At 47.2% G+C, this 284,226-nt stretch overlaps 4 protein-coding genes across 8 annotated transcripts; 2 read left to right on the forward strand and 2 right to left on the reverse strand.

Annotated features, from left to right (window-relative positions):
* The first annotated feature begins 9,289 nt into the window (after nucleotides 1-9,289).
* POMT1 (protein O-mannosyltransferase 1) lies at nucleotides 9,290-38,358 on the forward strand. The gene is made up of 19 exons (XM_056860368.1): nucleotides 9,290-9,432; nucleotides 11,441-11,547; nucleotides 12,672-12,722; nucleotides 13,838-13,984; nucleotides 15,076-15,181; nucleotides 16,450-16,515; nucleotides 18,398-18,491; nucleotides 20,294-20,449; nucleotides 21,495-21,625; nucleotides 23,419-23,514; nucleotides 25,790-25,882; nucleotides 27,126-27,222; nucleotides 28,888-28,980; nucleotides 29,108-29,228; nucleotides 31,725-31,822; nucleotides 33,355-33,468; nucleotides 35,462-35,588; nucleotides 36,258-36,435; nucleotides 38,184-38,358. The coding sequence occupies exons 1-19, from the start codon at nucleotides 9,311-9,313 to the stop codon at nucleotides 38,356-38,358; spliced, it is 2,172 nt and encodes a 723-aa protein (XP_056716346.1). The 5' UTR covers nucleotides 9,290-9,310.
* Nucleotides 38,359-43,582: 5,224 nt separating this feature from the next.
* On the reverse strand, nucleotides 43,583-55,897 carry UCK1 (uridine-cytidine kinase 1). The gene is made up of 7 exons (XM_056860041.1): nucleotides 55,781-55,897; nucleotides 52,858-53,017; nucleotides 50,893-50,989; nucleotides 48,853-48,995; nucleotides 46,651-46,745; nucleotides 46,338-46,386; nucleotides 43,583-43,770 (listed from the first exon to the last, which is right to left on the reverse strand). The coding sequence occupies exons 1-7, from the start codon at nucleotides 55,895-55,897 to the stop codon at nucleotides 43,583-43,585; spliced, it is 849 nt and encodes a 282-aa protein (XP_056716019.1).
* Nucleotides 55,898-63,500: 7,603 nt separating this feature from the next.
* PRRT1B (proline rich transmembrane protein 1B) lies at nucleotides 63,501-66,711 on the forward strand. Its single transcript, XM_056860160.1, has 3 exons — nucleotides 63,501-63,875; nucleotides 64,595-64,738; nucleotides 66,565-66,711. Exons 1-3 carry the CDS (start codon nucleotides 63,501-63,503, stop codon nucleotides 66,709-66,711), a joined length of 666 nt encoding a protein of 221 aa, XP_056716138.1.
* Nucleotides 66,712-74,964: 8,253 nt separating this feature from the next.
* On the reverse strand, nucleotides 74,965-237,081 carry RAPGEF1 (Rap guanine nucleotide exchange factor 1). Of its 5 annotated transcripts, none has more exons than XM_056860038.1 (26): nucleotides 236,996-237,081; nucleotides 144,498-144,637; nucleotides 140,032-140,210; nucleotides 137,390-137,546; nucleotides 134,439-134,527; nucleotides 133,773-133,925; nucleotides 129,626-129,749; nucleotides 127,410-127,593; nucleotides 125,884-126,369; nucleotides 121,582-121,784; nucleotides 120,877-120,987; nucleotides 104,556-104,843; nucleotides 103,199-103,291; nucleotides 97,173-97,261; nucleotides 95,769-95,880; nucleotides 93,760-93,835; nucleotides 91,111-91,199; nucleotides 88,552-88,640; nucleotides 86,548-86,733; nucleotides 84,979-85,063; nucleotides 82,926-83,020; nucleotides 82,099-82,177; nucleotides 81,264-81,365; nucleotides 79,712-79,809; nucleotides 78,964-79,092; nucleotides 74,965-75,463 (listed from the first exon to the last, which is right to left on the reverse strand). In XM_056860038.1, exons 1-26 carry the CDS (start codon nucleotides 237,018-237,020, stop codon nucleotides 75,313-75,315), a joined length of 3,612 nt encoding a protein of 1,203 aa, XP_056716016.1. In that variant the 5' UTR covers nucleotides 237,021-237,081; the 3' UTR covers nucleotides 74,965-75,312. The 5 variants fall into 5 exon arrangements, with proteins under 5 accessions (XP_056716016.1, XP_056716015.1, XP_056716014.1 ...); XM_056860037.1 differs by having other exon boundaries at nucleotides 120,877-121,035; XM_056860036.1 differs by having other exon boundaries at nucleotides 120,877-121,038.
* Nucleotides 237,082-284,226: the final 47,145 nt, after the last annotated feature.

Below are 284,226 nucleotides of genomic sequence, written 5' to 3' on the forward strand. Positions count from 1 at the left end.
GGTTTCAGGTAGTTGGCTCAAGGTTGACTCAGCCTTCCACCCTTCTGGGGTCGGCAAAATGAGTACCCAGATTGCTGGGGGTAAAGTGTAGATGACTGGGGAAGGCAATGGCAAACCACCCCGTAGACATAGTCTGCCTAGTAAATGGCGGGATGTGATGTCACCACATGGGTCAGTAATGATCCGGTGCTCGCACAGGGGACTACCTTTACCTTTTTACCGGAGATAAACTTTATAGAAGACACAGGCAAAGCCAATTAATGATATTCTTTTTTACTAAAAAAACAAGCATGCTTAAGACAATAATACTCATACAGTATTTTCTTTTATTTAACAGTCTGTGATCATTGACACATCAGGACTGGGGGGACTGCCTCGCCTGGCTAACCGGATAAGAGCTCTTGTAGAGCTGGATTTTGCCCCCTGGCCATATGTTTGACACCCCTGCTCTGAGATGTCACAAGACTTTTTTGTGGGGAGTCATAATAGGCTGCAGGGGTCGGCAAACTCATTAGTCAGAAGAGCCAAATATCAACAGTACAACGATTGAGATTTCTTTTGAGAACCAAATTTCTTAAACTTAAACTATATAGGTAGGTACACTGTTTATTAACTTAATAAACTTTAATTAAAGTTTTAAGTCTTAAACTATAGGTACACTGAATAAAACTTGATATCATACTTAATAGTGATCTTATTTATTGATAACAATTAAATTGTAAGTCCCTGCCATTTCACCCTCCCCATCTGTAGGCCTGGTCTACCGCCATAAAAGCCTATTGGTAGACCTGGCCTCCGGCTGAGTCCCATTGGGAGGCCAGGTCTACACATGGGCTTTCTTGGCAGTAGACCTGGCCTCTGGAGGCCCATAGAAGCCAATTGGTAGACCTGGCCTCTGAAGGGGGACTTTTTCCCCTCCTCGGAGTCCAGGTCTTACCGCCAAGAAAGCCAGTGGGTAGACATGGCCTCCCAATGGGACTCAGCCGGAGGCCAGGTCTACCAAAGGAAGCCTGCCCTGCCCAACAGCTGATGGGCGGGGGGGGCAGGAACCGCCAAGCCGCATGCCCAGCAATCACGCGGCTAGAGGGGAGGGGAGGCTTTAGCCTCCCAACCATTGAGAGCAAGGGAAAGGGGGACCTGGTCATTCTCCACGGCGGGGGGGGGGGGAGAGACAGCGCACCTGCTCGCCTGCTCTCTTGCTCGCTCTCTCAGGCGCACCGGCTCCGCAGGCCAGTTGCCAGTGCGAGCAGGCGCTAGAGCAGGGGCTCCGAACCAAGTTTGGAGAGCCGCACTCAACGGGCCAAAGAGCCGCATGCGGCTCGGGAGCCGCAGTTTGCAGACCCTGGGCTAGGGCCATCCTTCTGGAAAGGTAAAATGAGGTATATGTGAATAGTATTTACTAAGTATGTAGAAGGCACACATCCTAACTGATCGGGGCATAGAACGCTCCCACTTCACATGCGGATAATAATTAAGCTGTGGTATCTAGTGAGCTTCATGGTGCTATAAGGATTTGAACATGGGTCGCCTAGATCTTAGTCCCACACTTACTGCTATACCACACCGGTTCCAATTTATTTTTATTCCATTTAGTTTCTCCCTTTGTTCCTCCAAGGAGCTGGGGTGCCTTCTCTCCCTTCTCCAATGTTAAAACTCACAACTGACCTATGAGCTAGTCATGGTGCATACCTATTCTCTCCAGGATCAGATGAGCATGCCTGTGATATTAGGTGCTTTGGAACACATGCAGGATGATGCTGCTGCAGTCGTCTTGTTTGTGGGCTTCCTAGAGGCACCTGGTTGGCCACTGTGTGAACAGACTGCTGGACTTGATGGACCTTGGTCTGATCCAGCATGGCCTTTCTTATGTTCTTATTAGACTGGCCTGAGCACGCTCAACATCACATGTACATGGGAATTTGAACATGGGTCACCCAAGTCCAACCATGTTCTGTTTACTATATCACAATGGCCTAACGATACATCCTGGAAGCAAGCAGAGCTTTCTCTGAAAATTAGTAAGAATGTTTTATAGCTTGGTGGCCATCCACAGAAGGGGGAAAGGTTCCCCACTAAAAGAGCTGAGGCATCTGCTGCCTATGAATACAACCTGCCATGCTGGTTTTAACTGGACTGTCGCCATTATCACTTCTGTCTTTGGTGTTATTTATTTACTTCATTTATACCCACCTTTCTCGCTGAGACTCAAGGTGGATTACAAAATATATATTTTAAAAAATCATAAAAACAGCATAAGCCATCCAAGAAATAACGCACAAGAACTAGGATTACAAAATTAGAAAACAATGCAAACAAAAAACCGAGGCATGACATACCATCATGCAGAAAGTAGATTACAGAGGAAGAAGACGAGGTAATAAAAGCAATGAAACGTAGCAATAAAACTTTGCAATAGACTACGATCCTATTTCCTTATAAAAGTGTTCTCTTGATCCATTCCATAACAACACAGTTGTTATTCCTTTTATAATAATTCCCTCTTGAACATTTCTGTTTTGCACATTTAAATGATAAGTGCAGGAGCCTTCTTAATCTCAGGCATGCTGCCCCAAAATGTGTGAGCCGCAACAGAAAATGCATGTGGACAGGGTGGAATCTCACCCACTTTTGCACACATATGCAAAGCTCGTACAGTGAAGCATAGGGGGTGGAGCAGGTATATGGGTCCAAGGCCATGAAGGCCTTTATAGGTGATAGCACCTTGAATTGAACCAGGTGACTAACGGGTTCAATGGCGTAAGCACAGAATGGGTATGATACACATGCTTTGCCTAGCTCCTGATAGCAACCTGTGGTCTGTACTAACTGGAGTTTCTAAGTTGACCTTAAAGTCAGACCTGTGTAGAGTGTATTACAATAGTCGCCTTGAGGTTACTGCGGCATGGATCTGTATGGCCATACCAGCCAAGTTAGGGAGTCATCTTGTGGCGTAATTTAAGATGAAAGAAAGCATTTTTAGTTGCTGCATTTACTTACTTTTCCAGTAGTCCTGTCAATCTGACCACATCACATGCGGGAAGCAGCACAGTATCCTTTGAGATCTCAGCTTTCCCAACTAGCATCACCTTCATCTTGTCAATATTCAGTTTCAGCTTGTTCACCCTTAACCATTTAACCACATGAGTCTGGCACTTTACAGAATCACCAGGTGATTTTAGTACAGAGATAGAGAGCTGGGGTTCATCAGCATATTGAGGCCAACCTACTCCAAAACCACAAGCAATTTCTCCTATGGGCTTTACAAGATCAAATAGCATTGGGGAGAAGACAGCCAGGTCCCTCTTTGCCACTGGCGGGAGATTTTTGGGGCAGAGCCTGAGGAGGGTGGGGTTTGGGGAGGGACTTCAATGCCATAGAGTCCAGTTGCCAAAGTGACCATTTTCTCCAGGTGAACTGATCTCTATTGGCTGGAGATCAGCTCTAATAGGAGATATGCAACTATCACTTGGAGGCTGGCAACCCTACCTGTGGAATGACACAGGACAAATCCCACTAGGATGAAAACTGGTCTCCACCAGCAAGCCTCTGTGTCCTGTCTGTAAGGAGTTATTTAAACCGGTCCAAAGCACATCCCTCAATTCCTACTACCTCCATCTGCCTCAACAAGATGGCTTAGATACTTTGGATCCCAGCATGTGCTTTTGAGCTGACTGTATCATCCTTTTTTGTCCCAGGTCTGAGCATCTCAAGGAAACTTGTGTGACATAGCACCTATAAACTGGATAAACTTTGAATACACAGGATGCTTGAGGTCTCTGTACCCGAATCCCCACTCAATCATGACTCTCTATTCAAGTTATTCCGAGAGAGGATGAAGGGAATGCCTTGGAGAAAGGGTGTGTTGACATCAGTAAAGTACCAAAGAAACATCCAATATGCTTACAAGTTTCCAGAGAACCTTCAGATGTAAGGCTGTTAGAAAATAAATGCATTAAAAAAATCCTTTTGGCCTCTTTCTAGTGACCTGTAGAAATCAGCTGCTGAAGAGTGCAAAACATCAAGATGAACAGATTACACTGCTATTAAAATGCTCAGGATAAGAGGCCAGGACAAAAGTCGGCAACAATCAGCATTACAGCTTTTAAAGGCAAACCTACCAACAGTAGTGGATGGGGAACAAAGCATTGGGGCTTATTTCCTTTCTCTAGGGATAGCTCCTTCTGTCCCCCTTTGTCAGGTCCTCTATGCCTTAACTTCTTCAGGACCATGGAAAGCTAGGGTTGCCAACCTCCAGGTAGTAGCTGGTGATCTGCTATGACAACTGATCTTCAGCCAATAGAGATAGGTTCTCCTGGAGAAAATGGCTGTTTTGGCAATTGGACTTTATGGCATTGAAGCCCCTCCCCAAACCCCGCCCTCCTCAGCCCCCATCCCCAAATTCTCCAGGTATTTCCCAACCCAGAGCTGGCAACCCTATGGAAAACTGAACAGGTGCAGCTTGCTTACCACACAGCAGATTCATATGCTGTAAAGCACAGGTGCCTGGCCTCGGGCAAATTACTGCCTGGTCAGGCAAGACCCATTCACCATGGCTGTATTCTGTAGTGCTGTTGTTTATATTGCAGGGTTGTTGTTTTTTTTATTGTTCCAAGTTGCTTTTGCACATGCAAAGTAATCCTGGAAGCTGGTTCTCATTGACCCCCCTGTGGCAGCGGATGGTCGAAGACTGAGAGAATTAGGTTGAGACCCTCCACGCACATTGTCGGTTTAGCAAGATTCTGCAATAGCCCTGCAAGGCAGGGCAATGCTTTTATTGTTAAGCCCGTCTTATGGTATCAATACCCAGTAACAATGAAGCAGTAGGAGGTTGAAGATTCAAAGCAGTTTGTTTTATTGGCCAATACACAAAACGCCTGGTGAAAATTGCCCAAAGCGCAGGGCGATTCACACCCACGTCAAAGGACCGCAAGCACGAATATAGACTTCGATAATGGGTGGTTACAGAGGCGTAATACACACGTAAGGACCCAAATGCCCAATACTCGGGACCCCCAAATTAACAGAACCTATTACAGAATTGAAGGCGGTAACAGAGAAAGTGATGATCTCATGTTCACTAATGAGCAAGAAGACCCTACAGTGTCAGGTGCTGCTCTGTTTGATCCTAAGTTACTGCCTTCTTATCTTGGACCTTGATTTCTGCCAAGGCTAACTTACGGAGGTTCCTAGCTGGTTCTTATCTGTGGAAAACCAGCTTATGAGAGCATACTAAGATCGTCTACAGCTTCTCTAATTAACTTCTAACTAGAGCAGTGGTTCCCAACCCTTTTTTGACCAGGGACCACTAGGACTTTTTTGTTCGGTGCAGGGACCCCAAGGTCCAAAATAAAAATTCTGAGAATTTGAAAACAAACTTTAATCATAACTCAAAAAGGGCAAGAGTCCAGTAGCACCTTAAAGACTAACAAAAATATTTTCTGGTAGGGTATGAGCTGTGGCTCACGAAAGCTCCTACCCTACCAGAAAATATTTTTGTTAGTCTTTAAGGTGCTACTGGACTCTGGCCCTTTTTGACTACTGCAAACAGACTAACACGGCGACCCACTGTGAATTATTTAATCATAACAGTTAAACATTAAACTTAGAATAATATTTGAATATGTTTTTTTATAATAGAGAACTTTTAATTGAAAATATTAATTTATTATGGGTTTATAACTTTGTTTCATGGACCTTAAATTTAGTTCTCGCGGACCCCTGGGGGTCTGTGGACCCCAGGTTGGGAACCAGTGAATTAGAGGGTAAAACATGGCCTCTTTAGGTTTGAGGCCTGCTAACATCTATAGGTGCTTGGTGTGACTTTGTAATCGATGCCGACTCTTATCTGCGGAGTCTGGCATGTTTATAAGTGCAGATATACTTTATTGAATATATTTCAAATCAAAGAATACATTTCCCATCGCATATAATGATTTCAGGCATTTCATTATGCCCAGGTGGCTGAGACAGGCTTTCCTGTGGCTCACTGGAATTCATGGCATAGCTCAGGCCCTGAACCAGGATGCTACACCAGCTTTTCTTCAGGTCGGGGGACAGAGCTACACCTGACGAATTTCTGTCAGCACGCGAGGACTAAAGGTATAGCATAATTTTCTTCTTGGAAGTGGGCTCCCCTCCCCCCCATCCCGGGATGCCAAAACGGGAAGAAGCGACCCCGTTTAAATCTGCCTGCAGACCATACGAAGGCCGCGTACAGAGCTTGGCCCTGTGTCGCTATGGTAACGCAGTCGCTATGGTAGCGCAGTGGCCTCTGCCCGCCCGTTTCACGCTCCGTTACGTCACATCCGGCACCGCTCCTTCACCGCAGCGCTCCGAGCAAGAGGTAGGGGTGAGGGAAGAGGGTCACGTGATTCCCCGCCCTCTCCGTTTCTTTTCTTTACGCCCCCCCCCCATTGTGAGACTTGGCATGGCCCACCTCTGCCGGGTCGCTAGGGCTAACGGGACGGGTGCATTTTGGTAGCGGGGGTGTCTATCTGGGTTGGAATGAGCGAGCGAGAAGGACTGTGGATGGGAAGGAGGTGAAGTTTTTCTCGTGAGCTCGTCTGGAATTGTGTTGTTGTTGTTATTATTACTTGGCCTTGTCTGACAATATTCTGAATGAGCCGTTTTCACAAATAAGGGGAGAAGGACAAAGGGGGGGGGTACAAAGTGGCGATAGCCAAGAAGCGGGGTGGGTAGGAGGCGAGAGCTGAATTGGGGGGGGGTTGAATAAAACTGGATTAGACCAAAAAGTTGAATAAAACTGGATTAGACTCATTCGTGGACGAGGAGGAGAGGTCTGTCAGCACCTAGAGGCTGTCGGTAGATAAATGGAACTTCCTCGTGCAGGGGCAGTTTACCTGTGACTGCCAGAAGCTGGACTGCAAAGAGCGGAGGGTTGTCGGCATCTTCGCACCCTGCTCAGTACCCTCTGGCTGGAAACGTCGGATGCTGGGCTGCTCTTGGCCTGGCCGAGTTGGCCTTTATGTTCTGGAACCGGTCGGACGGATTCATAGGAGACAGATCTGTTGGCAGATGTGTACCCTCGTGGTTAAATAGAGCCTCCACGTTCAGGAGCGGTGTGCCTCTGAGTACCAGATGGTGGGAACGAGCAACGGAAGAGGGTCTTCCGTTGCCCTGTTTCTGGGTTTCCCAGGAGCATTCAGTTGGGCTGGTGGGATCCTTGGTCTAACCGAGCAAGGCTACTCTTACGTTATTATAAGAAGTGGGAGGAGACGGGAAAAGGACCGTGAAATGGGGCTAGAATGACCTGAGGAAGAACAGGTAGAGGGGAAGTAAAGAAACAAGGGGAAAATGAGGATGTATGAAACTGCCTTCCGCTAAGTCAAACTGTTGGCCCGTGTAGCCAGCCATTGTCTAATTTGCAAGGATGCCGCAAGAACCAAATTAAGTAAACAATTGAGAAGACTTCTGTGAACTCCCTACTATGCGCACCTGGAGGAGGCTGGCCACTGTATCTCTGCATGAGTCACGGTTGTCGTTTGGGCCTCCTTTCCAATCAGCCTTCTCTGAGGTAGCAAGAGGGTTACATGATGCTTTCAGTTGCCAGGCATGCCAAGTTAAAGGCTGTTGCATGTGTGAGGGGGTGTCTCTTGCATTGTGGCATGTGAGCACTTGACAGATGTGTGCCATTTCTCCACATTGGATAATTCAGTCACTCCTAGTCCTGAGATTCAGCACGTTTATCTGTCCTCACAAGAGGCTGCCGGATGTGCCTTTTCATGAATCACTGCTTCTTCGGTTTGTTACACTGACTCACGAAGAACCATAGTTGCTGTGTTCCCTGAGCATTCATTATTCTTTATTCTGTCATACTAAAAGCCCTTCTGGCTGTGAGAAGGTATCTCCAATTTTAATCTATTTTAAAAGTGTATTTTCCTCTTTTATTACCTCAGAGTGTTGTCCTTCTGAACATAGGACGGGCAAGGGAAACACCAGTACTATAGATGGTAGAATTGCATTATTAACGGGATGACAGAAAAAGCAGGTTGACCATCTGTTTCCATTCAGAAGTAATTTGCTGGGATTCATAAACCTGTAAACCAGGGTGCTGGCTTTGCCGGAGCTGTACTTCGATTTTCTTATTAGGAGGGCCTAGCTGTACACCGTGTTTTATAAATAATTCATATAATTATAGTGCTAACTGCATAAATGATTGCATGTTGTAGTCTGACAGGCAGTGCATGTTCCCAGAGTTTGAATTATTCTGGAGTTCATTGGAAGATTAGTGTGTTGAGGATCTGGTAATGTCCTTCCTGACAGCGTCTTTCAGAACAGGGATGTTAAAATGATGTCCAAGGTTGGGTGTGATTTTTTTTCTTGATGTTTTTTTGGTGGGTAAACGTAAATCAGTTTTGCTGACCCCTCTGTTACATGATGCTCTCAGGTGTCGGGCATGCCAAGTTAAAGGCTGTTGCATGTGTGAGGGGGGTGTCTCTTGCATTGTGGCATATGAGCACCTCTTGACAGATGTGTGCCCATTTTCCCTTGCCCCAAATGGCTTTCAATTAATGTTGTCTTCCAGTCACTAGGCTGATGACATGTACAGCCGAGGAGTATGTACTGTGAGCAAGAAAAGCTCTGTTGCAAATCTCAGTTTGGCTATGAACTTGCTGAGAGGCCTTCGGCAACTGCCCACATACCCTCTTGGGGCTGTGATATGGATTACTGAGCTTCTGTGTAAACTGAGAGCCTTGTGCCACCTTCGAGACAAATGGATTTATTGTGGCATTTTTCTTTTGTGTCATAGTTTGCACTTCATCAGATCAGCCTATGAACAGTGCTGATCCAATAAGTCTGTGGTCTTTTATGCAGGGACGTTTCCCAGTGATCACCCCAGCTGACTACTTCAGGGCTTCCTTTTGATTATGCATGCCTTTTCTGACCGTCAGACATTATCTTGCTCTCCTCGTGCGTTTTGCCCATGTTTTCCAGATGCTGTTTTAGGCAGAATCTGGCAAATGCAGGCAAAACGCGCAGGGAGAGTGAGGCGACCTCTGACGGGCGGAAAAGGTATGCATTAATCAGAAGGAAACCCAAAGCAGTCGGCAGGGGTGACCGTGGGGAAACGATCCTGTGTAAGAGTACTGTGAGTCTTTCAGCTTCCAACAAAACCCTTGGTTTTTCTTTATTTTTTCAAACTACAGCAGACTCTGGGATCTGAGGCAATGCATATGAAGCACCTTGAAAGCGCATTATATAAATGCTGACTATTCATAGTATGTTATGATTGGGATGGTAACAAGAGCTTTTTCTGCCTCTTTTAGTCTCGACAAGCTTGCCAGACAAGATGCTGGGCCTCCTGAAGCACCCCGTGGTCCTTTCAGTGGAAATAAACATCAATCTGTTGGTTTTAGCTGTCGCTGGATTAATAAGCCGGCTGTGGTCACTGTCGTACCCCCAAGCTGTAGTGTAAGCAAACTGCTTTGCATTTTCTTAATTAGGTTGTGGTTCTTCCCCCAAACACAGACACACACTGTAGTTTGCTGTTGCTCTTGGATCCTGGTTGTCTTTGATGACACAGTGTCAAGTGGAGGGGGCAGCATCTGTTGTATCCATCCCCAGAGCATCCCAGTGTGGGAGGTCATTGTTCATTCCTATTTTGTAGAGGATTTTATTTCTCTGCCTAGCTTACCTCTAGATTAGGGGTCCCCAACCTTTTTGAGCCTGTAGGCACCTTTGCAATTTTGACACAGGGTGGTGGCACAGCCCCAAAAAACAGCTCCCACAAAATGGTTGTCGCAGGAGATGGATCCAGCCACAAAGTGGCTGCCACAGTTTACCTTCCACCATGCAGTGAATATCTTTGGGCTGTGGTGGCAGCTGCTGCCAAAGCAACATTTTAAAAAATCTTCACACCCAATAAAATCTTCAATGGCTAATCAGAAGCCCTGCTGAGCAAGAGCCCCACCTGGCTCTGTCCACTTTCTAAAAATGCTTTGCAGGCGCCAGGAAAGGTGTCTTGCAGGCACCATGGTGCACATGGGTACCATGTTAGGACCTCTGCTTTAGATCATTGGCTTTCAACAGGGCTGGTTCAAGGTGTTTTTTCATTCCCATTGCCTCCTCCCCTGATGGCCAAGAGCAAACCAAACCCCCATAGCACAGGTCTGCTGTGGCAACTGGACTAATGAACACATGAAGCTGCCTTATACTGAATCAGACCCTTGGTCCATCAAAGTCAGTACTGTCTACTCAGACCATCAATGGCTCTCCAGGGTCTCAGGCAAAGGTCTTTCACATCACTTACTTGCCTAGTACCTTTAACTGGAGATGGCGGGGATTGAACCTGGGACCTTCTGCATGCCAAGCAGATGCTCTAACACGGAGCCACAGCCCCTCCCATCCCCAGTGTACATGAACAACAGCTTCTTCACGTCAATTTCGAGCCCTGCCTTTCTTTTTGGTCAGGAGGTGCAATCAGAGGCAGTTTTCCTGGCTCCACCCCTAATTTGTTGACTGGTAAGCATTTTAAGATTACAGTGGGGGAGTGAGGGCAAAGATTCTAGCAGAGTGGGCATTAGATTTATGGACAGAATTTCAAGCCCACTCTTGTTTATATTCAAGATTAAATTGTAACCAAGCAATGTGTCTTTAAGAGCATCAGTTGAGGATACAGTTGTGGATGCATAATGATGGTGGAAACTGCTGTCAAGTCACTGCCAAATTATGGTGACTCTGTAGGGTTTTCAAGGCAAGAAATGAACAGAGATGGTTTGCCATTGCCTGCCTTTACATAGAATTATAGAGTTGGAAGGGACTACCAGGGTCATCAAGTACAACCCCCTGCACGATGCAGGAAATTCACAACTACCTCCCCCCCACACACACACCCCAGTGACCCCTGCTCCATGCCCAGAAGATGGCCAAGATACCCACCCTCTCATGATCTGCCTAAAGTCATAGAATCAGCATTGCTGACAGATGGCCATCTAGGCTCTGCTTAAAAACCTCCAGAAGAAGGAGAGCTTACCACCTCCCGAGGAAGCCAGTTCCATTGAGGAACCGCTCTAACTGTTAGAAAATTCTTCCTAATGTCTAGACGGAAATTCTTTTGATTGAATTTCAACCCATTGGTTCTGGTCCACCCTTCTGGGGCAACAGAAAACTACTCCGCTCCATCCTCTATATGACAGCCCTTCAAGTACTTGAAGAGGGTTATCATATCACCTCTCAGTCTTCTCCTCTTCAGGCTAAACATACCCAGCTCCTTCAACCTTTCCTCATAGGACTTGGTCTCCAGACCCTGGACATCCTTGTGGTCTCTCATTCAAGGTTGACCCTACTTAGCTTCTGAGATCTGACGAGATCAGACTATCCTGGGTGAGGGCATAGTTCATAACAGTTGATGTATCTCTGTTCCTGTTTTTTAAGTATCCAGTGTGAAGTCTACATACCTTTCCCTTCTTTGGTATTTCAGTTTCGATGAAGTTTACTATGGACAGTTCCTCTCTCTGTATATGAAGCAGATCTTTTTTGTGGATGACAGCGGCCCGCCGTTTGGTCACATGCTTTTGGCCTTTGGAGGTAGGGAAGAATCTCATGGTTCATTAAAATTTGTGGCCTACCCCATCACAAAGGTACAACAGAGGTAACTGGGCCACACAATTAAGTCAACTGTGGTTTGTTTTTTTAATTGATACTTCTATCCCCACTTTCCAGCCAGAAATGGAACCCAGAATGAATTATTCACTGAATCGAAATCTAGAATGAATGACACCAGATTAAGTGCAGCATGTTCTCGGGGAGGGGTTCTCAGGTTGATCTGGTCCCTGGCAGCTGCCCTGTTTCTTTCTGCCCTCTCTCTGATGGCCTTATCAATGGCAGAAGCTAGAGAGAAGGAGACTATTACCTGGAGCTGGATCCAGGTGTGATGGAGGGCAGAATCAGAATCAGATTTATTAATACGGCATATGCCAATAAAACAACGATACAGAGATATGAGAAACAATAAAAACAATAGACATTTAACTGTATCAAACAGTTCCTGTCTAAAATAAGAGATATTTGGAACATTCACCTGATCTATGGGAATGGGAATTTTAGGAGCCTGTGTGGTGTTGCAGTAGGCGGGAGAGACTAAGGGTGTTGCCCTTCCCTCATGGCCCTCTGGTCACATACTGTTACTTGCCCGTACCTTTCTGCCTGTAATGTTCTTTGCAATCTGCACTAAAGATGACCAGTTTCTACAAAACTTCAAACATATGTATGTGTGTGTGTTTTTATATACAGAATATAAAATAAGTTATGTAAAAGATGCTGATTTGCATTCAATAGACAGCTTTGTTTGATTTGGAAAAGAAATTTATCACTTGTGATGGGAAACTTTTTCCAAAAACGGGAAAGAAAGAAGGGAAAGATGTTCATTCCATGGTGAGTTGATGTGAAAGTAGGGTGAAATTAGTGGAATTTTAGTGGAATTATAGCCAATATATTGGTTGGTGTAACTTAATGGATTGTTAACTGGTTATAATGTACAGTGTTCAGGATGATAGATTAACTGACTATAGTTTTAAAAATGTTATTTATATTCTTGTGCGTGATGTTTGTTAATTGATTATTTTTTAAAGTCGTGTACTCTTTACCACCAACCCCCAAATGATTATATGGGCTGCCAAGTCCTTATCATGACCTATTTTCTTCTGTTTTAGGTTACTTAGGTGGATTTGATGGGAATTTTTTATGGAATAGAATTGGCGCCGGTAAGAGACAGTTTTCACTATGGTTGCTGATCAGAAGCTCTAAAGTTATTATAACTGTGATCTTAGATGGGATGCAGATCATTCCTTCCCGGGGACAGTTCATACATTCCATGATGGCAATGAACTGTCCTTCTAATGCATTTCAACATTTTAAATACATTTATCTCCTGCCTTTCTCCCTTATAGGGACACCAAAGAGTTTGTATTGCTTGAGGCATTTATAGCTAATCTCATCTTCCTGTCATGCTATCTACACTCATTTGAAAATATTGGGTTGTTGGCATACCTTTAGTGTGTAAATGGTGTTTCTCAGACTTGATAATGGGGGACAACTTCCCCCCTCCTGCATTTAAAATGGGAGGCATGTTTCATTCCTATGACCAAAGAGGCTTACTTTCAGGAAGATGCAGGGAGAGGTGGCCCTTCAAGTATGTGGGCCCCAGAGAGAGGTTAGAAAAAGGAGACCAGACAGTAATTAATGTGATTCCAACCTGTGGGTGACTGTAATAGTGCTGAAAACTAGCATCTGGTTTGGAATGCAGAGAACATCTGGAGCTCTCTCCATCTTCGTTTCAAGCACTTCACTTCGTGCTCAGCTGCTCTGAAAATAAGGCTTGAAATAACCTTGAACCTTGTTATTTTGCATATTTAAATTAAGGATTTAAATGTAATTTAACCCATTTGTCAGTGCCAAATTAAAGATCAGGGCAGTCTTCTGGGAAAGGGTCAGTGATGTGTAGGCCATTCCATTTCTAGTTCAGTTTGAGTTATGAACGCAGATCTTTGTCCTCAAAGTCCAAAATGCCCCACTGAAATCCTGTTCCTGGGGGACAGGAGACCCCCAGGAACACAATATTAGGGGCAGGTGGAGAAATCACATTCCGAGGGCAAAATTCTTGCCCCCGCAGGAACATCTAGCCTGGATTTCCTCTGGGTAGCAGTCGGATGAAGATATGGTAAGTGCAGTAGAAAATCACAAGGCAAACGTACAGTTCTGAAAGAGAAAGACCCAGTAGCACAGTATTTAGGACTGTGTTAATGCTTGCTTTGTTTTCTAGGAAGTGTGCATCATGCCCAGTGGCTTCTGACTCTTGATTCTGCTTTCCCCATTGCAGAATATAGTTCCAACGTGCCCATTTGGACCCTGCGGCTGCTGCCTGCAGTCGCGGGTGCCCTGTGTGTTCCTCTGGCGTACCAGATTTTGGTGGAGCTGCGTTTTTCACACCTTGTTGCTCATGGAGCTGCTCTGCTAATTGTGTTTGGTAAGCTTTGTCCCCTTCCACTGTCTGTAGGGACGGAAAGCCAACAGCCTCCCCAGCTATGTAGAAAAATGAATTTGCAAATTAAACATAGCATGTGGGGACCCAAAATAGCCTGATGAGATTGAAACTGGATAAAGATCACACAAAACAACTACTAAGATAAAGGGTAGAAGATACTGAAATGCAACATGATATAGCAAGGACACCTGGCTTCCTGTCATCTTTAAAAAACAGGTATATATTGGCATCCCTCTCAGACCTCTCAGATTTAAATGTAAACAAATTACGCAGATCATTTACTCTAGCTTGATGAGCAGTACTACCGTCTACCGTAATTGAAGGTAAATACAATAAGATTCCATTTGAGGCAAGAATTTGTCCAAGTGAACTTGGAGAAGCTGAGGCTAGGGAACACATTTTCTTTAAATGTCCTATATGTGATCAGCTTTGACTCTCCATTCTATCCCCATTCTTAGTTAATTTACCTGGCCATTCTAATAAATATAGACTTGAAAAATTACTGACAAGCGAAACCCCTTTAATTACAAGACAAGTTCCTAAATACTGTGTTGCAGCAGTTAAAGCTCGAAGTAGGATAAAAACTAAAGACGTAGGTAATGACAAGCTTGGTCTTCTGAAGCCTAATAGTGGATGATTCTGATGATTGTTTTATGTGTAAGGAAGAGTTTATATTTAAAACAGATTACAGTATGGTAGTTTATCTGATAAGTTTTTATATTTTATTTTATATGATATTATATTGCGTGTTAGGTATTACATACAATATGTATTTATTGGTCTTTGACCGCAAATAAATTCATTCATTCGGCCTGATGAGGACTGAGCGTGCCTCAGAAGGCACACAGTGTTGAGAGCAATTGAGGTCTGTTAAGGGGAAAGTGGGGCGGGAGTGAGCTTTGCCTGCTTAAGTCCTTGAGAGTATATAGAATCCTGGAAATTTTAGGGAGTAGGAGTGGGATTTCCAAATCCTCCCCCACCCCTCGTATTGCAGTTCCTTAAAGGCCGCCTGCTTGTACGACGTGTATTTCATACGCATAGTATCTGTCTCTTTCCCCTTCTTTTCCTAACAGAGAACTCCCTGATCACTCAGTCTAGATTGATGCTGTTGGAGTCAGTCTTAATCTTTTTCATCTTGCTGGGTGTTTTATCCTACCTGAAGTTCTATAACTTGCAGAGGTAAAAATTTCTTTAAAAGTAATCTATGAATAAGTTGCGGAAACGTGTCTCTTCAGGCTTTGTTTTGTTTTTGTTTTGTTTTGTGGGTAGCTGCGTTGTAAGCCAATTGGGGAGAAAAACAAGGTATCATTATCTAAATACATTTTATTTGGGGAACTTAAATGCACCCCCCTTTATTCCATAGGATAGTTTGTGCAAATTATAATCCATGGCCTTTTTGCCTCTGGTTGGGTGATGTCTGGGGAACTGAATTTGTACTAAACCTGTGTGTGTGTTTAGAAGAAGAAGAATTGGTTTTTATATGCCGACTTTCTCTACCACTTAAGGAAGAATCAAACTGGCTTACAATCACCTTACCTTCCCCTCCCCACAACAGATACCCTGTGATGTAGGTGGGGCTGAGAGAGCTCTAAGAGCTGTGACTAGTCCAAGGTCACCCAGCTGGCTGTAGGAGTGGGGAAACAAATCCAGTTTACCAGATTAGTGTCCACCACTCATGTGGAGGAGTGGGGAATCAAACCCCGTTCTCCAGATCAGCATCTACCACTCCAAACCACCGCTCTTTACCACTAAACCATGCCGGCTGGCTAAGCGGTTAGTCACATCTCTTGCCTATACTTCCTTCTGTATGTATCGACGTATTGTACCATTGGTGCCAAGGTCAGGGCTCAGGGGTCCAGAGAACTGATCATATCAGAGGGTGCTTGCAGCTGGACCCACTTACTCTAGGAGCCTTAGGTCTTCCCCTTTCGCACTGACTGTCACTCTGTCAGAGTGGGCAGCCATGCTTGAACATGCAGGGGCCCCCCCTTTTTATTCCTCTTAGCCTATGGAACTCAGGACTACTCCGCTCCAATACAGGTGAAGTATCTCCCGTCATCTTAAACCTGCCATCTTGGCAAAAGTCTCTTCATACCACCTTTTGCTCCTAGGCTCTTTATATGTTTGTACTGCCACACTGAATGCTTGAATTACATAAACTCTCTTAATTTGGAATCCTTTGCCTCTGTCATTATTCTAAGGTCTCAGATACGGGCTCTGGTATACATTGGTTGCTTCTCGCTATATAAATATTGTAATTGCCATCTGCGCGCTAATTCCCCAATCAAAGCGCATTTTGGCTAACAACCCTGCCCGCAGCTTTCTCATTACACTGAACATTTCTGCAGAGACCATGGAGTTAAATGTGGTGGAGTTTGAACTGCTTGCCTGCATTTACTTGTATATCCTTCTTGGGTTTTTGAGTCTTTCTTGTCCTCTTATTCAAGCCCCTTTTCTGCAAGATGGTGGTTTTGGCTTTGCCTCAGTGGAGTTTCCTGTGCCTGCGCAGTTGGGTAAGTATTAAATTATGCATTTCGTATCGTTGAGGATGTCATGCAGGTTTGACAGTTGAGGGCAGGGAGGCACAATAAGGGGTTTATAAAATTTTCAATAAGAGGTTTATAAAATTACCGTGGACTGCCAACCCCCCCCCCCATCAGTGGGTTCTAGATCAAATCAAGCCTGAACTCACCCTAGAAACTAAAATGACTAAACTGAGGCTGCCGTACTTTGGTCACATTATGAGAAGATGAGTTATTGGAAAAGGCAATTGTGCTAGGAAAATTGGAAGGCAGCAGGAAAAGAGGAAGACCCAACATGAGATGGATTGACTCTATAAAGGAAGCCACGGTCCTCAATTTGCAAGACCTGAGCAAGGCTGTTAAGGATAGGATGTTTTGGAGGACATTAAATCATAGGGTCGCAATGAGTCGGAAGCGACTTGATGGCACTTAACACACACACAAAATTATCAGTGGTGTGGAGAAAATGTCTAGAGTTGGGTTTCCACAGAACACTAGAATGGGGTTGCCCGATAAAAATTGATGGGCAGCTTATTCAGGATCAGCAAAAAAAAATGCTTCCCACAATGCATCGTTATAATTGACGTGTGGAATTTACTAGATGTTGAGGCAGACAAAAGTTTAGATGGCTTTGAAGGGGTTTAAACACAGCCCAAATTCCGCAGGATTGGGTACTAGCTATTATTGTCCCCATCTGCAAGAAAGGTAACAGAGCTATAGACCAATTAGTTTGCTGACTGTAATTAGTAAACTTTATACCAAACATCTTTCCCTAAAACTCTGTGAGTGGCTGGATCAGGAGGGCTACCTTGAGGAGGAACAAGCAGGGCTTAGACAGGGAAGGTCGACACTGGATCATTGTTTAGTTTGGGATTATTTTATCCCCAAAACATGTGCGGTCTGCAAAAGGTTCACTGTTTTCAGTGTTTGTAGATCTTAGAGCTGCTTTTGACATGGTTTCCCGTGGGCGATTATGGTTAAACATGGCGAATACAACAATAGACAGATGCCTTCTTTACCTGATTATGAAACTTCATGAAAACACGAGTTTATGTATAAGGTACAGTCATGAAGGACAATTGTCTGTTCCCATTCTTACACAGAAGGGTGTGAGACAAGGATGCCTCCTGGCTCCTTTCCTGTTTAACATATGCATTAATTCCCTCATAAAGTGCTTTCAGAAGATAGATACTCATGCACCTATACTAATGGAAGGAAAGAAACTTCCCATCTTAATGTGCGCAGATGATGCGGTTCTCCTCTCCCAAACCTGAGTGGGACTGAAGAGAGCACTAAGTGCATTAGTTCAGCAATGTCAAAAGGAAGGGGATTAAACAAATTCATGGAGATCAATGGCTCTTGGCTGTGGTGGCTAACTGTGACTTCCATGCTCAGCGGCTGGGTGCCTCTGAATGCCCGTTGCTGAGGCGTGGTGACACAGGAGAGATGTTACTCTTGTGCACTGTCCTCAGAGCCACGGAGAGAGGGGGGCAGAATGCTTCGTTGCCCCCTGGATGGCTTTCAGGGTTAACCATCTCAGGTCCGAGCTGCCTGTTTTATGAAAATCCTCGGCGTCCCCACTGTCTCAGTCGTTGGCGTATGGTTGGAGGGTTTGCTTGGCTTACCTGCTGTGGGGGTTTACAGCTTTGCAACCAGAAAGCATTCATTTTGTGGGAACCACCCATTCCTGCTGGTTTCGCTGTGGTAATGCTGTCCCGATGGCTTTGTGCCCCTTGTCCTGTTAGGAACTTTTCCAAAGGCACCTTGAAACACGCACCTCCGAAAGCGTTTTCACCTGTGAATGTTTTGCATGCATCCTTGTGGTCAGGCTGGTTTCGGTGCACGTTATCAGTCTTCGATGCTCCTTTCACAGGGTGAAATACATGGGCCTCTTCACCTACATCCTGCTTTTGACCATGGCAGGAATGCACTCGTGGCAACTGGTTGGCGATCGGAGCTTACCCAATGTAAGTAGCAAAGCTGGCACCTCTTTGGGCTTCTAAGAGTGCGCAGTAAGGAAAATAGCTCTTCCAAAACTCTTGAGATACGTCACGGCAGTTGTTGTTGTTATTATTATTTCCATTTGTTACCCCGCTCTTTCCGGCCAAAGCCAGGCTCAGAGTTCTCGGAAAGCTGTCCAGCGTGTGCTGCTTTTCCTGTGCAAATTGTAACAAATGCCAAAACACGAACAGCCTTGCAGCCCTTGATGCAAAATGTAACAGCAGATGGTCTCCAGCTGAATATCTGCCTGTTATAGAGCTAAATAAGCAAAGGAGAGCCCTAACCCTGGCAAGGGGGGTCGGCCTTGCCTTCAGCAGTCCTGGAGGGGAAATTTAGGAAGTTATCAATATCTCATTGGGGATGCCCCTGCAGGTCAGGTGAAATGGAAAGTATAAGTCATATTCTATTTAGGTGTATCTACTGCGAGGGAATCGGTCAGAAGCTAATTTTTCCTCTCGTTAACACAATGGAATCCAGTCCAGAGGAAGAGAAAATGAAATTCCTCTTATGGGAGGGAGACTCCCAGTGTTATTTACAGGTAGCCAGATATTGTTCTGCAGCACTTAAAATCCGCTCGGAAAAGGTTACTAGTGTTAATAAGGTTAATTTTAATTGATATAATTTTATCTGTATTTTTTACAAAGAGATTGTTTTATCATGTAATGGGTTTTATTGACAAGGTTTGTATCTTTTCTGGCTAATGGCGTTAATAATGAATCTTTAAAAAAAAGCAGATGGTTTGGTAGGCCACACCGTTTGATTCTTACGAGTCTTCCCCCCCCCCCCCCGCTATATTAGTTTCAGAGGTTAGCCCTGTTGGTCTGCAGTAGAAGAGCTGGATTCGAGTCCAGTAGCAACTTGGAGACCAACAAGATTTTTGGGATATGAGCTTTCAAGAGCCAAAGACCTGACACAGGGAGCTTTTTCTCGAAGCTTTTTCCCAAAATCTTGTTGGCCTCTAAGGTGATGCTACTGGACTCAAATCTAGCTTTTCTGCTAAACTTTATTCATTTTTACATTGCCTTAAGTCTTTTTTGAGAAAGGCAGTTTACTAAATAAACAAATGAAGGAGTCTCCTGAGCTGGAAGGTGTATATTTCATTGACTGATTGATTCTGTGTCCCACTTTTTGACCGGGGACCCCAAATTGGCTCACAGCATTTGTCCACTGCAACAGATTGAGATTTTAAAAAGGGGAAACCACATGTGGATATGGGGCCAGTCCAGCTGAACCAGGATCTAAAAGGAGGCTGTGTCATCACATCCCTGCCTCTGTCTCTCTCTTGGCTCGCATGGGGCACTCTGCCAACTTAGGAAATTGTTTCATGCCTCTATCAGTACATTTGTAGTTCCCAACAAGACAAATAGTGAGTGTTTGGGAAGCCCCAATTGGGCATGCATAGATTACCTTGCAGTTGTTAAAGAGGACCACAGGAGCAAAGAAATAAGGAGGATCATTTCCTCTAGTACCGGGAGAGGATGGTACAGCAGCCCTCTCTGCCTTGGGAGCCAAAATGTCCTGAGCTGCCACCACTTGGATGTTGCAAAGTCACTGGTTGCATGCCAGAATGAGCATGAGAACATGATGCTGATATCCTGTTTATGGATAGCAGAGACCCTTTGATTTTCTCTGAAACAAGACAACTTTTTTGGGGGTGGGGTAAATTTTGTCCAATAAAGCCACTGGGGGGAGGTTGATCCAACCCGGAGGCCTCTAACCAGCTGTTGGATATGACCGGGACCTTTTTTGTGTGTGCTTCTCCTGTTAGGTTTCTCTCCTATGTCACTTGCTAGCCAGAGGACTCGCTCTTGTGGTCATTCCTGTAGCCACGTACCTGTTGTTTTTCTACGTCCACTTGACTTTGCTGTATCGCTCTGGGCCCCACGACCAGATCATGACCAGCGCATTCCAAGCGAGCTTAGAGGTGAGAAAGAAAGGCCCAGGGGCCTGACAGCTGACAGTGCTGACGTATGCCCACGGAGGTACAATGAAAAATAGTGTGGCCAGAGCGTGGGTGTTTTTCTGCGTGTCCAACACCTCCTCCAGTCCCAGCAGTGGATAATGCGGCCCAGGTGCCAGGCTGTATAGATTCGGGAGCTGACCAATGATTGGGTAAAGATACCAGCTCAGAGAATAAGCAGAACCTTCGGCTCATAACCTGCTTAGGCTAAAGGACCACGATCTTGAATTGACCATGGATTGGTTCGCATGCATATGTTCCTTACTGGATGGCCTTTTATGCATGGCTGTTACCCTCACGGTCACCCCTCCGACGACTTCAGGTCTTTGTTTTGATTATGCATGCTGTTTGCGACCGCCAGAGGTCGCCTCACTCTCCCCCTGCTTTCCCCCACGTTTTCACATTAGAGATAAAACAGGTCTCTGAAAACGTGGGCAAAATGCAGGGGGAGAGCGAGGTGACCTCTGACGGTCGCAAATGGCATGCATGATCAAAACAAAGACCCGAAGTCGTTGGAGGGGTGACGGCGTGGGAAACAGCCAAGCGTAAGATGTCTTAATGGTGTGTTTTATTTATTTATTCCCTGCTGCTTCTCCCCAATGGGAACCCAAAGTGGCTTACAATGCTGTTCTCCTGACCTCCGTTTTATCCTTACAACAACTACCACGTGAGGTAGGTCACTCAGTTTCCACAGCCACGTGGAGATCAGAATCTGGGTCTCACGAACCCTGTTCCAGCAGTCTCAACACATGCTCTACAACAGAGGGCAGGTACAACAGTGCAGTCACAATTTTTATGCTCACTCCAGTTCAAATGGAGCTCCAGTTCACTTATCCATCTGTCTGTGATCAAGAATAAAGGGATCCACTTCTATACTTTCATGTATGAACCAGGCCTGATGACGTTAGCCCACTTCTGGATGGAAATATGATTTTAGACAGCAATATTAGTTATTTCTGGGTTTGTGAAACCTCCACCACTTGGCTGAATGTTTTGTGGTTCTTTCTAGGGTGGGCTTGCTCGGATCACTCAAGGGCAGCCTCTGGAGGTGGCGTATGGCTCCCAGATCACCTTGCGGAACGTCTTGGGCAAGCCCATGCCCTGCTGGCTGCATTCTCACAAGAACACTTATCCCATCAGGTGGGAGCTGTTTTGTTCTGTGGCAGAGTCTCAGTTAAGAAAGGTTAAGCCTGAGTTTAGTCTGATGTCTGAAGTGACCAGCCAGTGTTTGCAGCCAGCCTACAAGCAAGAATCGGAAACTGTTGTTCGAAGTGGGCTTGCAAGCTACGGTTTATGTTCTAACTGGTTTACTGTGATGCTGTGATTGACAAGGAAGTCATTATCAATTTTTGCTCCGCCTCCCAGTGCCTCCAAACCATAGAATTGGGAGTGTTGAGTGAATGGAACGTGAAAGCAGACGAGTGGCAAGACGCCAAGTTTTGCATGTACATATTGAAGCTCAAATCCTGGTTCTAACCTCTATTTTGTGTAAACCACAGCTTGATGTGACATCTGTCATTGAAGGCCTCATGTGCCTGTCCCACATAACTGGCTTTAGTATTCCGTAAATGGTGTAGTAACTGGATTGAAGCTTTGCCATCAAGGGTTGGGACATCTTAATAGATGTATTATTTCTTGAAATTATTCAGAGGGTGGGTGAAATTATTCAGAGGGTTAGGCCCTGACCCTAGATGGCGCAGGCTAGCCCGATCCTGTTATATCTTGGAAGCTAAGCAGGGTCGGCCCTGGTTGAACCACTGCATGTAGCAAAGGATTCTGGGGCATAGTCTACAGCCTTCCATCCTTCCTAGGTCCGTAAAATGAGTACCCAGCTTGCTGCTGGGGGTAAAGTGTAGAGGACCGGAGAAGGCACTGGCAAACCACCCCGTAAGTCTGTCTAGTAAACGTCGGGATGTGACATCACCCCATGGGTCAGGAATGACCCGGTGCTTGCACAGGGGACTACCTTTACCTTTATTTTTTGTCTAAGAATTAGCCAGGCAGTCTGGAAGTGGGTGGCTAGCATTGACCAAAACTTGGCAGGAGATTCTTCACAGGTTGCTGCAACAGGTGTCGGAACTCCCAGCTGCTACAGTCACCTGGAGGCTTCTCACCATCTGGACTCAGCATAGTTTAAGCATTCTCCAATCTGTAGAGCCTTCTCCAGCCAAGCTGCTTGGGGAATGGCCATGAAGTCATTGCCCGGTGTGGGGTAGAGGGAGTGCCCCCCAAGCGTGTATATAAGCCACTAGGGGAGGAAGATAAGGCACTTCCCTTCTCAGCACAGCTGCTTGGCTGCTTCTGTCCTTGCACCCTCTTCCTCCTCACTTGATGGCTCATATGTGTATTCAAGGACTTCTGCTCCATGGTCATGAGGGTCAGATCAGTCATTTTGCAAAGGCTTTCTGTTGGCCATCCCTGTATCAAGAAACTCTAGAGCTGGAGCAATGGACTACTCATGCATCACTCAGATCCTAGCCAAGCCCAAGCTGATGGGCAGTAGATTCAGGACAAACAAAAGGAAATACTTCTTTACACGACAAATGATCAAAATGTGGAATTCGCTGCCAGGAAATGTAGTGATAGCCACAGGCGTTTATGGCTTTAGAAGGGGATTAGACAGATTTATGCAGGATAGGTCTATCAATGGCTACAATCCATGGTGACTAAAGGGAACCTCCACATTCAGAGGCAGTCAGCCTTTAAATCCCAGTGCCAGGAGGCAACATCAGGGGAAGGGTTGGCCTCTAGGCCGTGTTGTTGGACCTCCAGAGGAACTGGTTGGCCACTGTGTGAGACGGGATGCTGGACTAGATGGACCACTGGTCTGATCCAGCAGGGCTCTTCTTATGTTTTGAAGCCCTGTGTGTATTCCTTATTGCCTTGTTCCACAGTGCCTTTCCCTCAAGCTGTCCTCCCTTCCTTGTTTGCAGGTATGAAAATGGCCGTGGAAGCTCCCACCAGCAGCAGGTGACCTGCTACCCTTTCAAGGACGTGAATAACTGGTGGATTGTGAAAGATCCTGGCACGTGAGTACTGAGGTTCCTTTAACCTCTGGTCTGTGGAGAGCGCTGCACAGTGTTTCCTGAATCCCAAGCAGGGCACCGTAGGTCCGGAATGCTGACAGAGACAAGGGCCAGAGGCAGGTAGTATAATCAGGAAAACAGTCTGAGGTCAAGCTGCAGAACCGAGCAACAGAATGTGAATTATCTGGTTTTAGAATTGGCCTATATCCCTGTCTCTTCAATCTATATGCAGAACATATAATTAGGAAAACTGGATTAGATTTAGATGAAGGTGGAGTGAAAATTGGAGGGAGGAACATTAATAATTTGAGATATGCTGATGACACTACATTATTGGCAGAAAATAGTGAAGATTTGAAACGATTACTGCTAAAGGTTAAAAGAGAAAGTGCCAAAGCAGGACTACAGCTGAACATCAAGAAAACAAAACTAATGACTACAGGAGAATTACACAACTTTAAGGTTGACAATGAGGAAATTGAAATTGTTCAAGACTTTCTATTACTTGGCTCCACCATCAACCAAAAGGGAGACTGCAGCCAAGAAATCAGAAGGAGATTGAAACTGGGAAGGGCAGCCATGAAGGAGCTAGAAAAGATTTTGAAGTGTAAGGATGTGTAAGGATGTGTCAGGAGCAGGCCATGAGGATGGTATGCGGTAGTGCGATTGTGCTGCTTCCAGGTGCTGTTGTGCTATTCTGTCCAAGGCCAGTCTATGCCCCGTGTTTAGTCTTCATAGATTCCCATACTGTGGGAATCGCCAAGTACTCCTTCCTGCCTCTGGGAGGGGGGTTGCCTGGGTTACCAGTTATCTCCTTTTGCTCTTCCATATATGCTATGTACCTTGCCTTTGCCCCTTACTAGTGTCCTTTTGAATATGGCTTCTGAAACCTGTCGATTCTAACCAATAAAGCTGCTTTCGTGGATTTGCCGTCTGCTGAAATCTGTTTATGGGTTTGCCGCAGGGCTAGAGCTTACACTGGCCACCAAGACTAGATTAATTCATGCCATCGTATTCCCTATTACTATGTATGGGTGTGAAAGCTGGACAGTGAAGAAAGCTGATAGGAAGAAAATAGATTCCTTTAAAATGTGGTGTTGGAGGAGAGTGTTACGGATTCCGTGGACTGCCAAAAAAAACCCAAATCAGTGCCTGAACTAACCCTAGAAGCTAAAATGACTAAACTGAGGCTGTCGTATTTTGGTCACGTCATGAGACGACAAGAGTCACTGGAAAAGAGAGTCATGCTAGGAAAAGTTGAGGGCAGCAGGAAAAGAGGAAGATCCAACAAGAGATGGATTGACTCAATAAAGGAAGCCACAGCCTTCAATTTGCAAGATCTGAGCAAGGCTGTCAAAGATAGGACATTTTGGAGGACTTTCATTCATAGGGTCGCCATGAGTCGGAAGCGACTTGATGGCTCTTAACACACACACAGAACTGGCCTAAATGCATATACGTTGGGTTGGATCCTACCTAACATTTCCACCAATTCATTCTCCCACTGGAGAAATTTGACCCTGCCCCTGTTCCCGGAAGCCTCCTGACCCCTGGGAGCAGCATTTAAGGGGCTATTTTAGGTTGCAGTGGGAGGGGGGAAGTGAGAAATTCTCGCTCTGCTGGTGGAAATCCTTCCATCCATGGTAATTTTTTGGCAAGCCCAACACCATAATAGTATGTTTTCAGTGGATTGAGCATTTCCAGCTCATAACATTTCCACAGCTCCAGTGTTTGCTGTAGGTTTCTAAACTATAACAATCATAGCTCCAGCTCTCCCAGCAGTGGCTCATCTGGAGAGCCGGCGTGGTGGAGTGATTAAGGGCGGTGGGCTCTAATCTGGAGAACCGGGTTTGATTCCCCACTCCTGCACATGAGCGGCAGACACTAATCTGGTGAACCGGGTTGGTTTCCCCACTCCTACACACCTGCTGGTGAACTGGGTCGGTTTCCTCAATCCTACACTCCAACACATTTGGGCTAGTCACAGTTCTTTCAGAACTCTCTCAGCCTCACCTACCTCACAAGGTGTCTGTTGTGGGGAGAGGAAGGGAAGGCAATTGTAAGCCGGTTTGAGACTCCATAAAGGTAGAGGAAAAAGTAGGGTATAAAAACTAACCCTTCTTATTCCTCCTCCTTCCTGTCTCTCACCTAGTCCTTAAGCTTTGGCTTGCGTGTCTCCTGATGGCTTCTCTCTTGCTTTCCCACCCGCTCACTGTGACCTATTTGATTCTTTTTTAAGGTGAGTTAAGGCCTTTGTCCTTGTGCCTCTCTCCAACAGGCAGCAGCTGGTGGTCAGTAACCCGCCACGTCCTGTGCGCCATGGAAATATTGTGCAGCTGGTCCATGGGATCACAACTCGCTACCTGAACACGTAAGCTCCTTGTCATCCTTCTGTGACGATCCTGTGTTCGTTAAGATTTTTGCTCAAGCTAGCTGTTGGTAAGAACGAAAGAAGTGCCGTACTAGATTATAACTCGCTTGGTATTCTGACACCTGACTGCCGTGAGTCCACTGAAGAGAAATCTACGATGGCGTGCATCGTGCTTGGCATGTATCCAGTGCCATCTAGTATTCAAAGCTGTTCACGTGTATTATCTCTTGTATTCCATTGCTGTCACTGGCCACCAATATCAAGTTAATTCATGCCATTGTATTCCCTATGACTATGTATGGGTGTGAAAGCTGTACAATGAAGAAAGCTGATAGGAAGAAAGTAGATTCCTTTGAAATGTGGTGTTGGAGGAGAGTGTTAGGGATACCCTGGACTGCCAAAAAAACAAATCAGTGGGTTACAGATCAAATCAAGCCTGTACTGACCCTAGAAGCTAAAATGACTAAACTGAGGCTATCGTATTTTGGTCACATCATGAGACGACAAGAATCACTGGAAAAGACAGTCATGCTAGGAAAAGTTGAGGGCAGCAGGAAAAGAGGAAGACCCAACAAGAGATGGACTGACTCAATAAAGGAAGCCACAGCCCTCAGTTTTGCAAGATCTGAATAAGGCTGTCAAAGTTAGGACATTTTGGAGAACTTTCATTCATAGGGTCTTCATGAGTCGGAAGCGACTTGATGGCACTTAACACACACATACATTCCACTGCCAGGTTCCTGAGATGTGCCATCTCTGAATGGGGCAGGTTTCTCACTTCTGGGCCAGTTGGCTGGTACACCAGTACACCATTGTGGAGTAGTGGTTAGAGTGTTGGGCTCAGCACTGGAAGACCCAGGTTCGAATCCCCACTCTGCCACAGAAGCTTACTAGGTGACCTTGGGCCAGTTGCACACTTTGGGCCTAACCTACCTCGCACGGTTGTCGTGAGGATAAAATGGAGGAGAGGAGAACAACGAAAGCCGCCTTGGGCCCCCCTTGGGGAGAAAGGCGGGGTATTGATGTACATAAATAAATGTCTGTAGGAGGAGGAGAACAGAATGGGTTTGTCTCAGAAGAGCTGGGCCCTTTATCCTGCTCCAGCGATTTTGATGGAAGAACAGCTGGGGAGCCACTTGGATATTTATTTCTGGATTGCCTTTCCCTCTCCAGGCTTGGACACCCTCTAAAAATGCGGGGGCGGGGTGAGGTCAGGTTCTGATTTGTTCTTCTGGCTTCACAGGCACGACGTCGCTGCCCCGCTGAGCCCCCACTCCCAGGAAGTGTCCTGTTACATTGACTACAACATCTCCATGCCAGCGCAGAACCTCTGGAGAGTGGTGAGGGCCAAAAGCCGTTGCTGGTGGTTTCTGTCCTCCTCTTTAGCTGAGGAATAACTTCCAGAGTAGCAATTAATACAACTAGCAATTGGAATATAATTTTAGAAGGATGCTGGGGTGGGGGGATTCTTGGCGGAAGAGTGCTTTGCTTCTTTTTCTCTCGCTGGTCTTGGTAATGTCGGTTGGTAGCGGAGTGGGGAGTCCTCAGGTGGGGCCAGATCCAGGATTAAGTACCCAAAGGTCAAGAAAAAAATCAGCATCCAAGGCCAAAGGTTATACAATATAAAGGTTATGTCAATACAAAATACGTATATATTTATTACAGGCTAAAATCAATAACATATATAAGGCCTTGCAGTAGCCTACCAAACCAACATGCTCATGTACACATACAACACAAATAGACATAAAATCACAAAATTAGACCCTGACCAAACGCGTTTCAGCCAAATGGCCTTCCTAAGTGGTCAAAACAATCACATTTCCAGACTACCAATATGCATAACTTTCTAAAAATCTTTATGACTGCAGGCGCGTTGTGTCCTGAAAAAAAAAACAAATAATTGAAAAGATATTTAAAAATAGTAATCAGACAATTATCCTGTATACATCAATTATATAAAAATAATTTTTAAACCAATTAAGGCTCCACACTTACTGAAGGATAACAGTTAATATATATAACTGCAAGACTTCCTTATCTGTTTTAGGCTGCCATACAAATGGGAAACAAATCCCTGTGTGTGACTCTGTTGTTGGTTTACACATGGACACATCATAAATAGAACTACAGCCTTGGGCAGTACAGTTGCGGCACCTGCTTAACAGGTTAATGGGTTCTCCCAGACTAATCCAGGCCTGATTTAAAAAAAAAAAAATCTTTGAGCCCTTATTATAATAATATACAGTTTAACATGCGACCTGCTCAGGCTTGAAAATTAACTGTTCATGTGTATGTTTTCTGAGACCGCTGAGGAAGGCCTTTCGGCCAAAACGCATCTGGTCACAGTGGTTTTATGTGTGTTGCCAAACTGTATTGTTGATATATGGTGTTTTTAATAACTCTTTGAGGCTTTTTATGAATTCATGCACATGATAAAGAAACTTATTATTTTGTTTATGCTAGCTCAACCTTTTTGGTTCCTGACCTGTTTTTTGAGGCTTGATTTGGTTCCCTTCTTCTATGTTTGAGAACCAAGGAACAGCCACACAACGTATACTGTGTTGTTGGCTTTGGGCTCGCTCTAATCCAGTATTGTGTCTTTGGGACCGATAGTGCCACTTCAAGGCCTCAAAAGCAGAGAGACTTTCCCACAGTGGAGGGGCTGTGGCACAGTGGAAGAGCCTTTGCTTGGCATGCAGAAGGTCCCTGGTATTCGACTTTCTCTTGTTGCTGTATATAAAGATCTCAGAAAGCCCTGTATGATTTGTTTAGCAGGCAGAACGTCTAGTTTCCTTTCCTGGTTGTAATCTGCGTCAGTTTGGTGACGTTGAAATCCCATTCTTCAATCATTAGCCAACGCGTGCTATCATCGAAGTAAGATAATCATGCATTGGAATGGGAAGTTCAGAGTGTCGAGCCACCTTTTGATCTGTGGGTGGGGCATCGTTGCCAACTCCACTGCCAGTGATGAATAAATGCCAAGTCTTCCATTCCCGTTGCAGGAAATTGTGAACCGGGAGTCGGACGGGGACATTTGGAAGACGATCCTGTCTGAAGTAAGGTTGGTCCATGTGAACACCTCAGCAGTGGTGAAGGTAAATGGATCTCGGGGCTTCTTTTTCCGACCGTTTTTCTAAGAGCTCATGAACCTTGTGTGTAATTATGCTGTGTCATGGATAAAAGCTAACATGCTTCTCCTCCCCGCCCCTCTTTATTTCCCAGCTCAGTGGAGCATCCTTGCCGGAGTGGGGCTATCGGCAGCTGGAGATCATTGGGGAGAAGATTTCCAAGGGCTACCATCAGAGCATGTTGTGGAATGTAGAGGAGCACAGATACGGCAAAAGTCAGTGGAAATCGGAGCACACCCAAATGTTCTCCACTTGTGTTTGGGATATTTTTAAAATGGTGTTGTTGAAGTGGATTTGCTGCTGCTACAGTCCTCGCGGGCTTCCCTAACTCTGCCATGTGCAGTGTTCCATCCCTCATTTGCCCTGCTAGCCTCTTAGAGACACCTGGCATCTTCCAAGACACTTAGGTTGGACCACAGAAAGAAATGCTGGGTCCTTTATGCTCAAGGAGAAGAGGAAAGATGGGGAAGGGCTGTGGCTCAGTGGGAGAGCCTCTGCTTGGCATGCAGAAGGTCCCAGGTTCAATCCCCAGCATCTCCAGTTAACGTGGTGATGTGAAAGACCCCTGCCTGAGACGCTGGAGAGCCACTGCCAGTCTGGGTAGACAATACAGACCTTGATGGACTAAAGGTCTGAGTCAGTGTAAGGCAGCTTTGTGTGTTTGTGTGCTCTCACTGATGAACACATGAAGCTGCCTTATACTGAATCAGACCCTTGGTCCATCCAAGTCAGTGTTGTCTACTCAGACCGGCAGCGGCTCTCCAGGTTCTCAGGTAGAAGTCCTTCACATCACCTACCTGCCTAGTCCCTTTAACTGGAGATGCCAGGGACTGAACCTGGGACTTTCTGCATGCCAAGCAGATGCTCTACCACTGAGCCACAGCCCCTCCCCTGTCTGAAGTAAGGTTTGTCCATGTGAACACCTCAGCAGTGGCGAAGGTAAATGGTTCTCGGGGTTAATGGGTGTGGCTAGAGGGTGTGCCATGCAACAGACTTGCTCAATCCAAGCAGGTCTTGGTCCCGTCACTTCCTGGTGGGAACTCTTTTAACCTTTTTGAGCTTCGTAATGGAAGGGAGATAGGATGGAAATGTGATGCATCCATTGGTGATTCTTATCCTTGTCAAAGTTAAAAGAGAAAGTGCCAAAGCAGGACTACAGCTGAACATCAAGAAAACTAAATTAATGACTACAAGAGAATCACACAACTTTAAGGTTGACAGTGAGGAAATTGAAATTGTTCAAGACTTTCTATTCCTTGGTTCCATCATCAACCAAAAGGGAGACTGCAGCCAAGAAATCAGAATTAGACTGGGAAGGGCAGCCATGTAGGAGCTAGAAAAGATTCTGAAGTGTAAGGATGTGTCTCTGGGCACCAAGATTAGATTAATTCATGCCATCATATTCCCTATTACTATGTATGGGTGTGAAAGCTGGACATTTAAGAAAGCTGATAGGAAGAAAATAGATTCCTTTGCAATGTGGTGTTGGAGGAAAGTGTTATGGATACCGTGGACTGCCAAAAAAAACAAATAAGTGAGTTATAGATCAAATCAAGCCTGAACTGACCCTAGAAGCTAAAATGACTAAACTGAGGCTATTGTATTTTGGTCGCATCATGAGACGACAAGAGTCACTGGAAAAGACAGTCATGCTAGGAAAAATTGAGGGCAGCCGGAAAAGAGGAAGACCCAACAAGAGATGGATGGACTCAATAAAGGAAGTCACAGCCCTCAGTTTGCAAGATCTGGGCAAGGCTGTCAAAGTTAGGACATTTTGGAGAACTTTCATTCATAGGGTTGACGTGACTCGGAAGCGACTTGACAGCACTTAACACACACACACACACACACACATCCTCGTCAAAGAGGCCAGACTTTCAGGAGATTCACTGGGGAGGGAGAGTCATCCTGGGTTTGGAGGTGCCTCCTATTCAGGATCAAATTTGACTATGGAAAACACATATCTGAGTGTTGTGACCATGATTTCTAGGGGCAAGGAGAGGATGCCAGCCCTAGATTCTAATTATCATAGCCAAGTCTTGGGGTGAGGTCAAGCCAGGCCAGGCCTGGGTGACTGAAGCAGCCACCCAGTATCTCAGGGTGTTCTCTAGATGTAACCAAGAATGGAATGTTTGCCTCTTAAATGACAGGGCTGGATCCCCCAAAATACCAGGAGGATGCAACACCCGGGAGCCATTCTCCAGGTACCAGCTGAAGATCTCCTGCTATTACAACTGATCTCCAGCTGATAGAGATCAGCTCACCTGGAGAAAATGGCCACTGTGGCAATTGGACTGGGGCATTGAAGCCCCTCCCCAAACCCTGCCCTCCTTGGGCTCCGCCCTAAAAATCTCCAGGTATTTCCCAACCTGGAGCTGGCAACCCTACTGTATAAATGGTTCTGTAGGAGGGAGCTTCGTTTGGGTTGTGGCAGAGTTTTGTTCTTTCCTTCCTGGGTGCTTTTTGAGCTGGCATTTTTAATAGGCACTCTGCTGACTGCTGAGACTAAAGAAAACCCAGAAAACCAGTATGGGGAGAAAAGAAGGGTGCGGGGTGCCTGCTGTTCTGAAAGCGCTCTGGGGAGCTGGACCTTGAGTCGAATTTTGGGTCCTCCAGCACTTTCAGGGCTTCAGGTGAGCAAGAAGCATCTCTGCTCTTCTGCCCCAGGGACCAGTTGTGTCTCAGACCCCTTGTGCTTCTCACTCTTCCAGGCCAAGAGCAGAAGGAGAGGGAGGTGGAACTGCACTCGCCCACGCGGATCAGCATCGGCCAGAACCTCAGCTTCATGGCCAAGTTCACGGAACTGCAGGTGAGGACAAAGGGTGCCAGGAACAAGGGTAGGCAGGACTCTCCACCGCAGCCCCTCCCGAGAATAGCCAGGTGGCCTTTCAGGAGCCAGGTGTTGCTCTTTCCTTGGCAAAAAAAGTCACTGAGATGGAAAGGTTGGCACAGGGGTGTCAAACTCATTTGTTACAAGGGCCAGACATTACATAAACATCACTTGGTTGGTCCGGGCCCTGCCTTGCTAGCCCAGATCAGGAGCTGGGTGGAGGGGGGGAGTGACTGGTGAGACCATAACAGACTCTCCAGCCCATATCAAGAGCAGGGGTTGGCTGCCTTGGCTGACGAGTCTGCAGCTGGCTTGCCAGCCGAGGTCGAGACTGGGGGGGTGGCTTCCTCGGCTGGCTGGCAGGCCAGGCAAGAGCTCTCAGGGGGCTGGATCCGGTCCACGGGCCTTATGTCCCCACCCCCAGGTTAGCATCTTCCGAAAGATGGTTTCAGCCGGAAACTCAAGGCCAGGTAGCTATTACAAGACATATTTGCCGTTAAATTTAGAGCTAGGAAGCATATTGACAAGATGAGTAAGTGGGCACCACAGGTCATTGGCCGAATACGGCCTCTGTGTGCTGAAGGTCCCACTTCCATTCCTAGTATCTCAAAGGATTGCAGAGGGGTTGGAAAGATCTTTCTCTGTCTGAAATCCCATTTGAGCCACTGCCATTACTGGGCAGGGTAGACTAATGGCACGATTTAACTGAAGGCAGTTTCCTGCATCCATTCCAGAGTCCACATTCTGCGTTTAGCGCCAGTTCTTCCATCAGGATAAGTTACACCAGTCAAATGCATTTGCATTCATGTCTTCAGTTGCCCTGCTTCCCTGATGTAGGTTTTTGAATAATTTGCTTCTCTGCAGTACAGAAGAGTGATAGGAGGAGAGGGGCATAGCTTTAAATTTCACTAGAACATGGGGTCATCTGATGAAGCTGGAGGGTGATATTCAAAACTGATAAAAGGAAGTATTTCTTCACACAATGCTTAGTTAAATTGTGGAACACCCTGCCCCAGGATGTGGTGATGACTGCCAACTTGGAAGGCTTTAAGAGGGGAGTGGACATGTTCATGGAGAAGAGGGGCATTCATGGCTGCTAGTAAAAATGGATAATAGTCACGATGCATCCCTATTCTCTCCAGGATCAGAGGAGCATGCCTATAGTCATGAGGCATGCCTATTCTCTCCGGGATCAGAGGAGCAGACCTATTGTATTAGGTGCCGTGGAACACAGGCAGGATAATTCTGCTGCTGCCGTCTTGTTTGTGGGCGTCCTAGAGGCACCAGGTTGGCCACTGTGTGAGCAGACTGCTGGACTTGATGGGTCTTGGTCTGATCCAGCATGGCCTTTCTTATGTTCTTACCCCCCAGCCCCTAATTGCTGCATAATGTCCACCTGTGGCAGACAGACATATTCTGCTTCAAGGGATGTACAAAATATTACTTAGGATCAAGCATGGGAAGGGATTGCAGGTATCAAAGACTAAAAGTTCTGCATGGTTCTGTCCTAGTGGAAGATCTTAACTCTGAAAACTGAGGACACAGAGCACAAGTACAGCTCGTCGCCCCTGGACTGGATCACCCTGGACACCAACATCGCCTACTGGTTCCATTCCACCTCCGGGGTAAGTCTTTCTTGGCCCACAAATGTTCTGCCACGATGTGAGAATTGTCAGGTGAATCGGCCCTAATGGGTTGTTCCTGCAAATTGCTGCAAGGATAAAAAGCAGAGTGGTGACATGGTGCAGTGGTTATAGTGTTGAACGACTCCTCAGGAGATTCAGATCCTCACTCTGCTTTGAGGCAAGTCACTCGCCGCCCATCTGAGCTGCCTTGCAGGGTCTTTGTGAAGGATGCAAGGGGAAGGGAGAACCGTGTATGCTTGCCAAAGCTGCTTGGAGGAAGAGCAAGATAAAAAGATGATAGACATTGCAACCTTTTGCTCTGGATGTATACTATTGCCAACTTTGGGAACGTTAATTGAGTACTGCGATAATTAACACCTTATTATCAATTACCAGAAAACTAAAATTACGGCTTGGCTTCCTGCCCTGAAACACCTCCAGACAAAGACAACATTCAACAATAGCCATACAGATTAGTTTTGGATTACACACATTAACAGATCACTTCAGGATACAATGGTTCCATATTAACATACCATACCCTCATTAGCACATTATCTTGATACTTACAGGACAATACTTTTGCAGGACAATACTCAGCTCAAACCCAACCCCTTTCTGACTATATATTACTCTTTCTACACCCTTGACACTGAGAGACACTGTCCTTCAGTGTTACTACTCTGAAGATGCCTGCCACAGTTGCTGGCGAAACGTCAGGAAAGAAAATTCCAAGACCACGGTTACACAGCCCGAATAACCTACAAGAACCAATAAAATTACGGCATTTGGGAGAAACAAAAACAAAAAAGATCATTGGTGATTAAGGGCCACACCTTTAAATACCTGGGAGTGATGGTCCAGGCGTCTGGTTCCAGGATCATTCACTGCAAATATGCTGCTGACCAGGGGGATAGATCTGCAAATAGTATTATTAAATTTATACGAACACAAGGTGGCCACTCAGTATCTGCAGCTCTGAAGTTATTTAAAGCTAAATCTTTAGCTCAACTTCAATATGGTTCCTTCTTGGGCCCACCAACCTCTTGCCCCTCACCACTGGAGAGAGTGCAATCCAAATTTCTAAGAGCAGCTCTCCAGGTTCCCAAATGCATTCCAAATTACTGGATCAGATTAGAAACCGGAATCCTGAAGGTGCAAGCCAGAGTTTGCATCTCATCCATCCAGCTATGGTTGAAAGGAATATTGAACCCCAAGGGCTCTTTCCTTTGATATTCCAGGATAAATGTTAAGTAAGTTGGTCGAGGATTGTTGGTAAAAGAATCAATACTTTGGGTTTATCCCCGCAGGCACTGTTGAAAAGTAGGTATGAATGTGGGAAAGATATTATTCAACAGAGGGTGGAAGACATTGAGCAGCAAGCAGACCTCTCTAGAGCCCCAAATTTTAAATGTCAGCCAAGCATTAAATATGTAGTTGCCCCAACAGCCTATTTAACTAAACAAGAATTTATCAACAGCAGAAGGGCATTTACCTTGGCAAGGTGCGTGGCACTTCCTTCTGCCATGCTGGTAGGGAGATTCAAAAAGATCCCATACTCAGAAAGATTATGTTTATGCTCGATGGGGGAGGTGGAAACTACGGAGCACCTGCTTCTGAAATGTCCATATTACAAGAAGGCCAGATCAAAATATCTCCAGCCAGTGTTAGTTGGATTTCTTGATGAATCTGATGCAGCTAAACTGGAATATCTGTTGCCTGATAGAAACCACTGGGTATCCAAACAAGTAGCTAGATTCTGTCTTGGGATATGTAAGACACAGGGAAATGATATGAAAGCTGATGCAGAGTTTTAAACGCAGTTGACTAGCACAGATGTTCATGTAGCTATTTTTCTGTTGTATTGAACTATTGCTGTTTTAATGATGTTTTAACTTTGCAATACTGGTCAAGGACCGCAATAAATTATACTACTACTACTGAATACTATTACCAACTATGTTTGAGCCGGTTTCGAACTGTGATCCTCCAGGCTCAGATCCACCTTCTCGGAAATGTCGTCACCTGGATGTCAGCCAATGTGGCGACCCTTGCGTACGTGGCTTTGTTCTTGTGGTACCTGCTCCGGCGGCGGCGGAATATCCAAGACATCCCTGAAGGTCTGTCCTTTGGGGCATCTCTCCTCTCTGTTCCCTTCCTCCCCATCCTTTTAAATGGCCAAGAAATCTGGAGACTTGCCTTTGCGGAATTTTTGGCTGCTGCTGTACCCCAGGCTGGAGGCTTCCACCTTCAGCTAGTGGCTATGCTGCTCGTCTGCTTCTCGCTGGTCCAAAATTACACATGCAGTGTGATTTTCTGTGTCTTTCTTTTTTATCTTGTCCTTTCTCCAAAGGTGATCAGGGCATTGTATCCTTACAACAACCCTGTGAGTTAGTTTAAGCTGGGAGAGAGCACAGCTGGCCCATGATGAACACATGAGGCTGCCTTATACTGAATCAGACCCTTGGTCCATCAAAGTCGGTATTGTCTACTCAGACCGGCAGCGGCTCTCCAGGGTCTCAGGCTGAGGACATTCACATCACCTACTTGCCTAATCCCTTTAACTGGAGATGCCAGGGACTGAACCTGGGACCTTCTGCATGCCAAGCAGCTGCTCTACCACTGAGCCACGGCCCCTCCCCAATGATCACCCCAGGGGACTTAGAACCCAGGCTTATCCTGATTTTTCAGCCACTGCTTGCAGATCTGGTGCACAACAGGCTTTCTGCTCTCCAATTCCACTTCACTTTTCCCTTGCTCAAGAAACGGTGCTACTTCCCTCTTGGCAGATGCCTGGCGGCAGTGGGTGTCGGCAGGAGGGCTCTGTGTGGGGGGCTGGGCAGTCAACTACCTCCCTTTCTTCCTGATGGAGAAGACGCTCTTTCTCTACCACTACCTACCGGCGGTCACCTTCCAGATACTGCTCATCCCCATCGTCCTGCAGCACATGAGCGATCACCTTTGCAGGTATGACTTGGGTTTGCTGGCTGCTGGTGGCCTGCCCAGGACTGCACAGGAGATCATTGACCTGTCCCAGGGTTCAGCAGAGGGGTGGGGCTTGTGTCATGAAGAACGTGAGATATGAGCTGGGATGAGCTCAAGAGGTGGTGGGCTCCCCTTCTTTGGAAGTTTTGAAGCAGAGGCTAGGTGGCCATCTGACAGCAATGCTGATTCTGTGGACTTCGGCAGATCGTGCGGGGGGGGGGGACAGGAAAGGCTGAGTCAGTGCTCTGTTCTCATGACACTTTCTTCATGCCCAGGAAAATGCCGATCGCCACATTGGGATCAGGAGGGGATTTTCCACCTGGCTAGATTTCCAGTGATCCTGGCTTTTATGCCTTCCTCTGGGCATAGAACAGGGGTCACTGGGGGAGGGGGGAGGTTGTAAATTTCCTGTGTTGTGCAGGGGGTTGGACTAGATTACCCTTGAGGTCCCTTCCCGCTCTCTGTTTCTATGTCCCAGATGCAAAACTTCTTAAAATGGTCGTAGGCCAGAGCCCCCCAGACTTATGATAGCTGATAAATTACACCTCTCATACATACCTCCAAAGTTTGCTTCTCAAACGCATGAGAGTCTGAATAGTCAACCCTTGGCATTTCTGTGTGAGTCACCAACCTGGGCTTGCCAGCTGATTTGGAAGCCATCAGGCCTGGAGTTCCTGCAGAGATGTAACCAGCAGCCTCCTCTGAGAGGGAGTGATTCTGCTGTGACTTTGCACTGGGTGGAGGAAGGGTGGGATCAACAAGTGCTAGGGTGGGATTGAATCATCCAGTTGCAGAGAGAGGGGACAATATTCCCTTCCCCCAGTGGAAGCTGCTCAGGAAGAGTAATGATGACTGGAGCAATTAGTTGCTCTCATGCAGAGACACAATAAGCTGCCTCGTTGGAGGACACGTAGTCCCACTGCAACAGAAGGGATCAAATTACCCAGTCATTCCTGAGGCAATGATGCGGCAAAATTATGCCCCTCTCCAAATCAAGAAGGAAGATGAGAGCAGCAACCCATGCAGAGACACTGTGAACAACCTCCTCTGTGGCTAGAGTACTTTGAGGCTACAGGAGCCTTCTAATTTCATTTATTTTGTGGGAGTTAGACAAGATTCTTCCCCCCTTTTGAAACCTGCAATATGGCAGTGACTGAGCTCTCTTGTTGAGATGCCCTTCCCATCCCTGTCTGCTGTGGTTCGTTGAAATTAAGAGCATTTTGCCAGAATCCACACCACCCCTGCCGCTGCCTCATCGACCCTCGGAGCAGAAGGCAGCATCTGCTGCTCTTAAGGTTTTCTGACACGCCATGGGAAGCAGAAGATGGAATTTGATTCTCACCTCAAAACAGATAAAAAGGAAGTATTTCTTTGCACAATGCGGAGTTAAATTGTGGAACTCCCTGTCCCAGGATGTGTGATGGCTGCCAACTTGGAAGGCTTTAAGAGGGGAGTGGATGAGTTCATGGAGGCTATTCATGGCTACTAGTGAAAATGAATGCTAGTCATGATGTATACCTATTATTTTCAGGATCAGAGGAGCATGCCTATCATATTAGGTGCTGTGGAACACAGGCAGGACAATGCTGCTGCAGTGGTCTTGTTTGTGGGCTTCCTAGAGGCACCTGGTTGGCCACTGTGTGAACAGACTGCTGGACTTGATTGGCCTTGGTCTGATCCAGCATAGCCTTTCTTATGTTCAGAATCCATGTGCCCTTCTGTCCTTTTAGGTCAAAGCTCTCCAAGAGTATGCACAGTGCTTTCGTTGTGGCCTGGTTCTCTTCCGTTTACCTTACCTACCACACGTTCCGTCCACTCACCTATGGCGAGCCTCCACTTTCCAAAGCTGAGCTCCAGAACCTGCGCTGGAAGGACAGTTGGGACATCCTGATCAGGAAACACTAGCAGGTGACTGAAGGGGTGGACACGAGCAAGATGGCGGGATGAGACGCTGGCCGTGGTGGGACTGATTGCGTCCGCAAACACCTACCCCTCTCTCACAAGTTGATGTTGGAGTAGTAAGGAATTTATTTTTCTTCACACCATGTTTGCAGCCGCTGGGCTCAATTCTGATATGGTCTTTCTTCCATGTATAAAAATCACAGCTCAGAAAGAAAAATTGGTTTTTTTGTCACTCCTTTCTGGTCTCTGCATTTGGCATTTTTGTAAAGTGCAGTTGCTTTTTGGGGGGCTAGCTCTAGAAACTTCTAGGTAGCAGCCCTTACAGACCGGACTAGCCTGTTCTCATCAGAGTTCAGAAGCTAAGCAGGGTCAGTACCAGCATGGTGTAGTCGATAAAGTGTGGTGTAGTGGTTAAGAGCAGCAGCCTTTAATCTGGAGAACTGGGTTTGATTCTCTGCTCCTCTGCATGATGTTTGCTGGGTGACATTGGGCTAGTCACAGTTCTCTCCGAACTTTCTCTGCCCCACCTACCTCACAAGGTGTCTGTTGTGGGGAAAGGGAAGGAGACTGTAAACCAGTTTGATTCTCCTTGAAAAGGTGGAGAAAATCGGCATATAAAAACCAACTTTTTCTTCTTCTCTCTATGCTCATACTGTAGTGGTTAAGAGTGGTGGACTAATCTGGAGAACCGGGTTCGATTCCATGCTCCTCTGCATGAAGTTTGCTGGGTGACCTTGGGCTAGTCACAGTGCTCTCCAAACTCTCTCAGCCCCACCTACCTCACAAAGTGTCTGTTGTGGGGAGAGGAAGGGAAAGGCTATTGTAAGCCGGTTTGAGTCTCCTTGAAGGTAGAGAAAATCGAGGTATAAAACCCAGCTCTTCTTCTTGGATGGGAGACCACCAAAGAATATGGGGGCTACTGTGCAGAAGAAGGCCTTGCAAAACCACCTCTGCTCATCTCCTGTCTTGAAGACCCCATGAGGTGGAACTTCTTGGGGTTGCCATGCGCCGGTTGCGACTCAATGGCACTCTTATTTAGAAGCTTCCAAACTGCTGCTCTGTGCAGGCACAAAGTCCATTGGCGAGAATGCGCTGACGACGGCCTGGAGAACAACAGTTGTCAGGTAATCAGCCTGTTTTATTGACACAGCTTTTGCATCATGCTTTTTTTCCTAGGGAAGGACACAAGGTTGCCAGAGGATTGGGCCCAAGCAGCGTGGAACCACAACAGAAGGGTCCTAACAAGGCTCAAGGCCTCATGGCTGCCACATTTTGGACCAAGTGCAAGAATTTGGGTGGCTGAACCCATATGCTGTTACAGCCCCATAGGCTGCCTATTGACCGTGGACTCCTGCTTTCAACCATTTTCAGCAAAAGCATTGCTTCTTAAGGGGCAGAAAAATCCCCCAGCGGGGGCAAGGAAAGACTGGAAAAATGCAGCTGAGCTGCCCATGGCACTTGAGTCTTAAGGAATGGCCAGGGCCCTGTAACGTATGACAGTAACATTATGGAATGTTGTCGCTTCATTGGGAGCAGAGGAAACCACTGTCTGAATAAACACAACCTGTATTGGCCTCGACAAGCGGGGAACTTGGCATGCAGCAGACATAAGAACATAAGAAAAGCCCTGCTGGATCAGACCAAGGCTCATCAAATCCTGCAGTCTGTTCACACAGTGGCCAACCAGGTACCTCTCGGAAGCCCACAGACAAGACAACTGCAGCAGCATTATCCTGCCTGTGTTCCACAGCACCTAATATGATAGACATGCCCCTCTGATCCTGGACAGAATTGGTATGCATCGTGACTAATATCCATCTTGACTAGTAGCCATTGATAGTTCTGTCCTCCATAAGAAAGGCCATGCTGGATCAGACCAAGACCCATCAAGTCCAGCAGTCTGTTCACACAGTGGCCAACCAGGTGCCTCTAGGAAGCCCACAAGCAAGATGACTGCAGCAGCATTATCCTGCCTGTGTTCCACAGCACCTATTATAATAGGCATGCTCCTCTGATCCCAGAGAGAATAGGTATGCATCATGACTAAGTATTCCCTTTTGACTAGTGGCCATGAACACCCCTCTCCTCCATGAACATGTCCAGTCCCCGCTTAAAGCCATCCAAGTTGGCAGCCATCACCACATCCTGGGGCAGGGAGTTCCACAATTTAACTATGCGTTCCCAACTGATCGGTAGAACTCCTGGGCCTCTAGTTGCTTCCCTCTTGGGCACAGGAAGAGCATTCCAAGACGTAGCGGATTGGAAAGAGGTTTTTTCTGTCTGCGCTTTTGAGAGTTGCTTCCTGTAAGCCACCCTGAGAAAAAGCAGATGGGTTTCAAGCTTGCTGGGCTGAGGAACATAATGCCAGTTCTGTTGCATCTCAGTATCCGCAGGGGCCTGTGCAGTCTCCCTTTCCTGGTGTCCTCCTCCTTGCAGGGTGAAGTTGGTGCTCAAGGCTAGCTTGTCTTGGGCGAATTTGTTCCACAGGGAGGAGCACTGAACAATCCCCACAAGCCCAGAATTTTAAACTGCGCAGAATGCAATGTAAAAAACAAAACATTGTAATTAATCTTTTGGTAGCCAAAAGCAGGGTAGGTTTCCTTGGTTTTCAGCTTTGGGCCATGGTCCGCTTTATCCCTAAGTGTCCCAGTACCATGTACCCAAATATTGGTGGGACTAGCTAAAATGTGTGCTCTCTGTCTGGCTGAAGGTGAGGTTACAGATGGTAGGCGGGTGTATCGCAGTTTGCCCTAGCCCTATGATAGATGACAGCGGGAAATGCTACCCCCGAAGCACATGAGTGCTATTGCCAAGGGGGGCCAGGATAGCTTGGAATCATGGTGACCCACGGGTGAATCTCTAAAGACCCTTGGGGGGGGGGTTCTTTAAAAATCCAGTGATCTCCTGCCTCTGCTGTTCTATTTACGCCACTAGATTCAAGTCCACTAGCATCTTGAGAACAAGATTTTTTGGGGGGTATGAGCTTTCAAGAGTCAAAGTTCCCTTTGTCAGATACAAGCAGGAATGGCAATCCCCGAGTCCTTCTCTCTCTCTCTCTGAAGGTGGGAGGGGTGTTGCAAAGAAAGGATGCAGAGGAGAAATGCTTAGGGGCGGTTGTAGTGTGGTACAGCTCCCGTGCCCTTATGCAGGAGGGCGGGGGGAAATTATTCTGAATTTCTGAAAGAATTCGCCGTTGCTGTTTCTAAGGGCAACCCACTCTTATTTTTCCGTGTGTCTGATTTCAACGTCTTCAGAACACAGCCCTGCTGTGTGGCTTGGAGTGCTGCTGCTACTGGAGGTGGAAAACTAACGTTCTTTTTGAAGGTGTTGTATAAATAGCATAATTTTTAATAAATACCGAAACAGGGAAAATACAAATGCCAACTCATCCATGTGTTACTCTGCTCATTTTTTATTACTTCACCATGCCTGACAACCAGCTGACATACAGAGTCAGACTTTGTAGTTAGAAGGGGGGAAAGTTAACAGCTAGCCCCTATTTTCTTTCATCACAGTTACTCGGTTGACTACAGTGCAAAGTGGAAGGAAGCTCTGGACTTTGCACTGGGGTGGGTGGGTGGGGCTTCCAGAGCTTTAGTTTGTAAATACTGTTGGCAGCAGAAATGCAATTAAACAGAAGCAAAAAGGGGAGGGTTATTGTGGGGAGACAGACATGCGTATGTGTTGCTACTTCGCTGCCTGGAAGACTTCTGTAGCATCGCAAGAGGACTGTGACCGTCAACAAGTAGCAAATTTGTTCCTCTGGTGCCTGTGGCTCAGTGGTAGAGCATGTACTTAGCATGCAGAAGGTCCCAGGTTCAATCCCTGGCATCTCCAGTTAAAGGGACCAGGCAAGTAGATGATGTGAAAGACCTCTGCCTGAGACCCTGGAGAGCCACTGCCCGTCTGAGTAGACAATACTGACTGTCATGGACCAAGGGTCTGATTCAGTATAAGGCAGCTTCATGTGTGTTCATAGCTAACTTTTGTTGGGTGGGGGGCATGACAGATGCAGGGCTGATTTCTGCCTCCCCCTCTCAGGGCTGGGCTGGCAGCCAGCCTCCAAGGGCCCGGGTTTCTCTTCATTAGCCAAGACAGACATCAGCCTAGAAAGTCTGTTTGTGCTTGGATTAAAAAAAAAACATGCCTGTGCAGTGAAGTGGTTGAGAGCAACAGACTCGAATCTGGAGAACCAGGTTTGATTCCTCGCTCCTCCACATGAAGCCTGCTGGGTGACCTTGGGCCAGTCATACACTCTCAGCCCCACCTACCTCACAAGGTGTCTGTTGCGGGGAGAGGAAGGGAAGGTGAGCTGGTTTTAGACTCCTTAAAGGTAGAGAAAAGTGGGGTATAAAAACCAACTCCTCTTCTTCTCATTTATCATTGAAGAAACACAGAAAAGTAATGTAAAAATTGGAAAACACACTCTTCTTTCACACAGCACATACAAGGAGATCGTGCCTTCACTTGCAAGGAGGGGAGGGCGAGAGCAAATCAGGAGATAGCCGATTACTTTTCATTTCCCACTTGATCCTAGCAGGAAGCAGGCACCCTTGAATCTTTTCCCCCAACAGACCTCTTGCCCTTGAGCTTTCCATTCTGGGATGGACGCCTCCTGGCAGCAGACGCTGAAGAGTTTGGGGGGAGGCAGCTGAGCACAGATTGTGACCTTTGCCTACCGCAAAACAACATCGGCGTCACCTGTGCCCAACCTTCTCTTAAGTGACTCTGCTACTCTCCCAAATCTGCTGGTGAAGATGCAGTTAAAAATGTCTTTTTAAAAGGTGTTGTTAAAAAGTTCCTGGTGGGGGGGGCAGCACTGTACACAACCCCACCCCAACTACACACTACACCACATTCATGTTAAATTTAATAGGAAAGAGAAAAGGGAGAGGAACTGGTTAAAACCGAAAGCAGCCTTCCTGGCCGATCTTTCCTAGAGAAAAAGAACTGCAAAGCCCTGACAGACTTTGCTAGGACAAGCACCACGAGAGGGTCATCTTCTTTTGTGGGAACGCACTCTGGGGGTGTGATATACAATCCCCCCCAAAAAGAAAGGGATGACCAGTAGGCAGTGAAAAAGACGCCCCGCTCGAAGATCTGCCCCCTCTCGGCCGAGCATCCAAACATGGGAGAGACGTCACGAGGACCCTTCTGAGCCCCTGGTGGCTCTCTGACGTCCAGCTGGTGGGGAACTGGGCATCCCGGAGCTTCCGGCAAGGCCCTGTTAGTGGGGACGGCTGCTGGACTCCAGGTGAGACCGCTTTCCAGGTGCCAGGACAGGGCTGCTGTCAACTTGTTCCGGGAAAGGCCTCTTGGAGGAGCGGCCGTGGCCGTTGGGGGCTCCCCGGTGCCACTTGCAGATGTCTCCGTTCAGGATGTCTTGGATGTGTTGCACTATGAGATTGATGGCGACTGCAAAAGAAAAGCAAGACACGAGCGGTGGGATTTTGGCACTCCGACGACTAGGGTTTCCAGCTCCAGGTAGGGAAGTACCTGGAGATTTGGGGGATGGAGCCTGAGGATGGTGGGGTTTAGGAAGGGAATTCAATAAGGAATAATGCCATAGAGTCCACCTTCCAAAGCGGCCCTTTTCTCCAGGGGAACTGATCTCGGTTGCCTGGAAATCAGTTGTAATCCCAGGAGATCCCAGCCACCACCTGGAGGTTGGCAACCCTACTGATGACACAAACGGGGCAAGCGGGACAACAGCCACCCCTTCTCGATTTGGGCATCCTCTTTGAAATGGGAACCGGCAGGCAGAGCATTTAATTGCTTGTTTGGGAGAAATGGGGACTGAAACCAACCCTCTTTCTCCCAGTATGAAATAAAAAGCACGCTCATGGGATTGATTCCTAAGTGCACACTTAGCAAAATTAATAAGAACGTAGGAAGTGCCTTGCTAATATAATGAAAGGTTTCCAATTAGCCCAAAGTCCACCGGGGGGGCGGGCTGCAATTGAATTTCTGCTCTGGTCTTGGCTCTTGCTAATCAATTGCTTCTGGAAAAAGAGCGATTTCGCACTTAGTGCAACTGGAACATTCAATGGCTCCCATGAAACGCAGCACCCCGTCCATGGAAGAAACTGCCCATTGTGTCCCTGCATGAGTCACTCCTCTTTTCAAACAGGAGGCAGAACAGAAATATATGCAGAGAAACTGTGGAGGAAATGTGCCATGAAGTTTACAAAACACTGCTGGGGGTGTGTGTCTTTTTATTTATTTATTTATTTATTTACTTACTTACTTATTATTTCAACTTAATACCCTGCTTTCCCCAGCCAAGACCGGGCTCAGAGCGGCTTACAAGGGATATAATATCCCGTTTAATCAATAAAAACCATTAAAACAGCATTTAAAATAGCCCTGTAAAATGATATATAAAATCCTAAATCAGGCGCCTTTAGAGCACAAAACATAAAAATTTCAACTAGGCGAGCAGATAATAGCCATGAATGTCCACTAATAGCCATGAATACCCCTCTCCTCCATGAATATGTCCACTCCCCTCTTAACGCCCTCCAAGCTGGCAGTCCTAGTCCCCATTCAATATGGGGAAAAGTATACCGTAACAGCAGTGGGAAATTAGGGAGGCCAGCATTCAAATATAGGGAACCGTAGCTGGCCTCAACCATAGGCCTGGCAGAATAGCTGTGTTTTACAGGCCCTGCAGAGATCCCGCAGGGCCCTGGTCTTACTAGAGAGGCTATTCCACCAGGCAGGGTCCAGGGCCGAAAAAGCCCTGGTCGAGGCTAGCCGGACACTCCTCGGGCCGGGGACCACCGCAAGATTGGTATTAGTTGAACAAAGAGGCCTCCAGGGAACATACAAGGAGGTATGTTTTACACACACAAAGTTGGTCAGTGTAATTGAGAACCAGCAGGATGTAGAAGCTCTTGGGTTGGTATTCAAATCTCCACTCTGACATGAACATCCCAGCAGTTTCCCTGGGACTAGTAACTTCTTTCCAGCCTAAACCAGAGTTGCTGTGTGGATAAATGGGAGAGGGGAAAACCACACACCCAAGCTCTCGGAACGACGAGGGCATAAGCTAAAATAGAGAATATCGCATATTTTGTTCTAAGCCATATCCTTCCTGTTCAGCCATTCCCTTGCAGAAAGAAAATCCCCAGATTTCTATTTTGAAGCAACTGGCCTTTTAGCAGTTATCTGCATATTTTTCCTTAGCTGGCCAGAGGGGGATCCCTTGCTGAAGCGCTAATAAAATCACAGAAGGCCCACCTCCAAATTTAGCAGTATCTCACATCTCATATCCCAGTTGTTAGGTGGACAAATTTCCATCCAGTAAATTATAATTTGGAGGGGGGGGGGTAGGGAAGGATCTTGAATATAAGATGGTCTTCATTTGTCAATAGGGTTGCCAACCTCCAGGTGGTAACTAGAGATCTCCCACTATTACAACTGATCTGCAGGCAATAGAAATCAGTTTCCCTGGAGAAAATGGCAGATTTGGCAATTGAACTCTATGGCATTGAAGTCCCTCCCCTCTCCAAACCCCACCTTCCTCAGACGCCACCCCAAAAATCTTCAGGCATTCCCCAACCCGGAGCTCGCAACCCTATTTGTCAACAAAAGCTAGGAGGGGAGATGGTCAGCCGGATTTCCCTTTGGCAAGAAATTGGAGAGTGTTGGTGCCACAGCAGATAAGGTCCTGCTTCTCATCCTCCATTTTCTAATTTGGATGAAACACAAGAAGCCAGGGCCAGCCATCCTCAGGGAGTGAGGAGGCACAACTGGGAAAACCTGCTCTCGAACAGTCAAGGCCCAGGCAAAGTGGAGCTGCTGCCAGCTATAAAAACCGTTCTGCCTTAAGGATACCCCTTGTAAAAACTCTCTTTTGGCCTGCAGGTCACGCGTCCTCATTCTGATTTCTCCAACTGAGAGTGGAGATGCTGCTATAACTTCCTAACCTTTAAGAAACGCATCCCATTGGAAAGGAAATAAACCCAAATATCTCTTACCCATGTTATCTACTCCTCGAGGGATAATCACATCAGCATATTTCTTGGTCTGCAAATGAGAAATATAACCATGACTCTCAAGAGCGTCAGCCGAGAAGGAAACCCCTAGAGGCATCAGATTTAAGCCACGATGGAAAAGGACTAATTCTATTCCTGCACTGCCAGGAATGCTTCTGAGTCTGCCTTGCGCAGCTCTGGTGAAACTGAACATACAAAAGAAAACCAATACTCTCACTCCATCAACCTTCCACGTGTTTTTAAAATCAAACCCATGGTTCGAGAAAGGGGGGGGGGGGGAGAAAGCTTTTAGTACCGGCAAGCAGAACTCTTCAAAGGCTGGCTTGACAAAAGTTGTGTACTGGGTCAGAATCTGCTCCAGGTCCCGTCCCCGTTTCATATCCCGAAGAACTTTAGAAGAAGAAAACAAGAGGCTAATTAGAGCTTTATTGTGCATGAGAATTTCCAAAGTTTATGGATAGGGTTGCCAGCTCCAGGTTGGGAAATACCTGGAGATTTTGGGGGCGGAGCCTGAGAAGGGCAGGGCTTGGACAGGGCAGGGACTTCAATGCCATGGAGTCCAATGGCCAAAGTGGCCATTTTCTCCAGGGGAACTGATTTCTATTGGCTGGAGATCAGTTGTAATAGCAGGAGATCTCCAGCCACCACCTGGAGGTTGGCAACCCTAATTACGGAAGGCAGTCAGCTTGGATGGGGCAAACTATGGTGACGGCACAAGTCCCCCAACTGCCAGGGATCCCAGTTAGATTCCTACTACTTGGTAGGGGCAACAGCGTTACCCCTAGAAGGTGTGCTCCCCATGCCTCTCCAGAGCGAGGATTCTGTTTCCTAGGGACTCTTTAGCAGCATCACTAGACAAATCGTCAGGGCCCACTTTCTTATTCTACGAGCACTTACAACTCCTACCAATATTTTGGAATGCCGGAGTTTCCCTCTACGACAGGGGTCCCCCAACGTGGTGCCAGCGGGTGCCATGGAGCCCGCCAGGTGTTTTTAGAAAGTGGGTGGAGCTTTTGCCCAGCAAGGCTTCGGACTGGCTGTGCCGAGTTTTCAAAACAATGCTTTGGCAGCAGCTGCCACCATAGAACAAGGAAAATTCCTGTGTGACTGAAAGGAAGGTGCTGTAGAAGTCATTTTGTGGCTGGTTGGCTCTGCCACTTGGGACGGCCTTTTTGTGGCAGCCATTTGGGCTGTGCCCACCACACTGCCCCAGAATTCCAAATGTGCCCACAGGCTCAAAAAGGACGGGGATCCCTGCTCTACGATGGATGGATGGATGGATGGATGGATGGATGGATGGATGGATGGAAGGAAGGAAGGAAGGAAGGATCTATCCATAAAAACAGAACTGATTGCATTTTGAGCCAAATGTAACCCTTTCCATGGCAAAATTTCTTATCCTTTAATGCTGCTTCCTTCTAACTGTACATTCTAGATTTTGTATTTCTGTATGTTTGATTATCTCTGTGTTACCGAGCTTACTGAATTTGTTTTGCTCATGACCTCTTGGTTAACAAGCATAAATGAACAGAAGTACAGCGAATTGCATTTTGGACTTCAGTTGGCCAGCCCTATGTATGGGGAATCTGCATACAACAAAAAACCTTGCTTACAATTCCAAAAGAAAGCGAAAAGCAGACCAACGCCACAGAAGATTGTCAGGGAGGCTGAAGCGTGCTGTGAAAGCACAGCCAATTTCTCATTTCAGCCCATCAGGGAGCTCAGTTGGGTTTCTACCACTTGGGAGTGGTAAACGTGGCCTTCCTTAAAGAACTGCACGTCTCCCAAACATGGAAAACCAAGCAAAACGTTCCACTCCTTCGCTCTTTCTTCTGTTTGAGATCTGACTACACACACTCGCTTCTTCACAAAGCACCTCTATGTATTTATTTAAAACATTTCTATCCCGACTTCATTTATGAATTATTTTCAAATTTGTAGTCTGCCCTTCCCAGCAAGCTGGCTCAGGGCGGGTAATATCATTTAAAACATAACAATCAATAACACATAAAATCATTAATAAAATCAGCAGGAAAACCTAAACCCCACAAGGATGGCGCACCAGTTACCAAATTATACTGTGAGCACCGTACAGGTGGCACCACTTCAATCCATAATTTACCCATATTTGGAGAAGAAGGATGGGGGGGGGGGGAGGCCAGCAGATCTAATACCCACGGCTGCCCTCAACTATAGGCCTGGTGGAAAAGCTCTGTCTTACAGGCCCTGCAGAACTGTTTCAGGGCCCGCTGGGCTCTGATGTTACCAGGCAAAGCATCCCACCAGGCCAGAGCCAGGTCCAAGAAAGCCCTGGCTCTTGTCGAGGACAGCTGCCCACTTTTAGGGCCAGGGACCACCAGCAAGTTCTCATCTGCCAATCTTAGCAACCTTATATCCTTAGATTTGACTCAGTTGTTGGAAGCGCCAACAGTGGCCCAGCATCCATCTGGATCGATTACCTTCTCTTGGCATCCTGCAATGTCAGTAAAAGCATTACCTCTCCGGGAGAGTCTCACATCTGAGTCGGTGTCGACAAAGAGGCGGAGGTGAAACATGTCCCGGATGTCTTGATTATAGAACACCAAAATCCCCTCGAAGAGGACCACATCTGCAGGATAGACCATGGTCGTCTCAGGCAACCTGTAGAGGAACGCCACGCAGTGGTTGAGAAGGCTTTGTCTGATTTATTTACAACATTGATGTGCCCCTTTTCCATCCTATCAGGGTCCCCCAAAGCAGCAAACATACAAAACATTAAAACATTTGAACAATTAAAAACACATTTAAAATTATAAAATAACTCAATGAAAACACACAGTAAACACCACCAGAAATGGGAAGGAGAGCCCGTAACCCTTACTGGGAGCATGTCAAACAAAATAAAACAAAAATCTTCACCCATTGGCTGGAGACGCAAATTGAGGGAGACAGACAAATCTTCCTAGGGTAGGGAGGCGGTTCCAAAGTTTTGGGGCCATGACGGAGATCGCCCTTTCTTGGCTTGCCACCCGTCTAGCCTCCGATTACAGGAGCAACCGAAGCCGGGCCGCCAAAGATGACTGGTGTGAATGGGTAGGTTAATATGGGAGAAGGCTTATTCAGTGCACTTATAGGGCTGCTGGGAGGCCTTCAGATACATTTGTACACCATGCAGTTACAGTGGGGGCCACATATTTGTTATAAACACTGATCAATTTAAATGTGGTAGAGCGTGCACACACACAGACTCCCTCTCTTTTTGTCACTCTCTCTTTTCCAAAGGTCCTAAGGAAACCTGGGAATCACAATGCTAGCAGGGGTATCCGAAAGATAATTCTCTGTATCCCCAGCAACTATAAAGTTCCCACAATTATTTCGGGGGAGAGATGACAAGTAGAGAGGCTTCTGTTGGTAGCAGAGATGTCCCCAGGGGAGGGATGGGGAAAGAACATGTCAAAACGTTAGGGTTAGGTTTGCCAGCTCTGGGCTGGGAAATACCTAGTGATCTGGGGGGTGCAGGCTGAAGAGGGTGGTTTTGGGGAGTGGAGAGACATCAATGGGGTATCATGCCATAGAGCAGAGGTGTACAAATCAAATGTTACAAGAGCCAGATATGACATAAATGTCACTTGGTTGGGCCAGGCCATGCCTCGCCATCCCAGATTGAGAGTGGGAGGGGGTGGCTGCTTGGCTGGCTCATGGGCTGGATAAGACCTCTCAAGGGGCCGGATCTGGCTCAAGGGCCTTATGTTTGACACCCCTGCCATACAGTCCACCTTCCAAAGAGGCCATTTTCTCCAGGCAAACTAATCTCTGTCATCTGGAGATCAGCTGTAATCCCAGATCTCCAGCAACCATCTGGATGTTGGCAACCCTATCACAGGAGCGGAGTGATTTCTCCCACATAGCTCACTTATAGCCAACAAAATGCATCCTTGGACATTATCACAGCAAATGGTTCCTGTGACATGACTTGGCCTCAAGAGAGGGGGAAAGGAGGCATCACTCCGCAGCCATTACAGCCACATGTATTTATATTATCTTTTATTTGTTTTAAACATAATTGTATTTTGAATGCTTTTTATTGTTTGAAATGTTTTAATGACTGCTTCTTTGGGTACGTTGAGTTGGGTGCAAAGGTGGCTAGAAATGTTATAATTCAAATAAATAATAATAAAAGACCTTCCCTATCATGCCAATAAAGGTGACTGAAACTGAACTGAAAAGACCTTCCTAAGAACTGGAAACCGGGCTCCCACATTTGAGGAGGGGATGTGGCTCAGTGGTAGAGCATTTGCTTGGCATGCAGAAAGTCACAGGTTTAATCCCCAGCATCTCCAGTTAAAGGGACTAGGCAAGCAGGTGATGTGAAAGACCCCTGCCTGAAACCCTGGAGAGCCACTGCTGGTCAGAGTAGACAATACTGACTTTGATGGACCAAGGGTCTGATTCAATATAAGGCAGCTTCATGTGTTCACTTTCAGCACAACTAAGGCGGTGAAACTCTCTCACGCAGACAAAGAGTGTCTTGCTCAGGAGGTAAGAAACTTACACTGACCTGGAATGAGTCACAAAATCATAGGTTGGGACCTCGACTGTCTGGCCATCCACAATGTTCTTCAAGGTAGTATGCATCAACTCGTTGTCAAAAGCGTCTGCACAATTTTAAAAAGGTTCTGTTAAACATCCACATGCCATCTTTGGGCCCAATTTGCTTTCTGCCCATTTGAGCTTGAGAGATGCTTCCATTTGGCCCAAAACCACACCATACCAACATTGTCTGTGAAATGGAAACCATCTGGGTTGTGGAACAGCATTCAACCAGACCTTACGGAAGCAGTTCCCACAATGATTACAATGGTAACTCAGGATGTATTGCCCATTTTACAGGCGGGGAAGTTGAGGTGGGGAGATTTCCCCCCCCCAAAAAAAATGTGAAAACAACCTTTTCTGAATGATCAAGAAAATTACATCAGCATCTCACCCCACCCCTCTCCCCAACTCCTTTTACTAATCTCCTACAGAAGAGGAAATTTATTTTCTAACCAGCAATTTCTCCATAAGCAACAGGGTAGCTTTCACAAAGAGATGAAATTCATCACGCCTCATATTGAAAAGGTGCTTGTGCCATCCGCTCCTCCGCCCCCAGCAGTTTCTAAAGTTTCTGCTTTCAGGGAACACTCTCTGCTATGGCTCCTGAGCCCCAGAACAGCAGGGCGCTGCAGAGGATTCTGGCCAAGCCGCAGGGTCCATGTTTAGGTTCCTGCTGCCCTGCCTGAAATGAGTGTGACCGAAGACATGCCCAGCTCTCCTCTGCAGCAAGGGAAGATCTGATGCGATGAGTAACTTCCTCCGCCATGACTGATCTTCTCTTTGAGGAAACCTTTGTTCAAATATTGCAGGATGCCAAAAACGCCACGGAGCAGGCGGCCGCTTCTCTTTTTCCTTCACTGTGAAGTCACTGATCAGCCACGGTGGGAGTGGGGGCTTCCTGCCCCCCTCCACCCTGTAGCAGACCCAAACCAGCTCTTGGTATCACTCCAGGGGTCTTCAAACAGGAAGGACGTGGCCTGTTGCCACTTGAGGACAACTGTCTTCAAAAACTGACATCCCCCCCCCCCCAAAAAAAACAGTTGCTGTAACTTTGCTTTCTTTCTGACCCAGGAGTTCTTTCTTTATTAAAAATACAGCTAACAGCCAAACATATACAGAAGCATATTCAAAAAATGGTTTCCAACAGCCCAAATAAAAATACAATAAAACAAGAGTAATCCTACAACAATGCTATGCAAATTGATCCTTAAAACACTTGCTATGAAAAACCTGTTTTTAGTCTATTGTAAAGTTCTTTGTAGCAACGTTACCAAACAAATTTTGCTGGATTTTAATAGCGGCGCCACAAAACTTAGCTGTGTCAGCAGAGACCCTAGGATTTTCACCTGTGAGCAGCTTTTTAGCCCACTGTGCATCCGAGCAGCCTGGAAGCTTATTAAGCCAGGGCAGAATAAATTTAGCACGAATCTCCTTATAAAACAGCAAATAAGAACATGCTCCAAAGTTTTCACACACCCCAAACTCAGGAGTTCTAAGAGGAAAACCAGAGAAGAGCCGTGCAGCGACTCCGTCACATTTACCAAAATCTTGCCCAATGTTTAAAAAAAGTTATAAGAAGACATTATAATTTGTGGATTTAATTGATTCACAGTAACAGACGGCTAATTGGTTTTTGCAGACTAGTACAAGTATCAAACCTGTTGGTTATTAAAGTATCTTTTTTTGGTTTGTTTTTTAACGCGTTAAAAATATTTCACCACTGCTCCATTGACCAAATCTTTTTTTGATTGGTCAAAGGGGCACCCCGACTTCCAAGAAACCCCAGGGTTTCCAGGAACACCTCTGAAGAACCAGCTCCCTAAAGAGACCACCATCTCCCACGATAATTCAGTAACGAGACCACCCTTTCCCTTCGTGCAGGTCTCGAGCCCAACAAACCAGCCCGCTACTGGGACGTTCCCAGCAATACCTGGGTGGTCGAAGTTGTACTGCCCCTTCAGGGCTTTGGCCTTCTGCTCAGCTGTGAGCACCTTATAGAAGCGATCCTGGCTTAGGATGACCACTTTCCTCTGGCGATGATCCACCTCATTTTGACCCAGGAGTTCCATGATCTTCTCACATACTGTCGACTACAGAAGAAACAAATAAGAAACAGGCGAGGTCAGAGGAATGGCTCTCGATCCCCTTTCCAACAGAGGCTCAAAAAAACAACCTTTAATGCTCAGTTAGTGACAGGCGAGGAGACGGGAACTGGCAAGCAGCCTTCAACTAGATAGGAGTCCAGTAGCACCTTAGAGACTAATAAGATTTTCAGGGTATGGGTTTTCGAGAGTCAAAGCTCCATTATCCATTAATACAAAGGGAAAATATTATAAAAATCATGTACAGATGGCACCTCACACTTGACAGTCGCAAAAATTATCATTAGGCCAATTTGTTGGCGCTGCAACAAAAGTATTGGCACTCTTTTTCATGTCCGGTGGCATTATCCACTAGCATACCGATTTTGTACCAACATATTCAAAGAGATTAACAATATCCTAGATTTTAAATTAGTGTGTGAGCCTAAGGTAGCTCTCTTAAGTACTCTGCCTGAAGATGTACTGCAGAGAAAAAAGTATGCACTTGAAAACCTTTTGGTCGCGGCCAGGCAACTGTTAGCATAGGCTTGGAAAATACAAGGAGAGATTAGCACAACAAGAATCTGGTAGCATCCTGAGCAAGATTCGAGTCCAGTAGCAACCTTAGAGACCAACAAGATATTTGGGGTATAAGCTTTTCAGAGTCAAAGCTCCCTCTGTCAGATACCCTCGAAAGCTTATACCCTAGAACTCTTGTTGGCCTGTAAGGTGCTCCTGGACTCGAATCTTGCTCTTCTACTGCAAACCAACACGGCTGTTCACGCAAAACTATCTCGTGGCACCTGGAAGACTTAATACTTTTGTTGCAACAGGAATTTTTGCAAATTTCATCAATGCTCAAATCAGGGATCCACTTCACGAACTGCACCTCCTAAGCTGTAGGGGAGGCGTGTGACGCTGGTCTCTGACCAGTTTGCAAACCACGGTAGATGGTCTTTACAGAGAGCCAGTGTGGTGTGGTGGTTAAGAGCAGCGGACTCTAACCTGGAGAACCAGGTTTGATTCCCCGCTCCTCCACATGAAGCCTGCTGGGTGACCTTGGGCCAGTCACAGTTCTTTCAGAACTCTCAGCCCCACCTACCTCACAAGGTGTCTGCTGTGAGGAGAGGAAGGAGATTGTAAGCTGGTCTGAGACTCCTTAAAGGTAGAGAAAAGAAGGGTATAAAAACCAACCTCTTCTTCTTTTTTCAGGTACCAGAAGGTTCCCAGCAGTTTGGACGTCACCAGGCTGCCACAGCTACCCCACCAGAATCCACTGCTAAGGAAGCGTCTCATTTTTTTCCAGGGAATCCCATGGACCTATTGCAGTTTTAATCTTACCCTTCTCTTTGAGGAGCTCAGCAAAGTAACGCAGGATTTCTTCCCCCAACAAACATGTCAGGTAGGCTAGGGTGAGAAAATAAGAAGAGCCTAGCCGCCCTGACCTGGATAGCCCGATCTCGTCAGATCTCAAAAGCTAAGCAGGGTCGACCCTGGCTAGCATTTGGATGGGAGACCTCCAAGGAATTCCTGGGTCGGGTCATGAGACAGCAGGGTAGACTTCCCCTGCCTATGGAAGATCCACTGATTTAGCAATTTGCAATAATCTCTTTTCCTTTCTGTAAAATGTATTGAAATGTATTAGGGCAGCCAGGGAATAGCTTGTTGCTGGGCAGGATATCTCTGTGTGTGTATGTCTGTGTGCTAAGGAATTGGGGCAAGAGTCATGGAGGGTTACAGTAAACCATAGCAAGAACTGGGTGAAACTGTTACTCTACTGCCGCCTCGATGTCTGGAGTGCTATCAGCGCTACCCTGAATGTTGATGGGTTGTCATATCTTGAATTTGGATCAATATCCCTTCCTCAGTATGATCGGGGCTCAGAGATTTTTACTCGGTAGAGTGCTCTGGGTAGCAGCTGCTTCAAATAAATAACTGTTTTCTTGCAAACAACGGTTTTGGGTCTCCTTCTCCTCCACGAACCATTTTACCACATCAGAGGCAGGCAATGGCCAACCACCTCTGAACGTCTCTTGCCTTGAAAATGCCACCAGGGATTGCCCTAAGTCAGATGTGACTTGATAGAAAGAAAGAAAGAAAGAAAGAAAGAAAGAAAGAAAGAAAGAAAGAAAGAAAGAAAGAAAGAAAGAAAGAAAGAAAGAAATCTGGATCAAACCAACAGTCCACCTAGCGCAGCATCCTGTTTCCAACTGGGGTCAACCAGGTGCCTCCAGATGGCGTGCCATCTGCGACCCCACCCCCAGAAGCGAGCATTTAGAGGTACACTGCCTCTGAACAAGGAGGTTCCATCGCGCCCTCCGGGCAAACAGCCCTTCAGAGGCCTCTCTCCTCCCTGACTTTGTGTCCACCCCCTCCTAAAGCCACCCGAGCTGAGCGGCCATCGCCACATCTTCGCGGCCGGGCGGGCCATGAAGAGGGCCGGCCCAGGCAGGGAGTCCTCCCGCCGCCCCCACCTCTCGTCGGCAACGCAATGCAAAGAGGGAAAAGCGGTGCGCGGGTTTCGTCCGCCCAAAAGCCTCCAGGACCTGCTGTCAGCCGCGGGACAATAAAAGCACGCATTCAAAAACATCCTTACAACGCCACATTTTGCAAAAATTCCTGTTGCAAAAGTCTGCATTTTGCAACGCGGCGGTGCTCCTGCAACAAGATTTGTAGCGCAGCATTTCAGCAGGGTTAATGCAACTCATGGGGGTGGGCGGGGAGGGGGGGGAGGAAGCCTTTAGCCCCGGGGGGGGCCCAAGAGCGCCCTACCTTGCCGCTGGCGGTGCCTCCGCTCACCCCGATCAAGAAAGGCCTCGGGTGCGGCCGCTCCGCTTCCCCAGCGCCTAAGAGCTCCGGGCTGCTGCTGCTGCAGCCCGCGGAGGCCATGGCCCGGGTTGCATCGCAGGCAGGGCCGGCCGCAGCGGGGAGACTACAACCCCCAGGAAGCCTCACGGCGACGGGCGCGCTTGCCCGAACGGCGGGTGGGCCGCAAGGCATGGCGGGAAATGGAGTCACGGAAAGAGGGGCTTGCGCGAGACGCCTTCCAGGGGGCAGAAGCAGCTCGAGCGACGGTCCGGGGCCGAGTGGGCGGGGCGGGGACAAGTGCGGAGGCGGGGCTTGGCGGCTCAAGGGGCGGGGCTTCAGAGGAGCAGCAGGTGATTGGCTGGGCGATAAAAAAAGGGTTTGCAACATATTGGGGGCGGGGATGACGAGGCCGAAATGGATGCTGGGGAAAAGCAGGGTTGCCAACTCCCGGTTGGGAAATCCCTGGAGATTTAGGGGCAGAGTGTACGAAGGGTACAGTTTGGGAAGGGGCTGTGGCTCGGTGGTAGAGCCTCTGCTTGGCATGCAGAAGGTCCCAGGTTCAATCCCCGGCCTCTCCAGTTAAAGGGACTAGGGCAGTGGTTCCCAACCTTTTTTTGACCAGGGACCACTAGGGTTTTTTTGTTCAGTGCAGGGACCCCAAGGTTCAAAATAAAAATTCTGAGAATTTGAAAATAAACTTGAATCATAACTGTTAGTTAAACATTAAGCTTAGAATAATATTTGAATATATAATTTTATAATAGAGAACTTTTAATTGAAAATATTAATTTATTATGGGTTTATAACTTTGTTTCGCGGACCTTAATTTAGTTCTCGCGGACCCCTGGGGGTCCACGGACCCCTGGTTGGGAACCAGTGGACTAGGGCAAGTAGGTGATGTGAAAGATCTCTGCCTGAGATCCTGGAGATAGGGTTGCCAGGTCCCTCTTCACAACCAGCTGGAGGTTTTTGGGGTGGAGCCTGAGGAGGGTGGGGTTTGGGGAGGGGAGGGACCTCAATGCCATAGAGTCCGATGGCCAAAGCGGCCAATTTCTCCACGTGAATTGATCTTTATCAGCTAGAGATCGGTTGTAATAGCAGCAGATCTCCAGCTAGTACCTGGAGGTTAGCAAATACAAAATAGCAGAAAAACAAGCATTCAGTAAATGCAAAGTATGTCTTTGTTCAATTTAGGCATATAGTTAACATACAATTATATAATCGTTGTCTGTGCAATATGATGCAGGATAAATCATAAACAACTTGTAATTGCAAATGTCTGAGTCCCATTCAAAGAGTCGTTGTGCGAATATCTCGCCAAACTTGCACCAAGGAGACATGGATATACTCTCAATAACATCCAGACTTGGTAGTGGAAATAGCAGGTATCTTCTGTTGCTGCTGTTTGGAGTATATTGACTCTTAAGTAGAACAAGTGGCAATAGTAGATCGCGTATATATAATATAGGGTGCCAGATATTCCCTGTTTCGACCACTAGAGGAGGTGGTCTTCTTCAGCTGCCAACTCGGGCTGTATAATAACACACTCCTCTGTTGGGTGGGATCAATTGTCCTTACTCTAGTACCTGGAGGTTGGCAACCCTACCTGGAGAGCTGCTGCCAGTCAGACAATACTGACTTGGATGGACCAAGGGTCTGATTCAGTAGAAGGCAGCTTTGTGTGTTCATGTGAGGGCAGGGATGCCGTAACGCCCGCCACCCTCCAAAACAGCTATTTCCTCCAAGGGAACTGGTCACTGTCGCCTGGAGGTCAGTTGCAATTCCGGGAGATCTCCAGGCTCCACCTGAAGGTTGGCAAACCCAGAAAGAGAAAAGTTATTGTTTTTAAAGGTGGAAAAGTCTGCTTTAATTTTTTTAAAAAAAACAGAAAACATACATGCTTCTGTGGAGGGTAGCCTCAATGACGTCACATCCCTGCTGAGGTTCTTTCTCCTTCCCAAATCCCACCCTCCCCGGGGCCCACCCTCCCCAAATTTCTAGGAATTTCTTGACCTGGAGTTGCCAAACCTACTTGAGTCTCAGGGAGAAGGATGAACTATAAACACCATAAATAAGTAAATAAATAAAGTTACAGAATAATCCATTGTCACAGATCAATATTGCTGAAGGCTGATTTTTATTGAAGGGGTGAGAGAAGGCAACCCACTGGCGTCTTTTTTTTAATCGCCAACACAGGAAACAAGAAAGATCCTAAAAAGTCTTTTCCTTCTAATAAGAAATGAGAAAGATCCTACAATAAGAAACGAGAAGGATCATAAAAAGTCTTTTCCTTCTAAGGAGAAGGTTTTGTGTATGCAATTAAAATTCTCTCACAACACCTTCAAGATCTCAGAAAAAGCCCCTATAAATTGGGGTTTTGTGATATTTATTCATCTAAAATATTTATGTGCTGCTTCTCTGCCGCCAGGGCCTGAGTAAGTTCACAGAAACGTAATTAAATTAAAAACCAACTCAGACAGCAGCACAATCTGAAACAAGAATGCAAAAACCAGCAAGAACGATAAGGAAAATGAAATGTGATTTTTAAAATATAAACAGAAACAAAAAACAACAACAGTGACCAATTAAAATAATCATATGGCTAAAAAAACAGGAAACACCTTTTTAAAATTAAAATCCACCTTTTAATCTGTGTTTAAGGATGGCCAGAGCAGCTCACAACAGATTTTAAACAATATCAAAACTCCAGTGAAAATAGTAATGATGCATGGCACGTATAGAGTGCTTTGAGTGTTCAAAGTACTTCTCACGTGTGGCATTGTTTTAATCCTTACAACAGGCCTATAAGGTAGTTCACTATCATTAATCCCATTTTGCAGATGGCGGAGGGGACTGAGGGGGAGGGCCTTGGTCCTTCTAGCAAATTTGTGGCAGAGAGCTTTCCTCCATCTCCGTTTCCTCCGTCTCCCTCAGCTCCTCCTTCCAAACAATTGGCAAGTCCCTGCCCTCCCCAGGCCCCACCTCCCAAATCTCCAGGGGATTCCCAACCTAGGGTTGGCAACCCTAGGCCCAGTGTTACAGCAAGCTTCCATGGCAGCGTGGGGATTCGAACCCGGACCTCCTGGCTCCTAGTCCAACACACTAATCACTACACCACGCTGGCTCTGTTGTTGCTAGAGTTGGTGTATCTAACAAGAACAGTTTCTACACCTTACGGAGAGTGTTCCCAAAATATGAATAATCCACCCCATCTATAAATGGATGGCAACCTTCTAAAATAGGGTTTAGCAACCAGCGACCTATGGGCCAAATCCGAAGGATACTGTTTGCCCCTTTCCCAGTTTCAAGTCCAGTTGCAAGTGAGGTATACGGATAGGGTTGCCAGGTCCCTCTCCGCCACCAGTGGGAGGTTTTTGGGGCGGAGCCTGAGGAAGGCAGGGTTTGGGGAGGGGAGGGACTTCAATGCCGTAGAGTCCAATTGCCAAAGCGGCCCTTTTCTCCAGGGGAACTGATCTCTTTCGCCTGGAGATCCGTCGTAATAGTAGGAGATCTCCAGCTAGCACCTGGAGGTTTAAATAAAACAGTAGTAGGCTAAAGAGGATAGAATGAGGAAATAGACAATGAGATGCAAGCAGCGAAAACAGCAAAAGCTGTAACTATATTACAAGTGACAACGAGTACAACGAAGTACACCAAAGCTAAGCAACCAGGGTTACAAAGCAGAAAAGTGACAATGAGCAAAAAAACAGCACGTAGCTGATGAAAGATATAAAGAATACGTTGAGTGACCGTCTGGTCAATTACAGTTTGTCTTCAGGCAACGGAGATGCAGATGGTAACGCGGCTCCGGACGTTTTCCAGCGTTTTCGCTACAAAAGTAGCTTCATCAGCCAAAAAGGCTAAATATTACTATTCCTAGGATTAATATGGAGCTCCCTCACGGGCTGCTATCTTGATGAATCATGCATTCTTCATGAATCACGTATTCTTTATATCTTTCATCAGCTACGTGCTGTTTTTTTGCTCATTGTCACTTTTCTGCTTTGTAACCCTGGTTGCTTAGCTTTGGTGTACATTGTACTCGTTGTCACTTGTAATATAGTTACAGCTTTTGCTGTTTTCGCTGCTTGCATCTCATTGTCTATTTCCTCATTATTCTATTCTCTTTAGCCTGCTACTGCTTTATTTAAGCCTATACTTTTTACAGTAGAGTGAGTTATTTGTAGTACCTGGAGGTTGGCAACCCTATATATGAAGGATGGAGGGGTGTTTGTAGCCACAGTGGTAATGGAGGCCTCATGGCCCATCATTCTCCAACTCAAACTGCCCCACCAGCTTAAAAAAAAAATCATTGCTGACCAAGCCCATAAAATGTCCATCCTATCAATATTTTCCAGGATTCCAGGCCGCCAATCTAGCTTGATTGTTGTGGCTGTGAGATGGCCCATATGTTCTGGGCTGTAGGAGGGCAGATCACATCAGCGAATACTCCTCCACGCAACTCCCAGCACATAGAAAGTTAGCATGCCAGGGAGGGAAATGAGCCTAGAATCTTCCCCCCTGAAAGGCTAGATTTTTATATGCAGGATTTTGTGTTTTGTATGGAGGAACGTCCAGCCTGAAGCCCGGACATGCTTGCCCTCTCGGTGAGTCTGCTGTCCTGATTTTCTCCTTTTCCCTGGGCCACTGAGCAGACAACAGCAATTTGTTGTTTTTAAGATCCTGAAAAACATCCCCTGGCCTGAGCTGCACCAATGGGAGCCTTCAGATGCAATTATTGGCAGATCAAAGGGCTTGGTGGTGGGTCCCTTTGGGGATGCCCCTCCTCCTTCCCTCTCCGAAAGGGACTCCCCATATATGGAACCGGCTCTGGCAGGCAGGGAAGGTTTACGTTCCCTCTTGCAGGCGAGATAGCGCACTTGATCTCAGCGCAGCTGGCCTTCGCCCCCATCCACCCCCCCATCCACCCCTCCCCTGCAAGGCAGGCAAGTACTGGTACGGCCTGGCCTTGCTGGGAACTTCATGGCACTCGGAGATTGGCCTTCTGAGCACAGCCATCGGCAAACACGCCCATCAATTATTAATAAAGCCCAGGAAACCGAATCCCGGCGGATGGGACAGGTCGCTCTCCAGGGACTCGGAGAGAGGAGAGGCATTCCCCCAGTTTGGGCAACATCTGTTTGCATGGAGGGCCTGGGGCGGGAGAGCTCGCCCTTCCTGGCCTGGAGCAAAGGTCGCTGAAGAGGAAAGGCCACACGGAGGACCCAGGTAAGGTGAACACTCCCCAAGCGAAGCCTTACGTGGCAAGCATTTGCGGACCCAGCAGGCATCCCTGTGTCCACTGGGCAGGCAGACTGCAAACACGGATTGCCCTGTGCCCACTTGTGCTTGCTGCAATGGACAGTGTAAATTGAACTGTGCCTATCCAAGAAATTCGGGGACATGCCAAGTGCCAGGGAGCCACAAGAATCCCTAGTCTGTGGCTAAATGACAGATTGCAGATCTGAGAGCAAAATAGACCCCCCATGTTCAGAGGCACTCTACCTCTGAGTCCCAAAAGCTGGGGCAGACAACTGCAGAGGGATATGGCTTTCATACCCTGGTTGTGAGCTTCTGTTAGGCTTTATGGGAACGTAGTGGACAAGCTGACAACTCCACCATCAGGGTAGTATTGATGTTTTAATCTGTGTTTAAACATGTCTTTGGTTCTATTTCTAATGTTCGTACACAACAACGATGGAAAGTGTAACTGGGCCCTCCCTCCCTTGGAAAGAGCCTTGGCTTTCCAGCCGGCTGGCAGCAAGTCAGGGCGAGGAGTTGCCAACAGGAGACTAACACGAGCCGCTAGCTGGGAGTTTGCTCCTGGAGATGGAGCTGCGGATTTCATCTCTGGATTCCTTAAGTGGCCTTGGGCATTCCAGCTCCCTGTCTCCAAAATAACGAGAATAATTTTCTTTATAAGGGGTCTTTCCAACCATCAAGTACTGGAGGTAACCTTCCAAAATGCTGTAGAAACAGCAAAAGAAACTGCCCAGGGGTTGTTTGAAAGACAAGCAATCATGAATTAAAAATGCTTAGGAAATTAGCAGGGCCGCGGCACGCGTTCTCTTCACTCCGCAAGCGGGTTGACAGGTCCCCCCTGGCTGCAGGAAGGGGGTGGGGGGTATGGTTGCCAGATCCAGGTTTGGGAACTCCTGGAGATTTGGAGGTGGAGCTTGGGGAGCACAGAGACCTCAGTGGGGTACAACGCCATAGAGTTCACCCTCCAAGGCATCGGTTTTCTCCGGGGGGGGGGATTTCTGTAGTCTTGAGGTGGGCTGTAATTCTGGAGGGTCCCCATGTCCTACCTGGAGGCTGGCATCCCTAGGCTGCGTGCATGATTTATGTACTCTCCAAAACCATAGAAAAGCAGAATGCCAGGAAAAGGAACATGTGGCTAAAACACTTTTCGTGCACAATTACCACGTTATGATCTATATAGGAGTTTCATATTAATCCCTAAACGGAGGGGTCTTTCCAGCAGCAGGCCCTCTGTAATGTTTGACTAGATATATTGTCGAAGGCTTTCACGGTCAGAGTTCATCGGTTCTTGTAGGCTGTCCGGGCTGTGTAACCGTAGTCTTGGAAAATACCAAGACCACCGTTACACAGCCTGGATAGCCTACAAGAACCGATTTGACTAGATAGTTTGGCTGAGAAAAGCCATGCCGACACGCTGGCATCCTATCTTGGAACACATGTTGTAAGCTATATGCTGCCTGTCACGTCATACGTAAGCTGTATGCTACTATGATATATGTCATTGAGTAAGTGCATGGCAGAATTCCGACGTATGAAGAAGTCTGAGGATGAAACGGATTACTTCTAGAATACCGTCTTTTTGCTGTCTTTTGCTGTGTGGTTCGCCTTGCAAAATTGTTCTGTGACCATTCTTCAGACTTTATTGATGTTTGTATTCTATATATAACTCTGGTGGACTTCTTTATATTTGTGGTCCCTCCACCTCTCCTTCATATCTTCCCGGGGTGACCAGGGCCCCTGAAATCCCTCCCCCCCCAGTTCCTCACCTTCTCAGCAGTTCGGGCTGAGAAAAGAGAATTGTTTTTATTTGAAGTCTACCCAGCTTGCTGGGGGTAAAGGGAAGATGACTGGGGAAGGCAATGGGCAACCACCCTGTAAACGTAGTCTGCTTAGTAAACGTCGGGATGTGACATCATCACATGGGTCAGGAATGACCTGGTGCTTGCTCAGGGGACTACCTTTGCCTTTTTAAAACACAGGTGGCATGGTATAGCTCGATCTTGGAAGCTAAGCCGAATCAGTTCTTGGATTGGAGACCACCAAGGAAGACTCTGCAGAGGAAGGCAATGGCAAACCACCTCTGCTTCTCACTTGCCTAGAAAGCCCCGTGCTGGGGTTGCCATAAGTCGGTTGCGACTTGATGGCCCTTACATATGTTATCATATCACAGAAGTGATGAGGCCAGGCAGGCCCCTTTGGGGAGGGCATCTTTTCCATGGGGTGCCACAACTAAAAAGGCCCTGATGTTGTCTGCTCCCTTCCAGAGAACAGGGCACCCCAAGCAGGCAACACATCATGTTTTGCTTCAATGTGCTTTACATGTGATTGTCAACCCCACTGGATGTTGCTTTTCTTACAGTGACTCAGAGAGGCTCTTTGTCCACCAGAGGAAGAGAGAGGACTGGTCTAGAACAAGGCCACCATGGAAGGAGAAAGAGCGCCAACCGGAGGCGTTGATCCAGAACATGGAGAGGGAAGGAGGGACAGAGAGGGGGAACCAGAGTCCTCGGCGGAGAGCCTCAGCATACCCCCCGGGCTCACGGGCCCGCTCGCTCAACCCAAATCCCTCTTGCAACCAGAAAGGCATCCAGCACCTCTCACTGGCATTACCAATCCCAGCTTTATGGAAGACCCTCCGCCGTATTCTCCTCCAGACCCAAAGACTATTCACCTGATCTACCCAGCCTTCCAGGGCAGCCTCTCTGGCCAAGGGCCCGTCTTCTTCCAGCCGACAACTCTGCAGCCAGCCCTGAGCCCGCAGTCGCAATTCTTGCCTGGATCCTACCCCTTCACCATTGTACGTAATTGAGTTGAACACAAACTGAGCCTGATTTGATAGGGGTCCCTTACCTTGTTTTTGGCCCCCTGCTTAAACTTGGCAGGGGGTTAAGGGCACAGAAGGCCCCTAAGTCTTCTTAGGGTGGGAAGCAAAGAACTGGTTTGCCATTGCCTGCGTAGCGACCCTGGACTTCCTTGGTGGTTCTCCCATGCAAGTACTAACCAGGGCTGACCCTGCTTAGCTTTCAAGACATTATGGGATGGGGCTAGCCTGGGCCATCCAGGTCAGGGCCCCCAATCAAATAACTGTTTCCAAGAGGATATATTTTGCTGCAGACAAACTGGGTTCAGACAAGTGTGCTTGAATATGTTTTTAAATCCCTACAGTCTGTGTTAGACATGCATTTTTGACAGAGGGTGTTAGTAGGGTTGCCAGCCACCAGGTGGGGGGCTGGAGATCTCCCGCTACTACGACTGATCTCCAGCCTACAGAAATCCATTCACCTGGACAAAATGCCTGCTTTGGAAGGTGGACTGTGTGGCATTATACCCCATTGAAGTCCTCTCCCCAAACTCCACTCTCCTCAGGCACCCCCCCCCCCCAAATCTTCAGGTATTTTCCAGCCCAGAGCTGGCAACCCTACTTCCCCATTCCCCACCAGTGGCCAGGGGGGACCTGGCAACCTGACACGTCCCCTGTCCTTTGCACAAACAGAATGTTTGTTCTTTGCACTGCAGTACAACGGCTCCCTTCTCAGCGAGATCCCAATAGATCCCAACCCCAGGAGGCTGCCGCCCAAAGATTACTTCGTGGAATCCGTGCTGGTGATGCTCTTCTGTTGCTTGCTGACTGGTGTGGCTGCTCTTGTGTATTCCCATGAGGTAACGTGTGTGTACGCGTGCGTGCATGCATGCATGCGTGAATGTGGCACACAGGGTTGCCAACCTCCAGATGGAGCCTGGAGACTCCCCAAAATTACAATGGCTCAATTTTCCTGACTACAGAGCTCCATTTTCCTGGAGAAAATGGTTGCTTTGGAGGGTGCACTTTTATTCTGATAGGCCATGACCATAAGGAATTACTGACTGATTGAGGGTGGGCTCTATGGCATCACATCCCTGCTGAGCTCCCTCCCCTTCCCTCCTGCAACCCTGCCATGGCTCAGTGGTAGAGCATCTGCTTGGCATGCAGAAGGTGCCAGGTTCAATCCCCGGCATCTCCAGTTAAAGGGACCAGGCAGTAGGTGATGTGAAGGTCCTCAGCCTGAGACCCTGGAGAGCTGCTGCCAGTCTGAGTAGGCAATACTGACTTTGATGGACCAAGGGTCTGATTCAGTATAAGGCAGCTTCATATGTTCAATCCCCAGGCTCCAAATCTTCAAGTTTCCCAACCTGAGTGCCACAGATTGTGGTAGTGGGTTTGTGTTTTTATTAATCTCCTCCCCTCCCTCCGCATATCTGAATCCCGACTAGCCAAAGTTCTAGATTAGCCATCTCCATGAAGATTGTCTCCTCGTTGTCTTATGCAAGCCTAGGAAAAGGGCACTCCCTAGCTAATGGTCTGGGTGAGCACCATGTGGCTGGCACCAACAGCACTGGATCCTCCGTGGGCCCTAGGGTTGCAAACTTCCAGGTACTAGCTGGAGATCTCCCGCTATTACAACTGATCTCCAGCCGATAGAGATCAGTTCCCCCGGAGAAAATGGCCGCGTTGGCCATTGGACTCTATGGCATTGAAGTCCCTTCCCTCCCCAAACCCCCTCCCTCCTCAGGCTCCACCCCAAAAACCTCCCGCCAGTGGCAAAGGGGGACCTGGCAACCCTAGTGGTCCCACATGCTGTTAGCAATGCCCTGATCGCAACTGCAAAACCCAGGGGGGTGCTTTCCCCCCTTTTTATACCTTTCCCAACTATCCATTGATAAGCATCTGTCAGCAATGCTGATTTAATGACCTTAGGCAGATCATGATAGGGAGGGCATCTGGGCCATCTTCTGGGCATGGAGTAGGGGTCACTGGGTGTGTGTGTGTGTGTGTGTGTGGGAGGGAGGTAGTTGTGAATTTCCTGCATTGTGCTTGTGAATCATGAGGTTTCCCTCAGTGGCTGCCTCTCATGCTAGAACGGTGCTCTTATTCTTCATTCCTGTTACAGTAGCAGGCCAGTAGAGAGCCAGCATGGTGTAGCCATTAAGAGTGTCGGACTAGTATAAAGGAGACCCAGGTTCAAATCCCTACTCATGCCATGGAAGCTCACTTGGCCCAGTCACATTCTCTCAGCCTAACCTACCTCACATGGTTGTTGTAAGGATTAAATGGAGAGGAGAATGATATAAGCTGCATTGGGTACCCATAGGGGAGAAAGGCAAGCCATTAATTAATCAATTAATTCATTTAATTAATCAATTAATTCATTTAATTAATCAATTAATTCGTTTAATTAATCAATTATTTCCTTTAACTAATCAATCAATTCCTTTAATGTATATTCCTTTAATTAATTAATTAATTAATTAAAGGAAATGTAGTGACAAGCCATCACCAAAATAGCTTCCCCCCAATTAAGCGATGCCACCAATTCCAAGCACCCCCCCGCTATAATTCCCTCTCCCAGACTAAAACTGCCACAGTCCCCAGTCAACTGAAGCCGTAGCTTTAAATCCACTAAAACATGCAGCCCTATTTCATGTTGACATTTTCTCTCCGAATTTAGACACGATCCGCTCTGAGCCGAGGCGACCTTGTCCAAGCCAAGGCAGCCTCCCGGAAAGCTCGCACGCTGGTCCTCTTCAGCCTGCTGTTTGGTGTCTTTGTCTCCATCAGTTGGGTGATCTACGTCGTGGTGGCTCTCTATTGGTGATCCTGGATGGCCGCATCTGCCTCGGTCCCTCTAGAAAGCACCGCTCCTTTTCAAACACACTTTGGGCCGAAGCACACAGAGGTGGAGCCGCTGTGGCAATTCAAGGCCACAAGCCACGGTTGGCCATGCAGAATTGGGAGTGGATTCCAGAATTGGCTCCTTGGCCTGTCCCTCAATCACAGTAGGCTGGCCCGCCAACTCTACTAGCAGAAAAATGCAGCTCTTACAAGCCGGGGGTGGGGGGAGACACCAAAGAAACGATGCAAAGTTCAAATGCATTGGGGGAGGCGAATGGAAGCTTTGAAGAGCCGGAGCTGTGGGCGGTTGTACCCAAATCTAGATCTGAAGGGCGTGTTGAACACACATGAACATTTATGGCACTGCCTTGTACTGAATCAGGCCTTTGGCCCATCGAGGTCAGTACTGTTGACTCAGGCTGGCAGCAGCTCTCCAGGGTCTCAAGTAAAGGTCTTTCACATCATTTGCTGCCTGATCCTTTTGTAGGTTTGCCAGCTCCGGGTTGGGAAATACCTGGAGATTTTGGGCGGGGAGTCTGAGGAGGGCGTGATTTGGGGAGGGGAGGGACTTCCGTGGGGTATAATGCCAGATAGTCCACCTACCAAAGCGGCCATTTTTCTCCAGCTGAACTGATCTCTGTCCCCTGGAGATCAGTTATAATAGCGGGAGATCTTCAGCCGCCACCTGGAAGTTGGCAACCCTATCCTTTTGACTGGAGATGCCAGGGATTGAACCTGGGACCTTCTGCATACCAAGCAGAGGCTGTTGCACTAGCCACAGGCCCTCGTCTTGGTGGTCTCCAGCACCAAATCTCTGATGTCAGTAGCCTTAGCTGTAAGTAGGGGTTCAGCGTCACACACCCCATTGCCAGAAGGCAGCTCTGGCCTACGCCCACTGAAGCCCAGGTGGCTTCCATTTGCCAGGCCTCAGCCCTTGAAGTCCTTGGTTCAAGTCCCAGAGTTCAGAGACCCTTCCTCTTTTCTCATCCCCATGGTTTTACTTCCTCGGCCTTGGGTGGCCCATGTGAGGGCAGCAAGCCAGGATAGAAATGGTACAAATCAATCAGTCAATCAGAGCGATGTGGCACTGGTAGGTTTACTGGATGCCCGTCTTTGGAGGTCTTTAAGCAGAGATTGGATGGCCGCCTGCCGGGAGCGCTTTGATTGTGGGATCCTGCGTGGCAGGGGGTTGGACTGGATGGCCCTTGTGGTCTCTTCCAACCTTGTGTGATTTTGTGATGCACACGTGTGACCCCCCAAAACACACGTGGGAAGAAAGATACCCTCCTTTTCATAATAAGATTTTAGTGGAATATTCAGAGCACCTTGGGAGATGAATTCCTGAAAACATTCAACTTTCATTTCAAGAAAACAAAAGTTTCTATTCCTCTTGGAGAGTAAAAAAATAAGAAAGAAAAGTAACCAGAGCAGTCTGCTTGAAGTTATATACAGCACAACCTATCAAAGGGTTGAATTTTCAAATGTGCAAAATAATTCTCATAACTTCTTTGATATGTTCAAGGCCTGAGTATATTTTCTTACCGCACAAAGTGACCCACATTTTGGCTGGACGCAAAACAGCAGGGAAGTTACCAACTGTCAAGATTTAGAAGGGAGCAGGGGCAGGAAGGGGGTGGGCTGAAGAAATTGAACACCAGGAGAAAACGAAAAGAACACCCAAGGTGGGGTGGCTCGTTTTCAGCTGACGGGAACCAGACAGAAGAGGGCAGCGTAGTTTGAAAATTGATCAAAGAGCTCCAGCGTGGTGTAGTGGCCAAGAGCGGTGGTTTGGAGCAGTGGACTCTGATCTGGAGGAGCGGGTTTGATTCCCCACTCCTCCACATGAGCGGCAGACACTAATCTGGAGAACCAGGTTGGTTTCCCCACTCCTACCCATGAAGCCAGCTGGGTGACCTTGGACTAGTCACACACTCTCAGCCCCACCTACCTCACAGGGTGTCTGTTGTGGGGAGGGGAAGGGAAGGTGATTGTAAGCCGGTTTGATTCTTCCTTAAGTGGCAGAGAAAGTCAGCATATAAAAACCAACTCCTCCTCCTCCTCCTTCAAGAGGCACAAGAGCTGGCTGTTATCATTATTTAAAATGTGGCCCTGGGAGGCTACGCACACTCTGCCTTCCCTACCCTCACAATCCTGGCACATGCAAAGGATTTCTAGGTGAGGATCAGAAAGGCTCAATCAGGCTCCCAAAAAAGAACGGGCTCTCAGGATGGATCCAGCTGCTGCCCAATGGAAGGGCCAGGTGGACTCTCAAGGCTGAAGGGAGGAGGAGGGGCTTAAGCCCTACTAAGGGGTCATGGGAAATTCTGTTCCCTCCAATCCCACGAAATCCTAAACATGCTGATTTAGGAGACACTCTTAACTCATCTGTTCCTGCATCGTTTCATCATTCACAATATTTCAGGTTGGCAGCTGACGCCACAAGGGATATAACTGACCTACCCAGTCACCCAGAGGCAGAGAGATGTGGCAGCTAGAACAACAGGACATCTGTTGACAGACAGCGTGGTGTAGTGGTTAAGAACGGTGGTTTGGAGTGGTGGACTCTAACCTGGAGAACCAAGTTTGATTCCCCACTCCTCCACATGAGCGGAGGAGGCTAATCTCGTGAACCGGGTTGGCTTCTCCACTCCTACGCATGAAGCCAGCTGGGTGACCTTGGGCAAGTCACAGCTCTCTTAGAGCTCTCTCAGTGGTAAAGTCGGCATATAAAAACCAACTCTTCTTCATCATCATCATCTGGGCAGAAAACTTGGGGAATGGCGGACATCTTCTCACCTTTCGGGTTGCCAGCTGACCCAAACGACAGAGCATAGTATGCTCATCTACCTTTCACAACAGCTAGATGTACTGAAACCATCAGGAAAGAATTTTCATAGCAGGGTGACATGTACTTCCAGCTGCCTGCCTCGGTACTTCAAGCCACTGGTTGTTAAAAGCTGTTTCAGGGTCTGTTAAAAACGTTGTCAACCCTCTTCTCCTACCCAGAGTGGTCCTCCAGCAAAGCTAGATGTGAAGTAGAGATTTAAGGCTACATTTTCAGCACGGACAACAACGTTTTTTTTAAAGACAACCTAGTACACTTCCAGACTGCCCCCAAATACCAAAATTCAAACCAACTCCAAAGAAGTACTTCAAACTATGGCCAGCAGAGGGAAGGGTTTCCTCTGCAAAGCAGGATGCAGACGCCCATTCCTCAGCAGAGGCAGGTAACTTGCAGTCTAGCCAGCCACGAGGGTTGCCAACCTCCAGGTGGTGGCTGGAGATCTCCTGCTATTGCAACTGATCTCCAGCCAATAGAGATCAGTTCCCCTGGAAAAAATAGCCGCTTTGGCAATTGGACTCTATGGCATTATAAGGTGGACTTTATGGCATTGAAGTCCTTCCCAAACCCCACCCTCCACCTCCAAAATCTCCAAGTATTTCCCAACCTGGAGCTGGCAACCCTACCAGTAGCAAGGGATGACCGTTGCTGATTGCACACTCTTCAAGGGCAGCTCCATGTAGAGCACATTGCAGCAGTGCAATCTACATGTTACCAGGGCATGTACCTTAGTGGCAAGATCTTTCCTGCTCAGGAAGGGCAGCAGCTGGCTCACAGCTGAAGCTGGCGAAAGGAACCCCTGGCTGCTCCTGCCACCTGTTTATCCAACTAGAGGCCTGGGCCCGGCAGCACCCACTCCCCAAGCTACAAACCTGTTCATTTAGGGGGAGTGCAACCCCATCCATGTGTCTCAATCCTGACAGAACAGAGCTGCTACTGGTGGGAAGGTTTGCTCAGGAATTAAGTTTCAGTTTGATAGCCCTCATCCATCCTAAAACTGCCTCCAGGCACCTGTTCACAGTTTCCGTAGTCCTCCCTGTGATCTGCTGGAAGGAAGAGGTAAAATACACAGGTCACGCTTTGACACACAGGAGCCTGTTCAAGCAATCCACGCCCCCCTTTCAGCAAGATCGATTGAGAGGGCGCAGCATGGCCCCAGGGGTGCTTGTGGGGCTCGATTCTGCACCCTCCCCAGCTGAAGACTTTATGCCCTAAACAAGTGAACCGACAACCAGGAACCAGTCAGAGAAATGTTGCAGTCAAAGAGGAAGCCACACCGGAGGGAGAAACGTGGGTTCGATTGTCACTTTAATCTTGGCGACCAACGCATGCACCGTAAACTGGATGATCGAGGCTGGGTTCTTCAACCACATTTATTACTGTTATTTTTTGTTTCTTTAATATAAAAAGTAACAGGTTTTGAAATGCTTCTGCGAGAAGGTGCCGCTACCAGGACTGGATTTGTTATAAATACACAATGCAAGGTTGGAAGAGTCTCGTTGGCAAAACCACAAAAGTCAATCCGGGGTAATTTGAAAAAGGTAAACACACCGTTAAAACTCCCCAACAGCCAGCTGTACAGATCCCAAAATCTAACTCCTCCCTTTCCTGCCCTGCCTTTGGTTTTCCTCTTCATCCAAACTCTAGCAGAGGGAAAGACCACAACGGCAAACCATTAAAAAAAGAAAAAAAGAAAACCTAAGGACAGACAATTTGAAGTGGTGACTTTTCACAGCAAACCCAACTTTTCTGTGCAGTGTTTGTCTCGCTGTCTAGTTCTGGTCAGCAATTAGCCTCTGATGAAGAACTAGATTTGGAACGGAGCGGGGGCCGTGGGTGGGCTAGGTGCACCTACTCTCCCCTGGGGATGCAAGACTTGGGCAAAGGGCGATCTTGAGCCTGTTCTCCAGAGCTGTTCAAGAAGATTCCTCCCCTAACAAACCTCAACTGCTCACCTCCTACCCACCTCCTACGATGGTTTCACGGGGTAGCCGCGTCGGTCTGCAGTAGAAGAGCAAGATTTGAGTCCAGTCGCTTATCCTCCGAAAATCTTCTTGGTCTCTAAGGTGCTACTGCACTCGAATCTAGCTTTCCTAATGTTTCCTTACCAATCCTCGAAAATGGGTGAGAACACACTAGCAAAACATAAGTCTGTTTACCAATAGCTTCTCCTAGGCCCTTTATGCAGGGACGTTTCCCCGTGGCCACCCCTGCCAACTGCTCCGGGGATTCCTTTTGATTATGCATGCCTTTCCCGCCCGTCAGAGGTCACCTCGCTCCCCCCGTGTGTTTTGCCCACATTTTCCAGATTCTGGCTAAAACAGCATCTGGAAATCACGGGCAAAACGTGCGGGGAGAGCAAGGCGACCTCTGACGGGCGGGAAAGGCATGCATAATCAAAAAGAAGCCCCGAAGCAGTCGGCGGGGGTGGCCGCGGGGAAACGTCCTTGCACAAAGGGCCTTAATCTCACGCATAAAGCTGCCTTATACTGAGTCAGACCTTGGTCTGCCAAGGCCCTTCTTGTCCACTCTGTCTGGCAGCAGGTCTCCCATCAGAGACTACATGTTCCTCTGAAGTGGCGATATCCGGGATTATGTCTGGGACCTTCTGCATGCGAAGTGGGTGCTCCACCCACTGAGCCACGGCCACACCTCTACCTCACATGTCATTGGCAAAAGAGGTTCCTTAAACAATGTGCAACTCAGGAGGAAAACTGAAATGAGACCCAAGCGGGCCCACAAAACACCATTACAGACGGCAACTTATTGCTTGCTGCTTTAAATAATAATCTCAGTGTCAAGGCAGGCATGACGCTGGAAGAATTCCCCCTCTGGAGGGGCAGGGTGGAGGGTTTTGCAGCTCGTGTTTTGTGTAGGGGCTGTGGCTCAGTGGCAGAGCATCTGCTTGGCATGCAGAAGGTCCCAGGTTCAATCCCCGGCATCTCCAGTTAAAGGGACTAGGCAAGTAGGTGATGGGAAAGATCTCCGCCAGAGACCCTGGAGAGCTGCTGCTGATCTGAGTAGACAATACTGACTTGGATGGACCAAGGGTCTGATTCAGTATAAGGCAGCTTCATGTGTTCATGTGTATTTCTTCTTTCCAATTCTTTTTCAATAGAAAGAGTGGGGAGCAGGGAAATGGTGGCCTCAATTGCTTATGGTTAGTAGGGTAAAAAGTGAAAAAATATCACTCCCACTTCCCAGATAAATTAGCTAAAACACCAGCCCAGTTCTCTGCTTCTCTTTACACTATGCTTTTTCAAAGGTTGTCGGCATTAAGGAAAAAGCATGTGCTTTAATGGGAAAGAGCGTCACACCCCGGTTCTTGCAAATGTGGTCCGTAGGGAGAAATAGTCCACCTGTGCATTACTGAGACCGGTCTGGCCTGCAAACTTGTACCGGGTCAGCCGAGACCGCCTGATTCAGCTGTTAAGTGGCTTCCTCGGTGGGAGTGGCCGGGCTCCTTTAGCTGGAGCTTCATGACAGCGCACGGGCTGAATCTCTGCCCTGCTTCCACACCCCCGCTGCAGCTCAAGTCCTGACCATGACTAAAAGCGGCAACCTCCTTCCCTTGTTACGATTTACAAGGCTTGTTTTGCAAACAGGAGGATTTCCAAGACCGGCTGGCAACAGTGCTGAGATGTATACCAGTGAATTGAGTGAGAGATATGGTGACTTTTCTCTTTATAGTGTCAAGAAAAAAATTAATTTTCACCCCCCCCTTTTCTTTTAAAGTGTGAAATGGTAGATGAACAGCCAATGGCTGTTAAGTCTAGGAAAGGAATAAAGTGCTGAGCTGCGGCAGCAGAGCTGACCTGCAGGCTTGTCTCGCATACCATTTGGCAATACCGGGGAGGGGCAGGAGAGCGGGCAGGCCTCCTTCCTTGCCGCTCCAGGTTCCAAGACTGCTGGAGCTCGTTCTGAGAGACGGCTGAACAAGAGCGGGGCAGATCTGACTCCTACCGAGAGGCTCAACCATTCTCTTGTGTACTTTCGGCTCATTTCAAGGAGGTGTTTAGCCCAGTTCTTGCTTTCCTGCAATAGCCAAACTGATACCCCTGGAAGGCCCACAAGCAGGGCTGGGGGGAGGGGCAAAATTGCTGTTGTTGCCCCCCCCCCTCCAGAAACCCGGCATTCAGAGGCACACTGCTCCGAACACAGAGGCTCCGTTTAGCCACTGAGGGTCCCATCCCTCACCAAATTGTCTAATCCCCTTTGAAAGTCTTCTAAGCAGGGTCTGCCCTGGCAAGTATTTGGATGGGAGACTTCCAAGGAATACCAGGGTAGTGACGCGGAGGCAGGCAATGGCAAACCACCTCTGAACATCTCTTGCCTTGAAAACCTCACCAGGGGTCGCCGTAAGTCAGATGTGACTTGACGGCAGAAAGAAAAGAAAAAAGCTAGTGGCCATGGCTGCCGTCCTGTGGCAATGAGTCCCACAGGTCAATCACACATTTTGTAAAGGCGTTTCCTTTTGCCCTTTCTGGTGGATTGGGCCCCAGGTTAATTACACAAGGAATGGGGTAGGAGGCCTTTGGTTTTGTCACTTCTGCACTGGGGGGGGGGGGACGACAACGACACAAACACCCTCATTTCATACCTGTCCAGAGTTCCTTGCTGTGGGTTTTATATTTTCTGCTCCCTACCTTGACTCTCGACTGCCTCTACCACACAAGCCTCCCTTATCCTGAATTGGTGGTTGTTTTCGCACAGTGGTGGTCACAGCCTTTCATTTTTATACACACTGCTTTGCCCCCCTTCCTTTAAGTTTCCTCTTAAAAACCCAGTGGCAATTCAGACATGCATCAAAATAAAATTAACCAATGGCATCTAGAGATTCCTATTTACAGACAGTCTCATATACTACATATTTACTGTTACAGATAGTACCATCATTAAAATATATGTTTCCCCACACACAGTGGGAAATTGGGGGGGGGGAGCCACAGAATCTTGGCAATTCCAGATTTCCGAGCCAAGAGCAGAGATTGAAACGTTGGTTGAGATAAGGAGATCCTGGTGGATGTGGGAAGGGGGAAGAACATAGCGTTGAGAACAGCCGTCTTGGCTCTGCTCTTTCCTTTTCCGTCTCGGCGGTTGGGGGCATTCGATTAAATATCCCTGTAAACACACACGGTCTGCTAGGGGTGTGTGTGTGGGGAGAACGTAATGTCTTCTGGCCTCCTGTTTCCCCAGGGCTCTTCGTGTGGAAATGCAATTTGAGATGGTGCTCCTTGGGGACATGGCGGGGAAACATCCTTGTCGACAACCATGTTCATCTACCACCCAGACGCTCGCACAAGTAGTGCATGGCGCGATGCAAGGTATCTCTGTGTGACTTTTCTCTCCTCGTCCCTTTGCACGTGGAAACAGATGCAAAGAATCTCCCTCTCTCTGGCACACAGACTGTAAGTCAAACTTAAAATTTGGCAAAGCGGGAACACGGTGGCACTGATCCCCCCTTTCCACGGCACTCTCTTTCCATACTGAAAGCTGATCTGTGGTACTGTCACTGGGCAGCGCCGGAAGGAGAGTGGAAGGACTTGGCGGCTCTCTCCTGTGGCCTGACGGGAAGGACGGCACACACCAACGCTCACAGCCTCCCTGCCAAGTCACCCCAACCGCTGGGGCAGGCCTGGGAGGGGAAGGGGGCGTGGCCCAGAGTCAGGTCTGTGTCTTACAGCTGCCGTCCGCGCGTGCGCCCAGCGATCCTTTATGCCCAAGGCCTCTGACCGCCTCCGCTTAGGTCTTCTCCTCCCGGTCTGTCTTTCGCCTCGTTATGTTCCTAGGTTTGATTTTGAGTGAAAGTTCCCACAGGGCCTCCTCGGCCAGATGGTCGCTGAAGTCATTGAAGAACGAGATGATGTCGTCATTCCGCTTGATCTCGTAATGCCTGCGGGCGCCAGAAAGAGAAAGAAGGGCGTCTAGAACAGGCAGGGTCACGTCACCGAGAACCATCTGCTCCTCCAAGGTTAGAACCAAACAGTAGGGACTGAGAGGTGCTGAAGCTGTACCGCAGGGGAAGGGCACTTATGGGGCCTGAATGCCCCAAACCTGAAGCATCTGTGCAGATGCTGGTGTGCTGGCAAACAGAAGGGTGCGTGGGACAAGTGTTATTCTTGGCCAGGTGCACTGAAAACAAGCTGAGCTTCAGGGATTTTGCTAGTGTAGTATCAGCCTCGGTCCCTTGGGTGGAGAACTGGCCCAGTGTGCCAAGACAGTCTAACATGCTGCTATTTGGCTAAATGCCCAGGGTTGCCTGCCCATAAGAACATAAGAAGACCCTTCTAAAGAAGAAGAAGAAGAGTTGGTTTTTATATGCCAACTTTCTCTACTAAAGGGAAAATCAAACGGGCTTACAATCACCTTCCCTTCCCCTCCCCACGACAGACACCCTGTGAGGTAGATGGGGCTGAGAGAGGTCTAAGAGAGCTGTGAGAAGCCCAAGGTCACCCAGCTGGCTTCATATGCAGGAGTGGGGAAACCAACCCGGTTCACCAGATTAGCATCCACTGCTTATATGAAGGAGTGGGGAATCGAACCTGGTTCTCCAGATTAGAGTCCACCGCTCCGAACCACCGCTCTTAACCACTACGGCACGCTGGCTCTGAATCAGACTGGTGGTCCATCTGGTCCAGCATTCTGTCTCACACAGTGGCCAACCAGTTCCTTTGGAGGTGCAGCAACAGGGCACAGAGGCTGAGGCCGTCTCCTGATGTTTCTTCCTGGCACTGGGATTCAAAGGTTTTCTGTCTCTGAATGTGGAGGGTCCCTTTAGCCACCATGGCTAGTAGCCACTGAGAGACCTGTCCTCCATGAGTCTTCCTTTTAAAGCTATCAACGCTTGGGGCTACCATGACATCCTCTGGCAGCGAATTCCACATTTTAATTGCTTGCTGCATAAGGAAGTATTTCCTTTTGTCCATCATGAATCTACTGCCCACCAGCTTCATTGGATGCCCTCAAGTTTAGCATTTGGGGAGAGGGAGAAACGGTTCTCTTTTGTCAACTCTTTCCACTCCGTGCATAATTTTATAAATCTCTATCGTGTCCCCCCTTCATCGTCTGTTTTCTAAACTAAAAAGTCCCAGACTCTTCCTCATAGGGAAGGTGCTCCAACCCCCTAATCATCTTGGTTGCCCCTCTTCTGTACTTTTTCCAGCTCTGCAATACCCTTTTTGAGATAGGGTGACCAGAACTGCACACAAGTGAGGCAGCACCATAGATCTATACAAGGGTATTATAATATTGGCTGTCTGTTTTCAGACTTTTTCCTAACAATCCCCAACATGGACTTTGACGTTTTCACTGCTGAAGCACACCGGGTTGACATTTTCATTGAGCTATCTACTACGATCCCAAGATCTTTTCCCCTCTCAGACTCAGCAAGTTCAGACCCCATTAGCATATTCTTAAAGCTGGGATTTTTTTGTTCCAATTATGAATCACCTTGCACTTACTAACACTGAACTTCATCTGCCACATTCATCTGCCCTTCTTTAGTGGGATAATTTAACTAACCAGCCCCACAAGTGGAGCTAAATTCTGCCATCAGGCAATCCAAATTCCGTGTTAAGAAAAATTAAATCGTACAAGCTAGGTAAATTAATCCAATCTGATGTAATTCGATTTGGTATATTTTATCCCAGAATTTTCATGTCTCTGCACAATTTATCCTGGCCTTGCTTTGCCAGAGGGAGCAGGAAGTAGCGTGCAGGGTAATAAAGCTCGCCTCTTGGACTGCAGCCAGAAATCTTACCGAGCAGCCCCTTGGGACTCTAAGACTCCAGCAGATATTGCTCACGTGCTGCCCAGCATTATTATTGTCACTTAGTCATAAGGGTGAGAAACATGCTCTTTTTGAAATAAAAGCTACACTGTGCCCAAGGCCTTTTTTTTTTTACTTGCAAGGTAATACAGGACTTCAACCACGTCCCTGTCTGTCCTCAGGCTTGAGACCAGCTGGGAAGGAAGGCATCGCCAGTCGGCTAACTGCCTACCTCCTTTTCAATGGGCAGAAACTTCCACCCACGCTTATCATCTGCCTGGGGAAGGAGAGATCCGGATTCACTGTCCCTTAGGGGGAAATTATTATTATGTTGTTGAAAATCAAATAAGCTGAGCCAAACCCCGATTCTACCATTTAATCAACTGAACTGATGGTCATAGAATCATAGAGTTGGAAGGGACCACCAAGGTCATCCAGTCCAACCCCCTGCACAATGCAGGAAATTCACAACCTCCCCTACACACCCCCAGTGACCCCTGCTCCATGCCCAGAAGATGGCCAAGATGCCCTCCCTCTCGTGATCTGCCTGAGGTCATAGAATCAGCATTGCTGACAGATGGACATCTAGCCTCTGCTTAAAAACCTCAAGGGAAGGAGAGCTTACCACCTCCTGAGGAAGCCTGTTCCACCTTGTGTAGGCAAAGCAGTCCTTGGTAAGGCGTCAAGGAACATGGGCTTTTTCTGCCCTGGCTCCTGCCTGGTGGAATAGCCTCTCTAGTGAGACCAGGGCCCTGCGGGACCTTAAAGAGCTCCGCAGGGCCTGTAGAACAGAGCTATTCCACCAGGCCTATGGTTGAGGCCAGCTACGGTTCCCTATGTATAAATGCTGGCCTCCTTAACCCCCACTGTTGATACATCTTTCCCTATATCAATCTGGGATTCTATCCCATCTGCTCACCTAGTTGTGGCATTGTGTTTTACACTCTAGAGACGCCTTAGGTTATTTATAATATCTGTTTTATATGACTTTTTTACAGGTCTATTTGAAATGTTTTAATGGTTTTATTGATTTAATGGGATATTTATATTCTTTGTAAGCTGCTCTGAGCCTGCAGGGTAGGAAGTTGAAATAATAAATAAATAAACCTAAAACCCTCCTAGATGATGCTCAGTCTAATGTCAGGTCCTGACTAAAGTCACCTGAAGAAGGGCTCTTGACAGGACCAGGCCAGACTCTGGCTTCAGGTCAAGTTATTGGTTTACATGTCATAAACTCTGTGTACAGTTTCTCATCCTGTTATCCTGTTATTCCCTCAGCCTGCAATCCACCGCTGTTGTGTTGTCTACCTTGCCCTGGGAACCATTATCTCGGAATTGTTTCCCTTTGTTTTGCTTTCTCTGGCTGGAGTGCTTTTAACCATGTATTCTACCAGTGTCATGCCATTAGCAGCCTTCTTCGTTTTGTAGACATTCAGTTCTTTTATTTACCTATTTGCTCCTAATAAAGTATTATTGCTTCAGAGCTACCTGCCTGGATGAATCTGCTTTTGAGGGATGCTAGGGGTAAAAGCATGATCCTGACATCTAATAACGTTAATGTGTGCCTCGGACAAGCCCCTCATCCTCAGTACTCACACCCAGCAAAAGTAGCCAGGATCACTTACACTTGCTGGAAGCGCCTCATGCTGTCCAGGATGTTGAACTGTTGCCAACGCTTGGAAAAGTTCACTTTGCCTTCAAGGTAATCCGGGTTCCCCAGGTGGACGAAGGTCAAGTCCTGCAGGATGAGGCCTCTGGAGAGGAGAAAGGAGAGCCCAGAGAAGAGCCTCTGGTTATCACTTAAGCTTAAGAACATAAGAACATAAGAAAGGCCAGGCTGGATCAGATCAAGGCCTATCAAGTCCAGCAGTCTGTTCACACAGTGGCCAACCAGGTGTCTCTAGGAAGCCCACAAACAAGACGACTGCTGCAGCATTGTCCTGCCTGTGTTCCACAGCACCTAATATAATAGGCATGCTCCTCTGATCCAGGAGAGAATAGGTCTGCATCATGACTAGCATCCATTTTCACTAGTAGCCATGAATACCCCTCTCCTCCATGAACACGTCCACTCCCCTCCTAAAGCTTTCCAAGTTGGCAGCCATCACCACATCCTAGGGCAGGGAGTTCCACAATTTAACTACGTATTGTGTGAAGAAATACTTCCTTTTATCTGTTTTGAATCTCTCACTCTCCAGCTTCAGCAGATGACCCCGCGTTCTAGTATTATGAGAGAGGGAGCTTGTTATTTGTACATCGCTTCAAGCGTCTCTCTGAGATGCAAAGATTATTCAAAGACATGCTAAACAAATAAATGCAAGCCGGAGAAGAAGGCCCACCAATGAACCCCCTCCCAAAGGAGCAACTACTCACAAGTAGGGTATGCAAGGGGGTTCCACCTCTCCAAGAGCCGCACGATATGCCCGGAAGGAGGAAGAGCTGTCAATCAGTGTGCAGTACTCAGCCAGGCCCTGGCAGGACACAAAATACAGCGTGAGACATTAGTTCTTCAGTTGCTTTCTTTTAAAAAAAGGTGCAGAGATTCTCAGGAAACTGAATTTGAGTGTGTGTGTGTGTGTGTGTGTGCCTTCAAGTCACAGCTGACTTATGGTGACCCTGTAGAGTTTTCAAGGCAAGAGATGTTCAGAGGTGGTTTGCCATTGCCTGCCTCCACGTGGGCTGAGAGAGTTCTGAGAGAACTGAGACTGGCCCAAGGTCACCCAGCAGGCTTCATGTGGAGGAGTGGGGAATGGAACACAGTTCTCCAGATTAGAAGCCTCTGTTCTTAACCACTACACCATACTGCTAATACTGTATCTGGTGGTTATTTGGAGCTCCCTTGGAATCATGTCACATACATAACCCCAATCACCCTCGAGGGGCTTCTATTAGGATGACAAAGAGAAGGGCCTTTTCAGCAGCGTTCCCAGGACAGTAGAATGACGTCCCAAGAAAGAGGGCTGGTTCAAGAGATGTGGCTGCCCCAAGCAAGGTACACAAGACCCCCCCTCCCCTAGGCTCTTGCCACTGCTGACCAGGCCCGGGAGGGGGTTCCAGTCCCCTTGCGTACTGCTGATGGCTGGGAGTGAATTCAGCCTTGCACAGAATCACTCCTTCTCCCCCGTAAGGGAGCTGAGACTTGATTTGGGCAGGGGCTGTGGCTCAGAGGCAGAGAATCTGCTTGGCATGCAGAAGGTCCCAGGTTCAGTCCCCGCCATCTCCACTTGAAATGGTCAGGCAGTAGGTGATGGGAAAGACCTCAGCCCGAGATCCTGCTGTCAGTCTGAGTAGACAACTGTGGCAGACTAAGGGTCTGATTCAGTATTAGGGTGCTTCACGTGTGTTCATAGAATCATAGAGTTGGAAGGTATCGCCAGGATCATCCAGTCCAACTCCTTGCACAATGCAGGATATTCTCAACAACCTCCCCCCACACTCCCACTGACCCAGAAGAGGCAGCAAGTTGGCTAGTTTGGAAAAGGTCTCTTGCTGTTGCTCCAACTCTTTTACGGAGGGTTATGTGTGAATAAGGAGTGGTGATCTGCAGTACTGCAGTCAAAAGCTCTGCTCACGACCTGACTTCGATCCCGACGGAAGTCGGTTTCAGGTAGCTGGCTCAAGGTTGACTCAGCCTTCCATCCTTCCGAGGTCGGTAAAATGAGTACCCAGCTTGCTGGGGGTAAAGGGAAGATGACTGGGGAAGGCACTGGCAAACCACCCCGTAAACAAAAGTCTGCCTAGTAAATGTTGGGATGTGACATCACCCCTTGGGTCAGGAATGACCCAGTGCATGCACAGGGGATTTACCCTTACCTTTTTGTGTGAATGTGTTGATATCCTGATCATAACACTGGACTTTTGGGAAGGCAGGATAAAAACTTTTCAAAGCAAGCAAGTAAATGTAAAAAAACCCCCCAAAACTCACCTCTGACGTTTGTTTCTGCCACTCGAGTCGCCGGATGGGTGCCGAATCCAGAGCAGAGAGAATGGCCAAGTAGGAGTTGAAGTTGTTGAGCTTCCGTAAGTGCTAGAGCAAAGAGAGGAGGAGATAAATCAAAGGCACTTCAAAGACATTTCTGGGTAAAAGTTTGGGTTTGGCTCTAACAGAATGCCCATCAGGGCCAGGCTGGGCATGCCCACTTGAACCGGGGTCTGGTGCCCGCTCTCCAATGCAAGGGTCCCCGAGCTGAGTCGCTGGAATGAAGGCTGAGCTGAAATGTGACGGCAGCAGGCAGAAGCCAGCAAAGGCAGAATAGTCAACCTCCTCTTATTTGTTCTGGGGCCAGGCCAATCCAGAGGCTTTCTACCGCCTCCTCCAATCACAAGGCCTGACATCACACACTCTGTTCCTTTGAAGAGGGCTCCAAGCAGATGCAGTTCTGGTGGCGCCCCTCTCAGTCTGGGCCCTGGGTTGCCAGGTCACCCCGCCATCCCGGATATCAGCAGGAGATGGGGGGGGGGTAGGGTTGTTTGATCCAGGTTGGGAAACTCCTGGAGATTTGGGGATGGAGTCTGGGGAGGACAGGGATCCCAGTGAAGTACAATGCCATAGAATCCACCCTCCAAAGCAGCCATTTTCTCCAGGGGAATTGACCTGTGTAACCTGGAGATGAGCTGTAATTCGGGGGGGGGATCCCCAGGTCTCACCTGGAGGCTGGCATCCCTACATCAGAGCCCTGGGCACTGCCCTGCATTCTTATCCACGCTGACAAACGGCTGTCATATTCATACACTGCAGGAACAGAGTTGGCAGCTCTTACCTTCATGATCTTTATAAATTTCAGCAGCAGCCTCTCTCGGTCTTGCGCCTTCTCCTGCAGCATGATGATCGAACGGACCCTGTGGGTGTGGAGAGAAACAAGCGTCACTGCAGCAGTCAGGGCTGAGCATCCAAGCAGTTTTCCCAGCCAAGAAGACCTGCAGAGCTGCTAACGGATTACCGCCGGCCACACTGAGATGCTGGCAGACTCACCTTGCCAGGTTGGATGGCTCTTTGAAGAAAGAAAGTGCAGAGAAAGCGCAGAGGCACCTGGGCTGAAATTAGCCTCTCTCCTCCTCTCCGAGGGTGGAAGAGAAAGTGCACCAACTCAAGGAATTCTCCAACATGCCTGGTGGATCACACAGGCTTAAGAGAGTACTTGAAGGGCTATCATATAGAGGAGGGTGCCGGGTTGTTTTCTGTTGCTCCGGAAGGTCGGACCATAACCAATGGGTTGAAATTAAATCAAAAGAGTTTCCGTCTAGACATTAGGAAGAACTTTCTAACAGTTAGAGAGGTTCCTCAGTGGAACAGGCTTCCTCGGGAGATGGTAAGCTCTCCTTCCCTGGGGGTTTTTAAGCAGAGGCTAGATGGCCATCTGTCAGCAACGGTGATTCTATGACCTCAGGCAGATAAGGAGAGGGAGGGCATCTTGGCCATCTTCTGGGCATGGAGTGGGGGTCACTGGGGGTATAGGGGAGAGGTGGTTGTGAATTTCCTGCTTTTGCAGGGGGTTGGACTAGAGGACCCTGGTGGTCCCTTCCAACTCTATGATTCTATGAGGACTTCTCCAAGACCTCATGCTTCCTGTTCTGTTCTTTCTCTTACCAGTATGACATGTTATTAAAGTGCTCTGTGAACTGGGTTAAGTTGGGGCTCTTTTCTTCATTCTGCTCTTTGGCCCACAGCAAGACTTCAGGGATCTGAAAGAGGCAGAAACAGGATACAGAGATCATTTCAGATGGAAGATGTGTTGGTCTGTAGTAGAACAGCTGGACTCAAGTCTAAATAGCACCTTAGACACCAACAAGTCTTTCTGGTATAAGCTTGCGAGAGTCAAGCATCTTTTACCAGAAACACCCCCCCCCCAGAACTGCACCAGTATGAGCACCATTAGAGCTATCCAAGCTATACCATTACTGAACCTGTACTCTCTCACTAGATATTTTTTAAATCTTATACATGAAAAATAAAATGTAGATGTGTCCAGTGTTAACTAAATTCCTGCATTTCCATTTTTGGGAGGGAGGAAGCAGCATGCCGTTACTTTTCAAGTGGGTCCCAAAAAGCACCGTAAATGCTTTTTGCCGCAATGCTCCCATCCACGATATCGAGACAGTACCCCAAAAGGTTTTTTTCCCCCCAAGACAATGTTTGTGACAGGCTTTTGACACTGTAAAAGCACAACAGAAATGCTAAGTAATTATTATTATTCTTGAAACAATCAGCTACAAGGCAGGCGATTAAGCAACTAAAATAACATTTTGAATCAACTGACAGGCCCTATTTCTCATGTTTATTAAAACATTTCTATTCCGCCTTTCCTTGCAGTTCAAGGCGGCTTATGGTAATAGTTGAAAACATATTCTGGTTAAAACCAAAAATAAAATAACAAACCCCAAATCTTCCTGCCCCCTATCTGATGCCTGCCATTCAACCCCCTTGAAAGCCCTGGCAAACAGGCAGGCCTTCCAGCACCTCCTGAAGATCTCCAAGGAGGGGCCAACCCTCACCTCTTCAGGAAGCCCATTCCAGAGAGCCGGAGCCACGACGGAAAAGGCCCGGGCTACCTTAAGTGGGGCTAGACCCACCACACGGCTGCCTGATGACCGTAGTTGGCGAACAGGGACGTCGAGATTAAGACAGTCTTTAAGCCTTCCACCAGCAGTGGGCACTCATTCAAACCAAGCTGAAAGCTGAGACTGGAAAACGGTTTGCTCCAAGGTATTTAAAACTAACTAGAATTGTAGCTATGACAAAGTAAGAATTTTTCTTTAACCTGGAATTAAATTCAAGTTCAATGTTTAACTCTAAATGTTTATCTGGGAGAAAACAAGAAATAAGGTTGAATAGATGGTGGAAATATAAATTGTCTGAATAGAAAGATAATTTAGGAGAAAGTAAGGCACATTTGGTGTTAATGTTATGTGTTTTGTAGGTAGGTAGAATGTATGTTATGTCTTTTATATGTAAAGTATTTGTAATTTTAAGTTTAAAAAATAAAAAAAATCAAATAAAAAAACTAAAGGGGGGGTGTTAACTCCCAGAGGCTGAAGAGGCACAAGAGCCAGGCATGAGCTGACCTAGGGCTCTCAGCCAAAGAATAATTTTTGCATGTGGCTGGTAGATTCAGAAGAGTGTTTCTCAAACTCCTGGCAGGCAAGGGCATGTTTTTTCTTCCCCAAATGAACTGGAGATGCACTTCCTTCCCTCTTTCACTTAAAAACTTTTATACTTAGAAAATGCCCACCCACAGAGGAGTCCACCTCCTGTATTTTTTTGCGCCAATCACCATTTGGGGAAAGACTCTTTATGGAGGAGACAAGTTACAGAAGTGTTTCAGGCAGAGGCCTAACAGCAGCCTCATATGAGGATGGCCAGTGCTGCTGTATCGGAATAGACAACGCTCCAGTCACACCCGATGTGGAGAGGCGACAAAGTTATCCACTCTTAGAAAAGGCAGATGGGAGGAAAGTAAGACTGGATGGACCAGGTACTAATACAGAGACGCAGCAACCAGCTTCCTGTTTGGGTGGGTACTTGGGGTTTCCAAAAGCTTTTCACCGGCTACTAAGTGACCCAGGGGAACTACCACAGGAAATAACACGTGGGAGGTACTGATTCAGGCGCTCTGGACAAGTTTGGAGGGTAGCAGTCATACCTCTATCTTGTAAAACAGCTCTGCGTCTAGGAGGGTCAGCTGCTCAGCTATCTCGTGGCTGTGGAAATCATGGAGGGTCCCTGGCCTGGAAGAGACAAAAACCGAGGCCTTTACACAGGGTTGCGACTATTGCTCAAACAGTGAAAAAAAGTGCACAAGCTGGCTTGAGGCTCAGAATTCAACTCCCAGAGAGCCTCGGTTTTACTTTGTTCTTTCGAGATCAAGGTTCTTAGCACGCCAGATTGCATGGACAGGCTTGGAAATGCACTGGCAACGAAGTCTCACGAAACCAAAGGGGTGGTTGATGATCCTGGAGAAGGGACAGGGGGGCTCCAGGACCCCTTCTGACCACAATTTGCACAGCAGGCAAATCCTTCCCATAATTCATAACAGGTCACAGAATGCAGCTTTTTTGGCACACAAGTGGGTTTAGCTCAGCACTGGAAGGAGGCCCGCAGAAGCTTTTCACACAGAGGGTCCCAGGCTTAACCTCCGGCAACCCTGGTCTACCAAGACTGGGCATGATGGACACATGAGCACACGAAGCTGCCTTATACTGAATCAGACCCTTGGTCCATCAAAGTCAGTACTGTCTACTCAGACCGGCAGCAGCTCTCCAGAGTCTCAGGCTGAGGTCTTTCACATCACCTACCTGCCTAGTCCCTTCAACTGGAGATGCCGGGGATTGAACCTGAGACCTTCTGCATGCCAAGCAGATGCTCTACCACTGAGCCATGGCCCCTCCCCAACGGTCTGACTCTGCATAAGGCGGGTGAATATGTTCCGCCTGCTTTGAGAGGAGGGGCCGTGCAAACTTTGTGCAAAGAAGGTCCCAGGGCCCAACCTCTGCCATCCACAGTTCATGGATCTCAGGGAGGAGGCACTGGGGAAGACCCTCCTCCTCTAAGACTCTGGAGAGCAGCAGCCAGTTAGAACAAACAGTAAGGGAATTTTGGGACTGGGGGTGGGTGGGGGGACAGACGACGACGATGCTCTAGGTACACAAAGAACTCTGATTTTGTTTTTAATGCCAAATCTGCGGAGCCCTGTCCTTAAGTTGCTGGAAAACTGGCAACAGGTGAAGGCAGCTCCCTTCTAAACCAGCTAGCACAAAAAAGGGTGGATTTTTTTTTAAATCCAAAAGATCTTGGTTGAAGGGGGAAAATAAATGCAAAGTAGGCTAACTGAAACAACAGTTTCAAAGAATCAGAAACTGGTATTAAGGCAGGGCACAAGGAAGCTACATGGCCCCCATCATCAATTCCCCTAACGTTTTAGGGGGCCCATCCAACAGGGCTCTTTCTTAGATAGCCAGAGTGAGTTACAGCAATACTACAACCTGCAGGCAGCTCTAAGTACTTTAATGTACTTCAGAGTTAGCATTCAGCTAACTCATTCTCTTCTGACAAGGCATTCACTTAGACAGTTACACTTAGGTAGTTGCAAAAACAAACAAAAAAACCCCCAGATGCCAGGAAGCATTTGAATTTTCCAGATGTTATTTGGGATTTTTGGTGGAAAATCCAATTCTGTGCCCCCTGCCCCCCATCCTCCTTTGGCCTTCCTGACCTGGCTGCCACCCCCCGGGCCGAAAGGGGCTTGATGGAGTTGGTGTATCGCAGAAGTTTTTTCTGATTGACTTTGTCGAGGATGTTGTTGCGTAAGACGCGGGCGAGGCTGAGCTCCCCGTTGCAGACCAAACGGAAGACCAGGTCCATCAGCAGCTTCAGGATCTCCTCGGTCAGCTCCACCAAACTGAGGAAAGAAGAAAGGGTTGAGAAAAGCCAGAGTTTAGTTCCTAAAAGCCAGCTGTTTAAAAACACTACATGGTGGTCAACCACTAGGCAGCTGAACGTGGCCCCGCACAAGCGTGGGATTTTGGTATTTGGCACAGGATTCTGCACCCCCTGGCAATATGAGCTTCCATTGATTTAAAAATAAAAGCCAGTTGCTAGTCCTCAAGACTACAGAGGACAGTTTGAAATAGGGTTGCCAACCTCCAGGTGGTGGCTGGCGATCTCCTGCTATTACAACTGATCTCCAGCCGATACAGACCACCTCCCCTGGAGAAAATGGCCACTTTGGCAATTGGACTCTATGGCATTAAAGTCCCTCCCCTCTCCAAACCCTCCCCTCCTCAGGCTCCACCCACAAAATCTCCAGGAATTGCCCAACCTGGAGCTGGCAACCCTAGTTTGAAAGCCTACTGAAGACTCGGGGCCTCTTCCCATGCTGCCTTTCTTCGTGATTGCATCTAATATCTGTACTGGCAAGCAGATTAATGGTATGCGCCTTACAATTTGCAAGTGGTCACGTATATGTTTAGTTAATGCTTGCTGATTGCCATTAAGCACAGCTAAATGTCTTTTGAAAAAAGGAAGAGCCTGTTGTAAATAAAAAACATACACACACATCCATACACTGCAAACAAAAAATGCCAGCTGATAAGATTCCAGCTGTTTTGTCACACTCCACCATGACCAAAGCGTGGAGCCGGGGAGGGGCTACGCAGAGGAACGGGAAAGACAATGGAGACACAAGCGGGCCAGACGGCTCCTGTCACGTTCTCTGGGAGAAATTAAACAGGCTGCAACCACTATGGCAAGGACAGTCCTGCAACTAAGTCCACAACATCTACTAGCCTGCAACTAGCCAGCAACAGCCATCTGTGGTGCAGAAAGGAAAAAAAACAGCGCATAAAGGAAGCATAAAAAATACTCTTGGAAAAGCAAAGCTCACCCTTCGCCCTTCTCTCTGCACCATGGGTGACACCCTGCCACAGTGGGAAGGGAGGTAGGGCAGGCCCTACACTTCCTGAACATAAGAACATAAGAAAAGCCCTGCTGGATCAGACCAAGGCCCATCAAGTCCAGCAGTCTGTTCACACAGTGGCCAACCAGGTACCTCTAGGAAGCCCACAAACAAGACGGCTGCAGCAGCATTGTCCTGCCTGTGCTCCATAGCACCTAACAGGCATGCTCCTCTGAGACTAGAGAGAATAGGTATGCATCATGACTACTATTCCGTATGACTTGTAGCCATGAAAACCCCTCTCCTCCATGAACATCTCCACTCCCCTCTTAAAGCCTTCCAAATTGGCAGCCATCACCACATCCTGGGGCAGGGAGTCCCACAATTTATCTATGCGTTGTGTGAAGAGATACTTCCTTTTATCTGTTTTGAATCTCTCCCCCTCCAGCTTCAGCAGATGACCCCGCATTCTGGTATTATGGGAGAGGGAGAAAAGCTTCTCCCTGTCCACTCTCTCCATACCAAGCATAATTTTATAGACCTCTATTATGTCTCCCCTTAACAGACTTCTTTCCAAGCTAAACAGCCCTTTCTGCTTTAGGATATCCTCCCCTCTTGCTGGCAACTTGTACCAGTCACAGGGGGCCAGGCAGGTGGCTTCTGGCAACAATAAAGCAGGGGGACTTCCTCCTGAGCAATGTTTGCCTCTGCTGAGAGGGACCCTGTGCTGGGGACAACAGAGGCCTCTCTCCTTGTTTCATCGGCATGGCTGTTTGGCTGGTGTGAAGTTTACAAAGGCAAGGGGGGGGGGAAGCCACTCACCACAGCTCGTCCACCACTCGGACCAGGACAAAGAAGGTGTTCTTGCTGACCCGCTTCTTAAACGTGTCCGGACAGTGACAGAACTTCTCGTACGTGGGGGGTCGAGTTAAAGGACTAACAAGACAGAAATGGGCTGCTCAGCCAACTAAACAGCAAGCAGATAGGGCGTGTAAGGGAAGCCCCCAAACACGACTCCCAGTTTTGTCCCCAGGCACAAATTTACACACATACGCTAATAGAGAGCCAGCGTGGTGCTAATCTGGAGAACCGGGTTTGATTCCCCACTCCTCCACATGAGCGGCGGAGGCTTATCTGGTGACCTTGGGCTAGTCAGGAGGAGGAAGAGGAGGAGGAGAATAAGAAGAAGAGTTGGGTTTTTATATCCCAATTTTCTCAACCTTTTTTTAAGGAGAATCAAAATGGCTTTCAATCATCTTCCCTTCCTCTCCCCACAACAGACACCTTGTGAGGTAGGTAGGGCTGAGAGAGCTCTAAGAGAACTGTGACAAGTCCAAGGTCACCCAGCCGGCGTCATGTATAGGAGTGGGGGAACCAGATTCACCAGACTAGTCAGCTACTCATGTGTAGGAGCGGAGAACTGAACCCTGTTCTCCAGATTAGAGTCCACTGCTCTTAACCACGACACCATGCTGTAGAGAAGTGACTTGTATCATCGGCCTCCCACTTTCTGAGCTACCCATGCCCCAGTACGGGCTGGAACAATACGTGCTGGGGTGCACTCCTGCAAGACAACAGAGAAACAAAAGCAACCTTTTCCCCCCCACCTCTTTCAGCACAAGGAGTAAAGAGAATGTTGCCCACGCCTCTGTCTGTGCCAAAGGAGGGACGATTTACTGCTCCTGCCCCAAAGCATTCAAGTCCAACCACCAGCGGAGAGGGCAGCACGGAGACTGCTGTGCCAATTAATCAGCAGCAGCAGGAACCTCTTCTGGGCTGCAGGTGGCAGTTCTGAGCCAGCACAAGGGCAGTGTGACACCGGGCCTCTGAAGCACGCTGGCACACGAGCGAGCAGGAAGACAACAGGCATTTACCCATTTTGAGAGCAGCGTGGGCGGTTTGAAAATACACTGCCTCCGGGCAACGGTGGCTAAAGCACTTATGGAAGAGCCTGTGGAATTTCGGGGCATTAATGGAAGCCATCGCTCTCTGTCCCTTTACAGGGGGATGCCTATGTCTAGACATGACTCCTGCTGGGGGGCCCTGAACGGGATCGCAGGACAGAGGAGGGTGTCTACTGTTGTTGGAGATGCCCCGCGGGACATGATCTCCCCGTGCCCTGGGCCTGTTATCTAAGGGTAATCTTCCTCCCTATCTGGATTCTCTGGTTAGTCCACAGTTATGTAGTCTTTATGCATTCAAGATTTAATTGCCCTTTTTCAATGGTTTTGCTGGGTCGTATGCTCAGGATCTCTTTTTCAGACCCTGCTCTCTTCAGTCAGTGGACTCCTTGGTACATATCCTTTTGCATTGACCTTACGTGTACCAACTTAGGCTAAAATGGATTCTATCGTGTTTTAATAAATGGTCCGCATTTCCTCAAGCAACTTTGGAGCAAAAGGTTCAGTTCCTCTTAGAGGAAAATGGTTCAGTTCCTCTTAGAGGGCTCAGTGTACTTATTTTGTTGCTTGTTTTTTGGAGGCTGCAGAGAAGAGTCGGAGGGAGGCATTTTGAGAGATGGGTCTTGTTAAGTTTTATGGTTTTGTTGTTCAAGACCTCGGTCTAAGAACAGGGGTAAACAAAGAAAGGAGATGCCCTGCACTCGCAGAGAAACGGTGGCTTCCCCATGAACCTCCACAGAGAAAGGGCAGCACATATAGAAGGCGATTCCCAGCAGCCAAGTTGGGTCAGCCGAGCTGAGCAAACAGCCTTCTGGATTCCCGAGCAAACAGCCTTCTGGATGCCCAAGACGGAGCTGGTCCAGATGGCAAGGGTAAGGATGCCCGGGATACAGGTGGAGACTGAGTGAATTAGGCAGGAGTTCCCTTCCTCTTCCAAGGAAGCATAAAAAATACTCTTGGAAAAGCAAAGCTCACCCTTTGCCCTTCTCTATGCACCATGGGTGACAACCTGCCATGGTGGGAAGGCAGGTAGGGCAGGCCCTGCACTTCCTGAACATAAGAACATAAGAAAGGCCAGGCTGGATCAGACCAAGGCCCTTCAAGTACAGCAGTCTGTTCACACAGCGCCCAACCAGGTGCCTCTAGGAAGCCCACAAACAAAGACGACTGCAGCAACATTATCCTGCCTGTGTTCCACAGCACCTAATATAGTAGGCATGCTCCTCTGATCCTGGAGAGAATAGGTATGCATCATGACTAGGATCCATTTTGACTAGTAGCCATGGATAGCCCTCTCCTCCATGAACATGTCCACTTTACCCATAGTGCCACAGTGCACTCAGAAGCTAGCCAATAGGTTGTAGGCTGAGGCAAGGAACTCCTAGCCCCAGAAGCCATTCATCTGCAAGTCACCCACAGGTCTGCTGTCACTCTTCTGCACATATCTCCAGGGCAGAAAAGCACTGGGCATTTTGAAAGGATATCTGTACTGCAGCTTCTTGATGAGTTCTTCGGGGGAGATGAAGGTTCTGTAAGTTGTCAAAAAGGCTTCACAGTACAGCACCAAATCTAGGTGGGGAGGACAAAGAACAAAGGCCCATCAGTTGATTGGGTCTTTCAAGTGGAAACTCCAGGGGAAAAGTTAGCATCTTAAAAATAAATGCCATGAAAGCTTGAATGTTTTTCCACAGCCCTTCCCCGTGCATTTAGGAATACATTCTGTTTTCATTTTTATATGCTCCGCTTATTTTCTAAGCTTCTTTGCATCAGCAGGTAAGACTCTCACAGAGATCTTTTGTCCATCTGAAGTCTACTGTTGGTCTGAACGCAGCTGGCACCAAGGAGGTCTGGAATCAACCTCGGAAGAGGGACTGGGGAACTCCAGGCCCAACACAGCACAGATTCTGCTCACCGTGTTTTCAGTCAATGAACTCAGTAGAACTCAGAGGAAGCTGCCTCATTCAGAGTCAGAGGGCTTGTCCATTGAGCCCAGGACTGTCCGCTCCAATTGGCAGGAGCTCTCCTGATATCTAGCAGTTCCCTGAACTGGAGATGCTGGGGATTGAACTTGAGAACCTGCCCGCCAAGCAGGTGCTCCGCCACAAAGCCACGGCCCCTTCAAAACAAGGATCGTCAAGCGCAGCATTTTCTGCTCTGAGGGGCGGCAGCTCTGAAGGTCTCAGGCTGAGGAAGAACGTCATGTCCCCAACATTTCCACTGCTGATCCACAGCCCTGTCCCCTCAATTAACCTCCCTCACACTCTGAACGAGATATCAGGAGCACCAGGAAAAACAAGCACGAACTCAACAGGACTGAAATCTCAATTCCCATCTGCCCCAGAAGGCAGCTGGCTTTTCCTCTAGCCTGCAGACGTGCCAAGAAATTTGTAAGGGAGGGGAGGGAACCCTCTGAAACATCCGGCTGCTGGCTGATTTACGAGCCTCGCCTTGCATTCTCCTCGTCAAAGGCTCAATTCATTAACCCTTGCCAGTTCTCCAACGCTAGGATAACATCAAACAAATTCTTCTGCGCTCATTCTGTATTCTGTACCAGCACGTTGGCATGGCCAAGTGGAGCGGCAAACACACGTATAAAATGAGTATTCTTATCGCATCCCCCAACCTTCGAAGCGGTTTGTTTTAAGCAAATGCTGCTACCGAGTTGGCCAGACATGAGTAAACAGCAGTCTCAGCGCACCTCCTACGTCTTAACCAGCCTCAGCTCTGATTAAGGGGAGGGGGAATAGTGTCATCTTAAAGACTGATGAATTCAAGATGGCATAATCAGTGCAAGGCACGAGTTATTGGATAGAAGTGATAAAGCCTCTGCTGATTGGCTGAACTGCCCTGATGTCAGAAGGTAAGGAAAGAGAGAAGGGCTCCTGGCCAACTACTGGCTGGAGAGTGGAACGGTATGCTGGTGGGATTTGGGAAAGGGTTGGCAAAGTAGGAGGCCAGGGAAAGGAAAACGACTGAGGCCCTGAGACAGCAGAGGGCCAAGGGGAAGCCAGCCCTGGAACACATGAAACTGCCTTATACTGAATTAGACCCTTGGTCCATCTGCTCAGACTATCAGTGGCTCTCCAGGGTCTCAGGCAGAGGTCTTTCACATCATCTACTTGCCTAATCCTTTTAACTGGAGATGCCGGGGATTGAACCCTGGACCTTCTGCATGCCAAGCAGATGCTCTACCACTGAACCACGGCCCCTCCCCAAGGAAAGGAGAGCTGGAAGAAGGAATGGCCCAGGGGACTGAGGGGGGCAGAGAAAAGGCAAAGAAGCTGGGCAGAGAGGAGCAGCTAGGGAGGGAAGGCTGAGTTCCCATGCCCATCCGAAATGATCAACCAAACCTCTGGCTACGGGCCTCTCTTCACGTTCCCTTGGACAAGACTTTCTCAAGGGGCTGCCTTGACATTCAGTAGGAGCTAAGATGGCTTGGGCCCTGACCCGGATGGCCCAGGCTAGCCCGATCTCATCAGATCTCAGAAGCAAAGCAGGGTCGGCCCTGGTTAGAACTGGGAAGTCCAGGGTTGCTACGCAGAGGCAAGCAATGGCAAACCACCTCAGAATGTCTCTTGCCGTGAAAATCCTACGTTGGCTGTGACTTGAAAGCACTTTCCACCTCCACGGAGGCAGCTTTATACCCTTAAGCTAAGTGCAGTGGGACTCGGTTCACCCAAAGTATTTGTCAACCAAAGCTGAACATTTTCTTGTTCTCCCTCTCCTCTCCTTCCTTTCGCACAGCACTTTTCTTTTTGATTCTAAACTGTCCTGGCAGTGACTTTTTCATTCAGATCCATCGTGTGGTGCAGAGCTACATTTTACGCTCTTAATAAGTAACAATCACGATGGTATTATGTAAAAAAACAACAACAACAACCAACAGATTCTAGCATGTCTCATGTTTCAGCACAGGCACAGAAGAGTTAAATGTTCTATCGTACCTTCTGCGATGAACTCTACGAGAGCTTATCCCAGCTTATCGCTTGTTTGACTGAAGCTAAGCAGAATCCCTGCTCCCCCCCCATTTAATCCAGCCGCGCATGGATGATCTGCGAACATAACGTGACAAGTTATGTTGGGAGCTTGTGGCCACAAATATCAACATGCCACGGCCCCTCTGCAATACCTTTCCTGTCAGTCTCCGTCGCGTGGACCAACAAAATGTCCCCTGATCCCCCACGTACGTCTGGTCCATCGTCACCCTGCAAATGGAAAAACAGAAAGGAAGAGAAAAAGAAGAGAAGAAGAGTTCTTGGGTAGTCTTATCCAGTCATCCATTAGAAGCAGGAAGTCATAAACTGTATGAACGGAACAAAAGTTCCAGTCGGAACAATCAACATAGGATCGCCACGAGCCAAGAAGCAGACGCGAAATGGGGTAAAATACCGGAACCCCATTGTCGGTGGCCTCTATGGACATTTCTATTGTGTTGTGTTATGTACCACAAATATTGAAAAGCCACTTTATTGTGAAAAAAGTTGTAAATTGTGATACTTATTAACAATTGTACAGCAGCAAGGCGCTCCCTTGCTAGCTGGCTACACACTGTATTTTACAAGTGTCAAGGACCTAGATAAAGGTTGCACTACTCTGAAATAGGCTTAACAGCTTTTTTATGCTGTTAAGTGCTCAGTTTTTATTTCACAGTCTCCTTTGGGGCACTAGTTATTTTTGTTTGACTACCAAGAACCTGGAGGTTGGCAACTCTACTTCATTCAAGCAAATACCAATGGCTTGGGAAAGTTGCAAGAGATTAAGATGTGCCACGCTTAACATTATCTCTCTCAGAGTTTTGCATTCTCCCATACAGAAAAACACGTACATCTAAATGGTGCCGACATTTATAAAATAACGCCACGAGCAAATGGGTTGTTTTATTGTTCCAGCCAAGAATTTGTTTGGAAAAGAGACTGACCCAAAATTAGCCATCTATGACCTTGGCAAATATTCCACTTTATGACATCAGAGCAGGTAAGCCAATGAAAAACCTGCATGGCCAGGGCTGTCATGACATCAGAGCGTATCAGCCATTCAGAGAAAGAGAGGGGGAACACATCAAATATCTTTACTGTTATATACACAGAAGATGAGGCAATGGTGCCCGGATGTTGGTAGCATAGTAACACAAAGGGGCTGTCTGGCTCACAAGCCTCTGAGAAAATTATGTCCACGATGCAATACTTCAGGCATTCCTCTGGCAGGGCTCCTGGAATTCCACTTAAGCTGTGAGTAATAGCTTGTCACACCGGCTGGCGGATCTTGGCTGGCCTGAGCGGCTCTCTCCTGCAGCAAGTGCTGGCAAATGACAGGCTGCTGCTGGTTTCCAGACGGGCCCCTTTGATAGCCTGAGAGCTTCAAAGGCCCGGAGTATTCCCCGAAGCCCGGAGATAACAATGCAAGCCTGGATGCCTGGCAGAAAGGCCTGGGCTCGCGCCAGAGCAGCCTTCTCTTCAGGCACCAGCGTTCCTACCTTGCTCAGGAAGTTCATTTGTCCTTCCATAGCCATCTAGGAACTGAAATCAAGATTGCAAAGTCGCGTACCCACCCCCGCAACTCCCCCACGCAGGAGAAGAGGAGTTGGTTTTTATATGCCGACTTTCTCTCCCACTTAAGGGAGAATCAAGCCGGCTTACGATTACCTTCCCCTCCCCTCCCTACAACAGACACCCTGTGAGGTAGGCGTGACTGAGAGAGCTCTTAGAGAGCTGTGACTAGCCCAAGGTCACCCAGCTGGCTTCATCTGGCAGAGTGGGGAAACCAACCCGGTTCTCCATATTAGAGTCCGCCACTTATGTGGAGGAGTGGGGAGTCAAATCCGGTTCTCCAGATTAGCATCCGCCGCTCATTTAAAGGAGTGGGGAATCAAACCCGGTTCTCCAGATTAGAGTCCACTGCTCCAAACCACCGCTCTTAGTCACTACACCATGCTGGCTTTCTAAGGACAAGAGACCTACTTTTAAAAAAAAGAAAAAAAAAGAAATGAACGCCAAGGGTCTTGGGATGCTCAACTATGCTGCACCGAGAAACATTCAACTCAGGTCTAAGAGTTGCATTTACAGGCAAATCCAGGTCAGCTTGCCGCAAGCGCAAAGCCCGTGACACAGAACCCACTCAGGGGGGAAGAGTCTGCCTTACCTCCTGCTTCAGTGTCAGCCTGGCCATAATTTCATTGTGGTCAACCAGCGACAGCTCGTCCACCTCCTCTTCCAGCTGGGAAGACTCCAAGGATTCCGGTGACTTCTGCTGCCTGGATGAGGGAATGCGAGGCCACGTACGCGTCAGGGAAAAGGGTAGACTGTTGGCCAGATGACAGGCCCCCCGACACAGAGAGGAGGTTGGCTATCGTCACCGTTTTCATTGGCCGGGAGTGAGCCCACCCCGCTTGCCAGTGCCACCGGGAAGGGGCTGTGGCTCAGTGGTAGAGCATCTGCTTGGCATGCAGAAGGTCTCAGGTTCAATCCTGTTAAAGGGCATCTCCAGTTAAAGGGACTAGGCAAGTAGGTGATGTGAAAGACCTCTGCCTCAGACCCTGGAGAGCTTAGGGGAGGGGCTGTGGCTCAGTGGTGGAGCATCTGCTTGGCAAGCAGAAGGTCCCAGGTTCAATCCTTGGCATCTCCAGTTAAAGGGACTAGGCAGGTAGGTGATGTGAAAGACCTCTGCCTCAGACCCTGAAGAGCCGCTGCCGTCTGAGTAGACAATACTGACATTGATGGACCAAGGGTCCAGTAGAAGGCAGCTTCATGTGTTCATGTGGACTTATCCCGGAGTCACATGACGCTCACTGGGGAACCCACAGTGCCAGCAACAGCGAAGCCCACTGGGACAGTGGCAATGAGGGAAAATGCGACCACAGTCCACACTCCCCATAAATCTTACTGGGTGACCCGTGGGCGAGTCACTCTTTCAGCACCCAACCTATCTCACAGGGCTGTTGTGAAGATAAACTGGAGGATGAGAGAGAGAGAACCATATATGCTTGTCCTGAACGCATGGGGTAAAAATGTACTAAAAAATAAATATGGATTGTTTTCCTTTCAGATAATGCCAGAGTCTGAGACAGCCTCTCTGCAAACAGCTGCCCTCAAGCCCAACCTACCCCAGAGGCTTTGTGTGAGGACAAAGAAGAAGAAGAGTTGTACAATCACCTTCCCTTCCTCTCCCCACAACAGACACCCTGTGAGGTAGGTAGGGCTAACAGAGCTCTAAGAGAGCTGTGACTAGCCCAAGGTCACCCAGCTGGCTTCATGTGGAGGAGTGGAAAACAAACTAGATTAGAGTCCGCCACTCATGTTGAGGAGTGGAGAATCAAACCCGGTTCTCCAGATAAGAGTCCACCACTCATGTGGAGGAGTGGGGAAACAGACCCGGTTCACCAGATTAGAGTCCACCACTCATGTGGAGGAGTGGAAAATCAAACCCGGTTCTCCAGATTAGAGTCTGCCGCTCTTAACCACTACAACACGCTGGCTCAAAACTCCCATCACGGTGTTGGAATATATACAGGAACCATCAGGATAAATGCGAGACCCACAATCCCACCTTTTGCTTTCATCTTGGTTTTCCTTCCCTGGGGCATTGCTGAGTGAGGCAGAGTCCTTGGGGTAACCGTCTCTGACAGCCGGAAATTCCTGGAAGGGTGAAACAAGTCTTGGATTATTAAGACAGCCCCTTTGTGCCAGGAGGCGACTTGACAGACTCACAACACCAGCAGTTTCCACAACCGCTTCCCTCTCAGGACTCCCAGGGAGGGTATTGTCACCACACAGCCTAGCGCAACATATGCAACTCAAATCAGACTGGGAAAGCAGGAAGAAGCCCAGAAGACTTTCACAGAAGTGCTGTCATTTGCTCTGAACCACTGAGACATGCTGCCAAAAATCCAATTGGGCCCCATGAATTCCAGTCACCTGACCAGTCAAATTCTGTCAATTCAGCCCACTGTTGATCGACAGTTGTCAAATACACTGTGAAGTCCAGAGTTTCCTTGCACAAGCAATGGCTGGCCTTTCCTCACTGCACCCTGGGCTGATCGGACTGAAGTGACACCCCCCACTCCAGCAGATATCGGGGTCACCCAAGTACATAATTCTCACTTACGACTCCCTCCTCCAAATGCTAATCCTGAATTGTCAAGGTTTTAGCTTCTTCTTTCTCAGCGTGAGAGCTGAGCTATTTTCTGTGTTGCTGGACAAGAACTTTTGCTTTTAGTTGTGCTCCAGTGTCCACTGGCCCTCACCCCTGAGCCTCGACAGGGTATTCTCCAAACTGGGCAGGTGCCATCCTCGGTTCCCGCTATTCCCCACCCATTCCACCAGTCTCTGCACCCTGACACATGAGGTATCGCCTCTTGTCTCCAAGATTCTGCCTGAGCGTTTGAGCATCAGTAGGCCTGGTAGCCCTATTGCCTCTGTCTGTACCTCTGGACTGATCCTGCCATATGCTTGCCATTTGCCTCTGTGCCAAGCAAACCGCCAGCCTCAGCCGCAATCCTCTGCCACCCAGAAACTGAAGAGTGGGAGAAAACATGGATGGAAAATGGCCTTTATGTCGAAGTTCTGCAGCATTACCTGGAAATGATGTCACACACCCTCCTCAGATACCACCTTCAAAATTTCCTGGCATTTGCTGAGACCGTGCTGGCAACCCTATTCTGCCACCTCCCCTCCCAATTCAGATGCATGGCCTACCTCCCCCTACTGGACATGTGACATAACCCACTCCGCTCACTCTGGTCATCCTCAGAGGCTCTGCTTTGGTTGCTCCCGCCATCTGAGGTCAGACAGGTGGCAGCCCAAGACGAGGCCTTCTCCATCGTGGCACCAAAACTTTGGAACTCCCTCCCCGGGGAGATTAGTCTGCCTCCCTGTACTGATGTGTTTACTAGCGCTCCTTCTAGTGTTGCTTGTTTGTGTTTTAATTGAATTTTATTCTTTAACTGTATTTTAATTCTTTAAATGTTTTAATGTTTTTTATGTTCACTGCCTTGGGGACCCTGATTGTGTAGAAAGGAGGCATAAAAAAGTTTTAAATAAATAACAAATAACTGCAGGCTGCCTCTGAACGCGGGAGTGTTCAGTAGGAATTAGAAAAGCACCCAAACAGCCACGCTGGATTACGTCAGACAATCAGAATTATGGGATGGACAGTGGCCATCTTGGTAGGAGGATAGCTGGCAGCATACTGAAGTCCATGCAGAGTGGACATACCCTCCGATACTTAACTGTTGAAAATAGATACGATTCATCTTTTGTAAGTATTATGGCTGAAACACACACACCAAAATCAGACACCAATGGAAGCTTTACTCTACTAATAGAAAGTAGCATTCATTTATTCTTAGCTTCTTTTGACTGGGAGAGAAGTTAATTTACAAAAAAAAAGAAAGAAATGTAGTACTTAATTAATTATGCTTCTACAACCCACTGTGTGTATGCCCGCACCACATGGCCCATTTCCCAAATAAAATTTGGTAACTGAGAGTTGTACCTGGACCTGCCCTCACCTGGGTGGTCCAGGCTAGCCTGATCTCATTAGATCTTGGAAGCTAAGCAGGATCAGCCCCAGTTAATACTTGGATGACAGACCACCAAGGAAGGAAGTCTACATAGACCCAGGAGATGGCAAGCCTTTGTCTCTTGCCTTGAAAACCCTGCGGGGTTGCCATAAGTCAGCTGCGACTTGATGGCACTCTCCTCCACCACCTGGACCGGTGCATACTGGATTCTATGCGCACAGACCCAATTAAGAATGTATAGATGACCCTGTATGGAGGTTCAGAGGGAAGGTAAGATGGCAAACACATCCCTGTTTCTTCTTTGTAGTCTCTTTATGTGGGAGACCGGAATGCACCCATCGAGGTGGATGTGAGGTTATTAACTGAAAACACTCCAACACTGCTCTCCAAACCTGTGCTTCTGTTCTAGCACTGACATCCAGGGAGCAGTGCTTGATGGGTCTCAGCTTTGCAGATAACTGTCCAGTTGGTTTTCTATCCCTTCAATAGCTGCTTTCTATCCCTTCAATCTTTCCCATTTTCTACATTTGGTTGTAAAACGAACAACAGATTTCTTGATGTCTAAGGAGTGCGATGTTTCTTCCGTATCATCAGTGGGCTTGAGAAAGAGAAGCAGCATTTCACATGAAAAAGTGAAGCTGCCTTATACTGAATCAGACCAATGGTTCATCACAGTCAGTACCGTCTACTCGGACTGGCAGCAGCATTCCAGGATCTCAGGATGAGATCTTTCACATCACCTACTGCCAGATTCTTTAACTGGCAATGCTGGGGGCTGAACCTGGGGCCTTCTGCATGCCAAGCAGATGTTCTGCCACTGAGTCATGGCCCCTCCCCAACCAAATAATATTCCTTGGTTTAAGCTCTAAAGAAGAAACTATATTGGGCTGAAATCCTAGATCAGTTCTCAAAACCACTTTACCCTTATGAAATTTAAAGAAAGGAGAACCATGCATCAATGCTCTTATTTTGCTAAGTCTGTGAACAAAAAGGAGAGCCCCCACCCCCAAAAAACAGAAAGAAAGAAAAAGAAAATGAAGGACTTGGGGCCCAGAATTTGTAAAGGACTAGGAGCTAACAGTTTGAAAGCATTTAGAACATGAATTCAGCAAGCACCAGAGATAAATTCCATGGGGGTACAGAGGGTTTTACAGGATAATCTAATGTAAATTGTAGATTGCTGGTTAGAAGAATGCAGTGACACCTAGTAAACAGACTCTTCTAGTGCCTCATCTGAAAAGAACAGAATCCTCAAAAAGAAGGTCCTTTACCATGGCTTCTGTTTCATTTGGCAGTGCAGCTAAATGAAGCCAGCAGACCTCTCAAAGAGAGAACAGTTGCAAGTTTCACCTAATAGTTTGGCAGGGAACACTGGTTGCTTAAACAAGTATAGAGCCCCCATTTGAAGGACATTCATTTCTCTTCTGGGATCAAGGAGAAATCCATTCACATCAGAGTAGCTAATAACAGCCCAGAAAAACCTCCACAACTAGCTATTTTGAGGGTCAAGGATGATGACATATAAACTTTCCTACCTTCTTTCAATGAGACTGGAATTGGAAGAACCCTGCTGTGCTTCTGCAACAATGGAATTTGCAGCAGGGCGGGCACAGATGAAAGAATATCACTCTTGTTTCATTTTATACATGCAAACACAAGGGCAGAACTGAAGCTGGTTTCAGCCAGTGTCCAACTTCAACATCTAAGAGCCCTTTCAAAACTGGGGAAAGCTATAAGACTTATGGATTCAGACCCTAAAGGCCAGACCTTTAGGAGAAGAAAACATCATGTCTATATCCAGTGATTTAGCCATTTTCCACCTGCAGAGTTCTCAGTTCTTTTTGAGTGCAGTCTCTATTGCAAGGAGCTAATACAGATTTGCTCCTAGAGCGCTTCCTAGACACATCGTCTGGCTTGTGCTGACTGAACAGAGGTGGGCCATTATACCATTCGCTCTCTCTCTCTGCCACCAGCAACAGACATTTCCAATCATCCTAACTGCAGCCAACAACAGAAAAAAAGGCGACATATTCATCTCAACACACATGGAGCTGGTGCCTCCCAGGATCAACCATGATCAAGAACATGGTTTGGATCCACCAGAAATTTCCACTGATGGAAAGGATTTCAACCAGCAGAGTGCAAATACCTTGCCTACTCTCACCTGCTGTACCCCAAAATGCCCTCTGAAAGGCCACTTTTTCAGGCCAGGCAACCTCTAAGAACAGTGTTTGGGGGGAGTTGGATGTCTGCAGCAGGAGGGAAGAACCTGTGGACCCCCCCCCCATCAAAGCCCTTGAGAGGAGGCGACCCCAGATTATTTCTAACAGTGTTATTTGGAGCAGTGCTGTGACTGGGACCAACATGACTCTAGAAGACTGGGTTAATCTTTTCTTCCAAAACTGTAAGGATGGTAGCCATGACTTTGGTTCCTTGGTTATGAGGGGAGGCCATCATCAGTACTGGCGTGAAGTCACCAATCTTCTCCAAAATCAGCTGTGCTGGAAGGAGGGCTTATCTTGGACTTGCATAGGAGAGACTGGCTTTTCCCTTTAGCCTTCTCATGAGGGGACTGATCCTTGTGCTCAAATTTTGTCTCTGCCTTTGTAACAGACTGTTCTAATTGGCCCTGACAATTTTCCTTGTCTCCAGTGGTTTGTATACTAGAGACTTTGTCTTCAGGCTCTGCGGCAATAGATTTCAGACCTAGTCTTGGAACTGATGTAGATAGTGAAAGGTGTTTCAGAGAAACTTTCTTCTTCTGTGAAGGAGGAATTGTACTATATGAACCACCTGAAGTTTTCCCCCACAGAGTGGCTTTGAGATGTGACAGCCTATTGGTTACTGGCTTTGGGAGGAAATGGTTTACGGGCCGGTCATCCCCAGACACAATAAGCACAGGGAACGATCGTCCAATTATGCCCTCTTTACCTCACGATGTGAGCACTTTTTGAACAATGCCTTTTGCACCCTGGAAAGAGACAGGCAAGCAAAGAATGGGAGGAAAGAGCACAAAAGAACTCTCCAAATTAGTCTTCCCTCTCTGGCAGCACAAAGAGAACTGAAGCAGAGGGAAAACCCTTTTCTTCCTCAAGGGGGTAAGAAAAAAATGGTGGAAGAGAGGGGGATATCCTGCACTCTGAGGCTTTCCAGAATTTTCCATGGCTGGCCTGCGTGCGCTCCTATGTGGGGCAGCACAGAGGATGTGAAGACAAACCAATAGATATAGGTCCATATTAAAGACCCGGACAGGTAGTTTAATGCCCAAATTGTCCCCCAATTATGGCCTAACCTGGATTGACCCTCTGGGCCTGTTACCAGAATAAATCCCAGCCAAGCCATTTGTGAATGCAGGCATACTGCTCTGCTTTGCCATGGGAAAACCAATCCTTTACACAGGACGATGATGCTGGATTTTAACAAGCACCCAGACTTTAGTCTTCCGATTGCCACTTTGGGGTCAGGAGGCAATTTTCCTCCAGGCCAGATTGGCCAGGGTTCCTGGAAGGCTTTTTTATTTGCCATCTTCTGGGCATGGAGTAGGGGTCACTAGGTGGGGGGAGGTAGTTGTGAATTTCCTGTATTGTGCAGGGGTTGGACTAGATGACCCTGGTGGTCCCTTCCACCTCTATGATTTTATGATTCTACTACATCCTTATATCCACTTGTGAATGTAATGTTTTATAAAGGAAAATAAAACAGAATAAAAACAGAAGCAGCAGGATATTGCGTTAGCAACATGTCCTAGTTCTATGTCGACAGCATAGCACCGCAAAGCTCACATGGGGAGGGGAAAACAAGCTCTGTTTTTAAAACGCACTTAAGAAAAACCAAAAGCTTCCCACAGCCATGCACAAAGCAGCAAAAGCACTAAGAAGGTAAGGAGAGGGAAGCTCACACTGACTGACGGGCCCCTATTTGGCCAGTCCCCCAAGAATTGAAGGTGACGGCTGGGAAAGGTGTGGTGGGATGTGCCTGGAACTGCCCGGCGTAAGCGCAGCCCGCATGCAGCCTGCCACAAAGGGTTGCCACCGCTATGCAGTTTACTTACTCCTTCAGATTGAGGGAGTTCCCCGTTGCTTTGGCCGGAGGAATACAGATTGACGTATTCACCCTCCCCAGCCTCCTCACCGGCGTTTTCACTCTACAGGAGACAGGACGAAAGGAAACGGGTGATGGTGCTTTTGCGACCAACGCGCTGAACATCCAGCAAATTGTGCGCAGAGAGGGGCCCTGCTGCGATCCGGGCCCCCTGACTTGGAGCTGTTAGACAGAAGGCTACCGGCATTCATTCAGCCCTGGAGTCTTCCAAGGCAATTCATTTCTACCTTCTTTTTTAAGCAGAAAAAACGACACCTGCAAAGCTTCCAAAGGTGATCAGGCTGCACAGTTGGGGAAAAGGGGATCAGAAGAGGTCTACTTGAAATCCAAATGACCAATCAGCATAAACCTTGATACCAGAACCACCTTCCATGTCATCTTCCCCAAATTTCTAATAGCTCAGGCACAATTCTTCCTGAATTATGACAGGAGGAACAACTGTGCCCCCAAGCCCCACTCTTCTGCACTTCTCTGCATGGCTCCATCTGCTTTTTGTTGGACGATGACTATTAGGGGCTCGTGCAGACATGTCCAGTGCATCTGCTTGGCTCGTTGTGCTGCATCTCTACCCCGGGAACAACGGAACGATAGAATCATGCTCAATGCACACATTTAGCAGAATTGTGTGTCTGGCAACAGTGCCTGGTCGGGAGGACGTCAGGCCAAAGCAGTGACTCATGCACAGATGTGGCAGCATCTTCCTCTGTGGGTAGCGATCTGGTCCCACAGGTTCCACCCCTCCTCCCGACATACAGTTTGGAACTGCTAGTTTAATGCCTTTAAATATTCCGAGCCCCTTTTGGGGTTTGAACAGGGAGCGTTTCTTCCTGAAGCGTGGCCACTATGGGTAGGTTTTTCAAAACGTGCTTCGAGAAACAACATATTTGGGCAAACTGCATTAGAGCTGATGGCCAGGAACGGCTTCCTCGCTGACACAAGATTGGCTGAGACAGCGAGCAGAGAGTCAGCCAGGTCAACCGCTCACCTATGATCTGATCCTTAACAGGAGATGCCGGGGATTGAACCTGGGGCCTTCTGTATGGCAAGCAGATGCTCTACCCACTGAGCAATCGCCCCTCTTTGGGGCAGTTAGAGCATTTTCCTCCTCTATGCTGCATCCACCTGACCGACTGAACCCCACCACTGTTTTAATACTAAACTCTCACTCTCTTTGCACCCCGAAAGAATCCACAATCTGTCTCTGTTGCATGCAGATTGCCACGGGATCTAAACAGGGCATTGGGTCCAGCACCTTTCCCAGCACACACACACACAAACACACAGTGTTGCACGATCAGAGCTCTCACCGAAGATGTCTGGAGAGAATCAGTGAAAGAGGTTTCAGAAGGAAGGCAGACAGAAGCAGTCCCATTAAAGCTGCTCTCCTGAGAAGAGGAGGTGGCCCCGTCTGCGGTGCTGAGCGGCTGACCGCCTGCGGCTGGCCCGGCCACCAGGGCAGAGTTCGGAGACTGGTGCACAGGCGGGAAAGGCAGAGGCGGGGAGGAGATGGCGGAGGCGGATGAGAGAAAAGGAGGGACGGAAACTTGGTTGCGAGGCACAAAGTCTTGGGAGTAAGACCTGAACACCGATTTGTACTGCAAGGGACGGACGGTGACGGTGGAGGGAATGAACCAAACCAACATAAGGGGCGGGGGGGGGGGGGAGGAAAAGAAAGAGACAGAGAAAAAAGAGAAAGAGATTAGATCAATAGCAGCGCCTAGCAGCACGAGGTCAGCCTGTGCAAGGAATTCTTTGCTGAGTTGCAAATCCCCTCCTAGGTAACACTGCCGCTAGACCAACAAGATGCTAAAAAAGGCCGTACCTCAGGCTGTGCACACTCTCCCATCAATGCAACGCTTCTATAGAGAAAAGGCGGAATTTTGTGACCTGTATAAGTGGGGTGCATTTACACACTTTCTAACTTCGCACTGGGTTGGGTCTAGTGTCCCCAGCTCTTTGTTGGGCAATTCTTGGAGATTTGGGGGGTGGAGCCTGGGAAGAGTAGTGGGAGAGGCCCCATCAGGACATAATGACACAAAGTCCATCCTCCAAAGCAGTTATTTTCTCCAGGGGAACTGGACTTGGTTGGCTGGAGAACAGCTCTAATTCTGGGAGATCTCCAGGTTAGCAATGTTAGTTGGCTCCCACAGCTCCATTTTTCTAACAGTGACATTTCCCCTCCAGGGCAAGGAGCCTTCTGGAAGAGCCTTGGACCAGCCAACGGGTCCTTCCTCCAGAGGAAAGCAGTGCCTGGAGCAGAACAGATCCGACCTGTAATCTAGGTCCGCAATTTGGGGCTGATTTGCATCACTGAGTTTGATTTTACAAGCCACCGGGGAGAAAGAACAAACTCTTCAAGGCACTAGAGCCCCCTCCCTCTTGACCACAGGAAGTCACATTTCCCCCCCCCCTCGGCCTCCTAAGGAGTTGCACGGATCTTTGCAAACACATCTTTGAAGATTCAAAACAGATAAAAGGAAGTATTTCTTCACACAATGCATAGTTAAATTGTGGAACTTCCTGCCCCAAAATGTGGGGATGGCTGCCAATTTGGAAGGCTTTAACTGGGGAATGGACATGTTCATGGAGGACAGGGGTATTCATGGCTACTAGTTAAAATGAATACTGGTCATGATGCATGCCTATTCTCTCCAGGATCAGAGGAGCATGACTATTATCTTGGGTGCTGTGGAACACAGGCAGGATGGTGCTGCTGCAGTCGTCTTGTTTGGGGGCTTCCTAGAGGCACCTGGTTGGCCACTGTGTGAACAGACTGCTGGACTTGATGGGCCTTGGTCTGATCCAGCAGGGCTTTTCTTATGTTCTTAAGCCATATCAGAACAAGAAAGCTGCTTTTCTTGAAAGAAAAGGCTTAATTTCTCAACTAAATTCTACGCGCAATCCTACACTGAGCCTTTTTTCTGTGCTCCTGTGGAACTATCGTACATGCCCCAATATGTGCATTTTCTGCAGATATGTCATGCAAGCAAAGAGTTTGGCACAGGCTGCAGAATTCAGCCTCCTGATCATCTCCACATTCATTAAAAAATAGTTTCAGTCCATTAGACCAACAGATTTTCAGGGTATAAACTTCTGAGAGTCAAGAGAAGGGAGCTTTGACTCGTAAAGCTTATAACCCAAAAACTGTGTTGGATCTCTAAAAAGTCTTCCTTGACTCCAATCTAATGGAAAAAAAGAATTGCTAGACCACAGGGCTGCATGTCAAAGGTCACTTGGGCAGGGCCTGGCAAAAATCACTGAAGTTGGGATGTGTGTGCAGTAGAGAGGGTGGGGAAGGGGAGAAACATGGCCTGCCAGAGTTTGCGTTCAGGGTTTTCAGTGTCATTTTGTTCCTTTCCATAAACGGCAGAGGAAGAATTGTGCAAAACATATGAAATATGCACACTTCGAATGACACATGCAGGTCACAGGAATTTGCTTTGTGTGGCACATGGGCTCTTTGGGCAAGAACCCTGCAAGAGGACACCTGCGTGCCGTACCATGGGCATGGCTTCACCAGGGTGCATCACCCTCCTCCTCAAGCATACAACATACAAAAAGTCCCAGGTTCAGTCCCCGGCATCTCCAGCTAAGAGGATCGTGAAGGACGTGATGTGAAAGACCTCTACACCTGGGGAATGGCTGCCACAGTAGACAATATTGACCTTGACGGACCAATGATCTGACTCAGTAGAGGAAAGTTCATGTGTTCATAACTCCATAGACTCAACAACATGGAGGATACAAAGATCTGCTTCCCAAGAAGAGCATCAGGATGAAACAGGTACATGTTACTAGGAGCCATCCTCATGCGAAGAACAACAGGTATGAAAACATGACATGAGAATTGGACAGCTGTCACGAGAAGCATGTTATGATGCATAATGGAGCAAAACAGCTGGCAGGTGATGAGGAGACATCCCAAACTCAATCTGGGGGTGGGAGTGGGGGAGAAAACAGGGCTACTCAGTGGCCATCTTGCTCAGTGTTCTCCCTTCTACTATTATTTCAGATTGATTTGCATTTCTGGAAGGGGCCGTGGCCAAGGGGTGAAATCTTTGTTCGGTGGGAAAACTCCCCGGATAACTTTGGACCGATCCCTCTCTCCACAGGGCTGATACAAGGATCAAATCCAAAAAAGCCGGCCCACCCTGAATGGCTTCAATATGGCAGTGCCACGGAACAGCTGGGCATAGATCCCGGAAATCAAGGGGGAGGCGGAGCCTCTCTTTGGCCCACTTGTGACTTTGTTATGACTCCATCGCTTCTCGGCCTTTTGGCTAAGATCAAGTGTGTAGACTCCATGAATTGCTATCGTGAAAGGTTAACACTGAAGCAGATCGGGAGTACCCCGGTGAAAAAGTCTAAATGCCAACAGAAGAGAGATGGTTACAGATTTCCAAAAACCCTCTGCCTCTGACATCACACACATACACTCACAGCCCCTGGAGCACAAGCCCCGCTCCACCCTTCCTGTCACTGCTGCATCATGAGGACAACAGATATACATGAGGGTACCTTCATCGGGACTGCAAGCTTGGAATATTAAATTACTATTAAAAGACAAGTTTCTAGTCCTTAAGACTCTGAAGACCTGCTCGTGGGCAACATCTGCTGATGCCTCAGAAACCAACTGAGTGGCTGAATAAGATTTCCAGTGGAAGAGGATTTGCTGGCGGGGGGCTTCAGTGCCCTGCACAGGGCCCTTCCCCTTCCCAGGATTGGTGAAGTCAGAATGAATTATGCAAATATATTATGTATATGCAAATATATTATGTATATGAGAGCCAGCATGATGCAGTGGTTAAGAGCGGTGGTTTGGAGCAGTGGACTCTGATCTGGAGAACCGGGTTTGATTCCCCACTCCTCCACATGAGCGGCGGACGCTAAACTGGTGAACTGGATTTGTTTTCCCGCTCCTCCACATGAAGCCAGCTGGGTGACCTTGGGCTAGTCACACTCTCTCAGGGGAAGGGAAGGTGATTGTAAGCTGGTTTGATTCTTCCTTAAGTGGTAGAGAAAGTCGGCATATAAAAACTAACTCTTCTTCTTCTTCATATAAGTTACCTCATTTACATGTTATATAATTCATACTGAAGGCAACAGTGAGGTTTTTTAGGGGGGGGGGAATGATGGTGCAGAATGAAAAGTATTCCAGCCACATGAGAGCAATTGAGAATCGTTGCTGCCTACACTCCAGTTCCTTCCTTCCCACTCAAATTCACATTTATGCCCCAATTATGCCTATTCATTTGTTCACCCAGCTTGCCGGCATTTGTTTCACAAAATGTGTACCTCCGCAGAACAGCCAGGGACTCCGAAAGGCACAACTGAGCAACTCCAGTCTTTCAGACATGCCAAATGAGCCTGCAGGATTTCAAAACGGGGGACAAAATGCCACGCAACCCCTGAAACATCTCCCTCGCCCTTCTGCACACTGGGCAACAAGTCAACAATAAAAACAACTTGTTATTTAATTTGCCTTAATGTGCAACTCAACAGATCGTTTGCGTGCTGCAGAAGACCTGCCCCAGCCCCTGGACACACGCAGAGTTTACCATTTAACCAAGTAAAAACAGTCAAACAAGGCAAACAAAGTAACAAAGTAACAGTCAAACAAAGTAAGCGCTTGAAAATCTTCCTGTACGTACCCCAATTAAAACAATGTCTTCTTTTCATCCCCCTGTTCCCTTCTAGACCCCCCCACCCTCCATACCAGAAATGCCTATGCAAAGAGTCCTCCCCCTCCTCCCCCAGGGCTCACCTTTTTTGAGATCTCTCTTTTAAAAAAAATATTATAGCTGTACAACGTATACAGTTTAAAAATACTAAAATGGGTTCTCACAATCAACACACATGGCAGTAAATGAAAAAGCAAAAAAAAATAAAATCCCCTTTATACTACCATGGCAGTTTTGAACTTACTTTCAGGACAGATCTACATTTCACTGTCCTTCCTACTATAGCAGAACCCCATTGTCTCCTTTGAAGGCATACTAAAAAAGCTCGAAGGCTCAGACAGCATAAGGTGTTTTGGGGACAGAACTACATTTGAAGACCAAGACAAAAGACAAAAAAAAAACCTTTTCTGAGGTCTCTTAAGTCCTCTTCATTCCCACCTGAATTGACCCCCCCTATACACGAGCCTGCTTTCCCGCAGGGTCAGCCTTGCCCTATGCCACCACTTACACCATCAGCTCCCCAAATGCCAGTATCTAAAGCACCACATTTAGGGATGGCACTATGTGAAATTATAAGAAATTTGAAGATCGGCGAAACAAATGCTAAATGTGCGCACACACGCACGAACAGAGCTAGGATTCTTCAGCAAAAACAAAACCGGCAGTGCAATCCTACGCAAAGTTACTCCAGACAAAGCCTACTGATTTTAATGAACTGAGACAAAAGCTTTCGCAGAACAGAGCCCCCGTCCGTCTGATGCAAGAAATATGACTTTAGGGCCACGAGCCCCATAGAAATAGTTTCAGAGGGTAGCCAAGTTGCTCTGGGGTAGGACAGCTAGATTGGAGTCCAGCAGCACCTTAGAGACCAACAAGAATTTGAGTTTGGGGGAGTACAAGCTTTCAAGAGTCAAAGTCCCCTTTGTCAGATGCCGTATCTGTCAAAGGGAGCTTTGACTCTCAAAAGCTTGTAGCCCCCAAAATCTTTTTTTTAAATATTTTTTATTAGAAGTTTTCAGAAAAAACAAACAAACAAACAAACAAACAAACATAACCTTCTCAATCATTCACATACATACAGTGTAAACAATATTTCAGGGAGTTCGATTTGAATTAATCATTCGTGTTGTACTGGACATTTATTTAATCAATAATCTATCTAAATCCTTTATCCATATTTCCACTACTTTTCAGACAATCTGTTGAAGCAATTGATATTTAATACAATTCATATTTCCCTTTCTGTACTTTACTTTTATTTTTCGTCTGCTGCTCTAAACTTAACTATTTCATATACACGATAAATCTACTGCCTTTATATCGTTATTCATTTATTTATTAATATGTCTCTGCCCTTCTTTACCAAGTTATGGTTTCTACTTTATATAATCAAAATAAAACAACCATTTCTTCTGAAATTCTTCCATCGTTCTGCCATTCACCAAATGGGATAGTTTCGACATCACTGCATATTCTGCCATTTTATCTTGCCATTTTTTCCAATTCTGGAGTTTCTTTTTGTTTCCAAGTTGTTGTCAGTACTAATCTCGCTGCTGTGATCATATTGCCTCCCAAAATCTTATTGGTTTCTAAGGTGCTGCTGGACTTGAGTCTAGCTGAGCCCCATGGAAGATTCTGCCGCAGTAAATCTGTCAAATCTTTCGGGTGCCACAAGGTTCCTTTTTGTTTGTTCTGCTGCTGACTGATACGGCTAGCCCTACCGCATTCCTCAGGAGTGTCAAGATCCTGCAGGTAAAAATGACTTGAGACCATCACAGCTGCACATCCCCCACCCATCAGGGCCAAAGACTGGAAAGGGAGAACTCTGCGAAGCAAGACCCTCAACAAAGAGGACCTGGCAGCTCAGATTTTACCTCCTGACAATTCACTGACAGAGCAGTTTTCGCCTCTTGTGATCCTGTCGTGGCCTGCACAAGTCCGTCTCCGCAGGCCCCGCCTGGGGGCCTGGCATCACGTTGCATGGATAAGGAAATGAGGAAGGGGATTTTCTTGGGGAAGAAAACGAAAAAGACAAAGAGTCCGTCCCTGCCACTTGGACAGACAAAGATCTTGGGCTCCGTCTAGGCTCTTCTCCTGTCACGCTGGCTTCTTTCCGCATGAGCACAGCTGGCTGGGGAGAAGCATCAGCTTTTGACGTTGCCTCAGTCAGCCTGACAGCTCTAATCTCCGTATTGACTCTGGGATGCGGACTGGGCTCCCAACGGCTCTCGCTGGCCAGGCCCAAAACGTTAAATCCCCAGTTAAGATTCCCGGCTTGTGACCTCAGCCTAGCTCAGCAAATCTTTTCAGCTGGCCATGACTGCCTGCTGCACGCATTATGGCCTCCCCGGGGAATAGGTCCAGTGAAGGTTTCATTGCTGAGATGCAGTCAGGAAGGAGAGGAGAGGAGACTGTAATGGAGAAGGCATGCAGCATCTCCAGGCTTTCCAGGATCAGAGCTGCAGATGGAAGCCTTCGCAGGATCAGGTCTAGTCCACTGACGCCAGAGAAGGCCACAGGCAAGGGATGTGTCAAACTCTTGAGGAAAGAAGAATAAGGAGCAATGTCTTAATTGCAGGGCTCTGGGGGTCCGTGGGAGGGGGGCATTGTCTCTGGACTGATCGAGAGGCTGCAGCTAGTGTGGGATAGAGAGCAGAGTTTTGGATTCGGCTGCAGAGGGGCTTCGGTTCAAAACCCTGTGCAGCCACAAACCCACATCCTGGGCCAGTCACCATCTCTCAGCCTAACTTGTATCAGAGAAGAGCGGATCAGATAAAAAAAAGAAGGAACTCATGTATGCTGCCCCAAACAAAGAGGATCCATAAAATGGGGGCCTTCATTTTGCTTCTTTAAAAAAATTCTTCCCTGCTTCTACTTTATTCAAACCAGCTTCCAATAACTGATAAAAAAAAACACTGTACTAAAATTCATGAAACAGCAATTACAAAAATTCACTGAAACTCAGCCCAAACAAGAACTACACACATTTGCTTGTCCAAAGAACCCCAGAGCAACCAGGAGCACCCTCTATGGAAACAATCCCAGTCAAAATCAGCCTGCCGAAACAAACCCACAGAACAGAAACTGTTTGGAACAGGGAACGTTCTGAAGGGAGGTATGCTTCTTAGCTATCAGGCCCTCCCCAGAAAAGTTTGAAATTTCCAAAAACAGTGCGCTGTTGGAAAGGCAGCCATCAAAATGGCAATACAGGCAAATGGGAAAAAGCTAAAACCAAAAACAAGACACCTGCTGAGAATCCATGATGTCACTGACGTAACAGGAAGCATGTTTGGAAATTAGCTCAAGCCAGGGACATCTAAAGGCTGCAAAGAGGGTGATATTTGCCTGAACATGGTTATGAAAACCACAACACGTGGTTGGTGCCCAAGGGGCCGCTGAATAAGGCCTCCAGACGTGGTGGGGTTCTCCGCTCCCAGTAGCTCCTTGCCCCTCTTTCTGAATAAGTGATGCAAAATAAGAAAAAGACGGGCGGAGTTATGCAACTTATGTACATGAACACATGAAGCTGCCTTATACTGAATCAGACCCTTTGTCCATCAAAGTCAGTACTGTCTACTCAGACTGGCAGTGGCTCTCCAGGGTCTCAGGCAGGGGGCTTTCACATCACCTACTTGCCTAGTCCCTAGGAAGGAGACAGTGCACAGCAGAAGACAGACCAAGAAAAGAATTTCAAAGGCCAGGGATTGAACCTGGGACCTTTTGCATACCAAACAGGTGCTCTACAAACTGAGCCACAGCCCCTCCCCTAGATAGATACGAAGCTGCCTTATACTGAATCAGACCCTTGGTCCATCAAAGTCAGTATTGTCTACTCAGACCGGAAGCGGCTCTCCAGGGTCTCAGGCAGAGGTCTTTCACATCACCTACCTGCCTAGTCCCTTTTACTAGAGATGCCGGGGATTGAACCTGGGACCTTCTGCATGCCAACCAGATGCTCTACCACTGAGTTACAGCCCCTCCCCTAAGCTTTCCAGGGTCTCAGGCAGAGGTCTTTCACATCAACTACTTCCCTGGTCCCTTTAACTGGAGATGCTGGGGATTGAACCTGGGACCTTCTGCATGCCAACCAGATGCTCTACCACTGAGCCATGGCTAGTAGAACAGCGAAGCTGGATTACTTGGGTGCAACATTTATTTTTCTAGCTGGAGCAGCCACTTAAGGGGCCTCCTTCCCTCTGCGGCTGAGCAAGACTGGAAGCAGCCCTGGAATCCAAAGCATGCAGTCGTGCTGTGACAAGAGACAAATATTTTAAAGGGGGGGGATGGAGAGAGAAGGGAGAAGACCACCCTCTTTCTGAGATCTTCCCCCACACAGCCTCTGTGTGTACTTTTCTCCTCTCAGCTGGCAGAATCCGAGGACAAGAAACACAGCAAAACCTTCCTTCCTTAGGAAAAGATTCATTCAGCTTCGGAGGAGGGACGGCCCCATTCATCACAATTGCCTCAAGCCTTATCGAACTGTAGCTGAGGGTTTAAACTTGGAAGTTGGCTGGTGCCTGCGCTCCTCGCTTCCGCCTCATTCCGGCAAGGTCAGAGGGGTTAAAGCAGCAGCTGACGCAACCCCCTAAGCACCCACCGGTCGCCTGTCCATCAAGCGAGCCCTACCCCAAGGAGAAGGCAGGAAGGAGACAGCGAACAGCAGAACACAGACCAAGAAAAGGATTTCAAAGGCCAACTCGCAACCATCAGTCTGCGGCCTTTAGTGACTCACTAGCCCGAGAGAAAGACCACCCCAGCGGAGCCTCTAGAGGGCGCCACCGGCACCAGAAATTTGCCGGGATAACCCTAACTCGTAGGGAGGCCCTACTGGTCTCCCCTAAGACGTACCTAGTCCAAGGAGCCAGAAAAACAAAACAGAAGCCTAGCAGAACCTTGAAGGCTACCACGTGACCTTTCATGAGCCGGGTTGCCAACTCTGGGTTGGAAAATTCCTGGAGATTTGGGGGTGGAGTCTGAGAAAGGCAGAGTTTGGGGAGAGGGAGGGACCTCAGCAGGGTATAATGCCATGGAGTCCACCCTCCAAAGCAGCCATTTTCTCCAGGGGGTGATCTCTGGAGATCAGTTGTAATTCCAGGAGATCTCCAGGCACCGCACCGGGGTTGGCAACCTTATCATGAGTCAGAGCACACTTCCTCAGATGCAAGGAGCAAGTGAGCCTGACTGTTTCCGTCTTTCTCTCTGCAGGCTGGCTACAAACAACAAGGTTCAGAGGAATGGAGTTGGACACGGGTTCAAATCTCACTTTGCGGGGAGGCCCGCTTTGAGCAAATGGTGCCTTGCAGCTTCAACAGGAAAGGCAACGCTCGAAGCCGCGGACCTCCAAGGAGTTCAGCATCGCCACACTTATGAGCTTTAAGTCCCATTAATGGTTCGATATTAAAGGGCGATGGAAAACCCAAATAATTGAAGGTGGCCAAGTTTTGCAGAAGTTGTTAGTCACACAGAGGGCAGTCCTGGCCACATGCCTTCATTCATTACATAGCCAACTTGGGTGGGGGTATGGCTCAGTGGCAGAGCGCCTGCTTTACCTGAAGGAGGGCCCCAGATTCAATTTAACCTCCAGTTAAAGTGAAATTGTGAACTCCCTGCCCCAGGATGTGGTGATGGCTGCCAACCTGGAAGGCTTTAGGAGGGGAGTGGACATGTTCATGGAGGGTAGGGCTATCCATGGCTACTAGTCAAAATGGATACTAGTCATGATGCATACCTATTCTCTCCAGGATCAGAGGAGCATGCCTATTATATTAGGTGCTGTGGAACACAGGCAGGATGGTGCTGCTGCAGTCATCTTGTTTGTGGGCTTCCTAGAGGCACCTGGTTTGCCACTGTGTGAACAGACTGCTGGACTTTATGGGCCTTGGTCTGATCCAACCTGGCCTTTCTTATGTTCTAAAGGATTTCACGGAGGAGGTGCTGGGAAAGAACTTCTTCTGCCAGACAGTCAGTCCAGTCTGAGTAACCAATTCCGGGTGATGTGAACCAACAGCCCGATCAATACAATCTGCTTCATGTTGCCCTAGCAGCAAGCATGCATATAACAGCATGCACCTTCTCCACAAAGGGATCTGATCTACTGGATAAAGCAATGGCTGCAAAGGTCTCCAATTTCAGGCCCTCTATGGGGGCATCTGCCAGGGATGGCAGCCCAGCTCTGACAGCGGCATCTACCCGGTTCCCTGAGCACCATATATGGCTGCTGCCCCCAGCATTTAGTCGAAAGAAAGAAGGGCAGCCCTTACAGCTCTATGCCACAAGTGTTTCCGACGCCAGAGAAAAGCAGCCCCTGCAGAACAGATCCCGGAGAAATAAAAGGGAAGTCTTACATCTCACTGGACATCACTGTTCTCTAAGAACATAAGAAGATAAGAAAGGCCAGGCTGAATCCGACCAAGGCCCATCAAGTCCAGCAGTCTGTTCAAACAGTGGCCCACCAGGTGCCTCTAGGAAGCCCACAAACAAGATGACCACAGCAGCATTATCCTGCTTGTGTTCCACAGCACCTAATATAATGGGCATAAGAACATAAGGAAGACCATGCTGGATCAGACCCAGGCCCATAAAGTCCAGCACAGTTCACACAGTGGCCAAGCAGGTGCCTCAAGGAAACCCACAAACAAGGTGACTGCAGGAGCATCCTGCCTGTGTTCCACATCACCTAATATAATAGGCATGCTCCTCTGATCCTGGAGAGGAGCTGGTGCTCCCAACGCTGCCCCCCACTTCTTCACCTACAACCTGCCTCCTTCTCCTCCTCTTCCTCCTCCAAAGCTTCACATACACAACCCCCTTCTAAACATTTATTTCCCACTCTTTTGGGGAACACTTAGACCACCACTGACAACTACAAGGCCTTTTCACTATAGCAAAAACTGGCACGCGCTGGTACGGCACAGTGCTTAAGAGTTGGAAAGCGGAAGGTCAATCGCATCTCAGCCATGAACTCAGCTCATGGCCTTTGGTGCCCTCTACTACAAAATGGGCCTGCTGGCCTGCTTACGAGGCTGCCCTGAGGGTTACTGAGACAGTGCCTGCGTGAAGAGATGAGAATGCTTTCCAAAGCCACTGTGCCGAGCAACCTCATACCAGTTTTCACTCCAAGAGTGCTTTGAGCTATGACAGTTTTCAGCTAAGTGCTGCCTGGAAGCATTGGGGGAGGAGGAGACAAAGAAGAAAAGGCATTCTTCCTCTCACTTAGCTTTCCGTCTCCCTCGTTGCAAACTGGCTGGCTCCGAGCCACTGAAATTTGCACATCAGGATACAACAACAGCGGAGCTCAATAAAGATTACACAATGAATTCAAGACTTGGGCAATAAGCCCCCTGGAAAGGTGAGCACGGTGAGAAAATGGGATTTAATCTGGAAAGCAAAGCAATAAGAGGCAGTCTGCAAGGAAGGAGGGGAAACTGACTGAAAGCAGCAAAAAATTCCCATAAATATCAGCTGAGTGCAGTATTGGCCCTAGTGGTGGTACAATGGATAAGAGTGTTGGACTAGGATCTGGGAGACACAGGTTCAAATCCCCACTCTCTCACAGAAGCCTGCTGGGTAACCTTGGGCCAGCCACAAACTCAGCCTAACCTACCTTGCAGGGTTGTTGTATGTAAGCGGCAGATATGAATCCACTCTGCTGCTGGAAGCGTGGGCAGTTGGCTGGAGGAAAACCCTCCTGGAGTTCATTGCTCCATTGATGTATTTTTCAACGTGGCTGATGTTTGTCTGTTCTACTTTTTCAAAGCTGCTTTATATACGTTTACATGCGAAGCATGAGGATAGCCGGAGGGAGGTGCACACAATGGGCTGTTTAGCTTGGAGAGAAGATGGTTAAGGTGAGGCTTTGTGTAGCATAGCTGTTATGTACAAGTGCAGATGCCTCCTCAGGTGCAGGAGAAGCAGAATAAATCACACAAAGGAATAAAAAATGCAGAATTATGCCAAATGATGAATTACAGAGCATTCATTAATTGGCATAATCTTCACAAATAAAATATGCAGGTTATGTAGCCTACATTTAGGCTCCCTGAAGCAGAATTTAAAGGTGTGTGTTTTTTTGGGGGAAAGCTAAGCCCCCATGAGCACCAACCAAGGTGGGCAGGTCTGAAAATTATTCGGGTGTGGAGAGGCTGGGTCCTGTCTGCTGTGGCACACAACTTTCACCTGCCTTTCCATTTCCCTCCTCTTGACTTAAGAGGCTTTGATACCCATGGAGAGGAGATTTCTCTTGGAAGGTGTATCGTTTTAAAGAATGGTAATCTTCAGGTCCTTGCTGCTTAATCTCTTAACGGGTTTAGCGTTGGCTGTTTAAAAAGCCTTGCTGTTAACTACCAGCTGGGAAAAAAGAGGTGTGAGACACTGAAGGAAGACTTGCGGGCAAGTAAGAAATGCAAAAGGATTGGTTTTTTAAAAGTCCAAGTTCTCACACATTTTTCAACCAACGCCAGCTTGCTAAAAAGCCGGCACAAAACTCTCCCAAGGCACCGCCTCGCACTATTTCTTTGCATCCTCATCATGTCTATAATAGAATTTTCATGTCTTAGTATCTCTCTCTCTTTCTATCTCCCTCTCTATCTAGTAAACCTCCAAGAGTCAGCGTGGTGTACTGGTGAAGAGCGGCAGACTCTAATCTAGAGAACCAGGTATGATTCCCCGCTCCTCCACATGAGCGGCAGACTCTACTCTGGTGAACCGGGTTGGTTTCCCCACTCCTCCACATGAAGCCTGCTAGGTGACCTTGGGCCAGTCATAGTTCTCTCAGAACACTCTCAGCCCACGTGGAGGCAGGCAATGGCAAACCACCTCCGAACACCTCTTGCCTTGAAAACTCTATGGGGGTCACCATAAGTCAGCTGTGATTTGACGGCATTTTCCACCACCAGTAAACCTCCTCTTCCTTTGAACAGCCCTGACCTGGATGGCCCGGGCTAGCCTGATCTCATCAGATCTCAGAAGCTAAGCAGGGTCGGTCCTGGTTAGTACTTGGATGGGAGGCCACCCAGGAATACCAGGGTCGATGTGCAGAGGAAGGAAATGGCAGAACACCTCTGTTAGTCTCTTGCCTTTAAACCCCTACTGGGTTGCCATAGGTTGGCTGCTATTTGATGGCACTTTACATACCCTTTGAAGAAAAAGAGGCTCTAAAACTCCTTAGATGAGCGGTAGCAAATTACTTTTTGACCTACACCACGCTTTTGAAGAATCCCCATATGGTACCCCTTGCAACACTGGGATTTTTTTTCACCAGAGCGTATATATTTCTCAAAACTGGGCAGATATGGAGATGACAACACTCATGCAGTGCAGAGAAACAGAGACTCTAGAGCACCTTCAAGTGGAAACTAGAAGGCTCAAAGACACTCTCTAGAAAGAGAAAGCCAGAGGCTATGCACAGACTGAACGTACTGAACTTGTCATGTTTCTAGTCTCTATGAGGTAAGCCTATACTCAAACGGTTTAATATCAGGTTGTCATGGCTTCCCTCAAACAGTCACGGGCATTCATTTACTGAGAATCCTCAGATCCTTAGCCCACCCTGCTCGGAACTCTACAGTTTTCTAGGGAGAAGGAACAGTAGTTAAACCAGTTTAAGCCTGTAGTACAGATATATGACAAGTTCAAGTTTGGCTCACTTTCTTCTTCTGCCACTGCCTAACTTGGCAAAAAAACACCACCCTCAAACATATCAAGCAGACACAACATTTAATACTTTATCCATGTAAGATTCTTGTAACATGCATTATTTGTGGGCTGCCTTTGGAGACAGCTGGGAAGCTTCAATTGGTGCGGAACAGCAGATTGGTACCTCCTATACGAAGCACATTTCCCTGTCAAGCAGAAACTTGCTGCAGATTACCTTCCGGACCACATTAAAAGTGCTGGTTTTGACCTTTATAACCCTATCTAGGACTAGGATACTTGAAGGGCTGCTGGAATCAGGAACAAGGCCTTCCCAGTTGTGGCACCCCAGATATGAAACACCCTCCACTGAGCTTTCAGCACCAGGAGAAGACATATTTTATTTGCTCAAAGCTTTAGTGGGTGTTTGTGCCCCACGGCTGTGCTTCACTGGTTTAAGGAAGGTGGGGGGGTTGTTACTGCAGGCTCTGTTTTTTATTTATTTATTTATTTATTTTGGTACGTTTATTTCATGCTGCTTCCAGAATTTGTAAATGTTATAGCTTCTGTTATTTCTTTTTTATATTGCAGGGTTATTGATAAAGTTTTGCTATTTTTAGCTGGTAGTGTTTATGATTTGTCTGTACTTAGTCAACCTGGGCACGATTCTTTGACAGAAGGCACCCCAAGAGCCATTTTGGCTGAGAGATATAAAGCCTCTTAAATAGATAAATATGCAAGGTCTTGCAAACTGCAGGCCCTCTTCTGAATTACAAAACAAAATGCAAAAGGGAATCATTCCTATGAAGCAATGTTGAAGTCCTGGATGAATCCCCTAAAACAGGGATGTCTAACTCATTTGTTACAAGGGCCGGATATGACATAACTGTCGCTTGATCGGGCTGGACCATGCCACGCCAGCCCAGATCGAGATGGGGTGTGTGTGTGTGTGACTGCCTCGGCTGCAGCAGGCTCACCAGCAGCCCGGATTGAGAGTGGGGGTGGCTGCCTCGGCTGGCTCTCGGGCTGGATAAGAGCTTTCAAGGGGCTGCATCTGGCCCTAGGGCCATACGTTTGACACCCCTGCCCTAAAATGTCTGCAATTGTATTGCCAATTAAAACTTCAAAATGGAACCGTGATTACTTACCGTGAAGGTCCCTTCTACTTTGAGGTAAGGAGGGCATCTTGAGAGACAGGTGATTTCCTTCCTGTGCTTAGGGAGGCAGGATCTGATTTCCACTTCCTGTTTCCTGCTTGGGAATAGCCCGTTCCTCAGTTTTTCTCCTGCCTCGCTAGGGGAAGGCAGCAGCCACAATTCACTGTTTGACTTGCTGTTGAAGTTGACACAGTTTAGGACACGAATTCCATCAATCCAAAGCTGATGGCTACTTCAACAGGGGGTGGGGGAATCCTCTGGCGCATGCACTCCTTCCCCTCAGGCAGAGTCATGAAGACTTCTCGGATTAGGACATCTTGCCTCTAATCATAATTGGCTGTGATGTCTGAATTCAGGTGCTTCAACAAACTGGGGTTTACTCTTGCCCAACAATTGGGATTTTAAACTATGGTTTAAACCTGGCTTAGGATCCTGGTTATCAGGTATCAAAACAACTGTTTGAAAGCAGTTTGGATATCAAAATAAACTATGGTTCAGTTGAAGACTTCATATACCAACAGGAGGAGGGAGCCAAGCGCAAGAGGCCAAACATTTTCAGGGTCTTCCCAACCACAAAGAAACTGTACTTTGTTATGTTTGAACGATGCTCAAATATGTCAAAGAAGCTCCAAAGTTCCAAAATCATCATTTTGCAGACCTGAATTTAGAAGCTATAACTGAAGCATTTTAGGGGATTCATCTAAGACCTCAACATGACGTGATGGGAATGATAAAAGAAGGTTTACATTTTACTTTGGATTTTGATCTATTTTGATTTATTCAGAAGAGAGACTTTAACCCAAACTTTACATAATCATCAGCTTTTATGTGTGGTTGACATGTTTTGAGGGTTGATGTTGCAGGTCACCTTTCCTTATTTTGGCTTTATTTTCAATGCCTGGGGATGGGGAGTCATCAGTCTTATAAGCCCCCGCCACCCTGGGCCAAGACTTGGTTCCCTTGCTGGGAAGTTCTGAATGTGAGCTTTGTCATTCCAACACATGTTCCTGAAATAAGACCCTCAGAGGCTAAATTTGGCACTGGGAGGGGAGCAAAAAAGACATTATGTCCCTCCCCCCACCCCGGGGCCAGGAAATCCTTCCAGCAGAGGGAGTGAGAGAAAGAGAAAGAGGAGGAAGCATCTCCAGTTAGTAACTCACCGAGTGCACAGGGAAGGAGCTGTGCTGGTGGAGGAAGGAGTTAGAGATGGACATACTGAGGCCCTGAGCAGAGCCACTGCTGTCTTCGGGGCCGAAGGGCACTTGAGGTGGCTGGACACAGAAGGAGACAGAAGAGAAGGAGGAGGTGGCAAAAGAGGCCTGCTGAAGGAAGAGAGAGAAAGAGCAAGGAAGACAGAGGAAGGAAAGAACAAAACAAGGCTGGCCCCCACAAGTGTTTGAATCAAAGAAAGAACATTTTGGGCAGGGGGAAGGGGTGTCATGCCCTGAACCCCCAGTCCCACACATGCAGAATAAATGACAGAAAACAAGCATGTATATTTAAAAATAGCAACTGTTTCTGAAGAAAATGAAAAAACATACGTCCTACCTTTCAAATACAAAAAAGTGGACAGGAGTCATGGGGGGGGGAGGAGAAGAAAGCAAAACAGGTGAGCCAGCGTCCCTTTGGTCGGTCTGTGGTCTTTCACACGAGCTACAAAGCCAAACTCAACCTCCCGGGGACAAGCTGCTGTTGTTCCCCTTTAATACCTCCCAGCGCCTCCACCTTGGGTCTGACAGATGCACAGAAACCACAAAGCATCCGGACACCAAAAACAAGGATGGGGCTCGTCTGCCTCGAAAAAGAGAGATTAACGAATCTGAAGAAGCCTGATTTGGGGGCAGAACAATGACAAGGGGACTCACTAGCTGCCGCTGCTTTGGTGGAAGAGCCGGGGGTGGGGCCAGATCCTGGCCAGAGTCGGCACTGCTGAAGGAGTCGTTGAACCCATAAACCTCCATCAGGTGCTTGTTCTTCTGCTGGTAGATGTGTTCATTCTGCGGCGTCTGGTAGAACATGGAAGGCTGAGGCTCAGAGTAATCTTCTACGAACTGCATGTAGGCCATCACTGGAAGGAAAAAGGCACACAAGGGGTCACTTTCCTCTCCTGCGCCTCAACTGGTGTCAGCGCGTAAGATACAGAACCAGTCTGAGCCGCCTTATCGTTTCAACCGTCTGACCAGTGATGGATCTCACTGTCAAGACACACAGCGGGTCATGCTGCACTTCCTACACAATGGCAAGAGAGCAAGTGTGACTCTGTTGTAGGGCTTGCACTCTGGCCAACTGACCAACTGTTATCTGGCTGCTGTCAAATATCCCATAAGCCCCAGCTCCTGCTGCCCCTTGCTCCTACCACAGATAGTTTTGAACAGCTTAGGGCTGTTTAGCTTGGAAAGAAGGCGGTTAAGGAGAGGCATGATAGAGGTCTATAAAATTATGCATGCTATGGAGAGAGTGGACAAGGAGAAGCTTTTCTCCCTCTCTCATAATACTAGAACGTGGGGTCATCTGCTGAAGCTGGAGGGTGAGAGATTCAAAACAGATAAAAGGAAGTATTTCTTCACACGACACGTAGTTAAATTGTGGAACTCCTTGCCCCAGGATGTGGTGATGGCTGCCAACTTGGAAGGCTTTAAGAGGGGAGTGGACATGTTCATAGAAGAGAGAGGGCTATTCATGGCTACTAGTCAAAATGGATACTAGTCATGATGCATACCTATTCTCTCCAGGATCAGAGGAGCATGTCTATTATATTAGGTGCTTTGGAACATAGGCTGCTGCAGTTGTCTTGTTTGTGGGCTTCCTAGAGGCACCTGGTTGGCCACTGTGTGAACAGACTGCTGGACTTGATGGGCCTCGGTCTGATCCAGCAGGGCTTTTCCTATGTTCTTATGAGGAGAGGAAGCCTTTCAGCTGGGCTTTGGCGCCATCAGGCACTACTGCAAAAGCCTCTCCGTTCACCCTTCTCTGCACTTTGAAGGGGAAGTTCTTCCAAGCTCTGTGACTGTGATGTCCCAGGCCAAATGTATGAACTGGGGCTAGGGATGTAGATAAATTGGTCTTGGCATCACCTAATGCGGTAGTTTTACCTCCGAGGCAGATCAGACTGCAAAGTGGTAAATCTAACCCGGGCTAAGAGGAGTTTGGAACGCAGCAGAATTTGGTAGAACAGATATGCCCAAATGAAGCCAATGTGCCCCTGGAGACTAGTGGGTGGTGAAGGGCTCACCAAAGGAGGAAGGACATTAAGGGAGAGAAAGAGTGTGAAGCTTCTTTCTAAACTCACAAGCAACAGAAACCTTTAAAATAAAAAAAGAAAGCTGACAGTCAGAATGACCAATTCCTCAAAAAGCAGGAAACTCTCAGCTTTCACAAAACCCACAGACATACACCACATAGAAATGGTAAACATGAATGACGAAGCTGCCTTCTACTGAATCACACCATTGGTCCATCAAGATCAGTACTGTCTGCTCAGACTGATAGGGGCTCTCCAGGGTCCTCCTGGAGTTTTTTTTTTTACATCACCTACTACCAGGTCTGTTTAACTGGAGATGCCGGGGATTGAACCCGGGTCCTTCTGCATGCTCTACAACTGAACCACAGCCTCTCCCAAGGTGTCCAGTGGATGCAGGGCCTCAGCTGGAAATTGGTTAAGTGATTTGTGGCAAGCTAATTTTAGAGCCCCAGATTCTTTGGCCCCAACGATGCCGCATGAAATCTCCTGGACAGACAGTAGCCTGGCTAGGGAATAACTTCCCTCTGGCAGGACAAGGCAATCTAATCCAACTCCCCAGAGCTTTAGACAGATTACAAAGTTCTGCCCACTTTGAACGAGATGTTCCAGCTAAACAAAGGGATTTCTATTGCAGCCCCCATTATGGAGGTCAAAGCGCAGGAGGCGACAGCCAAAAAAGTTCATTCCTTGCAATGACTTTCAAGGATGTCATGTAGGGGAACACAACCAACTTAACTGTTAGGTTCTTGTGGGTTATCCGGGCTGTGTAACCGTGGTCTTGGTATTTTCTTTCGTGACGTTTCGCCAGCAGCTGTGGCAGGCATCTTCAGAGGAGTAACACTGAAGGACAGTGTCTCTCAGTGTCAAGTGTGTAGGAAGAGTAATATATAGTCAGAAAAGGGTTGGGTTGAGCTGAATCATTGTCCTGCAAAAAGTATCAAAGGTAATGTGCTAATCATTGTCCTGGACAATGATTAGCACATTACAGGACAACGATTAGCACATTACCTTTGATACTTTTTGCAGGACAATGATTCAGCTCAACCCAACCCTTTTCTGACTATATTACTCTTCCTACACACTTGACACTGAGAGACACTGTCCTTCTGTGTTACTCCTCTGAAGATGCCTGCCACAGCTGCTGGCGAAACGTCACGAAAGAAAATACCAAGACCAGGGTTACAAAGCCCGGATAACCCACAAGAACCAATGACCGTGAAAGCCTTCAACAATATTTTTAACTGTTAGGCTTAACCAGACAAGACAGGAATTCCTAGGAGTTCCACTTCAACCCAATGTTCCGTAGCAACCCTTAAGCTTGACCAGGAATGTTCTCTTGAATATATCACATGCACAAAACCTGGTCGACAAAAGGATTGCAAAGAGGTCTTTTCAGTGGCTGCCCCTCACGTTTAGAACCTTCTTCCCTGGCTTGAGCATGTGCATTTTTGGAAAGTGGCACCAAAGTGACACTTCTGCTCCACACCTCACGGATAGAGTATAACTGCAAGTCTACACCTTCAGAAGGCAACAAATTATGTGCCCAATAAATAAATGCAGACCTACGGCAAAAGACCTGCCCAGGTCTGGCAGATCCTTGCCAGCAGGGGGCACCTGTGTACCTTCCCACAGGCCCCAGAGGGAAGCAGGTTTCTTTCACTCTTGTTTTTCACTTCTCTCCTGACCTAGGGCTCTTCCACATTCTCAGTTCTGTCACTTGTGTGTCCCTACTGCTTTTTTTTTTGGGGGGGGGGTCTTTTTCACACATCTTTTGCTCCCTCTAGTTGTCAATTCAATATTACATCTCTGTATGTCAGACATAAAGCCCTGCAGTTTCAATCTGAAGGTTTTTATGCCAGAAATATAGCAACGTAATATCAAATCGACCACTAGAGGGAGCAACACACACAAGGAACAGAAATGAGAATGCAGAAGAGCCCCTATTGCAGTGATGGAGAACCTTTTAGAGACCGAGTACCCAAACTGCAACCCAAAACCCACTTATTTATCGCAAAGTGCCAACACTGTAGCCCGAGCGCTCTGCTCCCCTCCAGCTATGCCACGCTGTGAGCTATGCTCCCCTCCAACCTAGCTCCTCTCCAACCCCACCACGGGAATCACCTTCGCCACAGACTCAACAGTCTGCCATCCGCGCTGCACCCTCATGCCGCATGTGAGCCGCCCTGCCACATGTGACAGGGGAGGGAGGAAGTGCTCCCATTGGGCTGCTGGGCAGAGGGGCGGGTGATGTGAGAAATGCCCTCAGGCACGCGTGGAGAGGGGGAGGGGAGCAGCCTGGCCCCGTGTCCCTCTGGCTTTCTAGTAACGAACTCAGGCGAACTCTGTGCTGGGGAGACGGCGCGCGTGCCCACAGAGGGCTCTGAGTGCTCCCTCTGGCACTTGTGCCATAGGTTCGCCACCACTGCCCTATTGCTTTCAACCTCAAGAGCAAGACACTGACCTATTTCACTTTGCCTTATGAAGGGCCTGGCTAGTCCCGGGGCCAGCCCCTTGGGAGGCTCTACCCCTGCAGAACTCCCATGGGATTTGATCAATTCCACATCTCATCTCTCTATCCCTGTTCAAGACTGTACCCAGCTGCTCATCAGGCAGTGGACTGTAAAAGGGGCCAGTCCCTATTGAGCAATGCAGCAATGGAGCAGCGGGCTTTGCCATAAAGGCGCCACGTGTTGTTGGCACATGGACACTAGGGTGGGCCCCAGCTTCCTTCTGGGTCAGGGAGCCCCAGGCTTGCTCAGGTCCCCAACACCTGCACTCCTATCCTTCAGTATCACTCAAGGACAACTGGAAGCCCAAGAACACGTAGAGGAAGGGAGTCTATAACATGCTGCTGGCACTACAGACACACCCAAGACCTCTAGCAGACGCAAGAGCAGGAAACCCCCAAAGCGGACACGGGGCTTACTGTGTTTGTTTTTCTTCTCAGGCAGAGGCGGCGGTTTCTCGGAGTCTCCCGCAGAGTCCGGAGAAGTGAAGTCAGTGAGGAATTCCATTGGGGCCGGCGAGTTCCCCGGCTGAAAGGGCAGCACAGTGGCAAAAGGGGTGAAGTGCATCGTGGGGATCAAGGCCGGGTTATGCATCTCGTCCTCGGAGAGGTTGTCATATTGTGAGGGGTGCCTCTCGAACACGATTCTGCAGCCGGAGGTATCAAAAGGGTGGGCAGCCGTGCCCCTCCTCTTCTTCTCTGGCAGAGCTGGGGGAATCTCTGCTGCCTGCATCGCCGCCAAGGGGCTGCAGTGCTCCGGCAGCTGGAAAGCGCGTCCGTGAAATGGGGAGCTGGACTCTGCCAGGGACTCGGGCAAGGGGCTGAGGACACCGGGCGCCTGCTGAGGTATCTGATCAGCGTTGGAGAGGTCTTGCTGCAGGAACTCATAGTCTGGATCGTAGTGATCTGTGGAGAGCAAAAGAAGCATCATGAGATAAAGAGATACCCAGCCCCATGTGTGAGGTCACTGCTGAGCCAAGGGGCAGAAGGGCAGGCTTGGAGGAGGAGGAGGAGAAGAGTTGTTTTTTATATGCTGACTTTCTCTACCACTTAAGGAAGAATCAATCCAGCTTACAATCACCTTCCCTTCCCCTCCCCAGAACAGACACCCTGAGAGGTAGTGGGGCTGAGAGAGTGTGACTAGCCCAAGGTCACCCAGCTGGCTTCATATGTAGGAGTGGGAAAACAAAGCCAGTTCACCAGATTAGCCTCCGCCGCTCATGTGGAGGAGTGGGGAATCAAACCCAGATCTCCAGATCAGAGTCCACCGCTCCAAACCACCGCTCTTAACCACTACACCATGCTGGCTACCTTGTGCTGAAATCTGGGGCAGGCAGCAGTTTGGCTTGCTAATGCAAGGAAACCCAAGAAGGGCTGGGTTATGCATTCATACATCTAGCCTCCACATACAGAAGCAGTGTACCTCTTATGGCCAGGAGGCAAACAATAGGACATCTCCCCACCAACTCCTCCCAGAAGCACTTAGCTACTCATGGGTGAATACAGGAGTAGATTTTACCCCTCTATTCTGATTCTCTACAGCAATTCTTATGTTCCTAGGGACCTCATGGCACAGAGTAGTAAACTGCAGTACTGCAGTCAAAAGCTGTGCTCACGACCCGAGTTTGATCTTGATGGAAGTTGGTTTCAGGTAGCTGGCTCAAGGTTGACTGAGCCTTCCAACCTTCAGAGGTCGGTAAAATGAGTACCCGGCTTGCTGAGGGTAAAGTGCAGATGACTGGGGTAGGCAATGGCAAACCACCCCATGAACATAGTCTGCATAGGAAACGTCAGGATGTGATGTCACCCCATGGGTCATTAATGACTCGGTGCTTGCACAGGGGACTATTGGTTTCAGCCCCAACCCCTCCAACCGCACACACGTTCCATCCTCCTCCCTTGCAGCCCTCTCCTGCCCCTTCCCACTCTAGCTTTCCTCTTCCTACCTAACGTTTCACAGCTTGTGTTGCGGGAGCACTGCCCACTGTCGCAATCCAGCGAGGAGAGCTGCTCGTCGGACTTGCTCAGCTTGCCCATGCTATTGTACGGCGAGAGGCGGGGGGACTCCCCTCCGTAGGACTGGCTGCCCCCCGACAGCCTCCGCTGAGCGTAGCAGTCGGCGTCGAAATCCTGGAGATGGAAAATGGATGTGAGCGATACCAGGCACAGAAGCCTTGCCAATTAGTGACTGATCTCTACTTAAACAATAGGTGATTTGGGGATTTCTGGTCGACATCCTACATGAATCCATCTTCAATAGGCTGCTTACAAAACAGGTGCTGGCCCATCACTAAACTCACACACAAACACACCTCCCTTACGCAGTAACCAGGCTGCTGAGACAGAATCCAGAGAGTACAAGCAGAGAGGAGAGGTCACCAATTCATATCACTGAGATTTTGGGGGAGGGTTCTCCTACCAGCAGCCTTTCAGAGCATGCATGACCAACCTCCGTGCTCTCAGTTCATCTCTGTGCCCTGAACTGGAAGAGTATGCAGCCAGCAGGGATCTCCCCATGCGCTGTTCTCTTGCTGATCTAGCCCTGGGGGACACCCCACTCCACTGTGGTTTCCATCTTCACCATGGCTCATGGAGTGGCTAAACTCTTTGAATATGGTGTCTTGCTTTGGTTAATCTTGTCAAACTTTGCCCCATCCTCTAGGTCAGTGGTTCTCAAATTGTGCTCCACAAAACATGTTCCATGAAGAGATTGGAAAGAAAAATACGACTGTCATTTGGTTTAGCATACAGGTGCTAGGTGAAAATTAGGTTTCTGTGATGAATTTCTCTCCTGAAAAGTGCTCCAAGACACAAAAAGTTTGGGAACTGCTGCTCTAGGTCCTCTCTCAAAACCTTTAGTTATGTCTCATGCACTGCAATCCTGAGCATGTATACTCAGAAGTAAACTCCACTAATTTCAAAGGGACTTCCTCTGTCTCGGATAGCAGTCCGGACTACTGTGATACCTGTACCCTGGTCTGCCTCTTTCCTGTCTTGTGCCTTTTCTTGCCATTCTTCACTCTGCAGCCGGTCTGGCTTTCTCTTCTTCTTTCTCTAGGCCTTCATGGATCCTTCATGCTCTGCATTGGTCCTCCTCTCCCCCATGTCCCCAATTTCTGCCTCCGTGTGCTGCCATTCTTAAGTGCCTCTTGATCTGCCTTCTCTCCTTGACTCTTCTGGAGGGTCCTTTAACTTGTATGACACTCTCCCATTTTATCAGCTCAAGATCTGCTAGCCTCTTGTTGATCTCCGTTCTTCCTGGCCCTGCCCCGAGTGGAAAATAGATCCTTCCCTCTAATACATGGGTTTGTCCACTTCTTTTCCTAATTAAGATTACAGGGAGAGGCCCTCCTGACTGCTCTATCAATCAAAGAAGCTCATTTGATGGGTACATGAGAGAGGGCTTTTTCAGTGGCAGCCCCAGGGAGGTGTGCCTGGCCCCCTCCATTTCAATCTTTAGGAGGCAATTGAAGATGGTTTCATATGGGCTGCATTTGGTTTACTAGCAGTCTTGACTTGTGATTTTAATTTCTGTTTTTTATGTTTTTATTTATTTTATTTTATATATTTTATCTATGTTGTAAGCAGCCTTGAGCTCCATAATGAAGACAGCTAATAAATGTTTTAAAGAAAACAAACGAAAAATATTTATTAGCAGCACCTGAAAGCCCACCTGTCCAAAATTGCCTTTCCAAGTTCAGATCATGTAGCTTCCTCCAGAGGTCAGGTCTACTGCCTATTATTTAGAGCACCTTTCCAGATGTTCAATGGCACACCATCCCTTTAAACTTGAAAGGGCCATTACTTTCAAAGGGCTAGACCTGGCCTCCAGAGTTCGGCAGCCAGCTCTTTCTTTGCAAATAATGGCTCTTTGTTTAAAAAGCCAGTGGGGATCTCTCTCCCTTCCTCCCTATCTTGGAGGGGGGGGGCTTGCAAAACCATCATTTTTATGGGGAAAATGGGAAGGACAATATTGGGAGTACTAATCTGGGATTTCCAGAATGACTTTCCAGAATGATAATACTCCCCAACATTTAATGAAAATTATAATAATGCCGTTCCCGGCTCTCCAATAGGGAAGTAAAACGATCGTTTTGCAAGCGTGCACCCCTATGCCCTCACCACACCATCACGACTTCTTCTGGAGGAGCCACGCGGTTACCTGTCTGTTGATTCCAATGGGCAAACTGGAGCCGCTCGTGGTCCGGCTCATGGGCGCCACGACAGCCACTCTTGTAGGAGACGGAGCCGACTGGCGCTTTTTGGGTGGCAGCGCTGGAGGAGGACTGCGTGAGAGAAGCAAGAGATTTTAACAAACTTCACATGAGCATCAAAGGCTTTTCAATTGAGAAATCACGAGAAGCCAGAATTTCTCCCTGCATCCCTGGTCCGAGTGATGCTTTGCAGCCTATACCGCATTCAGCCGCCTGGCTTTTTCCTCTCTCCTTTAGAAAGTTAAGATACATTTTCTTCCCAAGTAAAACACATTTTAACCCACTAATCCCAAAAGAATACCAAAAACGTGTAAAATTTCCCTAGCCACCCACCCACCCAATATTCTCCTGCAATTGAGGCCTGCTGAGAGTGCAACCCTTAACCACAGATTGGACATCACTTCCAATTTATTTAAAATATTTATTAGCCCCTTTTCCTCTTTACAGAGCTCAAGGCGGCTTACAAACCTATAAAACACATTGAATAAAATAAATTAAAACAAGAAAAACCAAAATTTAAAATCACTATAGCACTGCTACTTAAACAAGTCTTCAACTGCCTTCTAAAGATCAAAAGTGAGGGGGCCAGGCGCACCTCCCTGGGGAGATTATTCCGTAATCGTGGGGCTGCCACCGAAAAGGCCCTCTCTCTTGTACCCACCAAACGACCTTCTTTGATTGATGGAACAGTCAGGAGGGTCTCTCTCTCTATGATCTTAATTCCTGGGCAAGAATATATGGGAGAAGAGAGTCCTTACCCAAGTCAGAGTTGGGAGATGGCCAGGAAGTGGACTTGCATTCAACATGTGTTACCATAATGAAGGCAAAAGTAGGAAGATGGTGTTAGCACCAGTTACAATGGCTGGGGTTGCTCACAGGACTACTCTTCTTGAATTTGGACTTTACACAGAAATATCAGACTGGTGCACTTCTTGCAAGCCATGGCTTTTTCACACCCCACTTTCTTTCTCCGTGTCCACAGGCACGGATCTGCCAGCATCTGACGAAATGGGTTCCAGCCTGCAAACGACACTGCCACAATACACCTACTAGTCTTTTAGGAGCAACAAGACTCGGCCAGGCAGTTTCCCCAGCCACCCTGTTTGCAAGGTAATAGGTCTAAATGGTCCCACTGCCCTTTTCACGAGTTTTCAGCAAACAACGCAACAGGACTGCCTGGGAAGTCTGTTTCTCTGGCTCTGAGAATCGGCAGAGCACAATTTTTTAAAAAACCAATCCCCTCCTAAGCATGCAGGGTGAAGTGTCACATGAACACATAAAGCTGTCTTACACTGAATCAGACCATCAAGGTCCATCAAAGTCAGTACTGTGTACTCAGACCGGCAGTGGCTTTCCAGGGTCTCAGAGTCTTTCACATCACCTACTTGCCTGGTCCCTTTCACTGGAGATGTTGGTGATTGAACCTGGCACCTTCTGCATGCCAAGCAGAGGCTCTACCACTGAGCCACAGCCCCTCATTTCCCTTCATTCATAATGAAAAGCATGAGTTTGTCAATGCTGAGGCAGAGAGGAAAGGCAAAAAAAAACCCTTCTCCTGTGCATTCAATGCATAGGTGGGGAAAGTAGTTTCTGACTGGGCAGGCAGGACTAAAAATGGTTGGGTTTTCCTGATATCAACATGCATGCAAATTATTCAGATTTCCCCCCAAACACCTCCAATTTCAGCTCATTGTTGAGAAAAATGGCACAGGAAATTCTCACCAGCAACCACAGCTCTCAAAAGTAGAAGCTTCCGCCAAACCACACTGTGTTCATATCCTTCTCCTTGTTGCTGGTTATTAAAAAAAAAAGCCCTGAAGCTGGGCGGCGGCAGCGGGGGGGAATCTACCTTTTCAAAACTGTATTCAGTATTCAGGGGATTTTAAGAGGCTACGGCTAAAGAGAGGAAAGAAGATAGAGAGAGCAAAGAATTAAGGAGATTAAGAGGGCCTTTTTTCTTTCTTCCTCCACCTCCTGTAGTTCCACCCTCCAGGGAGTAGGGATCCACTGCCTGACCCCATCAAGGTTCAACAGTGCCCAACATCACAGGTCTCTTCCCAAATGCTCCTGTGTGGGTTCACTGGTAGCTTTGAGTTTCTCCCATAAACTCACTGTTCATTTACAACTAAAATGATTGGACTGGCAAGCTTAACGTACAGTTTGCCAGCATGGTGCAGTGGTTAAGAGTGGTGGTTTGGAGCAGTAGACTCTAATCTGGAGAACCGGGTTTGATTCCTCACTCCTCCACATGAGTGGCAGAGGCTAATCTGGTGAACTGGGTTGGCTTCCGCACACCTACACATGAAGCCAGATGGGTGACCTTGGGCTAGTCACAGCTCTCTCAGAGCTCCCTCAGCCCCACCTACCTCACAGGGTGTCTGTTGTGGGGAGGGGAAGGGAAGGTGATTGTAAACCAGTCTGATTCTTCCTTATGTGGTAGAGAAAGTCAGCAGATAAAAACCAACTCTTCTTCTTCAAAACATCCAGAAGCAAAATAAGGTAAGTATATTTTCAACCCCCAGGACTTTGCAAATGCATCACCCACGGCGTCCTTTGTTCACAAATGAGTACACCCAGCCAACGATTCTACCAATGGTTTTCAAAAGCATGTCATGGGGAACGGTGGGGCTCTCACGGATCAACCTTCCCTAAAAACACCTTGGGTTGGATCCAGACTCAATTTACTAAAAACAAAAGGGGGAAGCTGGGTACCCAAAGGTTGGGAGGAATTTATCTAGTTGATACCGGTATGCACACCTTGTCTGGAAGGCTAACACAGCCCAGAGAACAAGCAGAAAGTATTCCACGGCAGAGGGCTCTTTAATTTTATAAATTTTATATAACATACTGGGCACAGAGTCAAATTGGAATACATCCCTACATACATACGTGGGTTGTTATAATTCTGCTTTGATACTGTTATACATGTTGTATTATGTATTGGTGTGCATTATTAGTAATGTTATTAGCCCACTGACGAAGGCCAGGGGGCCGAAATACGTTTGGATTGTGGTTTTAGTTTATCAACCTGCATTAGTAGCTTTCTTTTAATATAATATTTTAATACAGATATCAGTGCCTTAAAATAAATAAACTTCTTTACATAATTGAGTCTTTTCCCATCCAGACTCCAGCGACAGAATGGAAATTTCCTGCCTCTCCACGCCCACTGCAGCCCACCAATCTCCTCGAAATGCTGCCCCTGGGGGCAGAGGACCCCGAGGAATTAAATGGGCGGGTCTGTAACAGGAAAGGGGAACCGATGGAAACTGCCAACTGAGTTCGGCTCTTATTCCCTTGTCTGCTTCTGTGGACCTTCCCGACAACATGCAGTATCAGGGGAGTGTCTCGCTGTTTTAGGATACACTCCCAGGGAAGGGCAGCCATGAAGGAGCTAGAAAAGATTCTTAAGTGTAAGGATGTGTCACTGGCAACCAAGTTCAGGTTATTTCATGTCTTTGTATTCCCTATTACTGTGTATAGGTGTGATAGTTGGATAGTGATAGGAAGAAAGTAGATGCCTTAGAAATGTGGTGTTGGAGGAGAGTTTTACGGATACCCTGGACTGCTAAAAAAAACAAATCAGTGGGTTATAGATCAAATCAAGCCAGAACTGATCCTAGAAGCTAAAATGACTAAACCGAAGCTATAATACTTTGGTCACATTATGAGAAGGCAAGAGTTACTGGAAAAGACAATCATGCTAGGAAAAGAGGAAGGCAGCAGGAAAAGAGGAAGACCCAACCAAGAGATGGATTGACTCTACCAAGAAAGCCACGGCCCTCAGTTTGCAGGACCTGAGCAAGGCTGTTAAAGATAGGATGTTTTGGAGGACATTGATTCATAGGGTCACAGTGAGTCAGAAGCGACTTGACGGCACACACCCAGTTCGCAAAGTGATACACCAGGCTTGGCCCAGTGCGCTATGGAAATCAAGCCTATGTCTTCAAATGTGCCCCAGAACCCTCCACCACATTCCTTGTGGCAGACACACAGGGGTTTCTTTGTAGATGACAAGATAACCGTTCTCCTAAAGTAGGAAGTTTGAAAACCACTCAATTGCAGTCTTCAAACGGCATCTCCCTCTCCAGTTACCTGTTTTCGGCTACCCGAATGCAAGGAAGGGGGGGCTTGGGAGGGGCGACCTCTTCGTCGGTGGAATCTGCCAAAACCTCTGTGGCCTGAGTCATCCCCGTTGTCTTGTTGAGAATCTCCATCTCCCGATCCGTCAGGGGAAGCTCTGAAGGGCTGAGGAGGGTCAAAAGAGCAGAGTCTGAAAAAGCATTAGGAACATTTTACATGTACTAAGGGGGTGGCAAAAGAGCATACAGATACTCCGTAGAAATTCAGCCTCTCCTGCTCTTTGAGAAGTGACTTGTCTCCTGCCATGTGGCCTTTCTAATTCACTGCAGTCTATTAATTCAGGGGCTCTCTTCCTCCACTGTCTTCTCATATTTAGCACTGCAAGCAAGCAGGCAGGTTTTGTTGGAATGAATGGGTGATGGGGGGGGGGTAATGTGTTCAACCACTGAGAACACCCTCCCTCCCCATCCACACATCCCCCAAGTGACAGAGCATGTGAGCATGTGATCCAGCAACATAGCCAAGTCCTGAAGACATCTGCCTGCTTAAATGGACAAAACTCTCCTCCTCCCAATTTCAATTTGGGGCACAATTCCCATGTCTGCAGTGGCTCATACGCACCTCCACCCCCCAGGGCATCACAATCTAAGCACCTTGTCAAACCCTGTCGTTACTCACCTGTCAGATTTACATGCGGGTAAAAGAGGTTTGACCGGACTCGTGGGAGAGGGGTGCTCTTGCTTCTCAATTGTGAGCTTGACCAGCTCCTAAAAACGATAATTAAAAAAAACAAAAACCAGAACAAAACTTGACTAAGTTCAAGACAATGTTCTGTCCACATGGGAAACTGAGCTTCCTGCTTCAGAGTTTGGATTTTCAGAGGGTGGGGGGAGAGAGAGAGAGAGAGAGAGAGAGAGAGAGAGAGAGAGTATTGTGTAGTGGTTGGAGTGTCTGGATAGAACCTGGGAGAACCAGTCTCAGACCCTACTCAGCCACAACATTCATTCTGTTATTTTGGGACACACAGCCAAAAAATCCAGGAAAGATTTATTTTAAAAGTCAGTGATAATTCCATCCAATTCCAGTAGCATTGTTCTCTGATCCTTGACTTTCCCATGCATAATTCTTTTAAGAATTCTTGAGCAAAAAAAAACACACTGTCATTTCCCTAGCTTGTAGCATATACGAACATTTGATGAAGTTGTCTACGGAAATTTCTTTTTTTATAAATAAAAGCTTAGTTACTCTCAAAAGTGCCACTAGAATTTTTTTAAAGGAACAGAGGCTGTTGGGGTGAAATCCATGATCAATAATTACAATGCTTGTGTGAGGTAACAAGGAGAAAAGGTTATTGTGGGGGCCCAAACTATACAGCAAGGTGATAGACACAAAAACAGCTCTCCACAGAGGTTTGCTTTCAAGCAGCTTCTAGGTGGTGCCTGTACCATATGAATCAACCCCTTTTGTGCAGCCTTCTTCCTGAACTCTCATCCACCCCACAAAAAAAAAATTCCAAAAGGGAGACTCAAAGAACCATTTTTTTTCCATAAATGCCAAAGGCTTGAAGATACTGTAAGAGGAAACCACTGTGCAACATGCAACAACAATGTGGCAGAAGATGCAGCAAAGAGAAAAGCAGCCCCTGGAAAGCAGCCGTGGAAGGGACGAGATCTGCTGGCCCTTCAGAAATAGCGGCGGGACCACAGAAAGGTACACATGAAAGGTACGGGGTGCTGCTACATTGCAACACACCCCTACAATACAAGAAGAGCAGTGGTTTGGAGCGGTGGACTCTAATCTGGAGAACCAGGTTTGATTCCCCACTTCTCCATATGAGTGGGGGATGCTAATTTGGTGAACTGGGTTGGTTTCCCCATTTCTCCACATGAAGCCAGCTGGGTGACCTTGGGCAAGTCACAGCTCTCTTAGAGCTCTCTCAGCACCTGTCTGTTGTGGGGAGGGAAAGGGAAGGTGATTGTAAGCCGGTGGGGAAGGGAAGGTGACTGTAACCCGGTTTGATTCTTCCTTGTGGTAGCAAAATTGGCATATAAAAAGCAATTATTATTATTCTTGTAGTTGAGATGTAGCTCTCTGGCCAGATGCTTGAGCTGTGCTGGAACCAACCTGTTCTAATGAGTTTATTTTATTCTAGGAACATTTATTTGTGTACAGGTTTTGGAAGGGGGTACAAACGGTATTAAGGGGAACCAAGAGATGTCTGATACTGGAGTTGCCACGTGGAAGTTTTGCCTAGAGAGAAGAGAGAAGCCCTACTCTATCCCCTCCATATCCCAATTTTGGCTGGTTATTGGAGGGTTCAGGAAGAGGAAGAAGAAGAGTTAGTTTTTATATGCCAATTTTCTCTACCATTCTATGAGAATCAAACCAGCTTACAATCTCCTTCCCTTCCTCTCCCTACAACGGACACCTTGTGAGGCAGAAAAGGCTGAGAGCTATAAGAGAGCTGTGACTAGCCCAAGGTCACCCAGCTGGCTTCATGTGGAGTGAGGAAACCAACCCAGTTCACCAGATTGGAGTCCACCACTCGTGTGGAGGAATGGGGAATCAAACCCGGTTCTCCAGATTAGAGTCCACCGCTCTTAACCACTACACCATGCCGGCTCTCTGAAACATGTCATCTACTGCATTTTGAGAAGCCAAAATCAATTTTTATCTTTGATTTGGTGTTGAGATTTAAAGATCTTTGCTTAAGCTTTATGGCGTTGAACAACTGCAATTTCTTCCAGGCAATCGAGCTTCTAAAAACAAGTGGGTTCGGGGGCGGGGGGAGAATCAATATAATTGTTGTAACTAACTAAAGGGAATGACAAACAAGGGAGAAGAATCATTTCCCTAAATACCAGTGCTGTGCAGCCACATGAGCCAGAAGAATGGAGATCAGTTTCATTTCTGTACCAGGTTGCTGGCATCAGAAACGCTAGTCTAAGTCCAATCATGTGGGCTGAAAATAGAAGCTTGTGCCAAATTCATAGGAGTGGAGAATATGAGTGGGCTATGCAAAACCCCAGAAATAACAGGGCAAGGGGCAGCCCATTCCCTCATCTACAACTAGATTGTTGACAAAAAAAATTTTTTAAATATTTTATTTTCAAAAGAATAAAGGAGTAAACATAAAAGGGTTGGGGGAGGGAAGTCGGGTATTACAATAGTGTTTCAAAAATATTATATCTACTGTTCAATTATTTAGAAAAACTAAACAAGAATACCTTTAACAATAAATTTTAATGTTATCCATATTCAATTCCTTGTGACTTATACCGTTTTCATATAAGCATAACAAAGCCTCCAATTTAGAATGCTTGGACGTTTACTGATTCTGGCAGCTTGTCAGCCATGAGAACCCATTTCAAAGAGCACACCACTATCCCGAGTGCCCGTAGTGACCCACCAAAGAAAACTAACGTCACAAAGGTTAATAAGAAAAATAAGAATTTAGGCATGATGGAGAAAAGTTTGGTTTTTTGTTGTAAGAATAATTAAAAAATAATTCTATATTTGTAGCTAGAAAACCACATCTAGAACAGCCTTGATGACCCCTTTTACTGTGTTAACCACCTCTCTTTCCCCAGAGAAGGCAAAAAGGACATGTGCCCCATAGCACACCATACCTTGACTCCGTCTAGAACAGCCTTGATGACCCCTTTTACTGTGTTAACCACCTCTTTGTCTTCGGAGTTTACGCCTTCTAGCATCACCTGATCAGACCAACGAACCAGATTGGCCAGACTCTGGTACACGCGGCTGTAGCAGGAGGAGATGGCAGAACTGGAGGGACAAAATTGGGAGAAAGACCACACACAGAAGTCTCAATTATTTAATTTTTTGACTACTGCCGAACTCCCTATGCTTGGTGATTATTTACACTCCACCCCACCATTGTTATACACAGATTCAGAAACTCGGACTGTATACAGTATGCAGTTCAATATAAGCAGATGTCTTGTGGGTTATGTGTGCCAGGTATGGAGTACTTGGGGTGTGTGAAACCCCACCGGTGGGATGGCAAGTACTTTGGGATGGGGTTGGAAGCAGTGGAGGGGTAAGAATCATGACACAGCAGTGGAGGCTCTCTCCCAGGTCAAATAATGGATCTAAATAGGAGGTGTCCTAAACAGAGAGAATTCCACTGAGTGAACACCTCAGCGAAGGGTATTTCTGAATCCCAAGAAAACAGGTTTAGCTATTGACAGCTTCTGACCCTCTTTTCGTTCTCACAACCACTCTGTAAAGAGGGCTAGACTAGAGTGTTAGTCTTGCCCAAGATATCCAGTGAAATTCATGGGGATTTGAACACAGAACTTTCCGGTCCTAGTCCAACATTCTAACCACTATATCACATTGGTTCTCCAAGCTGCCCCCCAACCCCACTGAAGCTTCTGAATAATCTTCAGAGGTCTGGCCAATGTGCACTATGGTACTGTAGCTCATTCTCAACAATTTGCCAAATTTAAATTCTGTTGAGACTGTTAATTCTCATATTAACATGTGCCCCATAGACTGGTTAGGCTTGCGCCCCCTCCCCTCCCCTTTCTGCCCCCTGCCTCCCTGGTTCCAAAAATAACACTGTGGTCGCCATTCACAGGGAAAAGCGGAACTGAATAACTTCCTTGTTACAGTTTTGCTTCCCCTGTTGCTAATACTCAGGGATTGAATGGACCGAGGAGCCCGCATGAATGTAGACTCACGACTGAAAGCAAAACGCTGCCTGAGTTATTAAAGGGAAACATTTTTAAACAGTTATTAAAGGGAGCAGGTCTCTTATTCTCAGGTGGAAGGCTGGGTAAAGCCAGCATTAACCATCACACAAAAAACGGGTGCCAAGAAAAGGGGAATTCTGTGACCTGCAGAAGATATGCAATTGGCATCTATTTTGCATAAGTTATTCTGCTTTGGCCAGCATCCAGAGAAAAGCCTTGAAGACGGACACGGAACCTGAGTGTCTGCCCCCTGTAGGCTCAAAGGGGTATTGCTCTGTGCCTCAGCACCCCTTTGAGGAGCAACAAACTCAGTTAAATTTGAAGGCTCAAAGTGGCAATAAGGATAGTGATGGTGATAGTGAGACCTCAGCCCAGAGGTGGGCAGATTGTGGCCCACAGGAATTTTCCATCCAGGCCTCAAGCTGCTCCACCAAAAAGAGCCCAGTGTCCTTTTTTCAGAGTAACTTTTGAAGAAGAAGGAGGAGGAGGAGGAGGAGGAGAAGCAGGAGAGTTGGTTTTTATATGCCAATTTTCTCTACCTTTTAAGGAGAACCAAACCAGCTTACAATCTCCTTCCTCTCCCCACAGCAGACACCCTGTGAGGTAGGTGGGACTGAGAGAGTTCAGAGAGAACTGTGACTAGCCCAAGGTCACCCAGCAGGCTTCATGTGGAGGAGTGGGGAAACCAACCCAGTTCACCAAATTAGCATCCCCCACTCATATGGAGAAGTGGGGAATCAAACCTGGTTCTCCAGATTAGAGTCCACCGCTCCAAACCACTGCTCTTCTTGTATTGTAGGGGTGTGTTGCAATGTAGCAGCACCCCGTACCTTTCATGTGTACCTTTCTGTGGTCCCACCGCAGAGTCCACTGCTCTTAACCACTACACCACACTGGATCACAGCAGAAGGAACTCAGGATCCTTCTAGAAAAGTCACAGATTGGGTAGTTGCACGAAGGGAGACAATCTACCTGTCACCATGCCTGTCACTGTGGTGGCTAGCAGTGGACAGGTCGCATTTGTTTCCTCTTCAAGAGAACAGGCACATTGAAACTACAGTGCAACATAACAAGGTATTCTGTAGAGATGGTGGAAATAATGACATATCCCTCTGGCTACTGGTCACTGAGAGAGGGGCTGGGGCAGGCGGAAGAGTCTGCCAGAAGGCCAGTCACACACACTCAACCTAACCTACCTTACAGGGTTGTTGTGAGGACTAAAATGGAGGAGAGCAGAATGATGTACGGTGTTGTGGCTCCCCACTGGGGAGAAAGGTGAACTACAAATGAAGTAAATAAATAAAACTCCTGGGAGCTCAAAGGATCCTGGAGAAATAAAATTCGGAGGAGGGAGAGATTTCCAAATCGCGCCCTTTCCAACATCTCTCGCAGGCCCCCAGCTTGTACGTTCATACCACGGAGAGAATGGCTGCAAGTTTTAAAGTTCAGGAATCCCGAACGGGTTTGAAGGAACCTAAGATATGTTCCTCATTCAGCACCTGCAAACACAACCCAAGTCCTCCTTCCTAATTCCCTCCCCATCCCCATCTCACCTCTGTTGGATCCGCGGGTCCGTCTGGACCAGGGGCACAATGGCCTCCAGCACTTTAGTCGCCGACCCCGGCAGCATCTCCAGCACCTTCTTGTCGATGGCCATTTTGTCCACAATGGTCTTGAAATAGCGTAGGGCGCTTACTACATCCTTCTCTTTCTCCTCCAGCCAAATTAGATTCTGAAGGGGGGGGGTGGAGAGAAGAGAAATGGTGGCATGGTAGACACAAGAACTTCCAAAAAAGCCCAAGGGACATCACATTCTCACTCCACATGCCACCACGCTTGCTTGCATGGCCAGAACCATCAAGGCTGCAACCTGGTGGTAAGCAGCCTGCCTTCTTTCTAATTAAAAACAAATAAGAAAGATTTATCAAGATGTTCCCTCTATATGTGGAACCCAGGGCTAAATTTCTTGCTGGGCTGGTTTCTGGCCTAAACACTGGTCCTAGTGCTAAGAAATTAGTATTTTTGTTAAAAGATTCTGATGGGTTTGCTTCATATAGGACCTCCCTGCATGCTCTGGCGGCAAAGAAAATAAGGTCCAATATGGTTGCTAAGAGAGCTGATCCTTCGACTTGATTTTAATGGTTGCTAGGTCTCATTGGCCAATTGGAACACCGCCGCAATTTTTAGTCATTACTGCTATGTATGCATCAATTTAGCATAGTTTTATTATGTATATTTATTATTAATCTAGCATTTTATTAAACCTGGTATTTTTCCTTTTATTATATATTTGTGGCGTTGTTGATATGTTTGTAATGACCTAAGGTTATATGCAAATAAACCATTCACTATTAAGATGTTTCTCCCATTTATGGGGGCTTAAAGCAGTTTACAAAAGCATATGCAAAAAACAGCTACAGCACAGCACAATTAAAACAAATGAAAAACACTCCCCACCATTCTCAAAATAGCTAACAGACAGAGAAGTCAAAGTTTACCTCACCTTTCTGAAAGGCTCAAGGAAGAATATGATTTTAAAAATAACATATATATGTATTACAATGGCTAGTCAATTTACACTCAAGCTTCTTAAAGTCTCACCTGCGTAATACAGTGATATATAAATTCAGCCCAAGCCTCTCTGAAATAACGAGACATAGAAAAACAACAGCGCGGTAGGAAGAAAATTTTATTCCAATACGTTAATAACCCGTATGCGTTTCACATTGAGCTTCCTCTGGGGAATCTATGCATATGTAAAAAAATAAAACAAAAAAAGGTTAACAAATATCTTTTAATTGTTTCTCTTAATTATTTGTTAAAAAACAGAGTGAACAATAGAATGAATAAACCCTTTCAAACATTATTTAATTAGCGAATAAATTCACTAATTAAATATTTTTTGAAATTAATAGCTTTGGGGCTCTCTTGTTTTTACATGCCTGTAATAATTGTTAGAACATTATTCTAAGTTCCTAGCGGTATTTTCATTGGCTCTTGATAATTAAGTTCTTTGTACATGCTCAGAAGTTCTATCTTTTTAAACATGTATTTATCAATGTTTCGATATGTTTTTAAACAAATAATTAAGAGAAACAGTTAAAAATATTTGTTAACCTTTTCTTTCTTTTATTTTTTCACAAATGTATAGATCCCCCTGAGGAAGCTCAATGCAAAACGTGTCGGGGTTATTAACATTTTGAAATAAAAATTTCTTCCCACTGCACCATTGTTTTTTCTTCCTCCAGTTGGTGCGGCCCTTCGTCATCTTCCCTCTGAAGTAATGCCATTTTGCAGACTTTTTTGGTGGGGGGACGGACTCGGAGGGCCTTTGTGGAGACATGGAGCAAAGACAGAATAAGTCCAATTCCAGCCAGAAACCAATCAGACATGATGTGAGGTGGAAACAGGCAGAGCTAAGAGAAGTTCATCCCAGGGCAAACACAAAAAGAAGCGCTATAGGCTGACAAGGAGGACCAGAGAAAAGATGCAGGCAAGGATATGGCGGCAGAGGGGGGGAAAGGCCTTCAAGCTCCTATTCTGGGTCCATACAGAAGGGATGGGAAACAATGGCTCATTTTTAGAGCTCACGAATTTCCTCCGGTCAGCAGCTGGAAAACGAGAGCTTTGTTCTCTTAAGCGTGTGAATTTGCCTATTCCGTTTCTCCCAGCAAAATAAGACAGAGGGTGATCCAAGGAAAAGGAAACCAGGGCAGTTAAAATACACATCCAGAGAAATCAGCAATTGCTCAAGAGAGACTTGTACATGCTAATATTATATTCAGGACAGTTTGTGATCCATGCTAAAAAAAAAAGTTTGAAATTTTGAATTTTTAAAAAAATCTAAAATTTTGTGCCAAGACAGGCTGTAATTTGTAGCTTTCATAAATTGTGGAAATAAAAGAAGTCTGGTTTTTTCTTATTATTATTTTGCATAACTCTCATTTTGCTAACAATTGGAGGGGCAAGAAAGGATTCAGAGCATTGCAGTCCCACCCTTAAACTATAAAAAATCTTATTCAGCCACACCCTCTCCCCAACTTTGGAGATTTCAGCAGGCATCATGCCACACTTTCAAGGATAACTTTGCAGCCACAGGAGTTTTTTTAAAGAGAAGATGAGATACCTTGAAAGCTAAACACTATTAAGTAAAACTCCGGACAACATCGACAAAGACCAACAGAATATATTGAAATATTTAATTACAGCGGCAAGAGTAGTATTCGCATCTCTATGGAAAACAAACAGAATCCCAACCATAGAGATCTGGATGGATAAATCCTATGAATATATAACAATGGCACAACTGACTGAAACATTACAAATGAACAATCAAAAACAAAATAGAGACAAATGGACACCTTTCTATGAATACATTACAACTAAAAAATAATTAGATTCCAAGAGTCACAGTAGGTTCAAGATGGAGCTTAAATCCACCCTGCTAAAAAAATAACTGTATTAATAAAAGATGTAAGGGGGTAGTACTAGGCGCTGTACCGCTAAATATTATTTTAATAATTTATTGCTGTTTTTTTTCTCCCTATCCCTTTTTCCCTTTTGTACCCCTATTTATCGTTGAAAATCAATAAAAATATTTAATTAAAAAAAAGAAAGCTAAACACTCAGCCCAACAAATCTGATGTTGAAAAACACTCAAACACTCAAAAAACAGGCAACATTTTAACCTTGCAGGTCATTCCATTGCTGACCTAAGAGTGTCATTCCTCAAACAGAGAAGCTGCAAGGAGAGATTACATGAGATGGCTAAATCTCAGCTCATTCACAAATTCAGAACAAGTGGATTGTTTCCACTTCAGCTAAATCCCATCTTGCCAATGGTGAGACAGACTTGGCCTCCAGAACAAATAGATACCAACAGGGCACAACTCCCTCTGTTCTAGGGGTGGGGGGTAGTGTCACATGAGGGCTCTGGCCTATTGGCATAAAGAAATCTCCTTGACTGGTGTACCTGCTCTCCCTGCAGGTCCCATTTTCAGCCAGAACTCTATGATACCACAGAGACTGAGTGAAGGAATTCCTCCATTCAGAATCAGGAAGAATGCCTTCATTCCTAGTGGTATCTGAAGACTTTCTGGCACTCTAGGCCAGCTGCTAGCCCGCCCCCACCCCAGCCAGCCTATGGTTGGCCCAGGTGTGCTCTGAGCCCCTTTTAATCATGAACACATGAAGCTGCCTTATACTGAATCAGACCTTTGGTCCATCACAGACAGTATTGTCTACTCAGACCGGCAGCGGCTCTCCAAGGTCTCAGGCAGAGGTCTTTCACATCATCTTACTTGCCTGGTCCCTTTAACTGGAGATGCCGGGGATTGAACCTGGGACCTTCTGCGTGCCAAGCAGATGCTCTACCACTCAGCCACGACCCCTCCCATGCAAAGGAGGAAGAGAGCAGTGCCTGGAGGCAGCCAAGCTGGCAGCCCCCTGCTCTCCCTTCCCTTTTTCATTGGGGTGGGGCAGGGGAAGGCAGGCCCAGCGAACCTCAGAGCCTGCCACAAAGCTGGAGGGAGGGAGCAGAGCCCAGTGGTGTAGAGTTAGCAGCCACCTGCCTTTTCTCTCTCCCTCTTTCACAGGGCAGGGTGGAGAGGGGGGAAGTGAGTGAGCCAACCTGTGCAGCGGTGCTGAGGACAGGAGTCCCACTAAGGGCTGCCACTTGCCACTGGCAAGCCTCCTTTAGTGCCCCTGCCCCCCCCCTCGGCACCCTAGGGCCGTCTCTGGACATCTGCCTCTCTTATCCCTTCGTCTCCCTTTGCTGTCAGCCCCCCTCCACTGCCCGAAACCATGCTCATGCTAATCTTTCACGGGCCATGTCTGGGGACGGAGATTGCAAAGAAGACCACAAAGCGCTCCAGAAAAGATAACTGCCACACAAATGTTATGCCACATACATACACACGGAGTCGCCAAGCCGCCAGTCGTTCCAAAACTGCCGTGGTGCCAGCAAAGCAATCTCAAGGCAGCCCCCCTGCCGGTTCTGCCATCTCTTCCAGTGTCTTACCTTGTTTCCTGCTTTTTCTGGTGTTTTCTCCACCAGGTCCGGCTGCTTCCCTTTCTTGGAGGGTGTCCGCTTGATTTTGGGCGAATGGAACTTGTCCATAAACTTCATGGTGAGCGATGACAGGTGGGAGCGCTGGGAGTCTAGGAAGAAAGAGCACAGGAGTTTGCACCATCGAACTAGGAAGCAATTCTGCCCACCCCTGCTTTGAGTCACACAGGGCAGGCCCTGTGCCTAACAGGAGACTGTACAGATGACACAGCCCTACCCAGCTTGGTAAGGTTGCCAACCTCCAGGTGGTGGCTGGAGATCTCCCACTATTACAACTGATCTCCAGGCGATAGAAATCAGTTCCCCTGAAGAAAATGGCCACTTTGGCAATTGGTACTCTATGGCATTGAAGTCCCTCCCCTGCCCAAACTCTGCCCTCCTCAGACTCAACCCCCAAAATCTCCAGGTATTCCCCAACCCGGAGCTGGCAACCCTACAGCTCGGCCAGAAAACTCCAACCACTTTAATCGAGTCGCAGGAGGCAAATCTACAACTGGTGGTTACTATGTCATTCTGCTGGTCTTTTACTAGCCTTGCCCATTCCAATGTATTTATTATACAATTTAAGGTGCTATTGCATTTGGAACACAAAATACAGTTCTGGTTGCCCCGTTTCAAAAAGTGTATTGCAAAGTTAGCAAGAATGGGCAACCAACATCTTCTAGGGGCTGGCGCACCTTCCTGATAAAAAAAAAAAGAAGAGGTTTATTAAAATATTTTAATCCCAGCTTTTCCCCTCAGAAAGCTACCATGCAGCAACCAAGTGGCAAGGACACAAAACATACCCATTCAAGGTAAGAATCTGGAAGTTTTTTTCCTTTTAGAAAAAGACAACTGGAGGGAGACGTGCTACAGCTTTATAAAATTATGCATGGGGCAGAGAGAACATTTCTCCTTTTCTTACAGGGTACCAGAACTCAGAGGAACCCGTACAAACTGACTGATAGGAGATGTAGGAGAGACAAAAGAAAGCACATTTTAATGCAGGGCCTGACTAGTTGTAGAATCAGCTGCTCCAAAAGGCAGCAAATGGCCAATGGCTTAGGCAGCTCTAAAGGGGGATTAGATAAAATTCATAGGGGAGAATAGGGCTATGGATAGCTGGAAGGAATCTGCACATTCAGAAACTACTGCCTTTGTGTTCTTCTGGTGAGTTACCTGGAAGTACCCAGCGGAGACAGAATACTTGAAAGCTCATTGGGCTGATCCAGAAGGAAGTTTCTAACTTTTAAAACCTCAGTTCCTATTTGCCAGAGATCATACATTACACATTCCCCCAACACTTTGGGGACATAACTTGGGGAATGGAAGGGGAGTAAAGAAGTAAGAGACTGACTGGAGAGGAAAGGATGGTACAAAGTAGCTATATGTGGAAGGGACATCTCGAAGCCTTCAAGCTTTCAATCTTGAGTCCAAGGGAGCTAATTTTTCTCACACAAAAATCCAAATAAGACTACGCACAGGCCTGTATGTACATCACAATTCCATGGATGTGCAGCTGAAATTGCAAAGTATGGCCCCAAGAACAAAACTCAATGTTTCAGAATTGTTTTTTAAAAGTTTCTAGACCACGGCTGTGAAGATCAGGTTGGAAACATGTGGATGATGCTTGCCGAAGCCTGAAGCTCTGATTGGATAGATGTTCAGAGGCCTTAGTGTCTTGTAGGTCTCCTGGCCCTTTCCCATGCCTAATAAAACCAGAATAAATTATGCAAAATAAGAGAAATTATGCACATTTGCTCAAATTGCATAATTTAGAGGGCCTAAATTCAGTTCTTCTCAGAATGTCAGACGAGAACTTTGGAGACCCGGGTTCAAATCCCCATTCTGCCACGGAAGCTTGCTGGGTGACCTTGGGCCAGTCACACACACTCAGCCTAGCCTACCTCACAGAGTTGTTGTGATGAAGCAGAGAGGAAGAGAATGTTGTCAGCCATTTTGAACCCCCACTGGGGGGAAGTGGGGTATTTGTGAAGTAAAAATAAAAATAATAAATGTCCAATTGTGGGGAAGGAGAAGAGAAACTGTGTCTTGTGATTCGGTCACGTGGGCACTGGCTCCTTCCCAGACCCAGCTGTTATTTCGGGGTGACATGAGAGGAGAAGGCCACGCCTAGGGTTGTCAACCTCCAGGAAATATAACTGATTTCCCGACAACAGAGATCAGTTCCCCTCCAGAAAATGGCTTCTTTGAAGGCATTACACTCCACTAAGGTTCCTCCCCTCCGCAGGCTCCATCCCCCAAATCTCTAGGAATTTCCAACCCAGCACTGGCAACCCTGTTCACACCTGGCAAAGTAATGCAGGAAGGGGCCTGAAATAATCTTTAACGTAGTACTGCTGGATTTTTTTTTTAAAGGAAAGCAGAGGGAAAATGGACAAAAGGATTTCTCTTCCCTGCTGCTCATTTCTGTGTGAGCTATTTCAGTCTCTGCACATGTTTGAAAGCTCAGAGGTCTGTGGCCTGCAAGCTGTGCATTTCAGGGCCGGCAGATATTTTTAACTGGTTAGCTGTGAATCTAAATAAATCTGCCTGCTTGCTTGGCAAGCGACTTTGCACGTGTTTTTGAGCAAACAGACTGGAAGAGGCCAAGGGAGTCACACCGCAAACAAAATGACTTGCCTTGAAGGCTATGACTGGCAGAAGAAAAAAGTTTCTAACGCTCTTCTGTGTGTGCGTGTGTGTGCCCTCACTACCCATTCAAGGATGAGACTGCCTCAGTTATAAAAGACGCCTGTCCTCTTTTCTATCCATCTGCAATTATGCTTGGCCAGCAGAATTTACTCTGGCACAGAACAGTGCACACCAAGAATCTTGGGTCTCGTTCTTTCATGGTAAAGACCTATTTATCACGGCTGCAGGGGGTTTTAAAAACAAAACAAAACTCTGCTTTCCAAATAATGAATATAATCTGTTAACACACATTTTGAAATAATGGCAAGAAAGAAAGAATTGCCTTGCTGGATCTGACTCAGGCAGTCGATCTAGTCTAAGCTAGTATCCTGTTTTCAGTCAGAGATCTCTAGGAAGCTCACTAGCAAGACATGAAACCTTCCACTGTTTGTTCGCAGCTGCTGATAGGCTGCATCTGTACAAACAGGATCCAATCCTAGCTACAGTTGAGAGGCTGGAGATAAACCATGAACATGTCTAATTCTTTAAAAGAATATTAGAATCCCTTTCCAGAGTCAGGTCAAGGTATCCATTTAATCCAGCACTCTGTTTCCGAAAAAAGCACCCACCTTCCAGAAGTTCACAAAAGTGGCATCAAAGGGGGTGGCTTTCCCTTGTTGTTTATTTAGTTATTTGATTCATTTTCAAGATTTATTACTTCGTCTTTCTTCCATTTAAAAATTCACAGCTTTTTTTGTTAACCAGCCCACAACTCTATTCCAGCTATCTGTGGTATGCTGACAACTGGAAGGAGAAAACAAAGCAGCGAACTGGCCCTTTTCTAGTTGACGGATGCACATCTGCCTGGTTTGCCTGATGAAATTCTCAGGTGCCACTGGCCACTGGCATCTTACAAGCCTGATTTTCAGTATCACTGCAAAAAATGTTTTCCAGTTCCTCTCCACAACTCCGGTCTGAGTAAGAGCAGACACCCTCAGGGCGCTGAATTCCACACTTGTGCCGTCACCCTACACAACAAGCCCAGAGCTGGCTCCAGCGAGCAAGCTAAGCCGGGTCACTGGCACATTTACAGCTGTCCAGCTGAGTCACACCAAAGTCTCAGCAGCCAGGCACTCAGAAAGCGCAAACCACAACCTAGCAGATTTAAGCCTTTTGCTCTCTCCCTTGTAGCTTCAATCCGCACCTTGTTTCTGTATTGTTCAGGGGTGCCTATAGACAGCTGCGGTCTTCTTTACATATCTCCTGCTCCTTCTCTCCCGAAGTCGCAGTGCATTTTGCCCACGGAGAAGGATGCCTTGGTCCTTACCGTGAAGGCTCTTTCTCTTCCGAGGCGAAGGGCATCTCAGGATTGGGTGTTTTCCCGCTGCTTCCAGGAGGCAGGACTAAAGGAAACTTCCTGTCTCCTTGGCGGGAAGACCGCCCACTATCCTCAGTTACTTGCTTGCCTAGCTCCTAGAGAATTGCTAAACAAGGCTGAGAACAGTACACATGTAAGGAAGGAAACAGGAGTGTTAAAACATTGAACAGTGAACCTAAATGACCCCGGAGGGTTAATTGGAAACTGGGCCGCCAAAACGGGCGGAAAAAACTTGAGAACTTCAAGTCCAAACGCACTGCTTGAGCGTGAACAATCAGGTGTTGGCCGAGAGAGCGCCGTGCATTTCTTGATCCAATAGACAGTGGAGTCAGGAGCAACCTGGTCTGCAAATGAGTAGATATTCCATCCGGGTGGGCCAGATGCCCTTCGCCTCGGAAGAGAAAGAGCCTTCACGGTAAGGACCAAGGCATCCTTCTCCTCCGAGGCAAGGGCATCTCAGGATTGGGACCTTCTAGAGCTCCCAGAGAGGGTGGGTCAGTTCTGTTCCAGCACGTGTTGGAGGACCCTGCGTCCGAAGGCCGCCTGAGCAGAAGACCAGGTGTTAATTCTGTAGTGCTTGATGAATGTGTTAATAGAAGACCAGGTGGCCGCACGGCAAATTTCGTCAACTGGGGCCTGTCGGTTGAACGCCGCTGAGGTCGCCGAACTGCGAAGGGAGTGAGCAGTGATCCCTTCTGGAGGAGTGACCTTAGCAGCTTTGTAGGCTTCTATGATGCACCTACGCAGAGTGTAGCTTATGGAGGCGGACGACATTCTTAACCCCTTGTTGGGGTTGGAGATATTGATGAACATCGAGTCAGACTTTCGGAACTCTTCTGTTCTATCGATGTAGATGCGGATAGCCCTGCGAAGGTCCAGGGTGTGCCATGATTTCTCGGCCTGACAAGAAGGTTTCGGGCAGAATGATGGAAGAGAGATGTCCTGGGCTCTGTGGAAGAAGGAGTTTACTTTTGGAAGGAAGGCTGGATCCAACCGTAGGACGACCTTATCCTTATGGAAGGTGCACAGGCCCTTGTGGATTGAGAGGGCTCTGAGTTCAGAAACTCTGCGGGCTGAGGTGATAGCCGTTAAAAATAGTACCTTCATCCGAAGGAACTGAAGGGGTATCTTCCTCAGCGGCTCGAATGGGGCTGAGGTGAGAGCCTTTAAGACTAGATTCAGCTTCCAGGTGGGGAAGCGGTGGATGGTCGGTGGGCGCATGTGTGTGACACCTTTTAGGAAGGCAGAGATGTCCCTGTGTTGAGAGGTGGCAACGCCCTCTATAGAAGGAACGACTGTGGAGATGGCTGCGATCTGACGTTTGAGAGTTGAGGCTGATAATTTAAGCCTCACACCCTCCTGTAGAAATTCCAATATCTTGCTAACTCCTGGATTTAAGGGGTTCACTTTCTTTCTCTGTCCCCATCTAACGAAGGCCTTCCAGGATGCAGTATATATTCGTCGCGTCGATGGCTTGCGAGCTTCTAGGATGGTAGCCACCACCTCTTGTGAGTATCCGCAAGCTAGGAGTCTTGAGCGCTCAAGAGCCAAGCGGTCAAGCAGAACCACTGGGGCTTTGGATGAGTCAGAGGGCCCTGCTGAAGCATGGTTGGAGAGGTTGGGATCCTCCAGGGCTCCTGGATGGAGAGGTTGCGGAGTGTCGCAAACCAGGGTCTGCGTGGCCAAAAGGGGGCCACTAGAAGGACCGTGGCCCTCTCCTGTCGAATCTTGCGCAGGACCTTGGGAAGAATTGGAATCGGTGGGAAGGCGAATAGCAGTCCCTGGGGCCAGGGGAGGAGGAGAGCATCTGTTCCCTCTGCCCTTGGGTGGAAGTACCTGGAAAAGAACCGAGGGGTCTTGTGGTTGGAGGCAGACGCGAAGAGATCTATTACGGGATGACCGAACTTGGCTGTGATGGTCTGGTAGGTCATCTGGTCTAAGGACCACTCTCCCTCTTGCACTGTCTGTCGACTTAGCCAGTCCGCTTGCGTGTTCAGGACTCCGCTGATGTGCTCTGCCTTCAATGATTGCACGTTGGCCTGTGCCCACTTGAAAATCAGGGACGTCTCCTGGTGAAGGGCCGAGGACCTGGTCCCTCCCTGCTTGTTGATATACGCCTTCGTGGTCATGTTGTCCGAGCGCACGAGGACGTGATGGTGTTGAATGTCCTTTGCGAACGCCCGCAAGGCCAGCCGGACCGCCCGAAGCTCCAGAAGGTTGATATGGAGCCCCTTTTCCTGTGGTGACCAACGACCTTGTGCTACCTTGGAATTGAGGGTTGCTCCCCAGCCTTCTAAACTGGCGTCCGTGAAGACTTGCAGCGGATCGTCGTGGAGGTACTTCAGAGCCTTGCCCAGATTGGATGGGTTGGTCCACCATTGGAGGCTGTGCTTCACAGAGACTGGCACTTGGATTAGTTTGTGTGTCTTGCGGGTGATGTGTCTTTGAAAAGGTCGGAGCAACCACTGGAGTGGGCGAAGGTGGAATCTTGCCCATGGAACGATGTTTATGCACGAGACCATGTGACCCATGAGTTTTGCTAGCGCCTTTAGACTGGATCTTCTGTTCAGTATAGTGGCTCTGGCTAGGGTGATTATCTTGTGGATTCTTTTCCGTGGTAGGGAAAGGCTGTTGGTAGTTGAGTTTATGTGGACTCCGAGGTGGATGATCTTCTGGGAGGGTTCCAGGGAGCTCTTCTCCAAGTTGAGGACGTATCCGTGATCCTGTAGGATCTGTGCCACTCTCGCGGTATGCGCCAGGGACTGGTGTCGAGATTGTGCGCAGATCAGGATGTCGTCCAAGTAAGGGTGTACTTGGATAGATTCCTGTCTGAGGGATGCCATGATGGTGATGAGGATCTTGGAGAAGACTCGGGGCGCTGAGGAAAGACCAAAAGGGAGTGCCCGGAACTGGTAGTGTTCCCGGGCATAGGTAAAGCGGAGGAAACGTCTGTGGATGGGGTGGATAGGAATATGAAGGTAGGCTTCTTTTAGATCCAGCGCCGTCATGTAGGTTCCTGGTAAGAGGGATTCCACAATGGAGCGCATTGTTTCCATCCGAAAACGCTTCTTCAGGATCCTGCGGTTGACAAACTTCAAATCCAAAATTGCCCTCCAGTCCCCATTTGCTTTGGGGACTGTAAAAAAGATGGAATACACTCCCTGAAACCATTCTTGGTTTGGGACCATCTCTATGGCTGCCAGTTTTTGAAGATGGAAAATGGCCTGAAGAGTTCTTTGATGTTTCTTCTTGTTTGCTGGAAGTGGGGAAGGAATGAAGCGATCCGGAGGTGGGGTAGAAAATTCCAGGAGGTAGCCCCTGGAAACAATCGGCATGGTCCAGTTGTCGGGGTTCGATTGTTGCCACCTTGTTGCGAACGCTTGCAGTCTTCCGCCGATGGGGAGGGAGCTGGAGTCATTGGGGGTTAGGTTTAGCAAACTTGTCGGATTTATCTGACCGGGTTTGCTGGCCTTGCCTAAGGAATCTGCCGCCCTTACGAAAGGTTCGGGAGTTGGAACTATTGCTGCTCCAAGACCCTTTCCTGGACTCTGATCTGTATCTGAAGGGAGCTCTGGGGGCACGAAAGGACTGGTATCCGGATGGGCGATTGTCCTTTCTCAATTGCTTAGGCATCACGTGTCTCTTGTCCCTAGTTTCCACTAGGATTTTATCCAACTTCTCTCCAAATAACCTCCCCTCTTGGATAGGATAGGCCATCAATGTAGACTTGGCCTTGAAGTCAGCAGGCCAAGCTCTGAGCCACAGTGCTCTTCTGACTGAGGTGACCGAAGCCATGGATTTGGCTGAGAAGGAGATAGCATCCAGAGAAGCATCAGCCATTAAGGAAGTTGCCTTAAGTACCCTATCCAGTCCAGCAACCACACGTTGGTTCTCCTGAGGAACCAGCTGGATAAGTTTCTTTATCCAGAGGTAGGAAGCTCTGGCAAAGATGGAAGTAGTTGCGTTTGCTTGGATCGCCATGGCAGCAGCCTCATGAGCCTTCCTGGTCAGTGATTCAGCTTTCCTGTCTAGTTGGTCTTTGATGGAACCAGCGCCATCCTCAGGAACTAGGCCGGGGTTTTGAAGGTCAATAACTGGAGCCTCCACCAGGGGGACCTTGAGGAGGCTCATTGCATGAGGTGCTAGGTTGTAATTCTTTTTAACCCCACTAGGAATTGATTTCCCTGAGGTGGGGTTGTCCCATTCGTCTGTAACCGCTTGCAGAAAAAATTCTGGAAATGGTACCGTGTTAGTCTGGGGCCTTTTCCTAGGAAAGCACTCCTGCACTCCCCGCTTGCGTTTTGGGGAAGGATCTTCTAAGGCTTCCTGATCCTCCATGAGGTCCAGTGCCAGAAGGGCCTTAGCTAATAGACTCTGAAAATCCTCCCCAGAAAACAGCCTTGGCTGTTGCTCATCTGGGGGGGGAATGTCTTCGTCTGAGTCGTATTCACCTTCCTCGCGCTCCCCTAGATCCGAGGACTGATCCTCCTCTGAGGAAGGGTCCTCATCTTGAAGCCCTGTGGACTGAACTGTGGCCTTCTTGGCCGCCTTAGTGGGCCACTTAGCGGAGGTAGAGGGGCCAGGACCTGGATCCTCTCTATCAGTGCTAGCAGGGTAGGAGGAAGAAGAGTGTGGGGAAGCTTGTTGCACTACCCAGGGGAAGGAGGGGGGAAGCCTCATCTGAAAGGCTTGGAAGGCTTGCCATTGCCTCTGTAAGGCCAGGTTGACCAGGTCACTAGCCTCCTCACTGGAATAGGTCCGCCCCTCACTCCCAGCACTCAAGGGGGGGGGGTTGCCACCTCCCGCCTGGAGCCCTCCTACCGGTAATCCGACGAGGTTCAAAGGCTGCACCGAGGTAGCAGGCTGAACTGGGGTCGTCTTTTTGGCGGACGATGGAGCAAGCTTGGAAGAGCCGACCTTCAGCTTGCTGGAGCGCCTCTTTCTTCTCTGTGCGCCCGGGAGCGGCGCCACCTTCGGCGCGGTTTTTCGCGCCTTTTTCTTTGAAGGCGCGGGCTCCCCTTCCTCGCCCGATAGCGTTGCCGCGGCTGCCTCCCTGTCCGATGATCCGCCGATGCGGTCATTGGAAGGGGCCTGGGCGGAGTGGACCAGCCCGCCAGCCTGAAAATCCTCGACGGAGAGGAGGTCGTCCTCCCTCTCCGTTGTTGCGTCGGCCATCTTGGATGAGTGGCCGGCTTCTTCTAGTCCCTCGCTAACCCGCCCTAGCGGGAAGGGGGGGACGAAAAAACGAGGGGGGGGGAGACTAGAAATACGAGGAGACAAGGGAGGACGAACAGGCACAAAGGGAATTTTTTTTTTTTTTTTTTTTTTTTAAACGAACTAAGCTAGAGCTAGAGGAGGTCGCTGCTCTCCGGAGCAAGGCAGGACAAAGACTGAGGATAGTGGGCGGTCTTCCCGCCAAGGAGACAGGAAGTTTCCTTTAGTCCTGCCTCCTGGAAGCAGCGGGAAAACACCCAATCCTGAGATGCCCTTGCCTCGGAGGAGAATGCTAGAAATGCATTTGCTATTGAATCGCTAGCCTGCTACATTTCTAAGTAAGATTCCTATGTGCACGCAGGGTATTTGACATTGCCAGAAGTGCTGTGGCCGGTGTTTGCCAAGGCGTGGGGTGTGCATGTTTTCAAGCCATTCTAACATGCCTCCTGACCTGGGTATTTAAAAAGGAATGGAAGGTGACTCATCAGGTTATGATTACTGGGGCTGCTGTTCACCAGAATGAAACACAATGAATCAGGGGGCTGTATCGGCTGGAGATCAGCAACTGGGGCCAAATCAACTCCATCTTGCCAACCCAAAGGTGAGAGTGAGAAAGAGAGAGGCCATGACTCAGGCTAGCAGTCCCCCTTTGACCCATATACCAAAGTTCACTTCCCGGCCCACCTTTTCCAGGGAACAGCAACCAAAGGTACACATCCCTAGGTAGTCTCTGATCACATGACCAGAGGGTCTGACGTGGTCCTACCTGTACCTAGAAATCCTTAAAGCCATGAACAAATGTACAAGGCTCCTAATAATCATTGCAACTTTGTGTGGAATACAGCATGCAAAAAAAAAAAAAAACGGAAAAGGAAGGTACTGTTAATGTAAATGAAAACATTTCAAAAACGACAACATATTACAGATTATGAAGCCCAACATGAGGGGAGGGGGAACCCTTCAACAACATCTGGTAAACCACATTTCTCATAAGAAACAACTGAAATCCAATTAATCATCCAGAATAGAAGAGACAGACGTATTTGAATATCTAAATGATTCCAGCCATGACTGCAATAAATTAAAGCTCTGTCTTTTATACCTAAATTATGTCTCTGTTAAACAGCAAAAAAAAATCTGAACTCAAGCTCTTAATGTTTCTGGTATTAAGTGTTAATAATAATAACTGCATGTCATTCCAAAAGGCACTTCTACGTTCCCCTGCATCTTATTCTTATGTGCAAGAATCTCAGCCTTTGAGGTCTTCTTGTTTTATCTCCATATAAAACACAGCCTGTGCAGAAAATGCCATGAATCACTTCTATAATTAGACTACTGATTCAACCTGAACCACCTCCTATTAGAAGCATTAATAAATGACTTCCAGTGCAGCGATCTTTGGCAAGGAGGAAAAATGGCCACAACAAGAATCCACTTCCCCTTCTTGTCTTGCTTCGGAGGCAGACCTGAATATAGAACCAAGCCCCGAATGTTGTTTGAACATTTATAGCCATGCTCTGCCATGATTAAAATTCCACTCTTGCTGACACAGATAATTTGTAAGAGTTCCAAAGTATGAAAAGCATAACTGCAACAGCTCCAGTAAAATCTAGAGGCAGAGTAATAAGGCTGTTAATAGTAAGGCTGATCCTTAGCTTGTGGGGGGGGATTGTAGGAAGGATCTCTAGTCAAGGCAATCGTCTTTGACGATTAACTGAAGACCTTTTGATTAACAAAAAGCTGGTGCCAATTAATCGGGTAGCAAATGCCCAAAAGAAACCAGAGGGTTCTAGATCAAATCAAAACAGGACTTTCCCTAGAGGCTAAAATTACTAAACCGAGGTTCTCGTACTTTGGTCACATTAGGAGAAGACAACAGTCACTGGAAAAGTCAACAATGCTAGGAAAAGTTGGAGGCAGCAGGAAAAGAGGAAGACTCAACATGAGATGGATTGACTCTGAAAAGGAAGCCACAGCCCTCAGTTTGCAAGACCTGAGCAAGGCTGTTAACGATCAGATGTTTTGGAGGACACTGATTCATATGGTCGCCATGAGTCAGAAGTGACGGCACTTAACACATGCAAACATTTTTGTTTTCAGTACAAGTACAGAAACCATCATTCTGAAGAGGGGAAATCTACTTTTTTGTTTTTTAGATAATGCTTGCACATCTTACTATGGGTACCATCTCAGAAGAGGCATCCTTCCCAGAATGTATGATGCAATGGTAGAAGAGGCATCGCCTCACACACCAGAGGGAATGCCTATTCTTAAGGTAACACCTGCTGATGCGAAAAAGCATCTAAAAACCAAATAGGCTTTTTTTTTACAGCAATACTTTTTATCCATATGCAAACTTACAAATGACTAAAGCTCATATGATTAATTCAACCAAGTGTATTTGTTTACTGGTGGCCTAATCTCTAGTATTGCCCTGGAAGGACAAAGGGTCACCAGCCATGACCTGCTGGAAATGAGAATTAAGAGGATGAAGAGGCCAAAGCACAAACACTCTGGCTTCAACATTAGTGGAAAGCAAAGCCCGGCTCCACACTGCAAGCCCCCTGCAGAGTTTGGTAACCACATCACTTACAGCTTGTTTACTGAACCTGAAATCACCCAGACTTTCTAAGGGGAGAGTATACTGGAGGGGGGGGGGGTCATCCCCATGGTGCATCTCAGCCAGAAAGGCAAATAAATAGATTTTCCCCCACCTCTCTCTAGCAAATAATTTAGATAGCCAACCTTCAGGGAAAGGGGCCCTTCCATTACCAGGAATATCTTCCCATACTGACAAGAGTGGGCTTTGCTATATATTGGGTGGGGGAGGGATGTCCCCTCTAGGTACTGAAAATAAAATAGCCAATATTATAACGCCCCTGTACAGATCTATGGTGTGGCCTCATTTGGAATGCTCATTTGGAATGTTCTGGTCACCGCATCTCAAAAAGGACATCAGCACAGAAGAGATTATTAGGGGGTTGGAACACCTTTCCTATGTAGAAAAGGCTGAAGAGTCTGGGACTCCTTAGAAAAGAGATGACTAAGGGGGGACATGATAAGGTTTATAAAATTATGCAGGGCATGGAGATAGTTGACAAAGAGGACTTCCCCACCCCTCCCCAAAAATACTAGAACTTGAGGGCAACCCAATGAAGCTGATGGGCAGTAGATCCAGGACAGACAAAAGGAAATATTTCTTTATATGACGAGTGATTAAATTGTGGAATCCACTGCCTGGGAATGTTGTGATGGACACAGGTATTGACAGCTTTAAAAGGGGGTTAGACAGATTCATGTACAATAGGTCTACTAGCTACTAGCCATGGTGATTAAAGGAAACCTCCAAGTTCAGAGGCAATAAACCTCTGAATCCCAGTGCCAGGAGGCAAGATCAGGGAAAGACCTCGATCTCTATGCCCTGTTGTTGGACCTCCAGAGGAACTGGCTGGCCACTGTGTGAGACAGAATGCTGGACCAGATGGATCACTGGTGTGATCCCACAGGGCTCTTCTTATGTTCCTATGTTCTTAGATAAAATTAATGTTGCATGACACTACTTCTCTCGCTCTTTTAATTTTCCCACTGGTTTACAACCCAGAATACATTCTTCTGTAATAAGCTAGATACATGACGAACATTACTCTTTCCAACTCTGGCAGCCCTCTCATCTGAAAATGATGCTCCTCTAATTATACAGCTTATTATCTGCAGGTACTCAACCTGGAGGGCCTTTGATCATCCATAATGCTTCTTGATGCTTTCATAACTATTTAAAGCTGATTATTTATTAAAACCAGATATTTCTGTAGATTGCATTTGTTCCAGAAATCAAAGTATGCTAACTGACCACTACATTTGGAATCCAGACCAGGAACCCATGAAGGAACAGGTGATTTAAGGTAGGCTCACTCACTTTGGGATGACCCAAAGTAGCCTAACGGCATCAGATCTCTGAAGTCAAGCATGGTCCACCCAGGTTATTACCTGGATGGCAGACCACCAAGGAAGTCCAGGGTTGCTCTGCAAAGGCAGGCTGAGATAATAGAAATCACAGAGTTGGAAGGGACCACCAGGGTCATCTAGTCCAACCCCCTGCACAATGCAGGAAATTCACAACTACCTCCCCACCACCACACCCCCAGTGACCCATATTCCATGCCCAGAAGATGGCCGAGATGCCCTCCCTCTCATGATCTGCCTAAGGTCATAGAATCAGCATTCTCTGCTTAAAAATCTCCAAGGAAGCTTACCAACTCCCGAGGAAGCCTGCTCCACTGAGGAACCACTCTAACTGTTAAAAAATTCTTCCTACTGTCTAGATGGAAACTCTTTTGACTTAATTTCAACCCGTTGGTTCTGGTCCGATAGGCAATGAAAAACCACCTCTGAATGTCTCTTGGCTTGAAAACCCTAGGGGTTGGCATGAAGTTGCCTATAACTTGACGGCACATTCCTCCTCACCTGACTCTGCTCTTGGTTTGTCTCCTATTTTGGAAGTTACTATAATATAGACCAGTTTTCTTACCTCAGATTTTGATATCAAATTTCACAACAGCAAAAGTTTGAGCATTGTTCTGGTTCAAGATCAAACGCCCCTAAATCCATTTCCAGGTCCATTTCAAAGTGATGTTGTTCATGTTTAAAGCCCCCAAAGCCCCAGAGAGTCTTGAATGACTGCCCTGAGCCTATCCAGACACAGACATTACCAGGCAAGGGCGTCCTTTGTGTGTGCCACTGCCATCAGAAATGGAGTGCCCTGACCACGTATGACAGAGCCTTTTTGGTGGCAGCACCAAAATTAAGGGACCATCCCCTTCAGGAATATTTGGTGACATCCCCTCTCTCCTTTAGGACAATGGCAAAGACGTTCCTCTTTCCTCAGGCTTTCAGTTAACAAAGTTCACGAAGATGTGGTAGTTGGGATGGCTTTTTGTCTGTGATTTGGGTTGACTGGTTTTGCTCAGGTAGTTTACGCTGCCTCGTTCTGTTTGTTGCCCCCGATTTCTGAGTTAGTGCTTGGTATCCTTGTTTAGATTTTTTTTAAAAAACCCTGCATTTTGTAATTGAGGTTTCATTCTGCTATGAACTACTAGGGGGTGTTTTATGTCACAGAGTGGGATTAAAATAATAAATAAAATGGACATATTTCTTATTTAATTATGAGGCTAACCTTTTCAAGGTTACTTTTACGTTCCAGTATCCACTGAACTGCATCCACAGGATAATAACTACTGGCATCATTTTTACTTTTCCCCCTTGTCTTGATTACAATTAATTTTAGATATTTTTGCCGTCCACTTTATAAAAAGCTGAGTGGAGATAAGTCACTTGTATCCAGAGGCAGAGGCTGACTCTGCCTCAGACCATACAGAAAGTTTAGGGCGGGGGAAGGGGTGGTGGAACCTGAAATGAGATTTCCTGGACCAAAATTCAACTCTTTGTCTGCTGGATTATGCAATTCCTATTTTATGTTTCGTTCTGTCAAAGCTCTGCAGGGATACACTGAATTTCTTAATGGGCAGTCAAACACCGTAGTCATCTTCAGAGAAAGCCGTTAAGACGAGCAAGCACAGTGGATTTTGCAAATCTGATCAAAGTGGCTGGAAAAGATTATCTTCAGAGTATTCCAGCCCTACAAATTCATGAAGAGATGCTCGTTAGCCTAAGCATAATCCTTGTTTTTCAAGGGTTAGACAAAAAACATGGTGCACAATTAGGGCTGCCAGGTCTCCCAGATTGGTGGGAGATAGGGTTGCCAGGTCCCTCTTGGCAACTGGTGGGATATTTTAGGGGTGGAGCCTGAGGAGGGTGGGGTTTGGGGTGGGACTTCAATGCCATAGAGTCCAATTGCCAAAGCGGCCATTTTTTCCAGGTGAACTGATCTCTATTGGTTGGAGATCAGTAGTAATAGTGGGAGATCTTCAGCTATTAGCAGGAGGTTGGCAACCCTAGTGGGAGACCTCCTGCCAGCAGCCTTGTTCTTGCTACCTCTTAGCGGGCTGGTGGGGAGGAATGCGGGGGGTTGCTGGCAACGTGATGATATTACTACCTCTGTAACCCCACAGTGACATCATTATATAGGGATGATGCCATAACATTTGTCCAAAACTCTATGGTTAAACCATAAGTTTGAATGTGAATGCTACAGTGTAACCCCTATGCGATGACATCACTTCCGGCTTGTGCCAGAAGTGACATCACAACATTGCCAGCAATGTCATAATGGTGCTGCTGAGCCCCCCCCCCCCACACACACACACACATACTCATGCTGGTAGCTTCCCTGCTGGTTGCCAGCCCCAGGCCAATATCTAAATGGAACTTCCATGTTCAGAAGCAGTCTCTCTATAATGGAGACCAGGGGAAAACAACAGGGGAAGGGCCTGTAGCCTTTTTTGTCATCGAAGAAAAAGAAGCAGGAGAAGAAGAAGAGGCAGAAGCAAAAGAAGAGTTGGTTTTTACATGCAGACTTTCTCTCCCACTTAAGGAAAAATCAAATCCGCTTACAATCACCTTCCCTTCCTCTCCCCACGACAGACACCCTGTGAGGTAGGTGAGGCTCAGAGAGCTTGAAGAGAACTGTAACTAGCCCAAGGTCACCCAGCTGGCTTCATGTGTAGGAGTGGGGAACAAATCCAGTTCACCAGATTAGCGTCCACCGCTCATGTGGAGGAGTAGGGAATCAAACCCGGTTCTCCAGATCAGAGTCCACTGCCCCAAACCACTGCTCTTAACCACTACACCTAGCTGGCTCTCAAAAGAAAACTGAAAACTCCTGGGATACCAAATACCAAGCTCTGCAACCCCACAGGCACACAATCTTTTTCTGGTTCCTGAAACACACAACAGCATCAGACTCTGGGGCTTCAGTCACAAGTTACCAATTTGACTGACCAAGAAGATCCCCTTAGGGGCTCCTCTGACTTGGCGATGAGCTCTTCTCCCTCCAGACCATGGAGCCCCATGTGTTGCACACTTAACTCGAACCCTCTGCTCATCTGGTGGGGAGCGGAAAGCATTACGTAGAAGAAGAGTTGGTTTTTATATACCGACTTTCTCCACCACTGAAGGAAGAATCAAACCGGCTTACAATCACCTTCCCTTCCCCTCCTCACAACAGACACCCTGTGAGGTAGGCGAGACTGAGAGTGCTCTAAGAGAGTTGTGACTAGCCCAAGGTCACCCAGCTGGCTTCATGTATAGGAGTGGGGAAACAAATCCAGTTCACCAGATTAGCCTTTGCCGCTCATGTGGAGGAGTGGGGAATCAAACCCGGTTCTCCAGATCAGAGTCCACTGATCCAAACCACCGCTCTTAACCACTACACCATGCTGGCTCTCTTGAAATGCAGTGCTCAAACTGCTTGAAACGCGGTGCTCAAACGGTTACGCGGGGGGGGGGGGGGGTTTTGCAATGCAAGCTCACCTCTAGACAGCCAAGGAGAACCAACGCCAACCATTCCGTCCCCTTCCTCTGGCGCCTGTCCCCTCACATTATATCTGCATGGACAGTTCCCTGCTCAGAAGATTAATATGGAAGTAATTGAGCCCCCGAGATCTTCCGGCCAGCCAGCCGCACACTTCGCCTTTCCAGGTCTCCGGCAGCAAGCTACAGACACGCACACACAAATCCAAGGCCCTTTTTTCTTGCTAATTTCAACTGCTTGGCAAAGAGAACTAGGGCCAGCCAGGCTGAGTTTGAACATGCTCCAGCGGTTGAGTCACGGCCTTGCAGCGGCTTTAAAGCTTGCCTCACCACAGGCAGCATGCGCCCTGCCCCTCGCTAAACACACACACACAACTCTCCGGCTGCAGAAGTGCCTCCGTTGAGGCCTTGTGTCAGGTGCCAGAAACGCCAGCCCTTCCAATTCACCTCTGGTCTCCTAACCCTGGGAGTGGCTTGTGGTGCCTGAGAGACATTTTGCCACATGCTGCCCAGCGCAACTGGCTTGCGCAAATTTTGACAGCTGGCCAGTGCAGAGCATTACAGCAGCACAAAGTGAGGCAGGAGATCTATTGGCTCCAGGCTTCCCACATGATCCAAGCCAAAGTAAAGAAACAAGCATTAACAAAACAAAAAAAACCAAACCCCCAACTGACAGTCCTTACTTTGAAGAGAGCTGCATGCTACTCTAATAAGGGCACTTTCACATATGCCAAACAATGTACTTTCAATACACTTTAACGATTGTTTGCAAGTGGATTTTGCCCGTTCACACAGTAAAATCCATCTTCAAAGTGCATTATTTGGCATGTGTGAAGTAAGAGATGCAGAGAGCACGCGAGAGGGTGTTACTCTATGTGTCATGCAGAACAAAGGTGCTACATTCTGGACTGTGTATCCCAGGTTAGAGGGAAGCCTATTTTCCGATCCTTCCCTGTGTAAGATATTTCCTGGAGATAGTAAACCAGCAAACCACCTTCTACTAAATCCCCTCCTCGCCCACCCCGACTGCACCCGTGGAGGTGTGTTTCCCCCCCCCCATAAATACAAGAGATTGTCTTTAAAAGAGGGGGGCACCCTCCCCCTCCCTGGCAACCAGGAGTCCGAAATGTCATTTCAGATCCTGCCATCATCGTCCTCTGTAATATGTGCTGACCGGCCACACTGGCATTGCCTTCCTTGAATCTGGGGCATGGTTGGCATGGGGAGGACCCACAGTGTGGGAGCTCCTCCCACACGAGCTGGGGCTTCTCCCGAGTGGGGAAGGAGCTCAGCAGCAGGGGCTCCTCTGCCGCCAACATAACAAAAGAAGGGCAAGTCGCAACCAGCTCAGGATACATTACATTTTTCCACCCTCATTATTTCTACCCCACAGATCAAGATTTATTTTTTTCCTCCGAGGCTGATACTTTAAAAAAAATTCTTTCAGAGCATCAGGATCTGAATTTTGGAGTTTTTTTGCCTTCAAGTCATAGCTGACTTATAGCAGCCCCGTAGGGTTTTCAAGGCAAGAGGCACTGGGAGGTGGTTTGCCATTCCCTGCCTCTGTGTCATGACTCTGATATTTCTTGGAGGACTCCCGTCCAAATACTAGCCAGGGTAGGGCTGAGAATGTGTGACTGGCCCAAGGTCACCCGGCAAGCTTCCATGGCACAAGTGGGGATTCAAACCTGGGTTTCCCAGGTCCTAGCCCGACACTTAACCACTACACCATGCTGGCTCATCAGTGTCTGAATAAGAACAGATTAATATACAGAATTTGCTGGCTGCTGCATTTACTCAAACGATGAGCAAGGTGCATTCATTTTGTGTTGTTGGTGGAAAGTGCTGTCAAGTCGCAGCCAACTTATGGTGACCCCATAGTGTTTCTCGAGGCAAGAGACATTCAGAGGTGGCTTGCCACTGTCTGCCTCTGCATAGCAACCCTGGACTTTCTTGGTGGTCTCCCATCCAAGTGCTAATCTGGGCCGTCCAATGAAATCGGGCTAGCCTGGGCCATCCAAATCAGGACTTTAATTCTGTACAGCTCAAAATACAGGGAAATCAGCAGCCGCTCTTACGAACACAACACCCTTCCAAGGCAGAATCAGAGTGCCAGAATGAGGCAAGCGTTGAGGAGGTAAGAAGACGCAGTCTACTAGCAGCCTGGCCTCCAGACTAAAGGCAGGTTGCACCAACGGAGGAGTAGGCCAGGGTCTTTACAGGGCCAGCCGGCAGCCCATTTGTCACTCGGCAAATGCCGAGACAGGGAGTTACCGTATCTCCTAGCCAGATGCACCGTTGATGCCCTAGAACAGTAGGTAACTGCCAAGAGCTTTTTCTTCTGGCCAGCTTCCATGGTGGCACACAGACTAGGGCGGAAACGTCAGAGACGGAAAACTTCATAAAATGTGACACGGGTAGCCACCCTGAGCTTATGGGATGGGCTAAACAATCTAAATAAAGGGAAATGTACTAACTGAGCAGATTACAAACACAGGCGTTTGATTACCTCTGTTGCCCATGAAAAGGTCAGTGTGCGCTGACGGCATAAAAACCATTTATGCTTGCCTCTTAATTCCGGCAATGAGTTTCTGACTCTTCGCCTCTGAAGTGAATAATTTGTGCGCGTCGTTAGGCCAAGAGAAATCATTACGGAGATCTGAAATGTTTGATGTTTTCAGAGGACGTCATCAAAAGCTGCATGCCCGTTAAAATGCCACATGCTCATTATGACCAAGTAGCCAAAGCTTTTGCCAGAACACTCCAGGTTCTGAACCCAGTGCCAGCTGGAGAGCTAACAAGCTGTCACTCTTTTTTAAACTGCCAGAAGCACCTGAGGAGAAGTGCACATCCCAAAAAGCCACTGAAGGGGACAAAAGTTCTCCCTTCCCATACAATAAGGAATCACAACAAACTGCTCCAGCACATTTCATCAGAGGTCTCTCAGGCATAGATGTGACTTATGTAACAAGTTACACAACCAATGCCCATTAAAAATGGCACGGCTATCTCTGGGCACCTCTCAATCATTTCGAGAGCAGCAAAAGAACTTCAGTTGAACCCTAGAAAATGACGGTGCCAAGAGGAAAGGAAGTGGTGTTTCAGTGGAAGGAGAGCTGGAAAATGAAGTTTGTAAAAGGAACTCATAAGCCTAGCTGCTCCACTGCTTATTTAAAAAGGTAAAGGTCCCCTGTGCAAGCACCAGGTCATTCCTGACCCATGGGGTGATGTCACATCCTGACGTTTCCTAGGCAGACTTTTGTTTATGGGGTGGTTTGCCAGTGCCTTCCCCAGTCATCTTCCCTTTACCCCCAACCCGCTGGGTACTCATTTGACCGACCTCGGAAGGCTGGAAGGCTGAGTCAACCTTGAGCCGGCTATCTGAAATCGACTTCCGTCGGGATCGAACTCAGGTCGTGAGCAAAGCTTTTGACTGCAGTACTGCAGCTTACCACTCTGCACCACGGGGCTCATTAGCCAATAATTAATACAGCATCCTCAGCGTATGGGGCATTTTCACAGAGTTGCATTAGCCAAACAACCTTTTCCCAAATTCTTTTCAACACAGAGGGAGTCAACAAAGAAGAGGGAGGCCGGCGGTGAGGAGACCAACAAGGGTTGAATACAACAAAAGGCAGCTGCATATACTTGGGGTTTCCTTACTAAAGAAGCAACTATCACGGGCTGGGATATAACAGGCAAGGAGGGTAGAAAGATAAGGCAGCAGAAGGCATGGAGAGATTTCTGGGTAAGGGTAAGGAGCTTGCTGTGTTGGTTGAGGCAGTAAATGGGAAGCCAGCGTAGATTTGAAAAATTCCGGCACTGAACTTCTGGACATAGGTGAGGGGCTTAGAGGTAACAAAGGAGGGAAAGCCGGGTGTGGGCTGCAGAAGCTGGGTTTGTTCCACACCTTCTTGTGACCCCACCACAGAGGAGAAATCAGGCAGGGGAGAACTCAGCAATCGTCCCACATCATTTTACTAAAGGAGCATAATTTTCCAGAGGTGTCCTCACAGGAGGAGCGGTCCCTGACCCTGTCAGCCTGGGGACCCACCTTTAATAGCAATCTTTGCACAAAGGAACCATCTTCAATTCTTTCATCCAACCTCCTGCTGCTTCTCTCCCTTGTGCACTGGCTACCAATCTAAAATGTTTGCTGCTGGACGCTTGTGCAAGGCATTCTTCCCAAGTCCCAGCACAGTTCTAGCCCCAGGCGACCAATTGCTTCCTCTTGACCTGGTTTAGCTTTATGCACTTCCAGGTCAAGCTCAGTTCTTTGCCCAGGCAACAGCCACATCCTGGCCTCACCTATCTCATTTTCTTCAGCTGGCTTTGCAGCTTGCCAGCTCACTCATTCCCCTTAAGGGCTTTGGCTTCCTGGTCCGCTCGCCTGCTGTTGACTTTCTGGTCCCCTTCATGGCTTTTCTAGCCATGGACCTAACTTGCAATCACCTCCACAGCCCAGACTGGCTCTCCTGTGTTGCATTTATGCAGGTCTGCTTCCTATCGCCTCACTTTGCCAACTCTGGCACCCACCTGGATAACCGCCATACTTCCAACCCATCACTATCATTCTCTTTTCCCTTTTATTTGATCATCGGGGACCAGGTGTGTGTGTGTGTGTGTGTGGGGGGAATCTTGAGACAACAGAGAGGGCATCGCTGGAGGCAACCAAGTCTCAATCCCTCCCTGCCCAAGCTTAAAAGCAGTGGTTTGGCTACCACATGCCCCTGAATAACCACTACAGAGTATCCAAGCCTGTTTGCAGTTGTTCAAGTAGATGCAATCTTTTTGGACTTTTCTTTAATAAAGGGGGGCTACTGTAGCACCCTAAACTTTTGTAACTTGGGTGGAGTGGTTTGTGAGTTCTCCCAGCACTTCCTCTAGGGAAGCTAACACTGTAGGACAGTAGATAGGATTCAGAGGAAGAAGGAAGGGGGCGGGCCCTGCAGAATCCAAACAGGACAGCTGGATGGATGGAGAAACTTTCCCTCCGCTGTCGTGTTCCTCTCCAAGCAGCTGGCACTTGGGAAGCCTAGAAGACCGACGGCCCCTTTTGCTTCCTTGGCAACATATCAGCGACCGAACTTAACTTGGCATGCGTTAATGAAGGGCCAGGAGAGTATCTGAAAGCTGACAGAGAAAGGGGGGGCTCTCCCCTTCTGGCAGCTGGGGCAACGCTCAATGACTCACAGACTTCATAATCTTCCATGTGCCTGTTGGGGCTGCCAGAACAAGCCAAACATTTTTATTCGCCAGAGGGAATATTTGCATTGGGGTTTCTCCCGCCGCCGCCCCCCAACTTTCAGCCACAACAAATGAGGCATCTCCAGCTGCACGGGCTGTCCAGAAACAAAGAGAAAGAGAAAGAGAAAGAGAAAGAGAGAGAGAAAGAGAGAGAGAAAGAGAGAGAGAAAGAGAGAGACCAGTTCAAGCAAGGAATGGGTCAACATCTGCCATCCCTGAACAGAATCTGAAAGCCTGATAAACTGCGAGAGGCTTTACTCCTTTTCCCTTTTTGAATCTTCTTGGGCCCTTCAAATTAGTAAAATATAATACACCTGGAGTCCTGTGTGCAGTTCTGGAGGCAGAGGAAAGCGACGAGGATGATCAGGGGCCTGGAAACCAAGAACTACGAGGAAAGGCTGAGGGAGTTGGGAACTTTTAGTCTGGAGAAGAGGAGGTTGAGGGGGGACATGATTGCTTTCTTGAAGTATCTGAAGGTCTGTCACTTAGAGGAGGGCAGGGAGCTGTTTCTGTTGGCAGCAGAGGACAGGACTCGCAATAATTGGTTTAAATTGCAGGCGGAAAGGTACCAGTTGGATATTAGGGGAAAAAATTTACAGTAAAAGTTGTTCAACAGTGAAATCATCTAGATAGGGAGGTGCTCCCCTTCACTCTAGGCTGATCCTGCATTGAGCAGTGGGTTGGACTAGATCGCCTGTATGGCTCCTTCCAACTCTATGATTCTATGATTTCTATGACTTGGCATTGTCAAGTAGCACACCTGATGTATTCAAGGTGATGTAAACAGCCCTTACTTCAGTTGTTCTTACAACAATCTTGTAAGGTAAGCCACAAATAAAATTCATTCATTCATTCATTCTATCTTTGGCAAACGTTTCTATTGGGGCTGATTCACTTGGATAGTCACAGTTAAATTGGCTGGGGTGGTTTTTTTGTTTTTTTTTAACATATTTATCTGCTTCAGGACTAAAGGTCTTGAAGCAGGCATGAAGTCAAGCAAATATGATTGGCATCTTGTTACAACCACCTAGAAGCTTATTCCTTTCCTTTATCCCTTAGAAGTTCCTTGATCTTGAGAGCGGCATATATCTAATGTTTGAGGGATATAAGGACTGAAACAAATCTTGCCACTGACAATGTAGCCTTGGGATCCCTGTCACTTTGTAAAAAAGGCATTATGTCAGACACAGAGGCATTAGAGTTATATGTTAAAAGGGGAGATATATAATGTGATCGAAGTTCCTCATAAAAGATTATTGATCCTTGAGCTTTCCTCAGCCCGGCCAAATCCAGTACCTGTAATACTGCTGATGTCCGGGCTGGCAGATCCCTTCTCAAACATGCAGTACCATCATCTGGCCATGTGCAATGGTGGCGCTGCAACACAGCAGAGCATATCAGTGCCTCTTTTCACTGGGCACAGGAAGTGAGGAACTGTTTATTGCTGGAGTCTCTGGCTCAAGACCTATTTTGAAATAGCAACCTTTTCGGCACCAGTGCCACAAACCCTGAAATGTCTACCTGTAAATCCACTGGCACACCACCAAACAAAATGGGGAAGGGGGGGGAAACAAGGTAATATTGGCCCTGAGGCACTGGGAGCAACCTAGGCTTGCCACTGGCCCACCTGAAGCAGTAAATCCCTATTCTCAGCTCCAATTCCCCATCTTCAAGAAACAGAAGATGGGATCCACCCATGTATATTCTTTGGTATGCTATTATATGCAATCAATTCGTAAAATGGATCTGGTTCTAAGAGCCTGTTGTTAGCTATTTAATTTTTTAAAAATGCCTAGAAAATGGCCTTCATACTGATGCTCTAGAAATTTCCCCATGTCTCTATGATCTTTACCATAGAGATTAGGGGAAATTCCTAGAGCATCTCCTGGAAGTGGTCACATCCTCCCCAAACTCCACCTTCCCCAGGCACCACTCTCTAAATCTCCAGGAATTTGTCAAGGCAGTGCTGGCAACCCTAGAGCAAACAGAGACCCACTGGTACTGCCAGGGCCACAGCAGCTTGCCTCAGTCTCTTGGGAGGAGAACAGGAAGTCCTGGCATGCCGCTGTTTGTCATGCATGCCAGGAGCTGCCTACCCTGGATACATCCAATGCTTACATTTTAAGCTGTTAAACAACTGTCAAATGAAAAGACAACCAAAAGAGAGTTAGACTGTTTAAATTAAGCTGGATTGGTGGCAGATTGGGACTCAAACCCAATATGACTCTTGAGCCTGAGCGGTGTCAGGAAAAGATTCATTCTGTTTGCCACCACCCAGTTCTGATCAAAGGTGGTAACGGCAGGAAACTTCTTAACAAATGAATAGCCCCTCCTCCCTCCAACTCAAGCCAATGTGATGTAGCAGTTAGAGTGTCGGATTAGGATCTGGGAGACCCAGGTTCAAATCCTCACTCTGCCATAGAAGCTAGCTGGGTGACTTTGGCCCAGCTGCAGACTCTCAGCCTCACCCACCTCACAGGGTTGTTGTGAGGATAAAATGGAGAAGAAAACAACACAAACCACTTTGGGTCCCCACTGGGGAGAAAAACACTGGGTTATAAATGGAGTAAGTAAAGAAATAAGCTTCTTTAAAGGCCTCTGGGTTGGGCCTGCTTGATGCTTTTGCAGGTTGTGACGGGGCAGGAACCAGCCGACAACAGGATGGGCTGGAGGAGACAGACCTTGCCAGGCCCAGCAAGACGCTCTGCATGTTCCCTGGCCAAAGGGCTTTTGGTACAGGGCAGGCTTCAAATCAGAGTGATCTCCTCTCCTCTCATTCGTCCCAGGAACACAGCAAAGACTGTCTAGCACCAAAGAGGAGGATAATGAGCCTGTGACTCAGACTCTGAAAAATGAAGCACCTTCCAGGCACCGGATACGTGGCAGAGGACGTCTGCGGCACACCCTCCAGAAAAGAAACACACAAAAGGTCCTTTCCTCAAGGCATCTTATTCAAACTGGAGACCAACTGAAACATAAATTCTTTTCTTTCTCAGACCACTATTCATTTCCCTCTGGAAAGTTTGGATCTCTTCCCCTCCTGGGGGGAAAAAAAACCCTCTGTAACTGAGGCTTGGATCTCAAGGCGTTGGGCTGTCAAGCTGGAAGCAGGGATGCTAAAAAGGCGGCCCTGTTGCCGGGGGCTGTTTAGTCATCCCCAAGGTAACCGGGTGATGTCACTGCCTCTCTCTAGAATAGTACAGCAGAATTGTGTGCTCACAAGGGCTTTGCTAACAACACGTTACCCAGGGGTTCAAGAGAGATATGCCAGGCAGGAAAGAGACAGAGACACACACACACACACACACACACACAGAGAGAGAGAGAGACAGACAGACAGACAGACAGACAGACAGGTTTCATTTTCTAAAGCAATCTCTATCCTCATCTCCTTAGAATTTCATTTCTATGCAATACTGCTTCTGTCAAGGAAAAAAAACCACGTAGACGCTTATAACTTGCTGCACCAGCTGCAGTACCTTTCTCGCATTATTTATTTGTTCCAATTATTGCTTCAAAGGGTAGTTGTGTTGGTCTACAATAGAACAGTTAGGCTCCAGTCCAGTAGCACCTAAGAGAAAAACAGGATTTCCAGGGTATAAGCTTTCGAGAGTCAAAGCTTGGGAGCTCTGACTCTCTAAAGCTTATACCCTGGAAATCTTGTTCTTTAATCAAAGGGAGCTTTGACTCTTGAAAGCTTATACCCTAAAAAGCTTACACTCTTGTTGGTCTCTAAGGTGCTACCAGACTCAAATCTAATTATTGCTGCTGTTACTAATAATTTCTATAGCCCCGTGGTGTTGTGTTTTACAATCACTGTTATCCAGACAAACAGTCCAGAAATAAAACCACTACTAGTTCCAATTTACAGGTTTGGGAAACTGCGCCCAAGCATGAACCCTTTGTCGGCAGGGCCAGGGCTTAGGGGAGGTTCATCTGCTTGGCATGCGGAAGGTCCCGAGTTCAACCACCGGCCTTGCCAGGTAGCAGGAGATGTGAAATGCCTCTGTGGGAAGCTCTGGTGAGGTGCTGCCAGTGAACATTAGCCAATATTGAGCTTGACATGCCAAGGATCTGCCTCGGTCTAAGGCAGTTTCATGTTGTAAACTTGGCAAATGCCACCCATGACAGACCGTGATTTTGAGCCATTTCTCCCAGAACTCCAGACTTTCCCCATTCATCAACCTTCATTTGCTAAACTCCAAGAAGAGTGACACAGCATGTATCTTTGTACTCCAAAAGCTATTCCTAGATCCCATCAACAGTTATCTTCCAAAAGCTTATCCTTGCTTCCCCTCCCACCTTTAGCTCAAATAAATCCATGTGAGAGGATAAAGGAGGGATCCCAAGGGCCCATTCACTTTTGGGGCAGCCCATATCTCCATCCTCTGTTGAGCTGCCATCTCTGACCAGCCCAAAGCAGTATCAGATGTTCTAAAGCCTGCAGTTAAGAAAACGGAATAATTTCCTTAACACGGGGTTGCAAATTTTCACTGCTTCCTTCCTCCTTCCTTCCTCTTAGTCCCCAGAAATTTTGTTTCAGGGTGGGGTAGCACACCTTCAGTAACAGCATAAGTGGAGATCACAGTGGTGATGGTGGTGGTGGTGGGTTATCAAAAATCACCACCTTCTTCTAAACACTTTTTCTTAACATGGTTGGATTGAACTCGCTCTGAGGGAAGGGAAGTTATTCTGGCTAGAGAGAAGAGAGAAGAAGAGTTGGTTTTTATATGCCAACTTTCTCTACCGCTTATGGAAGAATCAAACCGCCTTACAATCACCTTCCCTTCTCCTCCCCACAACAGACACACTGTGAGGCAGGTGGGGCTGAGAGAGTGTGACTAGCCCAAGGTCACCCAGCTGGCTTCATGTGGAGAAGTGGGGAAACCAACTCAGTTCACCAGATCAGCCTCCACCACTCATGTGGAGGAGTGGGGAATCAAACCTGGTTCTCCAGATCAGAGTCACCGCTCCAAACCACCACTCTTAACCACTACACCATGCTGGCAGAATGCAGTTGTCGGGAGAGGGGAATGGAGGCAGCCGTGCAACAAGAGTCTGAAGGGGGAGGGGACATGAGGAAAGGATGCATACAAGAGGAAAGAACAAACAGTCAGTGCAGAAGCAGGCAAGGATGAGAGGAAGCGGCAGCAGAGTCAGGGAATGGAGGACTAGGAGGGCCTATGAGAAAGGGAGGCAGAAGAAAAACCTCTCCTGAAGCCAAGGCTGGGTGTCCAAAAGCGAAGGATAGATAAGCAAGAAGTCAAGAAGGATAAGGAGATGGGGAGGGTGAACGCCACACCTAGTTGACACAACGAGTCAAAAAGCTTTGGTCATCTATAGAAGTCAGAAATTCCAAAGCCGTGTGCCGTGAGTCACCTGTGTGAACTCAGAGTGATCACTGCATCTCTGTACAGATCAGTGTGCTGCCGGAAGTGGGGAATTATGCCCCATCTCTGCATTCAAGTCAGTCTTGATATAGAGGCACAGCAGACTTATACTCACCATCTAAGGAGGCTGCCCGTTGCCCCTCTGCACAAGTCACCAATTTTCCCTTTAAGGGGCATAGAACAGCTTATGCAGCAACGGCAGGGTCAGGGTTCCTTTGGCAGACAATTCTCTCATGCAGTCTAAAAGCCTGTTTGGGAGGGTGTTCAACTGAAGCAGGCCTCTCATTACATTTCACAACTGCGCCTGCCTCAGCTATCAGAACTGCCTGCTATTAATGCACAGCTTCAAAGCTAAGCTACATTTTTTGCGGAATTAGTTACATAGACACACACGCTGAACTGGCTCTCTGTACTATCTGGGTTAAACGCAAATTCCAAATCATGTTGCAGTCCCATCATCTAGACTGTCAAGGACAGATCAATACTAATTTTAGTTAATGGCATGCTGAGTAATGCTTTCCTTGGGTACGGAATGGTCCATTAAAGAAACAGAGAGAGATGAAAAGCAGGAGACCCCAGACTAGGAAGCCGGGCCAGTAAGCCCACACAGTTCACAGTTACAGGAGGCGTTAACTCAGCATTTGAGATGTCAGAGGTCAAGAGAGGTCAGGTTAAAATACCCTAGGATCCAGACAGCAATTCCATTTATTTAAGTTTCAGCCCAACAATCTGTCACACTTTAACTACAATTAACTCTCAGCTTTTAAAAGCACCATAAAAGGGGGTGGGGGAGATAAATTTGCTTCAAGTGTTAATTTCTAAAGCAGGCCTAATGTTCATACATCAAAGCCAGAAACATAAGTGTATTCTTTAAGCCTTTGCCATTATAAAGGCAAATATACACTGCAACAGCACCCACGTTATTTTTTTTAAAAAAATATACGTTGCCAACACATTAAACATTCTCACCCCTAGCAACTGCAGGAGTGCCATTCCACACCTATCTAAGATAAGTGTTCAAGCTCAGGATTTAACCATATTTATTTATTTTATTTATTTCTATTTGCATTTTTAGCCTGCCCTCATTTCCAGTCCAACTGGGCTCAGGGCGGGTTACAACCTTGAAAATCAACAAAAACCATAAGACATTAAAATCAATAATTAAAAAAACAGCAATCATAGCAATTTAAAACAAGATGGCATTAAAATAGTAGTAGCTGCAGTAGACCAGACAGCAGAATCTCCCCCACAGATGACAAGTGGAGGGGAAAGGGATGGGGAAGCCAGTATGACAGATAACTAGCTAGAGGCTGCCCTCGTAGGTCTGGCGGAATAGCTCTGTTTTGCAGGCCTCGGGGAATTCTTTCAGGTCCCCCAGGGCTCTGATGTTACTGGGGAGACTATTCCACCAGGCTGGGGCCAGGCCCGAAAAAAGCCCTATATAACATTCAAAATGTTGATCCGAGAAAAGCATTACTCTGAAGCCTGAATAAATTATGCAAACTTGTATGCATTTGCTTCATTTACATAATTTTAATATGCCTCGATGCCCAGCCTCCTGACCTCTGGCGCATCTGCTCAACCTCCCCACCACCACCTGCTGAGACTGAGCCAGGCATCACTCAAGAACACCTTTGCAGCCATAAGGGACAGAAATTTGTTTTTTTTAAATGGAAAGATTCTTCCACAGGGCAACTGTGAATCACGGAATGCACATTTCAGCACATGGCTCAACAGCGCCTGATGTTGTGGCACTGTCAAAAAATAAGCAGGTGCAGGCTGGATGGGAGGATCCTGGGAACCCCCTATAAATGCTGAACTTACTAAAGGAACAGTGAGATGCAAAGGTATCCAATGTACTACTAAGCAGGGGGCCTGCCTAAGTGACTCAGTGGCGAAAGACACATTTCAGATGCTGAAGGTCCCAAGTTCATCCCTCCCCCCCCCCCATCTGTAGTTAAAAGGACCTCAGGCAAACAGGCTGAGACAGACTCCTGCCAGGATGAGTTGGAAAGCCACTGCAAGCCAGAGGAAACAGTAGTAGGTTAGGAGGAATGACTAGTACAGGGGACTCAAAACTGCGGCTCCAGAGCAGCATGCGGCTCTTTGGCCGGTTGAGTGCGGCTCTCCGAACTTGGTTCGGAGCCCCTGCTCTTGCGCCCACTCACGCCGAGGCTGCGGAGCCAGCGCGCCTGAGAAAGAGAGAGAGCGCGGGAGAGCGGGCGTGCTGTCTCCCCCCCCCACCATGGAGAATGGCCGGGTCCCCCTTTCCCTTGCCCTCAATGGTTGGGAGGCTAAAGCCTCCCCTCCCCTCTAGCAGCGCGATTGCTGGGCGGGCGGCTCAGCGGTTCCTGCCCCCCCCCCGCCTATCAGCTGTTGGGCAGGGCGGGCTTCCTTTGGTAGACCTGGCCTCCGGCTGAGTCCCATTGGGAGGCCATGTCTACCCACTGGCTTTCTTGGCGGTAGACCTAGACTCCGAGGAGGGGAAAAAAGTCCCCCTTCAGAGTCCAGGTCTACCAACTGGCGTCTAAGGGTGTCCGGAGGCCAGGTCTACTGCCAAGAAAGCCAATGGGTAGACCTGGCCTCCCAATGGGACTCAGCCGGAGGCCAGGTCTACCAATAGGCTTTTATGGCGGTAGACCAGGCCTCCAGACGGGGAGGGGGAAATGGCAGGGACTTACAATTTAATTTTTATCAATAAATAAGATCACTATTAAGTATGATATCAAGTTTTATTCAGTGTACCTATAGTTTAATTAAGACTTAAAACTTTAATTAAAGTTTATTAAGTTAATAAACAGTGTACCTACCTATATAATTTAAGTTTAAGAAATTTGGCTCTCAAAAGAATTCTCAATTGTTGTACTGTTGATATTTGGCTCTTTTGACTAATGAGTTTGCCGACCCCTGGACTAGTAGTTTCTTAAGTTCACCCTTAGTTCAAGCAACAAAGTACTTTTGTAAAAGGTCAATTTCTTGATAGCTGCTTAATGCTAATTTCTCACCGCAACAGCCTTGTGGAGGAGGCCAGTGTTAGGACACAACGAGACCACAAGCAAAAGTAATTTTATTAATCGGGTTAAATGCGTGCAATTTTCTGAAGGAGACGTTCTCAGGCCACTGAGATTTCTTTGTTAGGAGATCCACAGGCCTCCCTCAAAACAACAGGGCCAGAAATTGTTTGTCAGTACATTTAGAAACCACTGTCTATACATAGTACTTCTCAGAGTGATACTAGCACAAACTAGATATTTGCCTCCAAGGAGCTTGTGTGTGTGAGTGTGTGAGTAAAGTGCCATCAAGACACAGCTGACTTATGGCGATCTCATGGGGCAGCAGTTCCCAAACTTTTTGAGTCATGGAGCACTTTTCAGGAGAGAAATTCATCAAGGAGAACTAATTTTCACCTAGAACCCGTATAGATAGATAGATAGATAGATAGATAGATAGATAGATAGATAGATAGATAGATAGATAGATAGATAAATTATTTACGGCCCTTAGCCACATGGGCTAGTAAATTCTTACAAACAAAGAATTACAGTTGGGACACATCTGTCAATAGTGCTAAGAGTCTGTTTTATGGCGTCGAATTTTCATTGCTGCCATGCAAAATTTCGCAACCTGAAGAGTGATTGAAGGATTATCCCCTAGCACCTATATACTAAACTGAATGACAGTAGTATTTTTCTTTCCAATTTTTCTTTCTCTTCACGGAGGACTAGGAGATGCTTCGCGGAGCACCAAGTGCTCCTTGGAGCAGTTTGGAAACCTCTGTCGTAGGGTTTTCAAGGCAAGAGAAGTACAGAAGTGGTTTGCCACTGCCTTCCTCTGCATAACAACCATGGAATTCCTTGGTGGTCTCCCATCCAAATACTTACCAGGGTCGACTCTGCTTAGCTCCCAAGATCTGATGACATCAGGCTAGCCTGGGCCATCCAGGTCAAGGCCCCAAGGAGCTTACAGTCTTGATTTCCATAATGGGGGAGAACAAAGAAAGGGCAAGAAAAGGAACACAAGAGAAATAAGGGATGAATGCAAGTACTTGTATTTGCAATAAAGCTTCAGTTTGGTTTGGGAGGTGGATGGGAGGGAAGGCTGTAAGCCAAAGTGAGTTTTATTTTTTTTAAAAAGAGAGCTTTACGAAAGAATTTGAAAAGGGAGAACAGAAAGAGGTGTCATACAGCAAGCACACACTCACACAAAAAAGGCCTTTTACGAAAGAATTTGAAAAGGGAGAACAGAAAGAGGTGTCATACAGGTGGTGTGGGAAGGTGTAAGACACAACAGGGGATAAAATGATAAAGTAAGAGACCAGGATACTTTTGGGCAGCAAAAAAAGCAACGCTGGGGTGAGGATGCGATGGGGAAAGGCCAGACAGTTCACTCGTTACAACTACAGATCACCACAAAGAATTGCCATTCAAATTAACAGGGAGATGTACGCACCAATACATCATGGTAACATAGCCATGAGAGACATCTAAGGAGCTTCTATCCAATTGTATCCACCACAGGATATTGCAACACTCTGCAAAAACTCGCTTCTAATCTCAGCTGCTACAGCAAATAATGCAATCTCAAGGTTACAAAGTTCCCCTTTGTCAGCTATGAGATAACCAATCTTTTGGGGTACAATGAAGAAAATAAGGGAAGAAAGATAGTAAGATATATAGGAATTCCAGCAGGATAGACGCATAGGTCTCTTGCAGCAAGGACACACGTGCACACACAAAAAGGCCTTGAAGCATTTAAAGAACTTACTGAAGCGCAGGCGTAGGTGTGCTATAGTTCACTTCTGATGCAAGTGCGCTCTAGCCTACAGAAGCTTACAAGACTCCTTTTGGGTTTTGTATGATATATACTGTCTTGACCTGGATAGCCTAGGCAAGCCTAGTCTTGTAGGATCTCAGAAGCTAAGCAGGAACAGCCCTGGTTAGTACTTGGATGGGAGACCACCAAAGAAGTCCAGGGTTGCTATACAGAGGCAGGTAATGGCAACATCTCTTGCCTTGAAAATCCCATGAGGGGTCGCCATAATGTTACTTTACACACACACGATGCATATTGTCCTGGTTTTCAAAGAAGTCCCATTAGCAAAGAGGGCCGATCACTCCCTTACAGGGAATGGTTACTACTTGACAGAAGCATCCCAAAAATACTCCACGTTATCTAGCCCACTCCACCCCCACACTGACAGATCACACACCTGTTAATAAGAAGTAGCAAAATGTATAAGCTACTGTCAGATCTCAGAAGCTAAGCAGGGTCGGTTCTGGTTAGTAACTGGATGGGAGACCACCAAGGAATACCAGGGTCACTATGCAGAGGAAGGCAATGGCAAACCACCTCTGAACATCTCTTGCCTTGAAAAATCCATAAGGGGTCACCATAAGTTGGCTGTGATTTGACGGCACTTTACACACACATACTGCACCGTACAGCAAAAAAAAAAAAAAAAAAAAAAAATCAACACAATGAACAGCTGAATTCTCTGCACTCCAGCAAACTCTTGTGTGTGTGTGTAAAGTGCAGTCAAGTCCCAGCCGACTTATCGCGACCCCTTTTTTTGGTTTTCATGGCAAGAGACGAACAGAGGTGGTTTGCCAGTGCCTTCCTCTGCACAGCAACCCTGGTATTCCTTGGTGGTCTCCCATCCAAATACTAACCAGGGCTGACCCTGCTTAGCTTCTGAGATCTGACGAAATCAGGCTAGCCTGGGCCATCCAGGTCAGGGCCCAGCATTTGCTGGAAGAATGAAGTGGAGGGAGGCAACTGATAAACGGAATGTTTATCTGGGGCGGTAAACGATAAATCAGATGGAGGGAGGCAAGAACAGAATTCAAGAGGGGCCTGCCTGCAGATCTAACAATAATAAAAGGGGGGAGGGAATGGCAGACCCCGATCAACCGTGGGCTGCACATTCCGAGATAAACAACTATTTTGTACACTGGGTTTTGTCTTGGAAAGGTAACAAGACAGTGACACATTAGGAAACCTGTAAATCACATTCATTCACTGACTACTTTTATAGATGTAATGGGAAAGGGACAAGGAGGGAAGAGGTAAACGAATCAACTCAAGTACTAACTTTTATGTAAATGACCAGGTTGGATAGCTGTTAATGGAGGCAGTTTTGGGTGGGAAGGAGCCCAATGGGAATTGGTGCCAGCCAGGCCAACGGAGGGAGCCCCAATAAGCAACATGCCCAATCGTCTGAAATGGGGTTCACAAGAACCAGCATCCTCTTTCTACTACAAGCCTTGCTAAATGAGCTGTGCAAAACTATCACCTGACACCTAACGACCTATCGCTGACTAACAGGGGTCCATAAAGTTCCAGACTCAGAGCATGCTCCATCTGAGCCCATTTCATTAGATGAATGAACATGATCCTCAGACAGCAGAAACATACAAAGCAGTTAGAAAGAACGGAACTATAACTATTGAGCTAAAAGGCTATGAAACGCAAGAGATGTGGCGGTGGAGGAAAGTGACATCAAGTCATAGCTGACTCATGGTGACTCAGTAGGGTTTTCAAGGCAAGAGATGATCAGAGGTTGCTTGCCACTGACTTCCTTGGTGGCCTCCCATCCAAGTACTAACCAGGGCTGACCCTGCTTAGTTTTCGAGATCTGACAAGATCGGGCTAGCCTGGGCCATCCAGGCTGGGGCGAAAGAGATGTGGTCTGTGACAATTATATGCAAAACTCACAAGTATACCTGTTGTGGTGGAAAGCGCCATCCAGTTGCAGCAAACTTATGGCAAGCCCTCATGGGTTTTTCAAGGCAAGAGAGGAATGGAGGTGGCTTGCCATCGCATGCCTCTGCACAGCAGGCCCTGGACATACATGGTAATCTCCCATCCAAGTACTAACCAGGGCCGACACTGCTTAACTGCCGAGATCTGACGAGTTCAAGCTAGCCTGGGCTATCCAGGTCAGGGCAGTGTATCTGATGTGTACTTATTCCGGCCGCTTCATTCTCTCGACCAGGTTCTTGCCGGCAGATCTTTTCTCAGCCATCTCACCAATGAACCCAAGAAGCTGGTGAATAGGGTATGTTTACCTTGACGGCTGAAATGTGCTTTTCTTTTTAAATGCAGGATGCATCCAATGATGCCCACAAAATCAGTGCAACAAGGGAGACCTTCATGTTAGGAAGCTCGGGTTGCCTTAAACAGATTCCAGTTGCAGTGTTGCCTACACACCCACCCGTCCCTCCCAGCTATTTGCTCACATTTCTGCTTGTTAGACCATCTGACTGTTAAATCATCAGTAGGAGGTCGCTTGATTAAAAGCTGTTGAGGTCCCTGCCCCAGTGGGAGCAATTTTCATTAGGAACCCAATTACCCACAGAAAGCAATAAAAATTAAAGGTCCCTGATCTCATAACTCTTTGGAAGTGTAGTCAGTGTTTACTGGCTTCCACCAAAGAAGACTGGAGGGAGGGAACCTCCCTGTCAGATGCCAAAAAAAAAGGGGGGGGGCTTTAAAATGATTTGCTACTAAAAGCTCCTCTCCCCACACACGCACCTTTTTGACAAACAAGAGTCTAAACTACATCCACATCCCGCACTAAGTCGCTGGCAGCATCATATTATTTTTGTGCGGGCAGGGAAATTACCTAGGGTGGCAGAAAGCACCCTTTCAAAGCCAGGCAGCAAAGAAGTTTTACTTTACTTAACATTAAGCAGACTACCAAAATGCAAGCTTATGTACAGTTGTTATAATGAGGCAGCTTATTCAGGATAAAACTCAGTGCTATAATCCCTGAAGTATAATTTTTTAAAAAAGAAATCAAAGAATACTTAGGTAATACAAATCTATGGGGGGCAATTATGGGTCAGTATTAAATGAAATAATCTAAATTAATGAATTATTGCATATAAACTATAACTGAAGGCATTGGCAGTCTTAGAGAATGGACACTGATTGATTAGTTGGTTCCAATGGATACCTTTCAAGAATCTGAAGGTTTAGTAGTGCTTTGGGACTTTGGGGTGGAAGCCCCAAAGGGTAGTGCTGCAAACCTCCAGGTCGGGCTTGGAGAGCTCCCAGAATTATAACTGATCTCCAGGCTACATGGACCATGAATTATAAGTTACCGTATCTCCAGGCTACACAGATCACAAATTATAACATGAATTATAACTGATCACACGTGTTTCCCCAAGGAGGAATTCTAATGGAGAGAGCCAATGCAATTTAGTAGACCAAATGAAGGCTTGGGACAGGGGAGACTGGTATTCTAATTTCCATTCAACGATGAAGCTCTCTGTCTGATTGGGTTGGAGCAAATGACCCTTCCTCAGCTAAAAGAGCTTTGCAGAGTTGTTGTGAGGACAGATATGGCTATCCCTCCCCCCCATTAAAACGTGTCCTGAGCCCCTTGGACGCAAAGTGAAGTAACAGAAGCAAGTTCTGCTTCTGACACAAAACATCTAACAATTAGGAAAAGAGTAACCTGCATGTGCGAATGAGGCCACAAGCAGTATTTCCATAAGAGCACATGAAACTGGTTTACTCTATTTCAGACCACTGTTGCCTCTGGCCCAGAACTGTCTACTCTCAGGCTGTGGGTCTCCAAAATTTCAGCCTTTTCTATCCTTTCTATCCTGAGCTTTTCTAGCCTTCCAACCTTTCTGGATAAAAGACACGTGTTCTGTCTCTGAGTTTCCTGATGAGAGGGCAAACAAAGTGCTTATGCCACTATGAGGAAATATTCATAGACAGCTGGCGTCCAATGTGAAATTCTAAGAGAATTTGGAGTTTCCTCACTGTGGGGAAATATCTAAGGAATTTCCAAGGAAGCGAAAAGGAGCTCCAGTAAATCTAGGGATGTTGGAGGGGGGAGGAGTTTAGAATAACCTCTTAATTATAGATTCCCCCCCTGACATAAATTAAACTGAGTTAGAAAAATAAGCTGGATGAAAGAGGCTTTGAAGAAGAATGCCTCCAAGGCAACCCCAGCAAACTGGCGGCTTTGTCGTCAGTGCTGACAGTCCAAGTAATTTACAGAAGATGACAAGGAAGAAGCCACTTCACAAGCACAACCTTGTCAAACGAGCCAGCTCCTGCAAGAGAGAAGCCCATCAGTTTCTTCCACACTATCCTTGAGGATAGAACTCCCCATTTGCCCACGCTGCTCCCCAGTCAATATGACCCTATTAAAAGCCTACGGCGTCAACACAGCGCAGTGCTATGGCAGCTGCACACATGGTTCCAGTCCAGTTCTTTCCTTTTATAGCTAATGCCACAAAAGCTAGAGATCATGACAATATGAAAATCCAGAAAAGAACGTCCCTGACATCAACCCTGAGCAGAATATGCATTTTGTTTAAAAAAAAATAGCACTGAATATTCAATTTTGTGTTCCGTTGCTAAACAGTAATGCCAAAGAGATACCAACACTTGAACAAATGAAGCTGCCTTCTACTGAATCAGACCCTTGGTCCATCAAAGTCAGTATTGTCTACTCAGACCGGCAGCGGCTCTCCAGGGTCTCAGGCAGAGGTCTTTCACATCACCTACTTGCCCTAGTCCCTTTAACTGGAGATGCCGGGGATTGAACCTGGGACCTTCTGCATGCCAAGCAGATGCTCTACCACTGAGCCACAGCCCCTCCCTTCTACTATATGGCATCATATGAACATACGTTATACTTTCTAACCACTGGTCCAAGCACTATCTGACTAGCAGCAACCCTCCATGGACACATGCAGAGAACCTTCTCATGCCTGCTACTTGAGATCCTTTTAAAGATAAAGATGCCAGGAATCAAACATGGAAGTTTGTGAACACAAGGTGTGTGCCTTACCACTGACAGATTGCTGAATTGGTGCAACTGTACACTTTGTCTTTGAGCCCTGAAGAGCTACTAGGTGTTTGGCGATAGAACACAGCATGTGTGCTGAGCACACAGGTACCACAATGCTGTGCGTCAGTACAATGGGATGACCAAAAAACCACCCCAAAACCTACTTGCAGAGCAAGTGCAACTTGCGAGTGTAGAGTGCAGTAGCTCCTTGCCCACTATGAGCAAACTACATGGCTGCTCCAAGCAGATCTAACAGCCTGTTCAACACAACCAAGTTAGGATTTTACATCTAGACAGCTCATAGTGAATAAAACAGCACCAGTGCGCCACCCGCTTTATTTATGGCATTTTTCTTCTTATTTTTAGGAGACACTCAGGCCAATGTATGGAATGAGAAATGTGCAACCTTCGGCCTGTTAATTAATGAATGAATTAATCACAGTCACAGCGTGCTGCAATTAACAACCAGCAGTGGGCGTAATCCTTCGGCTGCTGCTATAAGGAAGAATATTAGCCTGAAGGGGCTTGTATTTCACTGAAAGAACCAGCGTGGTGTCTTGGTTAAGAGCGGTGGAGCCTAATCTGGAGAACCGGGTTTGATTCCCCATGCCTACACATGAAGCTTGCTGGGTGACCCTGAGCTAGTCATAGTTCTCTTTGAACTCTCTCAGCCTTACCTACCTCACAAGGGGTCTGTTGTTAAGGGAAGGGGATTGCAAGCTGCTTTAAGACTCCTTAAAGGTAGAGAAAAGCAGGGTATAAAAATCAACTCTTCTTCTTGGAGTGGTGGACTCTGATCTGGAGAACCGGGTTCGATTCCCCACTCCCCAACACGAGCGGCGGACGCTAATCTGGTGGTCCGGTTTGTTTCCCCACTCCTCCACATGAAGCCAGCTGGGTGATCTTGGGCTAGTCACAGCTCTCTTAGAACTCTCTCCACCCCACCTATCTCACAGGGTGTCTGTTGTGGGAGGGGAAGGTTACTGTAAGCCGGTTTGATTCTGCATTAAGTGGTAGAGAAAGTCAGCATATAAAAACCAACCCTCCTTCTTCTTCTTGCTGGAGGTAAGCTTATGATGCTGAAACACATCTCTTTCCCATGACCACTGATGCTTTAAACTCCTGCCTTTCCTTTTATTTCCACGTGTCCACTGCGAGGGAAGGGACACGCTCCAGCCCCTCTCCTTGCCTGACTCCAACAAGATCCTTTCAAATCAGATCAAAATGCTGTGCTTTGCCCCGGGGAGAATGTGCCATCTCCTCACTCCCCAGCCCTCCAGCCCTCCCGCTGCCTCCCTAATTAACAGGGAGTGGACAACAGCTGTCCATTGCCTGGAGGCTTGGAAGCTATCAGCGGAAAGAGAAGGGAGAGGGCTAGTGTGCGCAGGGCACTGAAGTGCCTTTCAAATGCCCATGGAGCTGCTGACGCATGCCACAGATCAGGCTGCAGCTCTGGAACTGGCACAAAGGAGCCCAGATTTTATGCAAGTCCACAGAGAGCCCCGACCCGCGCTGAAAGAAGCAAAACAGAGGCATTAGCTGAAGCACCCTCAAAGTTCCGAGATGACAAAATAATTGGACCCTTCGGGCAGAACTTGAGACCGCCATCAACACAAAGCTTTGACTGGAATAAGTATAGATGCAACATTCAATCATATGCGGTGGACTTGTAAAAAAAAGCAAGAAAATATTGGGAAATGATACGTGATTAAATGCAAAGAATATTGAATATTAATTTTGTGTTACGTCAAAAAAATACGTTCCTAAATATTCTGCCAGATAACGTACCAAAAATATATAATGAACTATCTAATTACATTGTGACAATGGCAAGAGTGGAGTATGCAAGGAAGTGGAAAGCAGAAGATTAAATGGGTTTCAAGTTGTGCAAGGTTGCCATTAGATACCTCCCAAAGGTGCTTCCAGAGCAAAATGCCTGGGATGATTCAGGCAAGAGAGCAAAGCTGCACTCATATTAAGAACCTGCATTTTGTTTAGATTTATATATTTTTAAAATGTATACCCTGCACTCCTCAGCAAGTGCTGGCTATACAGGTGCTCACAAAGCACATCACACACAGTGTAAAAACATATAAGTGAAATACCAATAACAGTCTTCTCAATTCAGCAAAAACATAAAAGAACAAGCTCAAAATACCTGTATTTGCCTGGTGCGGAAAGCTTAATAAGCGTGGCAATAGGCAAATAAGGCGGATTTCCATAAGCAGGGTGCCACAACTGAAAAGACCCTGTTTGTTATTACTACTTGTCTCACCTCCAGTAAGGAGAGATGGAGCAGGGTCTCAGATGTAGATCTCAATGGTTGGGCAGCTCTGTACAAGAGTAGGCAGACACTCCTTTAGGTTCCCTGGTCCAAAGCCATTTACTAATGCCTTAAGAGTCACAAGTGGCACTCTGAAAGGGGCTGAGAAGTGAACAGGCAGCCAGTGCGATGGTTAACATGATTTCTGCAATGAACACTAGTCAGCAAACTGCATAGAATGTTCTTAGAGTAACGACAAACGGATCTAGGAAGGCAGTGCAGTCTCGAGGGGGTAGTGCTTCCCTTCAGTGTGTCTTTGAATATGGTCTTCACACAACGCAGAGTTAAATTGTGGAACTCCCTGCCCCAGGATGTGGTGATGGCTGCCAACTTGGAAGGCTGTAAGAAGGGAGTGGACATGTTCATGGAGGATAGGGCTATCCATGGCTACTAGTCAAAATGAATACTAGTCATGATGCATACCTATTCTCTCCAGGATCAGAGGAGCATGCCTATTATATTAGGTGCCGTGGAACACAGGCAGGATGCTGCTGCAGTCATCTTGTCTGTGGGTTTCCTAGAGGCACCTGATTGGCCATTGTGTGAGCAGACTGCTGGACTTGATGGGCCTTGGTCTGATCCAGCAGGACTTTTCTTATGTTCTTATGTGTTAGCTTGGGTACTTGTAGGGAAGAGAGGGCAAACTTGTGGTGAAAAGGGGAGGGGGATTCCACTGATACTAGAGATGCAAGAGCTGCTATAGCTGGAGATGGAGTACTGGCTCTAGTAGAAAGAACAGGCTTGTAGGCAAGCACCCTCTTATTTAGAGGTAATGCACCTTGGACGAACAGATACAAAGTACAGACCGCAAAGGATGGCCACCCTGTCGTATGTGCTGCTTGTTAGCCAGCTGCCTTACACCCCTTAAGACCAGTGGCCCACCTAAGTGTATTCTGATTCTAGTACCTCACATGTGCTACCACATATGCTATTCTTTAGCAGGAGATTCCAGGGAAACTGGACCCTCTGCACATAAATCAGGTATTTATGCCACTGAGTTACAGCTCCTTCCAACTGCAAGAGGTCTCAGAGCTTCAACCCCTGGTCCACCAGTTGAAGGACTACAGATGCCACAGAGACCCTTCCTTGCTTGGGACCCCACGGCACTGCCGCCAATCAGAGTTAACAATGCTTCCTTCCTCCCGAAAGTGTGAAAGCCAGAGGCTGCAGAGACACAGCCACCCTTCATGCTGTTTCCATTCTCTAAATCCGTCCCCAGCAGTTTCCTTCTGGACTCTACTCCAAAATTAAAAGTTAAGAGAGATAACAAGAGGACCCATGAGCCATCAAAATCAAACAGAGGCAGGCCTGGCATGCTCTCCAGAGGCACTGTGGAGTCCTTTGTGAAATCCAGTCGATTCCCTGCAGGGCTACCAAAGCTTGGGCAATGTGCTCTGTGCTTGAAAATAGCAGACTGCTGGCGTCTCCTCTAGCTCTCCATCATCCACCCTTGATCCTCCTGGTATCAGTCAACCCAGTGCCTTCACAACATTGGCCAGTGCTGGAAGGTAGAAGCAACAGGCTGGAATGCTGCTCACACCAGGAGTCACCAACTTTGTGAAGCTTGTGGGCACATTGGGAATTGTGAGAAAGTAGAGTGGGCGCACACCACAAAACGGCTGTCATGGTGGGGGTGGGGAAACCATAACAGCCACAAAATATTTGCTGTGGGGGAGATTCCAGGCCATGCACACCCTCTGCCCCTGTGTCAGAGGCAGCTACTTCCGAATGAGCGCTCCCCTGAAAACACAAAGGCATCTCCTGCTCCAAAGAGGTGGAGAGCCAAGATCAGCTCTCTGCTTTGGGGAAGAGATGCTGCCAGAGAGGGTGCGGTCCCTGTGTGATCCCAGGGAGAGGTTGCCAAGCTCAAAGAGAAGAAATTCTATGTGGATGGCCAAGTTGACGACATACAATTGTGATGTGCCTGGTCAGGATGAGCTCAGCACTTTGCTAGCCAGGCAGCAGGGAGGGAGAGACCTGAGGCTCCGGGTCTGTTTGACTGTTTTCAGTTCAAGACCATCTGGATTTCATTCCCTAAGATTCAGGCAACAAGTGGGAACCAGGAAACACAATCAGCAGGCCCACAATGCTCTTAGATGCCACGGGGCTCAGCTCAAGATCTTAAGCTAATTCTGCTCCATGGCAAAACCAGTCTCACTTACTGAACCACCAAGGAATGGGGCATGCCTATGTAATCCCACCCACTTGAGTCAGCAAGTCCCACCCACACTGCACATCAGCCAATAGAGCAGTGTTGTGGGCAGAGCTACAAATGGGGTCACCACAGCACCCCTTTGGCTTCAGTAGCTTCCAGAACCCCAATCCATAGTCCTGTTTTCATGACTCCAAAACCTCACAAACTGGGAGGGCAGGGGTTAACTCCATTTCCATGTTTAAAAAACAAACTATAAATGGTTTAAACTGAGAGAAAGGATAGCAAATAAAATGCTGGTTCGAAATCCCTGTGCATTTCTTAAATCTTTAGTAATTTCCCACTCTTACTCCCTGATAACAGAGAACAATCCAAAGAGCAAGCGAGGCAGCTGTTGCATTCTGTTGCCAACCAGTTAAGGCGGTGACCACTTCCTATTGATGCTGAGGGTTTCCCGATATTTTCTCTCCTCCTTCATGTGGGCTTACTCATAAGGAACAGCTGCCTTGGAAATGGTCAGAATCAGCACGCAATTTCCTGGCTTAAATATAAATCGACGTATTTCAGTGCCGAAGAGAATCGGAAAGTCAGACCTCCCCCCGCCCCAGTGACAGAATTCCATTCTAGATCTTAGGGGTCTTGCAAAACTGGCTGCCAGCCATCGGCACACCCTTCAAGTAATGGTTACACCCTCTATACAACTGGAAAAATAAATTGCTGAATGGGAAAATGGTTTAGACCTGTTTCTCAGGGTAAGAAGACATCCTAAAATCCCTGGCGTGGGACTGATATTGTTTCCTGCTTAAGAATTATATTTTACCACCACCACCCCAAAGTCCAGAGAGCTTCTTCCCTGCTGTGCAAAATTCACGTGAGAAAACCCACACCACACCCCTCCCACTGGAATTCCATAAAGACATTCATGACAGCAATCTGCAATGGCTTGCTGTATAAAACCAACTCAAAGCTATTATTTATCATGGCCATGGCAGGTTTGTGAATAGCCACTTGCATGGGTACTTGCAGCCAGCGTGGTGTAGTGGTTAAGAGTGGTGGTTTGGAGTGATGGACTCTGATCTGGAGAACCGGATTTGATTCCCCACTCCTCCTCACGAACGGGGGAGGCTAATCTGGTGAACTGGATTTGTTTTCCCACTCCTATACATGAAGCCAGTTGGGTGACCTGTGAGGTAGGTGGGGCTGAGAGAGTGTGACTAGCCCAAGGTCACCCAGCTGGCTTCATGTGGAAGAGTGGGGAAACTAGCCCATTTCACCAGATTAGCATCCACCGCTCATGTGGAGGAGTGGGGAATCAAACCCGGTTCTCCAGATCAGAGTCCACCACTCCAAACCACCACTCTTAACCACTACACCACGCTGGCTCTAACAAATGTAAGTGATAGGGAGCAGAATAAACATTTTGGGTGGGCTAGTAACTTTTTGGACAAAGCTGCAAGACAGTGCTATGGCATCATCTGTCAGCATTTGGCTGCTACCATATTTATTTAGGCTCCAGTTCGATTCTGTACAAAACTATCACTGACCTCGCTCAGGAAGATACAGCCCTCTGAAACACACCGAAATGCTTTACAGTTCTTCTTCTTCTCAGTCATCCTCTGATCCCCCTTGGAAGGCAGCCCACATCAAGTGGAAGCTGACCTGCTTGAAACAGCATGTCTTTACATGTTTTACATTCAGAGAATTCCTTCCCCATCAACCTGCCTGCAGAGAAACCCCCACAGAGATGCAGAAGATTCTGGTGCATCTTCCAAGTTGCACAGCCAGTTCACATGGAATACTGAGCCTCATCGATGCCCACATGAACTAAGAGTGCACCCGAGGACAGATTCGACTATCCTCCACGGTTGCCCATTGCAGAACAAGATATCCAAACACTGTTGAACTCATGCTCTGCTTGTCGGCTTCCTGGCCACACCCAGCTGGCCACTGTCGGAAACAGGATGGTCTAGATGGATCTGATCAGATCCAGAAGGGCTACATTTGATATTCTTATAAGTTCCCCAGATCAGAGTTTGAAAAGTATGGCCTACAAAAACACCAATCGCTATTTATTTCATTGAACGCACGTGTGGCTTTCCCAATGGCCAACATCATGGAAATGCAAACCGCCTGCAAATTAAGTCACAGCCTTCCAGCTCAGGACACAAATTCATGGGCCATGTCACTGAGCCCCCAACAAAATAAAGCTCGCAGACTCTCCCCAGATGCTGGCCCCCACAAACACTAAGTAAGATTGCCTTGGCCCTGAATGCAAACCTTCCACAGTCCGGGCATCAAGTGGAGAGACCCAGGACAAAGGCCTCCTTGTGGAACAGGGCAGCTCACAATGTAGCCATAGTCGTCCAGAGTTATCGGGACAAACATTATGGTATTAAAAGGCATCTGTTGGATAAACTGCCCTGACAAGAGGAGCTTTTTAAAAGCCAGACTCCTCAGTCAGCACTGAGAGATTGCTACAAGTGAATGGTGAGAGTCAGGCGACCCAACACAAAGCCATCCTTAAGACCACTCAGAGATGACACCGAAAAGCTGAACTTGCATGAAAAAAATCCATTTACCCCTCCTCCCACATAGACACCCCAGTCCTTTGTGCAGTGTAGTGTAGGGATGAGAGCAGGAATTCCCAAATTGGATGCGAAGGCACACTGGTGTGCCATGAGGCTAAAAGCTAGTGAGCCCCGAGGGGATACGTTAATTAAAAACTGCAAGTTTCGGCAATACCCATGTATGTGTCCACAGGGGAGCCTGCCTGCTACCTCTCTGTACGATACGTTGCTTTGGACTTAAATACTCCAAAAATAAACCTTTTAAGATGTAAGGGTGAAGCACGCCTTCGATTTTAATTCAGAAAGAGGGCACCCCAATAAGTAGAAGTGTGAGAAATATTGGGTTAGTGTGTTGGCCTTGGCCTAAGGAGACTGGGTTCAAATCCACTCAGCCATGTAAGGTCCCTGAGTGGTTTGGGGCCACTCTCTTTCTCTCTCAGCTTAACTTTACCACACATGGTTGCTTTGAGGAAAAAGCAGGGGAGACCCATACAGCCATTTTTTCAACCTAAGTCTGTGCACAACGCCCACAGATTTTGGCTGGCCCGCTATTATTTACAGTTGCCTTCTTCCTTTTGGGCCCCAACCTGGATGGCACAGGTTAGCCTGATCTCGTCAGATCTCAGAAGCTAAGCAGGGTCAGACCTGGCTAGTACTTGGATGGGAGACCACCAAGGAATACCACGGTCACTATGCAGAGGAAGGCAATAGCAAACCACCTCTGTTAGTCTCTTGCCTTGGAAACCCTACTGGATTGCCATAAGTCTGCTGGACAGCACTTTACACTCCTTCCTTCCTCCCTCCCTCCCTTCCTCAATACAATATCCCAGCGATCTTTGTCAGAACCAGTATTACAAATGTGTGTAAAGTGCCGTCAAGTCCCAACCGACTTTTAGCGACCCCTGTTAGGGTTTTCAAGGCAAGTGATTAAGCAGAGGTGGTTTGCCATAGCCTTCCTCTGCAGAGTCTTCTTTGGAGTTCTCCCTTCCAAGTACCAACCCTGCTTAGCTTCCGAGATCTGACGAGATCGGGTTATACCATCCCACCTTCCCTCCTAGTCTTACAAACAACACCCTCTATTTCAACACCAGGGTCAGATTTCCTGCCGGCAGATTTGTGGAAGACCTTTCCTGAGTGGTGGGTGCCACTATTAGCAGCTTTGTTTACCACAATGAATGACACAGGTGTAATTCCAGAACCCTGGATTTAGGCTATTATTTTACCTATTTACAAGAAAGGATGTTGGTCTGATCCATCCCATTACTGCCCATCAGCTTGCTTCTACTGGGAAACTTTATGCTTCATATTTATACTTGAAAATGGTTTTGTGGCCATTGGAGGGAGGGGGAGGGGGAGGGGGAGGGGGAGGGGAGGGGGAGGGGGAGAGAGAGAGAGAGAGAGAGAGAGGCTGGATTCTGAAAAGAGCATTCAACACTGGAACACTGCTTGGTTCCTCACCTGGCAGTTCCTCACCCCAAGGGGGGTGCTTTGGGTAGCCTTTATGGACTTCAATGAGTCTTCCATTGACTGCAGATTTCTGTACTTCATTTACACCCGCCACCAACCCCTACCTCCAAAGCATGATGCAAAGTCACCTCAAACCCCCCAAATTCCAGGCTCAAGCAAGTCTGGACTCACACATTGCCCGGAATGGCTCCAAAGTGCTTGGGGGCATTACCTGTGCATTTTGAAGATTGTGAGTGCCTCTGAAGCACAGTGTACTCTTGGAAATGAGGGAAGGGATGCTTGCCAGAGGCAGAAGGGCAGGGATATGCAGCAGCACATTTTCCATTTCCGAAAACATTTTCTAAAATATTCATTAGCAGTAGAAGAAAGGGCTACAATGACAATCAAATTGGGCAGCTGATAGTTGAACTCTGTTGTAGTAGGTTCATAGACAAAGGCAGCACACCAGTCCCAGCCTGTTAGGTGTTTCTCAAACTAATATCCGGACAGTTTGCAATACCGTTATTTCTCTTTCTTTAAATGTATACAATAGAAGGGAAGGGCATGCTACTGAGCTGCTGCCCCCTAAAAGTATTCAGAAGCAGTGGTGGAAAGTACTGTCAAGTCACAGCTAATTTCTGGTGACCCTGGAGGGTGTTCAAGGCCAAAGAGGAGCAGAGGTGCATGCATAGCAACCCTGGGCTTCCTCGGTAGTCTCCCACCCAAATGCTAACCAGGGCAGATCCTGCTTAGCTTCTGAGATCCAACAAGATCAGGCCTGGGTCATCCACGTCAGGGCATTTGGAAGTACTTCACTAAAAATAATTTCCAAGAAAAACTTTGGATTTATTTGAGCAAATGCAATGAACTTCACTGAATTCCTTTTTTTAAATTATGTATTTTATTTTTTACCATTAGGAAAAAACTGAGATATTTATATAGCATTAAAGTTAAGAAACATGCTAAAGCAAAGCCTGAACTATTTAGGGTACTAGAATCCCCCCCCCCCAGGATATTCCTATTCAAAGTTTTCCGAAAACCCACATTATTGGCAGGGGCAGTCCCAGGTGTTTTATGAACATCCATGCTGTTAATTTTAACAGCACCACAAAAAAGCTGTGGCATACCATGCAGAATCCTCTGTAAAAATCTCAGATATGATGATTTAAAAGGCCCGTTTCTAGCTGTGAAAATACCACTCAAGCATATGCCTGTTTAAAACTCAGCAGCCAAGAAAGGCAGCAGGGAGAGAGAAGGAGCTTTCCAGAGGCTGTGGGCACAGCTTCTGTACCATGAGATTTGCTTCTGGTCCTTTCCATATAGGAAAATTATGGACATTAAGATATGTAAACTACTCGTCTTTTCTTTTTATTGCTCGGAGCATTTCACAGACATTCAGCTCTGCCCAACTCAATATTTCCCATCCCCCTGGTAATACCTGTGCCGTTCAGGTTGGATGCTTGCCTTGTGAGAACCCCCACACCCGGAGTCTTAACGTCTGCGAAGAGAGCTCCCTCCAGCCTTTCTCAGAAAATTATTTTTCACACCCTGATCTGCCACAGAAAGAGCAAATGCCCAGAAAGCAAGAGGTGCGTAAAGAGAAAGCTGGGCAACAGTTTCAACTCCCCCCCCCAAAGATGAACATCCAGATGGCAGCTTGTGTCGCTATTTGGCATTTGCCTTTGTGCTGAAGAACCGGCTGCTGCTTGCACGCCGCTAAATGTCATGATGGAGTGTGAAGCCAGGAAGAGGCTCTGCCACCAAGAGAGCCAAACCCCTTAACCGCATTTCTCAGTAAAAGAGATGCACTATTTCTTTGCATTAAAAAAAATGGAGAGCTCACCTCACTGTTACACCATCAACAGATTTACTGCTGCGTGGGTGGGGTGTGGAAGAGTAAGAACAATGCACTCTCAGACCCCTACCCAATGGTGTTGCAAGCTGCAGCCCCTTGACTCTGTAAAAGGGAAAGGCTTCTGTGGCAGAAAGTAAATACAGCCCATCATAGTAACATACTTTCTTCTAGTTAGAAAAGTGGCATTGTAAAGCTGTGTCTGTTTTGCATGGAAGATACTAGGTTCTTAGTTTCAGTGAATGGCCAATCCTTGGCTTTGCCATCTCAAATATCCTCCATGTCTTTTCAAGCAGATCAATATGATATCTCTTATATGCATATGGGTACAGATACGTAACTCTGGATCTATTTCTTGACCAGCATGGTGAAGAGTTCCTTTCATTTTGGAATGTGTGGGAACTTTCTATGCTGATCAGCAGCTTCCCTTGTTGGATAGTCATCTGAAGGATAATTTAGCATTTTTGTAATTAATTTTATTATATATAGAGAACTGTTGGAAACTGCCCTGCCGGAAGCTTGGTTGGCAAAGGGTGGGGTATAAATCGAATAAAATAAATTCAGGGCCAAGGAAGTCAGTATGCTGGGATGGCCTCCATGCTTGAAGGAAGCAACTCTGAACAGTTACTCATGAAGGGACACCGCGGACAGCCTTCTCAGCAGGTGGGCAGCTCTGCTATGGTTCTGTATCAGGAATCACTGAATACTCCAGTCACACCAAATACTGAGATGGGCACAATTATCCAACACAAGCTCAGGCCAACTGGAATAAAGCACTGTTAGGGCACCAAATCATGAAAAGACATGGGGCAGCCTCTTCTACGGGTGAATATTCTGGGCTCCTAGAAACCTTTATTTAATTTCTCTCCCCTAACTCTAAGAAAAGCCCTGACCTGGAAGGCCCAGGCTAGCCTGATCTCATCAGATCTCAGAAGCTAAGCAGGGTCAGTCCTGGCTAGTACTTTGATGGGATTCCACCAAGCAATACTAGGGGCGCTATGCAGAGGAAGGCAATGGCAAACTACCTCTGTTAGTTTCTTGTCCTGAAAACCCGAGGAGGGGTTGCCTAAGTCGACTGCAACTTGATGGCACTTTATACACACATAACACCAAGAAATCTCTCATGGCACAGTAGCATGTCCAAGCACACGGCTTTGGATCTGCTGTGCTAAATGTTGCTTCTCGGCCTTCTGCCTTTGTACTAGCATGTTCTAAGAAAACACCCCTCCCTATTCCATGTATAAACCACTGGTTCGTTTGAACTAAGAAGCACTGATCCTCTCCACACCCACACAGAGTGCAGGAAACGCACAGCTCATGTTTCCATCTCTCTTTCTGCTTTGAAAACTATGTTTATGCCACTGACAATGTGCCAAATGTTTCAGAGTCTACCTTTGAGGTAGGCCACTAGTTTTGAAGTAGGCCACTAGAGAGGGACTGTGGCTCAGTGGCAGAGCATCTGCTTGGCATGCAGAAGGTTCCAGGTTTAATCCCAGGCATCTCCAGTTAAAGGGACTAGGCAAGTAGGTGATGTGAAAGACCTCTGCCTGAGACCCTGGAAAGCCACTGCTGGTCTGAGTAGACAATACTAACTTTGATGGACCAGGGGTCTGATTCACTATAAGGCAGCTTCATGTGTTCATGTGTTTTACAGGGAAGATACCAAAGCTCAGAGAGAGCCACTAGGCCTCTATGTGGATAACAAGGAATTTCAACTCAGGTCTTTCCATTCAAGTTGAACATTGTATTGTTTTTAGGAGAATTATATGCAATATACAAGTGTTTTTATATGGGTACAATCAAAATTCTCTTCAATGTAAAAAGGGACCCCCTTTTTCAGGATTAGGGGGCACTAACAAAGGCACAGAGCATTCAAAAGGCAGAGACCACAGTACAATCCCCTCCTCCAACCCATTTTTGTGGCAGGGAGCCCGCTGAGGGAAGGGGCCCGCAGTGCATCCCCTCCGCCTCCTCAGCCAAGCACAAGCATGCCCAAGGCAACCTGCTCCAGCTGGTTAAGACCAACCATGTGACCAATCTAGGCGGCGCGGCCCTCCTGAACACTTGCCCCCAAAGACGTCTCCACAGTCACTACACACAGGCGGACATTCGGTTCACACCCACCACGTGTAGATATGAAGCACACAGTACCTGGAAGCAGCTTTGGCGACGCACCTGCCTTGAGACACGACCTGGCCTTAGTGATCCACGATCACCTCCAGACAGAACACGTGCGATGCTCTAAAGGTGGGGCTGCATCTGAAGGCTCTCTTGAAGGTTCAGCTCGGCTCAAAATGCAACAGCGAGCTTGCTTCCTGCCCACGCTACAGAGATCAGGTCTCACCACCTTGAAAAGATCTTCAAGGGCTGCTGGTTTGCTTCCGGGCACAATATGAAGTGCTAGTTATTACCTCTCTTTCGCAAAGGCTCCGCTCCACTTTCAGAAGCAAGGTGAGCAAGAACCAGAGCCCCAGCCTTCTCTTACTGTGGTCACTAGGACTATGGGACTTCCTCCCGACAGAAGTTTCCTTTGCATCATACCTATTTGCATCTGGGCACCAGGTGGAAACGTCTTTATTCTCCAGACCCTTCCTTTCACTTTTCCTATCTGTTTTTTTTCCCATCAGTGCCATAATGACTTTTAAGCTGCTTTGCCATTTTCAGTTTAGATCAATTAGCCGTGGGGCTGGTTGAAGCTGGGCATTGTTGATTTTACAGCTCTATTTTTTACTCTTTTATCTCTTATCTGCTGGTTATCTGCTTTTAATAGCTGTTCTTCTCTACTGTATTTTATCCAGCTTGCTAGTTTATAGGATTGCCATTGTGTTGTTTTTGATTGTTTACTGTTGCAAGCTTCTTTGAGAATACTTTATATTAAAAAGGAGGACATAAATACTTTAAATAAGTAAGTGAAATGACCTATTATGTGAGCATATGATGTTACAATATTTATATCTGTGTCTGCCAAACTTTTGTTACGTGGAAATTACCAACTGGAGGCACAATGCTGCTACATTCAACTCTCCAAATAGGAAAGCCTCATCCTACAAGGTGCTGCTGCATGGAGCTTTTGTTTTATTCTGCCACAACACAGCTGTTCCTTTGCAGTTGTCCCATACCAACCTGCCCGCTAGTTAAGATCTGCTCCACCAGCCTTGCTCTACATACTGGCCCCTGTGGAGGTGGGAGGATACCAACTTCTCACTGGTGGAATGGTCTCCCCCAACAAGTACCCCTGGTGCCTAGTTTATTGTCCTTTTAGCTCCAAGCAGGCAATTCTATTTATCCATAACTTTGGCTGATCTTTTTTTAAAAAAAAAAAATCTTGGCTAGTTTACCTTTCTAGATTTTGGAACTGATCCCATTTGGATTTTATGCTGCTTTTGTTTAAATGTCTTCTTATTTTGCAAAACATGTATGTATTGTTTTATGCTGATTGCATTGGTTAACTGCTACGGTTGATAGCTTTCATAATTCTGTGCTGGTTTTTACTGTGTTTTGTGCTTATCGTGGCTGTTTTTATGATTGATTGATGACTGATGCTTTTATTTGTTTTTAACTGCTGCAAGCTGCCTCAAGCGGTTTTCTGGCAAAATGATGAAGAAAGAATCAATTTTAAATAAACTACCATGCAATTGTAGGATAGTGTGATTAATACAGCCCTCCCCTTTTGCCCAAGCAGCCAAGGATCATAGATGGGACTGTGCTTCCTGGGTGTCGCCCATGCTGATGTTCAGGTGTGGCCTCTGTGGATGTTTACTCTGCTCCTAGGGATGATGATATCACCTGTTTTGGAGGCGAGGGGGGATCAAGTGTTGAGAAGCAGACGCACCCAACATGGCACCGTAAAACTAAACTCTTCCCTCATCAATGTTACAGGGGAGATTTCAATCAATACCAGTCTCTGCAAGGTTATGCCCCTGTGGAATGAATCACATAGAATCGGTTGCACATGTTCTTTTGCATTGCCCCCTTTATCAGAGAATCCGCCTTAAGTTCATCAACCCGTTGTTCGCTGGTAGGGAATGGCACCCAGTTGAGCGCAAGGTAGCCTTTCTTATGACTACTCAGGATGTGGCCACAACTGACCATGTAGCCAAGTTTTTGCAATATGCAATGTGGATCAGCGAAAGACCCTGTAAACGGGAACAAGCAAACTCTGTTGAGTAAAATTGTATGATTATGTTCTCTGCAGGTATTGTGTATGCCAATAAAGGTTTGATTGATTTTAAAAAAAAAACTAAACTCCAGCTCCTCTGGTGCCTAAACCCAGACTGCTATGTATAAAGCCCTGTACTTTTGTTTTCCAATGGAATGGAACTCACAAATTCAGGAATACGCTCAACGGAGCCCTTTAGAAGACAACAGAATTGACAATCAATGAATTCTACGGCAGATGTAACACTAGAACCTTTTGGGTTCTCTTGCACCTGGTAGTAGTGGTGGAAAGTGCAATAAAGCTGCAGCCAACATTTGATTCCCCCTTGGGGAGTTCAAGGCAAGAGACATTCAGAGGTGGTTTGCCATTGTCTGCCTCTGTGTAGCAACCCTGGACTTCCTAGCTGGTCTCCCAACCAAATACTAACCATAGCAAGACCTGCTTAGCTTCCAAGATGTCATTGGGCCAGCCTGGCCCATCCACTAACTGTCTTATATCTAATATATAAATACTGATTTTTCCTTCCGGCCCACAAAAGACAGAATGCTCAAGAACAACGTCCAGGATGCAGTGGCCACTAGTTTTCCCTGATCCGATACCCAGCACCTCCTCTCAGGTAACAGTTGTTGGGAAAGACCTTCTTCTGCCTGAGTCCCTGAAGAAATGCTGCCACTCAGAGGTTTACAGACCAACGATCTGATTTCACATAAGGTAGCTTCACATGTTTATGTGCGTACACTGCTATTAAGAGATAAGTTAAGATAGTTTAATTAAATTAGCAAGTGTGGTGATCTTTGAAAACCACATGCTGGGGACAATTGGAGATTACATTTAGACCAAATACAATGGCAGAAGGTGGCACCTAGATGCTTATGAGTGTCAGGCTTCCCCTGATCCTGCCTTCCAGATCAGAGGTCTTGAAACCACAGATTCTGGGTTGCCCTCACCTGGATGGCCCAGGCTAGCCCGATCTCATCAGATCTTGGAAGCTAAGTAGGGATGGCCATGGTTAGTACTTGGATGGGAGACCACCAAGGAAGTCCAGGGTTGCTCTGCAAAGGCAGGCAATGGCAAACCACCTTGAAATGTCTCCTGCCTTGAAAACACTACGGGGTCACCATAAGTCAACTGTGACTTCATGGCACTTTCCACCACCACCAGGTGTTAGGTTGCAGACATCCTACACAGCAGCCTTTGGGGGGGGGGGGCTGCTTTGTGGAAAGACCTGGCTGCTAATGCATGTGTAATCAAGAGTACCATACTTCCTGCCTCTTTGCACAAACACTGAGAGGAGCAGGAGAACAGAGTGTTATGATCAGTCAGTGACAAAGAGCATACTTTCATGACTCTGACCCTTGGCTTGATCTTCACGGTGGTACATTTCCCAATAATGAGCTCATTTCTCCTGTGGTCTGTTGCCCACAGTCCTGGCCTGGACATCGGTGAGGTCATAGCCCTGTTGCCTCCTCTTCCTACCACAAGACTGGTGGCCTGAGGCTTGATCACCATTTGTCACATGACTTCATGTCATATGCTTGCAGCTCAGTGGTTCTATACTGTTGTACGGGACTAAGGATGGCTCCCAGGCCTAGAAAGGCCACGGTTCCAGATGTTCTTAATGGTTTTTGTGAAGGGAGTTGCCCCCGTCTGGGGAATGAGCTGTACAGCAGAGCTCTGAACCATCAGATGTTTGAGGTCCCAGCACGGACTGCATGGAACCCCCTAATCAGGACAGCAGACCCTCAAGAGTTCCAGAACTGGAACCACAGCCACAGAACACCCTTCCCCTGTACCAATCTCTTGTTTCTTCCCAAAATACTATGAAGACTCTCCTCGTCTGAAACAAGCACTTAAGTAACATTTCATGGTCACCTTTAAAATTGTGCCATTTTAATGCTCTCTTATGGCAGCTTTATGGAGAGCCAGCGTGGTGTAGTGGTTAAGAGCAGTGGTTTGTAGCGGTGGAGTCTGATCTGGAGAACTGGGTTCAATTCTCCACATGAGCTGCGGAGGCTAATCTGGTGAACTGGATTTATTTCCCCACTCCTACACATGAAGCCAACTGGGTGACCTTGGGCAAGTTACACCTCTGTTAGAGCTCTCTCAGCCCCACCTACCTCGCAGGGTGTCTGTTGAGGGGAGAGGAAGGGAAGGTGATTGTAAGTTGGTTTGAGTCTCCCTTAAGTGGTAGAGAAAGTCGGCATATGAAAACCAACTCCTACTCCTACTCTTCTTCTTCATTGACCTTTCTTTTATTTTATCGATTTGCAGCAAAGCCAATCATCCAGGCCTTAGAAAAAGGCAGGTAAGAAGTGATTTTGAGAGTACTGTACACCCATAATGTTCTGCAAACAACTATCAGTAAGGTTTTTCCATCAACCAATAACTGTATAAAAGAACTCAACCGGCAAACCCCCATTAACTGTTATTAGCCCTCCTCCCTGGTTGTGTTATGCATCTTTATATGTTTTATTGAACTGTTTAAATATTTTTATATACACCTCTATTTTCAATGCTGTTTAAATGTCTTGATGTTTTAATGCTCACTGTGTTGGGGACTCTATTTCGGTGGAAAGGCTGTATAGAAATGTTTTCAATGAATAAGTACATTTTTAGAACTTTGTGAGTATTGTAAAACATACAAGTGATTACACGTATTGCACAATCTCACAGCAGAAATGGACCGTGGTTTGCGCCAAGCCACATCCAGTACACACTGTGGTCCTTTCAGAACTCGATCCGGTCAAACCTTGAGCCCAAAGTGTTGCTGCCTATAAGACTACCTTGAACAAACTCTGGTACTGCTGAGACACGATGGACATTTATTTACTTTTTTGTTTTTTTAATTCATCCCGCCTTTCTCCACAAAATGCAGACTCACTGAACTGATCCTTATGCAAAGACTGAACTACATGCGCAACTGGAATCTAATAAACTAAAAGCCACATCTTACTTTGACTCTTGCGCTTCAACCCACTGTTTAAACCTAGACATCAGGCCTTTGTGCAAGTATTCAGAACTCAAGCAGCCTGCCAGATTCGGCTCGGGGTGAAATAAGGACCCTGGGAGATTGCTCCAGCTTCCTGCCCAGGCTGCCAACCCCTGCTAATGCACCCAACCTTCTTTGCAAGAAATGGTCTTCATTCATCACAGGAGTCAGCTTTCCGCGAAATTCCTCAGCCGCTAAAGGGTTGCATGCAATAGAGTGCATGGCTTAATTGATTCAATACATCTGTAAAACTAAATGTTTTACATTCCTTCCAATTATTCCAGTAAAGTTTGAGTACCCCTTCCCACCCAACATGAGTTGACAGCTCTGCTTCTAAACTGCCTTGTCACTTTCTAACATTTTAACAATGGAACAGAATGGAAGGAGAGCCCAAGGCAAACAGGACTGCATTAACCCTCCAACCATCTGTACATGGGACATGAGCAACACATCAAGGTGGAGCCATCCAGTATCTCATATTTACAGTTAGAGAGGAACATTTTTTCCCCATCAAGTTGGAGCCAACTTATAATGACCCTGTGAAGTTTTCAAGGCAAGAGATGATCGCCTGACTCTGCATGGCAACCCTGGTCTTCCTTGAGGTCTCCCATGCAAACACTAACCACGGCCAACCCTGCTTAACTTCTGAGATCTGATAAGATTGGTCTAGGCTGGGCTATCCAGGTTTGGGTAGAGAGGAACATACACTGCCCTTAAAAGGGACAGGGGGAGAAATAAAAATCCTGCTACTGGTATATATCATGCAAATTTATTATACGCGTGTGTGTGTGTGCTGTCAAGTCACAGCTGACTTATGGCGACCCCCGTAGTGTTTTCAAGGCAAGAGCCATTCAGAGATGGTTTGCCATTGCCTGCCTCTGCGTCTTGACCCTAGAAGTCCCATCCAAATTCTAACTAGGGCTGACCCTGCTTAGCGTCTGAGATCTGCCAAGATCAGGCTAGCCTGGAGCTATCCAGGTCACACCCATACATTTAGTTTATTCTGCTTCTATCAGTCACTGGGGGAAGGTAAGCAAATCTGCAGGGCATCTGGGTATTTAACAGAAGCTGAGGTTCTCAAGATATTGTATTTTGTGCCTGATAGCTAAATCCTAACAGCAATCATGATGTGACGTACATTCTTTCTCCCTCCCCCACTTCCACAAAACTTTGACTGCCAAGTGCATTGCTCCTCTGAACAGCGAACTTCTTAGCTTCATCTGTACCAAGAATGGCTGCAGCACACAAGCCAAGAAAAAAAAGATGTAAAGAGAATGATGTCATGCCTAGCTCTAGTTTAGACAGATGAGAGCATTGCTAAATCAACATGTTTACAATGGTTTAATTGCCCCTGCGCCAGCAAGGAACCATAGCCGCAAGGGACAATTAAAGCTTAAGCCCACACCCTCTTTGGGCTACCTACCAAGCTTCTTTCCGGGGAGAAAATACCACCCAGGGGAGAGAAAAAAAACATGCATTTAATATTATGCTTAGAAGTTGTCCCACCCTCCACTTGTTCTACTTAAACCAGGGAAAGCTATGGGAGAGGGGGTTGTGGGTCCTTTGATTGGCCCCTGCAGACCCTAGGAATGGAGAAGCCATATGGGAGTCATCTTAACATTACAACCTGCATTGGGGATGGGGGAGGGGAAACACAACCCCCTTGCACAATCCTGCAAGGCTCCTCCATTCTGATGTCGCTCTAATGGAAGGGAGAGAAGCCACAGGGCCCCAGCTTCGGTATGGAAGTTTGAACCAGCCTGAAAATAGGAACTTATGTAAGGTGGAAAAGTCACTCCTCCTCCCAGAATGCCTCTTGGTGTAGTGGTTAAGAGTGGTGGTTTGGAGCGGTGGACTCTATCTGGGGAACCGAGTTTGATTCCCCGCTCCTCTACATGAGCGGCGGAGGCTAATCTGGTGAACTGAATTTGTTTCCCCATTCCCACACACAAAGCCAGCTGGGTGACCTTGGGCTAGTCACAGCCCCACCTACCTCACAGGGTGTCTGTTGTGGGGAGGGGAAGGGAAGGAGATTGTAAGCCGGTTTGAGTCTCCCTTCAGTGGCAGAGAAAGTCGGCATATAAAAACCAACTCTTCTTCTTTTTCTTCTTTTCACCACAGATATATGCAACATATGAACATAAGCTGCCTTATACTGAATCAGACCATTGGCCCCTAAGTCAGTACAGTCTACTTAGTCTGGCAGAGCCCCCCCGTATCTGATCTCTTTAACTGGAGATGCTGGAGATTGAACATGGGACACTCTGCATGCCAAGCAGAGGGTTTACCAGTAAGCCACAGTCTTCCTTCAACTTATGTTGCTGCGGTCCAGAAAAATACCAAGATGCTCCCACTTAACTTCATATAATCCTGAAGAAACATTACAATGGTTCATTTAACACAGTCTATTAAAGACAATGTGAGGAACAGATTTGCATTACTGAGTTCAAGTGAATGTAAACCTGAAGAACTATGGGGGAAAACTAGAGATATTATCAAGGAAGAATGTGCAAAGACTATTCCTGTAGCCAAAAGAAATGAAAAACCTCGATGGATGTCTGAGGAGACTCTTAAAATTGCCAAAGATAGACGAGAAGCAAAAGTAGAAGGTGACAGAAACAGAATCAAAAGTCTAAGTGCAACGTTCCAGCGACTCGCACGTAGAGACAAAGAGACCTATTATAATAACCAGTGTAAAGAAATAGAAGAGAACAACAAAAAAGGAAGAACAAGAGATCTGTTCCACAAGATCCAAGAAATCAAAGGCAAATTTAAAACACGGTTAGGCATGCTGAATGATCAGCATGGAAATACATTAACTGAACAAGACAAAATAAAGGAAAGGTGGGAACAATACACTGAAGAACTATACAGAAGAGATGAAAGGATAACAGATTCTTTCCAAGAAGAATCTTTTGAAGAAGAACCTACAGTTTTAGAAAGTGAAGTGAAAGCTGCACTGAGAGTAATCAGGAGAAACAAATCACCAGGAGCAGATGGGATATCAATAGAGCTATTCCAAGCAACAGAAACAGAGTCCATCAAAATCTTGACAAGAGTATGGCAACAAATATGAAAAACAAACAATGGCCCACAGACTGGAAACGATCCATTTACATTCTAATTCCCAAGAAAGGAGACATCAAAGATTGCAGCAACTATCAGACCTTCACATTAATTTCTCATGCAAGTAAAGTGATGCTCAAAATCTTACAGCAAAGGCTGTTACCATATATGGAACGAGAAATGCCTGATGTTCAAGCTGGTTTCAGAAAAGAAAGAGGCACTAGAGATCATACTGCAAATATACGCTGGTTACTGGAGCATACGAGATAATTTCAGAAGAAAATCAGCTTGTGTTTTATAGATTACAGCAAAGCTTTTGACTGTGTGGATCACGAAAAGCTATGGCTGGTTTTAAAGGAAATGGGTGTGCCTCTACATCTGATCGTTTTGATGTGCAACCTGTACTCTGGACAAGAGGCCAGTTAGAACAGAATATGGAGAAACGGAATGGTTTCCAATTGGCAAAGATGTCAGACAAGGATGTATTTTATCTCCCTATCTCTTCAATCTATATGCAGAACAAATAATTAGGAAAGATGGAGTGAAAATTGGAGGGAGGAACATTAATAATTTGAGATATGCTGATGACACTACATTGTTGGCAGAAAATAGTGAAGATTTGAAACGACTACTGCTAAAAGTTAAAAGAGAAAGTGCCAAAGCAGAACTACAGCTGAACATCAAGAAAACAAAAGTAATGACTACAGGAGAATTACACAACTTTAAGGTTGACAATGAGGAAATTGAAATTGTTCAAGACTTTCTATTCCTTGGCTCCACCATCAACCAAAAGGGAGACTGCAGCTAATAAATCAGAAGGAGATTGAGACTGGGAAGGGCAGCAATGAAGGAGCTAGAAAAGATTTTGAAGTGTAAGGTGTCACTGGCCACCAAGACTAGATTAATTCATGCCATCGTATTTCCTATTACTATGTATGGGTGTGAAAACTGGACAGTGAAGAAAGCTGACAGGAAGAAAATAGATTCCTTTGAAATGTGGTGTTGGAGGAGAGTGTTACGGATACCGTGGACTGCCAAAAAAATAAATCAGTGGGTTCTAGATCAAATCAAGCCTGAACTGACCCTAGAAGCTAAAATGACTAAACTGAGGCTATTGTATTTTGGTCACATCATGAGATGACAAGAGTCACTGGAAAAGACAGTCATGCTAAGAAAAGTTGAGGGCAGCAGGAAAAGAGGAAGACCCAACAAGAGATGGACTGACTCAATAAAGGAAGCCACAGCCCTCAATTTGCAAGATCTGAGCAAGGCTGTCAAAGATAGGACATTTTGGAGAACTTTCATTCATGGGGTCGCCATGAGTCGGAAGCGACTTGACTGCACTTAACACACACACACACACACACACACACATTAAAGCACATGTGAGCTGTCTTTTATTTCCTTCATTTACACCTCACCTTTTCTCCAATTTTTTTTGCCATCAAGTCACATCTGACCCATGGTGACCCTGTGAGGTTTTCAAGGCAAGAGACATTCAGTGGTGGTTTGCTAATGCCTGTTTCCGTGTCACAACCCTGCTATTCCTCGGAGGTCTCCCATCCAAATACTATATAGGTCAGGGCTTTCCCCCAGTGGGGACCCCAAAACCGGCTCTCCGAACTTGGTCTCGCGCCGAGGCTGCGGAGCCGGCGCGCGCACGCGAGAGAGGGAGAGAGAGAGAGAGGGAGAGAGAGAGGGGGGGAGAGAGAGGGGGGAGAGAGAGGGGGGAGAGAGAGGGGGGAGAGAGAGAGAGAGAGAGGGAGAGAGCGGGCGAGCGGGCGCACTGTCTCTCCCCCCCCCCACCGTGGAGAATGGCCGGGTCCCCCTTTCCCTTGCTCTCAATGGTTGGGAGGCTAAAGCCTCCCCTCCCCTCTAGCCGCGCGATTGCTGGGCGGGCGGCTCAGCGATTCCTGCCCCCCCCCGCCCATCAGCTGTTGGGCAGGGCGGGCTTCCTTTGGTAGACCTGGCTTCCGGCTGAGTCCCATTAGGAGGCCATGTCTATCCACTGGCTTTCTTGGCGGTAGACCTGGACTCCGAGGAGGGCAAAAAGTCCCCCTTCAGAGGCCAGGTCTACCCATTGGCTTCTATGGGCCTCCGGAGGCCAGGTCTACTGCCAAGAAAGCCAATGGGTAGACCTGGCCTCCCAATGGGACTCAGCTGGAGGCCAGGTCTACCAATAGGCTTTTATGGCGGTAGACCAGGCCTCCAGACGAGGACTCCGGACGGGGAGGGGGAAATGGCAGGGACTTACAATTTAATTTTTATCAATAAATAAGATCACTATTAAGTATAATATCAAGTTTTATTCAGTGTACCTATAGTTTAATTAAGACTTAAAACTTTAATTAAAGTTTATTAAGTTAATAGTGTACCTACCTATATAGTTTAAGTTTAAGAAATCTGGCTCTCAAAAGAAATCTCAATCGTTGTACTGTTGATTATTTGGCTCTTTTGACTGAGTCTGCCGACCCCTGCTCTAGGTGATCAGGAAAGGAAGCTTTTTGTCAAATAGAAGAGAGATAATGCTTTTTCTTTCTTTCCATTCCACCAGATGACGAGGAGCAGCAGTTTGTATAGACGCTGATGAGCTTATTTACCAGGTTGCCCTAATGCTGCACGCTTCTGGAGACTCATTTTCTAATGCTTGATGGAAATCTGCCCCCCAACCCAACCCAACCCATGACTGGTATATACAGTTTCTTGGGTTGGACACTGAAAGCTCAAACGTCTTGGGAGGATGTCTGCAAGAACATTAATGACTACCAACCTTCAAATGGTATTTGTTTATTTTCAGTCATGCTTTTGGTAAACATCATTAAGTGGCTGATCATTCAAGTCATCTGTTCCCCAATTTTCATTTCTGACAGCTTTATTTTAAGATCCCAGAATGTTTCCAAACAAGAAAAAAAAAGTCAAACTGGGTAGTTTCCAAAGAAAATCACTATACAGGATCCTGCTGCTCTAAGAATGTTTGTTTGTCCCACCGGAGGCCTGGCAGTTGGGCTGTTTCTAAGCTTGCACAAGGAATTTGGCTGATGTGGAAGACGCCTCCCCCTCCCCGCACATGGCCCAGAAGAAAAATTCCAAGAATTCTTCCAGCAGAAGACTTTCACTTGCCTTTTCAAAAATGGAGGCTTTCAAAATGCAAACTGGAAGATCAAACTGTTATTTCAGAAAGCTTCAGGAAAGAGCAGAACTCCAGAGTTCCTTTGAGTCATGCTTCCTGGGACAGCTAGAGGCACAGGGGAAAGGGGGCATAGGTGGACACCCACACATTTTGTGACTGGATATACACACATCTGAATATAAAAAGCGAAACCAATCCTCGATCTCAGCTTCTTATCTGCAAATAGTAGCAAACAGGAATAGTAACTGCCAACCACATGTGGCTGAAACGAAGAATTCAGAACTTAGGAATCGCCACACGTGTACTTTAAACAGCCTCAGGCGGCAATTTTAAACACACTTACTTGGAAGCCAAATTGAAACCACTGTGAGTCACTTCAGCGTAAACATGTTTATGATCCACTGATCCAAAGTTTATATGATTCATTTTCCAAGGTAGCCCTTCCAGATTGCAGTGAATATCCCATTCACGCCATACACAGCTAAAGCCACCAGGGGTTTGTGGAGCTTGTAGCTTCAGACCAAACATAGCTCTTTGGGCGATGAGCAAAGCCAGGTAGATGGGGCTGTGCTGCAGACGTTGCTGGAGAGCCACAACCCCCCCCACACAGGCATCCAAGCCTGGCCACTCAAATGCGGCTTTTTAAGTTGACGACTGCACCACCCTAGACTTTCTCTTTGCTCTGCATATAGTAGGGGACTCCACTGTGTCGCTGGGGTTCCAAAACAATTTCTCATCCTCCAAATCATTAGTAACCAATGCAATGCAATATCTGCAGAAATGTTCCACCTAGTACCCAACAGTAACCAAGCTGAGATGTTCTGTACCAACTGGAGTTCCTGAGTTGTCTTCAAGGGCAGACCCATATGGAGTACAGTACAATAGTCAGGCGATAAGGCCAGATTATCTGAGGCGAGGTAGCAGGCCATTTTCTGGGCTAAATGAAGATGAAAGAATACCTCTTTCTTTTTGCAGCGGCATTAATTTGCTTCTCCAGCAACACTGCTGGATCCAGTATAATCTTATGGCTCCCAACGGAATCAGAGTCAGCTGGACCCCATCAATAGTGGTAAGCCCAGTGTCATAAGAACATAAGAAAGGCCATGCTGGATCAGACCAAGGTCCATCAAGTCCAGCAGTCTGTTCGCACAGTGGCCAACCAGGTGCCTCTAGGAAGCCCACAAACAAGATGACTGCAGCAGCATTATCCTGCCAGTATTTCAAGCACCTAATATAATAGGCATGCTCCTCTGATCCTGGAGAGAATAGGTCTGCATCATGACTAATATCAATTTTTAAAAGTAGCCATGGATAGCCCTCTCCTCCATGAACATGTCCACTCCCCTCTAAAAGCCTTCCAAGTTGGCAGTCATCACCACATCCTGGGGCAGAGAGTTCCACAGTTTAACTATGCGTTGTATTAAGAAATACTTCCTTTTACCTATTTTGAATCTCTCACCCTCCATCTTCAGCAGATGACCCCGCGTTCTAGTATTATGAGAGAGAGACAAAAGCTTCTCCCTGTCCACTCTCTCAAGACCTCAGCCTTCCTGGCCAATGTTGTCTGGATTTCATTTCAGCATGCTCACCCATACTAATTTAACTGCAGCAGTAAGATGCTGGTTCAGGACCTCTACGGCATTACCAGATGATTTGGATAAAGAAATATACAGCTGGGCATCATCAGCATACTGATGACAGCCTACTCCAAAACCACAAATGATTTTCCCTAACAGCTTTTTATAGAAATTGAATAGCATGTGCATTAAGACCAAGCCTTGTGGAACCACACTGATGACAACTGGTCTTGAACAGCAATCCTCTGAGTCCTGCCCATTGGGAAAAATTTAAAACTTTCCTTTTATCCAATAAAAGCTCTACGATGCATTAGATCTTGAGCAGGGAATTTAAACCAATTCGAAGCACATCCCTTAACCCCTACTTCTATCTCAAATGTCTCAACAAGATGGCACGTCTTATGAAAGGCAGCTGATAAATCCATCTGAAGCATCAAAGAGACGCAGCCTGTGCCTACAGTCGGAGATCATCGACCAATACTGCCTCTGTTCTGTAGCCTAGCCTGTCACCAGACAAGTTATTCAGAAACACCTGGAGTAATTCTGCCACTACTCTCCAAGAGTCAGCGTGGCATAGCAGTTAAGAGCGGCAGACTCTAATCTGGTGAAGCGGGTTGGTTTCCCCGCTCCTCCACATGAAGCCTGCTGGGTGACCTTGGGCCAGTCACAGTTCTCTCCGAACTCTCTCAATGCCACCTACCTTACAATGTGCCTGTTGTGTGAGTGTATGGGGGGGGGGAAAGGTTGTTATACCCTCCTTTGACCAATGAGTCAAAGGAGGCAGGTAAGCCCCTTTGAGATCCTTACGGTAAAGAAAAAGAAGTGTATCTGTTCTAGATACCAAAGAAAGTGATTAACTGAGTCAGTAATTGATTTATGATGGACATTAGGGATTCATACATGATTTCAGTACCCAGGATGGACAAGGCTCCAAAATACAAATAGTGGCTTTCACAGATCCCAGGATCTTTCAGCCTCCATTCCGGGTACCAGATCAAAATTATCTACAAATGGATCAGATGGTATGCTGGGCATTTCTAGTGGCTCATCTATATTACAACCAGAGTCCAAGTCAAAAAGCTTTTGTGACATTTTCTCAGCCAAAAAAAAAAAACTTTGCAAAAATGTCACAACTAATCGCCAGTTCCTAGAAATTTAAGGCTCAGACTCCGGAGCCAAGAAGTGTTGAAATACTTTGAACAACTGGAGCTGGACATGAACTAGCTGGTGCAATGGTAGCAAGCAGGATAGTAGGACTTTTGTCCACTGTTCCTGCTGCCTCATAGGTCTTCCGCTGGCCTCTATAGAACACTCAGACTCAGTTTGAGTTTTCTGCCAACATTGCTCTAAACATCTCTCAGCCCTCTTCATGTCATCCAGCTCAACAGGTGCCAGATTCCACCTTCAGGACAGGAGAAGTTGCTGGGGGGACCATGTCAATCTCTTCTAGGAGATTCTAAATCACACACCTGAAGAGATCCACAAATAGGTGGGGCTACATTTTAAAGGATGTGTGCCCAGTTCCCTTGTTGCTCGGCCTTTCCCTTTATCATCTTTCCCACGGATGGAATTTAGACTGTAAACTCCTTGGAGCAGGAATCTGTTTTTTCTTGACCTAGCAGACAGTATAATCTGATAGTCCAGGTAATACAGTTTATTAAATACAGTAATTGACCATCATAACAATAAAAAGAAGAAACAATCACAATAGTACACAATTAGCAAGCTGTTTCACATGACATCATCGATCTTCGTATTCTGATAGCAATATAACAGAACTTCGTCACTGTGTGTCAAGTAAAAAGTTCACCATTAAGCCACTGGCATAACTAGACTGGCTGGTATATCCAGGGAACCTGGACAAGAGGTGAAATCAGTCGATTTCTGACATCCCTATAGAAATCACAGTTCAGTAAAATATGAGGAATTGACTTGATTGCATTGGCACTGCAGGGACCTCCATGGGCCAGCGTTGGAATCTTCCACTAAGCAGGGCCGATGGATAAGCATTAAACCGAGCTCTAGATAAAGCCCATCAGTATTTAGAGAAGGCGATAGCTGTTAAGTATGGTGCAGCAGAGATTCCCACCCATGACTTTAGTGCTCTATATGAGTTTGGAAGGAGAGCTGTCTCATTCTGCAAGCCAGGTAATGCTAATTTCAGTTATACCAAATAAAGTGGCAGAAAACACACTAGACATAGAGACTTTGATAGAGATGGCATCTTAACACTAGTGATTCCCCACCAATGAGTCAAAGGAAGCAGGTCTTAATATCAAACTTCTGGTCCTCAATTTGGCCAATGCAGCTTTTGGCCAAAGGGTTCTGTGAAAGGTTGTTCAGGCAGACTGTCAGCCATACCCACCCTACATTGGAAAAAACCTGCTTTCAGAAATCCAAAGCTAAGGTGCACTCCTCCTCAATGTAAGATGGGAACACTGGAACTTACCATGAAGGTTCCTTCCCCTCTGAGGAAGGGAGGGCATCTTATCCCACCCTGAATCAAAAGGAGGAAATTTCAGCTGGCTGACTTTTCAATTGGCTTTTTTCATTCCTTCCTGTTTCTCAATTGTTATAATTACATTCCGCGTTACACAGTGTTTATATTGGCCCGATGACTTGTTTGACAGTTTGTTTCTGAGTTCAAGAGAAAACTTCTCCAGCCTGGGAAACGGAGGAGCAGGTTGACCCCCACCACTGAAAACAGGAAGTTCAATATTAAGTCCTGCCTCCTTCAACTCATGGGAATCCCCATCTTAAGACGTCCTCCCCTCCTTAGAGTATAAGGAAACTGTATGGTATGTTCCCGTGATCCTTTGCTTGCTGTTACCTGGTGTCATTCATCCAATACACATTAACTCAAAAGTGATAACACAATTTCCAAATGGATACAGCCTTTTCCACACAGAGTATTCACAACTCAAGAACCTAAATTGCAAAGACACGCACTTTGTAAATATGCTCCACAAAATACAAAAAGGATGCGAACTAGTTCAGCAGTAGAAGCTAGTTCCAGTTCCAATGCAAAAAGAGCGCCAATATGCAAATAAGCATTTAGGCGTAACTTGTTATAACTTTCGGCATTTCTTCAAAGCGGCCATTAATTAATAAACCACGGATGGAATAACAGTCTTATCTTTACCAGACAGCAGACAGATTAAATGATAGTTGGGAGAACAAACAGGACAGTGTGAAATGAATGGAGTAATAAGAGAAGATCATATAGAAAAATATAAATCACAACTGAATTAAAAAATGGGTGTTTTTGTCTTTGCCTTTCCACACGGGCAGAATCTCTGTTCGATTGGGCTTCCTAAGAATCTGCCAAATAATTTGTTGAAGGGTAAGGCATTGTGTCTGGCCAAGAAAAAAAGTCTTCGAAACGTTGGAATGGTTAAGAATTCTAGATAGTCCGGTAGAACTGGCAAAGATGGGTTACCCTGTCTCTGGAAAGAGGGTGAGCATTTCCTTTTGGCATCACCACATAGTTCAAGATGGTCTCTACGTTGCAAATCTGTAAGTATCTGTTTCACCACTAAAGGGAGGTCTGAGGGAAAGAGTACATTATTTAGGGAGCGATGACTACTTGCAACATAGATGTGTACCATAAAGATACTGTGCTTCTGTGCAAAAAGCCTGAAAATTCAGGACAAGGTATTCCAAGTCTGTCCACATATTTCCCTTGCTGCTGGAAGCTACCATTTCAGATGAATAATTCACTTTACAGCTGCTTCTAATGTCAAACAACTGGAAATGCAGACTCCTACACATGCATTTTTCAGAGATGAAAAATAAGATGGCTCAAAACATGCAACAGCTATCTGCGCTTATGTAATCTCTCAAAAAGTTCAACCCTCCAAGCTCGATGGAACTTGCATGCATCAGGCACATTAGAGATCAAATCTGTCACACTGCAGCTGCTCAAGAAATGATGTCAGGTGAGGTGATCTGGTGCCTAAATGTTCTAGAAGGGTTTTAGGTGCAGACCTCTGTAAAGGCTTGGTAGAGCATCACAGCAGGCAGGACGTACAAATCCCAGCTTTCATTGCATCGTTATCCAGTTTTCTGGTTCTTATGGCTGTAGACGTCACCTTTGAAATAAACCAGAACAATCTTGCTCAAAAGTTACAAGACCACATAATTTTCTTCGAGCCCACCTGCCTACAAAATTCTTGCTCCTAATTGGTGACCAGGTGAGTAGCTATTCTGAATCAGAAGGATGAGAACATAAGAAAGGCCATGTTGGATCAGACCAAGGTCCATCAAGTCCAGCAGTCTGTTCACACAGTGGCCAACCAGGTGCCTCTAGGAAGCCCACAAACAAGACGGCTGCAGCAGCATTATCCTGCCTGTGTTCCACAGCACCTAATATAATAGGCATGCTCATAAGAACATAAGAAAAGCCATGCTGGATCAGACGAAGGCCCATCAAGTCCAGCAGTCTGTTCACACAAGTGGCCAACCAGGTGCCTCTAGGAAGCCCACAAACAAGACGACTGCAGCAGCATTATACCTGCCACAGCACCTAATATAATAGGCATGCTCCTCTGATCCTGGACAGAATAGGTCTGCATCATGACTAGTCTCCATTTTGACTAGTAGCCATGGATAGCCCTCTCCTCCATGAACATGTCCACTCCCCTCTTAAAGCCTTCCAAGTTGGCAGCCATCACCACATCCTGGGGCAGGGAGTTCCACTGTTTAACTATGTGTTATGTACAGAAATCAGGAAGCAAAAGAAAAAAACACACTGGGCCTTTCTCATTCAGAAGGCAGTGCGGTGCAGGACGTCAAATGTTTGGACCAGATGAAGACACCTGGGTTCAAATCCCTCCACATTCAGGAAATCTGTCTGCACAGTCCCTTGCCCAGCACTATCATCTCTCAGACTAAAATTAAAATTTACAATGGAGAAGAGTAGTGATGCTAAATGAGATACAAACAATGAAGTGCTTTGGAATGTCTTCGAAACAAGGGCTCCCTTGTGGTTAATGAATCAATTCCTTCACACCTAAATGTAATCAATACAGAACAAGTGTTAAACAAGATAGTCCACTAACTGCCATAAGGCACCCTACCTGCCAGATTCATAAACACACCAAATAAATCAAGTTAACTGTATAAATATGCACATACAGCCATCCAGCTAAATATGTTTTCAACATGACTCTTTGCATGGTGGAGCAAACTGTGCTAAGCCTTTCACCTAAGAACCAGCGTGGTGTAGTAGTTAAGAGTGGCAGACTCTAATCTTGAGAACTGAGTTTGATTCTCCACTCCTCCACGTGAGCAGCGGATGTTAATCTGGTGAACCGTGTTGGTTTCCCCACTCCTACATATTAAGTCTGCTGGGTGACCTTGAGCTAGCCACAGTTTTCTCCGAGCTCTCTCAGCCCCATCTACCTCAGAAGGTGTCTGTTGTGGGGAGAGGAAGGGAAGGAGATTGGAAATTGGTTTGATTCTCCTTAAAAGGCAGAAAAAATTAGCATGTAAAAACCAATTATTCTTCTTCTTCTTTTAGGCACCAAGGAAAACAAGGAAAAACAAGGAAAACAATCTTCACTGCGCTGAAGGTAAACTGCACATATGCAAAAAAATATTTTAAAATAATATGTAAATTTTAAAAAGCTTACTGTTAAACAGAGCTTCTGCCTGAAATGTTGTAGAGTCATTATTAGAGTCCCTCCCTGACATTTTATGATTGGCTCCCACCTCCTGTGCCAGCCATTTTGTGGTTTGTTTCCTGGAAAATGGCACCTTTATGGCCAAGCAGCCAGGAAAATTAGGGCAAAGAAAGCCCAAAGAATGAGGAATGTGCCATGCACAATAAACATGACTGGCTGACTACATACATGTTCACCATGTAACGACTGCCACAACAAGTGAAAGCTTTGTCAAGATTACAAGTCTGTCAGTTAGTTTGACAGGTGCAGGATAGATCAGTGAGATCTAAGGATGATGTAATCAGCCTGGAAAGTACCTGGGGAGCTAGAGAAAGCTGGCCTGATCCAGCTATAGCCAGGTGGCTGATGCAATGCAGTAGCAATGCCAGGATAATTGGGTATCTACTGTGATTGGTGGCTGCAACCACCAGGTGTATATAATGAAGTGAAACCGCAGTTCTATGCGGGATGTTATGAGCGGAGAGTGTGAAAGGAGTATCTGTATATATTTCTGCACTGTACAAATAAACTACACTTTTTCTATGTGGCCGTGGACTTTCTGATGGGTATCCTGGACAAGACTGCTAATCCGCTTGGCTTCCGCGTCAGGGTTATGGGCCCAGCTCCTCTACGTTACAGGAGTGTTTCTGCTACACTGCGCAGGTTTTATGTGTGGTGGTAGTTAAGCAGAGTCCAGGATTTTCAGAGGCTACTGGAGAAGTGACGGCTGTGTGTGAGTAACAATGGCACAACAATCTTTTATCTCGGTGGATAAACTCACCTCAGAGAATTACCACGTTTGGTCTGTGAGGTTGGAGCAGTATCTGAAAAGGGAAGATTTATGGGATGCTGTGGAAAGACTCCCTACTACAGCAGCCGAGATTGCCAAGGACATAAAGGCCCTTGCCAATATCACCTTGACTGTGGGAGATGACCAGCTTATTTTTGTTGTGGGCAAAGAGCATGCAAAGTTGGCATGGGATAGTCTGCGAGCAGTGTATCTCAGGGACTCAGCTGGCACGCTGCTAGCACTAATGAGGCGTCTTTATAGATGCCATAAATCACTGCACATGCCGGCCGCAGCCCACTTGAAGACTCTGGCAGAGTTGTTTAGACAGCTGGAGTTGAGGGGAAAAGATATATCTGCGGAGGACCGGGTGTATTTGCTTTTGAGTTCTCTGGATGCGAGCTTTGATGTTTTAGTAACCTCGCTGGAGAGCCTGGCAGCAGGGCAATTAACCTATGAATACGTGACGGGACGGATTCTGGAGGATGAGGAACGACGGGAGGAAGGACGTAAGCAGATGACTGCAGCCCAGGAGTTCATAGTTCACCCGAGAGGAACGTCGGAGTCGTCACGGGAGTCAAGTGCCGTGCAGTTCGGTGTAAATCATCCCAGGCAGGGAGGCAATTCACAGTCAACGCCGATGAAATCAGCCCACCAGGAGGGATACAACCCAGGAAGAAGGGCAGCCTTCTACTCTGCGCAGATGGCTCAGACGCCAGCACGTGAGGGAGACCGGAAGAGTAAAAGCTACAAGCAAGAGGAATGCGTGATGTTCGTCAAAGTGTTTTCTTTGTGGGTCCTCACAACATTTGAAAAGAAATTGTCCCCAGTTGGCCAGGAAAAAGCAACCAAAGAGACAGTCAGTGAATGGAACTTACACTGCTGTTGTGCTGGCAGAAGCTGGGAGCAAAGAGGACATTTGGCTTTTGGACAGTGGGGCAAGTAAATGTTTTGTTAACAAAGCTTCCATGTCAGTAATCCAAAAGCAGTCTGCTAAGTCTAATGTAAGTCTGGCAGATGGAAGACACTTAAAGGTACACTCTGAAGGGGAGGTGTTTTTCCCAGAGTTAAATCATATGTTTCAAAATGTACTTTGTGTGCCTGAGTTACAGCATAGTTTGCTAAGTGTTTCTGTGCTGGCTAAGGCTGGTTTTAAGGTACAGTTTGAAGGAAACACCTGCCAGATAAGCCAGGGAGATGTTGTAATGTTAGAAGGGCACTTGCAAAAGAATGTCTATGTGGTGCATAGAAGAACAGGAGAAACTTCTATGGTAGTGGAGTCTGTGAATAAAAATCCACATAATGAGTGCATACACCTTCTACATAGGCGCTTTGGGCACGCCTCCTTTTCCATTCTAAAGAAGACCCTGAGTGTGTTAGGGAAGGATGAAGACGAAGAACAAACATTATTGTAATTTTGGCAGTGTTAAATTTGAGGAAAGCGGTATTCATTCAATGAGAGATAGCAGAGAACATCAGATCTTAGAAGCTAAGCAGGGTCGGCCCTGGATAGTACTTGGATGGGAAACCACCAAGGAAGTCCAGGGTCGCTATGCAAAGGCAGGCAATGGAAAACTGCCTCTGAACTTCTCTTACCCTGAAAACCCCACAGGGCCGCCATAAGTCAGCTGCCACTTGACAGCACTTTCCACCCCCACCAACTACCCTAGCATTGCTGATTTTGACATTGCTTTCACTTGCAGAGGGAATACAAATTTAAGTTTCTAAGTTACAACCCATGGGGCCAATTCATAACTTGGTTTTTGGTTTGGATGATGTGTACTCTTGGATTTAATTTACCTCCCTTGTAAAAATAATTACACCTTGCACATGTATGGCTGTGGGAGAAAGAAATATTTTAACACATCTGTATCCTAAGGATAGGGACCTAGAAAAAGTTAATTACAACTCCGAAATAGCATGAATTGACTCAAATGCCACTTGAAGTTACTAATTAAATTGATTTATCTACAGAAAAATGTAGCAGCAGACAGTTTATCAAAGAAGAACATAGTAGTGGAAAATTTCCCAGGGAGTTTTCCATTTCGTACAATTTGCTATAGAAAAATTTCCCTCTCAAATCACTACAACCATGACTAAAATACTACCCAAGAAGGTCAGAGAACTGAATGATCAACTCTATCAAATGATCATCTATATTGAAGGGTGAAGAAAGATCCAGAAAATTAGTGCAGAGAAAGACCTTTACCTTTTGCTGCAAGAAGATCACTAGCAGTTTATTGTATGTATTCTCTTGCTTTGTGCTGTCTTTGTCTTCTGATTTTGTAACCCCTTATCTACACTTGTGGTATGCCATCTCTTAGACCAGGGGTGTCAAACATGCAGCCCATGGGCCGGATCCGGCCCCCGGAGGGCTTTTATCCAGCCTGCGGGTCAGCTGGGGAGCCCGGGTTGGCCAGGGGCCGGATGGGCCGCGGGTCAGCTGGGGGCAGAGAGGGTTTTTTTGCCACAGCCCCAATGAGCCGCGAGTCAGCTGGGATGGGGGGGGGAGTTTTGCAGCGGCCCCAATGGCCGTGGGTCAGCTGGGAGTTTTGCCACAGCCCCAATGAGTCGCGGGTCAGCTGGGATGGGGGGGAGTTTTGCCACGGCCCCAATGGCCGTGGGTCAGTGGGAGTTTTGCCGCAGCCCCAATGGGCCGCGGGTCAGCTGGGATGGCGGGGGGCGTTTTGCCACGGCCCCAATGGGATGGGGGGGCGTTTTACCACGGCCCATTGGGCTGGGGGGTGGGGGGGCGTTTTGCTGTGGCCCATTGGCAGGGGGGTGTTTTGCTGTGGCCCATTGGCGGGGGGGGCGCGTTTTGCCACAGCCCCAATGGGCTGCGGGTCAGCTGGGATAGCGGGGGGAGTTTGGCCACGGCCATCAGCTGAGGGGGGGGGCGTTTTGCCGCGAACCATTGTAACCCCCAACATCTCCAGTTAAAAGGATCAAACAGTAGGTGATGTGAAAGACCTCTGCCTGAGAGACCTTGGAGAGCTTCTGCTGGTCTGAGTAGGCGTACTGACCCTGATGGATTTATGGTCTAATCCAGGATAAGGCAGCTTCATATGTGTGATTAGCAGTATAACATTTCTCTGTTTCACCCTGAGCTTCTGGGAATAGTAATTTTCCCCAAGAGGGGAATGAACAAGATAAGGAAACATCGCCCAACCTGAGCTTGAAGGATAAAGAGTATAATTAGTACAGTTGTTTTCAAACTGTGTTCCAGGGCCTATCCACAGATAAGGTAGCCCACTTCATTTCTGCATGAATCACCACTCTGTTCTGGCCTCCTTTCTATCATGATCAGTGGGTGACACGTACAGAAACACAAAGTGCCAGGCTCCTCTGAGAGCAGGTTATTCTTACTCTTACACGGCTATGCCTCCAATTTTAATTCTGAAAACAGCACGCACAAACTGTCTGGAAAACACTAATGTTGTACAACTAAACCAATCCCTCAATTCTGATTTTTCTTTTTGTAATGAGTAATTATGTAGTAGCTAAAGTTAACATTCCAAGTTATTTTTTCCAGTTTGAACCTAGTAGACAAAATCCTAGCTAAACTATCAATTCCCCCTTAAGCCCTTCATTGCATGACAGTTGGTAAGCTAAAAAAAAGTTCCTAAATTTGGAGTACATTCCTCAGGCTAACACCATTTGGATCACATATGAATGGAAATCTAGTGTTCAATCAGAAAACACACCTTTTTTTAAATGGAAAGATTTGCTATGACAAAGAGGGAGTGCCCAGAGCTTTCAATACAGTTTTGTACTGGAGGAAATTATGCGTGTGCATTCTTTCTGAGGATGTTAGCATGCCTGAATGATTCCCCAGAATGGCAGGCTTAAATAAACTAGTACTGAAGACAATAGCAAAACAACTTCTAAACCAATTCCTCCATTTTATAATGACACATGGCAGTTTTTGAAGATACACACAGGGGGTTACCGCATTATGCATTCCCAGCGATGTATTAAGAGTTTGAAAATGTTATAAAAAATACTGTTCGCACTTTCTATGTATTCCCACTGATGTATTAAGAGTTTGAAACTGTTATAAAAAATACTGTTCGCACTTTGTTTGGCCCCTTTAGCTGTGAAGACATCTTCCAACCATTTTTTAGCCATGACATCCAAAAACCCTTTTAAAGCGATGTTTTTTATAACATTTTCAAACTCTTAATACATCGCTGGGAATAAATAATGCGGTAACCCCTACAGCCTCGCTGTATTCACAGTTTTAAAGAGGCCACAACTGTGAAGTTTAAAAATACAATCTTAAAAATGGAGAGTTGGTAAGAATTCTGGATGTTCTGAAACCACAGTTGGGGACACACACACACACAACCAGTTTTGTTACCAGGAGAAAAATTGAAATTTTACAGAAATTGAAATATATGCAATATTTACTTTCCCATCAAAAGTTATTTTACTGATCTAACAACGTAAAATGCATAATTTATAACTTAGCTTACACAATTGTACTGTTAGGCACATTTATGGAATTTAAAAGAATAAACGCCTTAGTTTTCTGTAGGAAAAACTGCAAATATAGCCAATACATGAGAGAGAATTGCAAACTGCTGCACCCAATGCTACCTTCGCATATGTATCTTAATTTTTACCATCTGAGAGTCAGGTAAAAATGAACACTGAAGACGGGGGTGTGGGGAGGAAATTCGGCAATTAACTAAAGAAAGTGTATCACCTGGATGGAAGAAACTTTCATACAGTCACAATATGTAGGACTACCAGAATATTTGGATAACAAGTTATAACACTGAGAACAGTAAACTGTTTATCATTACTATTAAACACCTTATAGCATATTAATTGTTGCCAAAATTGTTCACATTTAAACACATGCTTGAAAATATATATGTCTACATCATACACAGGAATTATCATTATCTAATGCTGAAGATTGTCTTACATAAAATTTTCATTGTACACATTTTGAGTAAATCTTTGCCTTCTAAAGCACTTCCCTGATTCCCAAAGAAAAAAGCATTATAGGAGGGGTTTTTTTCCAGGGCTCTCCAAAATTTACCAATTTTTTTCCATCAGAAACACTGACAAAAATTCCTTGGAAAACAACATTTCCCCAAATGTTTCCATTTTTCCCCTGGGACTTCACATCGCTGCACTAGATGAGTCCAGTGGTCTCTCCAGACCAGCATTCTATGTCCAACAGTGGTCAAATATTTTCCAGAAGTCAGGGCACCAGGCAAGGGCATTCTCCTTTTTGTCTCCAGGATCTAGTACTAAGGGGTGCATATAAACTTTGAAAATGGACAGCTCATTTAGAGATCATGGCTAACCATGACTGACAGATCCTGTACGAATTTGAAAGCTATCTTGCAGCAGGGAGTTCCATGGGTTGGTTACACATTTCATGAAAAAGTACATCCTTCCTTCCTCTCCGGAGCATCTGCATGCTTAAGAATGTAAGGGCAGCCCTGATGGACCAGGCCAATAGTCCATGTAGTCCAGCATCCTGTTTCCCAAAGTGGGCAACCTGTTGCTCTGCAACGAAACAAGCATGGCATGGAGGCTGAGGCCTCCCCCTGCAACTGTTAATCAGAGACATTCTGCCTCTGAATATGGAGGTCCTATTTAATCAAACATGCAGCAAGGAAAAGAGAAGGAGGAGGAAAAGAGAAGAAGGAGGAAATGGAAGGGGAGAAGAGCTGGTTTTTATATTCCAACTTTCTCTATGTAAGGTCTGAGTTCACCTGTTGAATCCCAATCACCAAACGTCCAGACAGGGTATTCTAAGAGGCTGGTTTATTTGGGAAGCATAAGGTGAGTAGCAGGAACTTACAGGGAAAGGTACGAGGACTCTACTGGGGGGGAAACGAGCAGGATGGAACATATACAGAAAACCAAAGCACAGTTGGATACCAAGCCAAGCCTGGTTCCCACGTAGATTACAGTTATCACACTAACGGAGAGCAAGCAGTCATAACAACCTTCTAAATAACACAACCTTGGAGGGCAGCTGCGCTCCGGGCTTAGAGCTCACATTCTGCCCCCCTAGGGGGCCCCCTCCCCCACTCGCTCGAAGGGGCGGGTTTGTCCGGATACGAGGTTTGGAACTGACGTAGTAGGCGAGGGGCGGAAACATTATGATGTTTAACCCATTCGTCATGGGCGGGGCTGAAATGCTTCCAACGGACTAGGTACTCCAGCCCCCCCCCATGGATACAGGAATCAAGGATCTTGGAAACCTCGCAGTGTTCCTCCCCCCCCCCACCATTTCGGGAACCTCTGGGGGATCTTCTGGATGCCACTGAGGTGCCGGCACGTATTGCTTCAGTAAACTGACATGAAACACCGGATGGATTCTCTTCAACGTTTTAGGGAGTTGCAACTCCACCGTTACCTCGTTAATGATTCGAGAAATAGGAAAGAGCCCAATGTACTTCTCACTCAGTTTTCTAGAGGGTCGGAGTGACCGCAGATTTTTTGTGGAGAGATATACCAGATCCCCCACCCTGAAGGTCCAGCCGGGAGCCCGATGCTTGTCAGCTTGGGCTTTATATTGTCTTTTGGCCCGCTCCAAATTCTTGGTTAACAAGGGCCACGTAGCTTGTATGGTTTGAATCCAGTCGGATATCTCAGCACCCCCCTCCTCCCCCAAAACATCCACTTGACCAACAGGTCCAAATTCTTTGCCGTACACAATGTGGAAGGGGCTGAAACCAGTGGACTGATGAACGGAATTATTATATGCGTATTCAGCAAAAGGCAGTAGATCAACCCAATCATCTTGATGATAATTCACATAACAACGGAGATAACATTCTAACACAGCATTAACTCTTTCCGTTTGTCCATCCGTATGGGGATGGAACGCACTTGACAACCCTTGTTCCACCCCAACCAATTTGAGGAACGCCCTCCAAAATTTGGCTACGAATACTGACCCGCAGTTGGAAATTATCTTGCGCGGGAAGGAGTGATATTTGAAAACATGTGCTACAAACAAATGAGCCAGTCTTTGAGCGGAGGGCATGCCAGCACATGGGATTAAGTGCACCTGTTTGGAAAAAAGGTCAGTAACCACCCACAGTACAGTTTTCCCCTGACTCAAAGGAAGATCAGTCATGAAATCCATGGAGATGACTTCCCATGGCCCTTGAGGCACTTCCAAAGGCTTCAATAGTCCAGGGGGGTTGCAGGTAGGACGTTTTGCAGTGACGCATATTGGACAGCTGCGGATGAAGGAGTTCAGATCTGAACGCATACCCGCCCACCAGAACTGACGACGGAGCAAATGCAAAGTCTTAACAAAACCAAAGTGTCCAGCTGTTTTTGCTCCATGCGCAAGTCCCAATACTTCCGCCGGCAAAGTTTTAGGCATGTATAATTTAGCGTCTTTAACCCACAGTTCTCCCTGACGCTCTAGACCAGTGGGCAGGGCATAGTTATTCAGTTCAGTCTGGCACTCGCGGATCAAAGAAGTCCTTCTGGGACGGCAGGTTCGCTCCCTGTAGGGGGTTGGGCTGAAATGCTACCGTTAGCGTCACCGAGCAACGGCGGAGGAACATGAGGGGTAGCCCCGTCAGTGGCGGAGAGGAGTTACTCCCGGTCTGGGTTTGTTGCGCTTGAGCACGCGTTTGAACTGCCAAGGTGGGTAGAATACCTCTTTGCTCAGGAGTAAACAAAGATTCAGTGGGACGCTCCACCTTGGTTGGGTACTGCAGGAACCAGGAAAGAGCATCCGCTAAGAGGTTTTTCCTGCCCGGAAAGTGTTTGATTACAAAACGAAACCGAGAAAAGAAGTCTGCCCATCTAATTTGTTTTGGGGTGAGCTTATGCGTCCCAGTTAAGGCCTCAAGGTTCTTGTGATCTGTCCACACCTGGAAGGGAGCTTCAGAACCTTCAAGAAAGTGTCTCCAGACTGTTAAAGCGTGTTTCACCGTCGCTGCTTCTTTTTCCCAAATGGGCCAATTAAGCTGAGTCTGGGCGAACATTTTAGAAAAATAGGCACATGGGTACAATTGGCTGTCCTCACCCTCCTGCAAGAGGGCCCCTCCCATGGCAACTTCAGAAGCGTCTACCTGGACAATGAATGGGTGGCCACAATCCAGATGCTTTAGCACCGGTTCGGTTGTGAACAAACGTTTCAAAGTCTCACAGGCCACCTGACATTCCGAGGCCCAGTCTATTTTTGCGGAAGGCTGGGTAGCAGCAACCCCCTTCCCCTTGGTTTTTAGGAGATCAGTAATTGGAAGCACCACCTGTGCGAAATGGCTGAGGAAATTCCGGTAAAAATTAGCGAAACTGAGAAATCTTTGCACCTCTTTGCGAGTGGTTGGCGGCTCCCAGTTTACCACCACCTGTACCTTGTCAGGGTCCATGGTTGACCCTTGATGCGAAATCCTGTAGCCCAGTGTGCCGGCGTAGGCCAAGGGCTGGGCGGTGCCCGCAGTCCGCAGACGTGCGGGAGGTATCTAGCCCCTTTCGGAGCAGGCGACAAAGATTATGCTATCTACCAAGGTCAGAAGTCAGGGGCGTCGTCAAAGCAGGCAGGAGTCAACGGCCGGAAAGATCAATCATGAGCGGTAGCAAGAACACAGAGAAACTGCACGGTTGCTTCCGCAAAGTGAAAGCACGCCTGCACTGCCTTTATCAGTCAGTGCACTTCCAAGCTAGGCTTCATCCTGAAACGACTCAGCACCAGTTCTCTGTCTGCTTAGCCCCTCCAAGCGAGCACTTCTCCTTCTACCTTGCAGAACCACACACTGCCGAGTCCTGATTCGCCTATCAGGTTCAGGTGAGCTTGGAGGGCTGCCATTCTCAGCTTCCATTCTCAGCAGGGGTTGGGGGAAGAGTAGCTTCTGTCTGCCCTTGTTCCATCTCTCTGCCTAGCTGTGATTCCTGCTGTTTCAGGCTCCTGTGCTACTGACTGCAATGGAGGTACTAAGGGCCAAGAGGCAACCTGTTCCTCCACTTCAGCTTCAGAGTTCTCAGAGTCCTCAGCTCCCAAGGCAGGGCCCATGACACCCAGAAACATTAGTTCTTCTTTATGGAATTCACATTTGGAAATCTTAGCATAGAGGTGGTTTTCTCTGAGACATTGCAAAACCTCTTTGACCAAAGTAACGTGCTCATCTAAAGTTTGGGAGTAGATGAGAATGTCATCTAAGTAAACCACCACTCCTTTAAATAACAAATCATGAAGGACTTCATTAATCATATGCATGAAGAACCCCAAAGCTCCTTTCAACCCAAAGGGCATCACAAGGTATTCAAACATCCCAAAGCAACTTGAAAAGGCAGTTAAGTGTTCATCCCCCTCCTGAATATGAATGAGACAATACGCTTCCATCAGGTCCAATTTAGTGAAAATGCGCCCTTCTTTTAGTTGACTTAAGAGGTCCTGGATAAGAGGGATGGGGTAGGCGTTGGTTTGGGTAACCGCATTCAGTTTGCGAAAGTCTATACAAAGTCGCAAGTCACCTGTCTTCTTACGCACAAAAAAGGCAGGAGCGCAGTGGGGAGCCGTGGAAGGGCGGATAAAGCCTCGTGCCAGATTTTTATCAATAAAGTCTTTCAGTACCGTCTTTTCCTTGGGACTCATAGGATAAATTTTACTCTTGGTTAGTTTCTCCCCCCACCACCACCTCAATAGCACAGTCCATCTCGCGGTGGGGGGATAGAACGTCACACTCTTTAACATCAAAAAAGTCAGCAAAGTCCAGATACTCGGGGGGTAATTGGGAAATGTTGGACACACCCCCGACCTCTGCCGTCGAGGCAGAAACCTTGACTGACACCTCCCTTCGGTGACGTTCGCATTGCGGCTGAGCAAACTCAATTGTTTTTGCTACCCAGTCAATAGTGGGGCCGTGCCCACATAGCCAGTTTGCCCCCAAGACTACTGCATAATGAATGCCTGGCGCAATGGTAAAGTGTATTTGCTCCCAGTGATCCCCCACTCCCATGACGACTCTGCTTGTCCGTCGGTCAAACCCCCCCCCTAAAGCCACTACCATCCTCTGGGCGAATTGAATGGGTTGGGGTAGGGTGACGGCTTTCACTTTCAAAGCCTTGAAGGTGTCCTCATTAATTAAAGTGCGGGCGCACCCAGAGTCAACTAAGGCTTTAACAGTTATTTGGGGGGGGGGGCTTGTGATGCTGTAAAATGACGTTCAGATACATCGTGTCCTTCACATCTCTTACCATTAATGGAGGTTTTGTTTGTATGGGCACAAGGGTCTGCGGTGGTCGTTCAGTTGACTGGTCACCCATTGAGACCAGGTTCAGGGCCGAAACCTCTTGGGTTTCCTCTTCGTCCGAGGAATCCTTGTCCGGGACGGCGGCATTTATAATCCGAGACCCGGAGGGGTCAAATGATGAGATGGCGAGATCCATGGCAGGAGACATCGCAGGAACCTTGCGCCGCCGACGGTTTTCCGATGGTTGCTTCCTCCCTTGAATTCTGGACTCTCCTGGCGGGGACTCGAGTTTGACTGTTCAGATTGCACCAGGCAGTCCACGGCAAAATGGCCCACAACTCCACAGATGAGGCAGGCGCCGCTCTGGATCCGTTGGACTCGCTCAGTCACGGGAGCCGTCCTCCACGGCGGCTGTGCGGGCATCCTTGAGATTGTCCGCTCCTGCCGCGGCTCCACTCCCTTAGCTCTCTGTCTGGACAGGGAGAGATTTTGCAGCCGGCATTCAACTTCTTCCACGAGCAGAATCCAGTCTTCAGGTGTAGGTGGATCCCTCTGCATATAAGTCCAGTACAACACTTCAGGATGCAATCCTTCTCAGAAGTACTGTACCTGGGAGGCTTCGCTCCAGTCCACAATTCTACTAGCGAGCCGTTGGAACTCACTGGAACTCACTGGCATACTCTCTGACCGACTTAGTGCCTTGGCACAGTTGAAGAATGGCAGCCTTAGCTTTTTCACTTCGGAAAGGGTCTTCGAAGCGTCTTTGTAGCGCCCACATAAAGTCGTTTAGGGTCTGAACGGATCGGGTCCGAAGATCAACTGTTGGATCATCCACTCCGCCGCCGCGCCTTCCAAGAGGGACGAGACAAATCTAACCCGACTGTCTTCCGTGGGGAAGGTATGTCCTTGTTCCCTCATAAAGCTAACCACTTATGCAAAAAGCAGGGAAGAGTTTCATCAGACCCATCATAAGTCATTGGCAGGGCAAACGGTGGAGGTAAGGGCTGTGGCCACAGTTACATGTATGCTCCTGGTAGTCCTGGCGCTGCAGGCATCGGCCCCACACCCCTGGGTGGCGGAGCGGGTCCCCCCGCTCTGGGCTGCAGCCCCCTTGGTTGTCGTGGTGCCAAACCTCCAGGCGGCGGCACCCCCGGTTGTCCTGGCGCCCCAGGTAATCCCAGCGCCGGCTGGGGTAATCCTGCCTGTGGAGCTGGGGGGAGCGAAGCAGAGGTCCGCTGCGACCCATCTGACGATGATTAGAACAGCACTTCAATCTGGTTGTCCAGGCGGCAGCGGGGCCAGTACAAGAGTTTGCACCCACTGCATCTCGCCTAAGTCCTGCCACATTAAATCCACTTGATTCTGCATCCGAGCCATGTGCTCCTGCAACGCCTGGTTTTGAGTCCGTAGACGTTGGACTTCGTCTGTGTCCTCCCTGCTCGGAAGGTCAAAAAAGGAGGGTAACGTCCCGTCCCCCTCACCCGTGACAGGCGTTGCTGGACTCTTGAGCTGCGCTCCGGATGCCTGCGCAGCCACCAGTGCCTCCAGCTTGGCGGCCCGGGCATCAACCGCTTCAGCAAATGATCGATCCGTCACTTGGCGAAAACGGGGTTGAGTAGGACCTGCCACCCCCACTCGTTCCCCCATGAGGGATAAGGGTACGGGATCGGGGCCCTCCAGGAGAGATTCGTTACCCCTGGCTACATTCTCACTCACGCGGCGGTACCGATCCTTGCGCTGCGCTGCCGGCAAGACTCCTTCCACTGCGGAGTTCGGGGACTCCTGTCTAGGCTTCGGTGTCACCTTGGATCCACCTCCACATCCGCGGCCCAACTCAAGGACTCTCCCTCCAGGATGGATCGCTGGAAGTCCCTTCCCGCAGCCTCCTCTCGGGCGCACAGGGTCTGTATCCTCACCTCCTCTCGGAGGAGTTGCCGAAGCACTTCTCTGGCTGTAACTGTCCCGGGTCTCCCTTCCTAGGACGACCCGTCATCCCTCCCTCCAAGGGAACAGGTGAACTCAGCCGCTGCCGCCATGCAGAACTTAGGGGAGAGGCTTCAACCTCATTTCCCCCAAAATCCAAAACAAAGAAAAGAAACAAAACGAGAATAAAGGAGGGATTAGAGTCCTAATGTAAGGTCTGAGTTCACCTGTTGAATCCCAATCACCAAACATCCAGACAGGGTATTCTAAGAGGCTGGTTTATTTGGGAAGCATAAGGTGAGTAGCAGGAACTTACAGGGAAAGGTACGAGGACTCTAATGTGGGGGAAACGAGCAGGATGGAACATATACAGAAAACCAAAGGCACAGTTGGATACCAAGCCAAGCCTGGTTCCCACGACAGATTACAGTTATCACACTAACAGAGAGCAAGCAGTCATAACAACCTTCTAAATAACACAACCCTGGAGGGCAGCTGTGCTCCCGGGCTTGGAGCTCACATTCTACCACTGAAGGGAGACTCAAACCAGCTTACAATTACCTTCACTTCCCCTCCTCACAACAGACACCCTATGTGGTAGATGAGGCTGAGAGAACTCCAAGAGAGCTGTGACTAGCCCAAGGTCACCCAGCTGGCTTCATGTGCAATCCGGTTCACCAGATTAGCCTCCACCACTCATGTGGAGGAGTGGGGAATCAAACCTGGTTGTCCAGATTAGAGTCCACCACTCCAAGCCACTGCTCTTAACCACTATACCATGCTGCAAAATAAGCAAAAACAGCAACCATTCACTTGCATCTAGCTGTGTTAAGAACTCCAGAGCTAGGTTGGTGATACTCACTCAGTGGCTCAGTTGCCTTGTGTGGCTCTTTGACATGCCACCAGTGGCTCTTCTGAGCACCGCTCCCCAACATGATCCCACGCTTCAGGAAAGTGGGTAAGGCTGCTGCCAGCAGAGGCTGTAGTTGGCTCTCACTTAGCATAGAGGAGGTTCGAGTCCCCTCCTGTCTCTTGCAACACTCGAGTTCAACTTGACAGGTACTTTTAATGCAAGAAAGCATTTATCTTTTAACATCCAGCTTAATAAAGAGTTCTGGAGAATCTGAAAGCGTTCACACTATGTTGCGCCCTAAATCTGACTTGCAAGCCCTTCCCCCTCAGATTCACAAGCGCCGACTAAGGTTCAATAGTGGTAGGGAGAGACCCACGCTGGTAATTAAACAGCTCGGCTATTAATTAATTAAGCAGCTCAGGAGCTAGACAGAGCATGCCTATTTCTCCCATTCTGCAGTCACTCCACTGGCTCCACATCAGTTACTGGGCTCAATTTAAAGTACTGGCTATCGCATACAAAACCCTTTATGGCCCTGGACCCATGCCATCTGGGGGACCGCCTCTCCCGCTATGCTCTGCCAGCTCCGCTCATCTAAGCAGGGCTTTCTGCGGGTGCCATCCTGCAAACGGGTAAAATCTACAATGGCCCATACACATGCCTTCTCCATTGTGGCCTTCACCTAACGGAATGGCCTACCTGATGAGGCCTTCCTGGCTTTCTGCAAACTATGTAAAACTGAATTATTCAAGAGGGCTTTTTACACAGGGAATAGAGCTGTACTGTAATACAACGGTTCAGAAAGGAGCTCGATGTAAAGGGTTAGGGATCGTGGACAATACCACTATATAAAGTTCATACTATCTGTTGCTGTAAGTAATTTTTGCATCATTTAATGAGTCATGTTAATACTTATGCTTTGCTTCACCCGTGTTTCAGATTTCTGGTTGGTTCAAGATTTCTAAAAGTCAAATCCCATTGCATAGTTTATTGGCTGTTCCTTTCTGTTGATTGTATTGACTCATTCTGGGTAATGCGCCCTGAGTCCCAGTGAGAAAAGCAGACTATCAATAAGGTAAATAAATAAAGGTACATATTTAATATTAATACTTCTATCTTATTGCATGAGAGGGTTTGGTGGGGTGGCGCAAAGGCCAGACAGCAGTGACTTGGCTGTTTGGGTTGATGGTAATTGCTCTCTGTAAGCCATACAGTGAGTACCACCGGGCTAGAAATATGCAGGACCATGCGTCACAGTCTTCTTCAGACACCAAAGAGTACAAGGGCATTTGATGTTGGCCCCTGTGATTTGGCAGTATGAAGCCTCTTAGATTGGCCAGGCCTGAAATAAACAGAAAGGACCTGGCTTCCTGCCCTCTCTTGCTCAACACAGGGGTACTTTCTACCCATTGTGCTTCAGGCTTCTACTAAAGCCTCTGATCTGATTGCAGTCCAGCTGAACTCAGGGGCTCTGAGACAGAGAAGAAATCTGGACTGGGGGAACCCCCACCCCGGCTCCAGAGCGAACAGGATTCCAGCTAAGCCTATATAGCACTATGGCCACAAACGCACACACTATGTAACCTAGGACACAACAGTTTACCACTCTCTCTCTCCTTGGTTATATCTTATTTATTCTATGTATACCCTTCCTTTCTCTCCAGTGGGGACCCAAAGCAGCTACCATCATTCTCCTCTCCTCCATTCTATCCTCACAACAACCCTGTAAGGTAGGTTAGGCTGAGAGCATGTGACTGACCCAAGGTCATCCAGTACAAGCTTCCATGGCAGAGTGGGGATTCAAACCTCAGTGTCTCATATCCTAGTCTGCCACTCTAACTAGTATGGTATGTTTTGGGTAGGTTTGCAACTTTGCTTGTAAAAAATTAAGTCATTCACTTTTAAATTTCAAAAAATATGCTAAGTCATAGTTTTATTTGTTATGTTATAAATGATAACATACAGAGAGCCAGCATGGTATAATGGTTAAGAGCGGTGGTTTGGAGCAGTGGACTCTAATCTGGAGAACCGGATTGGATTTCCCACTCTTTCACATGAGCTGCGGAAGCTAATCTGGAGAACTGGATTAGTTTCCCCATTCCTCCACATGAAACCAGCTGGGTGACCTTGGGTTAGTCACAGTTCTATTAAGAGCTCTCTCAGCCCCACCTACCTCACAGGGGATCTGTTGTGGGGAGGGGAAGGGAAGGTGATTGTAAGCCGGTATGATTCTGCCTTAAGTAGTAGAGAAAGTCGGCATATAAAAACCAACTCTTCTTCTTCATTCATGTTCTTGAAATAGTAAAATAAATCTAGGCTTGATAAGGGAGTGTATTGCATGTATGTCAACTTTTTCCAAAATTTACCCCCCCCCCAATAAAACACAGAAAAGTTTTTTCCCTACTAAAATGTCCAGAAACATCACTTCTCTCTTAAGATACCGTTGCACTTTCAGCAGAATTGAGTGTGGTACTATAAACCTAAAGTATCTTTTAGCAGAAAGGCAAATTGAAGATAGACTTCTGCAATCTTTAAAGCTTTACATGCAGACAGTGCTAGTTTCTGCAGCAATGAGCAAGTAGTCCCAGAAAGCGTATCAATTTCCTCTGTCCCAACCAGTGGTCTACAGGCAAAAGGAACCTCTACGGCTCAAAACATTTCAATACAGGACAGAAGCACTAAAGAAATTATAGGCACAGTCCCAAATTGCCTCGCTGGCACAGGAAGGAGCAGCCAACCAGTCTTCGTTCATGAAAAACACCCAGTAATGCCACCACTACGTAGTGAGAACAGACAGAGCTTCAGATAAATGAGAAATTCCTGCCTGCCAGGTTGCACCAACAGATAATTTTAGACAGATTCAGTCCTCCTTCTCTTTCCCAAAATGGACTGTCCACACCCAGAAAATAAATTTAGAAATTGTTTCCAGTTTCAATTTTTTTTTGTTATGCTGCAAGTCAGCTGCTTTGCATTCCAACAGACTCCAGCTGTCTCTCTTCACACACCCCCACCTCAAAACATTCATTCTCTTCTTACACCCTTCTAGGAATCTGCGTATTGCCTCAATGAGTCCACAGGCTACACTTTTCCTTTAATGCTGCACAATTAAAGCCATTAGGCTTTCAATACCTTTAAGTCCTGTTTCCCCTTCCCCCATGCACCGCCACGCTTCTACCAGATGTAACATCCACCCGTCCCACAAAGCCCCAACAAGACATTCATTTAATACCCACTGCTTGTCTCCACATTAGAACAGAACCACACTTTTAACACAAAGCTCAACCAAACACAACTGAGATCAGCAAAAAGGGCAAAATTGATCACACTGCCACAGCAAGAGCAGATCCTCACAGACAGACCAGCCTGAAAACTCTCAGACTAGTTATTTCCAAACTGTGTGCCATGAAAAAATGCATAATAGGCCAAGAGAAGAGAAATTAATGAATGAATTAAAAAGGGCTCCTGTGAACTGTCAAAGCACCCATCCACAGAGGACTCTGACCACTATCTCTATCAGTATGATTTACTGCTCTGGCCTGTCTTCCTTCACTGGAGTGGATAATTTCACCGCAAGTCTGCACTGCAGCTAGATCATTCAGAACGAAGGTGCGGAATTTCCTGCTCTCACAGGAGGCTGCCAGTTGAAACTCTGCATGAGTCACTTCTCCTCATATCGGAGCAGCAAGGTACAAAAAAAGACAGTGAGCAATTCTTAGTCTTATAGTCTTATACATGTTCTGAAAGTATACTTTCAGAACATGTAAAAACGAAGGGTGTCTCCAATTCAGGGAGGAGAAAGCATGCCTCAGTGGTGATCAGAAACATGGGAAACCCTGATCTAGTCTAAGCAAGGGTTCACCAGAGCAGTTACTGCAAACTAAATAACATTAACAACTTTTATAGATCTTTCCTGCATGGTCTCCTGGAGGCAACTGATACCTCTCGTTACAGGCAACCTGGCAAGTAGCTATTTCAGCAGGCAGGCAAAATACATTGTTATCCCACACTGCAACTGTGAATCATCTGTGATCACTCAGAAATATTTGTAGAAATATTTCAACCCCTACTTGTTGCAGAGGGAGATGCCTTGATCAGGGCTGCCCTACAGACCTCTGAAGTTGCCTAGCCCAAGGGTCGGCAAACCGCGGCTCCTGAGCCACATGTGGCTCTTTGGCCCCTTGAGTGCGGCTCTGCCCACGTGCGGGCGCCCGGACGAGGAAGCCCCGCGCGGTGCCTTTCTCTCTTGAGGCCGCCCGCAGCCCGGAGGGGAGAGGGAGGCAGAGAGCGAGCTGCCCCGGCGGCCGCCACCTCCCCCCTCCCTGCCGCGCGGGCCTCCTTCCTCCGGGGCTGGCAAGGGGAGCGCCAGAGCGCGGCGCTCCCTGCAGTGGAGAAGGGGGCTTGCCGACGACGGAGGGGCCTAAGCCCCAAGGCGCCCTCCCTGGCCCCGCATAAGGCCCCGACAGGAGCGAGAGGCAGGAAGGGGCCCGCCCCGCGCTCAGTGGCTTGGCCTTTGGGGAACTCTGAAGGAGAGCCGAGGCCTAGAGCGCGCAGTGAGTGGCGGCAGTGGGAAGAAAAGAGCCGCTTTTCCCTCAGAGCGGGAACCGGCAGGCGTTCGCGGGGTGGTGGTGGGTGAACTGTGGCGCGCGCCTGGTCAGGTGACCCCGGGACTAGATGACCCTGGTGGTCTGTTCCAACTCTGATTCTAAGGTGAGCGGCTACCAAAGTTTAAGCTGGGATCAATGTTAAGGCGCCCCTGGACTCCTGCTTCATTTTTACTGCTTGTCAGAACCCATGCCTTCCACCAGCAGTCGGTTTCTCGCCACGACTGGGATTAGCTACGCCTAATCGCGAGGAGAGGGGCGACCACAGCCCTTGCTGGCTGCCCTCAGGCATCTGGCCCCTCCTGAGAAGAAAGGACGGCGGAAGGAGCCTTTGTTCGCCTACCAGGGAGGCCGGAGGTGGGGAGGTGAAGTGGGGCTTGGGGGAAGGAGGGGGGAGGGAGGGGAGAGGTGAAATGGGGCTGCTGGGGGAAGGAGGGGGGAGGTGAAATGGGGCTGGGGGGTGGGAAGGAGGGGGGAGGTGAAATGGGGCTGGCAGGGGGAGAGTGGGCGGTCTAGCTTGGGGGGGTTGAAGGTTACACGGACCACGTGAAGCTTATCCCCAAAGTGTGTCTTTTCTTTATCATTTTTATTATTATTATTACTGTGAGTGTGTGTGTGGTTGGGTGGAGGGAGAACGTAGAAGCACCCTTTGTTTGTGAAGTGTGTAGAAATGGGGTGGGGGGGTTGCCCTGCTGTTGGTTCTGTAAGGCGAGTTTAAGAAATGTGGCTCTCAAAAGAAATCTCAATCGTTGTACTGTTGATATTTGGCTCTGTTGACTAATGAGTTTGCAGACCACTGGCCTAGCCAGCTGATAAGGACCATCTCCTGAGAGATGACTCAGCAATTAATCCGCAACATTTCGGGAACAACATCTTCTGTGATGTGATGCTCTCTTATTAGTCAGCGGCAAAGAAGACATGACTGTGTAGCATACAGGTTGTGTATTCCTTACCTGGATATCCAATATCCAGACTGATCCGAATACTGGACCTTTTGAGCCAGCATACAGACATTACTCACAGGCCTGCCGCAGTGCCACTGATGGTTCAATGTACACAAAATTATTTAAAATAATGTCTAAAATTACATTCAGGCTATGTATATAAAGTATATATAAAACATATATAAAACGTAAATGAATTTCGTGTTTAGACTTGGGTCCCATCCCCATGATATCTCATTATGTATATGCAAAAATCCCAAACTATTCCAAAATACAGAAAGTTCCAAAACACGGACCACTTCTGGTCTCAAGCAGTCCGGATAAGGGTTATTCAACCTGTACTACAGTTTAAAGTCAACCGCTATGCAATCCAAGTAATTTTTATTCCTCAGAGTCTCTCCCAGAACCACATCACAGGAAGACAGATTCGGAGCTCCAAAGTCAGGACAAATCATGTTTGAAACAATCAAACCCAGAATCTCCCTGCCACTGACACAAGCTAGCAAAGACAAGTCTGTGATGAATGTTCACATGGAAAGTAGAAAATGTGGCACTGAACTGTTACTGTACATTCCCCCCAGGAAGATATGTAGCAAGTCCTTACACCACGAAACACAATACAAAATTGATTTCTCTGTGCTAATTAAATGCATAATGAAACCAAATAAATTCGCCATTTGATTTGCAAAACACTAATTGAATCTTTAACTATAACACCCCTGGTACACCAAAATGCAGCTGTAAACAGCAACAGGGAGTTGAGAGAATTTTTACAACATCCCAGTTACACATTTCAAAGAGGGCAGTCAGTGCCTTCCGAAACTCTTTTCAGAATACAGGCAAGAAATCCCAGCCAGACATTTTGGAGAACAAGGAGAGATGAAAGGAACATTAAGGCAACATCTCTCTCTCTCTTCCCCCACCACAAGAATTTGTATTTACAAATTAACCATCACAGAGAGGTGGCATGGCACATTAACAAATTTGTTTCCTGTTATTAATTCCATGCAGAAATCAGATGTGTTTAGAGATGTAGCATACCATTTTCAGAAACAAGTCTGAATATATTTGTTTGTTTGCTTTTTAATAATCATAATAAAACAGCAGCCAGGGCTGGGTCCCTCCAATTACTCCCTCCCCCCGCCCATACAGCATGCAAAAAAATGAAGCAGAAAGCAAATTTCAAGTGGACAGGAAACTCCCCCCCTCCCATGCCGTCTGGGGTTCCCCCTACAACAGCCCACGCTCTCATCTCCATCCAACCTTTACTTGCAATGCAAAATCATCTCACACCTTCCGCCTCCGTGTGTGCTGAAACAGGCATTCCCCACCCCGACCCCCGGTTTGAGCCCAGATCTGATACATCCAGCACTGCCTTCCCACTCCCCCAAACACAATCAGACTCGCACCAGCAAATAAGGAACCAAAAATGTGGAAATTCCGTCAGCTATATTTGAGCTTTTGTGAGGCTGAGGGGTGTGTCCACGAGCTTTATCATGGGGCTGGTCAGCGGAGCTATAGGCTTGTATGTAAATATGGAGAGCCTCATTCCCTCTCCCTATACCACAGGTATGGCTTTTTCAAAGGGCCCTGTTTAGCCCCCCTGGGGGGGGACTACTCTGTGTGGTAGGAGAAATTAGACCTTTATAGCTGGGGGTCAGTTCTGTGGGGCTGCAAAGGGCCTGCTGGGAATCAAAGTTCTCAACAACAGAGCTGGGTAACAGGGCTGAATGAGAGGAATAAGATCTTCTATGAGTTGTGACCTAATCATGGAATGTAGGAGATTCTATGAACTGAGAGGAGTATTAATTTATGGGGGTGTATTAGCTGTTAAGAACCTTGGGAGCTATTCTATGGGCCTGAAGACTTTTAAAAACAAAGTGCTTCTCCAGTGCCATAAATATGTTCTTGCCCATTCCAACCCCACAGAACAGATCCCCCCCACAGAATAACATACATGGGGGGATCTGTTCTGTGTGGGTTGGAATGGGCAAGAACATATTTATGGCACTGGAGAAGCACTTTGTTTGTAAAAGTCTATGAATTAATGGGGGGGGGTACTATTGAGTTCTTGCAAGGGGTTATATCTGACCCATAGGTGGTCCCGTTATAGATACTCTGAAGCTGTTGGCTTGGAAGGGGAGCAAGTGGAGCTATGGGTGAGTGTAAGAATTCTATGGGGCTCTAGAATGCTGGACAGTGGTTCTATGGGGCTTGAGGAGGAGGCCATCTATTCAACCACCTTAAGGAATTATCTGTTGTATGGGTTTATGAAGCAGTGGGAAAGGAATATAATTCTATAGGGTATGAGGAACTCTATTCAACAGATATGTCGTAGAAGAAGGAAAGCACATTGCTTGCTAGGGCCTCTCCCTGAGCCACAAAAATCTGTCATAAAGAAATAAAAAGCATCCTGTGGAAATTATGGTCACACCTGGAACCCCAGTTTTGGGGGGCTGTTTTTTGGTGCTCTGAGATGCTAGGAAATGGCTCTATGGGACTGGGGGCATCACCTATTTGATGGGGGGCCCAGGAAAAGCCTGTTCAGTTCTGCTCTGTGCTGAGTGGGGCTGTCCTACAGAGCTGCAAGTCTGCTGTGGGGAGGGGGGCAATGTTTCAGAGGCCTGACAATGTAGGGCAGATACACCTCTTATGCCAATGCACTTCTAGGCCCATCCCCAGAAGTCTGCCATTTATGCCTGGGAGGTTTTGCGCCTTGGATTTGCCGCTCTCTAGATGCACATTTTCCCCATTCGAAATATCAGAGAAAATAAGCCCCAATGCAGAGTTCTTAGGCCATTTATGCACGGAAGGTTTTGCATTGGATTTGCCGCTCTCTAGATGCACATTTCCCCCATCTGAAGTCTCAAAACTGTACATGGGGGGCTTATTTTTGAGGGTTTTGTGCATCTATTTCTGTGCATCTAGAGAGCGGCCAACCCAGGTTAAAAAACCTCCCCTGCATAAATGGCCACAGTGGATTCGGATGGGGGGAAATGTGCATCCAGAGAGCGGCCGGTGCAAGGCAAACCCTCCTGTGTGTCCATGGCCTCAGTGAGGGGCAAGTCAGCCCTATGGGGGCTGGAAGCTAGCCGCTCTCTAGGGCAGTAGTACAAAAGGGCAAGAGCCCAGTAGCACCGTAAAGACTAACAAGAATATTTTCTGACAGGGTGTGAGCTTTGGTGAGCCACAGCTCCCTTCTTCCGACAGTAGAAAAGAGCAAGAGCCCGGTAGCCCCTTAAAGACTAACAAGAATATTTTCTGACAGGGTATGAGCTTTTCTGAGCCACAGCTCACTTCTTCAGACAGTAGAAAAGAGCAAGAGCCCAGTAGCCCCTTAAAGACTAACAAGAATATTTTCTGGCAGGGTGTGAGCTTTCGCGAGCCACAGCTCCCTTCTTCAGACAGTAGAAAAGAGCAAGAGCCCAGTAGCCCCTTAAAGACTAACAAGAATATTTTCTGGCAGGGTGTGAGCTTTGGTGAGCCACAGCTCACTTCTTCAGACAGTAGAAAAGAGCAAGAGCCCAGTAGCCCCTTAAAGACTAACAAGAATATTTTCTGGCAGGGTGTGAGCTTTGGTGAGCCACAGCTCACTTCTTCAGACAGTAGAAAAGAGCAAGAGCCCAGTAGCCCCTTAAAGACTAACAAGAATATTTTCTGGCAGGGTGTGAGCTTTGGTGAGCCACAGCTCACTTCTTCAGACAGTAGAAAAGAGCAAGAGCCCAGTAGCCCCTTAAAGACTAACAAGAATACTTTCTGGCAGGGTGTGAGCTTTCGTGAGCCACAGCTCACTTCTTCCGACAGTAGAAAAGAGCAAGAGCCCAGTAGCCCCTTAAAGACTAACAAGAATATTTTCTGGCAGGGTACGAGCGTTCGTGAGCCACAGCTCACTTCTTCCGACAGTAGAAAAGAGCAAGAGCCCAGTATGAGCAAACCGACCCCTAAAAGTAAAAATCTTGAAAGAGCCCAGGAGCACCGTAAAGACTAACGAGAATATTTTCTGGCAGGGTACGAGCTTTCGTGAGCCACAGCTCACTTCTTCCGACAGTAGAAAAGAGCAAGAGCCCAGTAGCCCCTTAAAGACTAACAAGAATATTTTCTGGCAGGGTACGAGCTTTCGTGAGCCACAGCTCACTTCTTCCGACAGTAGAAAAGAGCAAGAGCCCAGTAGCCCCTTAAAGACTAACAAGAATATTTTCTGGCAGGGTACGAGCTTTCGTGAGCCACAGCTCACTTCTTCCGACAGTAGAAAAAAGCAAGAGCCCAGTATGAGCAAACCGACCCCTAAAAGTAAAAATCTTGAAAGAGCCCAGGAGAACCGTAAAGACTAACAAGCATATTTTCTGGCAGGGTACGAGCTTTCGTGAGCCACAGCTCACTTCTTCCGACAGTATAAAAGGGCGAGAGCCCAGTAGCCCCTTAAAGGCTAACAAGAATACTTTCTGGCAGGGTGTGAGCTTTCGTGAGCCACAGCTCCCTTCTTCAGACAGTAGAAAAGGGCAAGAGCCCAGCAGCACCTTAAAGACTAACAAGAATATTTTCTGGCAGGGTAGGAGCAAACCGACCCCTAAACGTAAAAATCTTGAAAGAGCCCAGGAGCACCGTAAAGACTAACAAGCATATTTTCTGGCAGGGTGTGAGCTTTCGTGAGCCACAGCTCGCTTCTTCAGTTCTGAAGAACTGAAGAAGCGAGCTGTGGCTCACGAAAGCTCACACCCTGCCGGAAAACATTCTTGTTAGGTCTTTACGGTGCTCCTGGGCTCTTGCTCTTTTCTACCCCTGCAGACAGACCAACACGGCGACCCGCTGCGAATTATCTAGGGCAGGAAGCCGCCTCCCGGGCGAAGCGATGGGGAAGCCGCGGCCCTCCGGCGGGGGCCGAGGGGGAAGCCTCTGCCTGCGAAAGGAGGAAGGACGAGCGAGGCGAGAAGGGGAAATCGTGGACGGGGGGTGCGGGGGGGGGGGCTTGGCCCGGGGGGGGGGCCCGGACTGTGGGGCGGCCCTCAGAAGGAAACGAGAGGCGGCCTGAGGGGGGAGTGGGGCCGGCACCCCCCCTCCCAGCCCCCAGAAAGACCCCCCCCCATGAAGAGGAGGCCCGGCCTCTCCCCCCCCCCCTCCCCGCGGCCTTTCCCGCGGCGGCCCACCTGCTTTCTCGATCTTGCCGGACATGTCGCGGCCGCGCCGGGGCCGGGCTCCGATCCCGCCCGCCGGAGACGGGGCCCGCGGGGCCTGGGGCTCGGAGACGCCGCCGCGGCCTAGGAGCGCCTCCGCCCGGCCCCGTCGCCTGGCAACTGTCCCGCTGCTCTCCGGCCGGCCCCGGAGAGACCGGCGGGGCCAGAGAGACGGAGCGACAGAGAGGCGGGCGGCTCGGAGGCGGCCGGGGCCGGCCGCACAGCGCCCCCTGCCGCCGGCCCTGCAGAAGGCGAGCGGGCGAGGTGGGCGGGAAAGAGGGCCTCGGTTTGGAGGCGGCATGGGGGGGGGGGCGCGGAGGCCTGAGCATTCGTAAGGTTTCTCCCCTGTGTGGGTTCTTAAAGGCTTGAAGATCACCACTGCAACGAAATCTCTTTCCACGTTCTGAGCATTGATAAGGTTTCTCCCCTGTGTGGGTCCTTAAATGCTTTTGAAGATCACCACTGCAACGAAATCTCTTTCCACGGTCTGAGCATCCATAAGGTTTCTTCCCTGTGTGGGTCCTTAAATGCTTTTGAAGACCACCACTGCAACTAAGGGCGAAAACGCATGGTCGCTTTATCCTCCTTTAATCCCTGTTTTGGCCAGGATCGAACGCACATTAGGCGAAACGCATGGGTTTGATCCAGGCTGAATCCTGGCTGAAACAGGGATTAAAGGAGGATAAAGCGACCATGCGTTTTTGCCCAATATCTCTTTCTACATTCTGAACAACCATAAGGTTTCTCCCCTGTGTGGGTTCTTAAAGGCTTTTGAAGATCGCCACTGCAACTAAATCTCTTTCCACGTTCTGAGCATTCATAAGGTTTCTCCCGTGTGGGTTCTTAAATGCTTTTGAAGATCACCACTGCAACTAAGGGCGAAAACTCATGGTCGCTTTATCCTCCTTTAATCCATGTTTTAGCCAGGATCGAACGCACATCAGGCGAAACGCATGCGTTCGATCCAGGCTGAATCCTGGCTGAAACAGGGATTAAAGGAGGATAAAGCGACCATGCGTTTTTGCCCAATATCGCTTTCCACATTCTGAGCATTCATAAGGTTTCTCCCCTGTGTGGGTTCTTAAAGGCTTTTGAAGATCGCCACTGCAACTAAATCTCTTTCCACGTTCTGAGCATCCATAAGGTTTCTCCCCTGTGTGGGTCCTTAAATGCTTTTGAAGATCACCACTGCAACTAAGGGCGAAAACGCATGGTCGCTTTATCCTCCTTTAATCCCTGTTTTGGCCAGGATCGAACGCACATTAGGCAAAACGCATGGGTTCGATCCAGGCTGAATCCTGGCTGAAACAGGGATTAAAGGAGGATAAAGCGACCATGCGTTTTTGCCCAATATCTCTTTCTACATTCTGAGCATCCATAAGGTTTCTCCCCTGTGTGGGTTCTTAAAGGCTTTTGAAGATCGCCACTGCAACTAAATCTCTTTCCACATTCTGAGCATCCGTAAGGTTTCTCCCCTGTGTGGGTTCTTTGATGTATTTGAAGATCGCTACACTTACTGAGCCCTGATCTGGATTGCCCAGGCTAGCCTGATCTGGTCAGATCTCAGAAGCTAAGTAGAGTCTGCCCTGGTTAGTATTTGGATGGGAGACCACTAAGGAAGTCCAGGGTTACTGTGCAGAGAAAGGCACTGGCAAACCACCTCTGTTAGTCTCCTGCCATGAAAACCCAAAAGGGGTCGCCATAAGTTGGCTGCGACTTGAAGGCACTTTACACACACACACACACACACACTGACTGAATCTCTTTCCACACTCTGAGCATTCAAAAGGTTTCTCCCCTGTGTGGGTTCTTAGATGCTTTTGAAGATTACCACTGACGCTAAATCTCTTAAGGACCCCTCTTCTGGCGGCGGTGCTGAACTTGGCCCGCCCGGGGCCTCCATGCCCCCCGCCTTTGGGGGCCCCCAAGAGAGTGGGGCCCTAAGCTATAGCTTGTTGAGCTTATACGTCAATCCAGCACTGGCCATGGTTCTCTTATCAGGACTGAAGTGTTTTCTTGCTAGGGAATAATCTTCAGAAAAGAAGGAAGCCAACATTTCTTGTCGACTTGCTATTACATTCGCTAAGTTTGTGATGCTTCAAAAAAGACTAACTTTGGCTGTGACCCAAATCCATGCAGGAAACAGCTTCAGTTGTTTTAACACACGTCACATACAGTGATCACAATATTAATGTACTACCTAGGTTTGAGGTTCACATGTTCTTTTTTATATATATATAAAGGTACATACATACATGAATTTCTATTGTTTGCTGGTCAAACGTTAAGTAGTTTATTTCATAGGTTGAGTGTATATTTGTGCTAGCTAGTTCACTGAAAATATGGCTTGATCGCATTCTGCCTGTTAAATAAAACAGACATGATTAGGTATAAGCAGACTTAATTGGGTAGTTTATAAATCCCAGACACTGGAGGCATCCAACTGAATTCAAGCCTTGCAAGTCAATGCAACTACAACAGATATGTAAATGGAAACATTTCTGTTTCCAGGACTGATAAGAGAACCGTGGCCAGTGCCGGATTGACGTATAAGCTCAACAAGCTATAGTTTAGGGCCCCACTCTCTTGGGGGCCCCTGAAAAAAAATTAAAGGAAAAAAAATCTGGATGTACATTTCCAAAATATCAGATAAAAAAAAACAAATAAAATAAAACCTACATACAGCAACACTGTTTTGTGTTGTGTAGGCTCCTATGATGTAAGTAATGGGCCCCACCTGCTAGCCTGCTCCCTAAAATATCACTGGTTTGCTCATTTCTATATATAGGGTGCCTACATTCTGCATAAATTACCATATAGCATATATTCAACACAAAAAACAGCAACAATGTGTTGTTGTTGTTTTTTCCCCCATAATTTTTTTTATTTTTATAACATAATACAAAACAAATACAATAATAAAAAAGAAAAAGAAAATACAAAAGAGTATCTATTATATGCTCTAATTAATACATTCATAGTTACAAAGTTATAGAATTTAAAAAACAAAAATACCCTTTTGACCCTCCACCCACCTTAAAAAGTGACCCATCACCAGACTTCCGAAGAAGTGTCTAAACAGTTTTAAAAATTACATTATTTACAGTAAAATAGAAAAGTAATAAAACTTGTTTCTATAACTCACTAACTAAATTAGTAAAATCCATCTTTGCCAGTTTATCCCAATATGTGACGGCCTTTTTCCTACATGGAAAAGACATGGAAGAATTCAACAATTTGTTGTTGACAAAGGACAGCTGGACATATAAAGGGCCCCATTACCTTCAATAGCTTAGGGCCTCATCAAATCTAAATCTGGCCCTGGTGGTGAATGACATAAGATTATCTTTATTATTCCCCCCTGGAAATGTTGGGGGGGGGCAAATTTGGGGTTGCCAGGCTCCAGGTGGGGCCTGGGGATCTCCCTCGATTAGGGCTCGTTTCCAGACTACAAAGATCACTTTCCTTCCGGGGGTGGGGGGTGGGAATGGCTGCTTTGCCCGCAGGCGTTACTAGGGTGGCCGGTAGCGTTGCCAGCCTCCGGGTGCTAGCTGGAGATCTCCCGCTATTACAACTAGGGTTGCCAACCTCCGGGTAGTCAGTACACGGCCAACAATCAAAAGTATTTTTCATTGATAACAAAACAGCATAACATTTAAACCAGGCGAAGTTTACACTAGTGAAAACTCATCTAGACAAGAGTGAGAGGGTGCAAACAAACAAGACATGAACCTATATACATATATCCCTCAAAGGGAACACAATTCCAACAAGCTGGGCTAACAAGCCTCAAAAGCGAATCGTTTCTTTCAAAAGCAAATCTCTAGCAATCTTCCAAAATTAGTTAATTTCTATTCAACAATGAAATATGCCATAGGCTGAATGATGAAAACAGTTCAATGACTGAAAACAGGCATGAAGAAATTGCTCGAACGTAGCACGAAGTGCCCAGACGATGCAGGAAACATTTTCCTGATGTATAGCGTTTTCACCAATATGCATTGGCTTCGTCAGCCTGTTAAACAAATTGTTAGGAATAAAATAACAGTGTTTATTTTTTTTTTACAAATAACTACCGTAATGCTAATGACGGATGGTAAGTAAATTTAATTATTGTACATAATCTTGTTTGCTTTGAGCATACAACAGACAGCATGTCTAATGTCTAATTTAAATTCCCAATTTGGAGATGGCGACCATATTATTTTTCCCTTCCAACATTTCGCAGAGTGAAATAACGATGTACTACTTATTTGTTTGGTCCATTTCCCTCCAAGGAGCTCCAGGATGGGTAGCATTGTTTACCCACCATTTGTTCTTTGCAAGAACCCTGTGAGGTAGGTTAGACTTATGGTGGCCCATGTTCAGTTTAGCAAATTTCGCTGCAGGGTGGGGATTGGAATCTATCTCCCAGATCATAATCTGACACTCCACCCCACCAGCTCTCCCATGTCAAGGCCATCCCCATTATTTTTATTTCCTTTGACCACAATTGTATTCCCGCTTTTCGTGTACGGCCCCCACAGTGGCACATAAGGTTGCCAATTAGCCAGAAAAGACCTCTCTTGCTCCTCTGATGTGCAGAAATAAGCAGCTGGATCTCTTTTTGGTGTGGAGCAAAACATTATCTGTAACTTGCAACGGATCAAACTATTGTTAAAAGCCCATTTCATGATGCTGGTTCAAAGGTTGGCAGCCTAACAGTATATATTATTCTTCCCTTCTCCACTCTCTCCTCACAAAAACATTCTGTCACGCAAGGGGAATGTGGGGGCATGTACCAAGCGGTAAGGCTTCCACACGTTTTCCTTGTGGTAAGCTGGTTGCCTGAATTCTCTGTCTAGCTATAGATGTCTGTAGCTCTATCTCTGGGAGCCATATAAGCTCCCTCGCACTTCACCTTGGTCTCCTGTACTGTCCTGCCAAATAGGAGTGCAGTTTTTCCATCCTCTGTGTGCAGATCTGAAGTAGGATGTGATGGAATGTGTCGTCAAGTTGCATGTGATTTATGACAACCCTGTAGGATTTTTTCAAAGCAAGAGACCAACAGAGATGGTTTGTCATTGCCTCTGTGTAGCAACCCTGGACTTCCTTGGAGGTCTCCCATCCAAGCACTAACCAGGGCCAACCCTGCTTAGCTTCTGAGATCGGGCTAGCTCGAGCCATGTATCTAAATTACTATCTCTGACCAACATCTGTATCATTCCACATAAAGGCGAGCATTTTACCACAAGGCAGGAGCAAAACCACGGGGGGACGATCATCTGTAGTCTCCCAAGGTTGGAATTCTTTTTGGATTGCAAACTTTTTAAACTGGCTCTATTTAGAGAAAGATCCCCCCCGCACAACCCGGCTGGCAAATCGATGAATAAATAAGTAGGGAAGCTTAACTTGATTTGCCAGATGTGCTCTCCTGCATAACAGCATACACCTATCCAGATTTTTTTTTACAGAGACGAGGTCAGGCTATCAGGGTGTTTTAACTGGAAAGGGACAAACTCCTTTAAAAAAAAACAGTGACAGAGCCTTGTGCAGAATAGTAGAGTCCTCTTCGTGGATATGCTGCCTACACAGCTTCATAGTTCTTCACTGCAAGGCTGTCCCTAGTCAGATCCTGCGGAAAGCCCCTAAATTTAACAGAACGAAAGAAAGAAAAGAACTGGTGACCTCTAGTGGGTTGAAAGAGAAATTATGGCGCATAGAGCTGCCACATGCTTCCAGTTTCAAGGCAGTGGCGAACTTTCTGCCTTCAGGGAACTGGAGCTTCCTTGCCATAGAACCCTTCTAGTTGCAGATTATTATGGGTTCTAAGGTGCACACTCAGTCCAAGAAGTTGTGGGGCTGTCCTTATTGCCCCTTATTGCCACCCTACAAGCCCCAAGAGTTGGGGTTGCTAACATCCAGGGGAGGGGCTGTGACTCAGTGGTAGAGCATCTGCTTGGTATGCAGAAGGTCCCAGGTTCAATCCCCGGCATCTTCTGTTAAAGGGACTAGGCAAGTAGGTGATGTGAAAGACCTTTGCCTGAGACCCTGGAGAACCGCTGCCAGTCTGAGTAGACAATACTGACTTTGATGGTCCAAGCTTCTGATTCAGTATAAGACAGCTTCATATGATCTCCCAGAATTACAGTTTCTCTCCAGACGATATAGAACAGTTCCCCTGAAGAAAATGGTAGGATTTGGAGGGTGGGCTGTATGGCATTATACCCTACTGAGGTCCCTCCCCAAACCCTGTAATCTCTACCCTCAATTATCCAGGTATTTTCCAACCTGGAATTGGCAACCCCAGCTGGAACATACCTAATGCTCTGTTGGGGGTGGCCTTTGCAAAGGTAACAGCAGATAAGCTGTCTTCCAAAAAACCCTGATAAGCTTCCAAGGACTTCTGGGACTTCTCAGAACATAGTTGGAAAACCAATGTCTTAAAGGAACAATCCATCTTTTATTCTACAGTGGAATTATTCCTTACAACAGAATGGATGTCCCTTCTTTAAAATATCTAGGGCACCATGGCACTCACCAGTACTTCCTTTGATGCCCACCAAGCTTTTCAAAAAGTGGGCAGGGCCACTGTAAGACCGGGTTTCTTGTTGGCTTTCCTCATTCAAATGAAAGGGTTTTCCATGTCTGCAATAACAGGCAGCCGCTGGAGGATCAGGAGGAATGGAAAGCACCCAGGCTTTCCTTAGTCCGTGTGGTTTCATTACCCCTTTAGGTTTTCCTTCTTTCCAGGAGTTATGAGGAGGGAGGAATCCTGATTAGCTCTGCCTCCTACAGAAGCCATTTTGAGTTTGGCTGCACCTCTTGTGGCAGCCCTCAGGCTCGAAAATGTTTGAGACCCCTGATCTAGGGCCCAAACTCTGCAGTTGCTTGAACGCTTGCTTGGGGAAATGCCCCATACTCAGTTGGACTTATTTCTACGTCAGCATATTTAATTTTGCCCTGACCTGGATGGCCCAGGCGAGCCTGATCTCGGAAGCTAAGTAGAGTAAGCCCTGGTTAGTATTTGGATGGGAGACCACCAAGGAAGTCCAGGGTCGTTGTGCAGAGGCAGGCAATGGCAAACCACCTCTGAACATCTCTTGCCTTGGAAACCCTATGGGGTCACCATAAGTCAGGTGCGACTTGTTGGAAATTCTACCACCAACAGATTCTGGGTTGCAGAGATCCTACAGAATAGCTGAGGGGGCTGCTTTCCACCACCATGTTTACGTTCAGTCTGCAAAGGCCAGAAAATACTCATTTAAGGCCCGTTTATTGAGCCCCTCATACTGAGAATGGGACCCGTCAGGAAAAATGGAAAGATAGAAAAGCTCCTATGAGGAGATAATCCCTCAATCACCTCTCAGGTAGCAAAATTTTGTACAGCTGCAATGACAATTCGTTGCCACAGAGTAGTCTCTTAGTCCAAATGGCAGATGTAACTCGGATGTTATTTATTTTATTATTATTATTATTTTTTAAGTGACTTAAGACTCGGACTGTAAACCTTTGTCGGTAAGGCCATTTTAGTCCATGTATCTTGTTTTATCTGGTCAAGGGCCGCAAATAAACTATCTGAATCTGAATGTACTCATTTAAGGCATCCTTCCCCCCCTTCCCCAGATATTGTGATCTACCTTGCCAGGCTGTTGTAGGACTTACTGAAGTAATGCATATAAAACACTTTGAACACTTTTTTTTTTTTTTTTGCTGCAAAGTCACATCTGACATATGGTGACTGCTGGTAGGGTTTTCAAGGCAAGAGGAGGAGGAGGAGGAGGAGGAGAAGAGTTGGTTTTTGTATGCTGACTTCCTCTACCGCTTAAGAATCACTTAAGGAAGAGATGTTCAGAGGTGGTTGCCATTGCCTGCCTCTGCGTCACAACATTTGTATTCCTTGGTGGTCTCCCATCCAAATACTTGCCAGGGTCGACCCTGCTTCTGGGCACCTAGAAGTGCACTATAGCAGTGCAACCGTTGTGTGGTCTCCTGTTATTGGAGAAAGGGGCCCTCACTTCAGGAACAGCCTGCCAGATACGGTAAAGAAAGTTCCGGCACTCACTCTCTTCTGTACAAGGTATAAAAGCAGAATTAGTTCAATGGACCTTCGGAAGTACCTAATGAATATTGTCGAAGGCTTTCACGGTCAGAGTTCATTGGTTCTCGTAGGTTATCCGGGCTGCGTAACCGTGGTCTTGGTATTTTCTTTCCTGACGTTTCTCCAGCAGCTGTGGCCGGCATCTTCAGAGGAGTAACACTGAAGGACAGTGTCTCTCAGTGTCAAGTGTGTAGGAAGAGTAATATATAGTCAGAAAACCTCTTGAAAACCTCCAGACTAACAAAGACTACAGTCAACAATAGCCATGCAGATTAGCTTTGGATTTCACACATTAACAGATGACTTCAGGAGACAATGGTTCCATATTAACATATTAGCACATCTTGATTCTTACAGGACAATGATTTGCACTTTACCTGTGATACTTTTTGCAGGACAATGATTCAGCTCAAACCCAACCCCTTTCTGACTATATATTACTCTTCCTACCCACTTGACACTGAGAGACATTGTCCTTCAGTGTTACTCCTCTGAAGATGCCTGCCACAGCTGCTGGCAAAACATCAGGAAAGAAAATACCAAGACCACGGTCACATAGCCTGGATAACCTACGAGAACCAACTAACTAATGAATGTCTCTGGCAACTGTTGGTGATATACATTGCAACTTTAGCTTAATGGGAGCTTTTGTCTGCGTTTCAAATATGTTTTTTAGCTGTGCGTGTTTGCAATTTGTAAGCTGCCTTGGGCATTGTGGAAAGGGAGGATATAAGGAGTAGCAGTTTCAGGAGCAGCAGTGTCAAATTGGTTTACCTTTAGTGAAAGAGCACCAGAGACTTTGCGGGGGGGGGGGGGGTAAAATTTGCTTAGTAAACGTCGGGATGTGACATCACCCCATGGGTCAGGAATGACCCGGGGCTTGCACAGGGGACCTTTACCTTTTAAAAATTTGCTTTATTTACAAGCAGAGTATTAGTTGCGGGAAAGTGCTGCTCCAACAAGGTAGCATGTGATATTGCAAATTTGCTGACCACATCGAAGTTTGATTGGTGCCTAGATGGGAGAGTTCCTTGGAATCTACATCCTGCTTTGGTTCACTGAAGGAAGAAGGTGAGATAGAAATAGAATAAATAAATAAATACAGGACACTATCCCATGGCAGTTTCCCAGAGAGAGTAAGAGAGAGAGCACACACCTGCACCCCTCTAGGGCTTCATCCTCTAGCCAACGGACAACTCTGCCTCTCTACTGCTTTCACCCTCTCTTCCATACTGAAAGCCTACAGTTTTCCCATCCCCTCGCACATTTGTCCCCTGCCCCCTTCAGCCAAGAGGAAGGGCATCACTTTCTCCAGCCAGTGTGGTGTAGTGGTTAAGAGCACTGGTTTGGAGCGGTGGACTCTGATCTGGAGAACCAGGTTTGATTCCCCACTCCTCTACACGAAGCCTCGACAGAGGCTAATCTGGTGAACTGGGTTAGTTTCCCCACTCCTCCACACAAAGCCAGCTGGGTGACCTTGGGCTAGTCACAGCTCTCTTAGAGCTCTCTCAGCCTCACCTACCTCACAGGGTGTCTGTTGTGGGGAGGGGAAGAGAAGGTGATTGTAAGCCAGCTTGAGTCTTCCTTAAGTGGTGGAGTAAGTCGGCATATAAAAACCAACTCTTCTTCCTCCAAGCTCTGGTGTGTCCCTGTTGGAAAGAAAGAAAAGCCTTTGGTTCCTGGCCCATCGCCTAACCATCAGCTCCTGTCAAGGAAACATCTGCAACTGTTAAGGAACATTGACAGAGGTCCTACCCCACCCCAGCAGGTGTGCCATACCAGACCAACCCATAGCGCTAGACCCACTCATGGTAATCGGGCAGAAAACCCACAACACTATGCTGTGTTGTCAGTTTAAGTTACTGCATCACAAGCTGCAAGAGAGATCAAGGCCAGTTAGCGACCCTAACAGTATTATCACTGGTTCTTGTAGGCTATCCAGGCTGTGTGACCGTGGTCTTGGTATTTTCTTTCCTGACGTTTCGCCAGCAGCTGTGGCAGGCATCTTCAGAGGAGTAACACTGAAGGACAGTGTCTCTCAATAATACAAACAGTATTATCACTGTTTGTACTTGGTTTGGTATCACTCACAGTTGGGATACACAGCAACTATTTTCCTAATGGGTGGCGACTGCTTCCCACTCATTCAGTCTAAGCATATTGAGATGAAATGAAATGTTGGATTCTAATCTACTTTGGGATTCTAATCTACTTTAGCTGTGATCTGGATTGCCCAGTCTAGCCTGATCTCTCATCAGTCACAGAAGCTAAGTAAGATTGGCCGTGGTTACCATTTGGATGGGAGACCACTAAGGGAATTCAGGGTTGCTGTATGGAGACACGCAGTGGCAAACCACCTCTGAACATCTTTTGTCTTGAAAAACCCTAAAGCAGTGATGGCGAACCTTTTAGAGACCGAGTGCCCAAACTGCAACCAAAACCCACTTATTTATCGCAAAGTGCCAACATGCAATTTAACCTGAATACTGAGGTTTCCTCCCTGCTGGGCAGTGGGGAGTCCAGGGAAGGGGGGGCGTCGGGTTACTCCCAGCTGGGCGGCGGGGAGTCCAGGGAAGGGGGCGCGCTTTGAACTGCTCCGGCTACCTGCAGGCAGCGCAGAGCAGTTCAAAGCCCTGGGCAGCGGGAGTCCAGGGAAGGCAGACGCGACAGCTGCGCGTGCCCACAGAGAGGGCTCGGTGTGCCAAGTCCGGCACGCGTGCCATAGGTTCGCCAACACGACTCACAGGGTCACCATAAGTAGGTTGCAACTTGATGGTACTTTCCACTACCCCTAATCAATTTTAATGGTTTTAAGTAGGGGACTGGAAGGTGATGATTATTCCAGAGGAATTAACATATGCAAGAGAGGCATGAACTTGTTTTTCTCTAACCACGCTCTTCACAAGCAAGCCAGTCTGCTTCCCTCTAAGTCCTGCTTATCCTTCCTGAATGACAAAGTTGCTAAGTGAGGTTAATAAATTATGAAGTATATCATGACCAGGTCACTTCCTGAAGTGCTTCCCATATCGCACCTCTGACATGCTCATTACTAGAAAATATAGATAGATATAGATACACCTCCCATAAGAGACACATTGGAAAGAGCACTTCTGCCCCCTAGTGAGTGTATGACAAAAAACTATGTAAATGTTTTAATATAAAGATGGCTTTGTGTGTAGGAGTGGGAAACCAACCTGGTTCAGGTTAGCGTCCACTGCTCCTGTGGAGAAGAGGGGAATCAAACCCGGTTCTCCAGATTCGAGTCCACCACTCCAAACCACCACTCTTAATCACGACACCACACTGGTGGGCATCCCACGACGAGGCCTGAGAACGTCTTTGTAATTTGTGAACCCTCACTTCTGATGAAGATTCGGGTTCGAGGGAGGGGATGTGTTGCCAGCCCTCCCTTTCATCTGTGCACCCTCCCTCCCAGCCGGAATGTATGTACTGCAAGTGAAACACCTTGAGCGAGTCGCACGAGGCACACGCAGAACATGGGGAGCAACTGCTATGTTTTGTGTCTCCCAAATCTTGCAGCAATGAACACAGGAGAGGATCCTGGGACAACGACCACAGCAGTGCATCCAAGGAAGCCCTTTTGGGAGAAGTCAGGGAGTGCCTACAGAAGGACAGCAATCAAGGCCGCGCCAGGCTAGAAGATAAAGATGCCTCTTCCTGTATTGTCTTTTACACGATATGCAACCACTGACCATTAACACAATTTGTGCTCTGTGACAGTCTGGAACCTCCGGTTCAAAGCTTCCCATTGTCACCAAAGCTCCCGCCCAACGCACGACTCACCTTAATATCCCCCGTTTTTGTAATCCTGAATTATAATTCAGTCATAAACTGCCCCGTTTAGTCAGTTCTATAGTTTTCTGTTGATTACTCTCAAGTATTCCTTTATCCTCTGTCGTAATCGTTTGTTTCCTGAAAAAATAACCCATTTTATACTATGGGCCAAAAACAGTCTGGCCATTAATGCATGGCCGTTTTGTCCGGGGAAACTCCCGGGCATGCAGCGAATTGAGCATGTCAACACGCATGGCCATCTCCAGCCTGTGCGTTCAACCCTGCCCATCCTGGAGCTTCCCCGAGTTTTTCAGTCGCTCTGATATAGCGACTTTAACCCAAGGCCCCGCTGCAAATGAGAGAGCTTGCCCGAGCGTATAGCTTCTGGGTCCACTCCCCACCGCCTCCGCCCCCCTCCCTGCTGCTGGCTTCCCTTCACCTCCGGTGGGTTGGCATGCTGGAGGAGTGCGAAGCTGTGCCACTGCCGCCCGACCTCGCTCCGATTCCCCTTGCTTCTGACTCTCCTCCCACTCCGAGAGCAAAAAGCCCAGCGGAGGGCAGAGAGAGGCGGCGGTTGACACCTGGGGGCAACGGCCTGGGCAGCAGCTGCCAGATGGCCTTCCCTGGCAGCCAGGCCCTCTACCACCTGTCCGACAACAGAAGTCCCTCTCATGCATTCACTTTTTTGCTTTCGGATTATAAAAGTGTGAGACATGAGAGAGACAAATAAACAACCATCTAGCCATGCGTTAATGGCCTATAACTAACCTGGGTTTAAAACCTGTAAGGAGAATCTCTGATCCTAGATACCAGCTGAACTGCAACAGACCCCCTGCACACACTGGATCCCTCCTTCTTCCGCCTGATTTCTTCGCAGAATAGGACACAGGTAATCTTTGCTCTCCCCCTGATCTATTCCCCCCACCCCGCATTTTCAAAACCACTATTCCCCACTTTCCACACCTTTAGCTCAACTATTAACTCCTGCTCCAAACTGGAGTCGCTCTGCTGAATATTTGTAAGTTGTTGCTCTATTAACTGGGAATGTGTTTGTGCTTTGGGTTAATACTGCTATTATTGGCTTAATAAATCTCCCCCCATCTGTTGTACCAAATTCCACAATAAACTCTATATTCCTTTTTAATCAGGTCTCTGTTATCCTTTTCCTACTCAAGACTTGCTACTCACAGCCACCCCTTTAGGTAAAAGATCCCGGTTTGCTGTGCCCTGCACAAAAGCGCAAGCTAATTCCCCGTGTTAATCTGAATGTATGTTCACGTGTTAGTGAGGGTGCGGTAAGGGGGGGGGTGTTTGAACTTGGAGCATCACCCTGCTTTGTGGAGACCCAAAGCCTAGCCTTCCTTTGCTCTAGCTGGGTGGATTATTTTTGTTTCTGAGAAATAACAACACACAGTTTATGAATATGCATCATGAGCAGCTATTGCTTTAAAAAAGCAATTTAGGCTGAAGTCTTAAGTGACATTATCTAGAAGCAAGCTGCCTTGAAATAAATGGAATTGACATTTGAATAAATGTAGTTCGGCACAATCTATTAATCCTAATTCCAAAATGTGCTTTATTTTACCTACCATTATTTTTAAAAATTTAATCTAACAGGCAATGGTTCTTGAATTTATGAGCAGATCTCCATTTTATTCAATCAGATAATTCATAAAAGAGTCATTTGATACCAACACAGAAACACTTTCTTACACCAGACCTGAAGAGGGCAGCATTGCATGAAACATAAGAAAAAGATGACTATTTAATTCTATGGGGTCTTGAGATCAACAGGCCAGTTTGGCCACAGCGCTCATCAGAGGTTGGACACTAAGCAGGGTCGGCCCTGGTTAGTTCTTGGATGGGAGACCACCAAGGAAGTCCAGGGGCCACTACATGGAGGAAGGCAGCAGCAAATCATCTCTGCTCCTCTCTTCCCTTGATCACCCCATGGCTGGGTTCACTATGGCCATTTATGCAGGGTCGATTTTGATGCTTTTTAAAAATCCGCCCTTTAAAATGACTATTCACGGTCCCGATGCAAGAGGAGAAATTCCACCCCCACACTCACCTGCTCCTTCGTTCCTTCATTTGCATAGCCATTAGCAATCCCCTAACGAGCAGCTGTGATTTTGCATGCTTCCTTGAGGGGATTCTTTGAGGTGGGGGCGGAGCAAACACAAAAGGCCGCGTTAAAGGGGCTCTTAAGAAATGTGAAGCAGGTAGGCGCCCACTTCTCAGTCACTTCCTGAATGACGGTTCAGTGTGAAAAACTAAAAAAAAAAATGTGGGGCACTTCAGTCTGGAACGCGCTGTTAATTACCAAGCATAAATGACCATCAAACAAATATGTGGACCACTTCAGCCTGGAGCGCTGCTAATTACAAAGCACAAACGGCCTATGAGTCAGTTGCAACTCAACAGCACATTCGGAGACCAACAACTTTATTTGCATCCAGTGAATGCTGTTGTCCCATACATAAAACTCTGCACAGATCCACTTACAAGTGATAGAGGGCCTGGCTGCCAGGGACGAGTGGTAGACGGCCTGGCTGCCAGGGAAGGCCATCTGGCAGCTGCTGCCCAGGCCGTTGCCCCCAGGTATCAACCGCTGCCTCTCTCTGCCAGGTATTCCGTTGCAGTCAAAGAAGATCTAGCATTGGATCCAGCTCTCTGGCCTTACCCTGGCTCCAGGTATCAGGAAGAATTAAATCTCCACCCAACTTGATCCTCTTGGTTATCTGGGGCCAGAGAAGGAGCAAGTGGTGTGGCCCATCAGAGGTTTAAAACAGACAACATCAGTCAAGTTTGATGTGTTGGAACCAGGGTTGCCAACTCCAGCCTGGGAAATTCCTGGATATTCTTGGGGCATTGCCTGCAGAGGAGAGAATTTGGGGAGGAATTTGACCTAGAATCTATGGTATATAGATACCATACAATCCACCCTCCAAAGCTGCTGTTTTCTCCAAGAGAACTGATCTCTGTAGTATGGAAATAAGTTCTAATTCTGGGAAAACTCTAGGTCGCACCTGCAGGTTGACAACCCAATTTGGAACTGTAAGTGGTCTGAAATTTGTAATGCTGGGCTTGAAACAGTAACTCAAATTCATAATTAATAGATTAGTATCCCATTTTGAAAGACAGAATAGGTATACATCACGACTAGTATTCCTTTAGACTAGTAGCTATGGATAGCCCTCTCCTCCATGAACGTGTCCACTCCCCTCTTAAAGCCCTCCAAGTTGTCAGTCATCACCACATCTTGGGGCAGGGAGTTCCACAATTTAACTATGCATTGTGTGAAGAAATACTTCCTTTTGAATCTCTCACCTTCAGCAGATGATCCCGCATTCTGGTATTATGAGAGAGGGAGAAAAGCTTCTCCCTGTCTACTCGCTCCATTCAATGCATCATTTTATAGAACTTTATCATATCTCCCCTTAACTGGCTTCTTTCTAAGCTAAGCAGCATTTCAACCACTCCTCATAGGGTAGTTGCTCTAGCTCCCTGATCATTTTGGTTGTTCTTTTCTGTACCCTCTCAAGCTCTGCAATATCCTTTTAGGTGTGGCGACCAGAACAGTACACAGTATTCCAAGTGTGGTCTCTCACCATAGATTTGTACAAGGGCAGTATGATAGCACCAGTTTTCTTCTCTATTCCTTGTCTAATTATGGCCAGCATGGAATTTGCCTTTTTCACAGCAGCCACACACTGGGTTGACAAACCCATGCCTCCTTGTGTGTGTCAAGTGAAACAGCATTGCTGCTGGTTTTAAGGAGCTCAGCAAGGAGTATGAGAAAGACCCTCAAATCCACAGAATCTATAAACAATACATGCATACAGGGTGCATTTAAAATAGGGAAAAGGTCTTTTAAAACAAACAAACTGATTAACTGCTTTTCACAGCAAAAGGCTGCTGCATGAATTCCTGTAGAGTCCAATGGCCAAAGTGGTCATTTTCTCCAGATAAACTGATCTCTATCAGCTGAAGATCAGTTGTAATAGCAGGAGATCTCCAGCTAATACCTGAAGGCTGGCAACCCTACTGCTTTGGAAGGCAGACTCTATGGCATTATACCCCATTGAAGTCCTTCTCTTCCCCAAACCCCACCCTCCTCAGGATCCACCCCCCAAATCTCCACGTATTTCCCACCCCGGAGTTGGTATTTAATTTATATTGTAAGCCTCCTTGAGCTCCATAAGCAGGAAAGGTGGCTAATGTTTTAAATTAATAATTACCTGGTGTACTTGGTGTCTTGTTAACAGCACTGTGAGATTTCCCCCCACCCTTGGACCTCCTCATTCTAGCTGCACTTCCCAGTCCTACACAACTTCAGTCAGCTGCCTGTCAAACAGCCTTGACCATTACAAAGCATGTGTTTCTTTGTCCAGGGCTCTCACTTAGCAGATCTCTGTGCCTGGAGGGACTCTGCACATTCATACTGCAGGCAAGGGCTCTGGTGATGGAATCCTTCCACACACAACTAAAGATTCCTATGGAATGAAAACTAGCATGCTAGGATGAAGGCTAGGATCAAACCCTTCTCCCAGACAGATGGTTTTTTACATGGATTCAGCTGGGTTGCATGATTAATCTTTTCAGTAACTAAGCACAAAACCTGCAGTGTGAAGTGGTACAAGCCAGGCACATTTCATGAAAGTTAGAGTGCTGTATACATCATAATGTGCCCAACACATGTGCCAGTAGCCCCCACCGTCTGGTGGCTGCTAATTTAAAAACCTCCTCTTTACCGCTTATGTTTATGCCTGTGATCTGCAGACTTTTCCTGATTCTGCTGCACTTCTGTTGGCATGAAATTTTTAAGCTTTCTCCTCCTCCACCTCCACTGCTGGACACTGGTCAGGGAACAAGAATTACCTGTTGGCTCAGTAATACGGTAACCCAAGTGAACAGGAAGAAACTAATTAAACTGGAAGCCAAAGGCAAAGAGCAAAATTTAAATGACTGGTAGTCCTGAGAAACCTTAATAGATCTTGGTGTCTCCAGAGTGGACGGCCCAAGGTTGCAATTGCAAGTTTTTTTAATGCCACAAATCACATTCTGAAGAAAGACAGGAGGGCAGCAGTGAAAACACTAGAATGCAATCATGGGATAGTAATAGGGGTGCCAACAGCCTGGAAAAAGTTGTCCTGCTCCTTTAATAAAGCCTTAACATGTGAAAATGGGCCGCTGAAGCTTCTCAGGGCTTGGAGGTAGATAACATCACCTGGTAAATAGCATCCCATTAAGCCTCTATTTAAGGAGCTGTACATTTTTTCTCTAGGCTGTTGGCATCACTAGATAGCAATGACATCATTCCATAATCAGAGGAAAATCCCAGCTTTTAAAGAAATTATAGTATTATGATTGTGTTTTTGTGTTTTTATGTCAATTACATTCATTTGATTTTGATTTTTTGTAAACTGCTCCAATCTGTACAAATGTGTGGCCTATAAAAAGCCAGCGTGGTGTAGTGGTTAAGAGAGGTGGTCTCAAATCTGGTGAACCGAGTTGGCTTCCCCACTCCTCCACATGAAGCCTGCTGGGTGAGCTTGGGCTAGTCACAGTTCTCTCTGAACTCTCCCAGCCACCACCTACCTCACAAGAGGTCTGCTGTGGGAAGAGAAAGGGAAGGCTATTCTAAGCCAGTTTGATTCTTCCTTAAGTCGTAGAGAAAGTCAGCATACAAAAACCAACCCTCCTCCTTCTCCTCCTCCTCCGTTGACTTGCTGAAGGTTCAGTAATTTATCTCCTGCTTTTGCTTGTTGGGAAAGTTGGCAGCCAGCCACACCCTGTGGCTAGTTGCTGAATTCACTGATGGGGACGACTCCGACTCAGAATGGCACCCATAAGACCACAGAATCAATCTTAAATAATCCGCATTGCTCCATTTATTGCTTTCCTAATATTTATTTATATCCCTCCTTTGTCCCCAATACAGAGCCCCGTGGGCAGAGTGGTAAGCTGCAGTACTGCAGTCCAAGCTCTGCTCACGACCTGAGTTCGATCCCAACAGAAGTCGGTTTCAGGTAGCCGGCTCAAGGTCGACTCAGCCTTCCATCCTTCCGAGGTCGGTCAAATGAGTACCCTGGGGGTAAAGTGTAGATGACTGAGGAAGGCACTGGCAAACCACCCCGTAAACAAAGTCTGCCTAGTAAACGTTGGGATGTGACATCACCCCATGGGTCAGAAAAGACCCGGTGCTTGCATCTTTACCTTTACTTTGTCCCCAGTGGGGACCCAAAAAGGCTTACATCATTCTCCTCTCCTCCATTCAATCCTCACAACAACCCTGTGAGGTAGGTTAGGCTGAGAGAGTATGATTGGCTTCTGTGGCACTAATGGGGACTCAAACCTAGGTCTTTCAGATATTAGTCCAACACTCTTAACCACTACATCACACTGGCTACATCACACTGGAATCACATGAGGCATGACAGCTCTGATCTCCAATTTCCATTACTTCCAAGGCCGTAGCCATCAGACTCAAAGAAGAAGAAGAGTTGTTGTTTTTATGCTGACTTTCTCTACCACTTAAGGAAGAATCAAGCCGGCTTCCAATCCCCTTCCCTTCCCCACAACAGACACCCTGTGAGGTAGGTGGGGCTGAGAGAGCTCTAAGAAAGCTGTGACTAGCCCAAGGTCACCCAGCCGGCTTCATGTGGAGGAGTGGGGAAACCAACCCCGGTTCTCCAGATTAGCTTCTGCTGCTCATGTGGAGGAGTGGGGAATCAAACCCGGTTCTCCAGATTAGAGTCCACCGCTCTTAACCACTCCACCACGCTGGCGCAGTCTTTTCTTCTGACCAAAAGCAGCCTGGAGTTGAAGGTGACTCCGGGCTTGCTTTGCAGAAAACAAGTGAAATTAACATGAAACAAAACAAGGCAAATCAAAATCAATACGCCAAAGTCAAATCCTAAAAAATCATGCTCTGGAAGGAAAGGTGACCCAGGGAGAAACATTACGAGGCATGACAGCTCTGATCTCCAATTTCTTTTCTCCTTGCTAGTCCCGGCACTGAGAGTTTGTTTGGAAGCCAAAAACAGCATCCGCCCATACTGCCAAGTCCCCACAAAGTTCTGGGAGCTTGACAAGCAGACCTGGAGCAGCACAGAGAAAAGTGTGTGTCGAGCAGGGGTCTTGCAGAAGAAGAAAATTCAAATAGATAATGTACATAAAGGATATATTTTTCTTAAGGTAACTGAGTTATGCAGTAGCATATTTATTTATTTATCAAATTTATAGCCCGCCTTTGTCCCCAGCAAACCAGGTTCAGGGCGGGTAACTATGATTAAAAACATAAAATATATAAGATTCATAAAAACATCAACATCATTAAAACCAGAATCTCAGTACAACACTTACACGCAGATGGCCATAAATGTACCCAGGTGTCACAATGTAATAAGATATCAGCAGTTCAGCTCCCCACAGATTTCAAGAGTGGGGGGCAGGATGGGGAGGCCAGTGCTGATGGATCCTCTCGTGGCCGTCCACAGTTATAGGCCTGGCGGAATAGCTCCAATATCCAAGCTGTGGGCAGATGCAAACTCCAAAAACCAAAGCCATGTAATGCCTTTGAGTAGGACCAACCAAAATAATGACAGAATGCACAAACGTTTGAGTTTTCTAGGACTCTTCATCAGTCAAAAAAAAAGTGGTAGGGGAGGAGGGATGCCACCCTCCAGGTGGGACCTGGAGATAGGGTTGCTAGCTCCGGGTTGGGAAATACCTGGAGATTTTGGGAATAGAGCCTGAGGAGGGAAGAGTTTGGAGAGGGGAGGGACTTCAATGCCATAGAGTCCAATTGCCATAGCGGCCATTTTCTCCAGGGGAACTGATCTCTGTTGCCTGGAGATCAGTTGTAATAGTGGGAGAGCTCCAGCCACCACCTGGAGGTTGGCAACCCTACTGATGACCTATAAATGCAGGTATTAAAACCATCTTCCACCTCTAGTTACAGCAACATAAAAGATATTCTATATGAACACACTGAATAGTGAGAAATAAATCAATAGCAAAACAAAAGGGAACAGAATCAAGTGATTTTTTTTTTTTAATTACCTTATTTATAGTCTGCCTTTCTCACGGAGTCAAGGCTGCATACACAGAGTGAGTCAATACCATCAACAGGATGGGAAATTCAATAAACAATGCAATAGGATCAGGGTTGTAGAACCAATCAGAAAACTAACAACAGAACTGAATCAAAGTATTAACATGACACATTAAATGATGCAAAAATTACATAGTAGCATCCCAGTTTCAGCAAGCTAAACACAGTTAATGTAGACCACAGCCCCTAATAATTTATCCAAGTAACTTTGTGAAATATTTAGTACAGTGAAACTCCATTGCGGAAAGCCAGGAGAGAGGGAGCCTTCCTGACTGCCTCAGGCACAAGGTGGGGGCCACAACGGAGAAGGCATGCGAATGAGCAGCTGTTGATTTAACTCGTTTGCAGGATGGACCAGATTTTTCTGAAATGGAACCTTTTTACCAAATATGGTCATTTATGCATGGGTACTTGGATTCACGTTCGTCCTCTGACTGACTCGGTTGTGTGAGCCCTCGCCCTGGGATGATCCCATAAACTGAATTCAGCAGACAGCAGGCAAACGAAAGCAGATTTATTGAGACAAATCAACAGGTGAAAGAGGCTTACTCAGAGTCAAGGATACTAGTGAAAACCAAACTAACAGTACACAGTTTAAGTAGAGAAACAATGTCAGGGTAACCCCAGTCCCCATGGCAATTCCCCTCCCTGGAGCACCCGCCGGGATAGTCTAAACATCTTGAAAACAGGATAGCACTTGGCCTTGGCCACGGCACCTGGGCATAGCCACAACATTCCCAGGCCATGCCTAACAATGCCTGACAGGTTGTTCCTTGGAGTTCTGCATGAGTTTTCCGTCCATTAGAAATGACCTCGCTGCCAGCCCTCGCAATGTCCGGGTCTTCCCATTCCTCTGTTAACCCGACTTTCCCCTCTCCCCTGAGCTCAGCCCAGCTGAAATTTCTGTGCAGAAGGCAAAGCACTGACTGGACACAGAAGCTTGCTTTCTCTCACAGCCCATCACAAAGAAGCATGTAAAGAGGTGGGGGTTCAAATACTTCCTGCTTCCTGGGAGCTCTTTCTGAGAAAAAGAAAGGAGAACTGATCTCTGTAGTCTGGAGATCGGTTGCAATGCCAGGAGATCTCCAGGCCCCACCTGGAGGTTGGCAACTCTAATGGAAGGTCATTGGTTTCCATGGTGTGTGCGTACATTCCTGCAGACCTGGCTCTTGTCTGTGATCAAGCAGGTCTTGCAGGTTTTTCAAACAGTCCGAAATACCCCAAGAGAAGGAAAAAAGAGAGATACTGACCAGAAGCAAAAAGTATGATGAGCATCCAAGTTACAAGCCCTGAGCCATGTTACAAGCTCCAATCCCTTTATCTGCTGTCTGACAACACACTCTTGCCAGTCCCCAAGCTCAGATTGGCTCCTTCAGAAGGGAATAACTCTATCCCCTGCCAATTCCATTAGATGGCACAGTAACCCTTGCCTTGCAGAGGAGACTCTAAGCCGCATCTGTAATGTGGCGCACGTCCTTTGGATAATGAGACCAACGTCAAACCATTATTTCTCAGCCCAAAGCGCTTTGTCTCGTCTTCAAGCCAGCCTTGATGGGTTTGGGTTTGTGTTTTCTCTCTTTTCCTTTTTTAATTCTGACCTCCTGGTTCCTGCTGCTGGGAATTTATTAAATCTCTCTCTCTCTCTTTTTTTTTTTGTTCGTTCAAAGTTAGCAGCAGGGGGGACGGACCCTCAATGCCATCCGTGTGTCAACACAGATCTCTATCCTCAGTGGACAAAGGAACCAAGGGCTGGATTGGACAAGGCGTTTCTAGAAATGTGGAGATGGTAGAAGTTTCTTCCTTTCCCTCCCCTGCTGATGCCTCGAGGGTTGCCGTCAGTCCCATGAAAAGTTAATCCGTCTGTCAAATGCCTCACTGTCCTCTTGGAGAACCCCCTACCTGGAGGAAGCCATAGGATTCCTTCACATTGTCCTGACTCAGAGGTTGTCATCGGGTACTCAATCCCTTCCTTTCATATTATCCTTCAGAAATGAAATGTTATCCTCTAGGCAAATTGACATTTAAGGATTGTAAAATGCCACTTGGCTATGTCAGGCCCTGCCCTGTGTTCAGTTCAAATGCTCTAGAATTGGGCTCGAGCATGAAATCAAATTCACAATATGTTATCACTAGCAACATTGCTAGAGTTTCCAGCCTTCAGGTGGAGCTTGGAGTTCTTATGGAATTACAGCTGATCTCCAAAGCTACGGAGATCAGTTTCCCAGGAGGCAATGGCTGCTTTGGAGGGTGGATCCTATAGTATCACATCCCTGCTGAGCTCACTCTCCTCCCCAAACTCTGTCTTCCCACCTCTGAATCTTCAGCAATTTCCCATGCCTGAGTTGGCAACACTAAACAATGCTCAAACACAACATCAAGCCTGATGAAGGATCCTGATGGAATTGAAAGTTTGCACAGTGTATTGTGTGCTAATTTGGTTGGTCCAGTAGAAGATATCACATGGGTTTTGTTCTTGGTTGGAGAGATTTTGCTCAAACCAATATGGCTGTCCAGCTGTTTCTGATTTTTAGTCCTGCAGCAATATTGGCTTCAGGACATGGGGTGATAGGGTTGCCAAGTCGCCCTTCTCCATTGGAGGGAGGTTTTTGGGGGCGGGGCTGGGGCAACCACATGCAATGCAAACATGTCACTTCTAGGTTTACCCTCGGAAGCCCCACATCACTACAGCTGATTTAGTTGGCATTTTGGGGGTGTGAGTGCTAAAGCGGCCACGGCAATGTGGCGCTTCCAAGGGTAAACCCAGAAGTGACGTGTTTGCGTTGCACGCATCCTGCGCAACCCCTGCTCCCCAGCAGTCTGGTGGATTGGCAGGCAATTGCCCGCCAAAACCACCCACCTGGCAACCCTATAGGGTGAGTTCAGTAGCCTTAACTCAACGCCCAGTGAAGGAAGCCAAGATGTTTTGATAGGACTACAGGGAAATTTCTCCACGGGCCATGTGTCCTTGCTTGGAAGCTTTGCAGGTGCGCTTGCCCAGCCCAATTCACAAAAAAACACTAAAATTCTGAGCAGCAGCAACAGATATCCCCACTGGGCCCCATTACTTTGGTATGAGCTGTTTTGCTACTACAGGTGCCAAAGTAGGGTTAACAACACAGAACCTCCAAAGGAGGTTTCGCCCCCCACCTCCACTGGGGCCGAAACCTTCCCCTTCACGAAAAAACCCATGCAACCCTTCATAGGGCCAGTCACAGTTCTCTCAGTCAACGCGGAGGCAGGCAATGATAAACCACCTCCAAACATCTCTTGCCTTGAAAACCCTATGGGGTCGCCGTAAGTCAGCTGTGACTTGATGGCGTGCGCACACACATACACATATCTATTCTGTACCCTTCAAAATATATAAAAATAATCTGAGAAAAGTTTGCATACATGAGATTACAACCACATATATTATTGTTATAAGGATTTTTTAAAATAGGCATGTTCAGAGCTTCTTGGATATAGGGGAAGATACAAACGTAATTAATAATAAATATCTGAAGCTGTCATATGTCAATAATTTGTTCTTAACCCCTAAAGTTAAAGAACATGAACAGGTTTTGACCCCTAAATTTGGAGGCCTACTCTCTTCAGTGGCATGAAGCTGTTATCTAAATGGATAATCCATTTTCACCTCCAATTACAAATTCATATTCTGTTGCAAATCTGATACTGCAGAAGTGGGAAAACGTTCATGCAAAAGCAACACAAACGGGTGGTCTAAGAGGTTACAAGAGACTGAAAAGGTCGGGGCTTCCATGCCCCAAACTTCCATGCCCCAAAAGTTGGAGGCACTCTTTGTTCTTGTTGGCAGAGTCTGCTAAGTATGCAGAGAAGCGTCATACTCACTGATTAAAGATAAAGATGCTCTTTATTGGGTAGGGTTGCCAGGTGCCTGCTAGTGGCGAGCAAACCCCCGGCAATTGCCCCCTCTGCCCGCCGACCACCTGAGGGTCGGTGGGCAAACGTGCACACACGCATGCACACCGCGCGGCAGTTCCGGTTTAGAGGGGCCTTTACCTCTTAGTTTGACTGGTAAAGGGCCGCTTTACCACTCAAACAAAGAGGAAAAGGCCCTTTGCAAGGCGGCACTTCCGGTTCTAAACTGGAAGTCCTGCGCATGCGTCGGCGCGCACACGCTAAAATGCGAAAGCCTCCCACCGGAGGAAAAGAGGGACCTGGCAACCCTATTATTGGGGAACTACATTAAGGATTAAACTGACTAAACTGAGGCTATCGTATTTTGGTCACTTCATGAGACGACAAGAGTCACTGGAAAAAAACAGTCATGCTAGGAAAAGTTGAGGGCAGCAGGAAAAGAGGAAGACCCAACAAGAGATGGATTGACTCAATAAAGGAAGCCACAGCCTTCAGTTTGCAAGATCTGAGCAAGGCTGTCAAAGTTAGGACATTTTGGAGGACTTTCATTCATAGGGTCGCCATGAGTCGGAAGCGTCTTGATGGCACTTAACACACACACACACATTAAGGATAAGAAAGCTGAGAGACAGAGCCTCTAGCTGTTTAACTAGCTAAGGAGGGAGAGAGAGAGAGTAGAATGACTTCCGAGAAGAAGCAGGAAATTAGACCTAAGAATATCAGTCTAAGGACAAACAAGAGGTGTGAAAAGGGTGGAAAGGTCTCTAGCCTTACAGCCCTAAGTTGCTAACCACTTGCCCGCTCCTTGTTGGGTCTTCTTCTCAATTCCTTTGCAAGCTAGACATTGCTACTTCCAACAGTTCTTACATCTGAAAAGGTTTTCTTGTACAGCATGTGAAAGTAAGACTTAGGTGCCGCTACAAAGGAAACTTCTGTGTCAGGCACTCAGAATTCTGGCCATGCTGGCTATGATCTAGCCATAAGGGACAGCACCACAGTGGAGGTTGAGTAGAAGTAGGGGCAGACTCATCAGTGAGTTATATAGAGATGCAGCAGGCAACCTTCTCTGTAAGGAGGCACTTTTTGGCTTAGTTCTCTCAGCACACAAAGAGCGCGGCCTACTTTTAATGCCAGCAGTTTCAGTGACAGAGTTCCCACTAGACTAAACTCATCTCTGCGTGTGTGTTAAGTGCCGTCAAGTCGCTTCCAACTCACGGCGACCCTATGAATCAAAGTCCTCCAAAATGTCCTATCTTTGACAGCCTTGCTCAGGTCTTGCAAATTGAGGGCTGTGGCTTCCTTTATTGAGTCAGTCCATCTCTTGTTGGGTCTTCCTCTTTTCCTGCTGCCCTCTGCTTTTCCTAGCATGACTGTCTTTTCCAGTGACTCTTGTCTTCTCATAATGTGACCAAAATACGATAGCCTCATTTTAGTCATTTTAGCTTCTAGGGTCAGTTCAGGCTTGATTTGATCTAGAACCCACTGATTTGTTTTTTTGGCAGTCCACGGTATCCGTAACCCTCTCCTCCAACAAACACCACATTTCAAAGGAGTCTACTTTCTTCCGGTCAGCTTTCTTCATTGGCCAGCTTTCACACCCATACATAGTCATAGGGAATACGATGGCATGAATTAACCTAATCTTGGTGGCCAGTGACACATCCTTACACTTCAGAATCTTTTCTAGCTCCTTCATGGCTGCCCTTCCCAGTCTCAATCTCCTACCCACATGCTATTAAAGAATGCATTTCAAGTTTGAAGGGAAAGATCTGCAGACAGGCTGCAACTCTGGAATCTTCCCCTTCAGTGATTAAAACAGATTTGTAGCACACACGCGCCCAATTTCCCAACACAATTTGGAATCCTATCCACAATTTCAGGCATTACTGCAGTGGTCAAATTGTTAAAGACATGGGACTGGGATACAGGCTACATATATAAATATTGGTTATGAAATTCCTATACACAGTTGATATAACAATGTAAGTTACCAATACTTAACCAGGCGCGTTTTGGCCTGAGCATGCCTCCCTCAGTGGTCATAAATAAAATTATAGAAACACATTGGGAAATAAATCTAATGAATAGGGTTGCCAACCTCCAGGTACTAGCTGGAGTTCTCCTGCTATTACAACTGATCTCCAGCCGACATAGATCAGTTCACCTGGAGAAAATGGCTGCTTTGGCCATTGGACTCTGTGGCATTGAAATCCCTCCCCTTCCCAAACCCCTCCCTCCTCAGGCTCCACCCCAAAAACCTCCCGCTGGTGGCGAACAGGGACCTGGCAACCCTACTAATGAAATATTTTTATCTAATACTTTGTGTGGGTCGATGTGAATTCTTAACCTCGGTTTTGGGTCTTGCCACATGGGCAGTTGCTCACACAATCTGATGCGAAACAAACAATGCTTCCGAGTGTGTGTACATCAACCTGTCTATTCCTTGAAATAAATGTAATTATTTTGTTATATTGTTTAGTTTGTAGCTCAACCTTTTAAGCTTTGTCTACCAATTTGGTTGAGGTTTCCCCCCCCCCCTTTCGTTGTTCTACTATAGCAGTAGTCCCCAACCTTTTTGAGCCTGCAGGCACATCTGGAATTCCCCTCCCTTCCACACTGCAAGCCTGCTGTTTTCCCATCCGCTCACACACCTATTCCCTGCTCCCTTCAGCTGGGAGGAGGGGCGACCCTTTCTCCAAGCTCTGATGTGTCCCTGCTTGAAGGAAAGAAAGCAGGAGCCCCTCGCCTGACAATTAGCTCCCTGTTAAGGAAACATCTGCAGCTGTTAAGGAACACTGACAGCGGTCCCGCCCCAGCAGGTGTGCCATGCCAGACCAACCTATAGGGACAGGCAGAACACCAGAAGAGTGTTACAAACTTTTAGCAACACCATGCTGTTTTGCAAAGCTAAATGAAAGATCAGCCCATCTTTTTAAAAAAAAAATTAGATTGACTGACTTACACTGTGCAATCTGCCCTGAGTTTCCTTGAGCAAGGCAGGATGGGAGTACAGAAGGAGGAGCAGGAGAAGAAGAAGAGTTGGTTTTTATATGCCGACTTTCTCTACCACTTAAGGAAGAATCAAACCAGCTTGCAATTGTTTTCCCTCCCCCTCCCCACAACGGACACCCGGTGAGATAGGTGGAGCTGAGAGAGTGCAACTAGCCCAAGGTCACCCAGCTTCATGTGGAGGAGGGGGGAATCAAACCCAGTTCTCCAAATTAGAGTCCACCGCTCCAAACCACTGCTCTTAACCACTACACCATGCTGGCTCTCTATACATTTAAAAAAAATGAATAGTATCATCAAAAAACCCCATCGCATGTCAACTTTAAATTATAGCATTGGGAAATAAAAAATATGAAGAAAAGAGCAGAAAGAGGCCATTGCTTACATCAGTCAGTGCAAGAGGGAATGACTTGGGGTTGGGGGGGGGGGCTTAAACAGAGTTATGCCAAATCATATGAAATGTCAAGAAGACACACACACACACACACACACACACACACACACACACTGTGAGCCCACAGCAAGGAACGTTCTGTCATACAGCAGCACCTGATGGGTAGTAAATTACCCTCAGCCCAGGACAGGATGACACTGCCCTTTTATTAGCTTTTTTAAAAGAGGGATTTTTATACATATCTTTCCCTTTAAAGTGCTAATAACTCAGGAAACCCATTTTCAAGGAGCAAATTTGGGGGAGGGGGTGGTTGAAGGATTAAATTCCCTCTCCCTCCACAGCCCAGATCCAAAATCAGGGTCGAGAACACACACAATTTCCCTTTCGCAAATGGACATCATGTTTGTTTTGGGCCACTGACAGCCAAGCAACCGTCCAGGAAGAGAGACGGGTAGGGTTGCCAGCCTCCAGGTGGTGGCTGGAGATCTCCCGCTATTACAACTGATCTCCAGGTGATAGAAATCAGTTCCCCTGGAGAAAATGGCCGCTTTGGCAATTGGACTCTATGGCATTGAAGTCCCTCCGCAAACTCTGCCCTCCTCATGTTCCACCCCCCAAAATCTCCAGATATTTCCCAACCCGGAGCTGGCAACCCTAGAGGTGAGTCAGGGTCGGATGGGTCATCCACATCCGCTCTGCATGACTGACGAATAGGGCTGCCAGCTCCGGGTTGGGAAATACCTGGAGATTTTGGAGGTGGAGCCTGAGAAGGGCGGGGTTTGGGGAGGGGAGAGACTTCAATAGGGTATAATGCCATCGAATCTACCTTCCGTAGCGGCCATTTTCTCCAGGGGAACTGATTTCTGTCTCCTGCGGATCAGCTGTAATAGCAAGTGATCTCCAGGTGCCACCTGGAGTTTGGCAACCCTACTGACCCAGAGCATGCACACTCCTGGCAACACCCAGCACAGTTGCACTGGACTGCAGAAGGAGTTGGATTTTTAAAACTGAGAAGCCATTCAAAGCATCCTCCCGTTAGGTTGCTGTACTACAAGAAAAGATGTCGCCAACCTAAGGGGTCCCCAAGCTTTTTAAGCCTGTGGGCACCTTTGGAATTCTGATACCGCGTGGGGGGTGCCGCCACAAAGTGGCTGCTGCAACTTACCTGCAGTTGCACCATGCCCATCCTTGCGCTGTGGCGGCAGCAGCTGCCAAAGCAGCATTTTGAAAAATCTGCACAGCCGATCAGATCCTCAGTGGCCAATAGCCCCAACACCTGGCTCTGTTCACTTTTAAAAAACCCTTGTCAGCATGCATCATGGCGCCCACAGGCACCAATTGGGGATCCCTGGCCCACCTGGCCCGCCCCCCACCTTTAAAGGCTGGCCAGGGAAAGGCTTCGGGTGGCCAACCTCCATCTAGTAGTTGGAGATCTCCTTCTATTACAATGATTTCCAGCCGACAGAGATCAGTTCCCCTGGAGAAAACGGCCGCTTTGGCAATTAGACTCTATGGCATTGAAGTCCCTCCCCTCCCCAAACCCCGCCCTCCTCAGGCTCCATCCCAAAAGCCTCCCGCCGGTGCGGAAGAGGGATCTGGCAACCCTAGGAGGGCTACAGCACACCCTCCAACATTTAACAGATTAAAAAGGGGACACTCATCCTATGGACTTGTAACACTGCTTTGCTCGTGCCAGGGATCACTGCCTGAAGGTCCCTGTCCTAATAAATATTTCTGAAGGTTCTTGTCTGCCTGCTCTCTGCTGTATTACCTTATTCTGCTGAGATCCCATAATATATTATCATTGAGTCACTCCAAATGACCCTCCTAGCCACAGCATGTGAGACCAAGCTCAGCACATATAAACACTTCATAGGGTCATGCTCAAGGGCCAAAAGACCCCCAAGCCCACAGATTTAGGTCTGTTTCCCTCGCCATCACCCCTCTGAAGACTTCGAGTCTTTGTTTGGATTGTGCATGCCGAGTCCGACTGTCAGAGGTCCCCTCGCTCTCCCCCTGCCTTTCCCCACGTTTTGCCCGCATTTTCAAATTTGAGTTAAAACAGGTCTCTGAAAACACGGGCAAAACGTGGGGAAAGGCAGGGGGAGAGCGAGGCGACCTCTGACGGTCGGACTCGGCATGCACAATCCAAACAAAGACCCAAAGTCATCAGAGGGGTGTCGGCGAGTGAAACAGCCATGCATAAAAGACCTTAGTTTAGAGAAAAAGGTGACTCAGTGGCAACATGAGAGACGTCTACAAAATGATGCCTAGTATAAGGAAAGAGGATGCTTTTCTCCCTTTCCCTTAATACCAGAACTTGGGATCAAATTGGCAATAGACTGAAGACAGGCAAAAGAAAAGAAACCACAATGGGTGGTTGACTTGTGGAACTCACTGCCCCAAGGTATGATGGCCACTGGTTTAGACAGATTTAAAAGGTGGTTGCCCTGACCTGGACGGCCCAGGCTAGCCTGATCTCGTAAGATCTTAGAAGCTAAGCAGGGTCAGCCCTGGTTAGTATTTGGATGGGTTGCTGTGCAGAGGAAGGCACTGGCAAACCACCTGTTAGTCTCTTGCCTTGAAAACCCCAAAAAGGGGTCGCCATAAGTCGGCTGCGACTTGACGGCACTTTACACACACACAAAAGGTGGTTGGAAGATGTATGGAGCCAGCAGTCATTCATGACAGCAGAATGGGACCCCCAGGTTTAGAGGCAGAATGCATCTGATGCAGGGACCTGGCAACCCTATTGGGCAGACTAAAACACTGGCCTGGATTCAAGGAACAGAGTTGTCAAAACATCACACCATGGCACCTAACAACACCTTTCCTGGTGACCGCTAAGTAGGGTTGCCACGTTCCTCATCGGAGGAGGGCAGGTTTTGGGGAGGGGAGGGACTTCAATGCCATGGAGTCCAATTGCCAAAGCAGCCCTTTTCTCCAGGTGAATGGTTCTCTATCGGCTGGAGATCAGTTGTAATAGCAGATCTCCAGCTAGTACCTGGAGGTTGGCAACCCTACTGCTAAGTGTTTTTAAAAGGGGGGTGGTCCTGGTAGGGGTTCTGATAATCTGTGCAGATTAAAAAAAAAAAAAAAACCATTGCTTTGGCAGCAGCTGCCACTCCAGCACAAGAATCTTCACTGTGCAACTGAAGGTAAACTATGGGAACTATTTTGTGGCTGGCTCCACCTCCTATGGCAGCCGTTTTGAGGCTGTGCCTACCACACTGTGTCAGATTTCCAAAAATGGCCACAGATTAAAAAAGGCTGGGGACCCCTGCCCTAGCCCTTGAAATCATCCTTAGCCCACAATTACGGCCCGCTATTGGAGCATGTGTGCGTGTGATCGCTTTGTGGTGGCAAGGAAGAACTCCCTAACCAGGCCAGCCAGCAGCACCTGTACCGAAATCTTTTTGGCAGCTGTTTGCAGCACAGCGATGCAGAAAAATGCTTGACCACTCTGTGTTAAGATCAACGCTTGCCCCGGCGGAGGTAGCCGTCGGGGTCACATTGAGGAATCGCAGCACCGGGGGAACGCGTGTGCCCTGTCCGATCTCCCTGACAAAGCCATCTGTCACAGAACCAGGGACCACAAGACGCGCCTTGCAAGGCAAAGGAAACATTAAGAGCGAGGGAGCAATCAATACATTATTTAACACCAGGAATGCAAATGGCTAGAAATTAATGAAGCCCCTGTTGCTTTCTGTTCTTCCCTCCCCCCTCCCTCCGGCCCTTTGCCCCTCTTTCACCATCCAACCTAACCCCTCTTTGCAGTAAAGGTGGCTAACAAGTTCTTTAGAAAATATCAAAACTGCCTCGGGGTGAAACTTGACAAGAGTGATGCACCATTATCCATTATTGATGGGAACTTTCTCAAGTTCCCTTTAAACAAAAGAGAGAGAATAATTTGCATGTCATCTAGGTTTTAAAGTGACTGCCACACATTATCCTTCTTGCTGGAAGGGGGGAGGGTAAAAGCAGAGTGTCTGTCTCCCCCACCCCAAGGGCCTGCACCTATTGCTCTAGGCACATAAACCCACTGAATTTCGTGGGTTTGGGGGATACCCAGCTCTGCACAGATTGGGCTTCGAACATTTAGACTCAGCCCCAGAGAATGATTTAAAAAATATTACCTAGGCTATAATCAGAGCTGTCTGTTGTATCCGTGGAAGAGCAGAAAATGCCCAGAATGTAGTACTTGGTATGGAATTCAATTCCCTTGAAAATCTCAAAATAAGATGAGACAGCAGAAGATTCATGAACAGATCCACATGGGTGCATGCACAGTGCCTTCCCAGAACAAAATTGGCTAGGTGGGACCAATGGAAATAGCAACGAGAGGAGCTTTAAACTTCCCCATCCTTGCAAGCCCTGGTCCAAATCAGGATACCTTATGGCTGATATTCCATTATCATGTCTGATTTAACCTCACATCTTGTTTAAAACAAGCAAGTTTCTAGCTCCTATGGGTGCAAAAAATATACTTGGGCATTGACTGCTGAAATATCAGAATCTAGAGGGGGTTTCCAGCAACTTCAGTGGAACGTCAATGGTTTTCCTAGCTCCTTGCACCTCCCATGTCCAGCAAACCAGAAAATAAATTTTTTGGACATTTTCATGGAGGAGAGGGCTATCCATGGCTACTAGCAAAAATGGATACTTGTCATGATGCATACTTATTCTCTCTAGGATCAGAGGAGCAGGCCTGTTATATTAGGTGCTGTGGAACACAGGAAGGATAATGCTGCTGCTGTTGTCTTGTTTGTGGCCTTCCTAGAGGCACCTGGTTGGCCACTGTGTGTGTGCTGGACTTGATGGGCCTCGGTCTGATTCAGCAGGGCTTTTGTTATGTTCTTAACACTCCTAACATATTCCCCCAGAAGCAGACACATTGCTAGTGTAGATTGTCCCTGAATGAACATCTGAATGGCTCTTGCCTTGAAAACCCTACAGGGTCACCATAAGTCAGCTGTGACTTGACGGCACACACACACACCATGGTATTACATCCTGCTGAGGTCTCTCCCCATCCCAATCCCTGCCCTCCCCAAGCTCCACCCCCAGATCTCCCGGAATTTCCCAATCTGGAGTTGGCAACCTTAAGGAGCCACCAGTCAGGGACGAGGAAGGCCTACTCCTGGAACGCAGACAACCACAAGGGAGGAAACACAGCAATCCAGTTACGATGACCATAATCTTTGGAATGAACATACATCAAGGAGCTCCACAGAGGTAGGTTCAAGACTCCTCTGGCAACATGTTCCCTTTTGCCCGAGAGACACACAGAGGAGGAAGAAATCAGGACCAGTCCAACCACACAGCTCTGCAGCTTACTTGGCACAGTAGACCAAAACAAGCAAAATCAGAGTTGTTCAAACTATAACTATATATAAAAAAATACAACACTAGGCTATTGTACTATGTTCACTATGAATTTCTATCAAACAAGACAGTAATGTATAGAAACTAAAGTATTCATACAGTATTCTATATGCAATTGCACAGAACCCAGCCTTCCAACAGAGGTAAAGGCAAACCCAAGAGTTCAACAGGTAAGTCAACAAGGTTCAACAGGTAAATCAAAAAGTCCATATCTTTAAAGAACCAAGTGATATATCTTCCTCCTTAGGTGCAAAGTGCCAAGTGGGCCAGGTAAGTATAATAATCCAAGAATCTCCACAGCTCCATGGCTCAAAGTAGATCAAGAAGACGGGCTTTCTGGATAATAACACATACCTATTCTCTCCAGTATCAGAGGAGCATGCCCATTATATTAGGTACTGTGGCAGGATAATGCTGCTGCAGTCATCTGGTTTGTGGGCTTCCTAGAGGCACCTGGTTGGTCACTGTGTGAACAGGCTGCTGGACTTGAGGGCCCTTGATCTGATTCAGCATGGTGTTTCTTATGTTTTTATGTCCTGTGCTGGTGCTTAGTCGCCCCAGGACCTGGGAGGACAGAGGAAAGTTTTGGTGGAGGAGTTCCAACTGCAGGAGCAAGTTCTGGAACAGATAAGCCAGGGACATCTACCCTGCAGGGGTCTTCTGGAGTTTCCTGCTGCTCTCCCCCAGTCCATGTGTCTGCCACCCCCAGTCCATGTCGGAGACTTCCAAGTCAGAGTCCAGGGCTAGTTCAGTGGGGGTTTTGATAATATGCTGATCAGACTGAGGGGGCGTTATTTATTTATTAGATATTTTTTAGTTGCCAAAGGTCTTGTGGCAACTTACAAAATTTAAACAGTATAAATGAGTTTAAAACAATGCAATGTTTTATAGTTGTATTTGTTTTTTAAACATTAAAATATTAAACTATTAAAATATTTGGCCAGCACCGTCCTACTAACAAAACACCCCAAAAATATTAAAATATGGATTATACTCCAAAGGCCAACTTAAACAATTCAGCCATGCATGCCCGGTGGAACCTAAACAAGTCCAGCAGGCCACGGGTATAATCTGAGAATGCATTCCACACGGTAGGGGCCACGACCAAGAAGGCCCTTCCCCCCTGGTGACAGCTAACCGAGGCATCCTGGGGCCGGGCACCTGCAAGAGGCCCCTAGAATATGATGATGGAAAGGAGCTCAGGAGGATGTAAAACGAGTGTCTGGCAGACAAATGGCCATATACCAGTCCAAGAGAGAGGAAGATTTTGGCTTGAAGGAGCAGACTCCTCAGTGTGATCGATGGTGCGGCCGGAACGGTTGCATAAAGCCCCCGGTGTTTCTTTTTCCGCTGCTATTTTTATTTTGTGAGAATTAATGGGGTTAACGTGCCGAGATTTTAAGATTCTGGTGGTTTTAAATATAGTTGTAACCCATGCTGATCTTTTGTGATAAGGGCAGGGTAGGGCCCAGAATGCATAATATGCCGTGGTGCCGTTGCTGTGATTACCTGCAGGTCTTTCGAGCTCAATCGAGGCAATTGGGTTGCCAGCCCAAGATCGAACCTGGCCTGGCCTGGCTGGGCAGAGTGTGCCATGAATCACCAAAGGTGCTAATGTGAGTTATTAGCACTCTGGTCCTCTCCCCTGACCTCTGCTAAAGATCAAGGTGAAGCTGTGTTCAGCAGGAGAGAAAAACGCTAGGAACAAAATACTGCAGAAGGAAAGGGAACGTGTGGAATAAGGAGCAGAGAGAACACTCTCCGTCTCATCTATTGATCACAGTTTTCTCCCTCTCTTCTTGCAAGGAGGTCAGGGGGACACATATGCACCCCCTGCCACTTTATCTTCACAACAACCCTGTGAGGTATCTTAAGCTACGAGAAGAAGAAAAAGAAGCAGAGTTGGTTTTTAAATGCCGACTTTCTCCACCTCTTAAGGAAGAATCAAACCAGTTTACAGTCACCTTCCCCTGCCCAGAACAGACACCCTGTGTGGTAGGTGGGACTGAGAGAGCTCAAAGAGAACCGTGACTAGCCCAAGGTCACCCAGCAGGCTTCATGTGGAGGAGTGGGGAATCGAACCCGGTTCTCCAGATTAGAGTCCACCGCTCATAACCACAAGAAGAAGAAGAGGTAGATGAGGCTGAAGAACTGTGACTAGCCCAAGGTCACCCTGCAGGCTTCATGTGTAGGAGTGGGGAAACCAACCCGGTTCCCCAGATTAGAGTCCATCACTCCAAAACACTGCTCATAACCACTACACCACACTGGCAGGCCCCACCCAGGGAGTTCCATGGTAGTGTGGTCTCCCACATCATACTCCAAGACCAGGGGTGCGAATTGGCCACATCTGGGTCTTTTGAGGGCCTCTGATTGGACACCAGCTCTTCCTGTCTTGCACCAGCTGTCGCACCCCAGTTCTGACTCCCCTGTGCTTCAGTTTGGACAAGGCTGTGGTGCCAGAGGCCTGCTGAAGTCTCTGCCCACTGCAGGAGCGGGCTTGGATGTAGCTTTCCCACATTCTGCTACCCTTCATGGCACTTGGTCCTGAGGTTGCCAACTCTGGGTTGGGAAATTCCTGGAGATTCAGGGCGTGGAGCCTGGAGTTTGAGGAGGGGAGGGGCCTCTCTGGAGATGTGATGCCATAGAGTCTACCCTCCCAAGGGGCCATTTGCTCCACAGGAACTGATCTCTGTAGTCTGGAGATCAATTGTGATTCTGGGAAATCTGCCGGCACCACGTAGAGGCTGGTAACCCTACCGAGAACTGCTTAACAATTTTCCGGGAGCCAAGCAATGCTGTGGTCCAGAAGGCCAGCGCTCCTAACCACGGTAGCGTTCCTCCAGACTGGGGCTTCTTCTCTGCCGCAGCCCCCATATGCATTGTGACTGCCTTGGGGGGCAAAGCAAGAGGATGGAAGGAGGATCTGTGGTCTCACAACCCCTGAATTCTGTGGGAAATTTTGCAGTTACATCCCTCTATGTATTAGCGTGGTGTAGGGGTTAAGAGCGGTGGTCTGGAGCGGTGGACTCAGATCTGGAGAACCGGGTTTGATTCCCCACTCCTCCACATGAGCGGCGGAGGCTAATCTGGTGAACTGGATTTGTTTCCCCACTCCTAGACACGAAGCCAGCTGGGTGACCTTGGGCTAGTCACAGCTCTCTCAGCCCCACCTACCTCACAGGGTGTCTGTTGTGGGGAGGGGGAGGGGATTGTAAGCCGGTTTGAGCCTCCCTTAAGCGGTAGAGAAAGTTGGCATATAAAAACCAACTCTTCTTCTTCTATGACATCCCAGTGTGGATTCCAAGCCAAAAACTCCAGCTTTGGGGGAAAGGGTCTTGATAACATAATAGCGAATTGAGCTTGTACAATTAAGGAAAAGTTCATTTCCTTCCAAACTCCCCCCCGCACACACACACACACCCAGATCAGGTTAAAGGAGAGACCTCTGGCAAAGCAAAAGATAAAACAACTTTGAACAGCCAGAGTTAATGGAACCATTAACGCGCTCGGCTAATGAGACTTCAGCCTGCAAGAGGGCGCAAAGGAAGTCCGTCCGTCGGCAGGTAATGAAGCGCTGCGACATTAACTGACTCGCGGCGCTGGGGCTAATGAAGTCACTCGAGAGTTGGGGTTTCTCCTCTGGCAGATGTGACAGAGTTCGGAACATTGTCTTACGGCTCATTTCTGTGGGACGAGGCAATGCCAGGGAAACAAGAACAATGGCTGAGCAACCGTGGTTCGTTCCCTGGGATTGGGAAGACTGCTAGTATCCTTTTGGGGGCTTGGAGGAGGGGAGAGCATGGCCCCTCAAGGGGCATTACTGACACTGGTGAAGGTATTTAGGAATGGACTTCCAGCAGAACTTCACAGGGGCCAAACAGTTCATGCATGCATCCCGGTGACCTTAGGGGACGATGGAAACACGGGGGAAAGCACGTAAGGGAGGGGCCATGGCTCAGTGGTAGAACATCTGCTTGGCATGCAGAAGGTCCCAGGTTCAATCCCCGGTATCTCCAGTTAAAGGGACTAGGCAAGTAGTTGATGTGAAAGGCCTCTGCCTGAGACCCTGGAGAGCCGCTGACAGTCTGAGTAGGCAATACTGACTTTGATGGACCAAAGGTCTGATTCAGTATAAGGCAGCTTCATGTGTTCCTGTGATCCAGCTTTATCATTTTGTCACTGAGTTCAGCAGAGCTGGACAGCTCCTAAGGGAGGGTGTTCTGAACTTGTCACAGCAGCTCAGATGCAGAACCTGAGTCCAACAGCAACTTTGGATGGTTCCCTTCTGCCCAACAGGCTTGCCACAATAGGCACCCTCCCGCTCCCACTGGCTCTCTTCAGCTCTGCCTGCTTTCGCAGCGGGAGAAAATGGAGGGGGGGGGTGTAGTAGACATGGTGACATCACTTCTAGTTGCCATATCCACATGCTGTAGGAATTTCCCCAATCTCTGTGGTCTTTACCATAGAGATCTGGAGAATTCCTAGAGCGCCATGTGACGCAGTGACAGCGTTTCTGGGTCTTCACTCAGACGTTTCATCACCAACACTCCCACCCATGCCCCACTCCCAAATGCTCTCAGGTTTGCCAGGCAACCAGCTATGGACTTCAGTCCCTGACATTTGGACAAAGAGAGAATAGCTTTAAAGAAAATGGAACACGCTAACCTGTCTTAGTAAGTGAAGCCACTGGACTACTAAGGTCAGTCTTGTCTTCTCTGACCACTGTCTCAGGCAGAATGCCTCATATTACCTACTGTCTAATTCTTTTTAAAACTGGAGATGCCGGGGATTCAACCTGGGACCTTCTGCATGCAAAACAGGTGTTCCACCAGTGAGCCATGGCCCCTCCTGTATGACCAGTATTGACCATGACCGTCTCACAGCCCTCCTGGAATAAACAAATGAATGCATTAAAATAAATTTTTAAAAACCTACTAAAGGTAAAGGTAAAGCAAGCACCGGGTCATTCCTGACCCATGGGGTGACGTCACATCCCGACGTTTCCAAGGCAGACTTTGTTTGCGGAGTGGTTTGCCAGTGCCTTCCCCAGTCATCTTCCCTTTACCCCCAGCAAGCTGGGTACTCATTTGACCGACCTCGGAAGGATGGAAGGCTGAGTCAACCTTGAGCCGGCTACCTGGAACCGACTTCTGTCGGGATCGAACTCAGGTCGTGAGCAGAGCTTTTGACTGCAGTAGTGCAGCTTACCACTCTGCGCCACGGGGCTCTTCTGAAACCTACGACCTCTGTGAAAAAACCAAGAACAGAGATGATAGCAGGATGAGTGTTCACACTATGGCCAACATTGTCTCTTGTCAACTCGCCTTCAAATTTATGGGGGAAACTAGAAGTACTTCAAAAATCTGCCAAACCTGTTTGACCAGATATGATGATGGAAGTGCGAGTGAGTGTGTGTGTGGTGTAACAACTTTCAAAATGATTTGAAGGTTGAAGGAGCTGGGTATGTTTAGTCTGAAGAGGAGAAGACTGAGAGGTGATATGATAACCATCTTCAAGTACTTGAAGGGCTGTCATATAGAGGAGGGTGCCGAGTTGTTTTCTGTTGCCCCGGAAGGTCGGTCCAGAACCAACGGGTTGAAATTAAATCAAAAGAGTTTCCAGCTAAACATTAGGAAGAACTTTCTAACAGAGAGGTTCCTCAGTGGAACAGGCTTCCTCGGGAGGTGGTGAGCTCTCCTTCCCTGGAGGTTTTTAAGCAAAGGCTGGATAGCCATCTGTCAGCAATGCTCATTCTATGACCTTAGGCAGATCATGAGAGGGAGGGCATCTTGGCCATCTTCTGGGCGTGGAGTAGGGGTCATTGGAGGGTGTGTGTGTGGGGGAGGTAGTTGTGAATTTCCTGCATTGTGCAGGGGGGTTGGACTAGATGACCCTGGTGATCCCTTCCAACACTATGATTCAGCATCCACACTTCTGTTTCACAATTGCAGCCATGCCAATCTATGGCAGAATTTTTTTTTAAGAGGAGTAGTTTAACGACGCAGAGAACTTCATTCCTGCCTAAACTTTGTGAAATAGAATCCATTGTGTTACATCTCCCTGATGAAGTGGGCTCTGGGCTCCACACAAGCTTACACTGGAATCAAACTTTATTCCTCATAAAGGCGACACCCGACTCCTTTTTCTTCTTTTTTTTGCAAAGTCTGTGTTGTGACCAGCAGGAGGTTTTTGGGACAGAGCCTTGGGAGGGCGGGATTTGAGGAGGGGAGGGACTTCAATGCCCTCTGTCACCAGTACCAGCAGTGCCTTCCCTCACCATTTCTGCCAGATGTGCAGCTTCGCTCTCCACCTAAGGAAAGACACATCATACCAACTGCGGGAAAGTCAGAGAGGCTGTCCGCAGCCTTCCCTCGGGCTGACACGGCCTGGCTGCCCTGCCGCTTAAGACCATTTGCTCCCCTTCCCAAAGGTATCGCATCACCTGTCGCCCCCCCTCCCACCTCTTCTGCCTCCCTGGATTCCAGCTGCCTCAGCCAAAAAAGCAACTGGAGCTCATCCCATTGGTATTCACCAGACTCCTCCATGCCGATTGTTGCTGAGATGAAGGTTTTTCCACTGTCTTCTTCCTCTCCCCCCACCAACCCCACACCTCCCGGCTACAGCTCAACAGATTTGTCCTGAGGGCTCATGATTAATTCCTGCCCATAAACTTTCTGATGAGTCTCTGTGCTCAAAACAAGCAGACCCTCCAGGTTCCAGGAAATGCTCACCAAGCAGAAATGAAGTAATACAGAGAGAGAGAGAGAGAGAGAGAGAGAGAGAGAGAGAGAGATTCTCCATTCCTCTGGCACTCATCCGTCCCAAAGATTCACGCAGGGGTAAATAACCCCAGCAATCTGTGTCAAGTATTTATCTGGGCAGTTACCGCTGAAATTCTCCTTCTGACACGGAAAAATGAAATGCAGAGGGTAAATCAAGACATCCATTTACCAGAGCGCGGTGGTATCTGTATCATTTTGCTGAAGACAGTTTGCCACACATCGGCACCTGGTCAGAAATCTGGGAGAAGAGTGGCAAGATTATCCTCGGCATCTGGCAGGACAATACCGACAGGTGACATTTAACCCTGCCTTTTCCCATTCCGGCACTGAATACGTGGTCAAGTTCTGTGTCCCACTGGAGGAGGGGACATCTAAGGCACTGCTGGTTGAGAAGGCTCACCTCTTGGTAATTCGATCCCCGGTATAGCATCACAACCAGCTTACAAAGTCATCCTACCCCGCACAATGGTGAGTTGCCTTGTGGAAAACAGTTGACCATATTCACCCAGAAAACCAAAGGTGAATCCCACAGTAAGAATGTCATCCTATCAAACAATAATGAGGAGGATCTGGCCGCAAGTCAAGTACAGGCGTGTGGTTCAAATCCAATTTTACCACACATCAAGTGCAGTTGCATATAGTGAGATGGCTGTTGATGGCCACCACTTGTAGGTTCTATGTTTTCTATTCAGCAACGCATCCTGACTAGAAACTGGCCTGGTTTGAACAAAATGGAAGTCCACCAGCTTCATTCCCTCTATAATGAGAGCCAGCGTGGTGTAGTGGCTAAGAGCGGTGGTTTGGAGCGGTGGAGTCTGATCTGGAGAACCGGATTTGATTCCCCACTCCTCCACATGAGCGGCGGAGGCTAATCTGGTGAACTAGATTCGTTTCCCGACTCCTACACACTAAGCCAACTGGGTGACCTTGGGCAAGTTACAGCTCTGTTAGAGCTCTCTCAGCCCCACCTACCTCACAGAGTGTCTGTTGTGGAGAGGGGAAGGGAAGGTGATTGTAAGCCGGTTTGATTCTGCCTTAAGTAGTAGAGAAATTGGCATATAAAAACCAACTCCTCCTCCTCCTCCTCCTCCTTCTTCTTCTTCTTCTTCTTCTTCTTCTTCTTCTTCTTCTTCTTCTTCTTCTTCTTCTTCTTCTTCTTCTTCTTCTTCTTCTTCTTCTTCTTCTTCTTCTTCTTCTTCTTCTTCTTCTTCTTCTTCTTCTTCTTCTTCTTCCCCCCCCCTTGTTAGTCACCCCTCTGCCTTTGCTTCAGTGTTGCAATTATAGTTACTGACGGACACATAGACACTTTCCTGGGGGATTCTAGTAATTAATGGATGTTGGACTATTGTTAAAGCATACATTTGTATTGCAAATCTTGCTAAACAAGTTCTATATTTATGCAGAATTGTAACTACCACGTTCTTCTGTGTATGTTGATGGTTATCTGGTATTGCTAAGCAAACAAATATATTGTTAAAATTGTATACATTTAGTGTGTAGTGGCTGTGTACTGAGGGTTTTCCTTTGGATTTCAACTTTGCTTCAGTGTTGGCAGCCACAAAAACAGCAATCTAAACAATAGCCCCCTCCCCTGTGAAACAAAGACGCCATTTTTGTGCCCGTCAGAAATTCTGGGCCTTGAATGGCAGCATGACGGGAGGAAACTCAGACCCTCGCTCAGCTCCCCTTCGTTTCAATGGGGCCAGCGCAGGCGAATTCCCACTGGATGGTACCCCTTGGGTCAGACCTGCCTTTCTTCCACTGGGTCTCCTTCACGAGGACCCCAAATCCTCACCTGGCCTTTAATTCGTCTCCACCAGGAATATCCATCTCAGCCTTTTGGCCAAGGCTGAGAAGCAGGGAACTCCCTTATCCACAGCCTGATTAACACTTGGCCTTCATTACAATTAAATCAGCTAATGATGGGAACCAAGACCTCTCCGATCGAATCAGCAGTGCCTTTGGACGTGCCCTGGAAGCAAAGCAGACCATCGGGAATGACAGGGCTAACAAAGAAAAGGGGTGCAAAGGAAAAGGACCGGTCAGGGGCCATGGGTGACAAGGGGGGGGGGGTTATGGTCAGAAGACAGAGAGCCACACAGAAGAGGAATGGGGACCAGCACAGTCTGTCTTGCAAGGGTCAGTGAAACAGCACCCGCTGTAAGTAGGGTTGCCAACTGACCAGACAAAATAATAGCTACAAAAGTGCTGCTGCCCTCCTTTGTGTCTGGCCACCCATGAATTCTGCACTAAGTGTCAAAAGCTGGCCCTTATGTGGAATTGCGGGACACAGACAAAAAAACCCCCTCCTCAATTCCTATCTATAAACAGGCTGGAGAACTCCAGGACCACCTCTTGCAAAATGAGTGAATATAATCCCCGCTGTGGAAAATAACCCCCAGAGAACGTGCTCCTGTATATAAAGCCCTTATCTGGATGGCCCAGGGTAGCCCGATCTCATCAGATCTTGGAAGCTAAGCAGGGTCAGCTCTGGTTAGTACTTGGATGGGAGACCACCAAGGAAGTCCGGGGTTGCAACGCAGAGGCAGACAATAGCAAACCACCTCTGAACATCTCTTGCATTGAAAACTCCATGATAGGTTGTTAGGGTTGCCAGGTCCCTCTTCATCACTGGCAGGAGGTTTTTGGGGCGGAGCCTGAGGAGGGCAGGATTTGGGGAGGGGAGGGACTTCAATGCCATAGAGTCCAATTGCCCAAGCGGCCATTTTCTCCAGGTGAGCTGATCTCTATTGGCTGGAGATCAGTTGTAATAGCGGGAGATCTCCAGCTAGTACCTGGAGGCTGGCAACCCTAAAGGTTGTCAAAAGTCAGCTGTGACTTGACTGCCCTTTCCACCACCACAATATAAAGCATGGCGTGCCCTCAGTCTTTCCAGGGTCTCTGTTTGTCTTAGTTGTGGGAATGCAGCCCAGGACTGCTGGACATTATAACTGGCTCAAGGAACGGAACCATGTACGTGGTGCTTGAGGGGCAACTTGTGGTTGGGGATCTACTACTACAGATAAGGTGTGTGCATGTGCACACGCATGTGAAATAATCAATTTCTGCACTAAACATAAAAAACCCGCACATACCAAACTAGCATGTCAGAGAGAAAAAGGCAAGAACCCTTGTCCATGGCATGTTAGCTGTCCATGTGCAGGGAATTTTTTGAATAAAGTATTTAGTCATGATACCTGCAGTCTGAAGTGGTTCAGTCCAGGAACAAGTTTTCCATCTAGTTGTCAACTGGGTCCCTTAAAAAAGCATAGCATGTGCTGGGGTAAGTACATGAAGCTGACTTATACTGAATCAGACCTTTGGTCCATCAAAGTCAGTATTATCTACTCAGACTGGCAGTGGCTCTCCAGGGTCTCAGGTAGAGGTCTTTCACATCACCTGCTTGCCTAGTCCCTTTAACTGGAGATGCCAGGGATTAAACCTGGGACCGTCTGCATGCCAAGCAAATGCTCTACCACTGAGCCACAGCCCCTCCGTAAATGTTTATAGGATTCACATGGACACATCAAGCTGCTACATACTGACTCAGACCATAGCTCCATCAAGGCCAGTATTGTATTGAAGAGCACACCTCTTAGATTGCAACCCACTTCCTTGTGTTTGCATAGCCCTGATGCAGTCACTGAATTCAAGAGATGCTGAATACCAGGACAGATATTGGCAGATCTCTGCTGTCCAGATGCTGGGAAAGAGAGGGTCTGAACACTGCCAGTACTAATGGGAATTGAGAGCTGTTTTCATTCCCCAACTGTCAACTGCATTAGTCAAGAGATTTTTTTTAAATGCTCCCTCCAAACCTTTCCTTGGCAACAAGCCCTGGACCCAGGACTAGCACAAGACATTGTGGAAACTGCGCCCCTCGCATTCATTCAAATGCCCCCCTCCCACATTCCTGTCTTTTTAAATGAATGTGTGCGAGAATACGGCAAGCATTTGCTCCTTTGAATGGTATTTACACAGGAGAACCTATTCTCTTAAATTTTTGCAAGTGGGCTAGAGATGTACTTGAAAAACAGAATATGTGGAACGTTTAGGGAAGGGGCCAGGAACATCCCGGAGAAGACAAGGGTCCTGAGGTCTCCCTCCCTTCCATGCAGTTATAGGTCCGCAGTTTTGGGTTATCAAAATTTGGGAGAAACAGTGGTGGACATTTTCAAAGCTGACAAAGAGCCCACTCCAAGCAAGCAGTTTATCACTTGAATGCTTGGGTGTGTGTGGAATGGTATGGTATAGCCTGATCTTGTCAGCTCTCAGAAGCTAAGTAGCACTGGTACTTGGATGAGAGACCACCAAGGAAGACTCTGCAGAGGAAGGCAATGCCAAACCACCTCTGCTTCTCACTTGCCAGCATGGTGTAGTGGTTAAGAGTGGTGGTTTGGAGCGGTGGACTCTGATCTGGAGAACCGGATTGGTTTCCCCCCTCCTCCACATGAAGCCAGCTGGGTGACCTTGGGCAAGTCACAGCTCTCTTAGAGCTTCTCAGCCCCTGTCTGTTGTGGGGAGGGAAGGGAAGGTGATTGTAAGCCGGTTTGATTCTGCCTTAAGTGGTAGAGAAAGTTGGCATATAAAAACCAACCCTCCTTCTTCTTGCCTTGAAAGCCCCTTTCTGGGGTCACCACAGGGTTGCCAGCCTCCAGGTGGTAGCTGGAGATCTCCCGCTATTACAACTGATCTCCACGTGACAGAGATCAGTTCCCCTGGACAAAATGGCCAATTTGGCAATGGCATTGAAGTCCCTCCCCTCTCCAAACCCCACCCTCCTCAGGCTGCACCCCCAAAATCTGCAGGTATTTCCCAACCTGAAGCTGGCAACCCTAGGTAGCTCATTTGTTTTTCTAAAAATGAGCTCTCATTTTTTTCTCTGCCATGCAAGCCTAGGTGTTCCCCACCTAGTGTGCGGTCTTTTACCAAGTGGTGTTTTTCATATTTCCCACATGGGTGGATGGTTGTTACTAATCCAAGGCTGAGGATGTTCTCTAGAGGAAGAATCCTTCCCAAAGTGCATAGTCTGGAGTCTTTCCAGCATATATTTATCTTCCCTGTCTTCTCTCCATGTTTCCCCGATTTCCCAGTGTTGAGCGCTGCCAAAGCTGTTCCCTAGAAAAGGATGATTTGTGGGGGGATCGTGCCAGGCACAGCTCTTTGGAGAGCCCCATATCCCCCAAATCTGCCGCCACTGCAGGCCAGGTGGTCAGCTGAAAGGACACATCATGCACATCCCATGGCAAAGCCACCCAAAGACCCTCAGATACACTTATACCCCTATTGCCACTCACTAGCCCCATTTATAGCTACACTGCCAGCGTGGTGTAGTGGTTAAGAGTGGTGGACTCTAATCTGGAGAACAAAGTTTGATTCCCCACTCCTCCACATGAAGCCAGCTGGGTGACCTTGGGCTAGTTACAGTTCTTTTAGGGCTCTCTCAGCCCCACCTACCTCACAAGGGGTCTGTGGTGGAGAGGGGAAGGGAAGGTGATTATAAGCCGGTTTGATTCTTCCTTCAAAGGTAGAGAAAACCGGCATCCACAAACCAACTCTTCTTCTAAGGAGGCAGGGTCTGCGTGGGGCCGGCAAATCTTACATGGCTGGGGAGAGATGGGAGGAATTTCTCCTCGGCTGCACCACCCCAAAGGACAGCCCCAAGTGCTGTTTATATACTTGGAAAGATTAGAAGAGCCGTTTTTATCAGGTGTGGTTGGAATGTTTTGTGTGTTTTGAGGGTATTTCCCCCGTTACTGAAAAACTGCATAGCTGAAGGTTATTTATTTAAAATATTTTTATGCTGCCTTTCCACCTGATCAGGGTTCCCAAGGAGGCACACACATCAAAACATTCAAACAGTTGAACAATTAAAAAAAAAAAACCATTTAAAATTACAAAATAATTAAATAAAAACACAAACAAAACCAGAACCAGGGAGGAAGGCCGAACACACGGAGAGGGAGACAAACACATCTCCCTGGGGAGGGAGTTCCAAAGTTTTGGTGCCACAACTGAGAAGACCCTTTCTCAGGTCACCTCCCGTCTAGCCTCAGGTGGTGGTAGGGTTGCCAGGTCCCTCTTTGCCACCGGTGGGAGGTTTTTGGGGCGGAGCCTGAGGAGGGCGGGGTTTGGGGAGGGGAGGGACTTAGAATGCCATAGAGTCCACTTTCTCCAGGGGAACTGATCTCTATCGGCTGGAGATCAGTTGTAACAGCAGGAGATCTGTACCACCTGGAGGTTGGCAACCCTAGGTGGTGGGGGCAACTGAAACAGGGCTTCTGAAGGGGACCGGAGTGAATGGGCAGGTTCATATGGGAGGAGGCAGTTCTTAAGGCATGTTGTATTTGCTGTGTTGAACATAGTCATAGTGTGTGTACACGATATGCACAATTTCAATTTTAATGTACAAACTTGGGCTTTGGAGAAGAATTCCTCAGTTTTTTATGTGCTTATGATAGAGGCAGCACTTTTCAAAAAGCGAAGTTCACTTGAGTAAATTATCCACATGCATTCCCTACATGTGGATAATTTAAATTATCCACCATGTGTGCTTGTTTTAATCTCCCATCCACCCATCTGCATTTTTAAGTAAAGGCCCAGAAAATAAAATGCTGCATCAAGGCATGGAGGGATTAGTACAACCAATGTCGTCACTCCATAGCAACAGGAGAGGCCGCAGAAGATGAGCAAATAGCTACACATGTCTGTATTGCAGCCCTTTAGCCGCTTATGAAAAGTGAGCCATCTTCCCCATAGCTAGATGCTTCTTGACTGTATTCAACCAGTGCCCATTTTGTGCCCAGCAAAACACAATCTGGCAGTCTTGATGTCAACAATCAGTACCATAATTAGGGTTGCCAACCTCCAGGTACTGGCTGGAGATCTCCTGCTATTACAACGGATCTCCAGCCGATAGAGATTAGTTCCTCTGGAGAAAATGGCTGCTTTGGCAATTGGACTCTATAGCATTGAAGTCCCTCCCCAAACCCCGCCTTCTTCAGGCTCTACCCCAAAAACCTCCCGCCGGTGGCGAAGAGGGACCTGGCAACCCTAGCCAGAACGGCCAGGGAAACATGCGAAAAAGAGACACAGCAGCAGCGATCTAGCTAAAGGTGACTAAAATGATCAGGTATCATGACTGGCCAGGCGGCCTGGAGACTTGTATGCAGCATTTACAGAAAGTGGGAGACTTTACAAAGTAACGCAGCTTTCATAACAGGGAAACCACAAGCTATAATGACAAGCTATAATGACAACAGCAGCTTGTGCTATTATAGTCTGATGGCAGTGGGACTAAGATAGGGTTGCCAACCTCCAGGTGGCGGCTGGAGATCTCCTGCTATTACAACTGATCTTCAAGTGACAGTGATCAGTTCCCCTGGAGAAAATGGCTGCTTTGGCAATTGGACTCTATGGCACAAGTAGGGTTGCCAGGTGTCTCTTCACCACCGGTGGGAGGTTTTGGGGGCGGAGTCTAAGGAGGGTGGGGTTTGGGGAGGGGAGGGACTTCAATGCCATAGAGTCCAATTGCCAAAGCATCTGTTTTCTCCAGGTGCTCCGATTTCTATCGGCTGGAGATCAGTTGTAATAGCAGGAGATCTCCAGTTAGTACCTGGAGGTTGGCAACCTTACATTGAAGTCCCTCCCCTCTCCAAACCCCGCCCTCCTCAGGCTCCACCCCCAAATCTCCAGGTATTCCCCAATCCGGAGCTGGCAACCCTAAACTGGAGTTGGCAATCCCGGGTCCAATTC

This window comes from Euleptes europaea, chromosome 14 (assembly GCF_029931775.1).
Source record: "Euleptes europaea isolate rEulEur1 chromosome 14, rEulEur1.hap1, whole genome shotgun sequence".
NCBI lineage: Eukaryota > Metazoa > Chordata > Lepidosauria > Squamata > Sphaerodactylidae > Euleptes > Euleptes europaea.

Bases quoted from the DNA above. Each gene is read 5' to 3' on its own strand.
- UCK1 (XM_056860041.1), bottom strand. From the start codon at position 55,897: ATGGCCTCCGCGGGCTGCAGCAGCAGCAGCCCGGAGCTCTTAGGCGCT. The intron at 53,018-55,780 runs GTAGGGCGCTCT...TTTCTTCTGTAG, and splicing joins GAGGCACCGCCAGCGGCAAG to TCGACAGTATGTGAGAAGAT. The intron at 46,746-48,852 runs GTAATGCTTTTA...CTTCTTCTAAAG, and splicing joins TGTGAGACTCTCCCGGAGAG to TTCTTCGGGATATGAAACGG.
- RAPGEF1 (XM_056860036.1), bottom strand. From the start codon at position 237,020: ATGTCCGGCAAGATCGAGAAAGCAG. The intron at 104,844-120,876 runs GTGAGTTACTAA...CGTCCCTTGCAG, and splicing joins GCTCCTTCCCTGTGCACTCG to TACAAATCGGTGTTCAGGTC. The intron at 85,064-86,547 runs GTCAGGAAGGCC...TGTCTCTTCCAG, and splicing joins GCCCGGGGGGTGGCAGCCAG to GCCAGGGACCCTCCATGATT.
- PRRT1B (XM_056860160.1), top strand. From the start codon at position 63,501: ATGGAAGGAGAAAGAGCGCCAACCGGAGGCGTTGATCCAGAACATGGA. The intron at 63,876-64,594 runs GTACGTAATTGA...TTTGCACTGCAG, and splicing joins GATCCTACCCCTTCACCATT to TACAACGGCTCCCTTCTCAG. The intron at 64,739-66,564 runs GTAACGTGTGTG...CTCCGAATTTAG, and splicing joins CTCTTGTGTATTCCCATGAG to ACACGATCCGCTCTGAGCCG.
- POMT1 (XM_056860368.1), top strand. From the start codon at position 9,311: ATGCTGGGCCTCCTGAAGCACCCCGTGGTCCTTTCAGTGGAAATAAAC. The intron at 21,626-23,418 runs GTGGGAGCTGTT...CCTTGTTTGCAG, and splicing joins AAGAACACTTATCCCATCAG to GTATGAAAATGGCCGTGGAA. The intron at 36,436-38,183 runs GTATGACTTGGG...CTGTCCTTTTAG, and splicing joins ATGAGCGATCACCTTTGCAG to GTCAAAGCTCTCCAAGAGTA.